Source organism: Phallusia mammillata, chromosome 1 (assembly GCF_965637545.1).
Source record: "Phallusia mammillata chromosome 1, kaPhaMamm4.hap1.1, whole genome shotgun sequence".
NCBI classification, from domain to species: Eukaryota; Metazoa; Chordata; class Ascidiacea; order Phlebobranchia; family Ascidiidae; genus Phallusia; species Phallusia mammillata.
This window is the reverse complement of record NC_137252.1, coordinates 31,433,149-31,719,695: the sequence shown is the minus strand read 5'-3', so window position 1 is coordinate 31,719,695 and position 286,547 is coordinate 31,433,149. Positions and strand designations below refer to the sequence as shown.

Sequence of the window (286,547 nt, the reverse complement as noted above, 5' to 3'; positions counted from 1 at the left end):
ACAATTTGAAAACAAAGCTATTGACAAAAAGTTCAACATAACTTGCCAACATCACACACAAGGAAAGCTAAAAAATACAGATCTAACTTACACATAACTTACATATGTCACCATGCTTTTGTCCAACTTAAACTCCAAAACCTATACATTTTCTCCCAAAGAGCAGCTTTTGCGCAAAAAGGCGGATATTAGATTACTGACTGATGTAAACACAGAAACGCTGATTTAATTATGCCACCAGCCTCAATTGCGCGCCAAAAACAATGGTAACCGGTCAGCAATAACATAGAAATATAATATACATGTAATCTGGGGTTTGCTACAGCGAAGATGATGTGTAAACTTCTCAGTTAACGTTGAATTTAATTTATTTATTCTTTCTCAGTCTACAAGTCGGGGTTAGACAATATTGCGACAAAGCCGAAACATGCATGACATAAAGGACAACAATATCGATTCCTTTGTGACATTTTCAACATCATGGGGCAAATATACAATTTGGTGTTTACGTAGGCACAGGCTTTGCAGTTACATTTAACACTTCGATAAACACTAATTTCCTTAGCACCGTATTGAAACAATCTCACCAAAAACTGCATTAACGTATTTTTTGTTTAATTCACACCTTGGTCCACGTTTACATAGGGGTGGTGGATTTTGGGGTTTCTTCTGACCCAGGGACCCCATGTGCTTCATTTTTGTCAGAAGTCGGGGCCTGGGATTCACTCGACTGAGGGAGTTCTCCTGTAGGTGGACTCTTGCTTCGGCTGCACTTGTAGAAAATTGACCACCATAGCTTGCGTACAGCCAGTTCGAATTTCTTGTCACGCTTCCAATACACCAACACGTGCCATAGGTTACCGCTCACAAGAACAAAGATTGCCACGAATTCAAGAGACGTCGACACCTTCTGTCTTTGCTGGTCAATTCTGCCGGGATTTTCCGTTTGTTCGTTCACAAGGCCGACAACAGCTGATACACAACCGATAATTATAAGAGCTGAAAAAACGCCGACTGTGATGTTTAATGACCGTGATCTGTAGTTTTCAACGTACAGCGTATGTTGCAAATCGTTGCTCACTCCATCCAATGAGCGCTTCCACTTTTTCAGACGCTGTGCGCTGATGATTAAAGCCACAAGCGACATGATCCACATAGCGACTATAGGTAGAACGTAAGCTATAATGTAGAGATAAATTGCGGTTTCTCCAGACGAAAGGACCATAATGGATGCTATCAAACTGTAACGGTTAACGAAAAAAGACGGGATCGCAACAACTAGAGAAGCAAACCAGCATCCAATCACTGCCTTGACGGCGAACTTCTTTGCACTGCCCTTCGAGAACTGTAAGTAGTTGGCGAAAAACTTGATACGCTCAACACTTGCTAGGGTTAGTGTGTAGATTGTGGCTGTCAGATAGATACTTGTTACAAAACCTGTAAAATCGAGGTAAGGACTCTCGAAGTGACTCCACGCGTCACCCCCTGGCTGCCGTGGAATAGAGTCAAACCGCCCACCAGGGGGCACCACATCACCCCTATTTACTGGTGGACCCATAAGCTCACGGCTTGAAGCCACTTTGAGTATGCTGTGAGCAAAAGTGGGGTATATCACTGCAGCGCTGAGAAGGTCAGCTGCCGTTAAGGAGATCCTGAAAATGCCTTGGCTGTGACGTAGCTCCTTGGTTGTGTAGAAAACCACAAGGGCTGTTGTGTTGATGAGAATCCCGAGAGCTGAGACGAGTGCACAGACCACGACTACTATGTAGATGTTAACGCGACATCTGCAAATAAATGAAACAAATTTGGTTATATGCAAACTTGCACGTTGTGAACTAATTTTTCACACCGATAATTGGATTTGGCACCAGTACGATCCGATGAAAACGAAAAACCACATGCAAATAAATGCATTGAAAATTTATACAAAGTTAAATGCTTCAATTGACGTCTACACTAAAACAAGTGAAATCATGAACATTTATTCATTATTCCATTAATAAGTTCTACATCTAACACTATTTTGAAGGTGCAAAGCGGGATTTTAAAGCGTAAACACGAAGCTGCGGAGTTGAGAATCCCGTTTGTATCAAAATCAAACGCCATCGCACACTTGCCACACACAGTTGCTTTATATGCATTAAGATCGTCTTAGGTTAACATGTTTTAAATGTGTACGGGGCTGTTGTTGTTTAATGCAAAAATTTGAGGTGGTGGAACTAGGCTCAAGCATTTGGGCTTTAACCGACTTTTGGTTTTGGCCTAATCGGAAAGGTTAGAAACGAATAAAAGCATAGGTTGGAAAAGGAATTTGTCTCTTAACTAGCTGCAAACTTACGTATGCTGCATACATAGAAACGCGTTGACGTTGTGGTCGTTCAAATTCTGAGAGTCCACTCCGAACCAGGTAAAGTCACAGAATGGAATAAAATCACGTTTTACTTCATGATAAAAGCCGTATTTTCCCCGAACCATCGACGCTTCATGATAAAGTACAACCTGGAAGTCATGATAAATGAATAGTTAAAAAATTAAAAGTAAAGATACATGCAGCAAAAATGGCTCATTTAGATCATAAACAGGACAAAAGAAAAGTAAGTGTTTTGAATATAAATGACTCTTATGCAATGAATAAAATATTTTAACACTGAAATTTATTCGTTGCATGTCTCTCTCAAATTTAATGAGAAAAAGTATATGTCTGGTATGTTTTTACATTAAATGTGTTAATGGTCAAACGTAATCAAGTTTTAGCAATTCTATAAAAGACAGAAAACGGTGGAAATTGACAATGTATTAAATGGTGTAGATGTAACAGAAACTGAAACTGGTTCTCACAAATTTACAAGTGACCCATAAACTAAGATAATTATCTTGATTATAATCAAGAAATCAACATTGTCCTACCCATTTTGCGTATCAAAAGTCAACTGTAATAAATAACAATGCAAAAACTGAGATATGTGATGCAGGCTGCTGCAACTTGCAGCTTCCATGTCGACAAACAATAAGAGCTCTATTACACATAATTTGTATCCTGGCCAAGAAACGCGGGTTCGAATCCCGCTACAGGCTTTAAACACCAAAATGCCCCGTAGTCGTACCCTGCATTAAATCTGTTCTGCGCCTTTTTGAGACCCAGTATGACGTAACAGCTGAGACATATTGAAATAACTGAATGATAACAGTGTTAAAGGCACCAACCTGAACACAAGGGTCGCATAGTTCATCTGCACTCAATTTCACATCTCGAAGTGCACCTCTCTTCAATGCATCCGTACAGCTAAGATTAAATGCTGTTCTATCGCAATGGACCTCATACACCAGCTCCGTAAATCGAGTGGACAAATAATTTCGGTCTGAACATTCCTTCTCGAATTGGGGGCATCCCCAATCGAAGAGCGCCGACAAGTATTCGGTTAGGTAGTTCCCCTCGCGTGACCAGTTTTGTCGAAAATGATCGACTGTGACGTTGCAACAAGCGTCTTGATCGCCGAATTGGGTACCTCGTCGTTCGTAGCAGTATTCAAAAGTGGGTTTTGTTGTGCTTTCTGCGAGATCACAAAAAACACATTTTACTCCTAGGACTTGTTGTCCTTAAAATGTAACAAATTATTAAACAGCACGTGATATATGCTGTGATGCTAGGAAATAGGATGCTCACTCCTAAAAAGTTTTTTGTTTTGTTTAAAATTCATAAATTTCACATTAATAGACAAAAATGCCTTGCGAGGAATTATATTTTCAAAACAAAATTAAAATGTTAATATCTTGATTGTTGCAACCATTCAGTTTTTAGTTAAAATTTTTGTTTTTCTGTGGAAATTGACTGATGCTTAAAAGGCCAACATAAGGAAATGCATAACGTCATATGGAAGTAAAGGCAACTTTAAACATAGTTGCTCAGTTTTGAAAGCAACGCACAGAAATCAATAATTTAGGGTGAAACAAGCAAAATATAAATATGACAAGTAACAGCTAATGTGACTGTATGTAAAGCAGTAACATGCCTTGGTTGTGATTGTAAGTTGGTTTGGTGCATCACGTTTTAGAACCGATAATTAGTTTCGCCCTACTGTTAGTAAGTGGTTGCATGGGCGTCCGCAGGAAAAAATACAGGGGAGGGCAAAACTATCTTCACATCGCCGTTCGATAAACGGTATTTCAGAACAAAAATCATCTGACTGTGCTACTCATTCTTGCCAATCCCAAAGTAGCAAAATAATACAACAAACACAATATTAAATATCACTGAAGTATGTGGTAGGTTGGCAAATACTTTTTAATGGAAGTAGGATTTACATTGACCAACCTTATCAGATATGACAACAAATACAGTGAAGATATCACATAATGCCTGTTTGACACATCCATCAATGACGTAATAATATGCTTGTTATCGAACTATTGTTAAGTAATAATGTTCGATTCATTTAATTTGTTGTAAAACCTTATTCTGTTCTGTTACAGTTACACTTGTAATAAAGAGGTGGAGACCCACGACGTCTTCCATTTACGTTCCAGGAATAGTTTTTGTATCACACTGTGTGAATGTTTATTGTGTTTTGTTTTAAGTTGCGGATTCTCCGACCGTTTGCGTTTTTCTTTTTTCCAGGGGGGGCACGTGCCCCCTCTTGCCCCCCGCTGCGGACGCCCATGAGTGGTTGTGAACCAATACGGTGCAATAATACAACAAATGAAAAGCAAACAAACAAACAAACAAATAATCAACTAGTAGTAACTTTATAGTTTACCTGCTATCACTGTTGAACAGTAAAGAAAGGCCGTCAGAAAATGCAACACTAATCCACATCGAAAGACAGACATTACATTTGTACCCCTGGTGTAGCCTACATATAGATATCAAATCTTCCTTAGAGAGAACAAAAATGAACTAATTGTTAAATCCTATGTGACCCTGAAAATACACCATCTGCTAAACCTAAATGTCTTGCAGCGAATGCATTCGTCTTTTAGTGTAAATTTATACATACAAACCAGGCTTTAATTTTTAGTTTAAAACCATAGACCCAAACCAGCTAAACAACCAGAACTCCAGAAAAGTGATGCCACCATGCTTTCAGTGTTGCCTAATTTCCTTTATTGCACGAACATCCATTGTGCTCAGAAATCCAGCAGCACGATTATCTCAGATTTCACATGCATTGCCCGAAGCTTATCTTTTTCACCGTATTACAGCACACTGACGGAAAAGCCAACTGCCTTTTACGAAACTTGCTCAAAATCCAGTTCCAAATTGCACTTTTTCTGCTGACTTGAGGGTTTTGGGTTCGTTTATGGTCCACTTGTAAAACACAGACACCGCAGTCGTAGGTTAAGGTTGCAAAAAGCACTTGAAGCTGCCTCAGACGGCCGGTTTACACCTATCGAGCATCAGTTTATGCCGGCGGCTACGGAATGTCCAAGTCGTGAATACAATTTCATGTAATTGTCAAGTGGAATGGATCCAATTGTCCGAAAAGCTAAAATCCCACTGTACATTAAAATTATCGTCTTTGTTTCATTAACGTGTTTTTTGTGTCTTAATTAAAATATTCTTTTATGTTTACAATGCAGTTGTTCATTTACAGTCCTTTTGTTCGAAAAACACACACACCCCGTATGTAAACGCAATAAACAGTCATTGTGACTAAGCACGACGTCATAGTGAATTTAAGTCTGCACCAGCAGTGACTGTATGGAACTTCAGAGGTATGCAACTACATTACATAATGCGACTGTATATTAGTTGAAACAAACATTTACTGCTTATGTAACTTTTACGGACGAACATACAGTTTATTTCTGATAATGATTGCACAATAGACCCATGCAGTCATAAACTTATGTCCCTATATTTGCAACTTTGCTATGCACTTCTACAATGTGACGTCAACAACTGTGACGTAATTGGTACAATGATGTGGCACGCAAATCCACATTATGAAGTCATCGGCAAATTGTAACTGATAACTTTTTATATTTTCATAGGTTTGATGGTACTGTTATCTGCTAAACAAAGCCACAACAAAGGGACAGTTGTTGATTTTAATTGGTGTTGCGTAATTGCAAGAAAAATACGGTAAACGATAAACAACCGAAGCATACAGGCCGTGAAAAAAAGCGGCAATGAACATGAAGGTCGCAAAATTTCATGTTCCAAGGTGAAAACTTGCGACAGAAGAAAAAAAAACTGCGATAGAGTGAAGATACGACGGAATGGTCAAAGTTTCGCGTTCGCTTTTATTATGGTTTGCACAAGGTGTCTTCTAATTTCTTTAAAGTACTGATTACCACAAAAGTGTTCCAGAATCAACTGCAAAAACAAACTATAGGCCTATAATTAATATACGAACTCTTTAACACACTGCCTGAATCCAAATTTACCATGAGCCAATGTTTTTTGGAAACACTGTTATGAAATTCGTACTCAATGGCACTTTAACGAAGTGGAAAACACGATAAAGTTTATGGCAACTGATCAATAATTATAATACAATTTTATCATTTTTGACACGGCGTAAAATACAAAAAATCAACATTCTGCTCTCTAGCGCACTTTGGCGGTTAGAATCTTAGTCCATTTAGCTTTCGACCTATAATTTACCATGACAGAAGTCGTAAAAATTTCAATCAAAAAATACTCAAGCGAACAGAAAAAACGTGATGGATTTTTTTAGGATGTAATATCAGTTTTTGTTTTACAAAGGCATAATGCAGTACAAAGCGCTAATCGACATAGCTAGAAAAAGACAACGCAAAAGTACACACGTACTAATACTACTTGCTAGGATGTCACTCAACCAAGGACGGAATTTGTTACTTGCAAAAAAAATTAGGTCTAAATGACCGTTAAAGGTAGCACCAAGGGATTGCAACATTTCACAACGCGGCAAATGCTATTCTTAATGAACACACTTTTGATGGGTCACATTTATAAAGACTACATCTTTGAAAAAGGTCAATAAAGGTTCTATCATTTGCGTTTAAAGTATATGCCCTAAGCGGTTTTCAACTGAAAAAAATCTACAGAAAAATCTCTTTAATGAGGTCAGTCCGAAGTGTTCATGCGTTTCCTATGTTGTTACAGTTAATTTAAAGTTTGTCGCCGAATTTTTTGTGCTGCATGCCAAAAAGCGCTGCAGGGCGCTGATTTTAACAGCTGTGCTCAAAAAAGTTTTGTTTTGGATTATTTATGGGACCCAAAACAGTTTTGATTCGTTCCGTCCGGTTCTGATTGTGAAGATGCAAAATCTACGAAAAATTGCAAGGAGATCTTCTTAAAAATGACAAAAAGGATTATATAGTGCTTATAGCTATGGCACTTGATTCTGGGATATAGTAAGCAAAGAGTTGGTGTACTACAATCAGCAGAAATTTAAAGCTTATGACAAAAATGTGGAACATTTAATGTCGAAAGGTTCTTTTATGTTTTTGACTTGTTGTTAGAAACGAACGTATGTTTTTTAGAGCAAACAATTATGTCTAAAATACCAAGTTTAGTGCGCTGTCATACTCGAAAAAGTGAAAAGCGTGAAAACGGGTTCTAAAAATACAAAAAAACGCGAAAAAATCAAAAGCTGAAAATTATCAAGGAAAAAAACCGGAAACTTTTCGGTTTGGCAAGTCGAACCGGGGGAAGTCCCTTTTAATTCCAGATTAAAGGGAAAACGCCCGAATCGGTGGTAAAAAATATTTACAAGCTCGCAAAAACGCGAAAATCGAAGGCACTTTAAAAAGAACGAAAGCGGAAAAAAGTGGTTTCAACCTAAAAACAAAAAACTTGCCAAAAGAGAAAGAAAAAAAAAACTCATTGGCAATTCGGTGTCCGCGTATAAAGACTTGCGCGTGATGATAATAATACAGCAATTGTGACGTAACAGATGACGTCACGTGTATAGAGCGATGACGTATGTGGCGTGGATTTCATGGCGTTGATTCAGATTTCTCTTTTGATATTAAATGACAAATTAGGATTACTGACAAAATCAAAATCGAGTCGCTGACAATTTGAGAAGGCCTTTGGATCGGCTGCAACAGCGCGGATAGGTTTCACTTTGTACGAAAGATGAAAAACGGACAAATCTACTAACAACGGTTCGAAAAAAAGTGAATGCAACCGCTGAAACCAAAATCCCCGGTCTACCCAGAACCCAGTAAACGAGACAAAAAGGCGTTATAATAGTTCAAGCAATCTCAGACTTTGGCTGAATTCCAATAATCGACCCATCAACGTCCATTCCAATTGGGACATCTCTCAAGAGCATGGCTGATTGGGGCAATGTGGGTGAACCTCCGGGGCTCACCAGGCACGGTTTGATGTCCTGGTGTTGCGCCCCTAGACCCATGACCCCACTTTGGCTCATTCCGGGGCCGTTGGGGCAACTTACATGCAAATGAGCGGGGCTGGTAGGCATAGCTGGGCTCGATATAGGGAGTGTTGTAGGAACCATGTTGGTTTGGTTGTCGCCTGTTAAAAATGAGTAAGGTGTAAGTGAAATGAAAGGTAGGTTGGCATGCTTTATAACATATACATTGACTGGTATTAGGCGGCCTTTTTGAGTAAAGAAAGCCTAGCCTGCGTTGGGATTCGAACCCACGACTGGAATCTAACCGGGGCTAGCATATTGCAACTGAGCTACACAGGTTTGCCAACAGTTCACTAACACCACTGACTGCTGCAGATGCCAGCTTACGGTAGAACGGGGGTCGCCAACCCACGGCTCTGAAGCCGCATGTGGCTCTTTGACCCTACTGATGTGGCTCAGTTTCAATAATTACAAAATCTTTACAAATTGAATTGCGAATTACATGACGATTATGCCAATCATTACTGTAGAAAACGAAAATTGTAGACCAAGAAACGTGAAAAAAGGCAACCTGGCGGCGTTTTAAACAAAGAAAAAAAATCAGCACCACAAAAAATGTGGCAGTACATTTCAAAAGGGCTTTGTGACTCCCAGTGTTTTTTTAACCATGTGAAATTAGTCCGAATGGCTCTTTGAGAGGTAAAGGTTGGCGACCCCTGCAGTAGAAGTATAGACCGTTCGACTTTATTGTTTAGCTGTTGTATTCACTACTGGGATCTGCCCGTATAAGCGATCTTGTTGATCCGCGAAGCACCAGAAGATCTTACAAAAAACTGCCATTACAACGATAGTAAAGTGTTGCACAGAGTTGTAAGGGATCAAAATTTGAGGCCAAAACTCAAAAGTGCAAGCCCGAATCCGAATTCGGCCTGGAAGTTAAGTTTTCTAACATAAACTTAATGTACGTTTGCAACAAATCAATACACACCTTGTGCAAAGCAAAACTGCGAAACAAATATGGCTGAGTTGAAGCTTAGGCGCATATCTAGTTCGTTTTTATAGGCCTAGGCTTAAGTGACAACTTTGGTTGTGATTTATCACTGCAAAATGTGGACTTACTTCCAAGCAACATTTCCTGCAGCAGATTATCAACATGGGCGACTCCAAACAAACGTACGAACTGAATTTGTTCAATCATCTGCCACGTGATGCTTTGAAGAGTCGGAAGCAGAAGAAGAATTTCACCAAACCTGACGAATATAGAAAAACAATAAAGGGTTGCATTGACCATATATAATCTTTTTGTGGTTGTCTGAGAATTTTATCTTAACAAGGTACTATTGCAAAATAAAAAATCCTGACAATTTGTGGACGTAACCAGTAATTTTCCGTTTTGTGTTAAAAGTTGAAAAAAAAACACAGCTACTGATAGACATGGACAATAATAATTTTAGCGCGTAAACTTATAATTATTTCCCACTGTAACGTAAAATGTATAGCTCAGTTAGCTGTTTTAATTTTATGCCTTAAATTGAATCTGTGGCACAGTATATTATCCAGTACAAATCTTTTATACACTGCGAGCATAATACGTGTAAGTGCCTTTTTTCCTTTTAAAGTAAATCTTTACAGTAGGATATTAAAATGGTAAACCGTAGGTGAAAAAAAACGAAATAATCAGGACTTTACCTTCCCCTTGAGTCGTATTGTCTGTCGTTGATGTAATCTTCCAAATTGCACATCACTTGTGAACGCATAGTTTTAATCTTCACTGAATTGCTGAGACCTCTTGCATCTGAAATTCAAAATTATCAAAAAATCGAATGTTCCAAAATATAAATCATAGTACACCAGGCCTATTAAAGGCGTTGTACCGAATCAGTGGGTCATGAAGCATTCCCATATGGCAAGGCGCAGGTAATTCTAGTCTGCGGTGGAGTTCGAACCCACGACATAGGCCTTACCAACTGAGCTACACAGGCTCAGCGGTGAACCCGCCGAATGTCGAATCACACGCACCGTCATATGCTGCACATGTCAGCTCTGAAGTAGGGGATATCGCCAGTTCGACCAGTTTTCGGTTAAAATGCACATTAATTCAATACTGGGATCAGCCATAAAGCCTCAGATGTTTTTGTACAATTCCTAGGTTGCAAAGTTGTTTCAGTGGGACTAGGTAGCAAAAACCCCACAAAATCATTTAGACGTTTTAAAAAAGTCCTCTTTATCATGACAATAAATAAAAGTTAAATCGCACAAAAAATATTCAAAATCATACTTTCAAATTCAATCTATTCGTGCAGGGTAGTGTTATGAGATAATTTCTTATGTTGGGGTTTGTACACAACTGCCAGAATGGTACAAAAAACAACTCAAGTAACCCCTAGAAAGCAAACTGCTCATGGATGGGAAACCTGGTATTTGTTTATCGTCAGGACAAAGGTTGTCAGCTGGAAGACACCCTTTGTACCCTTCCAGTTCATTTGCTTACGCACATAAACCATCCAACGTTTTGCTACATGATTTTTCTCCTTAACAAGTACAGAGTTCAAGTTAAGACAAAACGATTAAGGCACAAATTTCTCAAAAAAAAATTTCCGAAAAAAATTTCACAAAAAAAGTTTGGACACAAAAATTTTGGTTTTGACGTCAGAAATGTATGTTCGTGACGTGAAAATAGCATGACGTCATATACTTACCGAATAAGGCAGTATTAAAGCGTTACACAAAACAGAGGTTCTTTGTTACAAAAAACTTTTTCATTACGTCACAATGTAATGACGTCATTCAATATGGTTTAGGGCAGTGGTTCTCAACCAGAGCACATGCCCCCCTCAGGGGGGCAGGTGTAGGGGCTCATTATAAACATCCACCAAAACTCAGTGAAACATTTTTTTATAACGCTCAGAATTAAGTGCGTGTTGCAAATGATTTAAATTTCCTAATTTAATCGATTTCCCACACTATTTGTCTATATTGAGGCTTTTTAGCCAAAAAATGTCCAGATAGATCATGGACTTTACAGTTTAGTTGCGTTTGCTACATATATATTTTAGAAGGGGGCAAAGGTCTTCCGGGATTACTTATAGGGGGCCACAAGGCTCGAAAGTTACCTTTAGGGGGCCACGGCGCATGAAAGGTTGAGAACCACCGATTTACGGTGACGAGATTTTTTTCAAACTTACCCGGATGAAAGAAGACAATTGCTTTGAGACAGGCGAACTCTGTGTCGTCAAGTGCGAGTTCATTAAGAGGTCGAACGAGTTCGTCGAGTACTCGGACAGCTACACGATTTATTTCAACTTCGGGACAGTGTCTGAGAGAGGAAAAAAGGAAGTTAGCCGATATTAACCATTCGGTGATTTTAAGCAAATCATTATTTTGCGTTCTCTACTTAACCCACCTTGGAATTATAAAGTCGTTCCCCAACAACAGTATGTCCTGGTAAGGTAGTGACCTTTTGGCGACCCCCATGAGAAGGTTTTCTCCCGCGTGTGCACGCAACAGCGCCACCTGTCGAAAACAATAAGAATCGATGCATTACAATTCACCATAACAACCGTTTTAGCACTTATTTTCTAACATTTAAAGTTAAACACCTTATACCCAAGTATATAAGAATCTTCACTTATTAGCAAACCTCTTAAATTGTGTGTCGAAAAATATTATCAGAATTGATTAAAAACAAATTTTAGACATAAGTTTAAAAACAACATTTCTTTGTTATTTGCTACAAACCTGATCATCAAGAGGCAACTCGGAAAATGCAGGGATATATTTTGCCCACTCAACCAGAACAAGCAGTTGCTGACGCATCGAATCGCATACGTCATTGACCGATGCAATTTTCTTGTTGTCGATTGTGATGTCAACGGGTTCTGCCCCCACACCTGCCGATGTCTGCGTCACAATTACGTCATTAGTGGTGACGTAACAACTAGAGAACAAATACTACAAATGGGCCTAAAAAACGAAACAATAACAATTTTGGAATTGGGTACGTGGTGTATGCTTAACACAGAGGAAAAGTTCGTTAATGATATAAAAAATAACATAACAACCAACTATTCAAGCAATGAAAGAAGTTTGCACAACTACTTACACATAAGTAGACTGAAATTTCAAATCACGCGAGCAAACAAAGCCGGTATTAGGACATAAAGCAAACAACTGTTACGAAACAATCGCTCATTATTAGCCTGGCAAGAGCTGGTGATTAAATGTTTGCATGGACATAAATGCTGCTGGTTGTTTTTCTCGCATACTGCAGATAAGTCGGCCTTGATAAACTGAAGGGCTTGGGTAAACGTGATACCCCGGTGTGGTTAAGGCGCTACTTCAAAAAAATCATGAGAGCCAGGCCAAGGCCTTCTTAAACTGGGTGTTGTGGTTTAAATATGTGGTACCATTTAGTCTTACAATACATTATATTACGTTTATGGGTGACTGTTTTGCAATTTCAAACATAATTTAAAGGTGGCCAAAAATTTAAAAAAGTCCTGACTAGCTATTGGATATCAGCTTAAGACATAAGAAAGAACGCAGTTACAGCTTAGCATAACTTGAAAAATATTGCTACTAATGTCGCATATAACTACTTTTTGTTTTGGTCGAATTTTTCGCAAACATGAAATTCTGTTACTTCAATTAACATTTAGTACACAATACCAGTCATTGTTTCGTAAGGGCAAATAATAATGCATTTTGGAAGAGTTTATTTCTTATCTAAAACTCTATTTCCCCAGAAGGAAATAATGTGCTGTTTTTCTCAACTAGTCCTATACCAAAATGGATTCCAAATTCTGGCTAATATATGTCACTACATTTTCAATAAAAGAGGTAAGAGTGGCATAATTTAACTTTGTGCAATGTTTACAACCTTATCAAAATTATTTGCCCAAAGCATGACTAACGCACATATAAGCTAAGTACTGCATGTGACATGATACAGTGGATTGAGGTAGTCGTTACGAGCACGATACATGTGTCATATATGGCCGGTGCTTAAACAATAGCTTAATACGACCATGTTAGCTTTACACAGTCAACAAAACAAGCTATAGGGTTCGCACGCAACAACGCGAAAGGTAAACTAGACCAGGAATTTTCGGATCTCACAAACATCGAATCCACTGACTGGATGAGTTGTTCGTTACAATAATGAGATTTTGATGTAAGAAAAAAGCAAATGCTTTGGGAATTTGAGAGTATTTTTAACCAATCATCAAAAAACCAATGTACAAAACCCTTTTTGTATGCACAAACCAAATCGATTTTTTGGCATCATATCTTTTTTGGTACCTTATTCAAATAGAATTGGCCATAAACCTTGGGAGAAACATTCTGTGACAGACTGAAAATCCGTTTGGCTCAGTGATTTGTACAATGGACTTTAGGATTATTTTAAGTGTAAAAACAGTGATCTTTGAATATCCTGATGTAACTATACATTATTTGCCTAAAACGGTGAATAATTTATCTTAAATTTGTGACTTAAGCAACGTCATGCAATTGTTATACGATGTTTCGTAAAGAAAATTTGCGAAATATATTATCTTACATTTTAAACAATAGTAACTTTATAGTATCAACAATAGGACCATTAAAAAAACACGATTAACCAAACTACCGTACATATGTTGAATACATCTACATATCAACAGGTAGGGGCATTGATTTATATACTGACCTGCTTAGACATGTTGTCTGCATTTAACAAAGTAGTGACAGAAAGTGAAGTGGAATCATCGATGGGAGATTTCTTTGTACTGATTCGATCCCGCTCGTTCTGCACGGCTGCACATAAACATAAAAATCAGTGACAGAAAATAGAAATCGTAAAATAATCGATTTTCATCCTGTTTTGCATTTAACAGCAGAGTTGCGAAGACGGACTTAGTAGAGTTTTTTGTCGGAGTTTGAGTCGTTTTTAAACAATGTGGTGTCGGAGTCGGTAGAGTTGCACTTTTTAGGTGGAGTAGGAGTTGGTTTTTAAATACTGTAGAGTCTAATATTTTTTGGCGACTCTGATTTTCGGCCAAATAAAGACTTTGGTAGGAGTAGGACTCGAAAATTTTTTAAAGAGTGGTTTTCGAGTCGAAAAAAAGAGTAAAAAGTTGGACACGGTAAATCATTCAAACAAAAAAAGGTAGAGTTAGATTCGAAAAAATGTAAAGATTGGAGTCAGAGTCACAATATTTTTAAATAAACGAGTCGAGGTCGAAAATTTTTAAACCGATTTTACAACTCTGCTCAACAGTAAAAATCAGTTATTTTGTGTTTTAGGTTCACAGCTAGTTAGTAATCGATAGGATAATCCTACACCCCTACTTTGAATTTAGATGTAGTTTCCGTGTATATCTTAAGCATACGATGAAAAACAAAGGCGACACGAAGGTATTGTGTGCTTAAAGATAACTCAGACATGCCTTATGTCAATGTCAAGCGTTTCCAATAGCTATGTGAAGCGACGAACGGTGTTTAACCATTAACCCTTATACCATAGCTTCATGGCGAGGGTCACGTAAATCGTATGACGTCATATAACCGTTACGATTAATAAATTACGTCATTACTGCCACGAAACCCTTCAAGTAAAAATTGAAACCCGTAACATTGAGATCTTTTGCTTTTCTTAAGGGGAATTCCAAGGGGTGTAGGAAGGGCGTGGTAAAGATTTTGACTGCACAATGCTATTTATAGAAACGTGATATGTTTTAGCTATAAAAATAACTCCGAAAATCTTTCGGCAACGCAAAGTTACAGCTTCATGCAAGCTTTATTTAAAGCAGGGATGTGCAACCTTTGACACTGATGGGCAAAACAGATGCAATTAGCACAATTTGGCCGCCTGTCGAAACGAAACCATTTATAACACAATAAATAGTGTCGAAACTATTTGACTTTACGTTTTTGGGCCTTGAGTAAAACCCATAAGTGATTCTAGCAGGGTTTTTGGGCCCGATGAAATACTGGATTGGGAATCGTTAATTGTATTGAAATAGATAAGTGGGCCAAACCTAATTATATTTAAAATCTGAACGTCTCGGCAGGCCGCACAACCTTTATACAATATACATAAGCTGCACACTCCTAGTTTAAAGGGTTGTTTTTCGAAGCTAACCACAAAGGTCACTAGCTTTACGCAAGAAGTTGTGACGTTTGTGAGAACTTTTTATCAAAGATCTCTTTATGCGAGTCCAGGACAAATTTTAGGACACACACGATTTGTGTATGGGTTGTAACGTTTATCCAACTACAAATTTCGTAGTGTGCATGTTTAAAACTTGCGGTATGCGAAGTCTCCGATACGCCAGAAATTGTGGTGGAATAACTTTTCAGTGTGCAGCACTTGAAAACCCCAAAGCAGAGCCTTACCTTCTTTTTTCATTCCCGCCCGAAAGCATTTTCGCAGACGACAGTAGCGACATTGATTCCGTTTATCTTTGTCTACTGTACAATTGCGATTGAATCTGTTACAAAACAAAACAAAAAATGAATACAACGGCGATGTACAATATCCACTAGAACGAAAAATAGATCCGTATTTGAGAATTGCTTTGCAACAAAACACGGTGAAGTTAATACCCAATCGACATCGCAGTGGCATGTTCTAAGTTGTCCAATTTTTTTACGGTTCCAACGTAGAATGAAAAATGACAAACAGTAAACCTCGGTAATTGACCCGTTTGGACCTAAAAATTGTCCGGATTGGGTAAAGATCCGGATGAACCGATGTCGATTAGTTAAAGTTTTACCACATTAAAAATTATTTGTAGCTCAAGTTTTGTCCCAATTAGGCGAAGACACCGGTTAACCGAGGTTTACCGTATTTAACTGGTGGAAAATAGCTAATCAAGTCAAAAACCCAAGCACAGATTGCGAATGAATTATATGTGGCAGCACCGTTTAAGAATTTGACCACACAAGACATTTAAAGTAGTAGCCAACAAAACTTGAAGGGGGAAAGAGAAAGAAACAAAAAAATATGAGTGAAATTCGATGGCGTGTTTTTTAGGCAAGTAGACCCATGACAAGCTACCTGCATTGGTATTGATGATTTTTACGGACGCTTCTCCTGAAGAATCCTTTGCAACCATCACAGCTGTTTGCGCCGTAGTGTTTTCCTGTAGCCCTGTCTCCACAAATCGCACAAACTGCAGTACAAAAATATCGGTTTCACAATCAATGACCTATTTTTTATCGGACAGTATTGTCCCACGTTTAAATGTGACAAAATTCGTAACTCCATGTCAACGATTTAAAGTTTGTAATGACGTCATCACCAGTGACGTAGTGAGTTAAGACTTGAAACAATATACTGTTCGGTCACTTTCTGTTAATTTATTACATTTAAAACTTAACAACAGTAACTGTTAAAACGATTTCAATAAACTTTAGTTTTATAATTGATTTTATATTTTTTTACATTTTTGATTTTCGGCAGTGTTTTGAAACATTTTACATGACACTTTGACAACTCACATGCACGAACGCCGTCATTTTCGTGAATCGACTGGTTGGAATCGTGATCGCTTCCGTGACCGTTGATCATATGAGCCGGGATACCGTTGGGGTCAGGTGAGATGGGTATCATGGGGGCGTCCCCTTGCATGCTGTTGGTGGGGCTGATCGGGTTGGAGTGCCCAAAGGCGAAGTTTGAAACTGTTGTAGGGCCGCCAGATAAAGATGGAGGCGAGTCTATCAAAATATTTCAAAATATATTTTTTGAAACATGAAATTTAAACCTAAACTATTTGCTGCTTGTTTAAAGGAAGTACAGATGTGCTTAAATCCATAAACTAATGAAAATTTTTAACCAATCTATGCGGAAAATAAAAAAAACGTACCAAAATGTACTGATTGGTGTATTATGGCCTAGGGGCCTGTGGTAGCATCATTGCCCAAATGGTAGATGGTTTGCTACCATAAAATATACCAATGTATTTCTGTCAAATAATCTTATTGTTTCGCCATACAAATCGATACAGGTATTTTGATGCTCAAAATGCAGTTTGTATGAAGTGAGGCAAACATTTTGGAAATGCACATCTGCATCAGTGATAAAAAAAGCAGCCAAGTAGTTGTCTGAAAGCAATGCGTTTTGAAGATAATTTGTTAAAATGTTTCTAATCTAGTAGGGACCACCTTTGGAAGCTGTAAGTTAACTGAGAATCAGAGTTCAAAACATTATACGCAAGAATCGTGTTACCATAAAAACGTAAAAAAACAGAGATAAAGATATGGCTCAACACGCACAGACAAAATGCATCAAACCGTGCAGAAATGCATCACAACAAGTTATTTCGTTGTGTTAGCGTGGCGACTGTGATCAACATGCAATACCTTATCTTACACGTTTCGGCGACCGCCTGTTAAACTACGTTCATTATTTGGCAAATATACGTGCGGACTTCGCGCTTTTTGACCACGCAGAAAGCCTGGGGCTGAACCACAAGACTTCAAAATGTTATGGGTTCGGGTTTTAGAGCTTGTTATCACAGAGTTCATGGCTGGATTTTATGCGTACGTGCAGTGGTGATATTTTCAGTTGGCTATAATGATAAGATGCTCGTTGGCTGTTATGTAATGCGATACTTACAGATCGTGTGTACTGAAAATAAAAACGGTTTTGGTTTCAAACAAAGTTAAACTTTGGGCTTTTTGGCTCACGTTTAAAATACCCAATTTACTTTCGAAAACATTTCTGTCGCAAATTAACTTTATGTCCACACCGTTCTACGCGCAAATTTTTAATATGTAATGAGAACATGCTACAACTGCATGCAAATATGAAATCGTAAAGGAAAATTCATAATTTAAGTCTGATTAAATAAAATTTCCGTCTTTAACATAAAAGCTCTGTAAAACGCTTGTCTTGAAACTTATTAACTAATTTAACATAAATAGTGGCTATGATTTTTATCTAAAAACGCGTTTTAAAAATACATGAAGGGTCGCAACCTTACCATGAGGATCAGGCCAATAACCAAACTGAACATGTCGATAATACTGTGGGTGATATCTGTAGTTCATCATTCTTCAAGCAGGTTAAAGGAGGCAAAAAAGCCAAATAGTTTGTCCACAATTAAACAATAACACGCACATAAAGTTCTATTTTCTATATTGCCCAGTAACCTTCTAACAACACACATAAATTACGAAAAAGGCTAAAGGATGAATAAATTTTCCATTCTCTTAAATCTTTTTCATAGCTTCATAAGAGATAAACTAGTGTTTTTTTTCGCTTTACTTGCAGCAAGCGACCAACCAATCTTGGTAAATTGAAATGCGGCCTGCACACAACAGCTGCGCATACCAAACGTAAAATAGATATATTTGGCGTCGGTTAATACACATATCAGGTGTGATATTAGAATGGGTTTTCCGATTTCTTGGTTGTCCTACTGTATAAATTTTTAAACCTGAAATTAGGCATACCTTTTCTGAAACATATAGACAACGTGCCTATACAGCTATTACAGTAACTATATTGATAATGTTTTAATTTATATCTAACCACGGGTTATTAATTATCAATGGATGCAAATGTCTAAAATTTGGTCGGTATCGAAGGTCAGCCCATTTATGCAAATCTATTTGATTTTCATTTCCGTAGAGATATCCTGCAGTACAAAAGGTGTCGGGTGAATTGCCGACAAAACGAACTACTTTGCAACAAAGCAGAATCAAAGTCTGAAATTAACTCCATCGTTTTACAGTTGCTCCATTGCTACTGGGTCTGCCAACTCAATAGGGCCGATATTAAAACAATAAAAATCCAGCCGCCATTTTTGGATATTTTTTCTGCATTATTTTAAAAATGACACCTATAGACTGGTAGCCTATGTTATACATGCTGTAGCGTTTTTTTTTTCTAGACTTTTATGAGAATCTTCTTGACAGAAATATTACAAAGTTTATTACTGTCTTGACCTTTTTGCACATGAAGCTGAAAATAAACAATTTCTGGAGTATTTTTTTCTCAAATCTAAGTCAACTTTTCGCTAACCATAATCTACTAATGTACGCTACTAATTGACTACTATACACTACACCATGTATAGTTTTATTGAAATCGTGTAATGTCTAAAGTTGATTGATTCTTCTTTTGCTGTTCAGTCTTACAATCGATAAAGCTTCAGTCTGTGTTGTGACGATTTGCTGTTTCTGATGAGATATTTACAGGGATTTTTTTCAAATGTCAACCGAGTTTAAGTCTGACAGACAATCCCTTTGCGGTATCTTCTGCAGTCATTACACAATCGTGAAGTTATATAATAAATCCTGAGGTACGTGGCAAATTATGTAAGTTTTTGCAGCCACGGTAAAGTTACAAAGCCTCAAGCTAATAAAAAGAAGTTTTTCCTAAAAATCGGAAATACCATCTTTGTACCGTCCTAATGTCAGTGACTTTGAAATAATTTCGGTCCTTTAAAAGCTTCATGTGTTTTGTTTGTTTGTGCAACGCAATTTAATGCAGTCGTCGTAAGTAATATTCCAGTTTCCAGATCACAAAATTAAAAAGCTATTTCATATTTCGTTGGGTATTTTGTGCTGTAACACTTTCACAAAAAGGGATCAGAAATCTATTTGAGCACATACAAAATTACACAAGAAAACTGCATTTAACATTAATGGTTTGTAACCTACTCTACGGATTGGGTTTGGAAGCATACATATTTGGCCCTAGCAAATGAGAAGTGCGTTGGTGTAATAACTCTTTCAGATGGGGACCTCGAGAGGAAAAATGTTTGTTACACATGACAGAAAGATGAAATACCGATATTTTGAGCTGCAACCGGTGCACAACAGTCTAAGAGGCCATAAATATTAAAACCAAAATCTGCAACTAGAATGGTGGCTTTCTGATATACTTCCATTTTATATATTTTATACGATATTTACCAATTTACTATACACATCATTTGATCTACACATATGATTGTTTTTGTAAACAAAAACTAATGGGTCCCCACACGCGTGTTTGTGCGGATTTACGGTAAACAAATGTTGCGGTGATTTTTAAATTCTTAAGAACAAATTTTTAGAAAGCGTTAACACAACAATGAAAAATTTTGTTGTATTTTTTGGCACTATTATTGTCGTATAATTACAAAAACATTAAAAAAGAACGAAACAAATACTTTCAATTTAATCTCTTGCTTTGACCCAGATATTGTCGTCCAAGGTCGGGTTTTAAACACAATTTTTTCTAGAAAGCTGTAACAGTTGTGTTACAGACAATTAAAAAGCGATTTGCCGCAAGTGTATACATCATTTAACTTTGTTTCGCAAAACGAGTTTTTCATTTAACTTTGTTTCGCAAAATGAGTACCACTGACCTGTAGGAACCTTTAGGGTGCACACACCAAACGACTGTTTGACCTTTTGACACCGTTTACAATAGCACGCCGTCCTTGGTGTTCAACAACACCGTTTGACCTAATTTATACATGCCTTGAGTATTTGATTAAAAAAAAACAAAAAAAAAACGCTACGTTATGGCGAAAGAAAGTTCTGAACTGTGTTAGTAATACCTACTAATTGACCTTAAGTAACCCGCGGCCAACCTGACAACGAGCATTTAAAAAACTTTTATCTTGCAAAAAAGTCAAGTTTATTTTTTCATATTTAGTTTGTTTAACAAAGTTTTGCTTGACATTATACGAAACCGAAGCACGCTTATTAGGTTTAAATCGCGTCATATGTGTGAAACCTTTGCCAAAACTGAAAATGTGAGTGATAACTTAATAAAACGACATAGCATTGCTGTGCAAAACAGCTGATTTCTAATCACCGAAACGACGTCTCGTAAAACGTCTGTCCGACGTCAAGCTGAGCCCTCCCGCTCTGCCCTATTATTCGTAAACGTACTCTCTTGGGACTTCTGCCTACAGTGTCTTTCTTGACCAAACGAGCGTTAGACACATTTACGTTTCGGGGGCCTGTGGGTGTGTCGCTGGGTCATTCGGGGTCAAACTTCAGGTGGACCAAGTTCAGATTAATATGTAACATATGTCCAAATTTCAATAAATTTGAAGCACTCTTTCTTTACTAAACAAGCGTTACAAACCAGCGTTAAAAATTTTACGTCTCGGGGGCCTGTGGGTGAACCGCTGGGTAATTTGGGGTCAAACTTCTGGTGGACCAAGTTTGAATTAATATCTAACATATGTCCAAATTTCAATAAATTTAAAGCACGCTTTCTTCACTAAACGAGCGTTACAGACCAGCGTTAAAAATTTTACGTTTCGGGGGCCTGTGGGTGAACCGCTGGGTAATTTGGGGTCAAACTTCAGGTGGACCAAGTTTGGATTAATATCTAACATATGTCCAAATTTGAATAAATTTGAAGCACTCTTTCTTGACCAAACGAGCGTTACAAACCAGCGTTAGACAGAAAAAAGAAAAAAGAAAAAAGAAAAAAGAAAAAAAGAAAAAAAAAATACGGACAAAAACAATATGTGTCCCCTTCAGGGAAGGGGACCCATAATTATGTATGATTTTTGCGATTTTCTTTCAAATTCTATCTATTGGCAAATGCGGCACTTTGGTATTTCTCATGTAGCTAAGGGTTGTATTATACATGTACAGTGTTTGCACATATTTTTTTTCTCTACAGGCCTTACGCGTGAATACTTACTGCACCAAGTTACGTCTACTCTAAAGGATAGAATAATAACACGCAAAAGCATAAGTGAAATCCTGTAAACCTTATCTAATCAACATCAACTTTCAAGCCACAAAGAGCTGCAATTCCGGTAACTGTAATTGAAATTTAGCTCTTCCGGTTTTTTAAAAGTACCTGGGGTTCGCAAGATTGCACGCTAAAGTAACATTAGTAAAACCTTGCAACCTTATCTGTATACTGGGTTTGCAGATAAACTAAATTCGAAATTGCATTCAGTCTGCGGCAAGCGACCAATCAATCAAGGCATCTGAGCAGCATTTTGCAATCAAAGGAAGGAGCATGCCGACTTTTTAGCCACTGAGTCAGCCAGCAAAATGATCAAACTATTCCGTCAATTGTTTTGAACGCGCATCTGCGAATTTCAGTTGGAAATTGGACTTCGGCATATGGTGCAGTATGTATTTCGGACGCTACTTTGTACTTCGCCTGTTACTAGTGGAATAAATGCAAATGAGCAGAAATGTAACTAATGGTGACCTAAAAATACATCTACATTCCTGCAATTTGACCAAATTCTAAAGCTAATTTATGGTTTTGAATGGTCTTAATGGATTAACACAGGCCAAAATTGTTTGCAAAACATATTCTAGGTTTAGCAATTCGTGACTATCGTCCAAAAACATTTATCTATGACTAAATGTAACTACTTAGCTAAATCAAATACTTCTAGAGTCTAGACTCTTGCATGAAGGCTTAACTTCAGTGAATCCGTTTCCCTGCTTTTTTGATACACAGCAACTAAGCTAATGCGGTAAAGTCAAGCTTATAAAGAAACGTTCCCCGGGCGTTCCACGACCGACATCTTAAATCTGTGCACGTGTCAGTCACACGGACAAGTTTGCTGCTAAATATTACGATATCTCGTCGCAGCGGTCACGTTAAGCATGGCAGCGTGGGGCTTCAGTAATTCGTTCGACCTTTAACTGGCGCTGAGATCGTCTGGATGCGTTGCATGATTGTGTGGTCGGATAAACAGCGATTTGAAAGTGCCAAGCACGCTTTTTGCCGCTAAGCAAGTAAACAGCGAAACAAATACGAATGGAAAACCACACACACTGACGAATAGGAAACCATTCATTACAGATGACAATATGGTGCACTTGAAGCATATGCTAAAACCTTAAACGCCACCAAATCTGAAAATTCAAGTCTTTCCTATGCACGATCAAAGTAGCATCCGTCTACGATAAATATTTAACACCAGTAAAGTAAAGAAATATTTTCTTGTTTGAATGAAAGTCATTCACTAAAACGGACTTCAACGCAATTTTCCTAATTTATGATCAAAACTATATTCCTTAATAGTAAAGCTTAGCATTGGCATGCGCAAAAATTAGTTCCTTGTTTGAACTAAAATCGTCCACCAAACTTTTCTAGACAAAAAACGCAAAGCTACATCTGAATATTGAACACAAAAACAGGGAGTAAAGAGATTAATTAACTATCAATCCGAGACCAAAACGTTGAAAATATGGAGATAAAGATTTAAATATGTGACTGGGTGAAATATTCTAGAGAAAGTGAGCGTTTATATCGTGCTGACATATTGTTTCAAAACCGCATGTCAGTGTCGTTGTTCAGATACAATTGGAAGCAATGTGAAACTGATGAAATCGTGAAAGAGTGATTCGTAAAGGAGGAGGAATTCTACTCAATGTTTGTTGCATATCAAGAAAAAAGGCACGCCAGATAAAATTAATGCGTAAACAGAACAACTTGCTGCGGTTGGATTCATCAAGAGAGCTGCTTATAAGATTAATGGTTTGCTGCTCAAACATTGGAGTTTTAAAATGCAATTACGTATTACCCTACTAAAGTCGGTGCCACAAAAAAAGATGTCTAGCCATGCCACAGAAGAGTTTTTCATGTAAAACTGTTTTAAAACAAAATTGACAGAAATGTGTATGAACAGAATACGTGTTTTAGCCAGTATTTCAAACGCTTGATTGTTAACAGCAGTGATCGTTACAACTTGAAAAACACTAATTTGTTAGTGGCAGTATATTTTTGATCTCGCTAATTGTCAAGTCCGTGTCTCTTACTCCTAAAGTCCATTCGAATTTACAAATTGCCTTTTTTGACTTTGTTCCGCGCGAATTGCATATTTAGCGTAACGGTCGCCAAAAAATTTTAAGGCTTAAACGTAATTATGTAGGTTATTATATAATCTTTAAGCTAAGGTATTTCATGACCTTAAACAGAAAGAGGTCGGTGGGTTAATAGGAAGAGGAAACTCAAAACATTTCGTCGTAACTTCGCTAAAACACCAAACACCATCACACACTTGTCAGACACCGCCCTGCAATAAATGCACTTAGAGACAGAAATAGCACAACGTTTTGCCCGTTTTTGTTTCGCGAAAAAGTGCTGTTTTTGCCAATTTATGCCTGTGTGCATTGTTTCCAAAATCAACTTCATAGGTGTCCAAAACGCCCATACAAATACAGTTTTTGGAAAAATTACATTCAAACCATGTTAATTTTGATTGGCAAAAACACCACAGAGCAGAGATTTGCAACCCTTTCGTTTGCAGGTTTTGATGATAAATTTTATCCCGAAACTTATTCAACACAATAATCCCACAAAGGCTGCTAAAAATATTTCCCTATATATACTTTTAAAATATGTCAAGCTTACCCCTTGGTGGTGGATTTACCTTTACGTGAATACCACAGACTCTACAATGCTTCTAAAGTTACGATTAAAGTTTGTTTGCTTGCCACAAAAACGCACAGAAAACTACAAAGACCACAAAACCCATACCAATCTTGACAAGTACATACAAACAAGACTGGGATATGCAGATGGCCGGAACGAGTTTGGATTATAATGTGACACAATCTGCTGATTATCTGTTCGCGTTTGGGGGTTTAAAGGTCACCCAAGAGGTCAACTGAGGGCACTACACTGCACAACTTTGTATCTTTCCTTAAATTTTATGCAGATTAAAGCAAGACTATAATCTAGAAATAGGACACAAGATACATTAAACAGTATGATCAACAAAAAATGGGAAAATTATACGCAGTAAGAAAAGGACAGTAAGAAACATAACTTTGACACCAGCCGTTTAATTTCGGTTACATTACCCCATACATATGCCACCATTTAACCACTACCTGCGTAATAGCACCGACCTACACCAAACAAATGAGGTCATACAAGGTTATAAATTTTCCAACAGACGCAAAACGGTTTTGAAAGCACACGTACAAGTATTTCGCAAGACTATTGCAAACACGATTGGCGGTGTCACTATAACAATACCGTGATTGCTTGCCGTTAAAACCAATACAGCTGTACTGACTTTCAAATCTTTACAAGTTAACTCTTTTTGTTTGGTTTTACATTTATTGTGTGATATAGTGTTATATTTTGGTTCCCTATAATGCAAGCAATTACAAAGGTTTAGTATATATACGCTTGTTGTATGGTAACATTCTTTCGAAAGAAATTCATGGTTAAAGAAGAACGTATAAATTGAAAACGGGCCTCTAGGCTAGTTTTTCAGAACTGTGACGACTCTTTTTGCCTCAGCAGCCTAAAACTTAAAATGAGTGGAACAATTAATGTGTGGACTGAAAAATTACCTGATCGTAAAAGTTATTACATTTTAACATATGAAATAAACAGTTTAAGACAATACTTTGCCGTTAACGCCCTTTCGACACGACATCAAACGAGAAACTTAGTCATACGTACCCATCTTAATTTTGTTACCCCCTGACCCAATGTTTTGTTACAGTGACCCTGCAAAACACCGATTCCCAACATTTTTGTATCAACAGACCTATTTGATAAATTTATCACATAGGTGGACCACATTTAGAAGTTTGAAATTTTTAACATTCACGGACCCCTTGACAATCCACAAAGCCCAGGTTGGTAGCGGTGCTCTAAAAATACTTGCATAATTCGTTTGGAGGCAATTTGTTTTTGAGGGGTAAAGATTCAGGCCCACGTGTTTTGTTAAGCATCTCACGCATCAAGCTCCACACGATCTGTTTGGGATGGCAAGCAAAATCGTGACTGCGGTTATCGGCATCAACATTTTCCCTTCAAATTTAATCCCTTACGAGGGCTGCGTCGTGCCTATTATGCAAGACCATGACACTCCTAGAGGGTTGTTGGTTAATGCTAAAAGCCGCAAAATCGAAAAAAAAACGTTTTTCACATGAATTCTCAAAACACATTTTTTCTTGCAGACGTTGGCCTTAATATCCAAGCTGTGTTTATAATCGGTTCATTATTCTGTTTATACGTGAAAGCCATGATAAATTAAAAACCACTTTTTTGAGCACGTATTCTCCTTATCTGTGTCGCCATTAATACATATTATACACAAAAACACTGTTTAACATATTTTTAACATTTGTCAAGTAATTTCGACAAACAAAAACTGGTAACAGTTTGAAAAACACAATACCAAAGTATACTTAAAATGGATATTATTTAGCAAGAAACAAAAGGGATATTCAACCAACCAAAGCAAAAATACACAACGTGAAACCTAGCAACAGGTACTGCGTCACCGCGAGTGACGTCAAACGCGAAAAAGGTGGGCGTATGGGTCGATATCTCGGGTGGAGGTCTAACAGTGGTGAAGGGGTTATAGAAATGTCAACACAAGTCAATCATTAACAATTGCGAGAGCTGAGTTGTCGAGGAAAAACAAGCGTCGCATATTGATAGTATGACGAGGCACCAACCAGCACCGTGTGTTTTGCGGATATCGTGCGATTGGAAGCAAATCTGTTTGGCATAAGCGATGCAGTTAACTGGAAATAGCTTGTTGTTTTGTCTAAGTATCACGGTGCACAAATCTACAAATGTCACCTGGAATTTCTGAACTTTTACATTACGTTGATCATCTTTCTGCAATGATTTTTTTACAATCAACAAAACTAACATCTTTGGGCGACAAATTCCTAAAGTATGGTCCCGACATGCACATCACTGGTCCAGTTTACGCAGCACAAACGGAAATATCGTCAATCAAGATTGTGTAGTAAGCATTTGAGTGTGTAGCTGCCAGAATTCAACTTGGTGTCACACAGTTTTAAATGAGTTTAGGATCTCTACACCTCCAACTAACTTAAACTCCATCACATAGAAAATTGATGTAAGTTTAGTTTTATAAGAACACTTGTGGGGAAGAGCAGGGTGAAATTGACCCCGATTCCCACTTACACCATAACCCTGCACGACAAAAGGGGCATCGAACAGGTGTTAATCGCTTTATGTCAGCTAAGGGTTATTGGACAATGAAACGCATTGTGCTGTTAATCCACAACTGCCTTAAAGTTTACTCTATTAGCGAAAGATGCAATTTGTTAAATACTGCTACATCCATCGAAGATTTAGATAGCGTAGGAATGGGTCCAACCAAACAGACCCCCATGCGACAGAACACGAAAAATGCATTCCAAAGAAAGAATAATGAAAAAATATACGCTTTAGTGAACGTCGCATAGAAAACCTTCAATAGAAGGTGCGATTTCTGGAGTCAACAACGGGTGTGTGGCCCGAAAACCAATGAACGTTTAGTTGACATTCAACAATCCTTGCTTGTTTGAAGAAAACATTGAAAAGCGTAATACCCGAGTGTGTTTTAAAAACAGGTCGATAAGAACCAAAAAAATATCTTTTCAGATACAGAACAAGTTCATGTTGTTAACACATTCTTATAGGAGAAGTGACACAATAGGTCAAAAACGTAGCTTTATTAACTATCATACCTGCTATACCGTTCAGCATCTCCCTGTACGGGGTATCAGGGGCATAGGCGGCCATCTCGAAACAATACACAGAGCTTCTGTCTGCTTCCATCATTTTGATGACGTCACTTGCTGATGACGTGCGCTCCTTGGCTGCTTCAGTTTATTTTTTTCAAGAAGGCAGTCTGTGCTCAGCGGGCTACAAACACTAGAGGCCTACAGCTGTAATCGACAAGTTGGAATAGGTGTAAATGCGTTTCCGGACTTACGGACTTTCCCGTATGTATTTATGCGGACTCTGGACTTACTACGACACGTCCAGTGCCAAAATCGCAAGCACAAGCGACTTGTAGTACGGGAAATACGTCATAGCGGAAAAAACAATGATTTTTCTACTTCGAATGTGTAGTGTTCCGTGCACCTTAAGGCTATAACAACCTATAAGGATTGCAGACCACAGTTTTCACTACCGCTTTATCATATAACGATCTGCCTGAAGATTTGCCTAAAACATGTTTAGATTCGTGCATGCTTTTAGCCTACGTATTTGAGTGTAGCGTTATCTTGTAGCAACGACTATATCTATGTTGTTCTGTTCTCATAGCAACGCCTTTACGCACCTAGAGGCCAAGTTTAAGTCGTTTCACCTAACTGAACGAAACCTGCAACTGATGCAAAATCCAACCTAATGCAACGCCTGCAATCGAGAAGAGAGCAAAAACACCTTCACAAAGTGTGCAGTGTCTTATCGTTCTGTACAACACCGTGTCCTTTTGTCCAAATTGACTCAAGCTAAAGATTAATCATCCACTTGACACACTGGGTCTGTTTGTTTCAGGTCCGTGCCGTGTTTGGCGAGCGACGCAAGCGGCATTACGGTAATATCGAAAGCAAATATTGGGACCCAAGTTATATGACAAAACGTAAGACAGTAGTCGATACAGGACTCGAAAATTGGAAGCCCTCACAACCAATTACTAATTCCTAAGCCAAACACAAAGCTGTATAAACAGGTTGTGTCCTCACAACAACTTGGCCGGAGTATTGCTTTCGTATTTTACAATAGTTTTGACAAACCTTATGATTCTGTTGTATATTTGAAAAAAACGTTTTGCGAATGGAGAGAAAAAAGACTAAAAAACATACTTTAGCTATGCCCAAGTTACCCACGGAATCTTAGATAACACCAAATATTTCAAAACACAAAGTTACTTAAAGCGAAAACGCTACGTTTGTTCTTTGCAAAACGGACCTTTCAAGTGAACACTTTATTTTAGATGTGGATAACACGTATATTTCAATTTGGGCTTTAATTTCTTTTGACTTAATGTTATATTGGTGGTTTATCCACTGGTTTTACATGAACTGGAGATGATAGTTTAAGCGAAATATATACATATATATATGTTAATTCATTCACTCACTCATTCCGTTATTTGGAAACTATTTATCATTTTCTAATAATATTTTCTCAGGTGTACAATTTTACCCAAAACACAAAACAATAGAACTAAAAATAAACTTTGTACGAAAACAAGAATCCCAAAATTGATTTCTACAGAACCTAGCGATAAGTCCATGAAACACACGGTCAGGTGATATATCAAGCGTTTTCGTGTGGGATCATAAACGACATAACAGACAGGTATTAAAAGCTGGTCGGTTGCACTGGATCGTTAAAATTTACGAGGTTTACTTTAGACTATTCGCCAAACATCTGGGCAGTAGGCGTGGTGGTTTAAACTATAGACATCATATGGAGAAATTATGAAGATTAAGTGCCCAGCTGATTCTACGGAAGCCCGTGATGACCAAGTTAATTTTGCAACATAGATTCATTGCCCTTTACACCGGTTGTATGAGTTTGGAAAAATTGTTTGTTGTTTCTGTGATAGTACGTAAAAATGAACGGTTACTAAAAATCGCTTTAGCATGGAACGTATGGGTTGACTTTATAACATGGATTTATTGCTCTCTACTACGGTTGCATGAAATAATTTTTGTGAGAATTAACAAAATGTGATTTCCTTAATCTGTATTCAAGATTTTACCGGCCAAAATCGCTGTAACTCTGGAAAACAGATTGAAAACGAAACATTTTTTTCGTTAAGTAATAAATCAGCGTTTAAATCTATTTGAAGACTTTTATAGGCCCACATGGTTTGAAATGGAATTGTTTCTCCTTAATATACAAACAAGCAAGAAGTCGAAGGCTAACTCAGCTTGCGCAACCTGGTGTGGTGAGACGATGGCGCGACGTACCGAGACGTGAAGTCGCGATAAACAACATTAAATTTTGTTCCACGATTGCACAACATTACGAGCGAATTCAAGTTGTTTGCATACGGAGCTGGGCATTCAAAAAACAATTCACCAACATTGTGCAATAAAAAGGACCTAATATTTATACTTGTTAAAGTATAGAACTGTTAGTGGTATATTTTGCTCTAAAACAAACTCTTGGTCGTACTAAAGTAAAAATTGAGTTTGATTTTTAACTTTTTAAAACATTATGATTTGTAGAATTGGTAACGATTATTTTTGAAAAAGTAAATCTTGATCAAAATTGAGTGACAAATATAAAGTTTTACACTTGCAAATACTTTTATTCTTATACTTTTAAACCTTTGCGGTGCTCGGAAAAAAATCCCTTTTTCATCGAAGAAAAAAGCATCGGCGAAACCCAAAACAAAAAAGCGCAGTCAAAGTACATCTGAACTATAGCAAGTTTAGTCTTTCGTGATAAAGTACAACCAACTGCTTTCTTTCAATCTGGCTGGTTCATAGCCGAACAAGCACTTACTAGAAGAGTTCGTGGGCCAGGAAAAGGCCCTTACGCGTATTTGCACTATCACAATGCACGAAGGACGTAAAAAAACTACAAACAAATGTTTCAGTTTCCTTTGACAGCGAAAGAATGACCTTTACAGTGAACTTTCAACGCTTGACGTAGACTAGGCCGTATGGAAGGGCCACGATAAGGAAGTCTCATTATTTCGGAAGCAATTCAACACTTGATTGCTTTCATATTTTTCTGCTGTGGGCGGGACAATGAATTGTAACAATGATTGGTGGATGTGGATACAGCTTTTGTACTTGTATAAGCGTTTACAAGAAATGCAAAACAAAACATAGTATCTTCATGTTTAAGTCAGCGTTTTAGTTGATTGCGTCAATAAACTCACATATTTCAAAAACATAATTCCTTAAAAACCATACAACATTTTTTTACTTTTTTTGAACTGAATATTATTTTTTTAAATGCAAAAACAACACATTATCAGTATAATACTAGTCTAAGAATTAACTATTTTGATTTAGAACATTGGTCTACTGATGAAATTTAACAAATACAATATGTCTTTATTGTGTTAAAACATGCGAACTAGGATTTGTCAAAAAGACAAGCGCAGTTATTAAAAGAGCTACATCTGGTCCGGGAGGCATGGATTCTCGACCCCTGGCTTGAGTGGTAATATAAATATACAAAACAACAACAATCTTTTAAGTACTTATTTACAAGTTGACATAAAATCTGATATAGCGGGACGCATTTGGAAGGTTACATCTTTATCGATAATATCTAAGACACTGTAGCACCATCTCGTGGATATAGTACACCGTCTACAATCTAAAAACGGAACATGATATTGATTTGCGAGAGCGCCTCAGGTGTTACGGGAAAATTATTCCAATAGGCATAGACCACATCAATTTCAACACTACAAAAATTAAAAGCAAGGATTTTGCACCATGGAAAAGCATAACGGTCCATATCACGCAATTTGGGCTTTTAAAAGGGTGTTATTTAACCATTTCTGAATGCATAACTTTTAAACGTTTTCCTTTGATACTATGATAAATGTTTCGTTTCCTTTTCATTTACATTTGATGGGAAAAGTAATGTACGATAACGTTTAATAAAAACGATCATAAGTTTGTTAATGCCAGACTAGCTACAATACCTGAAATTACGCTTAAAAAAACTAACCTTATAAACAAACAAATCTTCAAATAAGCGTAGACAAAGAAAAACTTCGGCGCCTCCGGCTGTTAAACCTAACAGTTTGCAATGACCGAAAAGCAAACACCCAAGCGACAATTCCACGAAACCTGTTCAAAACAACAAACAATTGCACCGACCTCGCAAAGCTGAAGTGCAAACAGCGACTCAACGACAAGACAGTGGTCGCCACATTTCTGTCAGACAACAACCAAAGCTGCTGACATCGCCAACGCTCAGCAGGCTTTCCGTGAGGTCAGCTTTAACACGCTAGCAGAAACAATAGCCAGTGGCTAAATTAGCAACCGTATAACTCGTGACTGTGACGTAACAATGTCGTGAAGAGTTGCGAAATGATGCTATCACTTCCTCATTGAGGGTGAAAGAAATTACTGCATTTTGGCAGTAGCGCACCCCCCTTTTTCCGGCGGTTGCATATGATTTTGTTGTGCGCCTCTATGGCGACGAGGCCTAATATTGGAAACCGCGGAACACATACCGCTGATAAGGTTTGGCCAAATATTCCCACATGAAGAGTTCGATGGAAAATAAAATACAACAAACAGTCTAAGCTTCCGACGTTAAGTAGTTCCAACCAAGAATGTAGAATTTTGAAATTTAAAGACAACAAATTCTGCCACAGAATATAATTCACTAGAGCATCAAACGTTTATAAACGAGCTTAGTGTATTCAACCATGGCGGCTTAAAACGTTTGGCTTATGTAGGACTTGCCACGAAAACAATGTCTTTGAAAACCAAAACCCAAGGAAAAAATATCTGTCTTGACCGTAAAGAATTACTAGTACCATCTAATTCTAAACAAAAAATTCAAAAAAGTTGTGCTAGCCTGATCTTAAACTACTAGCCTAACTGAGGGTTAAAGCTTATTTAAAGTAGTCAAAGTCATGTTCAGTGCCAAAGCTGCGCTAAAAGTGCAAAGGCACCCACCAACATCAATCACAAATGCGCTGAGCGTTACTTCTACAGCTGACTTGCAGGGGACAAAGAACCAATATTGCCTAGCGGGTGCAGTCGACCATGTCGTGACACTAGCAAAAACAAGTTAAGGCCAGCCAGAGCTTGTCAGGTTAACGTTTCTCTTTTCTTGGAATTCAGTTTTTGCTTGCTCGGCCAATTTTTCGGCCAATTACTGCCTTCGTCAAGTAGAACAAGACTAATTAGGTTCATTAGACCTAAAGGAGTGACTGAACCTCAATAAAAATCTAATTCTTGGCTTTAAAAGAGAGAGTGATGAAACACATGACAACAAACTAATTTACTTTTATTGGCCGTAAAATGCTCAAACCAACTGAAGAAATAGTGGTTAACCCAGAGTAATACACTGCCAACACTGAAAAAAAGTTCTCCAAATAGAATACATAGTCACACAAAACAGTTTGGAACTAAACGTCACTACGACAGGCCTCAAAGCTGGATAGACTTTGGCTGCAAAACATATCAATTTTCTGCATTTTCCAATGTACGAACGTACATTTAATTCCACCAACAAAGCAAGGTTGCCCACCTGACAATGTCTTGAAATGTCAAGCTATATTTAAAACCTCACGCCAAACCTTGTCTGTAGGTGTGGGAAATCATCACCTATTAAAAGGCGTTGAAAGATTGTATGCTGTACGTGTTCACAGTTCGTATGTGCGTAGATATTCAAAAGTATAAAAAAGAGTAAGAAAAACCGCAGCTACTACAAATTTTTACCCAACACACAAACTGTTTTAAAATTAGGCGGTGGCCGGTGGGTTTTTCTCGAAAAGGACGTTTTATATTTGGGTGTGGACTTATAGTTGTATGATTTCGCTGACAAATGTAGTGGTTCAAATATGGGGTTTTACACATCGCACGTTCGTTGATGTAATAAGATTTTTTTTCTGTGGGGTACGTTTGTTTGTGTCACTTACAAATGTCACACGTCCGTATGTGTTACGTGTGTACGCCCAGACGTGGTGTCATGCCAAGTGTGTAAAGCAGCAATTAATTTGAAAGGAAATAATTTTACAGTGGTTGTGGGTAAGAAGTGCTTGCCAAGCTTTATCACGCGCCTTCCCTATTGTCTGATTAAAAGTTCTAAGTTTATAACCTCAAGAATTGGCTTCTAAAGTAGTTTTCCAATCATGCACAAGGAAATTTGTATGCAAATATTCCAATATACAGTGAAGAAGTCCTGATATTACTAATACCGAGGCGAAACCACAGTTTCTCTTGAGACAGCACAGCAGTTTAGGCGTCCATTCAAATTCGATGCTCTGTTGAAGATTTAATACCTCCAAGCAACTTAACGAGTAACACAGTAAATCTCAATCAACTAGGTCGTGTCAGAATATAAACGTTACGAGTTACCGAAACGATACGACGTAAAAGGAACATATATCTATGTAGATGCATCAGCCAACTAAAGGTTTTCTAATCCTAAAGAATGGATTAGGGTTAGGAAAGGCAAAATATTTGCATCTTTGGTCAAAGTCGTGTCTTAAACCGGGAAAAGTCGTGATTTTGTGAAAAAGCATTCTTCTTTTAGAGGGCAAAAAATGTAACGTTACAAGCTTACGTAATTGCAGGCAAATCGATGAAATTAAAAAATGACGACTTCGGCTAACAAAGCTCAGTCTCAGTAACACTTGAACTATTTTATTCCCAAAAATTGCGCCCGAAAATTCGGGTTGTATTTCGTGTTCCTCTACATCTTATCAAAGAGACTGCACACAAGATGACATCACAGTCGTTAATGTGTCACCATTGGTTATGTTAGCATTGCATCAAGTTGCTTGCGCCCACGCCGTAAGGAAGAAGCCAAAAGCGAAATGGCTGACACAGCAGACCGTTCACGTGTTTGAGTAATATCATGGTAAACAGGCTGTCCTGTGCTGCTGCAAATACATTTTTTTGCGCCACCATGCCAGAGATTTCCCAACAACTGCCTTGCATGTGTTGAGAACGACTAAAGCCGCAAACATGAAACAAGATACTCCTTCATGGGGACTTTACAATTTACAAGTGCTATACATGTGTAAACAACTGTCATGCTCTTTTGTAGGCTGTTTATAAGGATTACATGAAAATATCATTATTTACCTAATCAATTTTTGTTGTAATCAGATTTACATTAAAGTGTCAAAAAATAGTTAATTTTATTATTTCTCCCTCTATTCAATTGCACATGTTTTAATTTAATAGGTTTTGAAGAAAGTTAGAAAATAAGTTTTGTAAGCTGATAAATAACAGCTTAAGGAAAAAACAATGATAAGTGAAAATGTAAAAGTGTGTATTAGTCATCTTTTGTGACTAAAACAGTAAACATATCCATCCAAATAAAGTTGACAGAAGCAGTAAAATACAATTTGTCATTTTAGTTAGGTTGCAAAAAGTATTAGTATGTAATGCCTTTTTTGGCCTAATAATGTGGTAATTAATGATTAACAAAGAGAGTAAACGATTTCTTACCATCAGTTTGTATAATTATGACTCCATCTGATGTCAGCTTCATGGAGTTGTTTTCCATGTTTGACTCTTGAAAAGGCTAACACCTGCTCTGTGGCTCCCTCATGGGTACAAAATCACACCACAAAAAGTTTCTATTACTTACAAGGAAAAACTACTGCAATTTTATACATATCCTATATACACAAAAAGTGTTTTATGCTGTTTCATGGTTATAACACAGCTTTGACAGTTATATAACCTAAAAGTACATTCACTGGAATTTTACGGTTTTTCGACTGTGATATGTAAAGATTTGATAAAAGTCTTCCACAACTTGAAAAACAGTATTGGATCAGTATGGTATATGTTACACTCAAGGTTGTTTTGTAAACATCGTGTAAAAAGGATGATACAAATAATCTAGTTAACATGTAGCTGTCCGTGTTATTTTGCTAGGGCAATACAATATAAAAACAAGGGTCTCAATACAACATTTCTACCATCTAATAATGGCTTTTTACCAAAATACCTTTCATAAAATGAAAATTTGGAAGTTTTGTTACATGACTCCAATTTAAGTTACTGCTTATCGGAAATCATAATTTTTTGTAATAAACCCAACCAAAGAGTTAAACAACAAGCTCCTAACAACTTTATTCATTTTGAACAAACAGACTTTGAACAAACTAACATTTTTTGTTTTAGATCCATTAATTTAAAAAATGACTAACACTGTAAAAGTACATGTTTTTAAAACAAATATATATAAGTAACAGGTAAAGAACAAACATTTGTTAATGATGAAATATGATAGTTTATTTTGAATCTAGTGTGAAACTACAAGAACAAGACCACATGAACAACTATAATTGTTAAACAGTACACCAACAAAAAGTTTGTTTTAGATAATTAAGCAGGCCCATATTGTCCATGAAAAAAATGTGAAAAATATATGTACCAAAATGTTATTTTTTTATTGACAGTTCTACCATGTGAACATTAGGTCATGAATCTATACCTCCACAAATTTTAAGGTCCGGGCACAGAACAAAAAAGATGATTGCCTAAATTAGGCTTGGTAATGTATGTACAAACAGCGATATAGTGATAAACATCAATCTATTTTAAAACTTTTCCATCTAGACCAGGGGTTCTTAAACTGGGGGGCGCGCCCCCCTAGGGGGGCGTGAAGGGTTCGCAAGGGGGGCGCAGCACAATCTGGCAGCAAAGTTTTCACTTGCAAACAATTGTAAATTAATGCATTGGAATTATGTCGGCGCTGATTTCGAACTTATTGTTTAAAGTATAAACGCTTCAATACTCTGAAATGGATGTCCAGTTGTACTAACCAAACTTTTCCCACTGCGGGCCGCCGCATAGTTTACATGCCCTAGTGCCGTCTTCTCAAACTTAGCCCATGAGGCGATTTTTATATGGGCGCCAAGATATGGTCTTTTTAAAACCCCATTTAAAATCTCTTAAATTGTATAGTTAGTCTCATCTTACAAGGAATGCTCGTATATTATGTCATAAGTGACACAATAAGGCAATTGTTTGCGCACAACTAACACTTTTTGTTTTGTCTGTGACATAATAAACTGGGTTTGGATCAATCCTGGGCGTTGCAATCCTTTGAGAGTCGGTAATATTAATTTTACATGTCGTAACAGTAAACTTTCGTAAGTAGTAGATTAAGTTTTGACAGTAACAAAGCTATCAATACGATTTGGCAAACCAAAAATTGGGTCGCGAGCCGGATGAAATGACCTTGCGGGCCGTAGTTTGGTGACCCCGTACTATATAGTCGGCTGTACATTCTTTATTTGTGCGCAATTTCGCATTAGAGATTGCCCTGACTTTGAGTGAATCAACGATTTCTGGGCAACATATGCGTAGTTTAAAAGAATACTGGCAACGTGTCTCTGTGTTCGCAAAAGCCTACTTTTTCGCAACTTATCAGTGTTGAAGTGACTTTTTCCAACGTTCGGAACTAACTTGACAGTAGCTTAAAGGGGACCTACCATGTATGTTGTTTCCGAAAAACAAGACAAGCATCATTAGTGCTATTTTTTTAGGGGGGGCGTGAGAATAAATAATTAGTGTAAAGTGGGGCGCGACCGAAAAAGTTTAAGAACTCCTGATCTAGACCTAATAAATACATGTATTAAATTGGTTTTATGGGGAAGTTTGCAGGTATTTTGTTTAGCATGTGTGCACATTGATTTGAATTTTAAAGAACAAAATTGTCTTCACAACTATTTAAAATAAATAATATCATAACAGACAGACACAGACTGGCAATTTTTTTAAAAGTAAGTTTATTTTCTGCAAATTCAGTTTGGTCCAAAAAATGATAACATAACTATGTAATGACGCCTTAGCGGCCTTACCTTTGTACTTTTAGTAGTAAATTCTCTTTACTATTCTTTCTATGCATCATATTTACATCAACTAAAATGTTTTACCATAAATATTAAACTTTAGTGCGAGAGTAGTGCGACCATTACGAACTTTTTATAGCTTATATGTGCAGAAGTAATAATTTCAAACCATACTTGGGTTAGGTCTGCCAATTAAACATTTATTCGAGGCAAAAACGTGAAAAGTGAAACCAACGACAGACTGTATTTAACCTTTCCGAAACATTTAACTTTGCATCGCGTTTGCGTAGTTAGTTCTTGTTCTCTTTCTGTGTTGTTGTTTTGCACGTTACTTACTTTGACCTGACATTTAAACGTCCACCTCTTTAGAAACAGTTTTAGGAATTGGTATATTTTTGACTAAATAAAGCTATTTTTGGCAAATATGACCGCCTAATTTTGATTTATTATATTTTTTGTCAATACAATGCATACGTTTGTCTTATAGCGGCGTAATTACATAAACTTTGCCTGATTTTTTTGCATTGGGGTCTGTACTCTGTGGCTACTACAAAATTAAAATAATCACTACACTTGATTAATTGAAGAATATTTTTGTAAATAATACCAAACAGATTGCTTCATAAGATTGGATTTTTCAGTTCTTTGTTTCACCTTTAACCAAGTTAGGGAAAATAAATAAATAACACTTAATTACCACTAATCCTAATGTAAAGGTAGTGGACTTTTCTTCGGGTCTTATTATATTAGGGCTAGGCATTTCGCTTTAAGTTTCTTGCTTATATGAAGTCGAAACCGGATTACTACACAAACTTGCAATTGCAATCAATCGGACATGCTGGCGTTCGAATTGGATGTTTATTTGTTACATTTAATATAAACCTTAAAACAAGCACATATTCCGATTACCAAGCAACAGTTTATTATGCTGCTCTTGTGCTATCGCAACCCTATTAAGACCAAACTGCTGGATAAATAACAAAATGGGTTGCGAGAAGTCAACCGCTTGTGTTTTTTCTTTTGTTTTATTACACAATGTATTATTTAATTTAGTGTGATGTAAAGTGCTGACGATATATGCTTTTTTCCAACCTGAACAGTATGATTTGCTGAACTTTCACATGGAATTAAAAAATAACAAATCGTTTTACAATTTGCATGACAGTAGGTAAGGTTGTCCCATAACCAGTTCACAAAGCTACAGTAATACACAGCCTATACAAAGATACAGTCAAATTAGGCTGAATATACAAAAGAGCAGACAATTTTTTCACATGTACTCAGAAAATAGTATGTACAAACAGTCGTCGGTTTAGTATGATACTACTGCAGTAGGAGCAGCATTGGTTGTGTATGGTGGTGGATTTGCTTGGACGTTGGTGTTTGGAGGGGCCACTTGGATTGGATTCTGGAACTGATTGTACGGGACCGTAGCATGGGCTAAAAAATCAAAAAACAAGAAAAATAAATCAGAATATAAATGTATAATATCGGCATTGTGCAGGGTAGAAATTACGACTTGACAAAACTTGTTGCTAGAAAACTTATTATTTGTGTTACATGCTTGTGGTGCATATAACCGATACAAATAGGAATATAGAGGACTTTTTTTCTGGAAATTAATTTCAAACAAAAACACAGTTTGACACTCCCAACAAATCTGTTTTTGAATGCCAAGAGGTCAAGAAAAGGAAGAATTTATAGCACTTTTAGGAAACTATGATCTCCGAAACAAATTTTGATAAGTAACTAGTTGTATGTTCCTGTCAAACCAGACCATAGTAAACCAAGCTTCAATGTTTTAATTGTAATCAATCAATCGTTTGGTAGGCTACGTCGGCACGACTTTTGTATGCTGATTAGTTTCACATTGTTACGAATAGCGACAGGGTATTTCCGATTTAAACGTTACGCAAGAGGCACGTGACGTTCGTTCCGGATTAATATTGGATCGTGGCGTTGAAGTTGAAGCTATTTTTTTGGATCCTACTCAACTTATTTCTAAAAATGGAATTATCCAGCACTTAAAAATTTGTACTTTGAACTAAAAAAATAGAATCACCTATCTCGTTGATTTCAGCATCATTCAAATAACAGGAAACTTGACTAATGTTAAACGATAACCAATGTTTTTTTCGGTGTCCTTGCAATTTCACAAAACCGTTTAACAATGACAATAGAATAAAGTACATGACAAGGCAAATAAATTTGACTTGACTTGCTTATGATACTGACGATGCTGTTAAGGCGATATACATAAACATGTAGTTCAAAATATTGAGGATCAATGTCTTAATGTGTTTAATGAGCGCAATTCAACAAATTTGAGCTCGAAAATGTTTTGTATCAAGCTATCGAGTTGCATTAAAGTGAAACTATAGCAATGGAAATTTATCACAAATATTGGGATTTATATTAAATACTTATCTTTAAGTTGTCAACTTTTTTTTGGTATGTCCTTCGAAATGTTTCAAAAATAAATTAACCTATCTCGAACATTCTAACACACTAATCGCACAGCCAAAGCGAAATTTTGGGAATGTTTTTGTCACAAAAAAATATTGCTTAGATAAATTTAACCCCAAAACAAGTCAACATTCTTGGGTGGTAATTTAAATCCCGGTGAATAAACTATTGACTTACATTGTATCACAGTCGTTCCAGTCATTGGTGCAGTGTTAACAACTCTTCCAGCAAATCTACGTTTCCGTTTCAAGCACACACATACCGCGATCAAGAATGCAACGAACGCGGTTAGACCCAATGAGATACCAATCACCCCGCCAAGTCTGTACAAAATTTTTAAAGTGTGTTCACAAAAGGTAATATTTTGTGACGAAAAGACCTATTTTAGGGCATCTTCAAGTCTAATGCAGATCATCAAAAACATGTTAAATACGTTGTCGACTGTTTCACATGATAAAGAAACTGACAGAGTAAAAACCGAACATCCAAACGTTTTCACAACCTTTAAGGCTTATATTATTAATCAAAAATCAAATTCAAATGTTGACAGACCAATTACTTATTACTTGTTATTAATCAAAATCATTTGCGACCTTAAACCGACAAAAATAGATTCTATGGATATTTCGCACTTTGAGTTGGTCAAACTAACTGGTCTGTGAACATTTTAACTTACCCCAAATTGTTTGAATAGGAATCGCAGCAGTAGGAATAGCCATAGCTGTCAGTGCAGCAATAGGATGAACAGTACTCGTCAGTACAATCACCTACAACATAAGGTTTATGTCTAAATAGAACGATTGAAATACTTACTACGTCTTACTACAGTACTGGTCAAGATGTTGGCACAATCCTATTATTCAAGGGTTAAGATATAGCATTGCGCAAAAATGAAAGAATTCTTATAAAAGCACATTACTTTTTTAAATTTTCATATGCAAGAAAAGATGAAAAATAGTTATCATACTGTAACAGTAACTTACCTTTTACAAGTGCGATAACGGCGCAGGCCAATGCAATACATAGAAAGTTCTTCATAGTTCACAGACTTTCCAAAATCTCCAGAAACAATACAATGACTGTCCTAAACTCAAAATCACTGCGCCAAGTAATTCTGTGACGTAGCGGAAATAGAAACCACGTGACGTGTGAAAATGCTGTCAGCAGAAACGTGATGTTTGAGTCAAATTACTGAGAACATAAAGAACTCAACAGCCGTTTACGTCATTGCGAAAAACAAATAATACTAAATAATACCCAACTTTAAATAGACCAATAATGTGTGGGTCAACGATCCAGAATAACACTGCATTTGTTTTGACGTTTTTTTCAAAATTCGATACAATTCTTACTAAGATTTCTTAGTTTATCAACACAACACTGAATTTCACCATAAATTTCAGTTGTTATAGCATACACTGTCGTTAAGAAAGTTAAGTCAGCCAAAAAAGAATACTAGACCCGGAAAGAGTCAACAAAACGTTCCATGACTGCATAAACTTGCGATCATTTTTTCCAAGCTTAACAAAGTTTAACCAGGAACCAATCTTAAAGACTGAAGGCTAAACGCGCTTCTGCGGTCAAAAGAGACAAATATAGCGTTGGAAACAACCGCAGGGCAACACTAAGACTAAGTGACGTTGGAAAGTTCCGTTTTTATCAATGCGTTTGTATTCAATGTCTTTGTGAATAAGATATCACACCTTTAACTGTTCAAATTGTAGCCCTGGTATTTTTTGCATTAGTAACGACCTTTTTGAATGCATAACAACTGAGCCACCAGATAAAAGATTTTGTTTTTGAAATAGTTGAACAATATATCCTAGGTTAGGGTTGCCATTCGTCAGGATTTTCCCTGACATGTCAGGGAATTTAGTGTTTAAATCTGCGTCAGGGAGAAATGTTAAAATGTACTTAAAAGTCAGGAATTTAAGAAAAAATACATATACATACTATGAAATTAATGTACCAACAGAGAAAGTTTCTAGTAGTTAGCTACAACCGCGTCTATACCATGAAACGTAAAGAGGTAAACTGGCGGCGCGCAGGTTAACGTACATGTTACTGATTGGTGTGTGTGGGCGCGTAACAATACCTGTTTGTTACTAGATGTTTAACAATATGCGTTAAATACACAAATAAAAATCCGCTTCTCAAGAAAACACAGCATTCGATGCTTCATGAGAACGTGGGAAGTTTCATTTCCTTAACTGTGTACCTAATATGCAGGGAACTAACTAACAACTAAAAGTTGAATGCGTGAGACGTAAAAACATTTTTAAAGTGGCATTTTTCTTCAAATTTAAAACGGTCCTTGTGACTCCCATTTACTGAACAGAAGCCTACGCAGAAAGTAATTGACAAGGATCAGAGTATCGTATGTAACGTTTTCTCGTGTCGCCGTCCGTGTGATTTCCGAATATTCTAATTTATTCCGGAATAGAAGCGTTTGGATCGCAAAAATGGTTAACGCAGCGGTTCTCAAACTGGGGTCTGCGGTCCTTTGCGGGGATCTCGAAAAGGTGGAAGTAATTCTATATTCTTATTTGGCGTCAGTTTGTGCAACTGGATAAGTTGTAATCAAAGTGAAAGTGAGAATCAACCGTCTCCATTGTTAAACAAAAGGCTTTATTGCATGACAACTAACAAAAATGCAATTGCTCGCGCACAATTGTAATATTTTTGTCTTGTCTGTGATGTCAGATTTGGATCATTGTTATGCGCAATTTACCAGCTAAATCCTACAATCAACTTTCGTTTTTCTGAAATACACATTCAGACTTACGTTAACACATTTAGACTTAAAGTTTGAGAAAAACTGGGTTCACGCAACCGAGATAAATTTTGTCAGGGATTGTGTTTCATAAAATATGGCAACCCTATCCTAGGTACACATTTTTTGTAACTCTGACTTGATTCTATCAGTCATATTGAACAATATCCCAGTGAAAACCAAAGGTAAGGCTTACAACAAAGTCTAAAAAGTACCAATCGCCAATACAACTAAATTACAATGACACATTAAATCATAATTCAGTGTAGTAGGCTATTACTCACAAATTAGAGCAAGAGTTTAAATCACGCCGAAACAAATTGATTAACTGTGACGTAGTGAAGGATCATTATGACGTAATAGGGTTTTCAGAAGGTTAAGCTAGTCTGAAAATTTTGTTTGCAGCAAACATTGGCAAGGTATCATTGAAAACAGTTACTTGTAAAAATGTACAAAAATTTTGTACACAACTTTACTGTAGCAGGGAACTTAATCCATTCCTCCTTGTTTGTTTCTTTTATTATCTCGAGTATCTCCAGTTGTGGCACGTTTATTTTAATTTGTCCCAGCAAAAATTGCTTGCTGTTTTGCGAATAACTACGGTTTACACAAACTGACTTGCATTAAAAGTTACATTGTCTGCTATGTTATACTGTGTACAGTCAATCAACGTTAAGCATTTTAAAACTGGACTTTTACTTCAAGTAGCTAGTTTTACAAGGCAAGCAGTTAAAAGGTTTTTGTCTGTGATAAATGGTTTGCTAAAGCGAAGGTTCAGTGCAACTGCTTCCTTGGAAAAAAACAACGTGCAAGTTGTTTCAGCTATTGGATTTGCTAGGTCGCCAAATTTCTGTTTGATTTAATTTTAATACATCACAAACATAACAGCAATTCCCCAAAACTACATTACTACGTCTGATTTGAAACACGATTCGCCAATACAGTTTAAAGTAAACCTGGTTCTTGCGGCAATCTGTTAAAACCTGATTTGAAGTTAAACGAAAATTTGCTACCCAAACAAAACTTCAATGCAAAATAACAAAACACAGGCAAAAATGTCCATCAAAGTTTGAAGACAAAGTATTCCGCAACAAAGCTATCAGCTGGCCTAAAGTGCATAAAGTTTTGACAAAAATTTCGTAAAACTGCCTTGGGCATAAACCTGATGTAACGTGAAGTAGGTTTAGGAATATCTAAAACCGCAAATGATGAAACTTGCCGAGATCTGTTTATTGACTGTTCATTTTTTTAAAACGGCCTAGATACTTGTAAAAAAGAATACTTATTTAACAGATGTAAAAATGTTTCTGTGTTTCCACAAGAGTTGTGGTTATTGTTAGGATTAGGAATATTTTGGAAACGCTGTCTTAAAGAATAAATTTTTTAAACCTTCACTGGTATTGCAAAAACGACATTTGATACGTAATAACCAGGGGCGGCTCGTGCGAGGGGGCTGCGGAGCTGCAGCACCCCCAGTATTTTTACTTGACATTCCTATTCCAAGTTGTTATACAAAACAATCTTTACATATAGTTTTTATGTTTGATCAGTGTATACTAAGAATAAGACAATTTAAAGTGTGGCTTTCTTAACACACCATGTTGACAGTATTTGCAACCAATTGCAGTCATGTGTATTGATATAATGGACATGTACTGTTTGTCTGAACAGTAGCTGCTAAATTGCTTCACAGGAAGTGTTTCTTAAGAATGAACATTCTACAGACAAGATAGTAGTGACACCAAGCACATCCTATTGTTGACAAAGAAAAGCTAGTTACTCAAATGAAAATGTTTCTGTAGATCTGATGTTCATGATTACTTTGAAAATAATTAATCTAGAGATGATGTTTTGACAAGTTAAATTACTAGGATGAAAAATCCTTTTTGCTGTTTCCATGATTCTTTCAAAGGCAAAACAGTTCTTTTTAACACTGAAAAAGATGCCAATTTTTCTGAGGAACACCAATATTTCCAAAAGACTTGCACTTGCAGTGCTAGTACTAAATAGAAAAACAGTTTCTTAGTTATCATTTGGGATTAAGGAAGAAGCTATCAATTATCATGCCCAAACTATAACTTCATGATTCATTTTGGTTGGAAAAAGAAACCACAAGATTTAATAATATGGTTTAAATTTACGTGAGAGTGTTGTAAATTTTAAAGCTTGAAGGCGTTTTGCACTTAAAAAAGGAATGTTAAGCTATTTGCCAGCAAGCAGCAATTATAGCAGCTAAGAAACTAAAATACAATCAATAGTCTGCACACAAAAATTCAACAAAGATGTTTAAATGAACAAGTTCTGAAACCAATGTAATGTGGTTGTTAAATTTGTTAGTTATGATACCAATAAAATGCTGTATGGCTAGTTTTTTTGTGTGACAATAATCTGTGAAGTGTCATAGAATATGTTGAAAACGCTGACTGTGACTAAATTTACTTAAATGAAACATGACAATTTTTGTTGTCGAACTGAAATACTTCGACCTTTTTCGACTCATTTATATCTATTTTTTTTCTATATTTCTGTTGTGTTTTACCGTATTTACAACCGCTTCGTTTCGAAGCTGTGCCACGTGTGTTTTTGTTTTTCACATTATTACTGAACGTTATTGTGTTTGGCCCGTCGCTGTGCAAGTAAACAAAATACACAAATGATGCCGTCTGCTGTTTACACTCGTGTACATTATTGCGTAACAAAAATTACGTCACAATGGAGTTGCTAATTAAGATTTGTATTACTTGCACAAAACAAGTGGCTAGAAAACTAGAAATGTAGCTTTTCAATATATTGCCAACTTATATATGTTCAGTAGAGGCTAAAATGTGTGGGGGCAGCACCCCCATAAATTTTAGGCACGAGCCGCCACTGGTAATAACATACGCCAAAATGGAAATTCCCATACTTAAAGTCAACATTGCACATAAAACAAACATACGCGTATGTTGACTTGAATTCTAATAGCACTCTATACACCGTCTCAAAGTCTTTGGCTATGGCTTATTATATCAGATTTTTTAACCTTTGGTGATGTGGTACCAAATGTTGGGACCTTCAATCACCAAAGCAGAGGGTGTGAAAGACGGGATCAAAAGGGTAAACCCATTTGGTAAAAAATAAACTGTTTCTCGAACACGATTTTTACAACTATGCCTACTGAATTTTGAAAAGGATATGAATTTTACGATTACAACAATATTTGTTTATTTCCGTCTGTCATTTTAGACGAGAGGTACTGGAAAACAATTTAAGTTCAAAGGTACCGACGCAAAAATGGTCAAGAACCATTAGGTTCCGAATGTAATTAATCAAAGATGCTACACAAGAACTTTACAGAAAAATTTACTAACACAAGAACTTACACCAGACAAGTTTGCCAAACCGGTAGGTAGCGCATAGAGTACTTGCGAATATTATACAGACATAAAAAACCCTGATCGGGATTCATCCCCGGGAGAGTCCTGGGTTCGAACCCCGTGAAAAAAAAATCGTGTAAAAATGCTGGCGGTTCACGGTTAAAGTGAGGTTTCAAAATAATATTAACATTAAACTTAGTTCCTATGCCTAATCCAGTCTTAATGTTATTTTAAATAACTGCGCTCTTTACACTATCTATCGACATTACAAGCGTAATATTTTAGCCAAAAACGGCAAAAATGGTTTTCTTTCAGTTAAGGTTTTTTGCACAAAGGCCAAATAAAGGGTACTGTAAGTGTAACTGCTTTGCCTTTTTTAAATAAAGCATAAAACTAAGCAAGCAAGTGTTTCATGTGCCTAGTTTGAACGTAATTAAATAATCGAATCGCAAGACCCCTATTTCATGCTACTAACACAGGAACTCACATCACAGGCTTGCTAATTTCCGGTAGGTGACGCAAAAGATATATTTCAGATTTGTACACAAAAGTGCTGACGGTTAGGGCTATTGGAGTTGGTCTGAGGTTTTATAAAAAAATAAAAATAACAACAATAAAATCAACCTAAAAACTCAATTCTTTATGTTAAATTTAGTCCCGAACTACCCCTGTCTCACTGTTAATTATAACTGCGCTCTTTACGGCATGTATCGGTATTTAACGAACCTCATGTAGAGTAAGCAGTGATGGGGAGACTCGAATCGGACTCGTTATGTCACCAACAAAACGGAAATTTCTTAATAACCTGTTCAGTTGGCTTCAACCCAACAACAGCAAAAATTCTGTGCGATGCGAAGTTAGTTTTACTTAATTTTAACGTAACGAAGTCGCTGCTACATGCACAAACTTTCTTACGCTGGCGTTAAGCGTTGTACTTATTGCTTGGTTTATTGTAATCGAATGCAGTACACGTCAAGACCTCGTTTTTAAGCGCTAATGATACTGAACAAACGTATGCAGTAAAATATGAATTTTTTGTTTTGAAAAGCTCCTTTGAACAGCGTTCCTTTCCACGCTGTTTTATGAGTGTCAATTACCGTGTTTCATTAAAGTTGACCCTACTCTAAGAAAGGGACGATGATGGGATATGTTCACTGTAATGAAGCGGTGTCCGTTTTTAAGGTAAAGAGTCGCGATGAACCATTCAAATAGATTAACTATCTAAACCTTCAACCTTTACTTGCAAAACCTTTTTGGGACTTGCCTTGACTCGAACCGCTAATGACTTGACTCGACTTGAGACTCGAACCTCATTTGACTTGACTCGACTTGAGACTCGAACTCCTTGTGATTTGACTTGACTTGGGACTAGAACCCCTACTAACTTGACTTGAGACTCGACTGATAGGACTCGTTACCCAACCCTGAGTGTAAGTTCCTGTGTTAGTAGCTCTACCCTATTTCATACGTAATTGTGACGTAATGCGCAAAGAAGATGTTTAAACCAGAGAGTCGAACCGCTTGCCATATGGGTTCAGGTTCGGTTCGGGTTCACTTGGTTTTGTTTTTAGGGGTTCGGGTTCGGTTCGGGTTTTTAAAAAAAGTATATTTTCGGGTTCGGGTTTTGTTCCGGTTCGGGCAAATTATCCGGTCCGAAACGGTTTGCGGTTTTTAAACCGGTTTATATTTTTGTTAATTTTTATTTAATTCCACCCATTGTCTACCTGGCTTTAACTAACTCCGGATTTTACTGGAACACTGTTATTTTTGACACGCCCTGTTTATAAGTGTTATATCTCGCATATTCTTCAGTGCGCTGTTTTGGACAAAATCACAAAAGAAAAACAAACTGCACTTTTACTGGTTCAGTTCCGGTTCGGTTCCAACGCCAAACAAAATATGGGGTTCAACTCCGGTTCGGGTTTTTAGAAAATCGTAATTAGCGGTTCGGGTTCGGTTCGGGTTTAATGAAATTAACCGCTCAAACCGGTTCGCGGGTTCGGGTTCAGTTCCGGTTCGACTCCCTGGTTTAAACAAGGTCGACCAGGTCTACTTCGATGTTGCAATGGTTATGTAAGAGTTACTTTTATCAACGGTCAAAGTAGCCTGGTTAGATAAACACCAAGGGTCCAACGAACAACATCTGTTTCTTGTTTAAGCAACGAACTAGGCAAGCGGCATTCCGTGACTGGCAAACCAACTACGACAATATGCTCGTGAAGAAGTAAAGTGGTAATAGATTATTTAGTTTGCTTAGCAACGGAAGTCATAGCTACATTATGTTAGTAAATATCTTAAAACAAAATTGAGAAGAGGATTGCAGAAAAAGTCAATACGTGCGATTGGTGGCTGAAGGTAAAATGTACTGTAGCTGGCAGGTTTTTTTTAAGGTTTGGTTTGGGTGACCGCTAAGTAGTTTTAAAAGACCGCAAGTGTTTCATTTAAATACCAAAAAATAGCCATATTTGCTTAAACGAATTATTTATTAGGCTACTGGCAAATTTTGGGAAACCGCTGGAGAAATTTGGGGGACCGTTTCGGCCCAAAACACCTTAAAAAAACATTGTAGCTGTGTCGAACAGAGTTGTAAGTCGGACCTGACCTAATGTCAAACAACCCTCTAAGCCAGGGGTTCTTAACCTGGGGTGCACGCACCCCCAAGGGGTGCGAGAACTGTTCCTAGGGGGTGCGGGGATGCTGAATCATTAAGGTTGGTTAGGTCTATTCTATTTAAGCAATTACAGAAGGGGGAGCGAAAATTGGTCAGTGATTTGCAAGGGGGTGCGAAAATTGGTTGGTGATTTGAAAGGGGTGCAGCAAGGAAAAAAGGTTAAGAACCACTGCTCTAAGCTAAGGCCTTGTCCAAGATCATTATCTATGGGTGTTTGTTGCCTTGGTCTTTTCTGAAGCTTTAATGTACAGACATGTTAATCAAACTTTCGAGCCTAAACAGGCTTCTCAAAAACGATTCGGGTTTTGGGCTCGTACTTTTCGGTTCGGGCAGGGTTCGGGCTCCAATTTCAGGCCCGTTTACAATTCTTGACGTTGTAAGCATTATAGTGGCACCATAACTTAATTAGGGCCACTCAGCTATATGGGATGCTGGGAAACTGAAAATAACCCTACGTTTAGTATGAGAGAAATGATTGTACGAAAAGTGAAAGCAACGACCTTACGGTAGTTAACTGCAAAAAATGTTCACTGGCTTACAATTGTGTAATTTAATGCATGGCAGGAGGTCCACTAATTTAAGCATAACCAGACCATGGGCGTCCGCAGGAAAAAATACAAGGGAGGGCAAACTATCGTCACATCGCCGTTCGATAAACGGTATTTCAGAAAAAAAAATCATCTGACAGTGATACTCATTCTTGCCAATCCCAATGTAGCAAAGTAGTGCAATAAACACAATATCAACTATTACTGTAACATGTGGAAGGTAGGCAAACGATTTTTAACGGAAGTAGGATTTACATAGGCCTACACGAACCTTATCAGATGTAACAATAGACACAATGAAGGTATCACATAATGGCTTTTTGACACATCCATCAATAACGTAATAATATGCTTGTTACCGAGCTATTGTTAAGTCATAATGTTCGATTCATTTAATCTGTTGTAAAACCTCATCCTGTTCTGTTACAGTTACAGCATGTATTGGGTGCGTTTAACGGGGTGGAGACGCGCCCCCTCTTGCAAACCATAGTTAGAAATACAAATCGAATAAGTTTCCAAATCCTTTAACCCTTCGCCCGGCTCTGAATGAAAGAATATATATCACCGGAAAAGCTCAGAACACATTCATATGTTGTAATCGGGTTAGCGTAAGTAATCTAACAGTCTCGTGGCAGATAGAGATATCTTAACAGCTTAGTTAGTTCTATTTGGATTATAAGCTAACTTTGAGAATAAAATTAAAGTTGCTAAAATGTGTAAAAAGAATGCAAACGTATTTTCTATAGTTTGAGATTAAATAAATTGCGAAAAAATATTAGTATAGTAAGTTATAATACTTGAGTCAAATGAAAAATTGAATGCATTTGTATGGTGCATATACCGTGGTTGATAGTTTCTCAAGCGATGATGGTACGTAAACGAGCAGTTTACGTTGTTTAATACAGGGTTTCCCAAAGTGGGGTCCGCAAAGACTGCACAGGGGGTCCCTGACGATATGACAAAATGGCGAAAACAGGCTTGACATTGTATGGTACCGTACTTCCATTGTCGCAGATGAATGTTTCCGTGATTCGTAACTAAAATGAATTATTTAATGAATGTTAGGCCGTGTCAATCTTAAATATTTGAAATGAATTAGTACGTCTTGGTAGTTGCTCTACCTAAAAATTGCATTCGGCGTCTATGATGCAACAATTAAAAGTACGGTGTATAGCAGTCGGGAAGGTTTGCCATATAGCTACAAGGCTAAACTGTTTTTCGGTTATCTACCTGTAGGTCTATGTAGTCCGAGCATTAAAATAGATAACCCCATAGGTGGTAAGGTTATGAAGTTCTGAAGTTTCAATTTTTGTTCGAATTGGCCTTAGGCCTAGCTTAATAATTCAAAATAATACATAAAAACATAGAAATAACTCAATGCGAAGGGACGATGTTTAGGTCAAAGTCTATATAAAACACAAGTTGTCCAACCTATTGTTACGCAATAGAACCTTGGAGCCAGATTGTGTCCAAAATGATACTGTGGGTGGAGAAAAATAACACATAAATTGTCTGATTTTTACAAACTGGAGAGCATAGACGCGAATTTGATTCGCCATCGCTGGTTAGGCGGAAAATTGATGCGACATAAGATTGGGGTCCGCGAAAAAACATTTTGACATATAGGGGTCCATTGTCCAAAAAGTTTGGAAACCCCTGGTTTAATAGACTATATTCAAGCACCAGGCTTGGAAATAAATGGCTATTGGCTTTTAAGAATGCACGGATATTGGCTCGTGTAGCAGTCAACAAAATATGTATGTTTGCATAATAGCGCTAACGTTTTGTGCGCGAAACATTTCATAGCCCAGGAGTGTCAAATTCTAACAACTTTAAGGGCCAAAAACAAACTTTTAAGTAAGACGAGTGCCACACTATCCAAACACTTGTTACTGTGTAACATGGTAACAAAATTATATGAATAAAAAATAAAAATATTCATAAATGTCATTAACTACATTAAAAAGCAATATTGTAATAAGTAGCAAACGGATCTACAGTGTAGCAGAGTAAATCAACCAACTGTGCTTTATTGGTTTGTGTGAAAACAATGCCATACAATGACGCAACAATCGCAATTGCGGGTTTCTAAAGATGGGTTATTTCGATTATCCTATTAAAACGTTGCATATACCACTAAAAGGGAATGATTGTATCATGTGAACACACTGGTCTGACAATATTCCGCCTGAGTAAAACACATATATAACTTCTAAAAGTAACTTCGCGGGCCGCTCAAAAACTCTTAAATGGCCGCATGTTTAACACCCATGTCAGAGACAGCAAGCCTATTGGCAAAAACATAGCAATAGTCACTGAAAGAAAACCCGTTTCCTGGTTACCTTGCGCATGGGCAATTTCTCGAAAATGCTTGGCCATCTTACTGTTTTAAAGCCTTTTTTTCAAACCGTTAAAATTTGTTACCAACGCAAGGTTTCCGCCGTTAAAAGCTGTTGTTTCCTCAGTAGAGGTCGAAATGGGACGCAGTGCGGTTCTTATCAGAAAAATCATGTTTTACGCTCAGCTAGACCAGTGGTTCCCAAACTTTTTTCTTTTAAGGCGCATTTCAGAAAAAACAAAAATTATTTGGCGCACTTCGAACATTTGAATAAATAATATATTTGAATTTTTTTATTTCAGTTTAAAATGGCACAGCAAATTAGCTGACAAAGGCACTAACTATGAGGTCATAAAGCCGCTATACAGATCACTCTCATAGTTAAATAGCCTAGTTAAACATCTCAGAGACGTGGAGCATGTTGGCCGAGTGGTCTAAGCACTTGGTACTACTACTCTACTTGATTGATTTTAATTTCAATATTTTTTGCGGCACACCTAATGACATCTCGCGGCACACCAGTGTGCCGCGGCGCATAGTTTGTGAACCACTGAGCTAGACCCACCAGCACATTTTTTTGTTACCTTGGTTATGCTTAATTTGTTACCGTGGTTATGCGTTATCATTTTCTGTTTTAGATTTGAAATTTGATTAACTGAATTTTGTACTGTTATTTCGGTTATTTAAATAGAGTCCACACATACTGCCCCTTGTTTCCGTGAAATTTATGAGGAAGGAAAGTATATAGTTTCATCAATGTAGACGATACATTAATTGCCTAATTGTTACCTCTCAGTCAGTGTTGTTGTGTTTCAGTCTTTGTTTTAGCAAAAGAAACGTTGTAAGTACATTTATGCCCTGAATGAGTGTTAAAAATAACTTTGGATGTTAAGAAAAGGGATTATGTTCAAAGGTGGTTACAATGAAGCTGTGCGGTTGTAACAGCATATACTCTTAGTGTCAGGTTGAACAAAAAGGCAATCTGGTATATATCTCCTTGTATGAATTAGTTTTGGTTGAACAGTCAAAACATTAGGTTTCAAAGGTTACAACTAGAGATGTACCGAATCGGCTAAAATTGGGTTTGGCCGAAACCGGTTATTCGGCAGTTTTACCTTTGGCGTTAAAAAACGTTTTTTATCGCGCGAACAGTTGTGACTTTAGTTTCATGTCGTGTACATGGTTGCCAGCCTGCCAATGAGTTATTGACTTTCAATTTTGTAGTGGGAGAAACAATAACGTATTTTAAAAAATGACCTATTATTAGTTATGGCGCGGTTTAAAAGATTGCGTGGTATCTTGTTGAGCACAGAAGACACGTTTTACGGTTGAAATTTGTGTTCGTAAAAGATTCGGTTTTGGCCAAATCGCAACAAATTATCCGGATGAAACCAAATTCTTGTAAAAATGGCCGATTCGGCCGAATAAATTCGGCGAACCGAATATTCGGTACACCTCTAGTTGCAACCAGTTAGAAATACAAACCGATTAAGTTTCCAAATCCTTTAATCCCTTCGCCCGGCTCTGAATGAAAGTATATATATATCACCGGAAAAGCTCAGAACACATTCATGTGTTGTAATCGGGTTAGCGTAAGTAATCTAACAGTCTCGTGGCCGATCGAGATATCTTAACAGCTTAGTTAGTTCTATTTGGGTTATAAGCTAACTTTGAGAATAAAACTAAAGTTGCCAAAATGTGTAAAAAGAACGCAAACGTATTTTCTATAGTTTGAGATTAAATAAATTGCGAAAAAATATTAGTATAGTATAATACTTGAGTCAAATGAAAAGTGGAATGCATTTGTATGGTGCATGTACCGTGGTTGATAGTTTCTCAAGCGATGATGGTACGTAAACGAGCAGTTTACGTTGTTTAATAGACTATATTCAAGCACCAGGCTTGGAAATAAAAGGTGATTGGCTTATACACAGATATTGACTGGTGTAGCAGTCAACAAAATATATATCGCACAATGTTTGTATTATAGCGCCAAGCTTCTGTTCGCGAAACATTTCATGGACAGCAGTCCTACTGGCAAAAACGTAACAACAGTAACTGAAAGAAAACTTGTTTCCTGATATACTGCGCTTGGTCGATTTCTCAAAAATGCTTGGGCACCTTACTGTTTTAAAGCCTTTCTTTTAAATTGTTAATATTTGTTTCCAACGCTAGGGTTTCCGCCGTAAAAGCTGTTGTTTCCTCAGTATAGGTCGAAATTGAACGCAGTGCGGTCCGTATAAGAAAAGATGTTTTACGCTCAGCTAGACGCACCAGCACTTGATGTCAGAATAATATTGTTAACAAATAAACTCCATGAATATAAAAGCTTTAAGGCAACAGATGACAAGTAAGCTGTTTGAAACACTTTAACATTGGGAGAAAAAGTTTTTTGCCGTGAAGACAAATAATTTGTTTCGCTGAGTTACCGTGGTTATGCTTTATCGTTTATTCCATAGGGTACGTAGGGTACGTAGGATTGAATGTTCTGTTTACTACACAGATGCTGATGTTTATTACTTTGTTTCACGTGTATTATGACAGCACTATTAACCATAGGATATTATAGGATATGATGTATATAGGATTTTAATTGTTGCGTGCGCGCACACACTGCAAACCGAAACAATAACCTCAAATTGTGTATTAACCTGCGCGTCGCCAGTTTGCTTCTTTCAGATGTTTCATGGTACAGACGTGGGTAATTGTAGCTCTAGAAGTGGGTTCGCTCATGTTCTTGCAATGCAATGTTTCATTTTCGACTTTGTGTTCGGCATGATCATCACAGAATGTGTATTTAGAACATTTGGTAATTTCAAAAACTGAGCCTCATCAGAGAATTCTAAGGGCCCCATGTGTCTTCAGAGCCGCGGGTTGGCGACCCTTGGTATAAGGTATAAGGTTACCACTGCTCTAAGCCAAAAGGAATCGTAATAAATCCAATAGATAGGGCTAAAACAAGTTGGTTTTCCTGATATAAAATAGCATAGTTATTATCACTGCCAATCATTGTTGAACAAAAAGTAGTCGAAATTTCGGGTTTTCAAACAGTAAGCCCCCTCGAAATGAAGCTAAATGGCATGGAGTGTTCACTTAAGTTGTCCCGGTAGTACTTATGAACTGAACTGGCCCAATATTTGTCTGGCCAGTTTCGAAAAAAGAAATTTTAGTTGTGTAGGTGTAGATGTGCTGAATAGAGGGCAGTTTGTGCGTTTGGACTTCGTAAGTTTTTGGAGATGTCTGCAAATAGAGAAAATGTTTAGACTGGCAAACAAACAGATAACACTATAACAGACCCAAAGCAGAAGGTTTGTGTTGTTGCGTTTAGCGACTTAAATCTTGGTGTTCTTCAATACCAGTTAATTAATCACTGAAGGAATATTGGTATCGATGACACATCCTCCAAAATAAAGCTATTTTGTGCTGTTTGCTTTATGAGATAATGATGTGGTATTTAAAAAGTGTTGCCAGCTTATGTTATCTTTAAAGTGAGATGATTATTGTGAGATATTATACTTACTTTTGATTCTTAAAATGTATTTGTTTTGCTTTTTACGTTACAAACAAAACGTCGAGGTATGCAATCCAATGTGTTCGAAACATTTTGAATGTCAGTTTGAGTCATTATATAAACTGTTATTGGTTGTTATTGGTTTAATTTAATCGATACATATTTTCGAAATCGATATAACAAACAGAACAAATGTGTTTTATTGTGTGGTTTTTACTCTATTGCTTAAAACAAAATAACGTCTTATCTCACATTTAAGGAAATTATTGCGGAATTTGTTTTAAGGCATAAGGGCCGGATGTCAAATCTCGTCTAATCAATTTTTCATTCCAATTAGCTCAGCGCTGTTTCAAACTGGACCTTACATGAATCATTTACGACGAACCACAAACAAAGCACGTGGCGACCCATCGAGGCCAATCGGTCGTTCAAACATTTTTTTTTCGGCCAGTGTCAGAGAAATGAAACAGACAGTTTGGTGACAGATAAGTCGATGTTTTTCAAGCTGCTATGAAACTTCCACGTTTCGTTAGAACAGATAAGGTACAACTTTATGCTATGTGGTTAGTCATGACAATTAATGACAGTTCCGTTCTAGGGTGTTAACGACTCTGGAAAAGTGGTAGATTTTCTTCAAGCTGTATAGTTTAAAATTATTTTTGCCGTTGTGTTTGGAGAGCAAATACCATGAGCTAGTGGACGTCACAGTTGTAGAGAGTTTTCTCTATTTTACATGGGTTTAAATATCGTGGTTATTAATATACCTGTATTAGCGAAGCACAATGGTTCCCCACAGCAAACAACGCGGTGTTGGTAAAAGGTGTTAACCAAACTGATTCGCAGAGATTAAATAGTTTCTTTTCAATGTACAACTATTAGGTAACAATAGAGTTAGCCGCAAATACTTAGTATTCCAGTGAAGTACTTATAGCATAAGTACAGTACGAAAAACAACATTAGTGTACATATAAAGATTTGCTTGTAAACAAATAAATGCAGCTTTTGGTCAAAGTATTTAATGGTTTCAAAGACAAAGCCACAGTTAAAAAGTTCTAAACGCCGATTATTATCACTAGTAGGATTGAAAAGCCTATAGGATTCAGCAAAGTGTGTTAATTAGCTGGTTTTACAAATAGTTATTTGTTAATTACCCCCTTACTCTTAAGTGGTCTTGGTAGATTGGGTATCAACGTTGTTATTGTTTAATTGCGTTACTGTGTAAATTGGTCTTTAGTATTCTAGAAAGTGGTGATCGCAGCTACAATAACACAACCCTATCGAGTGGTTTAAGTGTTTCTTGTGGACTTTTTATTTTGTGGCATAAACGTTAAAATCGTTTTGTAGCTCATACATTAGTTTGAAAATATGTACAATTCAGTGGCGGCTCGTGCCTAAAATTTGTGGGGGTGCTGCTCAAAATTTTAGCCTTTATTGAACATATATAAGTTGGCAATATATAGAAAACCTACATTTATAGTTTTCTAGCCATTGTTTTGTGCAGAAAAACAAGTAATACAAATCTTAATTAGAAACTCCATTGTGACGTAATTTTTGTTACGCAATAATGTACACGAGTGTAAACAGCAGACGATATCATTTGTGTATTTTGTTTACTTGCACAGCGACGGCTAAACACCATAACATGCAGTAATAATGTGGAACAAAAACACACGTGACACAGACTCGAAACTAAGCGGTTGTAAATACGGTAAAACACAACAAGAATATAGAAAAAAAAGTAATGGGTCGAAAAAGGTCGAAGTATTTCAGTTCGACAACATTTAAAAAAATGGTCATGTATCATTTAAGTAACCTTATGGTCACAGTCAGCGTTTTCAACATATTATATGACACTTCACAGATTATAATTGTCACACAAAAAACTAGCCATACAGCTGTTTATTGGTATCATAACTGACAAATTTAACAACCACTTTACATTTGTGTCAGAACTTGTTTATTTTAACATCTTTTTTGAATTTTTGTGTACAGACTATTACTTGTCTTTCAGATTTTTAACTGCTATAATTGCTGCTTTATTTGCTGGCAAATAGCATATAATTGCTTTTTTTAAGTGCAAAACTCCTTCAAGCTTTAAAATTTACAACACTCTCACTTAAATTTAAATATTATTAAACCTTGTGCTTCCTTTTTACAACCAAAATGAATCATAAAGTTATAGTTTGGGCATGATAATTGATAGCTTCTTCCTTGATTCCAAATGACAACTGAGAAACTGTTTTTCTATTTAGTAGTACTAGCACTGCAAGTGCAAGTCTTTTGGAAATAATGGTGTTCCTAACAAAGGTTTGCATCCAAACTGCTTTGCCTTTGAAGGACTCATGGAAACAGCAAAAAGGATTTTTCATCCTAGTAATTTCACTTGTCAAAACATCATCTAGATTATTTTCAAAGTAATCATGAACATCAGATCTACAGAAACATTTTCATTTCAGTAACTAGTATTTCTTTGTCAACAATAGGATGTGCTTGGTGGTCACTACTATCTTGTCTGTAGAATGTTCATTCTTAAGAAACACTTCCTGTGAAGCAATTTAGCAGCTACTGTTTAGACAAACAGTACATGTCCGTTATATCAATACTCATCTTTTTCATCATGTCCACGTAAGGGAGTTTCAAAGTTTCCACAGAACAAAATGCAGTCTATTATTTTGCACAAAATTTCACGTTTTTTTTTTCCACTTTTTTGTTGTGTTCAATAATTGAAAGTCTGTATACGCCTCACTAAGTTTTTCCTTAATATTTACAGTTCCCAAAAGTGAAAGTGAAACATCATTGTCCACATGCTTCTTTGACTTCTCATGTTTTTCTGCTTTCTCACCTATTTTGGCTACATTTGTAAAACCATCTTTTGTCCAGCATTTTTCATCACCTCCAAACAGCAAACATGGAAAACAGAACAGTGCATTTTTAACTTCACAACCACAAAGCCATTTTTTCTTTTGATACCATTCAGAATTAAAACTGCGTATATATTTCTTGTTGTGGCTCATTCCTGGCTGACAAAGTTGAATATCAGGCGTTGGACGCCCTTTTTTCTTTATACTTACCTTTTCAGCACTTGATAACTGCGAAATCTTAAGTTGCTGAAGCTCCCTTACAGTCACCGAATTAGAATCTTGAAAAGCCATGATTAACCTTTCAATCAAAAACTGTAAAAATTAATTAAAAAAAGAATAACTGTCGTACTGTACTCATTGTCGAACCTGGTGGTACACGTGATTTGCTTTGGCACACAATAAACGCGGAACAGACAACTACTTCCGGGTGCCCAGGTCACACGCTACGTGATTGGTGGAGCTGCGCGAGCCGCAGCACCCTGGCTCCTATTTCGCCCAGCATGTAGCTTTTCAAAGTGCGCATGCGCAGAACCGCAAAACGTCATGAAACGTCACGAAACGTCAGAAAACTGGAGCTGCAGTTCCAGCATAGATATACATTAGTGTTTCCAAAAAAAAATTTTTCAATGAAAAAAAAGGTGATTAGGGCGGAAATTATGCTTATTATATATTGCTAAGGAATAAAAAAATACAAATAATGAAAGTTATTTGTAATATTATGGTAGGTGTATTAAGTAAAAATATCTAGGGGGTGCTGCAGCTCCGCAGCACCCTAGCACGAGCCGCCCCTGGTACAATTGTACTATCACAAACGATCAAGATGTACGAATGTACCACTGAAAATGTTTTTATGGCTCACAGTCTGAGAACCACTGACCTAAACTCATAACCACATAAACTTTGTGTAACAAATATTTAAGGGTTACTTTTGCACTACAAGACAGCATGTTAAATCGCGTATGAACATGTCGTATCAAACCGGCTAGTCGCGGTCTTCTGGCAGATCGCTCATTAAATCAATCGAAAATATTTGTTTAGTGTAGTGTCGTTGAGTGTGTGTGTCAATATTAAAATCCAGACGAAGGTTATCGTAGAGTTGTAAACGGATTGAAATTGGAGCCCAAACCCGGCAGTACAAGCTTGAAATCCAACCCGAACCTGGATAGTTTTTTAGAAGCCCGTTTAGGCCCGAATGTTTGATTGATAGGTCTATAAATTGAAGTCTCAGGATAGACCAAGACAACAAACACAATAGACAATTGGCCTTGAACAAAGCGTTTTGGGGGTGTTTGACATTACGTTACGTCCAACAATTGGCTATAATAAGGTAATTAAATTTTTTTTTGAAATACGTTAAGTCAGGCACGAATCAGGCCCGTTTTTGGTCGAAACCTAAGCCCGAACCCGGCCCGACTTATAACTCTGGGTTATCGTATGACGTTCACTTAACAGCACTACTTATGTTTGTTTGCCGTCGTACGCTGGAGCGGTAGTTATCGGGAGATGTAATTCAATAAAAACGAGCGTCCATGTCCCTGGGCAACATAATATTTACCACCACAAAAAGGGCATTGCATCATAAAACTTTGTAAATACAACGCCTTAAAAGGCGCAATCTATAACAGTTTCTTTTTAAGAAAGGCACCAAGGCTCATTTCTTGCATTGGGTTGTATAGGCGAAAACAGTAAGCGGGGGCTATTATACAGCTGTATGTTTGCCAGCGACAACCAAAAAATTATTTTAAGCCTTGTGTCCTCCTTTACTTTTTACAATCTATTACAGTCTTTTTACAATAGATTTTGTTTATCAGCTATTAACTGAATCACGCGAGATAATGTTTGAGTAACTTCATTTTTATCAAAGCTGAGTTTCGCAAAAGTGGGGGCGTTTGTGACACAAGTCCTAGAATCTACCACCCGTGTTAGAAACGTGGGTGGGATCAACAACAAAAAAAAACACCGAAAGAAACCCCGCTAGATAATGCCAAGCCGTGAAGAAAGAAAACGCCAAAAATAATTCTACAATCTCACTTTGAATAACAAGCCTAAAATTGGATCTCTTTTTTACAATCAGGGCTGTAGAAAGATGAACATTTTTAGGTTGAGACTAAAGCGGTTTTTCGTTTTCCTGTGTCTAATCGGTTACGGGGTTGTATATATCACTGTCAAAAGGATACACTGGAAAAAATCACAAGAAACAACTAACATTGAGCGAGCTGCAAAAGACGTTCATATGATGGACAACACAATTCTGCTAAATCCGCCAATTCCAACCCAAAAGATAATACAAACTACAGTGCTGACAAGGTATAACTAGGTTTGTTGTTTAGGTGAGGGATTATACCCGTTGTAAGTTATTAAACTTTATCGTAGGTTTATAAAGTCAGCAGCAAAATCCAATATTTCAAGATAATCAAGTAAAAACAAACTTTAAGCTCAATAGAAAATAAAATATATAAAAAAACGTTAATCATGTTGTTTTGACGAAAGATTAAAACCGATTTGCATTAAACAGTTGCACAGAGGCAAATTTTACAGTTAGGCATTTCAACATAGGAAGAACAATCTACCCTGGAATGTTAAGTAGAATTAAACGCTGTGGTACGCACTTCACAAAAACAATACACCAGACTAAGTTATCTTTCATTTTTTAAATATAAGTATTGTAATAATGGGTGATAAAGCAAAAAGTTATGAGCATCGCTTAAATATGATTATCAACTGTTTGATCTTTTCAGTTTCACCACCAGCAAACAGTTCAGCACTGCCGCGGAAATAATTGAACCCGAAATCAAAGGAACATTTTGCGAATGTAAGTTCTTTGTTTTTTGAAATTTTTTCGACGCCAACGGTAATAGTGATTCGTTTCCGCGTTTGTGGTTTAATTTCATTCTCCGTTAAGATCGAGTTTCACGCAAAATATGCATTTTCCCTTTGACAGTCGTCGATTTGGGATGTTTTCATCCATCGAGATACAATAGCAGAACGGGAATTGGAATCCATGTTAACAATATGACACAGAATAAATGCGCCCTACACTGCCACAATACGTAAGTATATGACATGTTGGTTAGTAAGTTTACTTTATAAATAGAGCATCATTTTGTTTATTGCATGTTTTGTGGGCTGGGCAAAATGTTTAGTTTCCTGAGCCAGATTATAAATCACACTTTTATTGGGTCACAAAGAAGGCATAAAAACTCTTTTAGGGTAAAAAATTTGGCAAAAATTGCTCTTTAATTTCGTTCACACTGTCTAAGTACGCATTAAATGTATGAGCTCATTAATATTCCGACATTTTAAACACAAATGTTTAAAACTTGTAAATAAAAGTATTGATTTTCCTCATTACGTTTCGGCGTACGGACTCCTTTAGCCAAATCATGTACCATTGGGTTTCATTAAGCCCAGCAGGTTGAGAAACCGTGGGTTACATTTTGTTACTCAGTATCACTGAATTCTGAGGTCTGATTGTATGTTACAGAAAACAGTCATATGCTGGTATAAGTCAGGGTGGAATGTGCGTTTGCAACAGAGATGTAGGAGGCTTCGCAAATATACGTTTCGCGTCGGATGAGTGCAATCTAACGTGTCCGGGTAAATCGGATGAGAACTGCGGCGGAGCGAAACACATTCGCGCGTTGAGGATAAAATCGGGATGTTTTGAAGGTAAAATATGTAAAGTTATTAAATCTCTGAATCATCTAGTTTGTTTTGCAACTCAACACCTAGTTTTAGACTTTAATCGTAAAGTTTCAGCGTTGTTTATCTGGATTCTTCATCAAATTTATGTAACATTCCTAAATTGTCATTTAAACGGCTGCAATTAAACCAAAGCGTTTCGAAGACCAGGCAATTTTAAAACCAAACTTACATTTTCTTTCAGCACCATTTAAAGATTCCTTTGTGGACTCACGATCCATCGGCTGTTTTTCGACGCCCTCTAGTGACAGTGGTTTTAACAAGCACAGAGTCAACACAGCCACACGTTGCATGGAACGGTGTGAGTTTATGCGTCATCCTGTGGCGGCGTTTAAATCACCAGGGACATGTTTCTGTGGAAAGATGACGGACAGGTAAAAACGGCGAATGTTAATTGTGTTGTATCATTTATTTATTTTTGTTAATTGTCAGCGTTACATTTTTAGACTACAATTGCACTCTTATAAGAATATACTACAAAGACAAAGAATCGCATTTATTTCGATTGTGCCTAAATATTGGGTTGACAGCGAAACATGTTGCAATATTATAATATGCAGTTTTTGTCAGCTGAAAAACTTTTGTCACCTAAGGAATCTCCCGCAGACAATAGAATGAAATCTCCCGCAGGCAGAGATGATATTCTATTGTCTGCGGGAGATTCCTTAGGTGACAAAAGTTTTTCAGCTACTTGATACGTCAAAGCGAATCCCCGTCTCTTTTTGGCAGTATTATGTGTTCTCTTACGATCAAAGAGGTTTGCCAGGAGGCTAAATTTGCTTTCCTTCGCAAATGTATTAAGCAGCATGTGCTGTTGCCATCAAAGTCCACCACGTGTCTGCTTTTTTACAGAAACTGATGATGCCTGTGTATTCAAGGCGAAATATATATTTCTGTTTTTAAAGAAATGATTTATGCTTTGTACCTGTTCTTCATGAAACAGTCTAAATATACAGTTTTTGTCAGTGTTAATTTTTTTGGTCTGTAAGTTACACATTCAGCTGATTTGAAGTAAGAAATTTCCACATTTTAACACAAGCAAATGTTGCAAGTAAAAAATGTAATCTGTGCTGTGAGTAGTTTAATCTATCCTTGGCCTCTGTGTTGTTGTTGCTAACATTGATTCTTAGTGTACTCCAGAAAACCGAAACATTACTGCTGAATTCAGACAAATTTTAAACAATTGACATGAACACTGTTTATAACATGTCATTTATTTCAGATTCAACTTGACCCACAAACTTTCAAACTGTGAAATAGTTGATGCGGTACAGGCATATCGGACGTTGGTGGAAGATAAAAGATGTGGAAATATTAAGATCCTTCCTCGTGGAAATTATGTCAGGACATGGTTGGGGTCTTGCCCTGGCTCAGGCAATACTTGGACGAGATATTTGCTGGAAAAAGCCACAGGGTATTATGGTGGGAGCGCGTATGGTGAACGTATCATGCATTTGTCAGGTCTGTATATGTTGTAAACTGTATTGGTGTTTTAATCATTTTTTGCATTCTACCAGATTTTATAAGTAATATAAGAATGCCATATAAATCGTCAGGTTTAAACAGAATTCAGCATTTAATAAGAGCAACAACCACATATAGCCCCTTTCTGTAACACAAAAAATATTGTGTCGCAATCTTATGCCTTTGACGAAGTTTAACAAAACGTTTTGGCAATTATTGGTTTAGTTAATGGAACTGATGTTAATGAGAGTAAACATGACTTAATGCTATATCCGACCATAAGAGTATAGAATATAGAATAAAAAAATCACTTATTTTGATTGTTGTGTGTGCGAAAATGAAAACAAAAAATTGTGCAACAGCAAATACTAACAATTGACAGTATACGCACAATGCTACTGCTGATGTTATTAATAAGCGTGCTAATAAAGCAGATAATACATAATGCAGATTTTTCTACTATCCTTTAAAGGTTTTTTCAACAAATGACATCAATTTGTACAGTTTAAGTGGTATTCAGTATGCAACAATGCGAGATTTACTATTAACCGGATTGCGATCAACTTTTAGTGTATGTTATTTTTTAGGATTCCTCGGTGAGATGTTTCCGATAGGCGAAGGTCGAACTGACTTCGTAAAAAATCATTTGATGGATCCGAAAAGACCTGACCTCCAGCAGGTTGTGTTGGTTATACGGAATCCTTACAACGCTTTCATTTCCGATTTTCATCGAGTTTCAACCAAAGGAAATCACACAGGAAGAGCCGATCGCAAAACGTTTGACTCAAGTCAGTAAAGTGCAATATGCACGCCCAAATAATTTATCTTACTCAAAATTTTCGCCTAAAAACGCCAGTGTTCGTTTCCTATTTATAAAGAAAGAGAAGATATTGTTTTGTAAAGTGAAAGTCACACACACAAAATGTCACATCAAAATTTAAAAATATTGATTTTCTTGGCATGAAAACTTGCTGTGTTTAGTATTTTTATTCAACAAATCATCACCTAAAAATTTTTTTTTCAAAACATTCAAGTTTAGATTGTGGCACCCATTGTATCTTGCAGCCTATATTTGCAGTAAAGGAATACTTATCAGGCAATTTAGGGTCATAAACTTTCCACATTTTCCATCCTTTATCTGTAGTTTCATCACTTGAAGATGACAAATCATCACTATCATCGATTTCAAATTCGCTTAAATCAACATCACTGTCAAAAAAGTCACTTTGTTCGCTTTCATAGCTGCTGTCTGAATTTATGTCAAGCCCATGGACGGCATTGGTTTAGTCATTTTGCTTTTTTCAAATACCAGGAAAATAATGCTTATACTGCCACTGTTTTGCTATATATATATATACCGTGACGCGTCAAGCCCACACTTCTCCACAAAAAAGCAAGATTATAGTCAACGATTAGGGCTAAGCAAGTTTGCCAAAACAAAACATTTTTCTACATAAAGCATGTGTCAAGTGTTGCTCAGAAGGCGCTTATATCGACAGAGATTTAAATCACACCTAATATAATTCGTTTTTTAACAGACTTTCTGAAGTACGTACAATCAACCATTGACTACTGGATGAGAATGCCAGAAAAGTTACTTGAAAGCAAAAAACCCTTTCTAATCATCTTTTACGAGCACTTAGTGGAAGACCCGATCACAAATGTACGGAAGATGGTGGAATTCTTCCCAAACAAACTCTTACACCCAGCGGATTTAGAAAGCCGACTCGCCTGTCTAAGTCAGGAACTCAAAGGCAGCTACAAAAGAAAATCGGCAAAGTTAACTTTCAACCCTTACACGTCAGAGATGACGAAAGAAATGAATGACGCAATTGCTTACGCGCGAAGGACGTTGGTTGAAGCTGGGGTGACACCTGTAATGCCGGATTACGAAACGGCAGGTCCAGATGTTGACGTCACAGTTACGTGATCGTGACGTACGATATTCGTATGTATTCAGCACAATAATAAATGCTGTAGTAAGAAATAAGTGGAAAGATACAGGAGCACAAGATTGAAGAAGACGGTGGGATCAAAATGTTTTTAAGGTTTTAATACAATGTTTTTGTGGTTTCGTTTTACAAAATTAAGAAAAGTGTTTACTTCGCTATTTGCGAGTAGGATGTCTACATTTCTCTTTGCACCATTCTTGCTTTGTCATGTCGTGTTTAAAAAGCTCAAAAAGATAGACAAGTTTTATACATGGCAACTGTAGTGCACTTTACTTTCATCAAATAACATAAATTATGGGTGTTTTCCGATAGTAAATAGGTATTAAATTCACTCTTACATGACCGTGTGCCTCAATTGTATACTAAAATGCACATAAATGGCTGTCATGCGTTATGCAAGTATAAAGCACTTCAAGATTTTGGTAAACCTCCCACAAGTGAGAATTTATGTGCCATTTTATAAATAGTATTTATTTATTTATTTTGTATTAAATAAAGCGTACATCATATGTGAAACAGAGTTCCAGCAGTTTTATTAAACTAGATCTGCTTTAGCGTTGAGGGTCAGTTTTAATTTGACACTCAGTATGGACAATTTTAGAATCATATTCACTATTCTCAAGGTTCTAGGGATTCGTGTTATAGCACATCCAATGTGTTCCATTGAGCTAAAAAGTGTAAATCAAAAATGCACTTTGGCTTTTCACAAGACGCTTTAATTTTGATCAAGTTACTTCAAAGTGTATTTTGTATTTGTGTAAAAATTATTAAAAAATGTCAGAAAAAAAATTAACTCCTTCATGCAGACTATTTGAAGGCCCGGAACTTGACTAAAAATCATCGTACATACGAGACAAAAAATCGTATTACAAACCAGAGTTGTCAAGCGGATGCGAAGCCCGGCCCGAATCCAAATCGTTTTTGAGAAGCCCGTTTTCCAAAGTTTGATGGAAAGGCCTATAATAAAGAAAACATACACTAGTGATGGGACGAGTACGGTACTCGATATCGATGGTATCGAACGATTTCAGTGGTATCGTCGGTATCGATACTCGGTATCGAAATATTTTGCCTCAGTTTTCGATACCAACGTGCGAGTACCGAAGGCCGATGTACGCCATAAGAATACGGGCAACTTTATGCCAATGTTTGCTTCGGACAGAACAAAATCAGGAAAAAGTTCCGCCAGGTTACGTATATTTTTTTCGCTATCGTGTGGAGATTACATTTTTTGCATGTGTGCGTACCCTGGCCATGGAAGAACAATTAGCTGGTGATATACAACTAAGAACAACGCTGTATTTAAGTATTCGGTACTCGGTATCGAAGGTATATACACATGGTACTCGTATTCGGTACTCGCTTCAAAACCTGGTATCGTCCCATCACTAACATACACACTGGACAGTGATAGGCAATGGATTAAACAAGACGTTTTAAGGCTGTTGGACTTCATGTGTAGTCCAGAAACTAGCTAATTAGCTAGGTTATTTTATTTTTAATTGCGGACACAGGATGAAATTCAGGCCCAAAAAAGCCCGTTAGGGAAAAAAATCCAACGCCTAAACCCGGCCCAACTTACAACTCTGTTACGAACTTTGCAGACTTGTCAGGTGACAAGTGATGCGCGTTATGTCCAATTAACCAACCAGGCAACCAGGCAACAGCATTACAGCCTGAGGGGATAGCAACAAGAAAATATTTTTTTTAACAGACAGTCAGTTTACAGAACATGGCGTGTTGAGAGCAAAATGGAGACCGACAGTTGGTGTTCAGCATTAGTTTGATAAAACGGTTTTCTATGCAGTTAAGTTGTGTTATAAACAGCCAAGGTTACTTAAACAACACTAGAGCCTTTGTAATTAGCACAGACGTTGCGTACAAACACGTCGATTGCGGTTGACCGGCAGATCACTTAACTAGTCCTCAATGTATGTCGATATGTGTTTCATAATTAAACGTTAGCAACCATTTTAACTTGGGTGTGTCAAATCAATGTTACCCTGATCGTACAAAGTAAACTTAGCTACATGGAAGTTCAGTTTCCAAGACGGTTTTGGAGATGGCCTGATTAAATCGTAAGTCAGAAAGTTTCCTCATAAGACTGACGACTACTATGTAGCATACCAGCAGCAAAATAAGAAGTTGAAACAGTAGTGGCAAATACAACGCTCTGATCTAAATTTAGTTGGTTTGATATATAGTTGAATTGGCTACCTAATGTGGGAATAATCATAACCTTTTTAACAGTCGTTTTCTCACGACCTTTTTTCCTCACATGAATTTCAGTGTGTTTGTAGTTTGTGTTAACCGTACGAGATACTGAACAGGCACCTGCCTATAGATTAGAGGCCCAATCATTTATTATCGCGCGGTGTTTTCGTTGCGTTGCAACGTGCTTGCGTTTCATTCTTTTTTTCCTTTGTTTATCGTGCACTGTACTAGTCGCATTCAGTGTTATTTACCCTGATGAAGATGACCTTTATAGGACGTCGAAACGTCGGAATAAAATTACATTTGCCAGAAGAGCTCTACAAACTTGAGAGATGTTTTAAAAAACAACCATTTTACAACCAGGGCTGTAGAAAAATGAACGTTTTTCGGTTGAGACAAACACGGTTTTTATTTCTTCTGTGTCTTCTCGGTTATGGGGTTGTATATGCCACTGTCAAAAACATACACTGGAAAAAATCACATGAACTAACTAACGTTGGACGAGCTGCAAAAGGCGTTGTTATGATGGACGAAGTGATTTTGCAAAATCCAACAATTCCAAGCCAAAAGATTTTACAAACTCCGGTGGAAACAAGGTAAAGGGCATTCGTGTTTCAATTGACATATTATGGCAATTTTGTGCAAAGAATACAGCTCAGCACCGAACCTAAGAAAATCATCGTACACTAGAAGGGTGGCTTAGCACATATTGCCATTCCACATAGACTATAACCTATTTTTAAACTAATATATATATATTCATATTGGGTCCCATAGTGGCCCATATTTTTCTAACCTTAGTTTGTTTCTGCAAGCACAAACTCATGGAACCCCACACATGCAAAGTTGTAAATAGTGCAAATTCTGAGGTAACCATCATATTGTTTGGATCTATAAGTTAAAACAGGTGTGGGTAACCGTTGTTACTGGGGGGCCAAATACAATAGCCAAAATTAGATCGCGGGCCGCACTTGTGTATAATTACTTCGTTGCTTTCCAAATATGCTCAACTACAAGTAAAATTTGCATTTGATGCTAGCCACATATTGCCTGGTCGCAGAAAAATAGCACCCGGCACATTAATCTGCTCAAAAATACATAATAGTTGGACTCGTTTGTCTGTGCATTTCAATATCAAGCGTCTCTGCGGGCCGCACAACCTTATCAAGGACTTTATAGGGACCGCGGGTCGCACCCTTGAGTTAAAACATAAAACATACTCTGCTAAAATGATAATGCTATATGAGGTACATAATTAAGAGAGTCATCGTAAATTAAAAACGGGATTTACACATAATTATGATGGTTTATATAACAAGGCTTCTTAATCTTGGTAACGCCTGCCTTTGGCGTTCTTAATCACTTAGATAGCAGTACGCACTTTCCATTTTAGCCGATTATATTTGTGCGCAGGAGAAAAACTGAAAAATATGTAATAGAGTAAAAAGTTTAAAACGCCTTCTATACGATATTAGTTAGTTAGGAGATGCTTAACTTATCTTATTTTTGTTCATTTCAGTTTCACAACCAGCAAACAATCCAGCACTTCCGTCGAAGCAGTTGAACCGGAAAATAAAGGAACATTTTGCGAATGTAAGTTCTGTATCGCTATTAAACGTTCATGTTTATAAAACGGCCTACAATCAAAGTAAATTATTGGAAACGCTTTATCACATCTACAACTATTAAAACCACGTTTGATCGAAAAGCAATTTTGTTTTGCTAGAAAAGTTTTGCTGGGTCTTTGTTTTGCTAGAAAAGCAGTAGTTTATTTAAAGCTTGTAGAAAGTAGTGGTTCGTTTTATCGCATGTGGTTTGGGACAGTTAAAGTCGAGTTTGGCGCCAAATTCGTTTTTTTTTCTGTTGACAGTCATAGATCTTGGATGTTTTCAACCATTAATGTTCAGTAGCAAAAGTGGAATTGGACTCATTATTACCAATATGACACAGAATAAATGCGCCATGCACTGCCACAATACGTAAGTATGCTTGTTACTCAGTTTACTGAGACTGTATAATGGAAACGCACCTCTTTTTCCATCGCATATTCTGTAGGGGTTGACAAAATTATTAGTTTAACAGCTATTTTTAAACTTCATAATCGCATTGGCTTGCATGGTGTATTTAACAAACTAAACAAAATGTAACAAAATGTATTAAAGCAAAAAAAATACTTATTTCTAATAGATACTTCACAGAGCTTAATTGCGTTTATTTTCATTTAATATTTAGGTTTGTGACTTACGCTTGATTTGGCCAAACATTAACAATAAAATAGGTTAGTGTAACATTTTCTAACTGGGCTCATTGTGTGTTTTAGGAAAAACTCATATGCCGGTCTAACCAAGGGTGACACGTGCTTTTGCCACTTTGATGTAGGAGGTTTGGTAAATATACGCCTCGCGTCGGACGAGTGCAAGGTACCGTGTCAGGGCAAATCGGATGAGAACTGCGGCGGAGCGAAACACATTCGCGCGTTGAGGATAAAATCGGGATGTATTCCAGGTACCACATACAAAGTAATCCACTAATTCATTTCTGGAGTAATAAACATCGAATATATTGTTTGTTGATATTTAGACAGGTCGATATTTTTACTAAAATGATATGCATTTCGCTCATCTTTGCCATGTTGTAATCTATCACCAATGTACAAAGATAAATAAGGCTGAAATTTTGTTTTTGCGCATACGTACAATGTTTTGTTTTGTTTATAATATATATAGTCCATTAAACTAGCTAAAACGTTTGTTTTTTCACCACTGACGTTCAAACTGTTACAATGAAGAAGACTAGGCATTTGTGGGATAAATAACACCATTCCTGTGACTGCATTTGTTTTTTGCAGCGCCTAAACAACTTAATTTTTATGTGACGCTGCGTGACTTAAATTGAAAAATTAAATAAGCACGTAATCCAAGTACACTTAATGAGATAAAATATTGTATGTTTTAGTCATACAATAATGTGTTGACCAATTTTAGGACCAAACTTACGTTTTATGCAGCACCATTTAAAGATTCCCTTGTGGACTCCCGATCAATCGGCTGTTTTTCGACGCCCTCTAGTGACAGTGGATTCAGCAAGCACAGAGCCATGACAGCCACACGTTGCATGGAACAGTGTGAGTTTATGCGCCTTCCAGTGGCGGCGTTTAAGTCACCAGACCAATGTTTCTGTGGAAAGATGACAGACAGGTAAGAAAAATGGTGCACTTTAGTAGCAAAGCTGCTTTAAAGTACATATTTTTAACGTTTTCACAAAAACAAATGTATGTTGCGTGAAAACGTATTACCTATGAGTAGTTTAATCTATCCTAGATCACGATGTGCCATTAGAATTGTGTTTGTTGGGAAGGGTGTGTGTAATCAGACACAATTTAATTTGGTAAACCATTACTGTTGACATGCAAAACTGTGTATGACTTATCATGTATTTCAGATTCAACTTGACCCACAAACTTTCAAACTGTGAAATAGTTGATGCAGTACAGGCATATCGGACGTTAGTAGAAGATAAAAGATGTGGAAACATTAAAATTATGCCCCGTGGAAGTTATGTCAGGACATGGTTGGGGTCATGCCCTGGCTCGGGCAACACATGGACAAGATATTTGCTGGAAAAAGCCACGGGGTATTATGGAGGGAGCGCGTATGGTGAACGTATCATGCACTTATCAGGTGAGGTTTCGTTCACAACCATCATCTCATTTATAAGTTTCGCATCGTTTTGACCATTTTTGTGACGTGGAAGACTCAAAAAAACACAAAGACGGTAGAATGCCGCAAAATGTATATACTGCGGCAATAGATTATATCTTTAAACAAGCTTGCCAAATGTCGTCTTTTTTTCAATTAACCGCTATTCTGATCAGGATTTCTTGGTGAGATGCTTGCGATAAGCGAAGGTCGAACTGACTTCGTAAAAAATCATTTGATGGATCCGAAAAGACCTGACCTCCAGCAGGTTGTGTTGGTTATACGGAATCCCTTCAACGCTTTCATTTCCGATTTTCATCGAGTATCAACCAAAGGAAATCACACAGGAAGAGCCAATCGCAAAACGTTTGACTTAAGTGAGCAATTATTTCCCAAATTTTCAAGAATTAGTACTTGTGTTGTACAGTAAGCGCTTATATCTAGGTATAGAAACCACACGCACAATACTTATTTCAACAGATTTCCTGAAGTACGTGCAATCAACTATCAACTACTGGATGAGAATGCCAGAAAATTTACTTGAAAGCAAGAAACCCTTTCTAATCATCTTTTACGAGCATTTAGTCGAAGACCCGATCACAAATGTACGAAAGATGGTGGAATTCTTCCCAAACAAACTCTTACATCCAGCTGACCTAGAAAGTCGACTCGCCTGTCTAAGTCAGGAACTTAAAGGCAGCTACAAAAGAAAATCGGCGAAGTTAACTTTTAACCCGTACACTTCAGAGATGACGAAAGCAATGAATGAAGCAATTGCTTACGCCCGAAGGACGTTAATTGAAGCCGGGGTAAAACCTGTAATGCCGGATTACGAAACGGCAGGTCCAGATGTTGACGTCACAAACTCGTGACGTAGAAAATGAGTGGAAAGTAAACATGATCACGTGACTGACAGTTACGTGGGATTGTGATGACGTCATCGCTCGTGGCAACGTAACTTCAAATATTTGTCCTTTTGTTTAATAAAAATGAGAAAATTTCACCTTTAGCTGTGTAGGATGGCAATACCTGGATTAGCATATTGGTGACCAGCCTTTTATTGACAATTTGAATTTAAACATCTAACATGGGAGATAAGTTGTATACGTGGAAACTGTCACACACTTGACTTTAAAGATAAGCACCAGTTTTGCTTGCTCAAAGGTAATGGATTCCTGTTAGGTTGTAACAAAGTTAACTAAGGTACTTTGGCTGAGCATTTTAGGGCTATAAATCAAACTTCAAGGCTTGACAATTTGCCTCAATGCTATACCATTTGCCCATGAATGAATGTCAGGCACTATGCAAGTCTTATGCAACTCAATACTTTGGAAAAGATCTTGTTAGTGGTATCACACTATTTTATAAAAAATATTTAGTTATTTTTGTTTTTGTATTAGTTATTTTTGTATTATTTGTCTGTTACTACATATTCATTTGTGTGTATATTTATAATAGGGTTGTGGTGTGTATAATCAATTAAAACTGCCTTGGTTTGCAAAAAAATTAAAATCAGACACTAATGTTTGGGTCGGTCAAAATAAACTAAACAATTTTAGGCTCATAACAATTATTCATAACATAGTGCTAGCCTTGTAATTTTACAACATGTTAAATGTGTTAGTATACCATTTTGCAGCATTACTGTTAAGCATTGCAAAAGAAATTAAACCAAAACAACAATTAGGCTTTTCATGGGTTTTTTGTTTGACCTTGATTTTTATGAGTTACTTAGTTCATTTTTTGTTTTCCTGTATTTGTGTGATTGTAAGAAAAGAATATAACAATTGCTGATAACACTACTCCAGTGACACACCAGTGTTTGTTTGTTTCATTTTGCAATCAAGTACAGTACCCTAGTTGGTAAAACCGTGGGCTGAATTTTATTTGCAACTTTTTTATTGGACATATTTGTAAAGCTGCTTAATTGTTTGTGGAAAAAGACAGGTGAAAATAATACATAGTTTATTTACTAGAGTTTATTTACTCTTTTGAAAGGAGAAACACATGTATAAGCTAAATTTATGTGACAAACTACAGACAATCTAGTTATTTACATAACCAAAGATTTTTGTAAAGTTTTGGATACTTTGGATTAGGCAGATATTTTTTAACAAGTGACAGGCCGCAAGTTTGAGTTGATTCTCTTAATTTTTTTATACATGACATATACTTGCTGTATCGATGTTTATACTGCCTTCTTAAGTTCTTAGTACTTGGTTAACAAACAATCATATGCAAGAGTATTGTGTATAATGGTGTTACTGTACCACCAACAAAAGAGTGAATATATATTACCTAAACCAGGGGTGGGGAACCTGCGGCCTGCAGGCCGCATGTGGCCCGCTTGCCTTTTTAATGTGGCCCCCGTCACAATTTTAGTATGCAACATAATTTTAGTATACAACATATTTTAGTATAGGTACAGTATACAACATAGTATAAAAAAACAATAAAATTTTTATGTACAAATATGTCCTTGAAATGACTTCGACACTTCTGGTAATCTCCCCATCCACATTATGACACCAAACTTCTAAAAATTGCTACACATTCAACCACTTGCTTTATTTGTGACGTAACAGTCACTCGATTGCCTCTCCTTGCAGTAACAAATCATTTGTCATGTGGTGTATTTTTTGAATTGCGTTTAGAGCTGTTAGCGTGGATCCTTATATTGGTATTTTAAATATGTTCTTGGAAAAAAAGACAGATCGATATAATGGAGCTAGGGTATTCCAGAAAGAATGGACAAACTCTTATTTTTAGAAATAATAAGTGATAAACCTGTATTATAATATTATAACACGGAATTTAACAAATTGTTTGGCCCGCCCGAAAATATTGTGCAATTCATGCGGCCCGTAGTGCTAAGTAGGTTCCCCACCCCTGACCTAAACATTTAATAATTTCAATAATACTTCTACCAAAAATTACTGCCTCTGAAGCAAACACTTTGTGTAACTTAAATGTAATAAAGTATATAACTAGGACCTTTCTGTTTTAAAATAAAACCTACCAGTAACCCAGTAAGATTTAACAAGTGAAATAAGCTCAATTTACCTGTTTTATTTCTTCGTCAAACCCAAACAAATTCCAACTTTTTTCTTTTTAGAGACAACAGAGTTATTTAAAAATTGCTGGAAAATGAAGAAATCAAAATAGGCCTGTTGCAACATAGATAGAATATTTTTTAGCAGATATATATTTTAACTTGACAAGATAAAACCAAAACAGACCGAAACACAGTAATCATCATGCTGCAAAGGCTTAAGTTTGAGTCTGTCCTTTGTCTATCTTACCGATGAACCTCAAATTGAACTATTTGGAGACTGATGCGTTAACTTGGATGCATTCAACCAATTTCTTATTTCAATTTGACAACTTATTGATCTTACAGCCTTTAATTTTAAAATTTGAAAGCATACAAATTTCCCGCACTAAAATTACTTGCTGTTTTATTCTCGAATGAAAACAAAAGTTTGCTTGAAACATAGAAATCTTTAAAAATACGACAAAAGTCGTAGGAGTGAGTTTGTTGTCGTTGTTTGCTGAAGGTTACAGTTATTATACGCTTATAACGTAAAAAAGTTTTAAATTGCTTACATAAAACGCTTTTGGTGTGTCCAAATATTAAGATATTTGGTACTTTGACGTATAATTAGGTAATTTAACATCGATGGAATCGACATATTTTTGTAACTTTTTAATTCGGGTATAAAGCAACTTTGTTTCTTTGGCGGTGTATGGGTCGAAGTCCAGCACTCGTTTTTCACGTTTTTGAAATCCAGTTGTTTCTTGACTTAGACAGGCAAGTCGGTCCTGCAAATCATTAGGCTTCAAATCTTTACTAGCCAGAAATTCCAGCATTTTCTTGACTTCTCTTATTGGGTCTTCAACCACGTCTTCAAAGAAAATAACCAGCAAAGGTAGTTTTGTCTCTATGGCATCAATCATAATTGTAATCCATTTGTTCGCACGAAATTCGATAAACTTGGAAAAGTCTGCAACAAAAAGAGTCGCGCCATGAGCTGGTAATATTGAAGGTTTTAAGTTCGATCGGTACAAAGTTATATTGATGGTACAAAGTTCAAATACCTTTTTTCACACTTACATTTTTTATACACCTCTTTTGTAACGCTGCCCGTGTGACTTTTGTTGGACGACCGGTAACGGTTAAAATCAGCTACTGTTGCATCAAATGGATTCCTTATGAGCAAAATAAGTCTGCTGTTTTCATCAAACCCTCTGGATGGAAGAGCTTTGTGGCATTTTATAATACCGATGCGTAGAAAGTTGGGAAGCAGTTCACCTAAAAATCCTGTAAGAAAAAAATATAAATCATAGCACGCCAAGCCCGTTGAAAGCGTTATACCAAATCAGCTGATCACCAAGCATTCCAAAATGGCAAGGCGTACGCTAGAAAAAACTAGCCTGCGTTCGAAGTCGAACCCACAACATTAATCTTTTCTGGACTCGCGCTCTTCCAACTAAGATACACAGGCTCAGTCGTAAGCCTGCTGACATCGGAATCACAAACTCCGTTGCCTGCCTTCTATATATGCTGCACACGTCAGCTTCGTAGTAGGGGATCGCCAGATTGACAAGTGGTCAGTTAAAAACATAAATTCATAACTGGGATCAGCCCTAAAGCGGGCATGCCGATATAGACTGGGCGGACAGGCGGACAGGCGGACAGGCGGACAGGCGGACAGGCGGACAGGCGGACAGGCGGACAGGCGGACAGGCGGACAGGCGGACAGGCGGACAGGCGGACAGGCGGACAGGCGGACAGGCGGACAGGCGGACAGGCGGACAGGCGGACAGGCGGACAGGCGGACAGGCGGACAGGCGGACAGGCGGACAGGCGGACAGGCGGACAGGCGGCAATTTTTTTTAACAAGTGTTAGGCCAAAGTGACACAATCCCTGTGCAATTAAACAGAATATTTGATTACCGTTATGCAATTAACCGAAATTGAGTGTGTGTGCTTATATTAGCTGTATCTATTACCTGTCTTAAACAGAGCTTCGTCGCGGTATTTTGATCCGGTGTAAACTCCAGTAGCTTTTTCCAGAAGATAGCGAACCCATGTGTTTCCTGATCCAGGAAAGGAGAGAAGCACCGTTTGTTTTCGCGTGCGCGGAGGAAGAAATTTGATGTTGCCGCATCTTTTGTCTTCAACAAGTGTCCTATAAACTTGCACATACCTTTTCGCCTGACACGCACACCGGTGAGTCAAATTAAACCTGTAACAAAATGCACGTGCTTTTATACTTTGAATAATTTAGGCAAAAAGACACGAACTTGAAGAGCAGATTTACTAAAAAATAACTACCAGCGATACTGATTGAAAAAATTTATTGATCACTCGTCTGGATAAAGGCAATTGTCATCATCTAGGAAAAAATGCACAGTGCACAATGGAAAACAAGCGCAAAAACTTTAAATAATGATTATGAAGAGGATTTTTTTACTTGTCACAAAATTACGTTTTATTTTAGTATTTCTCAATGCCGAGTCAACACCGTCCCAACTTTATTTATCTTTTTTATCATTAATGTCATTTCATTAATAAATGTTCAATAGTGGATTGTTATTCATTCATGTAGCAATCCTATTTTTGCTCAAGAAATTATTCAAATCTCGATTTGCTGCTAGATGTTAAAATTAAACAACCTGCTTGACATTTTTCCGCATGAACATCCAAAACTCTCCCCAAATGCAGCCACGGGGTGGCGTAAGCGTTCACATTCGCCAAAGCAATCGACAAGAGAGGTGGCAGAAATTATTTTGAAGTCAGAATCAGGTGAAGGTGCCTCGAAGCAGCCGATCAAACGCGTTTTGACGTATTCCGAAGTAAATTCACCTAAAAAGCAATAGTTGTTGAAATCATGGACCAAAACAGCAAATAAGTCTTACTAAGTTATTTTTCTTACAAATATTTTGTTGTTGTTACATGAACAATAGCCAAAACATCTGATAATAGCATTGCTTATGCCGGGCGGAAAAAGAGCCCCTCTCCTCGTCCTAACAAAATTAAACTTAGACATTTTTGGTCACGAAACTCGAGGTTTTAAACCAACTTGTGTATAGCCACATAAATTTTGCACCCCCAAATTTTTTGTTAAGTATTGCTCTACCTACGCCATTGTAATACAGCATGTCTCTTTTTGTACCATATATCGGTCATTATCTTGAAAAATATTTGAAACGAAAAACAAATTGGTAAACTTTTCAAATAGATTTGTGCATGTTCACACCTTGTTAAGTAAGGAGTCTCCCGCACAATAAAATGTAAAAAAATGATATTTGCCTACAATCAGTTGAACATTTAGACAGTTTTTTTCAAAAAAAACTATGCATTGTATGGCTGTTTTTTTATGAAACTGTCTAAATAATCTATTTATGGTGTTGCTAAATTGTAAATAACTACTCTAAATTGTAAATAACTTCACTAAAATGTACGTAAAACTAACAAACCAGTAACACAGCGTGATAACACTCTGTTGACTCGGAAATTTCTCTGGCCTTCGCAGTTGGTAACGTTGTCTTTACACTTGATGTCGCACTTTCTAGATAAGCTGGTAAAACTCACGAAATGTCTCACGTCGTTCGCGCATGCGCACAATTGACCCTGGCTCATCCCAGCGTACGTCATATTGCTAAAAATCAACAGATAAAAGCCTTTTGGTAAAAGGTTAATTTAAAAAAAATATATTATGGCAGGGACAAGGCAAAATATACGCTGTATGTTCAAATATTCAAGCAAAAGTTACATCATATTTTTCAAGTCAGAAACCTGGGGTAAAGTATAGACAAAGATTCATGATTTTGGTATAGTGCTAAAACATAATAAATAGTCCATGTGTAAGATTTCTTGCCTCTAGTGGCGCCAAGCTGTTATGTACGGGTACCGGGAATATCGTCCTGGCATCGCTATTGACGCAACAATGACGTTGTGACGTCAAATCCATTGTGGTGCAATTACCTTGTGCGAGACCGCATAGTTTGTTAGTAGTTTATTAGTTTCTGCTTTATGTGCTGACCGCATGAAAGTGATTATGTAATAGGTAACTAACTGGTATGTGTTTCTTTCTATGTAAATAAGGAAGTTTACTGATAATATGCCAACTGTCGACGGATATATTTGAGCTGTGTAAAGACTTGAGTTACTGGTGAGCATTCTATGTTATTACGATTTGCCTGTTCAGTACCAGTTATTGACAACACGTTGTCTTATATTGTAGCGAACCCAAGTTGGACCTGCATACATTGTGTTGTGCATTATACTGTTGCAACCCGGTTTATTTACCGGTAAGTTGGTGTGCCTAATAGCGTCGTTATTTATGCTTTACTTGAATGCATAATTATACCGCAACCATTACAGTGGGCAAGATTCAATTGGTCATTATCCTGTGTATCTGTGCGACGAAGTGGCTCGGCTGCATTGAACGCCGTGCTTATAGTCAACCTGTGATCGTATACGTAATCGAAAAGCTTGGACAGATCAAAGTTTGGTATGTTGCTTCTTACTGTGCATATGTTTGTCACACGTATGGTGTCGCTATTGCTCGTTCTGATTTTCACTTGTGGCGTTTCTTTGCAGAAAACCGCGTTTACTGCGCGCGTCATTCAAACTTGATCCAATAAAATTCTGTTGCTCGCACTGGCAGTTTATCCAGGTTCTGCACTAAAGGTGCGACGCTACACCATGAGTGAAGGTTTGCAAGCTTGCAGACAAATTTAATACAAGAATTTTAAACAAGACACGTGAAACGGTATGGAATTACCAAAAGGTGACATAAACACAACCAACTTGCAATGGTAATGTATAAGTGAATATACAGTAAACCTAGGTTAAACCGGATTTGATTAATCCGGATCTTTGCGTGATTCGTGCAAAACTTGACGTACAAATGATTTGTAATGTGGTAAGGCTTTAACTAATCGACAACAGTTTATACGGATCTTCGCCTGATCCGGACAATTTTTTTGGTCCAAACGGGTTCAGATTACTGTTTAAATGGTAAATGGAATTACTTTGAATCACAGTAGCTGAAGCAATGATGTGATGACAGCGGGTTCATCTTCTTCATGATAACTTCTTCATGTAGAACATCTGAAGCCTCGAAACATCCTAGATCTTGAACTTAAATACAAACAACAAGTATTTCAAAACACGAACGAATAGGTGAGGATTTCAAAAATTTTGTTTATCAGCTAACCTATATTCAAACATTAGGGCGGTGGTTCTGGCGGTGGGCTGTGGATCTATATTCGTACATTGGTACTAGTTTTCGTGGACCACGCTACGTTTCAGTGAGGATAAAGTAAGCAAGAATTTTCGCTTGATCTTTATTTGTTCAAAGCAGATTTTCGGAACTGATATTTTAACAATTAACAACTAATATTTTGATTTAGAAATGTTTCTTTTAAACCTAATTTTCCTAAGTTGTGCAAATGCTTCAATGCCCGTCCAATTTTGCCAAATATAGTGGACATCCTTTGGACCACCCGAAAAGACATCTTAGGCCACTAGTTTAAAACCACCGTTTTGTAGGGCTTGATGACAAAATGCAGGTGTATATGATAACACTTGAACATTCTGAAATTATTTGCTGCCCAAAAAATATTCTGTCCCAGCACAATAAACTTGCAAAATATTGTTTCTACTAAAAGAATGAAACTCATTTGCTTACCAGCACAACGTGAGTCAAAACGCTGCCTTTTCTTTGTTAGGTTTACTTTGTCCAGAGATCTCAAACTTTGTCTAAAATCAACAATTGGTGTAAACTTCTATTACAAGGTAAAACACATTTTAAACTTACTTGTGATCTGCATAGCCCACTATGTGATAAGGCGGGCGGGAGGCCACGAAAAAAACAATAGTTGCAAAGTAAGCGGCAAAAGTGAATGTGGTAAAACAAAAAAACAGAAACCGTATATTTGAAACCGTAACGGGACTGTTTTGTATTTGGTTCCTCATTCCGGCAAGCACTTTCGAAATACAATTCACCATAGCCTACACAAAAAGTAGTAACATGACGTAACGCTGTTGCTACTAAATACAGGTTGTTTATATTTGAACCACTCATTGACAAAAATATAGCCTAATTACAAAGGTCACATAACCCGTAATAGCAACTCTACTACTGAAGTTGAAAAAATCTTCTGTCAGTCTCGTTTATTCTCAAAACACAGAGAAACCAGTTTTAACATCTACTGACCAACTATTCAGATACCAGTGGTAAAACATTGTAAGCTAAACGAACCATTTCTGATAGCATTAAAATTCGGCCATTTCCGAGCTGCAAAACACCTGTTTCAGTGGTGGGAAATCCGGATATACGATAAAAAGAGCTTAACCAGACCACTGTTTGAAAAATACAGATACTCTACGAGTTGTACTACATAACCAAGATATAAAATGGGTTGGTACTCATAGATATCATTGCTGAAGTTGAAGCCTTTAAACATAAAGCGCTTTTTGCAGTGCCGGATTAAGGGTCTGCTGGCCTGTAGGCACATTTTATAAGTGGCCCGAAAATCAGGGTAGCCAACTAAAAAATTAGAATTATCAGTGTTGCCAAATCATTGTCACAAAGATCGTTGTTGCAACTATAACACAGAGTACCGTGCAAAACTTGGTCATATGCTTAACTAAATAACAACTTTGCGCGTTTTTGCGATTGAAAACGCGGTAACTAGTTTTTGGACGTCAATCTGGCCTGGATTTTTGACTGGCCTGTAGGCACGTGCCTACTTTGCCTAATTGTTAATCCGGCACTGGCTTTTTGCGTTTAATTGGGTCGCAATATTCCTCATAAGACCATTATCAATTCGGCATATTTAATAATACGTTACTAAGATTTCCCTACAACATTTTACGTACCCGTACCACACATTCTAAAATAACATCATCCAAGGTTCTAATAACTGGAGAAACTTAAGCTTAAGATCTAGACCAGGGGTGGCCAACCGCTCAAAGCCTAAGAGCCACATTTGTTACTGTGTTACCACAAAGAGCCGCATTACACATGGGCACATATGTTCATTGCTTCGTCCCTTCCTCATACACAGAGACCTGTGCTCAGCCAGATTTATTCTAAATGTCACACACAAACATAATAATGACACGGTTTGACTTGTACAGTTGTACATACCACGGGCCAGTCATTTTCAATAATGAATTGTTTTCACTGTCTAACACAGGGGTCGGAAACCTTTTTTGTACTGTGGACCATTTTTGAAACAAATTTTTTTATCGCGGAATCATCTTTTATCATCCCGGGCAAAATGTTTTAAAAAGTATATGGCCCGCTAACAAACTCGTCGCGCACCGGCGGTTGCTGACCACTGGTCTAACACACAAACTCTCATTTTAACGCATCCCACAAACAAAAAACATATAAATTAAAATATCCATTTTTTCTCTTTTCATCAGTAACGTGCGGTGAGATTTATGTCTGGTGAGGTACTGAAATCTTTTTTTCTCTGACAGTTTGAAGGCTAACTTGACAAAAATTCTTTACTTTAAAGATCTTCCCTGCTGAGAAACTTTGCGGTATTTTTATCTAACGCGCTTGCGCCTTTCTGAAAGCACCAAGCCAGTAAATGATAAGCTGCAGACAGTGCACACTGTTTCAACCTGCATCTGGTGACGAGAGATAGGCCGTGTTGGCAAGTGTAGCCATCCAATGGCAGTTTCTTGGAGTTACGAGCTAAAAAACCTCACCTACACTGTAAAATCGAACAACTGCACCAATGAGAAACTATAGGTCAGGGGTGGCCAACCCGTGGCTCTCGAGCCGCATGCGGCTCTTTGCCTGGTTTCATGCGGCTCTTTGCCTGGTTTCATGCGGCTCTTAGGTTGTTGTCGAAGTTTGGGGCCACTGTGGATATCTTGGTTAGTTTGAGGCGATCTGGTACGGAAATCGTTAAATTTGAAGTAAAGCTGTGACAATTGTGCTTGCCTTGAAACTGCAACCCTTATGTGGCAAATGGCTTGATTATGATGACAAATATTCAATTATTGAACAATGAATGATTGCTCATTGTTGCGTACAATGCGAATGAGACACAAAGCAACAGCAATATTGCAACATGTTCCAAAATAAATAACAATCCATTGTTTTTCGGGTTATGATGAACTTACAAGTCACTATTATGTTGGTGTGCGTTTTAGAATAAATCTAGCTAAGCACAGGTCTCTGTGTGTAAGGAAATGAACATGTGTGCCCATGTGTATAATGCGGCTCTTTGTGGTAACACAGTAAAAAATTTGGCTCTTAGGCTTTGACCGGTTGGCCACCCCTGCTATAGGTCGAAGCAGTGTGCACTATCTGCAGCTTCGCCAAAAATACTAATTAACAACAAATAACTTTACCCATTGTCAATTAATCGAATAATCTCAGTTAGGTTTGATGTAGACAGAAAGTTACAGCAATTGCACACGTAAGGATTGTCAAGTAACCGAATAAACTTTGAAAAATGTGATGTTGATATTTTTATCTCATTAACATGACTTAACGCATAATTTAACTATTGCACAATGGTTACCTGAAATCCATTTGACGACAAAAAAGTAGATGATGATTTTTTATGAAGCTGTAGGTATCCTTCCCATTAACTAGTAATCACAGTACGCCAAGTTTTGCCCACTGACCCCTTGACTTCTTTTATGCACACAACAAAACTAAAATTGGTATTCCAAACTTTTGTATTTAATTTTTGTGTAAATAGTGATACACACACCACTGCCGTACACCATAATACAAAAAAAGCAACAACGTTGTTATCTATAAATGCATAATAATTATACCTCTGAATATTTTTGTGTTTTACAAAACTTGCTGCAAAGCTATTTAGCTAGAAATACTGCATAAATGAATTTTAGACGCAATTGTACAGTATGGTGGCGATTCAACTTTGCCAATAGCAGTTAAATTTAACGACTGAATTTCGTGCTTACAAACTACTGTTCAGGTTTTCATTAGTACCTGAGGAATAGTTTGGCTTAGCTTGTGTAAACGTAAACGTGGCAACTCAACGTGCATTTGTGCTAATGAGTGAGTGACGGGTACAAATTTACTTCATAACACCACTACAAACGGTGAAGTTGAAAAACAAACACAACATTTTTAATAGTGATTTCTAAATAAGGTGCATGGTTTTAAATCTAAGAGTCATAAGCAAATTTGCGAACTCTTACCAAATTGGAAGAACCTAATGTCAAAGGTTATGTACCAATACATTAATGACTATTTGGTGACATTAATAAAACTTGTTTTCACTATTACAATTTTATATGCAGCAAAACGAAAACTAACATGATACTGCATTAAAAAAAAAGAAAAAATCTATTTGGGGTCTTTTAATGACACATATCTTGCCAAATTATTTTAAACAAAGTGTCCATAAAGAAATAGTGCATCACAAAAGGCAGACTCTTCTTAACTGCTTAACATTGATTCCACACAGTACATGTATTTGGACGCCCTCATATGCTTAGGCGGGACGTTGTCCCAGTTGTCGCTCTCTGACGACCCATAGCGGAGAAATTCGGGCTTGATCCTGTGACAGTTGATGCGTGACAGGGTTTTTCCGCGAGTAAAACATCCAGGACTCTCAATGTCAAAGGTCACGAAGTAATCGTTGCCTGGGCCCGTTTTTACGCTGCCAAAAACAAGAAAATTTGAAAGGTTGGGAAACGTGAGCCAAGACATCCATAGTGCTATGCTAATGTTTTCAATTGAGTTGAGTTTATTTTCCTTGGTAGAAGAAAACATAGGGACACAATTGCATTAAAATAATCACTAAATACGGAAATAGCTGCGCAAAAAGTGAAGGGCACAATTGGTTGATGAGCTAAATGGGCTGCATCTACACCGCCTCTAAATCTTCTCAAAAATAAAGTTTTGCTACATTTAACATGGCGTTCAAAAGTGGACCATAACTCTCTAAATGCAAAAACAAGACAGAACATGTTGCAGAAAGCAGTAACAAAAATTCCGGACAAACTTGAGCACATGCTTTACAACTTACCCCAATACAATTTCATCACTCGTTGCTCCTTCTTCAGTTACTTCAACTGTGTTTAGATTGTTGAAGGTCACTGCAACATTTACTCGACTGTCGATGTTCATGGTGTTGCCCTTCCGTAACTGAACCTTAACATTCTTCATGGAGTAGCTGCCCTTGCCCTCGCCTCGACCGTGAAAACGCAGCTTCACTCTTTCTAGTCCCATCTTGCGGAAATCTTCGTCGTCCAAAAGCACCCGGTAGCGCCCAGTAAGTCTACTTGTACTGTTACGAAAATTAAGGAAAATTCAATGCTTTTCTTGTTTACTACGGACTACGCCATATGCGTACTTGCACACCTAATTTCAAAACAGGAAGACAAACCAAACACACGGATTTCACGCATAACTTTCTGGATAAGACACAGACAAATTAAAATAGTAAAACCAATTTGGATTTTTTTAAATGTTGTTTGGGGTTTTGTTTTAAATTTATTCACACACCAATATCCACTACCAGCTTAAAACATACTTCAACATTGACTATAAAGTCTAAAACAAACGAATAATACCCTTGACCCAATTTCATTGAATCAAACCGTTTTAAGCAGCCAACAAAAGAAAAAAGAAAAGTACAAAACTGGAAAATAGCGAGAATATAACGTCTAACATGCATCTCAAGTTCATAGAACTCTTCTGCCAAATGTAATTTTATTCCGACGTTTCGACGTCCTATACAGGTCGTCTTCATCAGGGCCTTTTACCCTTTTAAATTTACAAAAGATACTATGCCTGGCAGCAATAGCTTATATATATATGCATAGAATGTAATCAATGTAACCAGGTCTTTGCTGGCCCTACATTTTTCTTACCTATAATCTCCTTTTCCAGTTTTGCCGACCAGTGAAAATGGAGCCCATGCGATAGGTGAGGGTGGCAATGGAGGTTGGGGCAACTCAAAATCGTTGACAATTTTGAAGGGTGTTAAGCAGAAGTTGTCAAGCTTTAGTGCCGCTTCTTCAATGGTCACCTATTACCCAACACATAAAAATTAAGCAACAACTAACTTGGGTGAAATTTTTGTGCCACACAAACAAGGCAAATTGTTCTATTGTGCGTGTGGAATAATTGTTGTTTCACATGCTAAAAATAAGCCCAGAAGAAGTTTTTGAAAAATGGATAATCCCTTCTCTACGCATGACATAAAGCCTCAATTACTAAAACACTATTATGCATAAAGAATCTATAAAAAAATCATTTTCAAAGTTACAAAAGATTTACTACAAAGATTACAAAGTTTTTGGCAATACACTGGACTACCAAGGTCTTAATTTTGAACTGTTTGAGATTGTTAATGCAAAATCCTGATAATTTTACATCAAACTACTTCTAGTAATTTTAACCACAAAAACACATTCAAGTCCGTACTCGGTTATAATTGGCATAGCAAGAGTGTCCGAGTGGTCTTCCTAAAATTTTAAAAATACAGCCTTTTTGGTGAAAATAACGACCCAAATAGACGTAAAAAGCGACATGTCCTTTTTCACTGATATCACTGATGATGGCATGAGCATTTGCCGAAACGTTTAAAATATAAAGCATTTCGCCTTTTACGTCTATTTGGGCCATTAGTTTCACGATTAAACTTATAAACAGATCCGTATATAGTGTTTCAAAATACCTTTTTTGTTCCCAAACTCGGTTTAAATCAACTTGTATAAAGTCACAAAGTTTGTTTTTGATAAGTAAATAATAATTTTCACATGAAGTAAATAACCTACACCAAATAAACCTATATAATCTTGATTACAATCGCATGTGAAAACCTGTCACAATTTTACCTCTGTCTCTTTAATAGTAATCGGGGTCGAAAACGGAAAACCCATGGTTCTACTGTCAGGATAGGTTGTGTAGGCCGTTCCACAGTAACTCATACTGCCACATGCTGATGCAACGTTGATCTGATCCACAACGTTATTGCTGACGAACACGCCAAGCATCCAATCCTCTCCATTCTAACAAATTTGTAACATTCTTAAGTTTGTGGTAAAACATCCAAGCTAAATCACTGGTTAAAACTAACTCGGTCAAAGTTAGATTCTTAGGAATGAACATTCACCTTATTCAAATAGAATTAGGTTTTGCGTTTAGCTTTATGTGACATGATCAGTTGCAAGATCAGTTACTGTTAATTTTTTTCTGATTGTGTTAAATTATGATTTAAATCTGCATATGTTGTGTTTAGCAAACCGCCGAAGACTTAAAATCCACAATATGACGTCACCAATATATGTGACGTAACAAAAATGGCTCCACCACCAATGTTTTAAAAAGCACTATACTTTGTTTAAATTAGCGAAAGCAATCTTCTGAAACATTTGCTAGATATTCAATTTTAAAGTTAGATATTCAATTTTAAAACCTAACACATAAAAAATCATTGGAAAACCCAACCAGAATAAACAACAAAACCTTCGTGTCAATGAAATTTCAATGGTGTTTTTTCGAGGCCAAACATTTCGGAAAATCAGCATAAAAATCATATTACTTTGGTTTGACCTTCTACTGACCTTCAGTCCACGTGGTAGCAACATACTGTACGGCCAACCACAGTCACAATTTCCTGGTGTTGGTTCAACATAGTTCATCTCCTTCACATCGCTCCAATTTTCATGCAGACGTTTGATCACTGATGAGTGAATATCAAATCTTTTCAAGACTATGTGATCCTCATTTGCCTCCATTCTATAATAAAATGGTTGCCCTGGTAATTAAAAGCATAAGTGTCGAGATTTTGTGCAGCAAAAAAGATGTTTAACAACCTTTGCCGGGTATTTGACTTCGGAAACTGGTTTCAAAAGATAGTTTTATGTCGAAAAGAAACAAAAATTAAATTTACAAACTCATCTTGATACGTAGTTTTGCACGAAATTGGTCTGAAGACTTTTTTCCAGAAGAGAAAAAGAATTTCATATTTAGGAATTTTCGATAGATATTTTGGCTCGAAACTGGTCTAAAAAACGTTTTTGCTATCTGGAAAAATAGTGCTACACGCCAAGTGACCGTACACACGCAACTGCTAATCTAAGTATTTGGGTCAATCATGTGGCCCTGATAAAAAAAGGTTGTGCGCCACTGATCTATGACCATTAGGAATATACATAACAACCCAGGTTTCCTATACATACTTACTGATGAACAAATTTGTCCATTTCAATCCAACGCTTACGGTCGTTCATATGTCGTTTCTGGCACATAAATACCCTCAGTGTCAGTTTGAGTTGACCTGAAATTGGTACAGCAAAAATTTAAACCGTTATATACAGTAAACTTTGCTGCAATGCGTTTGTTACGTTATCGAAATAGATTAAGTTTCCCATAGAAAGGTTTACTATGAAACTAATCTGAGAAAAATGCAAATTCTAACGATTGTTTATGTCAAAAAAAATCTACACAACACAACGAAAAAAACAGAAACATACAAATTATGGTTTAAAAGCAATACAATACGTCGAGACTACAAGAATGAAATTTAACAAAATGCATTAAACTGTTTTTACTACTTTTTTAGAAACACCTATAAAACCAAAAACAAGTAAAATTTAGGATAAAATAACATTCAGTTTCTGACTTTGCCAACTAATTACCTGTAGATGCTCTATTTCTTCGCAGTCGAACATGAAAGGTGAAAGGTTCATGGTCGAGTTTATTGTCCCACTCATAAGCAAGAATAGGCTCCTTGAGAAATGTATTGATGCTTGCAGATGTAAAGTCTTCTCTCGCCCAAGATCGACCGTTCCATCTGCAATTTTAAAGCAAAACCACTATATAGGACAGATTCATCCTGTAGTTGATACTAAATTGAGCATATTATCACAGGCAAAGTAAGGTTTCAACCATAAAAGATTTCCATTATTATTTTTTAACCATGTAGTAAATCTATATTTGAGATCCGACATCCTTTTTCTCATGGTTTAGGCAATTTTAAACAGACCTATTCGGGTAATTGCATGAGCAATTTATCTATTATATGTGTACATTTGAAAAAGTTTGAATCATTCTTTCTTGACCAAAACGTGGGAACAAATCCGCGTTAGACGGAAAAAAAGAAAAAAAAATATAGACAAATACAATATGTACCCCCTTCAGGGAAAAGTGTTGAACCAATTTGTAAATAATACAACGCTCTTTTTTCGGTTTAAGGAAAAAATTTAAAAACACTTTGTATATAGTTATATAACTGTTTTTATATATTTTTTTGTTTAACACAAAACATAGAAATAGAAACATAAATAAAGCCTTCTTACTGATCAAACCCAGCTGGTGCTTCTCGGCCAGGTAGAATCAAGACATCGCAAGGGGCAAGTACTACACCAGGGTTCTCGTCACCCAGTTCAGTGGACTGCAGCTCGTAGTACTTCTGTAGAATGTTGTCAACCCTTTTGTGCCAGCGGAAAAAAATCGGATCCCTTACTGCGGTTTGAGCAGAACCCATGTAAGTACTTTTCTGCACATGAAAAAATAAATTTGTCGGAATTGTTTAAAACATACATTTTGGGGTAAATTATAATTTTTGGCAAATTGTAAGTTTTTATTTTTTTACTTTTGCACTTTGTTTTTAGTTTAACATGTTTTTTACTTCTACACGTTTTCGTCTTATGTCCATATCATAGCAGGTTTTTACTAATCTTGTTAGTGCTTTACAGTTTAACTTGTGTATGATTCTCTAGCGCTTATTGTTGTTGTTTAGATACAGGTATTGCCTATAAATAAAAGGACCCACTCACAAATCATGACCAAATAAATTTTGGTTTCTGATTTTTAGTGACAAAATGTTTTTTAAGGGGAATATAGAAAGGTAAAATGTCCAAATTATATAGTGACATCATCACTATGTCGAAGCATAATTGGTGACGTTGTGTTGTACGTTAGTTTTGAATTTTTGCATGCACTAGGGCAGTGGTTCCCAACCAGGGCCCGTGGCCCCCCAGGGAAGCCACGAGCGGTATTCCGGGGGGGGGGGGGGGGGGGGCACGGGCGTGGATTCACAAGAAACATCCACTAAAAGTCATTTTGACTATAACTTTATTCCGCAATTTAATCGACTATCTCACATACTATTGGTTTATAGTGAGGTTTATCACGATCATTTCTCTATTACACCTGTTTAAGGCCAAAATTAATACCGTATTCCAACGCGAGATTGTTATCTACATTTTAAGGGGGGCCACAGGACCTACATGGTAACTTGAAGGGGGCCACAAGGCCAAAAAGTTACTTTAAGGGGGCCATGGTCCACGAAAGGTTGGGAACCACTGCACTAGGGCTTACCCTCGGGGGAAATCCCCCTGCGAACGCCATGTGACCAGTGTTGTGAATGCCGCCGAAATCTTGAGCGTAATCGTAAGTGGTTGGCTCTATCAGATGTCCCGCAAAATTTGGTGAAAATCCTTCACTGTTCGTTAAAGGAATTAACGATTAGGGATAGCGTTAGCAGAAAACCAATGTTATTTTGTAATAGTATCGATTACCAGAAAAGTGTTTCAAAAATATTTTTTTGTAAAATAGCATCTATGGTGTAATAATCTCCACAAAAATAATGAAAGATTTTTTTGAAAAGTATGGTTACAATTATTTTTGTTTCATACAGATTTTGCACTTTATTTTTCTGATTTACCATAAACGTATTTCACAAAACAAACTAAACCCAGAGGCTTAGCAATCCTATTTCCAATCACCTCATAAACATTTCAACAACAAAAAAAAAACACTAAAAAGACTTACGCCTCAAAGCCACGGGGTCGAAGAGTGCCAGCTTCGTAGGCCTTAATAAGAGCTTCCTCAAATCGTTTCGTTTCAGTTTGCAAACCCACGGGCCAAGATCGTTTTTTTGGTCGAGGAACCATCCAACCAAACTCCCCACTATTGTGAAATTCATATCCAGCATCAAATCCGTAAGGTTCAACTTCATCGTACTCGTAAGCCTACATAATAAGACGTTATCTGTAAACTTATTCGAATAGAATCAACGATAGAGATTTTATTGTATAACATGAAAGTAACCATCGACTAATGGCAATGTGATAAGGGTAAAAAAATAGTATAAAACATTGCTTATGGCAGTGGTTCTCAAACTTTTTTTTGTTGCGACGCCCCTGGAAAAGTTTTCTGGACTTGTGACGCACCAGCAAATAAAAGGTAATGAGGAAACTTATCAATAAACAGTTAATTTAAATCTATTAAACAGCACTTAGAGAACAATTTTAGCCTAACTGTTTTTCGACAAAGTTATAAAACTGCTTCAATTATCGCGCACAATTGCATTGTCTTGTCTGCTGCAAGGTCTCAACAGCATCAATAACGAATTACAATGAAAGTAATGTTTCAACTTACGAACAATATAAACTGATGCACAAAAATTTACTCCTGCAACTCATGCACAATAATCACCTAAAACTTTAGCTAACAATTATACGTTATACGGTTATAACTACCTCAAGCCTTTGCTAGAAAAGTCGCCTTTGTTACATTGTTATGAAGACTCCGTTCACATAGTCAAGTTTAATGCCCGCCAAGCGTCGCCCCAGACACGCGCCTATCACGCACTTGCTGCTTGTACTGTTTGGTCTCGACGTACATTAACGGACAGCCGCGTTTTTTATCAAAAACTTTTGAGGTAAATTTACGTCAATCCGCACTCTACGCAAAAAGTATTTGGACGTAGATACGTTAACCGCACTGAAACCTCATTTTTATGAGATAAACTGAGTTCAGTCACGAAACGGAAATATTCTGCGACGCCCTTGGAAAATTGAAACGACGCACCAGGGCGTCGCGACGCACACTTTGAGAACCACTGGCTTATGGTATTTGAGATATCCTGACTGTAAACTTATTAAAATAGATTCTGAAAACTAAAATGCACAAGATGGAAAATAGCCAATAGTAACCGATTAGACTAAGTGACTGTGAAATGATTGTCATTGAAACTAAACCCTTGTTTATTTCGTGAATTAGTTACAACTTGTGGTTTAATAAACATTATCCGTTTTAAAATTTTTATTGATTGCAACCATTTTAAAACTCACAATAGTTGTAATCAAAACATAATTGTGTTTTTTGGTGTAAATGGTCATTCGGGATAAAAAATATAATTTTTTGATAAATCAAACAAAACTAATTCAGAGCAAAACAAATATAAAGGCATAAGCTGTTACAGGTTGGCCCGAATAAAACTGGGTCGTTTGATATAACATATAGTTATTGGATTTTTTACCCTGACAGGGTCCAGTCCCCACGATTCTCTATCAGCGTCGTATCTTGCCAACATCTGGGAATGCATGTACCCAAACAATTCTCCCTGTCTTTTCTTATAGCCTTGATCGAAGCTTCCCGCACGATAAACAGAATGCCAATGTCTGTAAGATAGACAACGTTAAGTCTTCTAAAACAATTTACCGGGACTGTAAACTCTATTCTTGCCAAAATCTTATTGTGCCATATCAGCCATTTTTAGTTTTTGGAAAACGATCGTTTCACTAATATGACTTAAGTACTTGACAAATATTTTGTTCAATGTTTTTAAAAATATAAAACCCATTTAAAAATACTTCGTAATGGGGCCAACAAAGCGATTATCGTAACTCAAAGTGGTAAGAAGTCCCGATTTTGGGGCCCAAACTCAGCCGAGTAACATAGTACAACCTTAAACCCGAATCGAAACAAAAATTGTGTTTGAACACAGTCCAATGAAGAATATAACTGTCCAAATAGACGTAAAGTGCGGGCCATGCTTATTGTTCGAACGTTTCGGCAAATTCCCATGCCATCATACTGATATGAGGCTAGATAGGTCAGATTCGTTTATAAACACTTGATACACGTAAATAACTTTTTATCAGTCTTTTAAAGTGTCATAATACGCCAGGCACATCGAAGACGTTGTACCGAATCAAGCCGATTTCCCAAGCATTACCACATGACAGGGCACAGACCAGAAAATCTAGCCTGTGGTGGAATTCGAACCCACAAAAGGCTACCTGGGACTCGCCGCATCCGTGTATAGTGATTCAAAGCCAAACTTACCTAGTGAAATCACAACAGAAATGAGGCCAAGAGTGAATCAGGCCTCAATCAAACCTGTTTTATTATCCTACGAAAGGACAAACCGATCCGACTTACAACTCTGCCGTAACCAACCTGTGATGAAAGTTGAAGTCTCCGTCGCATCTCCAGTAATTCATCCAACTTTCTTCTGGTTTTCCTTTTCTCACGGTTTTAATCATAGCAGCCATGGATGTGAAGGTGCTGTCCATTTTCGGTGGATCTGGGTATCTGCCCAAAAATATTTGTGTTTTTTAGTCCTTTTTTTAATCATTTCGTATCTTGATTTGTTTTTTTGTTCAGGATTGATAATCCTGGCCATGTTGTTTATGGCGAAATCGATGTTAACAAAAATACTATTAAAGATATACATAGGCTGATTTAAGTGTGCTGTGAGTGTCACGTTTTCATTTTTGGCACCGTCTGACGTCATAAAAGCAATTCTATGTTGCTTCGCTGTAGCGAATTGTCGAAAAACACGTGGCCTCACGAGACTTAGCAGCAGACAGTTCGAGTTGGTGTTGAGCTGAGGTTGTCGCAACTGTTGTATCTGTCTTTTATCGTTTTATCACGTTGAATTGGGTACTGACAGCCCGTTATTGCTAAGGAAAGGCGTACCATAAGTTTCAGCTGTGATACGAAGATGTCTACGATTGTCAAAGCACAGAAAAAGCTTTTGGCATGTTTTGTACGACTTTGCACTTAAGGAAAAGTACTGTAACAAACTTGCATTGCCCTGGTAAGAATTCACAAGTCCACACTTGTGTAAGTCCCATGCAACAGAATATGAACAAATTCAACGTTTAAGGGTTAAATACGAAAATATATACACTACATACATATAGTGGTGGGATTCAAATTTTTGTCAGCAGGTTCTATCACAAAAGTTATATTTTTCAGCCGGTTCCGTTACAAACAGTCCATTGACAGTAAACAGTAATGCTAACCGGTTCGCTGATCGCATAAAACTTCGTATGACGATTCCCGGCTGAATAACACTACTGCATACATACGCCCAACATACAGATCTTGACGTTTAAATTTCAGTCAAAAAACGTAACAGATCATGTTTGCTTAACTAAATTTAAAATCAAGCTTTCCAGGAGAAAAACCTTACCTGACGTGATTCTTCTTTGCCAGTTTACTGTGTACAATGTAACACTCGATCGCCCACTTGTACAACTCAGGGTTTACTTCAAAGCTTTTCTGCATTGCCTCCGCATAATCCAATACAGCATCAAGATCGTCAGTGTTCTCTTCAATCCTCTCAAGTTCCTTGATAAACTTCGCGGCTTTTGCCTTGTGACTTCCGTCAAAGTTGTTGAAAGGACTGTGAAGGCAATGTTAAAGTAAGGAATTGTTTATGTTAAGTGGTAGAGTTACTAACATCATAATTCAGACAAGATTAAACAACAAAACTGTTAAATGAGTAGTTAAAGAGGGACAGGACTGGAAACTAAGTTGTAAGGTTAGGATCTAAGTTTTGACTTAAGTTTTATTGTTATTTTATTAAAAACAGAGAATGCCATAAACATTTGGTATTCTGTGAAAATACTGTGTACAACGGTTGATTCTGTTTGGCCTAGACCAGTGGTTCTCAAACTTTTTTATTGTCGGGGCCAAATGGTATTTTTTAAGTGTGTAGGGAGCCGCAAAAAACGAAACCTTGAGAAAATCACTAAAGAATATGACTTTGAAAGCTAAAATAGCAATGTTTGGTGGTTTTCTGAGGTCTGGTGCGAGCCGCAAAATAAGCAATTGGGAGTCGCATACGGCCCCGAAAACCGAGTTTGAGTACCACTGGCCTAGACCCTAGAGTTTTATACACTGGGTTTTGGAATATATTGATGTACAGAACAGTAATCACCGGAAAACTGCTACTGCAGGTGGATTTCAGTTCAAACTAAACTTTATTTTTGTTAAAAATCTCATACTTAACCAAAAAACTGTAACATATTCACAACCATTTTCTTTTTAATTTTGCAGTACTCTTTGTGCAACCTATCGGTATTTGCCAAACTGTCTAATGTGAGTTATGGTGTAAGTTTGTTTTTCTCATAACTTAGAGTTTTGTTAAAATAAAACTTTCTTTACGAAATTAAACTACAAGTGATAGTTTGGCAAAAATCAGAAATTTATTTTTCTTTAACTGAGATTGGCCAACGAGTCGCACTTTTTAAGACAAAGTCGGAGTCAAAAATTTTTTATCGATTTTTTTATCGATTTTTTCGGCTAATTTTGTAAAAATAACTATAAATTGCGACCCAACATAGAGGCTTGATTTTTGGTTGGAGTCAGAGTCGAAAATTTTTAACAGACTTCACAATTCCTGTGACATGAGACTGTCGCTGTTTTTTTCTCGGTTTAATGAAGCATCAACTTACGCAGCCAATCCAAGCCCTGAAGCGTCTTGTTCATCGTCAACCTCTCCGGACGGTTGCCATCTAAAAAGTTGTTCGAATCTCATTTGCAACATTTCGCCTTTTGACTGTTTCGCTGCCTCGTCTGGAAAGTGACAGTAAATATTTGTAAGTTTTGTCACAGCAAACTTTTCTGTTTGAATAAGATGATAATGCATGTAATATGGATACACACACATTACTCCTAAGCAAAACAGTGATAAATAATTTAACCTAGAGATGTACCGAATATTCGGTTTGCCGAATTTATTCGGCAGAAACGGCAATTTTTGCAAAGATTTGTTTTCGGCCGAATAATAGTTTGCTGCGAATCGGTCGAAACCGATTATTTTACGAACACAAATTTAAAGCGTTAAAAGTGTCTTTTCTGCGTAGTAATGTACCACACAATCTTTCAAACTACACCATAACGAAAATCGCGTCAATTTTTACATTTTTTAGAAAGTCAAATGAGGAACTAATTGCCTGGTAGATATGTTTTTATGTGCCTGCCGAGTATTCGGTTTCGGCCGCACCGAAATTTAGCTGATTCGGTACATCACTACTTTATTGAAGGTAAACTCAATATGTTATATGCAACTAATACTCTACGTAACCATTATACAGATGAATCCGGTTAATCGCATATTAACCGAACAATTTTGTTGTCAAACGGTCATGGTTAGACTTTGCGATCACTATGCAATAAATGGGTTTTGAGATTAACCGAATTCTTCTGTACAACATAATAAACCATATTCGCAGATACTACAGTACCTTGCTTGAGTAGTTTCTTCCACTGCTTAGCTGCCCTCTTTACCAAATCAAAATCTGCATCTGCCCTGACCAGGTCGGCCACAAGTTGTGCAAATTCGCCGTCAGCTTTTTGCGCCTTGTTGTCCTTGGACAGGATTTCACTACGGGCTTGTACGAGTTTAACGTAGTTCATTAAGTCCGAGTTGGGCTGGAAACAAAATATTGATCGTTTTAAAGCTATGCTACGCTTTTGTTTTTACTTTTGTGAAGTGTTTTGTTTTGTGTGTGCAGAACTGAGCACGTTTTTAAAGCAAGTAGACCAGTGGTTTTTGGCCTGTGTTCGATCGAACCCCAGAGGTTTGGCAACGATGAATCAGGGGTTCGACGAAGGCTTTTTTGAAGTACAAATACACGGCAAACCTTTTAATGGAAATTTTTATTTGCTATGTGGCAAAACATTGGAAGGTTGTAACTAGGTTTTTGACGTAACAAAGAACACTGTGCGCATTGTTCGTAGGCAGCAAAACGACGAATCTTTTTTGGCGGCAAAAACGTATAGTCAAAATCACAAAATGAGTTAGAGACCTAGGATGTACTTTGTTGGGGTTCGCCCAGAGGCTGAAAAATATCAAAAGTATTCGGCCGTGATAAAAGGGTTAAGAACCACTGAAGTAGACAAATTTAGTAAAACCGGAATATACGATTAAACAAAGTACATTTAACAAGATTCGTTTTTTGGTTCCTACAGTAAGACTTCGGGCCCTGAAATCACGTATTCAGAGATTTATTTTTCTACAGAACCAAATACTTTCCAAATATAAGTCCCTAATGACAAGAGGTATTGTAGCAGGAGTAGGAGATTTTGTTAGCCAGTACATAACAGGATGTCTAAAGCAATTCGTTTAGGAACTAAAAAAAAAAACCTAGACGAAATCGTCATGATCCACATGTACTTTAACACCTGTAATTTTATACGAGATGCAGTATTTCAAACCCAATAGTCTCACAGATAAATATTTCTATGTATTTGTACTACGACTTACTGTACACGCTAGGTTATCTCCCAAAAAACCTGGCCTACAGATCTTCAAAGGTTAGGCAAAGCGGCCTTGCGTTAAAAAAACTAACCAAAGGGATTTAATTATGCCCACAATGCTTTAAATTTACACAGAAAAAACACCATACATAGAACTTTCCTGAACAATCCCCTTCATTTATCTATTTGTTACTCACGTTGCTATGGTAATAATCCAAGAGGTCCTGCGAGTCTGAAATCAGCTTCTGGAGGGAGATCGCAGATTTTGCCCGTTCGGCTTTTCTCTTACGCCCTCTGGTGGATCTTCCTGCCCGGCTGATCTTAATCGAGTCGTTGGCGAATCCCTTCATGAGAAGGAGAAGCATCTGAATTCGATCCTTCTTCTCCCCTGTGACCTTGGATGCCAACTTCTTCCAGTACTTCACTGCCGGACTCTGGGGTCCGTAGGAAGAGCCGGTGGATAGGGATGCCACTCTGGCCACCTGAAAGGCATCTTTAGTTTGAATTGTACTGAAAAGAGCAGGAGGAATAATAAACGCGAAAAAGAATGAAACCGCATTTGGCTGCCTAAAGCTAATTTTTTTTATTGTATCATGACTGGATATAATATTCAAACATTTCGGCAATAACCGGTAAACTTCCAGTGTAATGCATTGATTACTGAACGAAAAAAGAGAAAAAACAGGGAGGTACTTAACAACTAAAAAAGTAAAAAAAAAACATTAGTAAAGAAGTCAGAAAACTGTAAATAAAAGACAATATTTTTCCTACCTCCGATTTAGTGGCGTCATCATCATCATTATCAGTCTCGATTATGACGTTTTCGCTGGCTGAAAAAATGTAACAAAATTCTGTCAAACACTACATATACAACCTAAAGTAATGAAGAGGGGAGTTTTTATTTTGTCTGCTATGTGATATGTGATAACTAGGGCGTTAGCTACAGCAACATACATGTAGAAAAGGCGCAATATAGAGTAAGAGGTTAGACGTTGGACGTACTGAAGGCACTAGTTCCGCGCTAAGTGTCTCATCGGTGCAGCTCGTGACAAGACATTGACCGTATGCGGTATAGCCACATTACGGCACTCCAGTTCGTTGGGAGAAACATGCTAAAAGCCATGCCTCACTAAACCACGTCGATACCACACCTGGACATTAATCACACAGGAATGTATTTACTGGCTACAGTTTGGCGATGGTCAATAATGTAGTTTTATTCTGTCAAGTTGTTTACCTAGGGCCAGGGTGCAATTTTTTAACATTTTTTTACTGTCATAACATTACCTGAAGTGAGTTTAAATCCAGTGGTTTCGTACACAGCTTTCACAACATAAGTTCCAATCTTATTGAACAGAGGTCCCTTGGAGGACTGTAAAAGGGGAACCACCTCGCAGTACGTGTCAGAGTTTTCTCGACTTCCGGGTTTCCCCAAAATAACAAAGCGACGAGTTGGCGGGTCGATAGTGCGAACAAGCGGATTGGCTATCTGTGAAAATGTTCAAACACGTTTAGCCCAGTAACAATATTTTGTTTACCACACATTCCTTTTTCTAGTGGCGAAAAGCTGCCCAAAATTTAAACTTAATTTTTTTTTTATTGTTGGAATACGCGCTAAATCGTTTATGCAAACCAATGATCACGATACAAAATATAAATCATAGTTTGTCAGGTGATGCCGAATCAAGCCGAACTTCCAAGCACTCCTAAAGGCACAATAAATATTGCCAGTTTGGAGAATTAACTATTTGTTTGCTGAACTATTGAGCAAGGTTACGACCAATTACAAAATGAAGAGATTGCATTTTGTGGACAGCGTAAAGTGACAATAAAGACATGAAACAATACTCTTACGACGTTGAACTTACTATATCATGCACAAAACCTAAGGTCGAAGATGACAACAGACAATAAAGATATGAAACAGCATATTTAAGACGTTGAAGCTTACCTTGACCACACCTTCTGGATTAGTGACGTACACAGTTAGATTTCCAGTTCCGGGTTCGAATCCCGGCTCAATTTTGCACGGTAACCGGCCAACATTCTTCATGGTCGCTTCAAACTCAACGATATCACCCTAAAATGATAATAAACCAATAGTTTCATGGATGTTTGAGCTTTCGTTTTGCGCCACAAGCTTGTGACGTCATACACGTGAACAGTGATATTATGACGTTACAACGTGTTTTGTTTACAAAGATGAAAAATATTTTAGCTGTTGTCATCATTACAAGTTGAGTTTTTGTTTCAGCTACATTTAAAGCAGTTTCTATTATTAATTAAAATTACCTTCTGATAAGGCTTAGGTCTGAACTTGATGCTGAATTTCACTTTTCTTCTTGCTCCATCCATCTTAGCTCTCTTGTTCGGACTCTGATCCCCGTATTCTCCATCTTCATCATTCTCATCATCTGAATCCGCATCAGGAGCGCTGGACTTTGTTCCAGGAGCAAATTCGAATTCTTCACCACAGGTTTGCTCGTAAGCGTCTTTGAAAGGCTGCAGACAAAAAAATGCACAACGTTTTTTGGGGCATACGTGATGCTTTAGAACCAGGTTTTCAAACGCATTTTCTTAAGTTTTTCTTTTGGCATAATAGAAGCGTTTTCGTACCACTAGTTTTGCATATTTCGCATAAATATTTCCATACGTAAATATGCCACCAAATTATGTAAAATATACCTCATGGGCCCCCGATTGAGAACCCCTTTAAAGTTTATAACACACTTGTTTGTAAAAATAAATATTTAATTTTTTTTTTTTTTTTAGCACTTCAGTTGTAAATTAGACCTAAACTGGTTTTGTTGACAAGTATACTAAACATGTTGTTGTTTTAGTATATTTTTAACAAAACGACCAGTTGATACTGATTTCAATATAAAATGTAGTTGGAAAGCGGATAATAAAATCAATTTCGCATTAAAAAAAACTGGTAGAATATGCAACTTACCTTGTCAGGTTGGTGGCGTAAAATCACCAATTCATTATCAGAGAATTGATATTTAAAGAAATCGTAGAAAGACCCAGCTCCGTACAAACTGTCGTACTTCCATGCATAGTTCATCCACGACAAGGCATCAGATTTACCTAAACAGACACAAGCAAATGTTAATTTGTTTATTTGTTGTATTCTTATTCTCGGCGCCGGACAGTGTTGTGTTTAGAATACGATCGTCGTAGTGTTGGGTGTTTATTATAAGTCCGTTAAATCAATATTTATTTAGTTTTGTTTTTTACTGTGGGTTTTCAGCATTTCGTTTAACTTTTTTGTCCAGTGAAACACAAGTGGCTGAAGCGGGATTAGAACCCACAAGCTTTTGACACTAGCAAGATTACAAGAGAATAATACGTTACTATACTTTATGATTAGGGTTAGCGCTGCAAGGTAGACTGGAATTGATTCTAGAACCCCCCAGAAAACCTGAAAATCGAAAAAAGGTCCAGAAAATTGTGCTCTGCGAAATATTCTATATTTTAAAGTGAAAATATTTCCTGGTGTTTAGGACTTTGTGACGAAATACTGGTGTGCATGACAATGTTTCTAAGCTAGTATTCTTGTTACTGGAAATGACAAACATCCTTACCCATCACAATAAAGTTGAAAATGAATATTATTTGAACAGCTTTTTTATGTTTACCTGCGAAGTGTGCCGCGGAAGGAAATTTTAGTTTTTTAATGCAAAGTATAAGAATCACTGTTCTATAGTGATGACTCTTGACTATACAGTGAATGGGAAAACAGACACAAAAGCTAAATTTATGGATCTTTTGTTGCAAGTATATATTGCCTATATTAAACGAACAGATCTTTCAATACAGGACAAGTCATTCAAGACAGACAAAGGAAATGGAGTTGTCAAATTGGCGTTCATGATTGCATTCGGTTTTGTAGCCAATAAACATTACTTGAGAAGTTTAAATATTTGTTCGGTGAAACGTTGTTAAAATCACCTTCTTCAAACGGATGGGAAAGACCAAGGCAGTGACCGCACTCGTGCGCCAGGTAGTGGAGAAAACGACGCGTAGCATTCACCTTCACCTTTTTTTCGTCGCTTTCCATTCCGTTAAAGGAAGTGTGGCTAAACACAAAAAAATCTATCAGTTTAAAGTATGGTACGATTTATAAGTTGTTTGATACATTGCTTCGAATTAAAATGCATTTAACACATATTTAGATGCGTAAAAACAGTATTGCAATTGGAAGAATATGTTTTACAATTCAAATAATCTTAACGTATAGTTTAGGGAACAATTTGGCATTCCCTAATTTGATTAAAAGACAAAAACAGTTTTTACTTTCAAAAAACCCACGACAAGGCTCAATGTATATATTAACTGGACTAGAAATCAATTCCTTACATGTTATTATTGAGGCATTCGTACTGACTGATATAGGATGTAGGAATACAACTTATCCTAATTTTAATCCTTACCCAAGAAACAGACCGAAGCCCTTCTTTTTGTTATTGTCAAATGAAAAGCCCATGTATCTTGAATCTGGTGGATTAGTTGCCATCAAACACCAAATGTGCTGATCAGTCAGTCCTCCTTCATCAAAGAAGTCATCCATTACAGCTGACATGTCTGCCATGCTCCACGCTGTCCCTGGTGTCGGGTCTGCAACCTGTGACGTTAATATTAGGATTTTTTTATTTCTGGGGAGCAAAAAATTGTCAGAAATTTTGAGAAATGAAAAAACATCGAATATTGTTTGAAAACAATTATTGAACAAATAAAGCAGGATTTTGTGATATCTTTTTTTGTCAAGTAGATTTGTAGAAAAAAACGGTTTTACAAAAAAAATGTAAATATATTTTTTACACATTCTATGAAAATTTAATAAAAACAACCTAAACAGTTCACCTTATCTGAATTAGCGTCATCATATCGAAGTTTCAAACCAGCATCCTCAAAAACTGAAAACAAATCAATCTTTCTGTTGGCCATCGGACCAGTGGTGAAATCCTTGAGCTCTATGATTGGCCAAACCTTCTTGTCGACGTAATCAATATCCAATGTGACGTCACGGAAGTGCTGTAAAGTAGCAGGGGTTTAAACTAGTGAAATTTCGGTTCAATATGCAGTTGTGCGGATGTTTTAGTTTTGGCCGGAACTTTTTACGTGCATAAACCTAATGCCTAAACTTTCAATATCATCGATTTAATTTTTGAAAGATCGCAGATTCACCAATCAGAGGTGTAATCGGGCCGGGTATTTCGGGCTTGGGTTTCTTAAAAAAATGGCTTGATTCGGGCCTGACTTTACACTCTGTGTCAGTATTTTTATGAATAATTTTAGCCAGCTAAGTAGCCAGTTGCTGGTTCTGACCTAATGTCAAATAGTCCTAAAACGCCTTGTTTAAGACCAATTGTCTATTGTGTTTGTCTTGCTTTTTTCTTAGGCTTCTAGGCCTGTCAACTAAACTTTCGGGCCCAAAGGGTCTTCGCAAAGACGATTCGGGTTCGGGCTCCAGTTTCAGGCCCGTTTACAACTCTGTCAACAATTGTTTTGTTTTGAAAACACGAGCAAATTTGTCTGCAAAATTTCAGGTCGTTGGTTGGCTCACGTATTGTAAAAGGTGTTTTGGAGAATCGTAAATAAGTTCAACAACACAAGGGTCAGTTAAAAATATCTGTCAGTTTAAAAAACCAATAATGCAACGATTCGTCAAAATTAGGTTCGTACCGAAACCGAATATTCGGCAGTTTTTCTAAATCAATCGAACGGTTCTTATAGTAACATCATACAAAGTCTTACGCTACGCTTTTCACCTAGTGTCCTAAATTTTGATGCCAGGTAAATGTTGGTGTTACTGCAACATCAGGAAGTTTGATCTCGTGGAAATTATGCTTTTTAAGCAATGTTAGCTTTTGCAATGTGTTTCCATTTTCTGTGGTACGTTTAAACTTTTAACGAATGGTAATAAAGTGTTTCCTTAGCCACCAAAACAATTTATAACATAATAAGTTTGTTAAGTTTTGTTTAGTTTATAGTTGATGTTATCAAACATTTACGCCTTATCGAGTGAAGTGCGTTTGTAGCGATTGCGACATAATTTGTGCAAACTTTGCAATAATTGTTTACCAAAATAGCTCGTTTTTGACTCGTTAGCTCAAAGCCTGCGAGGAAGTTCAAATGTGTAGTAACTTAATTCAACTGTAATGACAAATCATGTTCGAACTTGTAATATTTCCTGTTGCAGTTAATAAGGATGTAGATGCGACTTCGTGATCTGGTGTTTACGTGCTTTAACCGTATGTTTTGTGCTGTGCCGTGATTAGACGTTGCTTTATGTGGGAATTGTGCAAGAGCCAAACGCAATAGTACATGTGTACGATTTAACGCCTTTATCTCGGGTATATATAAAAGCGCACTGGTTCATTTCGATTATTTTCTTTCCCTTTCTTGTGCCTTTCAGAAGCAATAAAGAAACGAACCGAAGTGCAATACACTTGTGTGGAGTTTGCAGGACTCGGTCCTGACAAGCTCGGGAGGTTTAGGACGGTATACCTCTTTAATTTGTAGTGACGCGGCTATAGCCTTGAGACTCATCAGCGAACATTACCGTTAAACCCATCACTACACGTTCCTACACATGGGTAAAGACTTTGTGAGACACCATAATAATTTTAAGGGAGCATACCTATACGTTAGATCTTATGATTATTTTGTACATTAATCAGTAAAAAGCAGTGGCAAGGTCGGCACTAACAAACAAACCAATATGTTGCCATCCTTCGCTGGTGATTACATACAAAAACAAGCCAGAATTTGACTGATTAAAAATACCTGACTCTGCCGGGAAACACCGTGGAATTGGAAAAGCGCGTTTTCGATTTTGATTGTCATGTCGAGCTTTAGTCTCCCTGCAGTCTTCGCGACGGCAGTAATGGTTCCCTCCCTTTTGCCGCCGTCACTCAAGGTCACGTTCACGTCAGCGGTCACGTGGGTGCCATCTGTCTGTGACGTCACAGTCACTCCGTCCGCATAAGAACGAAAAAATGCAGCAGTCGATTTTCCAGTCCTTTGAATATTCAAAGTTAAGAGTTGTGTCGATGGAATATGCTTAGAATGGGTTATGGTCAAATTGTGTCTGTTATTGTGATTTAGTTAATTTATTTAGCAAAAAAAGTCCGACTTGTTTTATGATTTGCATCGACTTTAGTTAATAAGTTTATTGGTGAAAATAACGGCCCATATAGATGTAAAAAGCTGATGATGGCATGATCATTTACCGAAACGTTTGAAAAATAAAGCATGTCGCTTTTTACGTCTATATATGGGCCGTTATTTTTACCATTAAACTTTAGTTAAGTTGGGGCAGTTTCATCCAATAATTAAATCGGCATTAGATTTTTTATGAAAGTATCAAAAACAATATTAGTTGTTTTTTAATGTTTCATATACTAGTTTTAAAACAACCAGTTTACTAGATTAGTGTAAAATTCGCATTGGGGCCGACGTTGTTATTATTGCAACGTGATTTTATGTGTTCTCAAAGTAAATGTTAAGGCGGTCTATTTTAAGAACAAAATCGGCATTGTAAGACAATTAGTACGCCAGGCCCATTGAAGGCACCATACCGAATCACTCGTTAATCAAGCATTCACCACCATATGGCAAGGCGTAGGCGAAAAAATATAGTCTGCGGTGGGATTTGAACCCACGACAACAGTTCTTCCGGGACTCGCGCTCTACCAACTGAGCTACGCAGGTTCAGTGGAGGTATCCATTAGATCACAAATTAAATGTAAAACACCCAATAACTAAATGAGCCTAATATTTCCCTGTTAATATATTGATTTGTAAACGCACAAAAACGTAGGTTAGTTCATAACAGAACGTTTCGCACTTGTTTGCTAAACACAAACAAAATCATCGACCTATAAAACACAAACATACCACCAAAAAAGAAAAAAAATCAATAAGTAAACAAAACGCATAACGCTAAAAATCTACCAACGTCTAAACATCAAATACAGGGTTGCAAAACGTTGATTTTACGTTAAAACCAAGTCGTGTATATTCCTTACCATTTTTGTCCACCAGTAACGACCAGAGTACCACTTATCATGTTTAGAGCTGTTTGGTATGGGCCTGGTTGGTCCACGTCGACTTTTACCTCCACCTTCTGGTCTCTGTTCGAAGTCGCATACAGGCCGCTGATAGATTTGGCATAGTCAACTGAAATAATTGTATGTTTATAGTTAGTAGGTGATTTAGGCCGCTTATGTAAATATTTTTCGTTAAGACAGTAAGTACGATGCCTGTAAATCTTGCGTAAGTTTCAAATGAATACAGTTGCCTAGATTTTTTTCAATTTATTTTTACTAACACTTACCTCTAGGTTTGCGGCCACCAGGACGAAATCCAGCATACAACGAAGTCATCCTTACAATTTCAAGTTGAGACTAAGACTTATTAAAAACAAGTCTGCGACAAAATAGTTGTATTTAAATGCAGATCTATAATGCGTAAGAAAGTACATTAAAGCTTAATGAAGTCCAATGTCAAAATTCAAAAGTAAATTTCCAATATTTAACGCTGAATCCCCTATACTTTTCGCCTAACATACGCACAAAAAAGGAATTTCATTTGATTTTGGAATAGATTGCCACAGTTGGCATACATTCAAACAAAAACTGCAAGTCTGTCCAGTAAGGCATCATAAATATTTTAAACCAAACTAGTTTAACTTTTTTGCTGGCGGAAACGTACCACAACAAAAATACCCTAGGGAAAAAAACTGGTTTGCTTTGCCAAAATGGGCACAACGCATATGCTCGACTGTTTTATGAAAAACAGGGGAAGAATTGTAGTAATAGCAGGTTTCGACGATAGAAGGGACCTCTACAAACAATATAACTCAAGCGATACAATGGCGACGCAACCATGCACTAAAGCGTGGGCAAATAGTAAAGCCATAAAAGAGTAGCCTTTCAGTTTGTTGGCGGTTTTGGGCCATGTAACAAGCAAAACGACTCACAAAGACACAAAGATTAAGGCGATTAAGGTTTTGTAGGTGCCTTTTGGACATGCCAGCAATTTTGGCAGTGCAACTTAATTGAACCAAATCAAGCCTATGTGTCCTGTGTCCCCTTTACGGTCCAATGACTGTCTTAACGCACGAAAAACTTTGCGGTATTGCTTGATTTAGCATAGACTAAATACTTAAAGTGGACCTAAATGTCTTGGTAAAAGTCTTCTACAAAAAACATTGCTTTAGCATGAAATTATATTTGTTAAGTCCAACATCAACTACACTCACTATTATACTTTGAAACTTACAACGACCTTCAAATTCAATGTGGTTAGTTTTGACTTTCAAGCTAAACAAGTTTTTACTTGCAGATTTTATCACCAAGAGCACCAAATACAATTAAAGTGTGGCATAATTGTTTCATCACATAATACTATCTGGTAATAACAGCCAAGCAGGCAACCTACCAACTTCGGTATGCGTATGAGCTCCCAAGGGCTCAACGCCCACCACTTGGCCTGACTTTAAAATAATTGGCCCTGCGGCTGTGCCGGTAAGAGTGGTTTGCCAACTACTGACAGCAATGTCATAATTGCTACTGTTTCAATGCTGCATACATTTTATGCCTTATTTGGCGCTGTATAAAACTGTGCGGTACTCTATTTTGCAAAATAATGTTTGAACAATAGTTTAGGCTGCACCTTTCTTGGTTAGCTTTTAAGTCCTTACTTGACTGGTTCCACCAACGTAGCCCACCAGTTTCGATGTCCTACTGTCTCAACCTAATCATACAGTGTTAGTCCCTGACATACAACACTATGTAGTAACTGCAGCGCGTTTACCACCCATTTGCCTCAACGTTTCGAAGCTGTTTTCGGCTTGGTAAATATTTTAGCGCAATTGTGCTGTTACGATTTGTTTCACCCGGCGAAATAAACTCAACTCAACTCATGCTTAACCAACAACATTGTATCAATTCAATCTACGAAAGTCAAAAATCACCATAACTATAGTCACTATTGACACAAATAAGTTTTAGTACAGCCAAAATTTGACAACGCCCAAAACACACATCGAAAAGCTGACTACTACTAAATTCTTTTAAGCATCACGCAAAAACTTCTGCGCCAAGTTGCTAGCTAACACAACACTACGCCAACACAAATGATATTGCGCCGTGTCAATATAATACCGACCAACAAGGACTATTCATTGTTGCGTTAAAATTGTTGTTACAGTCGCACCCTAAGCCTTTAATAAGTCTGTAATCCTCCTACCAGAAAATTGGGCAAGCATTTCACAAATGACCGCGGGCAAAACTAAGCTCTTTGCTATGACAACAATTTGGAAGAAAATTGACTTGAAACTTTTATAACCTGTTTACTGTTTAACCAAGTACGAAACTACACTTATAAACTTTTTACTACTTCCTTTGACCTATAATGATAAAATGTACATTGTTAAAACGGTTACATCCTAAACCAAATCGTTTTAGCTTAGTTGTGTACAGTAACAAAAGCTTTTCGGACAGTTTTGCATTCAGTGATGTTACTATACCAGAAAACAAGGTTTTAACAAGAAATACAAAACTGACCTAGTTATTATACTAGTTTTTAAATATAACGCAAGCAACCTTCCTTACTTTTAAGCCTTAGTTCATGGAAAACACACGCATCCTGCCACACAAGCGACATCTGGCTGCATGCATTGCAACAGCGAAACCGATCACTTAAAACACCAAGACATGATGCAGGCCTGCGCATTTCCTAATCGGCGGTTCTTTGCCATTTAGTAGCGCGCGGGAAAAGGAAATTCGGTGAATGCCGGTTGAACGCTTAGGTCGCAAAAATAAAATGTAAGGAGAAAGGTGCCCTCCTAGACCGCGGGCGATTGTTTGGGAAGGAGAATTCGGTATCACAAACACCGCGCGGTTTGTATTTATTTTACGAAACGAACCACACAATAGGCCACATTTTACAGTGATTTGCATTTTTGCACACAGAATATAGGCTATATACATAAATGAACCGAAACATGACATTTGGCCCACTAGTATGCACTAATACAGTTTTAAAATGTATAGAAAATTTGATTTAGGTCAATGTAGTCGTTTACGTTTTAAGACTATGCACAAACGTCCGAACCTGGAATACAAAGTGTTTAAAACTTACAAAGAACTTTTATATGACAAAAGATCCACTTACATCTTAAATATAGGACTACAGTCTCACAAAAGCAGCACAAGACCCACAAGTTATCCAGTTGCGCCGATATTTGAAAAACAAGTGTTTTAATGTCAAAAACACGCTGCTTAAGAAACACTTACATAAGTTACGAGTATGTGCAAACCTGTATTCGACAAGTGCATTTGGGAGAAAAACAATACGTGACGTTCGTTAAGCAAATACTACATACAAACTCGCGTACTTTTACCATACATGAGCAACACCAAAATTATGCAAATCATCACAGTTAAATTGTGTTAGCTTAAAACAGTTAGCTCTGCCTATCAGAATGTATCTAGAGCAAGTTAAATCAGAAACTTAGGAACACTATACACTGACTTGAAAACTTATTAAATGAAACACTTAACGGCCGTTTTTATAGCTCGATTGGACGACCTGCACTGATGACAACAGTGATTGCTGAAACGCCTGCATGATTTGTTTCTTAATCAAATAAATCAGAAACGTATGTCAACCTCCTTAAGACAGCAGCAGGGACATCAGAAACAAACATGTTGAAACTCTGCACAGCTTCCAATAATCGTTGCACACACAGTAGCATCCTGTTTCACACGACACAATCTCGTCTTGCAAAATAAGAAAAAAGCGTCACCCATGACTGACCGCAAACCAAAATTGCCGGCTTGTCGTGCCGGGCCTGAGGGAAAATTTCGAATTGCTTAAAGCGTTTCTTTAGGTTAAAAGCGTCTGTTGTGCCACAATTGTACGCCCAAAGATTTTTTGCACCTTGAAATTCACCAATGTACGTTTTGAGCAAATTACAGTTAAAATCTCAGTCACTTTTGGGTTAATTTTAGGAGATTGACCTTCCCAAACTTATACACACCAATCACGACATGTACGTTTAAGTATGGAATGTCATGCCACAAATGTATAAGACAAAAACAAATAGTTCGTATTAATGGGTACAAAACAAATATCTGTACTTGAACTTTGAACCAAATGTCCTTATCGAAACGAAATCACTTGTTGAAATCTCGCAACGAAAACACATCTTGAAGTCGGTTGGACAAAATGCAGCCTAATAGCAACAGTTTATAGAATGCGTTGCTTGGATGGTATTAAGCTTTCCTACCAACGGTTGTACAAAGGTAGGCTTCATTGAAACATATTCTTGATTTTTTTTATTCCTTGCTGCAATGATAAACTAAAGCAAATTTACAAGTAATAGCAGCTTCCGAAACCGTTAATTGCTATAGGTTTTCATAAGTACATCTTTCATAAGCTTGGTGACATGATAACTACACCAATTTCAAAAGTGTGTACATTTAATTATAATCCCGGAACTGAACGTCCGTATCATAAAGCAAAACCAGCAATTTTGTCAAACAATACTCGCTTAGTTGCTGTGACACACAGTACTAGATGCAAGTCACAGCCTTCTCCAAAACTGCAAGCTAAACATTAGGTCAAATTGACCAAGCAGGTACCTGCCACTACCTTTTACCTGATTCTTCCCCTTAAACCACAGGCGTTTTTCATTGACAAGGTAAACAGCAAGGCGTCTGGTGTTTAGGCGTTCGTTGTTTGTTTGTGACTTAACAATGGCATTTAATTGACCCTGCCGCGACCTACCAAAAGTGGCGTTTCTCTTGAGTTCACTTAATTGGTTGAATTGTATTGAAGTAATGCAATTCGCTGTTACTTCAGTTGCGCGAATTGCTCTTTATAAATTAAGTGAATTAAGTTTCTTTTTACCTTTTTAAACTTACAAATCGACAGTTTGGGAAAAACACTTCGTGGTATTTTCAGTGAGGAAAAATGTTTTTTTGTGGTTTCTGGGGGAATTTGAAATTTCGCAAAAAAAATTGTGCTGGTAAGCTTATTGGTTTGAGAGAACTGCAAATGGACCGTGTGCAAATTAGGCGTTTTTCGCTTCCGTTTAACGCAACTTTGTTAAAAGCCTGTATTCCACACGAATATGACGTATAGAATAACAGAAAAATTGTTGTTTGTTGTGGAACGCTTTTGATGCAATGTTGCATGTAGGCTAAAAAAATGCACTACTAGTAAGCATTCCTTTTGAAAAAAATCCAAAACATTATGTACTTTTTGGTGTTAAAAAACAAAACTATTTTAGGAACAAAAGCAGTTTTATTTCTGAAAACAGAACAATACATTAATGCTGCTGCAAAAAAACAGGGCGTAAAAAACGTTCCATGCCTTGTATTTATCGCACCGTTGCTGCACGATATTACAAAACAAATCCTAAAACGTGATGTCATCGGTTAATGACGTCACGACTAGCTTGCGAAGTCGTCCTGAGGTCCATGGATGGTTGCTATGCGACGGACGGCCTGTTGAGCGTGCGGAAAGTCCTGACTGATTCGATCCAAGATATTGATCATGTGATGCATGCGATCCTCCTGTCGCTGCAGCTGTTGTCATGGTTACACAATATAAGGCGTTAGAGTGGGATTTGACAATAAAATTTAAATAAAAATGGTAGTTTCAAATGTTTTCATTTTTGGCATTTTTAACTATTTTGGGACTGCTATTGTCTGTCGCTCTATATATTGATCCATGGTTTGGTGCTCTTTCTATGAAGTTAGTCAACAAGTAGCCGTACTTAACCATATTAATGTCACTTTTCATCCATGATGTGCCCTTATACGTTCGATTGATAACCGGTTTAGGAGAAACATGGCCAAAGAACCACGGCATTTCGCTGCTGCTGTTGCCATGGTTACAAACAACGCATTACAAAATGTAAACAAATGTTGTGAGTTTAAAAGTTTTTATTTTGGTATCGTATTGTAAGACTGGTATATACTGTGGCTCCATTCATTGATCTACATTCAGTGTTTTGGTTGGGTTTCTGTTTGTGTGTACCTCACATATTTAAAAGCTTTTAACTTACCTCTGTGTTGAGAGCATCCTCAGTCTGACATATTGGTGTGTATTTTGCCGTCTTGAGCGACTGCAGATGTTTCACCTTAGTCTGCTTTGAGACTAGCTCGTTCAAGTTCTATAAAAACAATGGCTAACGGAATAAATCAAAAGATACACCAACTTATGGCATTTATATTGTTTCGATACAACATCCTAACAATCTTTGGCGAATAAATACAAAAGTTTACAAGCACATAAATTGTGTATGTTGGCCTTCAAGCAATACTACAAAGCTTTTAACATCAGCAAACAGAAAGAACTGGGAAGTTAAAATGATCAACCGCTTACGTTTAGGACATTTTATCAAAGCGTTTCTGTCATCACGCAAAATAAAATGTAGGTGAACAAGATAACCTAACAAGCCATCCGCAGCATAGGGACGATTTACAATGTAATTCATAGCACCGGGGCTTACCCTCATTTTGACTTCTTCCCAGCGCTCACAGTCGCCATCTAGTGTATCGACCGTTCCCTGTAGTTGCTGCACAGTGATTTGTTTCTCTTCCAAGTTTCTATTGATCTCCGACTGGTTCTCACGCAGTTGTCTTATGTCGTCATCACACGATGACGCATCCTAAATGTGACGTCATAATTGGGTAATTCAACTTGACGATCATATATTGCACAACATAAACGTAAGCTGGAATAAAAAAATTAAAAAATTCAACTTCGGGGTTGGGATTTGAACCACGAACCTTTTGAGTTTGCTTGATCTTTTTGTCAAGGTTGATAAGTGTCTTTTGGAAAGCTCCTTTAGTTGGAGTTTTTCTGTCCAGTTTCGATTGAGCCTCTCCTCTGGTTACTATGGTTTCACGCCTGGAAACCACTTGCTCCATCTCTCGCATCATGATGTCTTGCTGCTTCATCAGTTGTGTGTATCGCACCTGTAACGTAAGCAGTGATCTAAGCAACGCGTTCGATTACGTAGTTGATACAAGTGGTGACGTAAACAATTCATAAACTACACACGAACTAAAAACAACCTAAAAACTACAAACGAATTCCAGAGGTTATTTTGTGGAAAATACGTTAGTAGTGTCTGCTAGTTAATTATGACGTCACAAGTAATGTTACCTGCATTCTATGAATCTCGGCTTTCATTGCTCTCATCTCTCCCTGACCGACCTCAGAATCAACGGCGGCCCGAGTTTCTTTGGCGAGTTGCGTTTTCTTTTCCCACAACATGATTTGTCTCCTGCGGAAAAAACATAAACTGGTCAGAAAATGCCACACAAAACAAATTCTGAAATGGTTCGCTTGGGCATTACAGGGTAAAAAGAGAAACAAATATTTTAAAAACCCTCTGCTTGGGTGGTTTATTAAATTAGAAATATTTTTACGTTACAAGGCCTATTTATGTATCCACCGTTTCTGATTTCAAATAGGTTTCAAAAGCTTATTAGGCAAATTTGCTGTCATATTTTAGCGAGGAACGACATCAAATACAGCCAATGTTTTTAACACAAGTCGCAAGAAGTAGAATGTTTGACGGACAGATTAATTATTGACATAAGGAACTTTAACTAGTATTTATGTTGGAAGTCAAGTTTCAAGGGGAAGACCCACAACTGCAACTTACTCTGCTTCGATGAGATTATTGAGTAACTTTTCTTTCTCGTCTTTCAGGTTGTCGAGTTTATGTTGCATTTGAATCGATTCCAACTCGGCCTCCTAAACCAAAACAAAAGTTGTCAATAGAAATTTTTCGCAAACCAAACGGCATAAAACTTTCCAATAACATACACAAAAAATGTATACCAAAAAAATCACACAATCTCAAAGTCAAAATGCATGCAAAGGCTCTTGTTGAAAAATATGGCAAGATAAGTAATAAACAGTTTACCTTCAATTCTTGCATAAACTCGTTCTCAGTAAGACTGTTGCCTTGTTCCAAAGTCTCCTGCAAGCCTTTCTCCTTGGTGAGCAATGTATTAAGTTTGATCATGGCGTTCTGCATATTTCGCACAGATCTGTTAATGTCATTTTGCTCCTGAACTTGCTGAGCGATCTCGCCTGAAAAATAGCATTTGTTTATATTGGGCCTGAATATTAAACCTACAGAAGCAGGGTAGTATATGAATTCCTATGTATATCGAAACATAATAAAAATGGTAAGTGCCAGACCTTGCATAAAACGTTCTTTAGTTTGAACAGGTTAATACATCAACATGGATTGTTTTTATATTCGTAACAAGTGTTTTCGCTATAGGTAAGTTTTTCAGTCATTACCAACGTAGAAATATACTTTTTATTTAAGCGTGGTACGTCATGCATAAAAAACTATGTTTTTCAAAGTGTACATTTTTAGGGAAATTATAACCAAAGTTTGCTATTACAGTAATGTGAGTTACATAGAACGGAGTAGGGTTTTTGCTTTATTATTATAGAGTGCTTAACATCTTAAATGAATACAATGATAGGTTTTTAAAATCAAACAACAATGGATTCAAAATAAACGAAAACGTAACTGCGATGTAAAAATTGATAAAAGCAGGCTTTCAGCTACCGATGTGTGTGTATCTTTGGTCTAAGGTTTAACTTCAGAATTTACCACTGTTATTTTAAAAAGTTGACCCTGGCATATAATATCAAGATTTACTTAAATCCCCGTTTAAAAATAAAGGATTCTTTACAGCGTTTTTTTAAAGATTTTAGTAAATGAATTTTAGAAGTTTCCATCAAATGTACAATATGCTGCACGTAAATGAATTAGACATAATATACGTATGAATAGCTGTTGCTGCCAGGCACACTGTATCAACAATTATTGCACTTCCAGCAGACTATTACATTGTGTTTTATGATGTGTCATTATACTGATGAAGGCGTCTCTTACGTCAAACCGTCGTTTTTTCTCAAATAAAAATCTGCTGAATCAGCAAAAAATTTCTACATAATATACGCATGTACTTAAACTTACCTTCAATTCTCAACTTCTTCTGAGTGAGAATAGTTCTTTGTTTTTTCAGATTCTCAACGTCAGAATTTTGTTGGTCTCTGTCCTTGCTAAGTCGAACTAGCTCGTGTTGTTGTCGCAGCCAGAACTGCTGGAGATCAGTGATTCCCTGAGAAGCTCCCTCGATCTGCTTGTTTAGCGAATTCACTTGGATCTCAAGTGGTCCAATCTCTTCACCCTGGGAAGTAAATGAAATTATATTTAATCCTAAGCAAGATCATATTTAAATATTTGAACTATATTATGGACAAAGATTTTAATGTGGATGGTTATAAATACACTGTAACTAAAAATAGGGCAGGTGAACAAAAGTGTTTTTTTTACTAACATTGAAGGCATTGCCAGTACCTTATTCAAATAGAATTTAAAAAAGATTTACTCAGTGTCAAATATAAAAGCTCATTTACATTGACAAGCAGTTTAGGATTTTATACCACACCAATTATCTTATTTTCGTGATCTTTCATATCAAAAAATTGATAAATTATAAATTTATTGTTGTTTTTGTTTTTCGGTTTACAATTTATTAAGAAACCATTTAGTTATTTTCTAAAACACTTCAGAAACTAGAAGAGTGGCTTTCTGATATACCTCCATTTTACATATTCTATACGATATTTACCAATTAACTATACACATCATTTGATCTACACATATGATTGTTTTTGTAAACAAAAACTGATGGGTCCCCACACGCGCGTTTGTGCGGATTTACAGTAAACAAATGTTGCGGTGATTTTTACATTCTTAAGGACAAATTTTTAGAAAGCATTAACCCAACAATAAAAAAAAATTGTTCGTATTCTTTTTGCACTATTATTGTCATGTAATTACAAAATTAAAAAAACGTAACAAAGACTTAAATCTAATCTCTTGCTTTGACCCAGATATAGTCCTCCACGGTCGGGTTTTGAACACAATTTTTTTAGAAAGCTGTAACAGTTGTGTTACAGACACTTTAAATTAAAAAGCAATTTGCTACAAGTGTATACATAACAAATTGTTTTTCATTTAACTTTGTTTCGCAAAACGAGTACCATTGACCAGTAGTAACCTCTCAGGGTGCACACGCCAAACGACTGTTTGACCTTTTGACACCGTTTTCAATAGCACGCCGTCATTCGTGTTCAACAATACTGTTAAGCCTAATTTATACATGCCTTGAGTATTGACTCCTTAATTGATTGTCAAAAAAACGCTACGTTATGAAGAAAGTTCTGAGCTGTGTTTGTAATACCGACTAGTTGACCTTAAGTAACCCGTGATCATGCGGCAGCCAACCTGACAACGAGCATTTAAAAAAACATTTATTTGGCAAAACTCAAGTTAATTTTTTCATCTTAACTTTTATTAACAAAGTTTTTCTTGACATATACAAAACCGAAGCACGGTTATTAGGTTTAAATCACGTCATAGGTGTAAAACCTTCGCCAAAACTGAAAATGTGAGTGACCACTTAATAAAACGACATAGCATTGCTGTGCAAAACAGCTGATTTCTAATCACTGAAACGACGTCTCGTAAAACGTCTGTCCGACGTCAAGCTGAGCCCTCCCACTATCGTAAACCAGTGAGTTACTCTCTTGGTACTTCTGCCTACAGTGTCTTTCTTGACCAAACGGGCGTTAGACACATTTATGTTTCGGGGGCCTATGGCTGAACCTCTGGGTCATACGGGGTCAAAATTCACATGGACCATCTTTAGACCAATATCTGCAATGTGTGTAAATTTGAAAAAGTTTGAACCATTCTTTCTTGACCAAAACGTGGGAACAATAGCCGCGCTAAAAATTTCACGTTTTGGGGGGCTGTGGGTGAACCGGGGGATCAAACGGGGTCAAAATTTACATGGACCATCTTTAGACCAATATCTTTAATGTGTGTAAATTTGAAAAAGTTTGAACCACTCTTTCTTGACCAAAACGTGGGAACAAATCTGCGTTAGAAAGAAAAAAAGAAAAAAGAAAAAAGAAAAAAGAAAAAAAGAAAAAAAGAAAAAAAGAAAAAAAAAATATAGACAAAAACAATATGTGTCCCCTTCAGGGAAGGGGACCCATAATAATTATACGAAGGACCTATAAAAACATAAAATCGCAAGTATCAGTCCAAAAAGTCGCAACAACTAACGTCAATGACGTCACATAACGTACCCCGCTTGAGGACACGAGTTGGTCAAGTCGTTTGTTGTACTGGTCAATTGTCGTCTGTTTGCGTTCGATGACGGCGTTACGCTTTGATGCCTCATGTTCCGCTCGACTGATCAGCTCATTCTTGGATCTGATGTCATGTTCCAGTTCATCGCGTTCGTGGTTGAGATGACGTATGCGTGACGTACACTCTGAGTATTGGAGCGAGCAACGAGCCATCTCGTTTTCCACCATTGCGTAATCCGCTTCCTGTGTGACGCCAGAAAGTGGTAATTGTTACGCAACAGTTTACCAAATAAGTTTACCAAATACCTATTCCTGAAAATTTTAGTTGTACTTGAATTTTACGGAAAATTCAGGTTTTAATAATAATTTAATGGCGTTAAAAATGATCAATGTAAAACACAAAAAAACACTTTACGTTAGGTCTATAAGAGAGGCGTTAATCAAAATTAGACAGTCGTTTAGGTATTCAAGCAACAAGACACAGGTCATAAAATCTAGATAAAATCTGTGGTGGGATTCGAACTCTCGACATAAGCCAATTTGAAAAAAAGTACCATAATTATAACTACAATAATACTTGGTTAAACTGGATCTTCGCCTGATTCGGAAAAAACTCGAGGTACAAATGATTTGTAATTTGTTAAGTCTTTACCTGACCGACATCGGTTAATCCGGATCTTTGCATAATGTGGACAATTGTTTTGGTCCAAACGGGTCCCAGAATAACCGAGGTTTACTGTATTTCGAACATTCCATGATGGAATAAAACTTACCAGTTTCTTTTTGGTCTCTCTCATCTTTTCAGTCATTTTGATGGTATAGGTTTGTGCCTTGTCAGCAGTCAGTTGTTGTTGAAGGTCTTTGAGGATTGCATCTTCAAGTGCCACCTTCTCTGTGTATTCACGTTCAATCTGCTTTCTCAGTGCGTTGATTTCATTCAGCTTCATTGATCGCTCCTACAAACATAAAACGTTTGAAGTTAACCGAAAGATCGCATGTAACTGTGATCCAGTGTATCTACACAAAAAGTGCTTTGTTTTTAAGAAATTTGTTCAAAAATATATGAGACTTTAGGGGTGAATTTCACGTAATTTACTAAAAAACAAATTTTTGAATCAATTTTAAACCATTAAAAACAATTTTTTTGGAGCATATAATTTTGGCTTTCACGCCTAACCAAGTAAAAGTTTAGAAAAAGGTAAAAAATCTAATGTAAGTAACACTTTATTACTTTTTATCAATTACTGCTATTGTCTTTAAAAGTAATTACCCATTGTTTACATTTTCTTCGCCAACATAAAATAATGTCACAATTAAGAACTTATTCCACCTCTTAACATTGACGAAATGACAGTTATAGAGCATACAAAATCCCTTTACCAAATTACACAGATTTTTACCACTTTATCTTACCGTGGTGCTCTTGTTCAAGGCTTGCTCAGTTTCATGCAGCGTTCTACTGTAGGTGCCGTATTGCTGTTTCAAGGCATCTTGTTTCAGCAGATTCTGTTTGATCTGTTTCTTGGTCATTCCTATGTCCATATCGGTTTTGTTAAGAACCATCGTAAGAGTTTCGTTCCGCTCCTCCTCTTTCTGGATTGACCTCTTGTAACCCCCGATCTCGGTTTCGAGGGATTTAACTTGCTGGCTGGCCAAGCTGTGTTAAAAAAAACTTTACATTTAATCATAACTTTCAATAAATTCGTATAGTATTCGTTTACACTGGGCCAAGTTATTAAGTCATAAAATGTGATTATAGAACTGATTTTGGAGGTTCGCTAATTCAAAGTCCTTCAGTGGGGCAACAAATATTTTTAATTTAAAAGGGTTTCTTAGGAAAATGCAAAAGAGTGAAACACCCATAAAAACAAATGCTTAATTTTCAGATTTTTCTAACCAATATCTTATCATATGTGGGAATGCTTGGGAGACAAGCTAGATTCGACACAATCCTGGTGTGCAATATGTTTCCTATATGAATACACCGTGATTGCTGGTCTGTATGAACGCGTTAGGATTGGTATCACTATTGTATTTACACTTTCCTTAGATTACTAAAGTTGGTTTGGGGACAGCATATAGCGTATTTAGGAATCCCAGGTATCTGCTTCAAATACATAAGTTTTACCTCAAAGCTTCCTGCATAGCGGCATGGGCTTCGTCTCTACGCTTCATACCAATCAAACTTGAATTCCATTGCTGGTAAAGTTGTTTCTTTTCCAATTCGATTGCCTGATACAAAAAATACGTGTTGCCTGTCATTAAAAACTACAATTTAGATATGTTTTAAAGTGTAGAACGCCGTTCATAAAATCCTTTTATTATCTTTAAATTGTAGCATTTCGAAAACGTATTGTTCATTTGAGCGTAATCTTATTTTCAAACAGTACATTTTAGAGTTGTAAGTGAGGCCGAAATTATCAGGTCAAGTTCGGGCGGATATTTGAATCAAACAGGCTTGATTAACGCCTGACTTCACAGACGGCATTATTTGTTCCACAATTTTACCAAATTTCGGGCTTCCAATATTAGTGTTTTAAATATTCAGGTGTTGTTAGATTTAGGTTTGAACTTTCGGATTCGGACAGTTTATAACTCCTGTACATTTAAACAATATTTTTGACACAATTCTCGCTTTGCTGAAACTAACATAACCGAAAAAAATGATAGCGAAACATTAACACAACATCTGTCACTTGTTCGTCTTCAAAAGATGGACTTACCTCGATCTCTTCCTTGGCCTCGCTTAGAGCTTGTTTTGCTGCGATGGTCTCTTCAGACTGAGCAGATTGCTGGGCTTCGTACATCGCAATGTTTTCACGCAACTGGTCCACTCGCTCGGTGAGCATAGCAACATGGAGATCCTGTAAATGTAAGTAAACCATTAGTAAGTTACAAACAACTTTTTCAAGATTTAAACAAAACTGAACCATGTTTTGTGGTGTTAAATTTTTTCAACCCAGTGGTTCCAAACATTTTGAAAATGAAAACCTTTTGTATGTAAAACCATTTGTATGTCGATTTATTAAGTTTGCCTGCCCCCCAATACAGCTATGTCCATTTTTTTAAACTAAAAATTTAAATATGTTTTTTTTGCATTTGCAGACCCTATGGAACCATTCAGCCGGCAGATAGGGGGGTCAACGAACCCCAGGTCGGGAAGCACAGACATATGTTTTCATGTTAATTTCTGTTTAGCCATCACAACACAGTTTTAAACTTAAAATCAGGCAAAGAAAGAGTTTCTAAAATAACACAGGCATTTCATAATTGTGGGTATTGTCATTTTTCTATTAAAATAGAATCAATACCTTCATAGATTATAAAATTGATGTAAAACTAACAGAATAGAAAAATATTTTAGTTGAAGCTGTTAAGGGCACTTGATTTTGAATAATAATTCGGATTTAAATCGCCCAGTTGTAATTATAAAGCGTTATGTGTCATGGAAAATGCGGTTCAATTGTCAACAAAATAGTCAACTGTTTAATTATCTCAAAAAATACATCATACAATTTTCATACCTGCCGCTTTTTGTCCTGTTCTGCTTGACTAACTTCAACCTCAGCCTTCTCTGCAGCTCTTTTCATCACAGCAATATCAGAGCGAATGTCTTCCTTGGCATTTTGCATGTAATAAAGCCGTGTTGCTAAATTCTCCACTTCTGTTTGCAACTCAGCATCTGAACAAATCATAGAGTTCTGTTGTTTACCAAAAAAACTAAATAACAATGAGACATAAATTGATTTTTTATCATTTAAGTTTGGAAAAAATATTTCTATAAGCAGTTTAAATTTACAACTTTAAGCTATATTACCATCAAAATGTTGAACCATTTAATCTCTAAATGTAAGTAATTTTTTCCTTCTGAAATATGGTAAAAATGAAATTGAATAGCAAATTTACTAGAAGGTATATGTGCTCCAATAGTAAGTGATACGCTAAACAAAAGAATTTTTAAAGAGAGTGGGTATTCTGCATGTTGTACTAGATCAGGGGTGTGCAACCTTTGTGAGTGTGGGGCCAAATACATAATCATGATTAGATTGCGAGACACACCTTTATATAAAGGGGTGATGTTATCCAATATGCCTATGTTAACAATTAAAAATCGCATTTGATTCTAGTCGCATTATTGTGAGGTTGCAGGAAAATAGCACTGTGTGCATTGATCTTGTCAACAATATGTAATAATTCAATTCGTTTTCCAGTACAGTTGAAATCCTAGCGTCTCTGCGGGCCGCACAACCTTCACTCAATGGGCCGCAGGTTGCACCCTCCTGTACTAGATAATGCATATATAATAGTCTTACTCTTTTTTCGCTCTTTTGTAGCAAGGGTCTGCACTTTCTTGTAATTGTCTCTCAACTTGTTTAAAACATCTTCATGATTTCGTCGATTTTCTGCTGAGTCAGCATGTTTGTCATGGAGTTGTTCCAGATTGGCTTGTTGTCGTGCCAACTCTTGTTGAACTCCGTACAGAGTAACACCAACCTCCTCTCGTGTGGTTTTCTTCCGTTTCAAATCATCAATCTAGAAAAGGCAGATTTTCGATTTTCGGTTTAATTTCAGTTTTAAGGTAAAATAGACAACAACTACAAAATAGTTTAAGATACACATGGACCAAAGAAGCTTAAATTTACTAATAACTATCCATAAGGCACTTCATTGATAACATTAGTTTATTAAGTATGTATAAGATATGATTTGGTTCATTGTCAAGAAGTATGAGATGCTACAAATTAATGATTTTGTCTTTTATAAGATAAACACAAATACAGTCTTCAAAGGCATAAGTTACAATGAAATTGATAGGTACGAAAACAACTAAAAGCTTATTGCAAAACCTATAACAAAAGGCTGGTATTTGAGGTGATAAAAGTTTAAGAGGTTATTACAAATTTGCTGGAAACAATGGAAATATAAAGTGTTGCTGTCAGGCATTATATATAAACTTTAGAAAAATATCAATTAATCTGGCTTACCAGCTCCTTGTGTTCCAATCTGGCTTTCTCCAGCTGTTTAGTAAGTTGATTTTTCAAAGCAGATTGGAATCTTTTCATCAAAGGATGGTCGGGATCAAGAACAACGAGATCAGATTGAACTTCCTCCTCAGGTTCTGAATCTGAATCCTAAAATCATCAAGTGAAAGAATGTTAATGTAAGATCATTTGTAATGAGTGTTATATGAACATTAATTTTTCTTGCACTTTTCTGTTGAATACTGCATATTTTTCTATTTGCACTTACATTTTTCTGTTGAAAAAAGCAAATTTTTCTACTTGCACAGTCATAAATATGAAACAGTGATAAATATGGAACACTAAATACAGCAGGTGAGACTTTGGTAAAACATAAAAATTATACAAACACCATTTAAAACAGGTATTGGGCCCCCAAAGGTCATTTGATCCATGTAATAAGCCCCTATATACTTATTAAACCAGCCTATTCTAGATTCAACTTTACCCTTTCCATGTCTTCTTCTTCTTCAGTCTCTGTGTCAATGTGTCCAAGTCCTTCTCCAAGATTTCTTAGCAATGTGCTTGCATCCCCTAGAAAAAACACATGCTTATAAACAACTGGTATGAAAGAGTAAAATAAGAAAGGATTTAATACCTACAACCAGGTGTTACATTCACTGACAAGCAGTAAAACAAGACAAACTTTGGAATCAGGAATATTTATGGAATCATGAAATCAGACCAGACGACACACTCATATGGAAAACCATAATTATACATTATACGAAAACGATTGTGAATAATCATTGTTAGGCCTGTAACTTTTCCAATTTCAGTCCAATTGTTTTATTATACATTAATATGTATAGATTTTGTTACACTTTTTGGTTGCTCTTGTTGAGAACAAGTTTGTTTATAACACAATATGCCAGGATTAAGTTTGGACTGCCAACAAACAAGGTATGAGTTGCACAATACATTTACCCTGAGTAGCACTGCTTGGTCTACTGTGTCTACCATCATCTTCATCATCACCACTTTCTGTGGGTGGAGGGCCGACGTTCATTTCATTTGCATCCACGGATTGCATATCATCTAAACTTAACTGAAAACACAGCAACGTTATAATGTGCACTATTTTATTACAATTTGCACTATTGTAAATTATAAATGTTTTTGCAATAAATGTTAAAGATTTGTGCTTGAAACGTTGGTCAATTTAACTATAACTGTAGGCAATTTGTATAAAGTGCAACTGTGTAATTGGAAATGATTTATTGACATTGTTGCAAAATAATAATAGTGATGGCTTAATTCTAGGAAATTTGATGTAAAAAGGCAGCTTAATTTAAAGGTATTCGACAAATAATGATAAGTTAAAGCCCCTTGTAAGCCTAAATTGTAATGTACTTTTTAGGGACCAAAAAACAGACCTAATGAGAAACAAGATTTCTTCTTTCTTAAACAAAAGTTTGCTAACTTTGTAAAACTAGCGGTACCTCCTGTAACGCTTTCACTGTTACCCTTGAGACAGCTTTTGCAAATGTGGGTTGATCTTCATCTTCCCTAAGAAAATAAAACAACCATGGCACATTAAAATCACACTAATGCTATGATGTAAATATTATAATAAATTATCTCATATTTTTTAGTTTTGGAGTTATTGCGATTGTTGGCTGGTTTTGCCCTGGCAACAAACAGTTTTGATTTCTCATTATTAATACTTTATCCACTTTTTTTAATCAGACAATAGTTGTTGGTACTTGTCCTAGTTTATTTTAGTCCCAATTCAAAACTCGTTCATTTTTCTTAAATTGCAGGTTAAAAAAATGATTAGAATGACAAACTTTAATAGCGGTTAACAAAAAATAACAATGTAGCCATCTCACACAAGTTGTGTTTTCCTATGCGGTTTAATTACTGAACAAAAAAGTTTGAAAACGAATAATGTCAATCATTATGGAAGTTCAGTTAATTTACAAATTAACAGTAAATCAAAGCTAACCTCGGATTTTCCGCCATGACGACTTATCAATGTGTACTCCGTTTTCCTGAACAAATTTTGATTGTCACTTGTTTCTAATATCTGCAGCTCTTTTCAAAATTCGCTTTCTCTGTTTGCTCGATGCTCGGTGGTTCCACTGTTGCTAAGCAACACACTGGCCACTTGTAGCGGTGCGGAGTTGATATTTTACTTTCGAAGAGGTTTTTAAATTCTCCGTTAGTCACTAGTTGTTATTTTCTTTCGCGTTAAATAATATCCGTTTAGTTGTTTTGGCGACTGTTAACCAAACTACGACTAAACAAGTAATCTGGCAATCAAGATGTCTTGCATTATACCTTTACTTAGGATCGCTTTCAAAAAAGTTCTTCCCATACAAACAAAATTGGTTTGTACATTTATTAAACGATTACAGTATAATGCTTGGACCAAACACCATGTGCATATTGATGTTGATATAGGTTATATTGTTAAAAGAAATTTGATCAATTACAATTGTAATTCGCCAACGATTATAGAAAAGATTGAATGTAAGTGAACAGTTCTTTATCAAAAGGTACAAAAAATAATGTTAATAATCTCTTTTTTGTTATTTACACTATACACAAACAAAACTAAAATGGCGCATTGATAACCTAGCAAACACATGCAAGTTTGTGATGTATTGTGATGCAACAAACAAATTGATCTAATAACCTCGAAATTACAGGCTTTGGTCTCTCGATAGGACACAGAAAATAGAAAAATAGATGTGCTCCTTTACAACATTGGCACTCAAATTAAAACAGTAACAAAAGGAAAAACAAACAATCAGTGTCAAAAATTTTTGTTTAAAACATGGAACTTCCCGAACGTCAGCGAAACGACATCTAAAGCAATATTCAATTTTCGTGTTTAGAATGAATACACAGAATGTTTACAGGGAGCGTCCATGGACTTGAAGCAATCAGTCGTATGCGGTACTAATATATACTTAAAGCACAAATCAACGTATAAAGCCATGTTTTATTGTTCAGCCGTTACAGCAAAAGCTCTTGCCATGGTAAATCATATAAATGTAATATTTAAACTGGTATATATCTGCTGCATTCTAAACTACACCCTAGAACACCAACAATACTACAAACAGTAATGCAATAATTAAAATACATTAAGAACACCAAAATATTACAAAGATCTAAACAAAACATAGAAATATTTGAATTTTTTAAAGTAAAAAAAACAATAACCGCAATTAAGTACACCATTACGAACACATTCGTAAACAAAGAACACACCAAATAAAAGCTACAACTTGAAACATATGGCTTAAAGAATTCCTGTATGCATATAAAGGTCAACAAAGTGCTGTTGTGCATAATTACTGAAATAATTTAAAAGTGGACGAAATTAAAAATGTTCAAATCAGTTTTTACAGTATTTTACATAGTTGTGAAAGTATAGCTATTTTTGTAGTGAACTTTACAATGGGAAATAGAATATATAAGTAATAAGTTCCTAGAATAAGACACGACCCACTTACATCGGGTTTGTACCAACCATAATAGTGTAAGCAATACTAAATTTGGAAAGGCTAAAATGTATGGTACATTCAATGCACTGTCATGACAATGCAAAAAACTGTAAGTACGTTCTCGCTTTTAAAAAACTTAGTATGATGTAAAAGGATGTAGTTATTTTGTGTTACACTTTAAACATCTTGTAAAATTTAAACATCTAAAAATATGTGAAAGATAAATGTAGTTATTTTTTGTAAATGTTTTCATGTTAAACCAGGGACTCGCGCAAATAAAAAAAAACTGGTTGACAAGAACCCCTGTGTATATAAGTAACAGCTACGAGGCCATCTGAATTTAATAGCTTGTGGAGGAAAACCGAATAATCCGTTCAAGGAGTCCATGTCAAGGCGCTTGCAGGTAATGATTGAGCAATTGATGACAGGTTTTCGCTGTAGCGAGGAGCGCCGGCACGTGGGAGAGAAGTCCTCCGTATTCCTCCAGCTCCTGCTGCGAAAGAATTCTTCTTAAATGCTCCTCTTCATTTGATTCCAGCTCACTGAAGTCATATTTGGGATCCAACATCTTCTGCCAGATTTCTATGGATTGCGTCACTTGGTTCCTCAATGGCGACCTCCGGTGGCTACCAGTGGAATCACGTGATCGCGCTGACGCCGACGAATTTTCTGCGACACGGAGCCAAATCTTGGAAGTTACGTCACGGTGGATACGGTCCAGTGATTCGGTGACGTTGACAAATTCTTCGACCAGCTTCGCGGTGTCCGCTGCGTCATTCTGACGTAATATAGTGGCGTACTTACGTAGGTCGCTGACGTGGTGGATTTTTTCGATGCCGAGTTGGGATGAACCCTTTAGCGCGTCCACCAGACGTCGCAAGAGAGTTTCATCAAATTGTCTGCAATTTTCAAAACAATCGAATAACAAATCAGCCTGAATAGTCAAAAGATCCTTAAAAATACCAACCTTGTTCAGAGACAGTTAAGGAATTGTTTATTATGCAATAGTAAAAACCTATTAGAACGTAATGTCTTGCAAATTTTCTGCGCTACTCTTGTGTTTGTATCTTGCCGGATTTGTCTGTACCCCACACATGTCATACTGTACTTCCCTGCAATGTTAGAGACACCCTGTGTAGGCGTTGCAGGCGTATAAAACGTGATTAAACCCATATATAATGACAAAATACGTTTACTTTTCTTCTACCTGTAAGCTGTTTCCGCTTCCTGGGTTCTCTTCTCCAAATCTTCCATTGCAACTTTAATTCCAAGATCATCGTTCTTTTCTTGTTTATCCAACTTTCCACCCGAGGGATCTAAAAGGTACTTGCATTTAGACCACAAAGAAATCTCTAAGTGAAAAGGAAATGGTTTAAAGACAATTTTCAAATAAACCTAATCGCTAAGTGGTTTTATACAATAATTTGGGTCTAATGCAAACCATGGCTCACAATTTTTGCAGGTTTTCATTTGCACTCTGGTTTACATTATTGATTGACTATGCGTGCTTCTGAGCAAGCTTAGATTTAAAAGCTACAATTGTCTTGAAAGAATTTTGTGTTTTTGTCCCTAAATTGGATTTTTGCATTCGCGATTTGAAATAACAAGTATGTTGTCATTTACACAGAGCAAAGACATGTTTAATTTCATTTTTCCAATTGCAAATTATTTATGAAAACTTGATATTTCACCTTCGGGGAACTCCGGAGTTGGGGGCGGCGCTGATTGGCTCTCGGGGTCACGTGCCTCTAGTTCTTTTTCCGCCAATCGGTCGTCTGCATCATCGGGTAGGTCGTTGGACTCATCGTAAATGACACCGTGGACGCTGTCAGACTTGCCGGGGATTCGAGGCTTCTCTCCCCGCCCAATTGACCCGCGTGGCTCTGGTCGCACAGTACGAACGCTGGGTGCTAGTTCAACAGTGACAGATCGACTGGCAGGTACAGATGATACTCTGTCACAAAACAACGAAATGTTCTTTGGTTGGCTAAATACTTTAGTTTAGAGCAGGGGTGTCAAACTCGTGAGGTTCGAGGGCCACATTGCAGTTTGAAAATTATGCCGAGAAGTTTTATACACTTGAACAACCTTTTCGCTACGCCGGCCGCATTGCAGATCCTTATTTCACCAACAGCGCCAATTACCTGCTGGTTTTTGTTTCAAAATTACAGATGTAAAGAAATGGGTTTATATCATATATATATACGAACTATTGACGTCCCCAAAGCCCAGATTAATTTCCAACTTCATGCAGAGATTGAGCTGCACAGTATGAGGATCAGTTTTAACTGTTTATTACGTCATAATCTATATTGTGACGCTTTTGGTACCTGTTTTTCGCATTGTTTGCACACAATAGGCCTACAAAAAAGTCTGACGCATATGGCTGCTAGGCTAGTAATACTCTTTTCAGTAACACAAAATCTGTTTAGAGCAGTTTGAAGATCAATATTTTTGCCAATGGTATTTTACATCACGGTCGCCAGTACATTATTTAAATGAACATGTTTACGGCCGCACCAATATCTGACAAAATAATACAATTGTTGTTGAGTGTTCGTGGGCCGCGAGTTTGACACCCCTGGTTTAGAGGACCTAAAACTAGCCAGTTGCTAAAAAATTTTAGAAGCATAAACCAATTGCTAACGGACAGATGCTAAGTTTTTACTTTGGTTTAGAATCACAATATGTTTTGCATTTTTGACTTGCTTGATTACAAGAATTGCTCAGTAACATGCTAAAATTCGGTCTTTAACATACCACGATTGCAACACCGTAAAAGATGAAAAAATACTTATGTATTGCCTTTCGTTTTAATTAGTTCAAATTAAGTCGTTTATATTACCGAAACTGTGGGTTAGATTGCATTCCAGTGAGAGGAAATCTTGGCGTCTGTTTGTATGGTGCCTTCAAGCGGATAGGCGATGGTGCCCAAGTGTTGACCCCCGGCTGCCGTCTAGCGACAGAATGAGCCAAACCTTTTCCACCGCTTGGAGCGCCCTGTTTAAAGCACAACAAATATTTATATTCGAGACGGTCCTAGATTAAAAACCCGTTAAAAAACTAAGTTTATAAAAACAAGGACTTAAGGACTCAGAAGCTTAGTCTATATGCTCAGACTTATTAGTATTAGGATTATTTCTTAAAACCGTCCTGTAGGTATAAATACCGTGAATAAGTAACAATATGGACTTATGTGTAGTTAAGTGCATTGTTTAGTAACGATATTAGACTGATTGCCTTCCTTCATTACAGACTTTATTTCAGCAAGCGCAACAGGGTAGTGGTTATAACCATAAAAAAACTTTTTTTCTACATTCTACGGCAAAAAAAGCTATAAACGTCAATCAAATGCTTTTTGTTTTTCCCACCTGAAGTTGCTGTAACCCGGATTCAAGTTCATTTCTGTCAATGCTTGTCTCAAGTGAAATTGCAAAAGCGCCAGACATCTTCAGTGCGTTGTCGGAAATCAACTGATCTTGAAAGATCTCATTCAAATGACCTACGTTGAAAATATACAGTAAGGATCAATATAAAAGAATCGAGCCAACATGGTAAGGGGCTACATTAGCTCATACGACAAATCTCTCGTCACCAGCTGCACTGATCTTATAGAAGTTACAGTGTGAAATAGTGTGCGCTGTTGGTAACTTAACAGTTAGAACCATTATGTTAAAATCTTGTAAAACATAGCCTACACTTCCTTGTGAAAAGACAAGAATTTTAGTTAAGATTTTAATTTGCCAACATTATCACAATTCAAGACGCGTGGCTTCATTTATGGCGCAACGAAATGACATCATATTAAAAACTTAAATTACATATAGCAAGCAAAAACAACAAGTTTAATTGCTAACTTACTTAGGACTTTACACTAATTTTAAAATTTGTATGAGTTCACATAAAAAAAACTTTGAAAACGGACCATTGTCTCACCTGATTCAAAATGACCCCAAAGAGCTTTAAGAGCCGATGCTTTATGGAGGTTTGTCTCAATTTTGATCGAACCTCTTCTCAACTTTTTCACTACCAGTCCCTCAATTGATTCGAGAGTTGAAACAACTGACAGAACTTCTCTTGAACCGTTTCCGCTAAACCAAACAAACAAAATTTACATAACAACAACTTTTCCAAATGTACAAAAACTCATATATTCTGCAAAAAAATAACTTAACATCTACAATTTGTTGAGCTTTTTTATGCAAACAACCAGAATATATGATTATGAAGAGTTTTTTTTTCCGTAACACGATGGAATTTGATATTCTGATGCTAATAACCAAAATATGTGAGTACCCAATATACAACAACCAGCTAGATTCGTTTATACATACATATATATGTATATATATTTCACTCTTACCACATATTTTTAAAGTAATGTGCATTTTAATATCTTATCCACACTCCTTTAGTAGGTATACTCTCATAACCAGTTGTTTTTTGATTCAGGTAAACTGTTTTAAAAGCTACGTAGTAATGGTGACTTGTTACTTGAGTAAATAGTCGAAGAGTTTGTTGGCAATCTTGTCTTGTATTTCCTCTGGATGACAATCCCTGTAAATGTTGTTGGTGAGCGGAACAGCGGTCTTAATCGTGGTGCTGATGTCAACTTGACCTGAGATGCAACAAAGCAAAAATGAAACATAACGTATACACAAGACATTAAAACATTATCAGTTTGTAGCCAAACAATAGTGCTATAGCTGCGTTTGTTACTTTATAAATGCTTTGTGTGTTATTTTATATCTGTTGGAAACGCAATTTATTATTCTAGTAAGCCTGGCAGCAACAACTAATATGGTGCTAATGTAGATGAGTTAGTTTTTACTAAATTTGTCGAAATCAAAGCATGCTGATCAGTTAACTAAAACGGTTCGCTCAATTTTAGCATAAGCTTGTTGTATATGAAAACACAGGGAACCAAATTAGCTATAAAGACCAACAATGAAAGTTTAAACTTCTACTTGAGATAAACATTTTTTTGAATTGAAGACGTTTTGCTCCGACATTTTTGAAAATTGTTTAACAGACAATGCCAAATAGTTGGTATGCTTGGTTCTACAAAACGCCTTCGATTTTACAGACTCATTGCAAACCATTTCAGGCATCTGAAAGGCGCAGGTACGTTAACGAAGCCAAAATGGTATATCTAATCAGAATTCCTAACGTGAAGAGACAAAACTATGTGTGTTGTTTAAAACTTTTTATTCACTTATAGTTTGCAATATTTACTTGATCGCTTGTGGGCTCCCAGGGATCGTTTCTTCTTCTGCTGCTGGGTTTTTCCAGAGATTGTAGACGGTCTTGCTGCTGAAAATAAATTGATAGGGAGGTCACAAAGGACAACCAAAGTCAAGTAAGTCAAACAGTTTAACTGTTAGTTGACAAGTTAATGGTTTTGGAAATGTCTGAATATATGAAATTACCCTATTCTGTCTAGCCAGGTATTGTGTAACATATCATAGCCTACATATCTATTTTGGGCAGTTTATTTAAGGTGTAGCAGCCAAGAGTATGACTTACATAGCGTAACGTGACAAAACATGCAACAAATAACCGGAAAACAATCACTATGTACCAGCAAAAACTTAACAACACACCCGATGAAAATCCAAAAGCGACGAACATACAGCGAAGGACAAAGGACCAATATTGAAGTTAATTCAATTAGGCCAAACCAAGCACAATAGGTCAAAACGCTGCACTGGTTTACACCGGGCCTAGCGAATACGCTAAGATAGGACCTGTGTTTTGCCTTGTAACATGATACCCAAATCAAAGCATTGGTTTGAATGGAATGGGTCACACACACAGATAAACGCTGGGCTGGCAAAGATGCTCGAGGTATCGACTTTCATACGCTTTTTGCTCGGATCAAAGAAGAAAAGAGTTTTTTAGTTGCGTTTGCGAATTGGTCTCGCTCGATCACGTGATTGGATATTGCGCAATATTTCGGCAAACGCTATGGTGAGAGCGAACCACACATATGTTTAGGGCAACAGAACAAGAAAGGCTACAACTACAGATTTGTAACCTGCAGACAGTGTACCATGTTTCAAACTTTTTTAGGACCACCTCAAACGGTTCCATCAAGCGCTTTACAACACGGTGTAGCTTGCAGCGCGTTTTGACATTATCCACCAATTTCCATTCTCTTTTTCGCACCCAATTACATTTTTACAGTGCGCAGCTATTTCCAGCTTGGTGTTGTTTTAGTGCAATTGCGTTGCTATGTTTACTTCACCCGAAATACACCCAACTCTGTAAAGTCTCGTCAGTGCAGCTAGTGACAAGACATTTGCGGTACAGGCCTATACATAAGGCTAACTTAGCCACAAAACTACAGATTTGGTGTTGAAAAAGTGAATCAAACGTTTAAAAACAGGGGTTTGCCGTCAAGACAAAAATCCCTTAGCAAAACGCAAAACATTTATCTGCATGTGTACAATGTATCAAACCAGTGAACTGTCCTCCAAATTACGTTATAGCATGACATGTCTTTAAACTTTGGCACTTTTAAATCATTTGCCAGGAGAGTCACTATACTATAAACTATAAAGCAAAGTTGTAAGTCGGGCTGGGCTTTTCGAGTCAGGTTCGGGCTTGATGCAGGCCTGACTTCACCAACGGTATCATTCGTATTTTTTCAATCAGGTGCGCCCAGTTTCGGGCTTGTACCTTTGGTCCCCAAATTTAGCGCTTACAACTCTGCTATAGTTACCTCAGTAAACTTTACACTAACCTTTCTTGGTAACTCTCACAGCCCACGGTTCCCGATGAACCAAGTTCAACTTTGACCCTTGAATGGACACCGAAGATGTGAGATCAAATGAAGCGTTGGATGGTACTGAACGAGATGGGTAAAACGCCACTGTGGGTGAACCATAAAGGAATTGGGGTAGAGGCATGTCCGCAAGCTTCCACTGGCCCTGGGAGAGAGCGGTTTTGGGTAGCTGTGGATATCGAGATTGGGGACCGAGTTGCATGGAGTAGTATTGAGTTTGCAGTGACAAGTGTTTGCGGGTGTGGCTCGTTCTTCGCATGGTAAGTATCCGACAAAAAGTCTTTACATCACCTGCAAAGGCAAAAACGAGGTTCAAAAGATTTATATACCGAGTATCTCCGAGCTAGCAACTTTGGATGATCAATAGACCAAACTGGTAAAATCACAACGCTCGTAAGTGTGGAATATAAACAATAAGTTTATGTAACAGCAATATTATATGCAGCTTGACGCCTCACTTTGTCTGTGCTTTTGTTAAAAATCATGAGACAAAGAAACAGTTTCTTTACTTTAGAATAGAACAAAAGTGCATTGTCCAAATACCGACTCTATTAAAATGTCATTGTTATGACCAATCTGACGTACGTTCACGTCACAATACAGTTGTAAAACCAGTAATATGACTTTAGGCACATGGCGCATCATAAAAACAACTATTTTACCATTCAGACTATGGTCGCTACAGTATTACAACCTTACAGACGAATTTCTGCTGCACATTGAAACTTTACCTGCCAACGACGAAGCTTGAACTTGCAGTAATGCTGCCACCAAGCGGTCAAACGTTGCCGTTCTTGGTTCATCCTCAATCCAGCATAGCAAACCGAGAGTTTTCTGCCGCTGGAGGTCGCACCCACTTGCAGTGGACACCAGGTGGAGTTTATCTGGGTCGATACGAAGCCAACTTGCAATACCCATCCATTGGACCTGGATAAGTAAGAAAAAGTACTAAATCTTGCGAAACCGATTTTTAACTGGTTTCTCATTGATGTTTCTAGACCACGCCTTGCCATATGTGGAAATGCTTGGCGACCGGCTGATTCTGTATCAGGCCTTCAATTTAGACCTGGTGTACTATGATTTATATATAGGCTAAGTGTGCCGTGATCGCTGGTCTGCGTAAACGCTTCAGAGCTGATCCCAGTATTGAATTTGTGTTCATCCTAACCGATTAATAGTCGAACTGGCGATCCCCTACTATGATGCTGACATGTGCAGCACACGAGTTTGTTTTACAGTGTCATATTTGGTAAAATTAATAATTTCTGTTTTGTTCAACAAGGATTGTCTTTCAAATGGATAAACGTTTCCTGTTAAGCTTTTTTTAAAAAAACAACAACAACCTTTCTTAGGTAAATTTTTACCAGCACTTGAAATGTACAGTGTAGTAAAACCCAGAAGAGTGATAAAAGATCTTTTATATGCAGTAAAAATATGCGTCCACATGTTTTTCTTTGGTTTTGGATGGGTAACGCTTTGAACCAATAAAAATGCTGTGTTACCTGTGTTAATTCTCCAGTGATTTCACTTAAAACTTCTTCCAGGTTTTCACACTGATTCAGGGGCGTATCTTTGGCCGACGAATCTGTAAAAATATGGCAGTGAATGTTTTGCAAACAATAAAGCCAAATTTTGTAAAGGTTTAGCAAAAGCAGCTTATGATTGAAATTCTAAATGTCACTAAATCATCAAAGTATGACTGAAACTTTAAAACAAGTCACAAATCAAGTCAAAATGACATTTGATCACGTTCCAGTTTGTTAGCAGTTTAAGGCAATAAATGCGTTTAAGTTTATGTAATTTAATATCAAGCGTATTTTTGTAAACAACAAGTCGGTATAATTAACACACCTTTGTAGGTTTGAAGTGGTGAAAGTAAAGTCATGTTGACTGTTATTCCAAGTTGTGTTTGATGGGTAAAAATCAGCAGTGGTCCCGAAAAACTTCGATCCTGATGATTTCTTGTTTTTCGTTATTTCCACATTGTATGTTTTATTTTATTCTAACACAGACACTGCGGTACTATCAAATGAACCTGATTCGCCCCTAAAATAGAATGAAAAAAACTTGAACATTAATAAATACAACTGTAAAAAGGTTTTATTGCGTCTTCTATGTGGTAAATGGCGTTGTAGCAGAATAGCGTTTATCAGTAAACATATATTGTAGGCAGTGGTGCGATTCCATTTTTTTGTCAGCCGGTTCTATCCTAAAAGTCATGTTTTTTAGCCGGTTCTGCTACAAAAAGTCCATTGACAGTAACCAGTAATGGTAACCGGTTCCCTGATCTCATAAAATTTCGTAAGACGGTTCTATAGAATCGGTGCGAACCGGCTGAATCCCACCACTGATTGTAGGGCTTTCGAAGTAATACACTTTAAAACACTTTTGATTTTATTGGCTCTCACGAGTGAAAGGTTTCCAAGCCCTGTCTTAAACTTACAAAAATAGGTGCTTTATTGCCAATTTTCCGCTACTTGTAATCAAATCCAACTATACTCAATCTTGTTTTGCGGAGTATTGTAGCCTGGACTTGCGCAGCTAAAAACTGGCTACGTTTGCTGAGTGGATAATAAATCTCCCAATGAAACTCTTTGCTTACACTACTTTACAACCGGACCCATTCAGTGTTTAACTATCTTAAAACCCCATTGCAGTGTTGACAGAAATAAAACACCGACCTACTGGGGATAACTGACAAACATGTAAACTCAACACTCTAAAGCGTTCAAAGCTGTATTGAGTAAATAGGTGCAAAAAGAGAACCATGATACCGTTTAAAATAAGAAAATGTTAAACACTGTACGCACTTACACCACATAAAAACTGCAATAAAAGTTTTGTGCTGTGGTTCTTTTCGGTTTTATTTGTCTAAACTCTTTTCCTGACACGGGTGCTTCGATTTTAGCCTCGGCTGATGTCTGCAACGTTACCTATTCCTGTTTACCCACAAACAACCTTACCCAATTCACTTTGAGCCACGTATCGCTTCATAATGACTTTTTAGCTACATCAGGTTTACCCTTGTTTAATCAATTGTGCCCTCCACTTTTTGAGTTCTATAACTTTCTGACATTGCGTAGCTATTTCTGGCTTGATGTTTTTTTGACATGATCGTGTCGCAAAAAACTGGTCAAATTTGCTAAAAACACATTACATACTGCAGCTCAATACGTTAGGAATTAAAGCAATCATCAGCGGTACCATATAAACAAGCATACACATATTTTGTTTCGTATAAGCAAACCAACTTCGAGCTTCCACTCTGTTTTTTGTTATCGCTGAAGTTTATCCGAACTTTTACGACTTCACCAAACGCAAATGCTCCATAAAATTTCAGCTATTCTCTCTTCCAGTCGTACAAAGTACATTGTCCCTGAGTTATTGTTTGCATAGATACCTCTAACCGCAGAACAGTGACGATGTATAACTGGGCGCGTCGTTTAAATTTCTACCTCTCGATCAATTGCATGTCATTATACAATGCAAGACACTTGTGACATCACAGCTGTGAAGAACGCATTCTGGTACACAATTATGATGTTTGTTTTGACACAAAAGAAATCACCAAACATGGCACAATTATACATGTCTGTTGCAGCTACTGGTTTTGATGCTGGTTGTGACTAGCAGTTCCATTCTTAAACAAGTTTATGATAAGAAACTGATTTTGTGTGTGCTGTTGTCACTAAAACTGTTTAATTTGTAGTTTTGGACTGGCTCTACTTCAGACTAACTTTGCGCTTCATGAAAATAGGGAAATCAGTAAGGAATTGAAACACATGTTTGTATGTCATGGACTGATCGAAGAATCACGAAAACCTTGTCATGTAGTGACCGCAGACTCACGAAAACTTTTCACGGTCTTAAACATAAGCACTTCTCATAATCCATGGATTCTTAACTGCAAAATTCGTTGGACAGTTCAGATAGGACTTCCTTTAACATGCCGGTAAGTTATGTCTGTCTGAAAAGTTGTTTCACTTCTTAGTGCTTAAGTTGCAAAAGATTAGAAGTCTTGCAGTTTCACAGTAGCTAACACCCTTACGTGCATGATTTTTAATAACCATGTGTCAAAACAGTAGGGAATACTTCACATTAACCAAGACGGCTTACAAATTCTTATATTTAGGTCACAGGCCCTTGCCCAACTGTCTCAAAAACTAGCACAGCTTTGACAAATTACAGAAACAGGCCAACAACTATACAAAAGCTCCTCAAAACCGCTGCTTGGTACGGATTTAGCTGCGCTTCGACCCCCTGGCGAGCAAAAGTGTTGTAAGATGCAACTAATTGAAGGCTCGAAGGAGGGTTAGTTGGAATTCCACCAGCCCTGAGGAACAATTGAGTCCACGACGAAACGATGTACCTTGGTGTCCGATTGCTGCTCGAACAAGCGAACCGATGTGGTTGACACAATAGATATGGCTGCTGTGACGAGAAACAAGCCGCACACACAAATAGCACATTTTGCTTGTCGTGGTGTGAGCTAGTTTTGGATTGTCAAACTTTAAAGGTAAATGAGGTATTGTTTTAAATGCGCAAAATACCGATTAAAACTCGAAAAACAAACACAAAATCAAACAGACAAATAGACTGACTTGAAAATAAAGTTCAACAGAATTCGCTTTTTTTACTTTTACGTTCGTTGCTAGCGATTACTTATAAAAAAACTCAATCATAAACCATAAATTTGGTCAGTATCACTAGCTATTTTTTTGGCAACTAACTAGTTTATGTTTGGTTAGCTCTTAAACTGAAGTGACCGTATCAAATTTAATTCGTTCCGGTTTACCTTTAACTGAGGACACAAACGGCAACGTGAGTCTTTCACAATAAATCTGTCAGGCAACACTCTTCAGAAATATGTCATATAACACCTTGCTTCCAAAATAAACTACAAAATTGTAGGTTGTCTTAAGCCGTAGCCAACAGATACCGGCAACTTTCCTATGTGAACAGGAACATATGATATCATATGTGTATGAAATTGTTCTGTTCGACCATGCGTTCTGCTTTTCAAATCTTTTGTTGATTGTGTGAAAATCATAGCTAAATTGTAAACTTCTGATTGTAGGTCATTTCTCAATACTAAGTTTACATTTGTTTATAGTTGGGTAAGTAACATAGTTGCAAATATATAAACTCTTGCTGTTAGGCATATTTCAGTACAGCATAGCTCTTCTGACATTCATACTTCGCGCTTCAATATTTCGACGCCAATCAGGGTAACGGAGTTGTAAAATGATCGCTTAAAAGTCTGTTGTTTTAAGTTTTAACCGGTTCAATGTATATTGCTAGATTGATATGAAAAAGTATCGGATCACAAAACGTCGTAGCAATATACGTCATCACGGTATTGAATACAAAAATTCGATTCTTTTTCAAATCTACCCTTTCACAATTTACCAGACTTGATTCATTTAAATCGATTCTAAAGATACCGACAGTTTAAACCAATCCACACTTGATTTAGTTGCTGTCTTATGCAACAAAAACATGTGCTGCTTAAACGCAATTAAAGAAACAAATCTGCTTAGCGCATGAAATATTATTGCAAAAACAAAACTTTATGTGAGTTTTTATCAGTACAATTGTGCTAAATAACTTCAAAATTTCTTATACTTGATTACTCGCAAGATTCATATCCACTCACTACCCCTAACAAACACGAAGTTCGCACCATCACTCGCGTCTGTTGCGTCACAAAGCAATCACCTCACACCTGTGTGACGTCAGAATGCACACTTGCCATGTTGATAGACCGACAATGCGAAGAGCAGAACAAACATGGCCACAGACAGCACACAAGCAAGTTAGCCTATTCCAGCTCTAACTCAATTCAATGCCGAGCGATAATTGAGAAGTGAATTGAGTTTGTTCGCTGGGTGGTTGAAATTGGTGTGTTGCCATGGGTAACGGTAAAGGTGTTGACAGGACTGTTAAGTTGAGCCGAAACGGTCCCCCAAATTTCTCCAGCAGTTTCCCAAAATTTGGACTTGCAACTACAACTACAGTTTTTGGTATTTAGATGAAACACTTGCGGTCTCTTAAAACTACTTAGCGGTCACCCAAACCAAACCTTAAAAAAACCTGTGCATAAGTACAGGATGGGTATTAGAATGTTGTCATACTTAAACATCAACACTTTATATTTTTTAACAACTGCTTTTGTGGATATTTACTGTTAAAACGTCGAAAATATTATTGTCGTAAGTTTTGTCTTGTGTTTTCATCTAAAACATTTCTAGAGCATTTTTATATGCATCCAAATGACTTCAATGTACAAAAAAACTATTTGATTTTTTTCACTTTTTTGACAGACCACCCAAAAGTAATACAAGCTATACACGCCACATGATATAATATACATTTAACTGCACCATCTGACAACTTCTTACAAATTATTCACTTAAACTAATTTACTTCACATCTACATTATAAATCTAAAAATTGAACGTTTTGCCACGAATTTTAAAGCCATTTACATCGACCTAATGACCTCAGGGAAGTCGAGAATTCGAGTTTGCAAGGTGTTGGGTGAATAGCCTAGCAACGCAAAAGATAAAGGAAAGTTAAACCACGTTGCAGTTTGACGCAATTTATTGAGTTTCAGCCAGATATTTCGGGTTTCACCTAGGACGGTCCGAAACATGTTTTTCAGTCAGTTGAGTCGAACACCGCTAACCGTAGGCTTCAGTTTGATGTCGATTTTAGGGCTATCTCTAAAAGTCCCACCAACTTAGTCACACAACGCTTTATAATACATATTTTTCAAGCTTGGTGATTGATTTTGGGCACCCTCCTTGTTCCAAGCGAAATAAACACACCCTTTCAAAATTAGCCTGTAAGGAAGCATTTCGACTGCCCAAGTGCGACAGCGTGTGGCAGGTGCATGATGTCCAACCTATCCACTAGACTGCGTAACGAAGTTGATTTGATACAAGGGTTCGTTCACAAACACAATTTGTTGTTTGTGTGTAGGTCAGTCGTTTTAGATTACAATTCGTTAACGCATGCTGAGAGTGTTGATGATTTGTAACTGCTATGTTAACATAACATACGTCGTATTAGCGAGATATTGATATGAGCGGATTTTTGTATTAGGCTTAAACTGTTTGCAACAAGTAAGTATCTGATAAGTATTCATTTTGATGAATAAATACCCGAAAAACTATTAATGTGCGTTCTACCGTTGTTAAGTTTGTACCCGTCATAGTAAAGACGTTAATACGAAAAACTTGTTAAATTGTTTAAAGGGCTACTGCCTACGCTTCTGACGTCAAAGAGCACACCAACTTGTTACAAAGGCTGCCGGTCGGTTTTGCGGGGGCTATAATGTGGAACAAAACTTCTCCAAATGCCACGGTTAACAATTGCAATTAAACTTTGTTGACAAATGAATAAAATGTTAGCTTGTATAAGTAGACATAAAGGTTTTGGCCAAGCAGTGTCAAAAATTTAACCATCATTGAATTATTCGAGCTACCGATTTTGTAACGACTGGGACATCACATTAAACACTTGTCTATACGCCTAATATGTGACGACAGCTTGGCATTATACTTAAATGGAGTTCTACATGTGTCCAATCTTGCATTTTACTAGTAATTTAAAAAAAGAGCGCAGAAATAACACGAACTCTTTGCCAATAGTGCCTGCTTAATTCAGACAAATTTGGCAATAATTTTATTTCAGAAACTGATAAACCAACAAGGAAAAAATTCTTTACATAAACGGACAAGAAAATGGAGAAAACATAACGGCACAATAGCGGTTATTTATGTTGTCTTATAATTCGTTGTTTTCAGTGTGTTGTAGTTTGTGGTTCGGTGATGTATGTCACGTGAATGCCATGAAGCAGCAAATCAAACAAAACAATGGTTAACTCAAGTTTCTACCTAGGGGATTTCCAGATATCAAAATTCTGCATTCGGCGCCGAGACAGAACTTTTGTGAAAGCTAATCCTCTGAGAAAAAGGCGATTCAGAAGGCTAAAGGAGACAAAACAAATAAGTGCAATGTTTAAAAGCTTTAAATGCCACAATGTATTTTGTAGTGTAAGCTGGCTGTTTCTTATCATATTGTTTAACTTTCAGGTAAGTAAATTTTGCGTGTTGCACAAAAAATAGACATAAAGATTTTGGATTTGCAGTTTGCACTCAGCCAATGGCTTATTTTATAGTTACACAGAAAAAGCTATAAGCCATCAGAGGTATAATTAAATTGTCATCAGTAGTTACCATATGTAATTAGTTGCGCAATAAATTATGTCAATAAAATTTAACCTGTTTGTTGTTTCTTTTCTCCTTAGTCTACGACAACAAAGTTCAAGACTTGGGGCTTTGCCCAACCGTTTGTCCATTTTCTGCAAATGTTTGGACCAGTAAACACATTTAAGTGTCAGACCAATGGTTTTCTTTAGGTGAAGTAGAGATTACAATTGTGTTGATTGTAGTTGCCTTTGCTGTAGGTGTGATACCTGCTGTTTCACCAAATGCTTTTAATTGTATTGTGTGGGTATTGAAATTTGCAACACTGTTTGTTATCATAAGTTGACATACTAATTTATCATACATATGTAGTTGTTTTAAGTGTTACAGCACCTTCAGTAGCCATAGCTAATAGAACTTAATATCAGTTTTACAACTGTTTTAAGGATCACTATGCATGGATCTGTTCATAAGTGCAATGAGGAAAATATAGGCCCAAATAGACTAAAAAAGTGAAATTGTAGTATTCAAATGTTGTTTTAAGGTGGTTTTAACATAGAAAAAAGGTTTTTCGGCCATGGTAGATAAGTGAATGGTTTAAAATATGGCCATAGTAAAAATTTTCATTCAACCTTTGAAACTTGGCAACACAAACAGTAACAATGCAATCCAGTGGCCATCGGTGCAGGAACATAGCCAGTTTTTTACAGACTGCCAAGATGCATATAATTCCCGGACAAACCCCTCAATCCTACTAAGGTTTTCTCGAAAACATCTACGGCCTGCAATTGTATTATGCTATGCCTTGTACCGTATGAAGTTGTATCCACTGGAAGCTTTAAGCAATGAAATTTCACTTGAAACGATTATCACTTGTCGCCACAATCACCCCACTGCTTTGAATGGAACTGCTGATGCACTTAAAATAGAGATCAAAAACCTGATCGCAAATCTGGGTTTTGATTATGCATTCATGCAAGATTTAATCATACAAATGTAAGTCTTTGCAAGATAACAAAATCTGTACTAAAAACAGAAAAATCTTGTAAATTGCATATATACCCGGTAATCTTATCACAATAAATAATCCCTGTTTAAAAGGTTTTCTGGTTAATTGCATAAAACAGTAGGCAAATTGGTTATGCAATTAACTGGATTTATCTGTATTTGTATAATTGACCAAATATTGCATGTGTACCAACATTGTGTGATTATACTGTAGTGCAATAGCATTAAGTTTGTGTGTTAGTTAGTAGTTTTAAACACATCACAGTTGCAAGTATTTTTTTTGGTTGATTTTTGTGTGACTGAAATATGTATAAAAAGTGGACTAACTTTGCGTTAGACACTTACTAACAAATGTGGTTAAACAATTATTCATTTTTTTTATATAGCAAAGAGTGCACAGCGGAATCATCATTGGGGGATGATACAGGTACTAAAACTTTACCCAGTGTGACAGATTAAGTTTTATTAAATGCAAGGTGATATCAAGTTACATTAGTGCGTTTACATGTTTTCTGTTTCTAAAATGTTTGTGTCAGTGATTCTCAAACTGTGTGCCATGAGAGATTTCCAAGTGTGTCGCGAAATATTCTTTATTTTAAAGTGCAAACATTCCCTGGTATTTTAGGACTTGTGTGCATGACAATGTTTCAAAGTTCATATTTTTGTTATTGGCAATGAAAATTATCCTTACCCACCAGAATGCAGTTGAAAATTATCATTCTTTATACAACGTTTGTTATGTTTACCTGCAAAGTGTGCCGCATGAGAAAATTTTAGTGCTTTGTGCCACATGCTTAAAAAGTTCGAGAACCACTGGTTTGTGTAATAAAAGGCTAAGTTTTTTATGTTCTTTTTGAAGTTTTGATAATTCGGTAGACAGTTTTTATATATTTTTTATTTTAGATGGTTTATCAAGTTCATCTGGCATTTCTTCTGAACATATAGAAACTATGCCTCAAATTGCTGTCACATTGGAATTAAGTGACAACAATCGATTTTTTCCGGCATGCAAAAAGTGCTACAATCTTAAACCACCAATTATTATCCAACAAAGTAAGACAGTTTTGTGTTTATGAAATACACATGTTCGTGTATGGAAACAGGCTTGTGAAGAAGTTGTATTAAACTTTTTATAGTTTTAAGTAGTTTTAATTTGGTTCATAGCAATTGCAATTTTCTAAACTCTTTTCTTATGATTAACTAAAATGTTTTGTTTAAGTTGTGATAGGGTTCAGCCAGAATTGAACACAACATGCAATTGTGAAGCAGATTATCATTACCTAAAATTGTTGATTCATTTGATAAACCCTTCACCCAGAATTTTTTTAACAGGTGGTAATGAATGTAGTTGGTGCAAATCAGATGAAACTATATTGCTGCATGAGATGAAAAATGTGGTGGATGATATTTTGTTTGTTGAATATTCGATAATTCGCAAGTTCTGCGAAGACAGCATCCTTGATATATGCCAGTAAGAAAATAACAATTCTAAAACATTGCAGTTCATTGTGGACCCTTTTTAAATTGGCTGGTAATTAAAATATTGCCTGTAATAGTAAAGCAGCATTCCACCAACTTCTGTGCTTTTTCTGTAATAACACTAATAGTATTCTTCATGCTTAACAATATGGTTTCGTTCCTTACATTAACTAAAAAGGAGCTCAAACCATAGCATAACTTAAATATAGTATTGTTGCAAGATAAATATGCCAGAAGTGTAAGAGATTGTTTATATGACACAATACGAACCTAAAATGGTGACTGAAACATGTAAATCTACAGCTTAAAATAAAACTCACATAAGAATTGTCTTGGGTTTGCACAGTAAGGAATGGTCTGTAGGACAGGATTGGTTAACTTGCATCAGTCCTATTGGGGCTAAAATTGCTCATAGAATATACATAGGAGTGAAAGGCTACAAACCCTAATCTTAATGATGTTTCTTGATATTTTGATGTGATGAAACTTTTTGTTTAACTTACACCAGACTATTTTAATCTGTAGAAACAACTTGAGTGGCCAAGGCACATGTTCTGATGGCAATGATTGTACATATGCTCACAGTCCAGATGAAAAAAGATTATGGCAGTACATGACTGACAATGGTTTCGGATGGAAACAGTTTGGTGTGGAACTGTCAAAAGACTTTTTACAAGGTTTGCATTTTTATATTTTTTCGCATAAATCGGAGTCCCATAGTTTGCCATATTTCTATAAATCACCTATATAACTACCCATATAACACCTATACATTATATAACTACCTATATAACTACCAGACCTTAATCAACTACTTATTTGCATTTTACAAACAAATAATTGTAAGGCGTAGAACAAGATTACTGATGTGGTTGATTTATCACCTGTTGACAATTTAACCCATCTTAAAAACAATTAATCATGCAAGAATTCCTTCACAACAGGAAATCTTGACTTGGTAATGTCACATTGAATCACCCTACAATTTGTTTATCAAGTCTGCTTACCAGTTTAATAACCTAATTTCAACAAGTACTTAACCACCTTAGGCTTAACTGCCCTAAAAGCACGTTTTTTTATTGTCCTAATATCATCAAATGTCCCTAACTAAAACATAGCTTTGCTTTTTTTGTTGCCATATTAGTTAATAAATTTTCCATTTACAAATTACCCAAAATGTTTTAACATCAATTCTTCTCTGTAACATTCACAGCATAAACTTAGTGCAGTGCTGTAGAATGATTTAGTAACAACAGGAAATAGTTGAGGTTCCGGTAACAAGCGTTTTGACCGTGTTTTCTTACTATTTTCTTGGTAATAAATTTTGCATTAAATGTAAAGTTTAACTTACACCCATGTACTTAACATATATATCATTTTTTATCTGTGCTTTTATACTAAAAAAAATCCAAAATCGTATTAGTGTAAATCACAATATGTCTGTACTAATAATAAGTTTTAAAACATATAAATGTGAAAAACTTTAAGCATCTATAATTGTAAACTTGTGGTAAGTAAACTGTAGACAGTTTATGCTCAGTTGTGGGTAAAACGAATTTAGTTAAACATAGCTTTTAAGCCAGTCACTCCCAACAAACTGGTGTGCTGTAATGTGGCTAGACCAGTGTCTTGTCACCAGCTGCTGTAATGAGACATTGTAGCTACTGTTTGCAGCTAACACCAACCATCATTTTTGATTTATAAATTTTACATATCTAATGGTCATATTTATCAACAAATGCATCATGTGTTTCCAACTCGTCACATTTTAAAGCATAAATTGCAGATGATACTATGGCTGGATGCTTCCACTGTCCAATCTGTAGTGAGAACTTTTCCTCTGGAAGCACATTTTCCGCTCATTGTGACAGTCCACAGCATAGACAACTATCACGCTGCCTGGATGTTAATCGGCAGAAGTGGAAATACAGACAACCACCAAACCTGAAAGGAAATTTTCGTATCTGTGTCCAGTAAGAGTCAGCTGAATTTGTGTGGATACTGTATTGTTGCAAAAAAACATTTTACACATATTTAGTAGACTTAACCTATTATTTTGTTTTCTACTATACCATAGCATTTTGTTTGTTCTTAAATTCTTTAAGTTTTTATTGAATCATCCTTTTTTATAAATGTACAAGAACTTTGTTGCTTATTTCGGAAGTATTGTTTTAGCTGTTGGTACAAAGAAACGTTTCCTGAATGCCTTTATTTCTGAATAGAACCCATTTTTTAAAAGTTTTAACTTTTATAAATTTATTTTGTAGACCACGGTTACTCAAAAAGTGTTAACAACTACTGCCATAGACTATTGAAAAAATACTCTTTGCTTATATCCATGGTAAGTTTTTTTTTAAAATAGATCAATTGTTTGTACTTCAGCATTGAGAAAGGGAGAGAATGTAACCATGGTGATGCTTGTGACAATGCCCATTCTGCAGAGGAACTTAGTGAATGGAACAAACGCTTCTCGGTCATTAAGGAGAAACTCAAGTAGGTTACTTGTGTTTTTACAGTCAGTGAACATGTTTTGCATAAAATGTTGATACACCAGCTTGTAATCTAAGCTTTTTACTATGGCAGTGGTCGGCAACCGCCGGAGTTCGTTACAGGGCCGTATATATTTTTAGGTTACATGCTTTAAAACATTTTGGCCCATGTACCCAGTGGATGATAAACTAATTTAAGCGTTTTTATTGCTAAATATTTGTAGTTTTTTAAAGAACAGTCCGCGATAAAATTTTACTTTCAAAAACAGTCCGTAGTGCAAAAAAGGTTGCTGACTCCTGTACCATGGTATAGTTGCAGTGCATTCAGCCAAGATCAACCAATTCTGCCATTGACTGTTTTGCATTTAATAATGTTTCAAAGTTGCCCAGCTATTTTCGGCTTCGTGATTGTTTAGTGCTATTGTGTCCTTTACCAACCAAAATACATGTGACTCAATTCAGCAGGGTCAAATCTGACATTTTGTTTTTCAGCTTTGCTAAAGAAAATCAACTGCTGTCATTTGCTGAACAGATTTCTCAAGAATTTGAAGAAAACAGGAACAGTGCATCTGTGGTAGGTTTACATTCATTGTTTAGGGTTTTCATGTACAATAGATAATTGAGTTAAACTTGTATTTGACAGTTAACAGAGAGTATAGAAGAAGTGTCATGTAAAGTTCGTCCTTGTTTCTTTCGGCGATGTCCAACAGACCAATCAGTTGAATGGATGGTCAGGCTTAACTGCCAGGATACACATGTATGTGCAGTTAGTTGTCGACGCATTTAACATGAGTGTTTTGTGATTTGGGATTGTGTTTTACATGAATATGTGTTATGTATTACAATAAAAGCACTTTTTGTGTTGTTGCAATAACAGTTTTTTTTTTAAATTGTTGCACTCTGGAAACCTATTTTCCTCAAAGCACATGTTGTTTTCAAAAACTTCAAGAAACAAACAGACAGATAAGCAGTAAACATGCACTTGTTTTCACTTTTATGCAGCAAAAACTGAGTCATGTGGCTCTGCTACAAAGAGATGGAAATGATTACTTCAAAGTATGCAAAGTTCGTGGAAAGAGACAAGGACAATTCACTTCTCACATCAACTACACTGCATCGGCTGATGATGTGAACAGCATGATGCACGGCATTGCGAAATTCAAAGTAAATGGGATTTTTTAGGTTTCTAACATTAATAGACCTGTTAAATAATCGCTTTCTATTTTAAACCAAAAAAATTTTTTTTTTCTTCACACACAACATTTTTCACTGTCATTAGTACCACTTATTGATAAATTTTAATATCCTGTTTGTCCATTCATTTTTATCATTCCTTGCTTAAATCTTCTATGTGTTCACTGTTCAAGTACATTACTTACATTGATTTCATTTTTTTTGTTTTCAACCTTTTGATTGGTGTCTTTGACTGTTTTTAGGTGAAGTTTCAAAGTCCAAAACCAGGAAAATTTGCAGAAGTATTGGTCTTTGAGTTTTTGAAAAACCCAAGGCCTGCTTTGATGGTGAAGTTTCATGTTTCTGTTGGGGACAAAATCAGTATTTCCCAAGAACGGCCGAAAATGCCTGACTCGAATAGCTGGGAAAAAAGGTATAATATCTAGGATTTTAAAAAATGGTTCAAATGTATTTGTAATGATGTACGTACATTTTATAAAAATCGTTTCTACAACAGACATATCTTTTCAAGCAGAAGAAACTTTTAAATTGTAGTGAAATGGCAAAATCATACTTGTGAACTTATATGTTTGTTTCTACAATAGACAAATAGTGCCTTTTGCCGTTGAGATTCACAATGAGTTTGAGAAAACTATGCAACAGTTGATCAACAAGTACAAGCCTCGTGAGGTGGCACTTGAATATGTGAGTGATGACTCTGATGCAGATTTGGACTCAAAAAGTCTTACCAAGGAAAACTATGTGTCAGAAATGCACAGATTTCTGTACAGAGAGGAAGCAGCTAGAAAACAAGCAATTTCAAAGTAATGCTGCTGTTATAAAATTTTAAGGTTTTTGCAAATAAACTTTTTATTATTTATTTTTAGAGAAAGTAGATTTAAGAGAAAGTAGATTTTGAATTCATATTTCATAGAATTACACATCGGAAAGGCTTGGAAATGTTGCCTTAAAAATGAAATAAATCTCCTCATAAAAACTTTTTGTGAAAGTTTACATGAAAAAAAAATATTCACTTGTAGAAAAAATAACATATGTTTGCAAATGTGTTATCCTTTTCTGTTCTAACTGAAAATTTTGTTAGGTTTTAGTGTCAAAATAATAACTTTTTTACTACAGAGTGTATTGCTCCTGCAAGATAGGATTGTCAGACAATTACTTCTCAACGTCTGGAGGCTTATGTTTTGTTGATGGTAAAGGTGGATTGTTTGGAATCTTCCAACTACCTGGTTACCTTAATCGAGACACTGATGAGGGATTACTGGTGTTAGAAAACTGCCAAATGGTAAGGGTAAAGCATAGTACATTACTTTTCAATATTATTAGCACTATACTGAAAATTATTGGTCTAGAACAGTGGTTCTCAATTGGTGGTCCATGATGACTTTTTGAGTGGTCCACAGGACGTCCACTAAATTTGGTGATAAACTAGAGATGATGCATATTATATATTGAAAGAGTATCAAAACGTTGCCTGTTAATAATTGTATGTCACGTCTTGAAAATCGGTTTTAAAGAACTTTGTTTCGAGCCCAAATGGTTGTTTCTTATGCGTACCTCAATCTTGCTCCAAAATGAAATGGTCCATGATATTATTTTTACTGGACCAGTGGTCCATGGCCCAAAACGAGTTGAGAATCACTGATCTAGAAAACCTGTTTATGCCTCTAAATATACAAGTTTTTTGGAAATATTTGTTTTGTAATTTTAGGTGCTTCTTTCAAGAAAGAACAGTGACCAGAGTTCTACAGTTTACGAAGCAAGATTGGAGAGCAAAGCAGCTGATCATGCAGTGCTTTCAATTTCCAAAAGGTATAAGTAACACACAAATGTATTATACAGCGCTAAACGAAAATGTTCTGACAGCTGTGTTGTGCATGTAGTTTTCAACAGTTTACCCAAATGTATGTACCATAGTCTTTTGTATGCCGAGAAACATCGTTTTGTAGCTGCAGCGCTTTTACTTCACGGCTTTGCTATCGAACCTTACCCTCTTTCCCTAACACGGGTGGTTAGTTTTAGGACCCCCTCTACTTGTTCCAACAACGCCAGTAGTCGTGTTTACCGCCACTGCACCAACCTCACTTTCTTGTCCATTCATATTACGCTTTATAATACACTATAGCTGCAGCGCGTTCAGCCATTATCCGCCAATTGTGCTTTTCATTGTTTTGCGCTCCATTTCATTGTTTTGCGCTCCAAGTCTTAACGTTGCGCAGCCATTCCCGGCTTGGTGATCATTTTAGTTCGATAGTGTCGCTTCGTTTTCTTTTACCAAGCCAAATAAACTCAACTCAAGCAAGAACATAAACCTATTTGAACTCAACATAGATGTGTGGAAGACTGGAAGCTTCGATCTGGTCTGCTTATCGAGTGTGATCTTCAGTTTCAACTTGACCGCCGTTTGTTCTGCATGAGCCATTGTGCGTTGGACCAACTTCCAGAACTTGACAGACTTTCTATTGTGTGTCCAGACCCTCCGTCGTCTGACCTCACGCACCCAGCGAACTCCAACGCAAATTGCCGTGAACTTGACCCCCAACAGGTAGTAGTCTGTAAAAGTATTTGCTTTCCCAGCAAGGGCCAGTAACCTTTGCCAAACCGCAGACCAAAGCCGAGATCTCCAAGGTTTAAACGGGTCGTACTATTTTTTAAATCACAATTTTATTATTGCTTTGTCTGAATTTTTGATGTTGTCCAAGCAGGAAATTTAGGGTAATTTTAACAGGTGAAAACCCAACGAAAATTGTGACACAAAACTTTCTCACTAGTAGGTAACTTACAAAGGGGATACTACTACTAGCCGGATATTTCAGCTAACCAACCTTTGTTTTAGAGTAAGCCAAGCTCTCGAAAGCGTAATTATCTTTTTGTGAATGTGTGGTAGCCGGTTTACAACAGTTGTTTGTTGGTTTCAGTTTACAATGGGTAGGGCGTCTCTGTACGCTTTGGCAATAACGGTGGGTTTAATCCTTTTGTTGAAAATGACCTTAAGCGTCATGTGTGCTACCAAAATATACTTACTTCCCATACAGTTTAGAACGACTTTTCTGGCCATCTACAAACTCAGCGTTTTTTTAGTGGAAATATATATGTTGTTGTGTATTGTACAAGCTTGGATGCGTCTGTTGGCTAAAACATGTGCTGTGTACTTGGTAATTGCCACACTTTACATGTGGTTAAGCATGTGTGTTTACTTTCACTTTCTTCTCGTTCAAAAACAAACAAGGACTACTCAATCGTTTACGGCCAGCTGTTGCTATATTTGATACCAGTGACAATATAAGTTGCCGCATGGAAAAGCAAATCACAAAGGTTTCTTGTTAACAGACCAGCGACTGACCCCCAAAACGCTTTTAACAACCCCAAAAAAATTCGGTTGCCAGAAAATTACTTTGTTTTTTCAGATACGTGTTCTTCAGCATTTGATCAAAGACCGTGTTACGTACCCACTTTTCGCTGTGGTTGGACCTTTCGGCACAGGCAAAACCTACACCATCAGTCAATGTGTGCTGTTTCTACTGAGACACTACACCCAAGCAAAGATTCTCGTCTGTACACATTCAAACAGGTATAAAATCCATTACTGAGTCCACGAGAATGCCCGACAGGTTTCGCGAATAATATTTAACAACAAAACTTGCTTTTACTCTTAGGTGTTAAACCGCACTTGTTGCAATTTAAAAGATAAACCAGAAAGAGGTATATACAACCTGCAACTGTGTACCGTCATATCGTTGCGGTCACAACTTCATAAGGCTGCGCACACTTAAATTAAATAACTTACTGGCGGTCGTGCGTTGATGAAAGTCATTTTTTAGATATTTGAGTTCTAATTAACTGGTTGAAAAGGTCCTGTTTGGGGCCGGGGGACAAAGAAGCATTATTTTAATATTCCTTGTCAAGTAGAAGTACGGATCCAGCGGCTAGACTAGATTTAAGGCCAAATAGACACACTGACGGTCGTTATTGAAATCCTGTAATGTGGCTAGCGACAGATACAAAATGCGTCTTTGAAGTACAATCGAAATTTAGATTATTCCCACTTTGTCATATGTTGCATACCCTTTCAATGTTTGCCAAACATAAAGTCGATCACAGTGCAATAGTGTACAAATATTACATTACGTATTTGCCGAGTTGAAATAGCTGTGGGAATATCGTATTGTAAACACAGAAAGCATTTTTCCGTGGGCGTTTAAAGTTTAAACCCAGTGTAGCCAAGGCAAGCGAAACTAGATTCTCGCCTTGTCTTTGTTTCGGGTTACAAAAGCTTAACACACAGCGGTGTGTATTATGACGTAATTACCACAAAGGTCGTATCGAGTATCACATGATTGCCAAAGCAAACATAACGCAACCGGTTTGTTCGAAGGAGTTCGGCCGTATATTAAACAAAGCATGGGTAGGATAGGGTTATGGTATGTACCATTTGGTATTGGCACTGATTTGTTTACTTGTTTGCCTAACAAACGAATTGGTCAACTCATTTGCTATTCAAGATGTTTGGATTTTTTGTGCAATTAGTGTCAACTTGTGTGAATTTAGCTAAATGTTTTCCTTTTAGCACTATTTACCGTTGAATTAGCGGAATTTTTGTGAATCGTAATTCTAATGTAACCATTACAAGCTTTTACCGATGTGCTGTTGAAGTTTTAGGTGCAAATTTAAACGCGCATACGAAATCAATTCAAACACTCTAGGGAAATATTTAATTTGTCACATCTGCTAATTCATGGTATTGATCGTGTTTTAGTGCTGCCGACTTGTACATACAAAACAACTTTCGTGGTGATGAGTGGGATGGAAAAATCATCCGAGTTTACTACCATGACCGAATCATCAAGTCAGTCCCACCGGTATGTATGAATGATAGACCTATGTGTTGATGTTTTTAAGCTACGTTTTGTACAGAATACAGCTAATGCACCATTTCATTTAAGATGAACATAAATTCATAACTGGGATCAGCCCTAAAGCGTCTATGCAAACCAGCGATCACAGTACACTCATATATAAATCACAGTGAGCCTGCGTAGCTCAGTTGGTAGAGTGCGAGTCCCGGAAAGACTGCTGTCGTGGGTTCGAATCCCACCGCAGGCTAGATTTTTCTAGCCTACGCCTTGCCATATGGTGGTGAATGCTTGGTGACCGGCTGATTCGGTATGGCACCTTCACTGGGCCTGGCGTACTGTGATTTACTCCATTTCAGTTTTTAAGTTGTAAAAAAGCAGTTTCGTATGTATAAGGTACAAATATGACCAATATTGCAAATCATCTTATTTTAAATTCAACTAAGTTATATATATATATCAAAATAGGACGAATGACCAAATGTTTTTCATGAACTTAAATCAAAAAAAATTATGTTGAATTTAAACTGCAGTTGCATCTGTGTTTGTTTTGACTATTCCATTACGAAATAAAGCACATTTGATCTCACATCTTTATCATTACAGGAGGTGCGCCGATTTTGTGTTATGGACGAGCATCACACGACTTTTCGCTATCCCACTACCAAGGAAATTCTTTCAGATAAAGTGCGCGTGGTTATTACCACATTTGCTACTGCTCTGGTGTTGGGACTTAAAGCTACTGGTCTACACGGTGTTTTTACACACATCTTTCTGGACGAAGCGGCTCAGGTATAAGCTACATGGGTTAAACTTCGTTTCGGCTTTGTGAAGTTTTATGAGGTCTCAGTTGTAGGCCACAACTTGTGGAACGGAAATATAATGGTTATATTTGTGCATTTCATTTACAGGTACTTGTAAAACACCTAATTAAAGGGTTCTCACTGAAGGCAGAAAAACATTTATACTACTGTTAAAACAGACTTTGCATCAAAACGTAAACTTTTATAACAGCCGTTGCGGTGAAGCGTGTATATGCCCATTCATCCGTAAAGTAATAAAAAAACGACCTAGCTGTGCAAAATTGTTTCAATAAGGTGTTTTCGCCACGGTGTACGCTATTGTAATTCTTTGTGTCGCCACTGGTTTAAGTGTTTTCGCATGGTTTTTAAGGCAATGGAATGTGAAGCGATAATTCCACTGACCCTTGCATCAACCGACCGTACCAAGGTTATCGTAGCTGGGGACCACATGCAGATTTCACAGAAGGTAAATCCGTTTTGCATTACTACAAACACATCCATACAAACAAGAATCTAATGCTGAAAGATAAAAGATTCAACGTTATTTTCACGTTTATTTTTTATACGCGCACGATTTCTTTGACAGCAAGCCAAGTTTCGTATGTTTCGATTTTTTGTGCTTTTTAGGTTTACAGCAAAAAGTTCGGGTCAGAAGCCGACTATACCTTGGTGGAACGGATGTACAAAAGATACAAAACTTTCAACAATTCAGCACACGACCAACTGTTCGTCTTTCTCACGCGAAACTACAGGTAGGCATTTTTTCACACATACAGAAGCTGACAAAGTGCATTATTGTGTTATGTACCTGGGCCTAAACTGTTATTGAACAGATTTAGGTAATGTATGTGTTCAAATTTAGGAATTTCCCTCAACAAAACGGCGGTTTTGCACAGAATTTAACACACCTAAACCAAATATATTGTGAACATACGAAACAAATTTGCATTGAGCAAAACTGACAAATTGATACGTGGTGTTTTTACTGGTACTGTAATATTTCTAAAACCGTTTACATTAAAGTTGGTGATTGATTTTCAGATGCGTGGAACCGATACTGAATCTAATTCAAGAAGTTTTCTATAAGAGAGGAATCCTGAAAGCATGTACAAAGGAAAAACCTGTAGCTGGACTTCTACCTGTACAGTTTTACCACATACAAGGTAGGGAGGCTTCATAACCAAGGACGATTTTTTGCGTCTTTGGGTACCAGAATTTAAAGAGTTGGTAGGTAAAAAACACATGATAAACTCACCCGTACGAATTTTGGGGCGTTATTTTAACGTTAGTTGGTGTATGAAATAACAAATTTCTGACAAGTTCAATATTATCGTCAAGGGAACTGTCAAAAAGATTTTTCGAGTGGTGGCTTTTTTAACCTTGATGAAGCAGAGTTGGCCGTATATGTCGTCAAAGATTTACTGCAACAATATTTCATACAAGAAACCGACATCGTTGTTGTATCCTCCTATTCTGTACAGGTAATTTGTGAAAACAATTCCATTCTCAAATAAAACTAAATCGAAAACATATTTACTATTAGCGTAAATGTAATTTGCCAACTATTCCACATAAATGCTTACAAGTATAAAGTGCCATAGACAAATGATAATATTACTTAATAAAACAAGAATTTTAACCCTTTTTAACAACCATTTTAAACTTACAAGTCTTTTTCGCCTACAAACGTAACCTGATGTCTAATTAAGGTGGTTCAAGTCGTACCACACAGATTTAATAAGCCCTACAATAGTCCGAACCGTTTCTCTAAATTTGAAACTTTTTTAGGTGAAACATATGAGAAGCCTCTTCCGGAAAGAAGGATACAGATCTGTGAATGTAAACAGAGTAAGAGATATTCAGGGTAAGTTTATCTAATACTCCATTTTCACACTTCAGTTGAGTAAAGTTTCGCTTGGTGAAGGAAAACGTAGGAACACAATTACACTTGACAACCGAGTCGAAACAAGCCGTGCAAAGTTAGAACCTTTCAGATAACAGTCTATCTAACCCCTTGGCACCTTATTACTGATGGGCCAAATACAATTAACATAATAAGCATAAAATCATAAACGTTGATGTATTGCAAGTTGTCTTTACTTTGTTGCATATAAAACACGCAAGTGTTTCTGTCCACTTTGCCAGGTCGCTGAAAAATGATACCGGACTCATTGATATGCACAAAACCAAAAAAGAAGTGTACTCGCTATAGCACTGCAATGAAATAGTTTTTAGGGGGGCACACTTTAAATCTAACTTCTCAGCGGGCCGCACGAGCGTTACTTAACGGACCGCAGGTTGCACAACCCCGAGACATTTGTTTAAGTATTTTATCTTTTTTAGGTCAAGAGTATAAAGTAGTGATTATGTGTGGGGTGCATTGTCGCAAATCAGCCACAGATGAGAACGGTTCCAAGACTGGACTTCTTGCCGATGTAGGACTACTCAATACCGCCATCACGCGGTCAAAAGTTGCTGTGATTGCCATCGGTGATGCAGTAACTCTGTGTTCTCTTGGTTTGTGCCATCTTCGTTGGCACAAGTTTGTTGAGGTAGGCTTTTTGACGAACATACGTTCTATGAGAAATATGTTTTCAGACCGGGAATCAGAAACGCTTGACACGTGTGCTAAGGTTGCGCGATGGGTTATTTTCCATGGGATGCAAAACGAATCGCGATTTCATATTTGATTTCTTTTTGGCATAGTTAAATATTAGTTTGTTTTTCTTAGTTAGTTGTGGTGCACAGTAAACCTCGGTCAAAACGAATTCGGTTAATCCGAACAAAACTTAACGTACAAATGAATTGTAATCCCTATCTTCGCATAAATCTGCTCTTCTAATTACTTTTCAAATCAGCTGGTACAAACCTTCACCGCCATTTGTTCATTTGCCTTAAAACAAATTGGCATGTGCCATGAAAAAGGTTACGGAGCCCTGTTTTATACTATTAATTTGTGTGGCATATTTTAAACACAAACTGTAAGTTACTTTCTTATTTGTAGACCTGTGCACTATGGGGTTCTCTACTCCCTCGCTACGAAACATTCAATAACATTCTCTTCCAAGTGAATCGCTTGTCGAAACTTAACCCAGAAGCACAAGGGTTTGTGCCAAGAAAGAAAAAGATTTCACAAAAATCAAATTCACTTCGAAACTCCGATTCTCCATCTTCGAATCGTTCGAGTCCGAACTCAAACCAACCTTCTGAAGAGGTCAGTTATCTCAATCAGAAAATATTTTCCGTATTCTCAAATCAGAAACCTTTGGTTCCCAACCTTCTTGACAGATTCCTCTTTTATAAATTTAAAGTGATAATAAAACAACAAATGTTTCTGACACAAAATCACTTAACGAGAAGCTGTAAAAATTCGAGATATATATTTCGCCTATACAGGTATGGTCAATCTCTAAAATCTGTCAACAATGAAGGTTAAACAAACCGTGTTGAACTAAGCCTATCATCAGTATTTGTGTTTTAGGATCCTGGACAAGAAGAAGACGGTTTTTCTGAATCTGATGAGGACGAAACTTCAGAAGATGTAAGTTTGTTTTTGTTACAGCACACAATTAAAATATTGTAGATTTACAATAAAGTGCTGCAGTGGAGAATATGTAATGTTAATTCATTCGATAAGGATTTTATCATCAAAATATAATAGCCAATGTAAGTGTAAGAAAAGGCATTCTAAAGTTCATTAAAACATGTTTAAGCAACCATCAATCGTTGTTTTTTCACGTTCTAGTATTGAAACAACATGTTTTTGCAGGATCCGCTAGCACTTGTGGATGACAAAATTTTGGACGACATCCTTGAAAGACAGCTTGGCTATCGACCTGACAAAGCAGTTGTCAAAGTAGACCAGTATGGATTGGAATATCTCGATGCACTGGAAACTGATCCAAATGAACCCGGCCCAAACCTTAGGTATTCCAAATTGGAAGTTAAATTAGTTAGATTTAAAGTGAATGTCGCGTGTGTTCTTGTCTCAGACTAAAACGTGATTATTAAGCGCAAATTTCGTTTAAAACATAATGCATTTCAAAATGAAGCCTTTCGTTAGTTGCTAAAACATTCTTTCGACTATGTCGTTCCGGTTAAAGTGATGTAAATTAGGGTTGCTTTCATAACGATTGCATTTTAATTAAACGGTGGCCCGCTAAACTAGTGCTTGTTGCTGAGCGGATAAAACGTTCGGTGCTACTTTTGCGACCTAACAGTGCGACTAGAACCGCTTGCAGATGTTAAAATATGAGCGTGTTCAGTACGTAGCAAAGTAAAGGTGCGGCCCACGCGCTTGGGATTGTTAGTAAACGTAATCGTGAAACATACATTCAATAGATGTCATAGAAACACATTCAGGATAAACAGTAATTCAACTTTAACTGTACATCAAACTGCAACTGAACAGACTGATCGCAAAGTCATGTAAATTGCCAGTTGCCATGTAGGCATAATCAGTCATACATGAAAATTTAATTTGGTTGGGTACAAATGTAATGCTAACGCTGTAAGGTCCATCAGTAATTAAGGTTGCACACCCGTGGGTTACAGTTTAGGATTCAGTATGCAATTACCCAGATTTTGTTCCGTATTAATACAGACACCACGGAGAACGACGGACAGTCATCCACGAGAAGTTCACTGTCGGTCAACTTTTGAGGTTACTAAGGGACAATCCCGAGGAGTATAAGCACTGCTTCCTTTCCATGATGTCGTGGCACTCAGCTGAGGCGATACTCAAGGAGCCTGAGGGTGATTTAATCAAAATCTCACTCGACACAAGAAGAAGCATCGGTCGAGCGTTCAACAAAGACGAAGTTGTCGTTCGTGTTTCGAAGGTTGGAATTCATGTTGAGTAAAAAACAAGATAGACAATAGGCTAAAAACTGCTTGTCGAAAACAGTTTGTTTTACAATTTGTATCAGGTGAAAAAAAGGCCAACTTTAGTTTTAAAAATCACATTTAACTTAAACTTCAAGACAAAATTAGTCTATTTTTCTAAGAGTTTCTAAGATCGTTGTATCTACCAAATGTCACAAAACGATCATAAGTCTATAACTTCACTTCAAGGATAGCCGAAACTAAATGTTTTCTTCTAGTTTCAACCCTCCAAGATCGAACAGTAAAATCAAAAATATTTAATCTGTAAAAAAACACGTCATTATATCTTGTGTTCGGCCAAGTAACAAATGCAAGTGTGTTCGTAATTCTTTGCCAATAAATTTTTGTTGTTTGCTTCACCAGAATAGAGGAAAGGTCGTCACAGGAAGAGTGATTGGAATTCTCCAAAGGTAAAGTGTTAAAAAAAATTAAGATCACAGTTGTTGTGTTTTGATACAACCTGTTTTATACCAAATTGTCTGTTTGTGGTTTTGAATATATGACCACTTCTGTGCTTAAGATTACAGCGTTTAGACATACATTTTCATTCTTTATCCACAACTTTTCATGATGATAATACGTTGCAATGTATTTAAGCTATACCCTGTTTGCTTATACGTTATTTTTGTAGAATCATTACGCATGCATTTTTTATATGCTTAAACAGGTATAAGGAACCACGTCTCAGGGAATTTGTGTGTATTCCTGACGAACACAACCCTGCATTTCTGTGCCCCGTTGACTACAAGGTCACCAAGTTTGCCTTTATACGAAGAAGGGGAACACCTGATTACCGAATTCCAATATACAAGCCAGTTGAAGGTACAATTACCCTCTATATTACTTCAATTAATATCAATACCGTTTTTGAAGCTTAATCTAGTTTCAGTATAAATGTAATTATCTCGTGCTTGACATTTACTAGCTTAGAACAGACCTTGTCTTAGCCCACTGAGATACTTGTGTTACCACTACGAAGATCATAGACCAGATGTCAAAACAAAATGCCACAATTAACTGATAAGTGACAAAATGTCCAATTGCTCTTGATGGATAGGACCTGTAATATGTTGCAGATGATCTGAAATTTCTTCGTTATGAGAACATAGACCGTTATGCGTACAACCGAGGTGGTGGAAAACTCTTCATTGTCCGCTATCTTCGCTGGAGCGAATACAGCCCCTATCCCCTTGGATATGTGTCAAAGGTCATTGCAGCCAGTGATGCGGAAAGCTACATCGCAATCACTTACGACAGACCAGCAGAACACAAGTAATTGACTTTTTCTTCAATTTTGTAGCAAAACGTGCAGATATTTTGCTTTGAATGTCCGCAAACCATTTGGGATCAAATGCTTAAAAACAGTGGAACAAGTACAGCATCTTAATGAATGCTCACAAAACCGCTGCAGCAGTGTGTTACTTTCGAGTATAAATTCCTAAAAAAAATTTTTCATTCGTTCTTTGTCTGGTTTTAAGATAAAAGCCTACCTCGGAGTTTCCTTACCACACCAATTGCGCAAAGCCTACAAAATGCGCCAACTTACCCGTTACCCCCGTCCTTGAATGCCATTTCTCGGTTAACCTCAATGCAATTTCGCTGTAGCCCAGCAAATTTATATCGTTAACCCAAACACCCAAGCAACATGTTTTCCGTTGCACACAGGCAGGACATGGAAAAACAATGTCAAAGCCTTGAAGACCAGAACAAGGACTTGCGAAAAGATTGTACAGGTCTCTACACATTTACTATCGACCCCCCGGGTTCCAAGGACCTAGATGACGCGTTAAGTATTGAGAAGTGCACAGCTCACAGCAATTGCTATCAGGTTAGATGCTGTTTAAGTTCATTAAATTTGTACTTTGTCGAATCACTGACAGTAAACGTGTGCGCTTTGTGCAAAAACAAATATATAATTGATATGCCATGTACAGCAGTTCTTTTTTTGAAAACGCGCGGAATGACTGCATTTTATACACAAAGTAACTGTTAATTGTTGCATAGAGTAAGAGCACTTGAATATTTCAGTGATTTTGAGATTTGCATTAATTTTGACAGATTGGAATTCACATTGCCGACGTAGCATCAGTGGTTCCAGCTCAATCTAAAGTCGACAAAGAAGCAAGAAGCCGAGCAACCACTTTCTACGATCCAGGTATACAGTAGTTATACATTATACGCGTTTTGGTGATTAAAAGTACACAGATTATTACGAATCAACAATCTAATCTGAACCTAAAACACAAATCCGAAACATCAAAACAGTGCAGCTGCAACGCATTTACCATCTATCCACTAATTGTGCTCTTTACTTTGTTATGCTTTGTATTGTATATAACGTCCCAACGTTGCGCAGCTATTTCCAGCTTGGTGAATATTTTAACGCAATTTTGCTACTACTTTCCAGCTTGATTTTTTAGGAACAGTATATAGGTTTCCGGAGGAATTTGCTTCATTCAATTTTTACTAACTTCACATTAAGGTTCAAATGAATACAAAATTTTAAAATAACTTTCAGACGTGATGAAGGATCGAAGAAAAAACTCGCCTATGCTGCCCCGACATCTCAGTTCAGACAAATGCAGCTTGCTAGCGGATGGAAAAGCAAAACCGGCAATTTCTACATTTTTCCATACTTCACAACCTCTAGACATTTTGGACCCAGGTCGGTCAATTATGTCGTTGATTTCTGTCTCAAAGTTGTTTATTTTTTGTTCCCTTGTGCATTTGGGCATTTTTTAGTGATTTAAAAATGTGTTTGTTTGAGCAAAAGTCATATCCTTTGCCTAGTCTACTATTATAGGGGCAAAAAAAAGTTTTGATTTTTTACGTTGCTTTGTCCATTTAAAAACTTTTCGATGTCCATTCAGGAAAATGCACATATAAATTATTAAGGCAAAAATTAACAAAAAAATTGTGGTTTTATTATTTGTTTCACGTGTGACTGTCATAAAAAGGGTTTGTGAGAAGGATTGTAACTGCTTTTCAGATTTCAAGGTTCCAGCACCGAAATTAACCACCATCAAATCCAGTAAACAAATGACATACAGGGAGGCAGAGAATTTGTTGCGACGAGCGAGAAGAGACCCCGAAGATGCAAATCTACTTGAAATCAACGAAAACACCCTGGGCCAGCAACTATGTGAGTCAAACTGTTGTAGACTTAACCATGTTAAAATTGTGCTCTAAAATTACTGCGGAACACTTTCATAGACCAGGAGTGTTTCTATATCACTAATGGGCCAAACGCCATTAGCATGATTAGACCACAGGTGGGACTTTTTTGGCAGCAAATGTGTTTTAGTTAGGTTAACAACTTTATGGAAAAATTTGCTAGTGATGCTATTCGCAAAGTTGGGACCGTAAAAAAAAAAATCGACACATTGATCTGTTCAGAAACAAAAAATAATAAGAAACAATAACTTTGTTCGCTTGCGCTGCATTGAAATAGTTTAGCGGGCCATACTTCATTTCAAATCCAAACGTTTCGCGGGCAGCACAACCTTAATTCAATGATCCGCATTTGGCCCACGGCACACACTACTGCCAAGGTCAAATGAGATGTCATTCATACACGGAGTTAATAAAAAAACGTACCACACAAGTGACATGGAAAATTCTATATTAAAATGACAAGTAATCACATTGCACGCTTTAGTCATACAAACTACTTCGCAATTGTATTGTTTAGATCAAATCTGGCAATACGTGATGGGTTTACGAGTTTCGCGACTGGGCACGGCGGTTTACCATCACGAAATCAACTCGAACAAACTCCAGGAGTTTTTCGATGAAGGTCCAGCTCATATGCTCATTGAAGAAGCAATGATCACTCTCAACGCATGCACGGCGATCTTTCTCAAGAAAAGGGTATTACTTTTTCTCGTTCTTTTTTGTTTGAAAAACGACAATTTTTTTAAGTTACATTTTTGCGTATACAAAGCACGTTAAATAAGTTTTGTAGCTTGTATTGTTGCTTTTGTTGTTTGTTTGACAAAGTTTGTCGCTCAACTGGTGTGATTCTAAACAGAATAAAGTTGTTTTTTTAAGAACATTAAATTGCTGACGTTTCGCCCACCAAAACAGAAGGGCTTCTTCAGAGCAATGAAAGCTCTTGTAGTTTGTGTTGTGAATCGGAATCCTAAATATAGACAACCTTTTTTGTGGGATTAACCTAATATTTTCAAACCAATATTCTACAAGTGGTTTACAGAATTTTGCCGAAATTTTCAAGGGGTCCCCGTGACGGAAGAGGTTGAAAACACTGCTGTACAGAACGTATATGATTTAGTATGCAATAAAACGGAGTGTGTTGATATAAACCGGTATGCGATTAACTCAAGCTGTCAGCATTTGAAACATGGCACATCGAAACGTCGGTCACGAAGTGCATTCAAATTGTTGATATGTATCGTTCCTTACGATTTCTCTTTACACAGAGGTGCAATTTCCTCCTACGGTGCCAGGATCCACCCTTAGAGGAGGAATGGAGAGACTGGATGTTCCGCTACGACTCGCAAATCCAACTATCGCTCTCACTCAAGTCAAGGGTCAATTATCTCAACCAACAACTTCCAGAGGACTTGCCAACACCGAGACACGTACGTCCATTGCTTTTTGATTACAGAAAAGCACGATTTTGGGTATTTTTGTCCGTGGCCATGTTAAATTAGCTAAGTGGTTATCAAACTTTGATGGGACGCATCTATTAATTGAAACGACGAAAGAGCCATAACACATAAAACTAAGCATTTGATGGTTGTAAGACTGTTTTTACGAAATACTATTTTCTATTTGATTTTTTTACACTTACTCGAATATCAAGACTGAGTGTCTGTTCGGCTCAGTGCTGACTGAAACCGGTAAGCACCCTCATTATGTGTGGAATATCACAATACTTTTATCCGCACAGGACTTGCACGTTTTACCCGAACTATTAGTTTGCATCAAAGAAGCTTTGCAAGAAGGAGATCTTGATCTAGCTCTGATGCTTTTCTCGTGTGATGGACTACAACCTTCTATTTGCCCCGCCAATGACGGGTAAGCTCAAGAAACTAAAGTTCAGAAAAACATGTCCAGTTATGCAATGTTTTTTTAAAATTAATGTTAATAAGTGTGCAAAAATCTGTATATGAACATAAAAAAGTAAACTTTGATAAGTCTAAACTAAAGTCATGCACCCTTTACTAAGGATGTTACATAAATCAATTTACATACATATGTTTTTCAACTAAGTGATAGGCCTAGTATCTTTTTCAAAGTCAATTAAAAGACTAAAACTTTCAACCTAACATTGACCAGGTTAATCGGGATACAAAAGCGAGCAACACTTAAAGAAGCCTCCCGTGTTGATGAAAACCTCCCCTCCTCTCACTCCCACTTCTCACTCCGCCTCCCGTTTTACTCCTGGTGCTCCTCTCCAATTCGGCGTTACACAGACATCATAGCACAACGCCAGATCATCAAAATCTGTAAGAAATCCAATCAGCCCGCCAGACGGGATGATGTTATTGTACTGGAAGAAATGTCTCAAGAAAAAGGCTTAAACGAGTAGGTCGAATTAAATTGTACTGTTTTAAAGAAATGAAGGCACATAACGTTTCATCATGCTATTATATCTCAGATGATATGAGCAAGCCATGTTTACATTTTTGGCTGTATAGAATACGAACATAGGTTCTCCAAAACCAGGCCTAAAGCGGCTGCTTTAAAGTTAACATATTCGGCAAAGTTAGAACGCTCGAACCTATGTAATGAAAAATATTTAATGCTTAGTGCTTATAATCTCTGGCAATTTCAATCTGTTTGAACGTAAATATTTCAAAGGGATAATCACCTTTTTTCTTGCCTGGGCTTTGCTTCAAAAAGATTTTAGGAAGGCTGCGAAAGCATTTTTAATGAATTCGTTTTAGAACATGCAAGCAACTGTCTCTGCGTCAAAACGACGCTAAAGATTACGAGAGGGAACTAATGCAGTTTACACTGGCCAAGCTATTTCAGGATCAACAAGAGAGAAGTTACCAGCAGGCTGTTGTGACAGAGGTGGGTGAGACAATCAATATTTGTGTAAATTCGTATTCTTCCTATGTTACTTGTTTACTATGGATTCAAATTTAGCTAAGCCCTTTTTTGCTACGAAAAATACCGGTATAACTTAGAATATAAACTGAATGGTACCAGAACGTTTATTGGTGGATCCTCGAACTAAGTAAAGAACAAGAACAAAATATTAAAAACTTGTTTTTTTCTTGAAGATCACAAACAAGGAGATTAAATTCAGTTTGGTCAGTTATTCGAATCTGCGCAGGATATCAATTCTTCCCTACACCCACCTCTTTGCCAGGAAAGCAATTTGGGGAGAACAAGTGAACACCAAGTTTTGCCGCCCTGGTGAAAAAATTCTGAAGAGTAACCACCTGTTCTGGTATATCAGGTGCATGACCGCAATTACAATTATTTGGTAAATGAACGTTGATCAATAACAACGAAGTGTCATTATCCCTCACAAACATATATGGAAGAGCATCATTATAACTGGGATAACGGAACACTGATATATAAATCACAATAGGGCTGGCCTACTAGAAGCAGTATACTGAATTGATTGGGTCTTCCGGGCACTTTCAAAAGACAAGGTGTCGGCTAAAAACTGATCTATATTAAGCATCGATTCGACCCCATAACACGAGGCTATTTGCGGCTTGCAATGTTGTAGCCTAAAAAACGTTCTTAGACTGTAAAACCACGCACCTCAACAGTCAATTGTTGAATACGGTCGTTTAAATAAGGAATTTAAAACCAACACGTCAGTAACTTCAGCAGACTTAAAAATTAACTTTCACACGTCGACAGATATTACGACCTACGAGATAAGAGCGAAGGAAAAGGGTTCAAGCACAGTCATTTCCAACACTCAACGGTTCCCGCGCAAAGGGTGAAGGATTTTGTAGGATATTTGTCCACTGTAATCACATCCGGGACTGTTATGGGCGAAACAACATCAAATGAGATCAAGGCACATTTAAAGAGGTGACCAAATGTAACACTTGCATGAAACTTGTGTTTGAAACGTTTGAAACTTCCGTAGAGTTCCGTTTATAACGCCGTTATAGTGGTGTAATGTAGTATTTTTTTCAATCTTTTGATTTGAGAACTTGACCACGTCTAAGGTCCTGTCAACATTATTTATCATCTTTTATGTATTTTAGTATGATGACGTAGCGTGATGACGTTTTATAATCATTTATTAGCTTTCATGATGTCGCTTAAAACGTTCTTACCGAATATGACAATCTCCCCCAAAAGATGAAGTATCCATTTTTCGTAAGTGTAAAACAATGTTTTAAATCGACAGAATCGTTGCAAAGCAAAAACCAACTCAACGGTGTCCAGCAAAAGCATCTAACCAGCTGGGTCCGTGTGATGGGCGAAAATGTGATCACAAGGACAGCAAATGCGATGACCACATGTCTTATAGGACCAAGAATGATATACGCCACGTGCGCGTGATTTCCACGTTTGTAGAGTCTGGTTTGCCGATTTTAGTTCAATTGAATCCCAGAATTAGGAGAGGAATGTTAGAACCCACAGTACAGCTTCTGTGTTTGGCTGATGACTTCGATTTGTGTCTGAGCCATCAAACTGATGCAGTTGAAACCTTTGCATCCGACGTTCGGCCAACACGCGGTAAGTCGGTAGGCTCCTTACCACTCAATAGTATGTTATTATTTCTTTGAAATTAGGTATCCAATGTATATCCGTCGCAAGTTTGGCAAACGGTGTTATATGGTTAATCATTACATAGGACGCATGTTTTTTAATAACAGCGTGTTGGAGAGCCAGCTTTATAGTTTTAGCCCAGTGGATTGATCAAAAACATCAGCCGCTTTAACATAAAAAAGCATGTTATGCCACATGTTACAGCAATTGTTGCTATAAAGTTACTTTAGAAGTCCATGTTAAGTTTAAAAAATTAGACTTTCAGAACTAAATCCAAATTTACATGTTTTTTTTACAATTTGCTACATTAAATGATACAAAATGTTGTGGTGTAATTCAGCTGTTTGTTTCCAAATTGTCTACTTTTCTTAGTTCAGTAATGATGATAATACTAGAAATATTAGTACAGTACATAGAATAAAACAGTGGCCAGTTTTAACAAAAATATTTGCGTCTGACAATAGATTTGTCCCAATATTTATCAAAAACTTATAGACGATTTTGCGAGGTAAAGTGATACTGATTGGTTGTTCTAATTTTACTTTTATACGATGACCTGGTTGTGTTTAGTCCAGGGAAAAAACGAGACAATGACAATGAAGCAATATGCCAACGTATGGCTACCTGTTCTGCGACTGGATGGAGTTTATTGCGCTGTGGTTGACGGCTTTTCGATCACGTTCAATGGAGTTAACATACATTGGACCAGGCCTGGAGGTCAGTGTAATTAATCTATAATAAATATGAGGTTTTGTTATTGTCAGTAACGTGACCAATCACCACTGTGTATGAAACAGTTGGATTTTGGACGGGTTTCAAAACCTTCTATACGTATCAGTTGGATATTTTACTTTCAACTTGTTACAAAAACAACTTGCACTGTGCACACGAGGAAGTCATTTTTGAACTTCAAATGCAATTGGAAATGTTGCTTTGATGGATTAATAATTGTTATTCTTAAGGCCATTTAAGAGCACTTTTGATTTGTATACCAAGTCCAAGGTATGACCTCAAAAAAATTATGTTTTATCTTTACAGAAGCTGGATACTTCACCCTGAAAACTATGTATTGCAAGGAAAGGATGATTCACATGCACAGAGATGGCTTTTTGTGCATTCGTGTCAAAAATGTTCTATCAAATGACAACGGTAAAGTTTCTTTTTTGTAAAGTTTTAATGACCATTTTGCCATGTAAATTGAAATTTTCGGTTGTTTAAAATGTGTTTCTGACACGTATTAAAATTAGCACAGAGGCCATTAATGTGTTTCATGAAATATTACCCATATTATTTCACAATAGTTTGTTGGACCATGACAGTTTAATATAGGTTGTCGGTCCAAAATATATTCAAACAGTATATTTTGCAACTTGCCCTCCTTTTCACATCTTATTAAACTTGTGTTGCAGAATCACGGTACACTTGGGTGGCACATGCTCTAATTGTTGCGGTGGAAGAAGATAGGGAAAATGTTACCAACTTGACCACAGTCAGTTTCATACTGTGCAGGTCGATTCTGTCCAAAGTGGAGAGCACTGACCCCATCTACAAAAGTGAAACACTGGCTACTGTGGAATACATACCCCTGCATGTGCCACACAGGTAAATATGTTAAGTAAATAAATAAATAAATAAAACGGAAAATACATCAGCGCAAAGTGATTTCCTGTAGTTCATTCCGTGCCAATTGTACGTTTATTTACTTGGGGAATCCTAAGTTATCGTTTTTTTTTCAATCTAGCTAAGTGTGTAAAATATGTGAATGACCGCAATGGCATTCTCTGTGTGTGAATGACCACAATGGAGTATTGAAAATTGATAAGTTGTGGATACTTATGAAATGAAACTTTTTCCAATATAATGATTTAGTAAACTTTGCTTGTTGCTAAACCGGCAAATATACACAAATCATTTGAAGTTTCGGCGTCTCATTTGGGGGCGTCTCTCATCAGGGCAAGGGTCGCCCACCTTTTGTACAAAATAAATTTGGTCTTTTACTGTAGGCGAATGGCCAAGTCGCTACAAAGCATTAGAAAAGGATCGAGTCCAAAAGAAAACACTGAAATTGCCGAAATGCTGTGTACTGGAGATATAGCACGAATCAATGAGCTCAAATACAACCCTGATGTTGAACGTATTATACAATCTGTTGGCAGCGAAGAGGTCAGGGGGTTCAAATTTCCGTTAAACAACGAACAAAAAGGACAGGTTCAACGAGCCATGGGAAATAAACTGACACTCGTACAAGGGCCACCGGGTAAGTGAAATCATTTAACCCCAAAACATTCCTAACTCTGGTCCCAGTTTTTCTTTGCAGGACGTAACACAGTTGGTCATGATAAACGTCGTGAACACACACCTTTCAAGTCACAAAAAGGGACATTAAATAAATAGTCGAATTAGCAATCACCTACTACTAAACGAACGGACGTGTTGGACAGGCAACGGTGCTTGTGATTCGACTTTAGACGGTTTAACCACTGAGCATGTGTAGCTCAATTGGCAGAGCGAGGTCCCGAATAGGCTCGTGTCGTTTATTCGAATCACACCAACAGCTAAATCTTTCTAACCTGTGCTTGTCATATGTTGAAACAAACGGTGACCGGATAATTTGGTATAGAACCTTCAAAAGCCTGACGTACTATGGTTAAACAAACACATTTGTCACAACTGTTGCTAATGTGTTTAAAAGAGTCCGCTGTGTTTTATCGATTTAACTTTATTATTCATTCCAGCCGTTATTTATGTTTCACAGGCACAGGGAAATCGTTTATGGGTGCTTACATGGTTCATTACTTCCGTCAGATGAACATCGCAACCGGCAATGAGGGATTTATTCTCTATTGTGGACCTTCTAATAAATCGGTGGATGTTGTTGCAGGTACAATAAGTTGTAAATGACATCTGTTATTGGTAAGTTTCACTTTTTCCTAAAAACTCCACTTTTTGATAAATCCCGACTCCAAAAAAACAATCCTTTATGTTGCCGTTTGCACAATTAATAAATGTCTTTTAACAAAACTGGCTAAGAGTGAGAGTCGCCAAAAATACTCCGGCCTCGTTTTTTTTTAAAAAAAAACGTCCTCGATTCCATATCCTGGGGCAAAAGAGAGAACTCGGTGATAATTGTGTTGTAGGCTGCTGTGTTGTGCCTTATGTGATAAAACGAGACATAGAATTTAGACACCCTTGTTGCTGTTGGGGATTTTTTGTTGGCATAGTTTGTTTGCTTTTTTCAAGTCCTTGTGAAATACCTTTGGGCATTCGAACCTTTGAGAACATTAATCTGCTGGCAACAATATGATATTACTTAAAACCCAACCCATCATTACAAATATTCCTGCGTAATACAAAAAAAAAACATTTGCGTCATTTTACGTTTAGAATATTTGATGAAAACTGGAATGAAAATACTAAGAGTTTACGGAAAGTTGATGGAAGAACAGGATTATCCCAATCCACTCAATCCTTCAATTAAAAAAGAAAACGAACCGAACCCATCAGGAAAACTTGAATCGATAACTCTTCATAAGATTATCAGAAATGAGACAAACAGCAAGCATAGGAAACTCAGGGACTACGACAAAAAGTACGTTGTGTTTTGTAACTATGGCCGAAAACAAAGTTGGTTTTCAAGGCCCTTACCACACATTAAATTCAAGGACGTCTGAATTTACACAGACAATAGGAAGATTCAAAGTTAATAGAAACATTCACACAGTTAATAAGAATCGTGGAAAAATTACAACTATAGCCGACAACAAAAATGGTTTTCAAGGCGCTTACCACACACTAAACACAAGAACGTCTGAATTCGTATGAGACTTGCAATGCAATATACAACACAACAATTTTGCTTGGAAACGCATTACATGAGGCAGTATTTCAATAACCGATGTACGCCTTGTTTATTTGATTTGGAAAATTAAAGCATGAGCTACATAAGTTTAAGCTTAAAATTTCCGATATCGTCTGTTCAGGTTTAAGGACAAAACACCACCAGTAACTCTCCGCGAGTACCTTGAATACAAAGCTACGGTACAAGCAGCAAAAGAGGAGGAACTATCTCGACATGACGTCATTATTTGTACCTGCACAGGCTCCGCAAGTATGCTTGCTTCATTAAAATCCAGCCATTCTATAAAAACAATTGCTCCGATCCAATTTTATATTTAAAGCTATAATGTAGGAAATTGGTTTTTGCAGCAAAAATACTAGCCCACGTCGTCGTCAAAGCTGATTGAATTACTTAAACTTAAAATGCTCTGTAAGTCGGTTTAAGAATGTTCAAAAGAATAACGTACTAATTTGCCACTATGATTGTAATAGTTGGTTGATTTCACGCCGTAAAACATAACTTGAATAATAGAAATAATATGTATGTATTTATGTGGATCTAAAGCGGATTAGGCTAAATTTCCAATGCTGAATCTTAATCCCCACTGTAATTTACACACGAATATAACATATACACCCGCACTTACTCTACATGCACAGATAATTCATACATAATATACAAAATTGAAAAGATTGCTACGAATCAAGGGGTTTAAAAAAACATTAGTAATCCAGTCAACAGAAGAGTAAGGCTTTTTGTTTGATTCAAGTTTTTTTGTTTGCAGTGAAGATCTTTAAACGAAAACTCAAGTCAAAATATCCCAAACTGAAGCGAATGCTATTCTCGCATTGTATCATTGACGAGGCGGGGATGTGCAGTGAACCGGAAACACTTGTTCCGGTTGTGACGTCATTAGCTGACCAGGTAAAGGCTTAAGAGTTTGTTTGCTCGTTTTAAAATTGATGGTGTTAAAACGTTTATTAACGTGCAATACTATTCAAACTACGTCTAATTATCTTAAAGAACTGCAGATTTAAAGATTTATAGCAGTAATTATATTGATTTTACTCAAATTGTTTTTGTTTTTTTGTTTTTTTTCTTTTCCCCAAAGTTTGTCCGACTCGTTTTTCCATCAAATGTTTGATGGATTTGGCTGAAATTTACACAGATGGTAGATATAGTTATGTAGATGTGCATCCCACTTTGTTTTTGTTGATAACCCCAGTATTTACCCCGCTAGCCCCCTAAAATTGGTTATTTTCGTCCCAAAGTTTGTCCGACTCGTTTTTCCATCAAATGTTTGATGGATTTGGGTGAAATTTACACAGATGGTAGATATAGTTATGTAGATGTGCATCCCACTTTGTTTTTGTTGATAACCCCAGTATTTACCCCGCTAGCCCCTTAAAATGAGTATTTTTTCCCCAAAGTTTGTCCGACTCGTTTTGCCATCAAATGTTTGATGGATGTGGCTGAAATTTACACAGATGGTAGATATATTCATGTAGATGTGCATCCCACTTTGTTTTTGTTGATAACCCCAGTATTTACCCCGCTAGCCCCCTAAAATGGGTGAGGTTTTTAAACAGTGTCAGAATTGGCTGAAATTTGGATAGCTTGTAGAGTATGCCATTTATAGGTGTCAATTGTTGTGTTTAACCCTGTATCCCTAACATTTACCCCACAGAGCCCCCAAAGTGTAAAACGTATTTGTATGTTACTGGGCACCACAAATTAAAGATTTCTGTGGCGTAATAGTATTACAAGGGCAACCAGCTGTATGTTACTCATTGGGGCATTGTGGGTCGCTTGGTGGTCGTTTTTGCGCCATGGCAGCTAGGGGCTTGTTAACAGCCCTATGACGTCAGAAACATTAACAGCTGTTGCTCAAAACACCTCTAGGGGTCGAAATTTTAAACATTAGCGGATTGGGCTGAAATTTTGCAGTACTATTGATTTGAGTCATTGAGGTTTCATATTTTTTTAGTTTGTGTGTCGGACCACATTAGTTACCCCACTAGCCCCCTAAAATGGGTGAGTTTATTAAACAGTGTCTGGATTGGCTAAAATTTAGGTAGCATGTGGACTATGCTATTTGTAGGTTTCGATTGATGTGTTTTACCTTGTAGCCCCAACATTTACTCAACTAGTCCCCTAAAATAAATGAACTTTTTAAAAACGTCCTAATTATATAAAATTTGCAAAGTTTCTTGAACATACTAAGTCCTCAAATGTTATGTTTTGCCTTGTAGCACCACAACTTAACCAACTAATCCCTAAAATGGGTGACCCTTTTAACAATGTTCGAATTGAATGAAAATTGAAAAATTGAGTCCCACCACTGGCTACAGGTTACCTGCGCGAAACTTGGTACAAAACCAAAGCGATTATAGTTCAGTGTATATTTCTATTTTTTTACGCCCAAGGATATGAACTATTTGTTTTGTTTAACGATGATTACTGTCAAACATCGTTAATCCTGCCTGTATTTTGTGCCAGGTTGTTCTGATTGGGGACCAAAAGCAGTTGCAACCCGTGATACAATGCGATAGAGCGCGAGATTTCGGTATGGGAGTTTCAATGTTTGAGAGATTGGAAGAACACACAGAAATGTTGACTCTTCAGTACAGAATGGTAAGTTTGACAAATTATGACCGCAAAGTATTTATTTAAGGGAGTAGCGAGTCAAATTTGTTATATGTTTTGTTAAAAACTGGATTTAATTTTATTGAAGACCGTAACATTTGAGATATAGTCACGTATGTGAAAAAAGACGTCGTCTATTAAATTGCATAACCATTGGTCGTATTATTTTATGGAAAAACTTACGCCTGCTAAGCTCAACAACTAATCATAGCACTTTTTAACGCCGGCTTGAGTTTAACGCTGTTTGGACATGGCAAGTAATTGATCAAAAACGAACCTGTCAAAGAACTGGTAATCAAACAATGTTTCAAGTCAGTGTCAATTTTAAATCCCTTTTCAGAATGAATCCATCTGCGACTTTCCGTCTTCACATTTCTACAACAGCGCGTTAAAAACAGATGATTCAGTTCATGATAGAGATCACCGAAAGCCGGGCGTTTTGTTTCACCCGTCGCCAGGCAACACTGCAGTTTTCGCGCACGTGGAGTCAGAGGAAGACAACAGTTTCAACAAACTGGAACACGGTGGTGTCAACTCCAAGTACAACAAAGGACAGGCGCGGGCAGTGGTAAGTTTCATTCAAAGTTAATTAGTGTGAATGATGCTCCGAGCGTTATTTCATCATTTTAGCAAAGTTACATATGTTGGGTTTCCAAAGGCCGATTTGGAAACTGTTTTATACATACACCACTGTATTAGATTTCCCTATGAATACGCTTTATACCACTGGCCAGTTGGCGAGCAAAATACAACAAAAACGTGTGCGCAGCTATCCAAATGTTTGGGCACGTTTTGCCCATTACATGTGTTGACAACAAAACAATCAAAACAACTATTTGCCCAAGGACAAGGTGATATTGTCCATGGACGTGTTAAACTTGTTCAGAACGATAAGGTTAAAGCGACAAGCTTTAACGTTCACAACAATTGATGGGGGATTGTATGGATCACGTTAAGATCGAGGTAAAATTTCTAAAGCTGGTTGCATAAATGACTTTAGATTAAGATTCTGGTTTGGCTGCATCTGACCAAACGAGTGCCACTGGAAGACATTATGGTTCTGTCGCCGTATAAAGCTCAGTGCTCGGAAATCTCCAGTATGATTCGTGCCGAAAGAGCAGGCTTATCCGGAGTCCATATTGGAACGGTCGTCACCAGTCAGGGTAAGTAATAAAAATGTTTTATTCTTTTGTGAGTGGCATTGTTTTGCTGAAAATACGCCAGTTACGAAAGTAAAGCTACTGTTTGAGTTTTGAGCTGAACTGAAAAATGCCATCTTCCAAAAAAGGTTAAAGAAAAAGTTGCATTTGTTTTGATTTTTTTGTTGTGTTGTGTTAAATAAAGAGCTTTCGTGTTTAGGAAGTGAACGAGATTATGTTATTCTCTCGACTGTTCGTTCTCAACCACAAGAGCTGATGGACGAAAGTGCTACCCTGCACTGGCGACGTAAATATCTTGGCTTCGTTACGGACCCTCACCAAATTAACGTAGCCATCACGAGGTCAAGGCGTGGACTATGCATTATTGGTAAGAGGCAGAGATAAGTGTGTAGTTCTTAATATGCCCCAATACTGTAACACGTACAATACTTGCAATTAGTACAGTAGCTCGTCTTTTTCTTTTTGGTTTCATGAAGGAACATATATTATTGTCCTCCGTTTGGTTATCTAACCTAGGTTTGTTCGACTTTTGGCTAAGGTAGAGTGTCTAAACTTTTCCAAATTTACACACACAATCACTGAAGTTGTGGAACGTTACTTTTGACCCTGGTACGCCCACAAATTTTTTAAAAATGAGTTAATTTTCTCACTGAAAGACCACTTTGAAACAGAAATACTATTCTATTCGAAACACATTCTATTTCGAAACTTATTAATTTTAAAAACGTTGGCGTTACTGGTGTTAAACAGACTGAGCGTTTTTACCACAATCGGTTTTTAGGTAACAGCCATACACTGGACAAAGACACAGAGACATGGCACGAACTGTTGCAGAATTACTACCAAAAAGGCAGTGTGGTGGACTTCTATTCGCACAACGCACCTTGGAACAGTCTTTAACTGGTCCCTACAGTCGGTTACGTTTTGGTTTGTCTGATAACTTTTTCCCATAACTTGAACATACCAAACGTAGATGAACAGAACAGAATATTAGTTTTTAAACTCGCGAATGGCTGTTGCTGGGATTCAAATCTCGTAACATAGCTACATGTAGGTCTTGCAAGTCAAGATGAACTGCATGTTTTTACATTTTGAATATTTCTATTTTGTTCATCAACCTGTACAGAACGTGTATTAATATTGTCATCTCAGTAGTTTTAAATTACTTGTTGGTACTTTTATTATTTTTTGGTACGTTTTCTGTTAATTCCGTTTAATTTGGGGATTGTAAATCCTAACAGTCATTGAAAATTTTGGTTAATTGCAAAAAAAGGTGGTAAATTGAATATGCGATTAACTGGCTTTAGTGTTTTGCTTCTGTTGTTAATTTGTCAATCGATGCCTTTAACTGTATATAATTCTTTTATAAAAGCTCAGCACTTAAGTTCGACAGAACTATCCCGTTTTGTAGTTTTATGTTGCGTGATTATTCGTACTCGAAATGTCTGTATGCGTACGTTCCTCAAAAATGCTTGCAGTAAGCATAGACAAATAGTTGACCATATGTATGGAACCGTTGGTATAACCGTCTAATTATGACCTATGGCTGATTTCTTCATTTTTACTGTCATTCCTATTAAAAACTGAACATTCCATACAATGTTGTATGCAAACTTTTTACCGTTTTTTAGTACATGTAATATGTTGTTTGTCGATGCATTGTGTCCATTTGAACGCTAAAAATAACTGATTTTACCAAAACCCAATTCATAACATTTACCGTGCATAAGTCAAATGCGGTTAATTGCTTAAATGTGTTTTGAATTGTAAATATATTTTTAGAGTAGCCTATATTGGAGAAAAAAATGCATTTTTTAAAGATAGCTAAAAGCACTATATTTTTTGTCTTTTAACTGATTGCGGATTAGCTTTACATTTGGTTGCTGAAACCGCCGGTCTCAAACATGGTCGTGTGTGTTTAGAAAAAATACAATAGCGCAGTGTGTGATGACAAAATTTTATTTTTAAATTATTTTTGTAAAGTTACGTGTTCTGTTTTGGAGGTTTAGCACTTAGTTTGCAGCGAAATGTTTCTGTTTTTTAATATAAGGTTGGAAATACAGTACACGTTAAGATACGTAGTTTAATTTCATTACCTCTTAGTTTCCACTTTGTCAGTATGATATAACTGTAATCGACTGAATTTTTGTAACATCGCCACTTCAATCAAAGCCATCAATGGCTGTGGCTTTAACAAAAACACGACTTTACAAAGAAAAAAATATCTTTTAAGAGCGGTGTCAACCGAGATTTATCAAAATATGTCCTGACCAGCGAAGTGCAAAGTTGAAAAGTCAAAAAAATTTTAGGGCATCACTTCAAGTTTGCCATATCAGTGTGAAAAACCTAGGTCGATTCTATTTTACAATTAACGGCCCAAACTGTGCAAACAAAAAACAAACACTTAAAACTACCTTTATAAAATTACATTATGTGTGCATTTACACCTCCAACGTATCTCGACTTTTCCTCTCAGCAGAAAAATGCCTCAACATTTACCCCAACTCAATTATATTTTTCACTCCTACTGACTTAGAATATGATCACCAATACAGTCACAGACAGACGTATGACCTCTCTAAAGTGGTCAACACACAACATGCAGTAACTTGACTTACCGGTCCAGATAAAATCCACAATACAGTTTGAGAAATGATGGCTTGAAGTTAATCCATATCCAAAGACTGGTAAGACTGAAAAATCTACTTCGGAATTTCCGAATCGGAAAAGCTGTAAACAAATAATCTTAATGAAAAGTTATGGCAGGAATACTCAAAACGGTATCATAACTTGAATGTAAAATACGCTTTAAATGGTGGCTCGCCGCTTTTGCCGTGTGTTTGTTTGTCTCTTGGGAATACAAAAAGGTGATTTAGGACAAATTAGCAACTTCCGACTAATATTGCATTTGTGCTTGGTTCGTGGTGGGAGTGAGAGGCTCCGTTCAATACAGATGTAAACCATGCAATTGCAACACTTATTTTAGCGCAATTCTTCGCAACAGTAGCCTACATACAGTATGATATCAATTCACAAAGAATATGCTGGGCACAATGACTACATTGAAACTAAAAACTCCGCTTTTGATTTCTTTAATTGTTTGCAACATTACAACCGCCAACATAATTCCTGGATTCTATTTTATCAAATCACAGAAACACACTGTTTTAGTTACAATTGGTTGTTAAGTTCTTACCTGTTTTCCAAATGAGCTTTCTGCAACTAACAAGCGAATTGCAATTAGTTCCTTTATTAAAATTTGGTGTTTTGCTTCTTGCGTTTTTTTAAGCAGTAGTACAGCTTTCACACAACTAAACATTTATCCCAACACCTGAAACAGGAATTAAGCAGGTAACTTACAATAAGCACCTAAAATAACAAGAAATAGCAGAATTCAATTTTTGCTGCAATAACTTTACATTTATAACGTTTCCAATTAGATTACACACCACACAGGTAACAAAACTAGCAACTTATGACAACTCCAAAGCTATGTAGGTTAAAGTAGAAAATAGAACAATCACTGCGTTCCTCCATCCACGCCGTTGGCAAAAAGCGCTCTAATTTTAATTCAACGAAAAGTGCTGCCAGTTCCACCGAGTCTTTACAAAAATGGCTGTTTCTAACCATATTTTGGCCTAATAATGACATGCAGTTGCTTAGTAGCATTTAAATGCATTTGTTAAACCAGTTTTTAACATTTGCCTGACTCCAAAATACATTAAATTAAACCTGATGTAACTTAAGCAGAACAAAAAACATGGCCACCAAGTTTTTGCTGATTCGCGGAGGAATATGAAATTTACTGTTTCGTCACAAGACACCGAGAACACTAATGTACTACGACTACGTCAATCATTTGTGAAAATTCTGACCATTCAAGGATTCATTATTGCACCCGTATTTAACTGAAGTATTTTTTGTTATTGCAGCTGCTGTAATGATAATGCACTTTTTACAAGCCAACTTGTTTATGCAAGTCAGAAATACATAAGTTGGTGGGTAGCCTACAGACAACAACGTGGATGTGGAACAGGATGGATCAATTTGAAATCCTGATCACAAAAAAAACTTAAATACGTAAAACAGCAATTAAAGCCCAGCTGATCTAAATTTAAGTATTATTTGTTATGAAATAAAATCATTACTAGGATCAGCCCTGAAGCATACATGCAGACCAAAGAACACAGCACATTCATATAGAAGCTATGGTAAGCCAGGCCGAAAAGCGTGATACCTCATCCACCCAATGCTTTGTCATTTAAAAAAGGTCTTGAAGACCAAATTGATTCGTTCTTACTCATTTAATAGATCTGACGTACTATGAATATTGGCTTTCTGTTTTTTATTTTTAAGGTTCTTACCAAAATTTGTTGCTTGATAATAAGCTACAGTACACTAAAATAGTTCTTTCTGAACAATCGATCAATCACACATGTATTGTTACCGTTGTTTTGAGTTTACAATACTCAGATACAGTGATTTATCTAGCTCTTTATCAGAAAAAGTCATGTGACACAGGGAAATACCCTAATCAGGTTTATTGTCGTTTATCGAAAGAAAAAGCGAAGTAAAATTGGCGACAGAGAAGTAACTGCGAAAATTGGGTTAAAACGGCAGCGATAGGCGAAAACAAACGGAGCGAAGTGCCTTAATTGTTAATAAGTATTGGAACTAGTCACAACAGCTATGCAGAAAGATAGGAATAAACTAAACGACGCATGTACAATAAATACTAAAAGCAGTGAATAATAACAAAGTGGAATCCTAATAAGGCAGCTGAAGAAATCAAAACAGAAACAAAATTAATGGATGAAAAAAGTAACTTAAAAAATAATGGATTAATGTTATGGAACATGTGTAACATATATTTTCAGATGCTGGTGATAATAATGTGCTGTTTTCCATTGATTTGGGGACATAAAAAGCTATAAAAGGCCTAAGCGTTTTTGTTGGACTCGCATGCCAATTATGCAAGCTTCTAAAATGACTTACGCTTCGTGCAATAAACCTGGTATACGGTGCATAGTCAATAACCTACGACAGTTTTTCTATTATTCGATTAAATGGAAGCGTTTCGAGGCTTAGGCAAGTGCTCAGTCGTAAAAAAAGAGCCAAACGAAAAAATTACAATAATTTGCTGCATAATACAAATTGTGTAATGGAATGGATTCGATTTTCGGAAACTATACACGGATTTTGAGTTTGATTTCAAATAATTCTTTAATAAACAGTAAAAACGAAGTTTCTCTAAACTTTTAGGTCTGGTACTTGAGAACGAAATCATGCGATGAAAGACAATTCTATGACGTCAAAATGCCGTAGCGCGCGGCATGACGTCATCTTCTTCTTCGAAAAACGTCACACAAGCGTTCATTTGGCGAATATAACATCTTTGGTCAAAAGTTAACTGTGTCAATGTTTTCGTCGATACAATGCATTGACATAGGCGCGCATGAGTTTCACAATTTCGTTGACTTGCTCGGCTGTGAAAGAGATGTCTCCACGAGATTCGGTTTGTAGGCGGAAAACGTTGGCAGTGCTCGCACCGAAAGATTGAATTCTGAAATAAAGATAGAAAACTTAGGATTGTTTTTCAGTTTGCGACATTGGAAATTAAAAACTGCTGTATTTGTTTTTTTTCCTCTTTCCTGTGTCTATTTTAGTGCTTCTTAAACTTTTTTCTGTCTGGCTGTTGCAACAGCTTGCTGATGTAAAAACGCCTTCCGTCATATCAAAATACGATAATGTGTGAGGTTGATGCACGCCAGCGGTGTAAAAACTTCGGATTACATGTTAAAAGTAGTCAATAGTACTAAAACATTTCACCAAATATGAACTATGTGTATTATCTAATCACAAGTCACCAGAGACACAGTATAAGGTTGGAGAGAACAGTCGCATATACTAGCGGACGTCATCCACCGTTTTATACACATATTTCACCTATAGGCATCTTCAGTATCTTACCAAAAAAAATCTAAATACTTTTTTCAAATTGCTTATATTAGACAAAAAAGACATATATGACCAAATTTCATTTATCGTTGTACTCCGGTTTATCTTATGAATGACTGTCGAGATTTATTACCCATTTTTCGCCTCTGTTCATTGGATATTGCAAACGCCCCCAGGGGAGAGCCGGGGCCCACTTCATGTGTCACTGTTATATTTTAATAGTACTTGGTAAAAACATTAACAGAAAAAATAACTCATTATAATTAGGAGCATTACTTTTCGTAGGAGAAATGATCCAACGACTGTGGATGACCTCGTTTAAACACAGTAGCTCCTTGTGCGGAAACGGCCAGAGATAGGAGGGTTTGGCCGAACTGTGCGTCATGGTTTTCAACTTTGAAAAGGTAAGATCCGTATCCGGGCCAACGCCGGGCTAAGTTGACGTATTCCACCTAAAACAAGTTTATTAAGTAAATCAACGAAAGGGATAAAATAAAGTATGTGTGGAACACTATATAGAGATCTGTTTATAAGTTTAATGACGAAAATAACGGCCCAAATAGACGTAAAAAGCGACATGCTTTATTGTCCAACCGTTTCGGCAAATGCTCAAGTCATCAGCGATATAAAGGGCCACATTAGTTACACCCGTTTAAGCATGTCTCTTTTACGTCTATTTGGGCCGTTATTGTTTAAAAACTCAGTTTAAACCGACAAGTTGTAAGTTTTTAACGGTATTTATATATGGTCTAAAACAGTGGTTCTCAAACTTGTTTATTGTCGGGGCCAAATGGTATTTTTTTAGTGTGTTGGGAGCGGCCAAAAAAACGAACACTGGAGAAAATCACTACAGATTATTACTTTAAAACTAAAATAGCAATGTTTGGTGGTTTTCTGAGGTCTGGTGCGATCCGCAAAATAAGTGGTTGGGAGCCGCATGCGGCCCCGAAAACCGAGTTTGAGAACCACTGGTCTAAAATCTACATGTTACAACTTTAAACTCCGCTGTGGTTAAAGCTCAGTTGTGGCACCCACGAAATTTGGCTAAGCATGGATTTTAAGCCTGTTACTCCCAACAAACTGAAGGGCTGCAAAGCTATACTAGCTTATAGGGCCAATGTCTTGTCACCAACTGCACTAATGAGGTCTTATAGATAAAACAATTCACAACAGCATTGTAAGGAAGCTACACAAAATTTGCAGCTGAAGACTGATTCAAAATTGTAAAGAAAAGTTTTCAAAGTAGTTAAGTGTTTTATACACTTTTTAGGACAAGGTTATGTATTTAACTTCTGAAAAAATGCTTTTGTGTGACACCATACTTTCTATCAAAAATTGAAAATTTCCTCGTTTTTACAACCCACAACCGAAAGTTTAGTATGCTATGTTTAGTCCAAATTTCAGCAAGTCTTACCACTGCTTCTTCAGCATGCATCCCTTTTAATCTTCTCCAGCGATCCAGGACATTGGATTTTACATCTTGCAACTCCTCCAGAAAGAGAGTCCTCTTCATGTCGTCGCTTTCTGCTTCTTCTTTAACTTTCTTCATTCCTCTCTTACGGAATGTGTTGAAGAGACTCGAACCCTGGGAAAAAAATAATCATGAATTATCACATGACAAGTAGCAAATAAAAATGCAAATAGGAGGAAAATGAAACATAGACCCTACAACAAAACAAGGTATGTATAAGTTTATGGACAACGAATGAGAGATTGTAAAATATGTTTAAGTTATGCAACATGGTAGGAAATGTATGCTGGATAATAATAATAGATAGATAGTGTATATTTTTTAGAGAAATGGGTTTTTAGATCTAAGGGGGTCATCACTTCCTGGTCTGATCAAATTTTATATTTATACGTACTCATAACGTTTACAAACTTTGTGACCTGTTTGTTCTGTACAATATTTTATTAGTTGTAGGGAATAGCTTATAGGTGGACCTTTAAATCTGCTGAAACCTTACATGAGACTTGTAGGAAAAATGGAAAATTGCATAAAACGTATGAAAGATTGTAGATAATGTACAGAGAAGATTGTAGGAATAACTGTTCGATTTAGTTGCATAATCTGTCAAAGTAGACATTTCTATAAATCTCAGTGAAATATTAAATGAATACACCAAACAGGATACACACTAGATTAGAAATTAGAATAGAAAAAAATTTCGGGCGTATGCGATCTGTTCTACTTACTGAACGCTTTTTGGATGGTGTTGCATTTGCATTTGCATCTCCAAATGAGTCGGTCCTCTTGAAGTAGAAATCCTCATTCTCGTGTGTTATATCGTAAGCCGAAAGAAGCTTGTTAAGCGGATAATACTTGCCAATCTCAGTGCTACAACGTAAAAACACAAAATATTGTTAAAACCAAAAATTTTTTACTATGTTTTCATGTCTGTCAGTGACGTTAGTGTTTAAGGGTTAAGGCAGTAGTTCTCAAACTGTGCGTCGAGACGGCCTGGTGCGTCGTTTCAATTTTCCAAGGGCGTCGCAGAATAGTTCCGTTTCGTGGCTTTTTGTTGTTGTATCAATAAACACAACTTTAATAACAAGTTTTGTCATTAATTAAATTTGCTGGTGCGTCGCAAGTCCATAAAACTTTTCCACAGGCGTCGCAACAAAAAAGTTTGGGAACCACTGGGTTTAGGTTACGCAATTTACGTAGCATTTATTGCACTATTAATTTATTACAATACTGCAGCCCGGCAGGCACAAATATTCAGGATTTGGGATTCTTAATAGTAGCACCCAAATCTGACAAGTCATAAACGCAAGAAAAGTTTGCATATTTCATGTAAAGACGATTTATTTTGTAAATCTAAAACTATTTACCTTGCAAAGTTACATTTTTGATTTTGATTTGGTGTTTATTAACAACTATAAAACTTACTCGATATTAATTTGGTGATAATTTCCTTCGGCAAACTGTAATCTGAGTGCAGCAAAATCCCGCAATACGTCATCAGAAGCAGGGTAAAGTCCCTGAATAACTTGCTCATGGACCTAAAATGTTAAAAAAATCGATTTCAAAAACTAAAAATCCATCAGTGTTATCTGCATTTTCTTAATAGCAATCTATTTTCACACCTACTTAATAACTACCTATTTTCACAAGCCTAATATAATACCAATGCAAAAAAAAACTTAATTTGCACCCCAATAGAGTTTTCTGGCAAAACTGATGTGACTACACTTTTAAACGGTTACAGGTTCATTGTGAAATTTTAGAAAATTAGAAAACTTACATCTTCATACACAAAGTGATATTCGATGGAGTCTTCCTGTGAGTCGATCGGATCAAACACACAGTAGAGTTTGAAGTAGAAAACCCATTCCGACTCTTTTCCTCCGTTATCTGGACTCGCTTGAAGCTCCAAGTTCATTCTGTTCACCAATAAGCATGTTTGTTTATTGTTGTTTTTAATGAAATTTAATATAGTGGTGACAAAAGTATGGGATTCTATACATAATTTAGTGGTGTGTAGCCTAAAGATCAATTTTTAAAAGTATTTGAACAAAATTTGAATCCCGTCCTCTTTTTAACAATAAAATTTGCAACGTGTATTTAAAAGTGTCATAATTCGCACAATTAAGACTTTGTCATTTTTTTTCGTTTATCGATGACCAATTTGCCAATCTTATTTTGCCATTAAACAGAGTTCGCGATTGAGCAGATGATTTTTCTAGCAGTTTTAGCATCCCTATACAATTAAACAAATTATGCGATAGACTGGTATGTCATTATCAGGATTGGTCTGTAATAGGCAATACAAATTTCATTTTCGACCACTGCATTTCATGCAAACGATCCATTTAATTCCCACATGTCTTAGCTACAAAATTTGACTGGTTGAATCCAAGCTACAAAGCTGTAGAAATGAAACGAAACTTACTGTTCAAACTTGGCCACAACATCAGCGAGGTAAGTGCTTGGTTCTATCGCTCTGTCGACTTGTCCTCTGTGTTCGAACAAAGCGAAAGTATTTCTGTTTCCTTCAACATGCATTCCATGCCGCAATTTCTGGACAACCTGAATCAAAATGCGTGACATATTTAAAACATCATAATTTTGGACGGAAATGTGGTAATTCTGTTAAATTTTAACATGCATTTAAAACTGTTAAAATATTCAACGCGCTTTGCAAATCGTTTATTTCGCAGATTGCAACTCTCATGTGATGTTTAAGAGTTTTAAAGTTTAAAATTTAGAACTTGTTGACAAAATACAGATGTACAAGGCAAAGCTAACACTTAATTTTAAGTTTGTTACTAAAACCAGTCCTCATCGCCGCGTAAAACATTTTTTTATGATTTATAAACATATCCATTCAGGTATTCTTTTTTCAACGTTTAAAAAAATGCAAGTAATTTTTAAATCCACGATGTGTTTTTTAATTCAATTGTTAAAAAAATCAGTATTGGCCTGCGCGCTACGTAAGATATTTGCAAATTCTCAATACATTTCAGCCATGTTTTCGTACCTTGCCGGCTGTGGTAAAAGAATTAATGTAAATATCGCAGGTCGCTCCACCGTAGCAGTTTATCACAGTGACCAGGTCCCTCATTTCGAGCACTGCGCAAATCTCGGCAATCGATGGAACCATTTCACGCCGTCGTGACGTCTGCTGACTCAGCGCGTTTTCGCCAAACTCAGCATAAGCGGCACCGAGAGTTTCTGGAAAACGTTCTTGGACCCTGAAAAAAAATAAAGGTTTCATAAATTTGCAAAAGCCGAACTTGCATTAACCTAATGTACAACCAAAAAGACGTTTTCCTATCATATATATCAGTGGTTCCCAACCTTTTTTGTTACATTCCTCCCTTCGCCCATTTTCGAACTATTCATTCCTCCCCATACGACGAAAATCAAATATAACATAAAAAATTAAAGCAATTTGAAATAGACCTTATAATTAGGGATGTCCATTCAGAATCCTTTACCAAATGTGAACCGGGTCCAAATTATAATGGACATAATAATGTATACACAAAAATATTCTGTAACATATCCAATGTATTTTTTTGCAGTTTTTATGAAATTCCTCCCCTGAACTCATAAAATTCCTCCCCGGTTGGGAACCACTGATATATATCATATATCACACGCTGTATAACGAATAACCACATATACTAACCATATAACGGACATGTATTTGCAACTTTTTTATTTTTATTGGGTCCCGTTTTTTTGTAAGGCATTTAAGAACATGATTTTTAGGCAAGAAGAAACGAATGGGTCCTTTCAGCGAAGAGGACCCATAATAAATGTAGTGTTTGCAATGTATCCTACAAATAGTGGTGGTTTTCATAGGGCCTTTTATTCTAATAGAATATATTCATGCCAATATGAGCTTATGGTAGCATATTGTTTGTTGACATTTGCAGAGTTAACTAGAATTTTTCTGTTGGCAATTGCTTTCCTTATTTCTGGAACAAACGCGCTCCATGTGGCTTTGGTAGTACAGAACAAAATATTTAAAATTGAATCGGATTCTTTGCAGTACGGATTTTTTTTTGTTAAGGTATCATTTTATAGTTAATATACCCAAAACCAAAAATAGTAACAAAACCCCTAACCTAAAAATGATCACCACATTAACTATAAGATTTGTACTAACTGCGGAAAATCAATATTCGTAACAACACACTCACCTGGCAAGATGTGTTTTCAAATAAGCCATAACAGGCCTAGATGGATGATATGCGCAACACATACAAGCTATCAGATGCCAATAATGTGGACATGAAGTAACATGTAGCTGATCGCCCATCTGTTCCTCTGTGGTTAGTTGTAGAGTGTAAACTGCTGTCTGCTTTATCAGCTGCAGATATAGCTCGTCCTGGAACAGCTTGGAACCATGACATGCCCTTAGAATTGCCTGCAACCGAATGGTACATATTATATGAATACAAAGAATGCAAAGATGTACAGAAATTATTGTTTCTATTTTTTACATAAAACAGTGAACTTATCTTACTTTAAATCTTGATAAACACTGACATGCAGCTTTTGTGGGTGGTTAGCAGAATATTTTGAATATTTTATATATTTTTTTTTAAATCTACAAACACCATACCACACATAAGCCACGCATTTAGCTAAATTTCGATATCTTCAAAAATGCTGACAGTTAGGGCTATTTGGGTTAGGTAGGGTATTATAATTAAAATTCAATAAAACCAACTTTAAAACTTAGTTCCTAATGCAAAATTTTTAAAAACTTGTTTCCCCTAACACCTCTCTAGCTGTCACATTACGCCACCTATCGCGATATTTAAGTAAATGTTGGGCTCAAGTGAGTTGTGGTGTTAGTAGATCTACCTTTTACATTCGTTTTTTGTCCTTGCACTATAAGTAATAAGGCTGATTTTAAAAAAAAAGCTGACCAATGTAAGTCACACCGCTTCTGTTTCACCCAAGAAAGGCCATAGGAATCGTTAAAACATTTACTCCTTTCACCGTGGTGAGATAATATCATCGGCAAAACACGGGCAAACTTATGCAAAAATATCAAGCGTTTACCTGCAGCGCCTGAGCCTCCTCTCGCATGTTACCGAAGGTCTGTTCTTCCATCTGCAGCAAAACGTTGAAGATTCGAACCGCCTCATCACGTAACGTGTAATGGTCGTCACGCGAGGGCACCTGCGAGTAGACCAATTAAAAAATTGGGGAGCAAAATCTACAGCCTAAAATTTTGAAAAGAATAATTTTTAAATTTTGACATATGAGCCACAACTGCAAAAGTTTTCAACAAATAGATTATGAATCTATGTTCAAAACTGGGATCAGCCCTAAATCGCCAATGCTAACTAGCTATAACGACACACCAGGATTTAAAACACAGTCTCTAGGTCTATTAGAGGCTTTATACCGAATCCGGCCTCTTAAGCATCCCTACATATGGCAAGACATGGGTAGAAAATTCTGGCAAGCGGCGAGATTCGAATCCATGACAGCTTCACTGGGGCTGGCGCTCTAGCAATGGGCATCAATAAATACATAAATAGGGTATAAATGATTACCTGTTCATATGGCAGTGATAACAACGGAGATCTTAAAGGTTGATTGGTTTGACGGAAAATTGGATTCCTCTTGTAAATCAGGTCAATCTCCTTTTCACTGTCGTGGGCATTCTGCAAAAAGAGAATTTGCAAACCAGGTTTAATTTCTACTCTATATTCTTGCTTGAAAGTAATTTTTGAAATATTAAAATTTATATAATTTTCAACGTGCTCTTTTTATGCTTAGCAGTACACAATAGCGAGTAGTAAATGTGGTTCATATTCGTTTTCCAGCCTAATATGTTTTTTTATTTGAATCTTCTTAACGGAAGTGTAACGGATATTTGCATTTTTAAACTTATGGCTGTCATTCGTCGACGAAAAAACACGGAGGTCCTGGCAAATTTTTAAATCTTTTAACCAGATATGAAATTGTTTTGTATTAGAAACAAAGTCTTTTCAACTTACCTTAACTTTGTCCATGAGCACTTTGGTCTTGGTGACAATTTGTGGTTGTCCATCTATCATGGCTTGTATCTCACTACTCCATATATTCGCATCTTCCTCCACTTCTGTACTGAGACGAAGAGCGTGTTTGCGTCCGTAAACCACAATCTCCCATAAACCGGTCTGTTTCTGTTGATAAACATCGTATATGTGACATTTTGTTTAAAAAGCTTTATGGCAGTGTACTTTAGCTGGGGCGAGATTTGAACACAAGAATATATACTTTTGAGACTGGTTAACTGTATTTTTCCTTGAACTCTCTGCATGAATTGTCATTTAGTCATTTTAGTTACTACAAGGCTTAAACCGTCTTGAATGACTTATTTTATTTACACATGTATTTTAAGAAGCATAAGATGCATATTTATCAAATTTATTTATTTATTTATTTATTTATTTATTTATTTATTTATTTATTTATTTATTTATATCTATATGTATGTATATGTAATAGTGCACGGTGCGCAACATATCTATGTTTAATTTGATGGAATAGTATGAGTTTCAGCCAAAAAGAATATTCATAACTGGGATTGGCCCTAAAGCGTTAATGCAGACCAGCAATCACGAAACACTTTTTCAATCATAGTATGCCAGGTGTAGTAAAGGCTTGATATCAAACTGGATTTATAAAAAGTTCGTTGTATCACGTGAGGTGATTGTGAATTCACGAAAACCTTTCACAAACTTTCTTCAGTTCACGAATTTGAAAAAATTTGGACAATGAGTCCAGTAAGTACAAAAAACTTTTTTAGTACCTCGCCTCAAACTTAAAAACTAATTACATTGTTTCATTTGTACTGACTTACTGTTCAGCACATCACAAAAGTAATACACTTACGAAAACTGCTTCATCAGGCAAGGTAACAACACAAAGACTATTGAGGCCCATGGATCCAATTTTCGGCGCTCCTCTATTGCTTGTCTTGTAATATTCGATTGCACTTGGCTTCAAAACGAACCACCTTCGTTGGTGACTGACTCTCTGTTTCTCGTACGAGGTTTTCAGCATCCAGCCTTGTTGGATAAACGAGTCTTGCCCAACCTTGCAATAAAACAACGTGTGTTAAAAAGTTAGAAGTTTAATTAAATTAATTTTACTTTACTTTGCAACAGAAAAAGATATTTGAAAACTCAAACAGAGGTCATGTGCAAAATGAATTAGGTCGTGAGCTTTATCACTTACCGAATCTCCAGAGATAGCCGTGTTCTTGCTTTCATTCAATAGCGTTATCCAATGATGCATCTCTTCCACTGAGTCACTTGCGAAAGTGTAAACTCGTTGCGAGGTTGTTACGGTGAACGTATTTGACTTTCCTGTGGACAACAAAACATTCGGATGCGTTCACAAGAGTCTGCTATGGTAAAGTTTATTTAAACAACAGTGACCCCATTCAGAAATAGATAAACGACAGTTCAACTTTTGCAATAATTGTATGCTCAGATTTGTTGCGAAACCCGAAAAAGCCGTTAGGAACCTAATTGAGTAGCAGAACTCAGCTTCAATAACCTGCCAAACGGCAGTATGTTATTTGATGTCTATTTTAAACTCAGTTTTTTTTATCAATACTACGTAGCCAAACTCCTAACCCGGATGAATATGTTAGCACAAGTCAAATGTTTGCATGTGTTGGTACCTGATACTGATGTGGCAGTAACTTGGGTGATAGTTTGTCCATCAACCGTCATCAGTGCGTTCTTGGGATTGGCAAATTCGCTCTCCATGTTGGCAATCTCCTTCTCCGAACTCGACATCATTTTCATCAAAATACTAAAAATCAATTTTTGAAGTCAATTTCAGCACCAAATTGTACAACACAAACAGGGGTAAATAGCGTTCAGTTTGACGCAAACGGACAAACTTAAAAATTGGTAACACAACAAAAACCCAAACACACACACACGCACAAGCAGAAAAATAAACAATCAAACAATACAGATAAACAAACACACAAAAATACCAACAGCCACACACACACACACACACACACACACCTGACAACAACAACCACAGCAGTTGAATACAAATGCAAATGCAAAATTACATAAAAGTCTCAATTAAATGGAAACAAACGTTTAAAATCACAAAGAAAAACATAGATACAGACAAAAAACGTCTATAAACACACACAACAACATAAAACAAATACACAAAAATACATAAAAACAGACACACACACACACACACCCACACAAAGACAAACGACCACAACACAGACAAACACAAACAAACACTAATGAGTATAGACACACACAAACAACCGACCTGTACCACTCTCCGGCTTCTTCGCTTGATTCAGCGGACAAATGATGAATTTTCGAATTCGACATTATGACGTCAATGCCGTTCTCCTTCTCTGTGACGTCAGTGACATCAGAAATTTGTCCAAGGTCGATTGTTCCTCGACATTTCGCGTTCTCTTCGTCGTTGTCGTAATATTTAATCTCCTTATTGCGTAAAGTGAACCATCTACAAGCAATTCAATTCAATAACTGAGTAAGGCTGATTCGGTATAGCGCCTTCAATGGGCCTGGCGTACTGTGATCAATAACTGAGTATTGTTTTAATTGGCGATCCCCTATTACGAAGCTGACACATGCAGCATACGAGGCAGGCAACAGTGCTTGCGATTCGACGCTTGTCGGAGTCACCACTGCGCCTATGTAGCTTAGTTGATAGAGTGTGAGCCCAGGAAGGCTCTAGTCGTGGGTCGAATCCCACCACATGTAGCCTGTACCTTGCCATATGAGAATGCTTGGTGACCGGCTAATTTGGTATGACGTACAAGCAAGAGATTGTTTGTGTTATGTTGGCTTTATGACCGCCGGTTGTAGTGTACAAGTGTACAGGTACCTAGATCTACCGCCGTAAGGTCACATGCCACAGCGGATATAAATTTATGCGGCTGCCCACCTGTATATTAAGGTTTGTGTAATGGCGGCCCTGTATTGAAAACCCGACTTTTGTACTAATGGCCAATTAGACTTATTATTCACGCTCGGTGGACCCTGGCGGCCGGAACTCTAGAAATAAGAACCTGTGATGAGACCGGCAATAGCAAAAAGGTCGTGAACCCCTACCTTGCTGCAATGCAAATAATTTACATCACGATGAAAAAGTTAATCTGTAAACTGCTTGTGCTATTTTTTGCAGCATGGTAATGTATTTTATAAATGACTGTTACGTAATAACAGAAACCTACGGAAAGGTAAAATCGAATTGTACAGTGATGACCCAATTATCGCAAACTGATGTATGCGTCATTTTGGTGATTAAACACGTTAATTGGCACAGAATTGAGTGATACAATTAAAAGGCAGTAATAGAAGGACCTAATTACCGCGACTGACTTTTCTACGTCATAATTTTTTTGTGAAAATAAAAATCTGAAAAAAGTTTTATGAGCTTTACGGCAAAGAGATATCCTAAACTCCTAAGATATACTTTTTTGAGCACGTTTATTCAGACGGAAAAATCTGTTTCGTTTAAAATCAACTTTCTATCCTAAATTCATATCCTTTGCTGTTGAATTGGTTTAAAAATACTATTTTATTCGAAACCATAATTTTAATTAACAAACGAACTTTTTTTGCCAGTTCTTCCGGGGCAGAGTTCCACGCAAAGTCCCCTTTCCGCCATCAGCTTTCTTAAACAACCAGCCGCATTTCAAACTGTCTTGTTTGCTTCGGAAAAACATAAAAGTGCTGTTGCTTAAAACACACCAACGCCGTTTCCACTGTCCCATAAGACCACCCTGTTGAAAACACGAAATGTTGATTTATTTTTAATTTGTATTCTTTTTTGAAAAATGTTTGTCACAGGATCATAGAAACGCAAGGCCCTTTAAAGGCGCTTTACTGAGTCCAGCCGGTCTCTTATGCGTTTTTCCATATGGAAGACACATGCTGAAAAATCTAGCCTGCGGTGGGATTCGAACCCACGACAGAAACATTGAACAAGTTATTCTGTCTTTGTTGAAAGTATTTTTTAAATTTATTTTGTCTAAAATGGTGCACATGTTTTGAATTTACAACCATAAAGTATCTTATACTAATATAATTTGATTAAAAACACAATTTTAGGTTTGTATTCATATAGTCGACGTACTTTAATATCAAGGTAGGAATGGAAATAAACATTAGGATTCCATTTATCAGATACTTCCATTCCACCACTGTTTGAAGTTCCATCGTCACTGATGTCGTCATCATCATCGAATGACGAGTCGGTGTAATAAGATTCTACGAAGAAAAGAAGAGATTAGTATAGTTTGTTTTCTGTTTTTTTTGTTGTGCCGGGTATATATGATCATCGTACGCCAAAAGTACTAAGGCCTTACACCGAGTCAAGTCGGTCTCAAATATATTCCAGAGCAAGAAATTTCATCCGAGGTTGAGTTCGAACCAGGGTCCGTCTATCCGGGGCTGTCGTTCTACCAACTCAGCGAAATAGACCGCTAAGATTTATATGCATGAGGAAGCACAAACGCTTAGGTCTGGTCCCAATAATTAATACACGGTCATCTTATGATATAGATCAGGGGTCACAAAACTATTTTTTGGTTTGCTGAACCGTATTGATAACATTGTAACATTCAAAAATTAATCTGGTCTATACAAAAGTTCACCTGTCGCGATTTGGAAAATTGATTTAAACCAGTTCCATAGTATAACAAAGCCCAGGATTAATCCAAAGCCAGTATGTTACGTCGACTACAAGTGTCAATTGTGCGCAAACAATTGCCTTATTTTGTTGGTTGTGACGTAATATAGAAGCATTGCTCTTAAGATGAGACGAGCTATACAATTTAACAGTCGCATCACCAGTTTTTAAATGGGATTATAGAAAGACCATATCTTGGCGCCCTTATAAAAATCGCCCCGCGGGCTAAGTTTGGAAGGACGGCGCTAAGACATGTAAACTATGCGGCCCGCGCGAATCATTTTTAAACTTATCCGGCCCGCAGTGAAAAAAGTTTGGTGACCCAGGGTGATTTTCTAAGCAAAAACGACGATACAATTAAACATACCAACTTCATAATAAGTCCAGCGCAAATTAAGTCCAACAGAGAAAAAATAAATAAACAGTAAACACTTCAATTCTTTCATGGAAACATCTAGTCGAACATCCCTTACATTCTTCCAACCCGGATAAAGTTTGCCAAAGATTCGACAACAGTAAGTGATCAATCAATCTATTACTTACCATCATCCATATCAGAAGTGCTTCCGCCAGTTTCGGCAACCTCATCAACTTTTTTCGTTACATCAGGTTGAACGATATCTTTTGACTCCTATTTAGGCAAAGTCATATTAGAACTGTGAAAATGCCTGGCACTTTAGTAGTTGGGCAAAATTAGTAAATGATTAAGCTAAAAGTAAACGAACTGAAATTGTATTTATAGCAACGTATTGTCGGTTAGTACTTCTTCAATCAATTTTGTAGGTTATTTAAATAGTTAGAAGTCTTTATTTGTTAGAAATAAAACGCAATACTAAAATAAACCAAATCATACAAATTGTGGCTTTTGATGAAAACATTTTTACTATAATCTTGTAATAACTTTCCAGCATAATTCACTACCTAAACATTACAAATAAACCAATATGTACCTGATACTGTACAAAATACTACAAAGTTAGTTGTTAATTTAACAGAAAACAAAATAATAAAACCAAAAAATAATCATACATCCATTTGATCAACACCGCTGACGTCATACGCAGTGTCATGCATCATTGCATCGACTTGACTCTCAAAATCTTCGAAGCCTAAATCCTGGAGCAAAAAAACAGTCAACACCAAAATCCAGCTGTGCCCCCCTAACTGCGCACCCCCTACTAAAGTGACCGGCTCAAGCCACTGATGAATATTTATACCGTCTCGTTGTCAATGATTTACGTAAAAAGGAAACGGCAATAAAAATAAAGTCACCAGTACTAATCATTTAAAACCGATTGACTTAGGTTAGTGTTGATTACAGGGGTTAGTAAGGTAGGTTAAGTAAAAATCTATTAATTGTGACGTAATTATCTGTTTTGTGCGTCATAGCTTACGTCACGACGCAAGCGAACGAGAGGTGATTCAATTAGGTATCACTTCTGCACGTGTTGCATATTAATAATAAACCGGCATATTATGATGCTGAAATAGTTCAACAGTTCAAAAGGACATTTAAAGTCATTAACAATATTCGTTTTAAGATAATAGAACAAATGTAACTTAACTAAAAAAGGCTGTTAAAACCACCACACTCCAAAATAATAGGTTCATTAAAAAATGTTGTTTACAGTTTTGCTACATATACGTCCGTTAGTATTAACATTTATGTTCAATTTTGGGAACGGTGTAGGCTAATAAGTTTTTTTTTTCTTTAAAAACACACCACTATATCATCTTATCTATTTTCTTAATTCAAAACTTGGAACCCGGTTTTGGGCGATAGTTTTACCTTAATTTCGAGAAAATGGCATTTTTATCACAGTAATAAGCGTACAAAGTCTCTTGCTCAGTAACCAATAACATCGAGAACATGTGAACTGCGAAAATACCGCATGGGACAACTTTAAAATCGAAACCCCTCTTACTTGCAAAATATCCATAGCCCGATGTTCATCCGCTTTTTCGTCTGCATAATAATCTCCAGTTTGGTTGGTCACGTATTCCTCCATCGGTTCAGGTTCCTAACAAACATGAAACTCGAAAGGCTTTGGTAGAAGGTAATCAACAAAAACTGTTTGTCCATTTTTTATGACAATAAACATATTTTGCTTTTTGGTTTGAATAAAACTCTACAATGTAATTAGCAGTCAAGTTGGCCTCTTGTTCCGACTTAGATTATGCAGCACCATTTAATTCAGTGGTTCTTAAACTTTTTTGACTGCGACCCAAATCGGAGTTTTATGAACATCTCACGACCCAAGCCTCAAACATAAAAAATGTATTAACGAGACGCAATTTCGAGGCCACGTCGTCGCCGCATAGGAGTCTGCCCATGTCAAAATGGCTGCAGGCTTAACGAGGTCGATTCGTTCGCCAACACTGCATAACACAACACACATTGTGGCTTTGCAGCACCATGATCATTGATAGAAGTGAATCCCAAATCTAAATATGTTTCCTTGTATGAATATTACTCATGCTTAAACGCTTACTGTTATATCTCCAAGTTCAGTTTCGCATGATTAACTTTTCCTATTATTTCCGGTGCTATGACGTTACAATCGCCTTGTGCGAAACAGTAAAGTTGGAAGGCTATATTGTCCTATGTGGTGTGTATGTGTTAATGGTTGGTTCATTTTACTGTACAACGTGGTCGAGTGTGGTGACTTTACTACTACATTAAGTTAATTCGTTTGTGTTTACTTAATGCAGTAATAGTTCGTTTGGGCATAATTGAATCACCATAGCGCGACCCATTTTTTGACCCTGCGCGACCCATGTTTGGGTCGCGACCCATACTTTGAGAACCACTGATTTAATTTGAGCAAAAACCTTTTTTAACAACGTAAACTGTCAGAGGTTTAAGCTTTTTAAGGAAGGGCAGAGTGCAGTAAACCTCGGTTAACCCGAACCCTATTGGACCAAAAAAATTGTGCGGATTTATCGACATCCACAGGTTCAAGCCGTATCACATTTTAAATCATTTGTACCTCAAGTTTTGTGCTAATTATACGAAGATCCGTATTAGCCGAATCTGGTTTACTGCATATTCGATTGGTTATTTAAAGAAAAATAGGTCCACTTAGCAATGCACAAACACAAGTATCTGACGTCAGGTTATAAGACTAGTACACCACAGAAACCTTCGTTTGTAGTGCCCAGCAACATACAAAAACGTTTGAAACTTTGGGGGCTGGTGGGGTAAATACTGGGGTTAGAAAGACAAACTTCAGGGAAAACTTTAATAAGAAAATCAACAAAAACCAACCACTTCGAGAGCCAGACTCGATCGAGCTTCACTCTGTCTATGCATTTGAGCAATTTCAAGTTCAAGCTGAAAGATACGCTCCATTTCCTCCTGTTCCGCTTCATTGAGTTCCATCTCGACCTCTTCTTCTTCCTCTCCTGTGTTCGAGAATGTTCTCTTGTTCACGGTTGAGTAAGCACTGTCGATGTCAGCCGAGTCGATCACAGCATCGAGGGAGGCTAAGGCCGAAGCCTAAAAGTATGGTTTAAAATTTAATTGTAGTGCAACAGTTTTATTGATATATAAGCTAGATCAAAATCCCTATTAAAAGCAGCATATTTACTGGCTAAATTTATGTGTTGACATTATTAACGGTTTCAAAATCTAAATTGATATACAAAACAACTTGACAACAAAAACAGAGAAATTTTTGTCCAACATTTTTCTTGCTTATTAACCGTAAACCATTTGGTAAAACCGCCTTTCAAAATTTTATGTGTGAAGGGCTTTTAATTTTCCTAAAGGCCCTGTTGACAAACTTGCTGAACATTTTTGGGATTTATAGACCCGCTGAATTAACCTAATGGGCCACAAGAGGACCTGCCAACCACAAGTTGAGTACCTCTGCCCCAATCCTAATAAGTCATGATACTTGCATCCCTTAGTAACAGTTCTTACTCCCCTTAGGAACGCGTTTAACCCTATAGGTGATACCCCTAGTTTTGGGGATTGCTTCCAACATACCAACCTACCTTATTCCAGGCATAAATAAATACATATTTAATGTTACTTTCGTTCGAAAAAGCAAAAGTTACTGCACTGGATACAAACTTACATGTTCTCCATCAATTGATTTACGTTGTGTCGCAAATTCCTCCGCAGGAGGAGAAAGTGGGGGAGGTGGGGGAGGAGAGGGAAGAGCATTATTTTGCTCCTGATCGACCGCAGCAGCTTCCTTTGCCAACTCCGCTTCACGGGCCATCTTGAATAAGTAAGGGATATAAGATGTCAGTAATAAAACATTAAAGCGCCGACATATTTGTAAAAAAATAGCTTAGGGTTCCTACGGTACTGACAAAGATTTAAACATACAATAACGTGTATAAAATGTACACGTAACGTTTAAGGATAAAAAATGCAATGATTTAAAAACGGTTGTTATTACACCTAAAAGCAACTGTTTAAAAAAATTAAATGAACAACATTTGATGCAAATGTGGAGGTAAATGTAAGAAAGTAAAAAACGTATAATTTATTTGCAAACCACGGGACGATTTCCGTAAATTTAAGGCTCACTCACCCGCTCTCGTTCTTCCTGTTCTTTACGTTTTCTCTCCTCAGCTTCACGAGCAAGTCTTTCTCGTTCTAATCGGGCCTTTAACGAAACAAAATATTAGACGTTTAATGTGACTTTGTGAAAAAGGTAATTGCACTGTTTTGAAACAAAAGAGAAAGAGAAAAAAGGCAAACCTGTTCTTCTCTCTGCTTTCTCTCCCTTTCCATCTGTTCCTTGAGTGCTTTAAGTTGTCTGTGTTTTTCCAACAAAACCTAAAATTGTAAAAAAGTGTCAAATAAGCAATAACCACTAACATAAAACTTCGTATGGCTTAATATTCTTCAAATCAGGAACAGTACTAAATTGATAAAATTATATTTGTAAAACCTCCCATATGCGTTGAAAACTTTAAAACTAATTTACTCAAGAACAGTTAATAGAGCGAAAGTGGTTTAAAGCGCCATTGTTTGAAACGCTGAGTTCAAATAAAAAGACTTCCAAAATTAAACAATGAGTAATTTATTCGGAAACATTGGGATGAAAACAAGAAAGGTTTTGAAAAAACAATGAATATTTTTTAGGAGAAGGTTTTAAAACACTGACAAAAAATCGATTTTGTGCGCTGAAATACTGGATTTTGAACAAAAACGGTTTTGGAAACACTGAAAAGCAATTTTATTCAAGCGTGAACTTACCTTGAACATTTTTCTAGCAGCTCGACCTCTCGTATATTTCTGCAGCACAATGGTTGCTTCGACCCGTTTTCTTTCTCGTTCTCGCTTTTCGGCCAGCAGAACTTGAAAAAGTTTTCTCGCTTTTCGACCCCTTTCAAATTTCTGCATGGTCAGGATTGCCTTGTAAGCTCGTTTAAATTTTCTTCTTGCTACAAATCCCTGTAAAAAAGGTAAAAAAGTAAGTTTTTTTTTTCGAGTAAGTATTTTAAATTTTTTTCTATTTTGTAAACGTTTGATAAAACTAATTCACTACATTTTGCTAAACTTTTATATTTTGTTAAAGTTACATTAAGATAATGCGTTCCAGTTTAAACGTGTAACTTGACAGGACATTTCGGGTCCTCAACACATTTTTCTGATTTAACTATCGGTTAAAATTTAAACTCCTAACTTTATTTACTTTTTTGTTAAGTTCAATTTTAATCCTACATTTTATTACTTTTTGCACATAAAGAATAATAAATGCTTTTTATTAGTGATGCACCGAGTTTTGGTTGGCCGAAACATTTCGGCCGAATGCGCTGTTTTTCGATGTTTCGGTTTCGGCCAGAACTTTTTTGAAAATTCGGCCGAAACCGAACTTTTTTATTGCATGGAATTAATGCCCAAACTATCATTTTCACCAATACGAAACGTCATAAATCAACTAATTGTTGATTCTAAATCTATAAAATACGAGCCACGTTGTCTGCAATATATTGCAAGTTTAGTAAAGCTTCCGCATTGTGGAAGTGATTTTGATTTGTCATATTTCACTTCACTTGCATCAACGACACAGTTCAGTTGAAAACAGCCGCGTAGTTGGCTTTGGTCAACCCTTTAAATCTAAGCCAGCCCAACTTTAAATCTAAGTTCACTCCGAGCCGAGTTTTAAAAAGAAAGTCCAATGGTAAAACAACACCCACCCGGACGAATCGTTGTGCATGTACGCAGCTCGATTTCAAACGGAGAAAATATTTTCGCGCCGCAACAGCTCTCATCACTGATTGGATGATAATAACGGCACCTGACACTTTCTCAAAGCGCGCCTTTTCCAGCTTCTGCTCAAGAATCTCTTTCACAAATGCCTGAAAAACGTCAATAAGGTGCATTTTATTGTAAACATTGTGATACAGGTTTGGTATGCTGTTATGCTATGTTACGCAACAGCAGATGCCAGGGGAAAAAGATAGAAGTGTTGTAATTGTTGATAATAAGACAAAATAAAGACTCTAGTCACTGGTGAGATTCAATTTTTTTGTTAGCCGGTTCTATCACAAAAGTCACATTTTTCAACCGGTTCTGTTACAAAAAGTCCATTGACAGTAACCGGCGTAATATACTAACCGGTTCGCTGATCTCAATAAATGTCGTAAGACGGTTCTATAGAACCGGAGCGAACCGGCTGAATCCCACCACTGACTCTAGTCAAAAATCAGGACATTTCTCAGAAATATGGACAATATTTTTTCATTTTTTAAGATATTGCTTTTTAAAGTAAGGAAAAGCCTTAGAAATAAGAAAGGTATGGCCATTAGGGGACTCCATTTTTTTTCAAAACTGGCACAGATTGAAGAGAGTTTTTGCAAACAAAAACCACGACGTACCTTAGTGTGCCCAAGTCGCCAGTTGGTGCCTTCAGGGTCAACTTGATTTAAAACTTCCTTGCTGTGATCACGTGGTTCTTTGTCGGATGCGAGCGCGCAAATCATTCCGTACCTAAAATCAGCGATAAAGTTTTTCTTAAAGTATAACATTGTAATCGGCAAAGCTCATTTTCTCGACTGTACTTGTGTTAGTTGTAAAACATCATGTTTAAAATCGTGAATGTTTGTTAAATATTGCTTGTTCAAGAAAAATCTCAAACCAAATCCTGCTAGTGGATTTTGGTAAAGACGTATTTTATCATACCAACGGTCACAAAAGGTATTTGGTAACATTTTGACGGGCCGTATATCGCTTTTAATCAACCGGAATCAGACAACGCTTTTATTGAACCGTAAAATAGGTGAATTCTTGTCATTTAGTTTTGTTACTTCGTCACTTTGGAACCAAGCACTAGCAACCCATAATACACAAAAATGTGTCTTTAGAAATATTACCAAAGCTATTACAGAACAAAACTTAGACAAGAGCCATTACGAATAAAAAAGCTGCAGACAGTGCACATTTTTTTACATCTCAGACATTTAAGGTCTTATCCATTGAGCTGGTGACAAGACATATCCAGAAATATTACACAGTATATCAAATAAATATTACACAAGTGTCAGTCATTTTTGCGTTCAAGTATGCAACGGCTTGCAAAGTCAAAAACAATGCAGCAAAGGACCTGTCCAGGAAGTCTTTGTACGGTCTCCTTACAGGAAATCCTGCTTTTCGAACCCGCACGGTCTCAAGCATACCCGAGTAGCGGAGTTGGTTAAGAACAATGCCTGGATTGAAGTTTTCTGGAACCTACAGGAAGAAGCAAGAATTAGCGGGGAATTTCTACTGAGCGCTGCTTTGAATCCTCAAATGTTATTGTCTCGTTCAAAGCTTCTATAGGGCAAAGGTTCTTAATTTTTTTATTATAGATATTCTTAAGATAAAACAGATGAATTTTAAATACCCAGTTTTTCAAAAACTAAAATTACCAACTATGACGTCACAAAAGCATGACACCACGCAACTGATTATTTGGATGAGTAAAACCTAAATTAGGCCTGAAATATAGAGTTACCAAGGTTAAAATACGCTACAAATGTTGCGTGACGTCATGCTTTTGTGACGTCATAGTTGATAATTTTAGTTTTTGAAGTGCAAGCCAGGCCCGAATCAAGCCAGTTTTATTTTATTCCCAAACCTGACCCAAATAGCCCGGCCTGATCTACATTCAGAGTACAACAAAATTTTTGTCGTTACCTTTTCCAAATTCGGTTTTACGCATCGCACAAAGAACGGACTTGCTGACGACAATCGTTCCATCAGAGCATGTAGCGATTTCTGCAAAGGAAAAGTGGTTGGGTTAGGATTCAAACTTTGTTCTGTATGCTTGTTAACTATCGACAAAAAGTTGTGTAAAAATGCTTACTTTGAAATGTCCACTTGCGGTCACGGCAGACTGCTTTTTCCGAGCCTTTCCGGAGTCTTCCGAATTTCCCCGAACTTTCTCGAACATGTCGTATATGAGGTCACAGCTAAAAAAATGAACACGTGTTTTTGGCGGTATTCAAGCTGTAGTTTAACCTTTTGTGCAAAGGGTAAGAAAGCTTGTATGTATTGAATGATGTATCCTGTTGTAGACCTTTTACCGGGCACTATTGTACTTATCAGTACAGAGTGTCGAATAATTTGAAACCGTATTGTCACAGCCATTGTTGAAACGTCCGCAATATAATGTACAACCTATACAAGGTCTTTGGCAGTTTTTTTTTATGAAGTTACTTTTCAAGTCAGTGTCGTGTGTTGCTAAAAACTCAGTAGATAATGTTACCTTGAGTCTTTTAACAACCCGAGAAGATCATCTCTAAATGTATCTCTGTTTTTCTCCAAAAAACCGTCGATGTCGTAAAGAACCTTTAAAAAAAAGAAGTTTTACGCCCTGAACTTAGCTATAGACTTAAATACATGCTATTCAAACGTCTAATTATGCAAATAGCCAACATTTTACAACAAATGAGCACGATATGCAACTTCAATGGCAATTTTATTCTCACTTAATCTTTTTTTTAATCCTTGTCTTATGTACCAAAGCCAAGAAACATGCATTAAGGTTTTGTTTAAAAAATATAAACTTTTCATTGGAAAAAAAGAAATTTCCGTTTGAAAAGTTGTAAACAGTGCCACTTGCATTAAGACAAAAAGTACATGATGCCTTATATTAGTAGCAGTAAGTTATTGGATGTAGTGCTTTGTATATATCGACCAGTGTGTACACAAATACGAACATTTGTGTTGACAAAACAAGTCTTACCTCTCCCGCGTAATGTTTGATGCCGAATTTGTTTCCTGTGACACGCGGTTTCACGTAAAACGCGTTTTTCTGCGGAAAATAAACAAGGGCATTGAGTAGTGGAAGATAACAATCTAACATACTGTTTTTTGAAGACGAAAAACCACCATACTAAAGGGTCAAGGGTTATAGGTTGTTTTGGAGTTTTTACCACATAATCAGTGGTGGAATTCAATTTTTTTTGTCAGCCGGTTCTATCACAAAAGTCATAGTTTTCAGCCAATTCTGTTACAAAAAGTCCATTGAAAGTAATGCTCACCGGTTCGCTGATATCATAAAATTTCGTGAGACGGTTTTATAGAACCGGTGCGAACCGGCTGAATCCCACCACTGCGCATAACGCAAACTAATGATCGCAAAATTTAACCAAGGAAAAAATACTTTTTTTCACACAGTTTTAAATATCAGGTTCTGACAAATTACGTTTTTTAATCTAATGTAGATATTTGGTAGCAAGTAAAAAAATAACACAAGGTTTTGAGGCAAATATACGTTTGAAAAGATGTGAATTTCACACACAACAAAACAACACACGGAAGCAGACCACTCAGCATATTTGGTATATCAGTCAGCAAGTTTCGTTGTATCTTGGAAAAGTTTAGAACGTCACACAAACTGCAGATTGCCAGTTCATTTTTTGGCAAGAAGTTACCACTAAAACGAAACTGATTTCCTGGTAAACTTCTTTGGCTTAAATGTTGCCCCAATGACCCGATTGTGAGTCATGGTTTACTTTGCAGATAAAAAGTGGTGACCATTTAAAACCAAAAACTATTTGACAATAAAAAATTCTTGGTAAGGCAGTATATTAGTGTAATTTATAGCCAGTATTTCAGTGCTGCACCTATATACATTTTTTTTTTTCAGGGCCAAAAAGGCCAATTACCCATAAAAGCTTACAAAATCCAGCAGAAGCAATTTTGGTTTTAACTTTTCAATGTTTCTATCATTAACATTAAACGAAACATTAGAAGTGGTATACTAAATAAGATAAGATTGCTTATTTATTAATTGAAATTTAACAACCATAAATTGTATGCCAAAAATATGGCATTTACGGCATTTTTTTGCAGTTTGGTGTTTGTCAAGTCTAGTATACACAAGATGACAACAAATTTACATTTTTTTATCCTAAGGCTATAATTATTTGTCGGGCGGACTTAACAAATACCAAGGTTAACCAACATCCAGGCGCAGACGTTTAATCATTCGCTCTAACCATCATCAGTGCAGATCACCAACTCTGGCAGTTGATTTGTTAATTAAACTACTTATCGAGTCTGTGTATATTGTACCCAAGCTTATACCAAACTGTAGTTCAGCAGTTTTCAACTCTACTTACTGCATGTTGGCTGTGGAGTTTCTGCAGCAGGGATTTATCCGTTCCTTTGGGAAATCTGCTCTCTTCGTTGATGAGTGAAATTAATCCTAAGTTCTTCTCAACTAGATCCAGACATTCACTATTATCTGACCACTGTACGTCGCACCAGTCTATGCCCTCCCTGTGAAATTAAGTTCATTAAAATCTTTGCTTAATCATCTTGGAATTTTTATTGTACATGTCACATCTTAGGGTTTTACTGTACTAATATTTATGACAGTAGAACGATGTGTCTAAACTTAAAAATGTATTGATCTATTGGTCAAAAACAAAATAGCAAAAGATCAATTTTCGGTTGTTTATGTCAGTCTGATTCTAGTGCCATTCGGCCATTTAAAATAACAAAATCGACGTTGAAAACGGTTGTATTACAGTTTTGTTGGATTTTTTAACAAAAACAATCTGGTTTTACACCATAATTTTAACTGTAATTGGCGTTCAAATAAAAAATAATTTAGATGTTGGATTTTTGTTCCATATGATGCAGAATACACTTTTTAGTGCCCCTCAGTGTAACTCTAAATTCTAATATATTGTAGCAACTGACTTGTTATATTCAATTTGTTCCAAACTGAAAATGTGACGGTTGAAAAACTCCTGAAGCTTCTCGTTGGCAAAGTTAATGCAGAACTGTTCAAATCGGTTCACCTAAAAAAAATGGTAACTTTAAAGTTGTTAGTCTTGCACCTAAAACACAGCAACCATTTTTGGTAAGGCTGAAATATAGTTCAAAACAGTGTGCACTGTCTGCATCAAATAATTTATTGGCTTAAAGTTTTTACATTAATGTTGAAATGTTTTAAAGCACACGACATTTATACACGCAATCTACATCCAGTCGGAACATTATTTAACAGGCACAGTTGTTATAAAGTGCATATACTTACGGCAAAGTTTTCGAAACCGAAGATATCCAAGATGCCGATAAAATGAAAATCATCCGGCCCCTTGATTCTGTGGTTTACTCTGGAGATAATCCAACGAAACAATTGAGAGTATAGCGCCATGGAAAGGGAGTCACGTGAGTCGCAAGCCTGCCAATCACAGAGCAGTAAAGTTTAAACGCGCCAATGTGTGACTTTTAAATTAGGCAAGGTTCATTTAAACACAGAAAAAAGCTGTTGGGTTTTTTTCGCTGCAAAAATATGAACCGTATATGGTATACGCAATAAAACATACAATGAGTATAAACTGCCGTAAGTCGTAAATTTAAGCAGTTCCTAACCTCGTTTGGGGTAATTCCACCAAAACATTACGAAGAAAATCAAAATACTTATATATTTACCCCCTGTACCTTCTAGAAGCACGAAGCACCAAAGGGGTATGATATATGGTGTTAAAATAATTGGTTGTTTGGGTTTAATTGTAAACGTTTATCAAAGTCACACTTTATCGACAGCGCAACAAAGTATCTTAGCTCATTTTACGGTTTTAATTACAAGACTGTTTTCTTTTTTCAATTTTGTTTTTTTAGGTTCCATGGTTTACTGTGCGTGAGAACTATTCAACAATTGGCGAGTCACGGTGACGCAATTCCGTAATTTGCTGAGTCATTAAGTCAGCAGCGTTCAAACTAATTTGCGTTCGCTCAATGACGTCCAGGGTTTACTTTTATGTGAAGTCATACTCATTGTTCTTTTATGAAAAGTTAAAAATGTTGATTGGGGTTCTAAAGAGCAATCTCTGCAAATAGTTTGTTAACTTCGCAAATGTGAAAGTTTAGGGTGCTCCAATAACAAAAAACATTTTTTTTCAATTTTAAGTTTTGCTCAAAGCCACCTAAAAAAATAAAAAGTAGAGCAAATCATCTTTAATTTATCATACTGTTTTCATTATAAGCTCTTTAAAAAATATCTATTTTACTTAAACAGCAAATATTGCGTTAGTATTCAGCAAATTACAATGCAACCAGTTATAACCTGCTTTACTTAAAATTAATGTGAAATATTCCATTAAAATACAGTGCAAAAACATTTTCCGTAAGTCGTTGCACCCCTAACCTGATCAACACTCTGTGGCGATGTGATATTTTCTCCCCGCAACTTCATCGTTTTCTCCTTCATCACAGCTTCAAGTCTTTCACTGTCAATTCCGAGAAGCTGAGATGTTTGGTCCACCACTGTAAATTGCAAAGTCAATTTATGTCAACATCATTTCAAGCTTACCATTAATATTTTTGATCATAGTACGCCAGGCTAATCAAACGCGTTGCACTGAATCAAGTTTTTGGGGGACTGTGTATGCCGTGATCGCTGGTCTGTATGAACGCTGCAGGGCTGACCCAGTAGCCTAATGAATTTATGTTCAAGTAACAAACGCTGTTTTATTATTTGCACTTCGTAGTGAGTGTTTGGTTGGATGTGCTAACAGTAAAAGACATTAACTATATTTTGTTACAAATATAACCATTGTAGCCTCTCATATTACTAATGATGGCATGAGCATTTGCCGAAACGTTTGCATAATAAGGCATGACGCTTTTTACGTCTATTTGAATCGTTATATTCGTCAATAAATAAGAAGAAACTATAGAAACATGAATCAAGTTTATGTCACTATGTGCTGTCAAAAAAGCTACGTTCTTAAGCTTCGTGCAGTCAGACACAACGAATTTCACGATTTTGTTAACAAAGTGATTTACCATGTAGGTTTGTTACAGTTTACCGCATCAAGCGTGCCCGGAACCCGCTCAGAAAACGCAAGTGACATATTGGCATATTTTGAACAAAACACCAACTGCATTGTGATACACCACACAGCAGAAACCACACAGGAAAAAGTACTTCCACATCACATGCTACAACGTGGCAGGTGGCCAAGTCGAATTGAACAGTGCGGAAATTAATCACACAAATATATACACAACACAATAATAGCATGCACTAATAGAGCAATAGCTTGGTATCTGATGTAAATGCCAGTGTTAGTGAAATCACTACAAATCAATTCATGTAGTTTGGCAGCCAATTAGGCACAAATTAATTTGGATAAATGATGGTCTTGAATGGTAGTTTAATTGGAATTTAATTGCCAGGGAATTTGCATAAAGCAAATGTTGTTTTCAATTTACGACATTGTGGAGAATTTACATTTGTAATTTGCTCATGGGCTGCATGTTTTGTTTACAATTTACTGCAACGTTTGGAATTTGTTTTTCAAATCTAGAAGTTGTTCAACGTAAACCAATGCTTTGGTAAATGCCAAAACGTAACAATAAAGTAAATATATTGACTTGCATATCTCTTATATCTTTTTTAAAACAAATGAAAAGGTAATCGCTGACTACAATGATAAAATCTATCTAATTTTTCCATCTTAAAAACACATGAAAAAACACTACCTACAAATTATTTTTATGTCTAACTGATCATAATTTAATCACCATAAACAAGAATTACGCTTATGGTGTACTACTGTAGTCAAGATTTTAAACAAAATCTCGTAACTATTGGCACACAAAATGATTAAATTTCCGTGGATATTAATTGCGGTGATGGGACTTAGTGCAAACGCCACTCTACGGCCAGTGCGGCAAAAATATTAGTCGCAAATCTTCAGAAATTATGCGGTGGAGTTAATTCCATGCATGCAATGACGTCACTACGAGTGCTACGGCAACGGTATCACTACTACAGGGAAAGTACCTGGTAAACTGCGTGGAGGCAAAATCGCTTTTCCTATACCGGAGGCGAAAACAAGGTTTTCAGTTGATAAATGAAAATAAAAGTGAAAAAAAAAAGAAATAGGAAGAAAAATAAATTTGTTATGTTTGAAAGTTGAAAAATATTCCCAATTGCACAATAAAGTAGACGGTATTGTTAAAAATTTGAAAATAACGTTCAGAAAACTAAAGAATAGTTTAAGGAGAGCATAAAAAGTAAATTCCTAAAGACAGTCTATAACTAAATATTGTGAAGTTAATCTTAGCAACAGTGTTAAAAGATTGCAGTAACTTTATATCTTCGCACAACATGAAAAGAATAGAGATGTAACATTGTTGTAATTTTAGGTCAAATCTTCAAAAAAATATTAAGTTGAGGTTTTTCACATCCTTTTAAGTGAACTTTGTTTAGGTTTTTGATGATAACCATATAGGTCAAGCATTAAGATAGGAAACTTACCGTCCATTTCGACCACTTGGGCACCACCAGCATTTGCAAAAGCCACATTTCCTAGTTGCAATATTCCAGCCAACACGCTCTTCATATCCTCACGTTGGCCATCTTTAAAGCCAATAGTCACAAGGGATTGCTGCAAAAACAATATTACACAGTTTCAGAAATACACAATGACACACTTCTATTCACTAGTTGCAGAGTGTGAGTCCCGAAAAGACTCCTGTCGTAGGTTCGAATCCCACCACAGGCTAGATTTTTTTTTCTAGCCTAGGCCTTGCCATGTGGGAATGCTTTGGTACCGACTGATTCGGTATGAAGCCTTCGATGGGCCTGGCATACCACGATGATCAGTTCCATTCATAGTTCAGTAAGGACGGCATAGTTTTATTTCCCTGTTGGTGCTAGTTTATAGACGCACAAGTGTGTTTATGTGTCACCGATTTTTTCGCTTTATAAGAATAATTGTGTTTCAAGATATGCCATTATCCTGATGAATGCGTCCCGTATGGGACATCAAAACGTCGGTTGTTTATAATAGTACTGCTGGAAGAGCCAATACTCATCTAGTCATTATGCCTGGCAGCAACAACTCATAAGAAGTTTGAATGATAAACCATTAGTACTGTGTGAGTGTTTGAACTGAACAGAATCTATTTAAATAAAAACTGAAGATGCTAGTCAGGCGAAATGTTTATTTTCCATGTAAATTCATTGACTAATTCTGTTTCCCAGAAAAAAGTTTGCGTTCTTGGTAAAATGTCGGGTAACTGTTATGGATTAGCAACCGTGTTTTTTTACCATTACGGAACTGCATGAAACAAAAGTTTCACATTACCCTACTTGGAAGTGTTGTACGAACACTTGGCTAGTAGTTTTGCATACAAGCAGTTGGCAAACGACCGTGGTTAAGTTTTTAGCCAGAAATGAACCTGACGTCATTCCGTTAAATTTGTAATTGTTGGCAAATTGGCTGCTTCTTAACGTTATGTGCGATTTTTGGACATTTTTCTTGGGTATCGGTTTACTACGTCACCTTTTTCTTGTGATTTGTTCGCAAACACAATATATTCAATGCAGTCTTGTTTCAGAACAGTATACAGTAAATCTCGATTAATCCGGATCTTCGCCCATTTCGGACAAAACTTGAGGTACAAATGATTCGTAACGTGGTAAGGCTTAAACTATTTGACATCGGTTAACCAGGATTTTCGCCTAATCCGGACAAATTTTTGGTCCAAATGGGTCCGGATTAACCGAAGTTTACTAGTATAGTTCTTTATTTTCAAGCAAATTTTAGGCGCACAGTTAGGCCAGCCAATGTATGTTATTGAAAAAAGTCGTTCCCTGGTCCAAAAATGTCAAACCAACGCAATTAAAAAAATTCATCAATCGTCCCACCCCAGCGAGGGTTATCAATCATTGTGACGTCACAAAGTGGCATCTCGAACATTTACGACCTGTGGAGTTGGCACAGTAACGCCGACGTCATTATTTCCGAACACGAATTCGAAATGGCATCGTTCAAATAAGGTCACTACGCAACCAAACTTTCGAAGAAGTTTTACCCAGTAATGGCAAATTTCTAAACGATGCTCTTCTGTTTTCGGGCAACCAGTTATTTTATTTTAAAGGATTTGCTCATTTCTGAGTATTTGTTAGGTTAATGTTGATTAATTGTTGGAATAAAAGCACGTTCTAGTTTAAATAATGGTTTATAAGGACACAATTTCTTTAAAAAATGTTCAGAAGATAGTTATGCCATTATCATCAATGAATTAAAGCTTTAACATTAAACTACAGGTAAACATACATTATTACGCACGAGACGTAAAAATTAGAGACAAATTCTCAAAAATATAAAATAGACTTGAACATTGTACAATTGAAAGTCAAATTTATATATTTTCCAATCTATTTTTCACTTTCTTGCTACACATCTGCACATGTTTATAAATTAAAAAAATCAACAACAATATTCCTATAGCCTATAACCCTTATGACTGGCAAACTTTTGCCTATCATGGTCGCTTTATAAAATTGTAGCTCACATACCTCAAACTGTTCCCAGTCTTTGACGTCATCAAGTGTTGGATCAGAGTCGCATCCTGATTGGTTGAGATAATGATATTCGGAAGGTTCACGCAGATGGAGCTTTTCTGTAAACAAAGTTTGTAGACAACTAATTCTTGCATTAATTTTGTGTAAAAAAAAAACAATAATTGATTATGGTATGGCTGTCTGCCTCGCAAGTCTGATTATAATTCTAATACATCAGTTTTTTTAAGTTTTGGTCTGAGGGGATGCAGTCCAATTATTATTAATCAAACAAATTTATTGGTTAGTTAGTTTACAGACACTGACTATGCTTTTATAGCGAAATACATTTCTCTAATATAAAAAAGCTAACAGATTTTAACATGGAGATACACGTTTCCAAACTGGTGGTATAATTTATTGGTTATTCAGCAATTGTAAATGGTATTATTTCTGAAAAAAACTCTTGCAACGTTTATCTGGATTGGTAAGCTTGTGTCGTTTTGGACACTGAACAAGGCAAATACGTTACACCAAAATACAGTATAAAGACTTGGTTGTTTATTAACTGAAAGAAAAGGTCCAACACAGTGAATAAACATAAAATGTCAGTCCGTTAGTGGTTTGTATGTTAAAAAACTTGTGTCGATGGGATTCGAACCCGCGAACTTTCGGGTGTCAACTTTTCTTACCTCTTTCGTCTTGAGATAATCCACGAACGAGCTGGTAGAAAATATGGTAGTTTCTTTCACCGGGATTCTGACGAACAACTCTGTGCTGTAAAACAATTTCCATGGTTAGCCTCGGTGCAGTTGAAAATTTATTCGCATACGCTATTCAAGCTTTAGACAAGAATGAACATATTTGAATTTAAGTCCATTTAAATGGTCAATAAAAACGCTCTTTGCTATACAGTTTAAAGCTATAGAAACTATTGAAGCTCCAGAACAGAATGCAATAATTTGAATTCAAGCGCATTTAAAAGTTCAATAAAAACTGAATTTCACGTATTTAACGTAAATGAATAAGAAATAAATTGAAAAGCAAAACTAACCTTTTCTAGTAGATCTGATTTGTGGATGAAAGTAAAAGCCTTCGAGTAAAGGAAAACGAAATAAACAGTGGTGCTTTTAGTATAAAACGTCAAATGCTATAGTAATTTCTCGTCAGTTTAGCAAATCGAATAAATCAATCCATTTTTAGGATTTTAAAAAGAAATCCTATTTATCTTTATGTTGTTGAGTCTAAAATTTCAACAAATTATGGTAATGTTTAGCAAAGGCACTCAAAATGGAAACAAGTCAAAAAGAAAATTCCCTCTGTACATTATACATTAAAATATATCAATAACAATTAGAAGGATACAGTCTGTAATCCGAGCTCCTTTGATCTGACCAGCCTCGCTAAACAGAAGTTGGATAAATTTGCCAAATCGACTGGAATTATTGTTGTACACTGTCTTTGCGTTCCCAAGGGCTTCCAGTAATGGACTGCTCTCCAAAATCGACTGCTCAATCGAACGACCATTTTCCTTTGATGGTCTGGGAAAGATATAAGGTTTACATTGATGATACACTAAATAGAATTATCTTGGTAAAACCAGTGCATCAATTTATAACACGACTTAAGGAAGCTTAAAGGACATTTAAACACTAAAACTAATGCATTAATTAATAACACAACTTAAGGAAGCCTAAAGGACATTTCAACACTTAAATGTTCAAAAAACGTTGAAAAAAAAGCTACACAGTAAGCACACTGCTATCATTTTCATTCCTAAAAACTAATTCACACATAGCCTAATTACGTCACGCCGGTTATAATTACGTCACAGACGAGTGGCAGACGGCACTTACTCGGTTTTACCCGAAGCTTTGCTGACGTGAGACAGGTAACTGAGCATGAATTTGGTCGTCTCCGTTTTTCCGGCTCCACTCTCCCCACTGAACAGATGGAAAAGGTTAAGAAGGTTAATGCAGGATTTTTGTATGCACAGCAGTTCTGTATATGGAATGGGTAAATGGGTTTAACTGTAGGCCGTTGGGGTTTGCCGATCAGGTTAAGTGTTGGTTCTATTGAGTGACACTTTGACCTAATTAGGCGTACTTATATGTGGATTTATGAATGTAAAAAAAATTGAAAACGTGAATTTAGATTTTTAGGTAATTTTAAAATATTTGAAGAGTGGCAAACTACAAAAACGTTTTTTTCTGTTTCCTTTTAAAATCTTTGCCATTTATTACATAATTTATGTATATTTGAATTAGAAATTTTGTGTAACGAACCAACATGCATTAAAATTGCTTGTTTTTTTAACAAATTCTCAATCTGGTTCAGACGTTAATTCTTAGAGCTGAAAATTTGTTTTAATTTCTTATTTTAAACTATTTGCAAGTTTTGAACAATTTAGGATTGATAACACAGCTTGAAAATAAAGGTTGGACGCATATCCTAATGATGTCCTTCATACAGATTAACCTTTCCGTCAATTAAAATCCTTATAGCAGGTCCAACAAATGCTAATTCAACGACCAATTACCTAAGGTCATAATAAGGTCACGATAGCCCAGAATGCCGTGATTTCCAGAGAAGACCTGCTTTCGCGTTGGCACATATGCAAAAAAGGATAGCCATGCCGGGAAAGTCCCTGTATTGACGCAGTTTCTGACACGAGTCAAAGAAAAACGAAATTTCACCGAAATGTTTCTTCTGCTGGCAGATGGTTAGGGTTGGGAAGCCAAGAATCGCCTTACTACGTGCACGTTTAATTGTAAAGGTAGAAGAAAATCAATTCTGATTTACCCAGTAATCGACTTCGTATGGCGTACTTTATCTCGTCTAGAACCTGCTGGTTCAAGCACAATATGCAACCGGCTGTACCCTGTTAGGTTGTGCGTTCGGTTGCGATCCTACGGCAGAATATACCCAGAACACTCCAAGCATCATTTAAACAACAAGACACTTGAATTGATAACCCATATTTTTTGGTGTCTTGGTTGTTTTACGAAACCGTTCAACAATAATAATTTGATGAAGAAAAATTGCAAACAAAATTTGGCTTGATGTTTGTTTCGCGTTGCCTGGACAAAGTTACAAAACTTTTATTAATTCCATTAATTTATTCCAAGGAAAATAACGGCCTAAATAGATTTAAAATGCGACATGCTTTATTAATCAAACGTTTCGGCAAATGGTAATGCCATCAGAAGTGATATGAGGTGCCACATCAGTTTCTATTTGGGCCGTTTTTCCTCATTAGACTCACGAGCAGGTCCGTGTAGTGACCCAAAACTTTCATTGTTACGAATTGATCAACCTACATGCCCGAGAATACTATCAACATACGCAGCAACGTAACATAAACATTCCGAGGGCTTGACGGGTAACTAATTGACGTAAGGAATCACGTCACGCCTTAAGTACGGTATTGTTTCCTGATGTGACATCACGGAACGTTCGATAAAACAAAACATGAGGTTGCTCAAAAAGGTTGAAGAAAAAAATGTTTATTTTCATTACTCCAATAGCGTGGCTGTTTTTTCGTTTAGGTTTTTTGAGTTGTGCAATCTATTTATGAACACAGATGACTTGATGACCTCCTTGGTAGCTTCACTATGCGCAAAAGTGTTTGCAAAATTAGTTACATTTGCATGACTTGTAAATATATGAGCAACTGCAAATAAACATATGGTATAATATATATGATAAGCAACATTTAAGGGGTCAAGTGTAGTTAGGTGGTGAAGTTTTTTTTTTATCAGCAAAATTTTTCCCGGACGTTTTTTCGTTGAAGTAAAATTCTGCTGCGCCAGCAAAAATTACCTCACAGTCAAACATAATCCGTTCTAGAGAAAAAGACAACTTTTTTAAAAGTTGAGGATTTGCGATTGCTAACAAGACAGAGAGTGACAGTAATCGTTAAAATACACTGCTAATCGGTTCTCTACGCATGTTTTTGGTATCCAATAGCCCGAGAGTGTGGTCTTAACAAACATGAGTCAACATGTTACAATTTTGAATGAAATTAGTCAAACAAATTAATTGTAACTTGACAACTTAATCTTTTAAACTGCCAACGAACGCCATTTAGCTTGGTTTTGGGGCGCTAAAACATTTCTCTACGGTGTACAAAATAACATTGCGGTTCATGTGTTAAACCAATTAACAGGTTTAGAACAAATAACGTTTCCAAACCTGATCCCATAATTTGAAATACCTACAAATAGCCAATACAGTCTTGGCATACCCAAGGTGGTTTAAAATTTCAAAACGTGTAAACATTTTGTTAATTTTGACAACCTCAATTATTATACCTGAGCAAGGGTTAATTCGTTCAGAAACGTTAAGACGTTTTGACGCACGAAAATGACACTTTTGAAAACACGAGTTGATTGGGCTATGTGTTGGAAAAATAGAGAATTTTAGGGTTCACAAGTTTTCATTTTACCAGTTTTGAACCCTAATTTTCTTATTATCATCAACTTTTTAAGCCAGTATTTTGACATTATAAACTTATTTTGAAGAATTAGCGAAGTCAATGTCATTTAAAGCAATAAAATAATTTCCATATCGTATGTAAAGTTAGGTAAATGTGACGGTAATTTTCAATCAATCATCGCAAAGCGCCAAAGTGTTCAATCTTTTTAAACCATAACAACTTAATCTTGTTAGGTGAACCAACAAAACAGGGGAAATTGTTAAACGTCCAGCTGCGGTATAACATTTCACTTAACGAGCTGAGCAAAAACCACAAACTTACTCAAAGTTGACATATACACACACATTATAAAGTTGCATTTTTAGTTAATCTTGGAAACGCATTTGAAAATACGTTCTTTCATTACCACGTTTTTTTCGAGAATTTTGCTGAACGATATTCGAAAGAAGTAAAATTAACGAAAACAACAATTCACTCAGAATTGACACAAACAAACGCATTATAAAAGTTGTATTTTTAGTTGGCTTTCAATCTTGGAACGACAAGTTAAAATTAACACGATTTTTTGAGAATTTTGCCGAATGATGTTCCAAAGTAATAAAATTAGCAAAACCGGGCAAGGATCGTGTTTTAATAACGCGCAACGTCACGTAAATAACCAGAACGTGGCCTGTCGTCATGACAACCAATAAAGAACGTTACCCGGCACGTTACAACGTCCCTATTAATTACAGCAAAAAGAAAACCAAAGAGAGAAAACTTCTTAATAAGGTATTTGCAAACTGACAAATTTTGAGACCCAAAGTGCATGGCACTAATGGCTTTTAGCCCATGTATTGCATATTTGGATTTTCGTCAGGTCAGTGGTTCTCAACTCGTTTTAGGCCATAGACCATCACTAATATTAACATAATATCGAGGACCAGTCCATTGTAAAGTAACGATAAAGACAGCAACCTCAACAAGCATATTGGCTTAAAATATATTCCTTCAATACAGAATTTCGAGGAGTGATATCAAATAACTGAAAACTAACAATATATGGTCAACAAATTGGATAAGTTTTTTTAGCATTAAGTATTCAATAAACTATTTTTAATTATATTTCCAGTTTATCGCCAAATATAGTTAACGTCCTGCGGAATATAGGTCACCAGTTGAGAACCATTGCGTTCGATCATTCATTATATTGCTTTATTCAAACGAGTGTGTATTCGAATCCAAACAATGACTGTTCAAACAATGCGTTATTTACATCAACGCCGTTATAATAGCACACGCCATCCGGCATCTAGTATTTCAGTAAGCGCGACCTTTACTTGACACTTTCCCATGACTGAATATACGACCTTACTACAACAATAATACCACTCTATCAGGCCTTAATATATATAACCCTGCATACAACCCAGAGATATGTTAATAAACAGGCAGCCTGGCATTTAAGGTAATTAGGAATAGAATGCAAATTTGGAAACACCGCACATTTAAACCTTCAACTTTCGCTGTAATGCAATTCTGTAAAAAAAGCTATTTGCCTTCATAAAGCAAGCAAACTTAATAGTTAATTTAATACAGGCTAAAAACTTTGAAGTCATCCACAGCTTTTTTAAAGATTTTCAGTTCTATTTGAATAAGACACTGATGATCCTATCAGTTAGGTGAAATAAGTTAAAAAATAGTGAAACCTTATTCGAATAGAAAAATAAGGAGGTCCCTTACCTGATCAGAACGCATTGATTCTCTTCGCGTTTCCACATACACGTGTAGCACTCATTGGATATAGCGTACACGTGCGGAGGTTCATCTCCGAGATCTTTGTTCTTGTATTTCGTGAGGACTTGATCAGAGTAAAGGTCGTGCAGGCGCTTATATGGGTTCACAGATATCAGAATGGAACCAATGTAAGTCTGAAAGTTAAAAAATTAAACCGATTACCTTTCAAAATCTTGCGTGCAACGTAATATAGCAACAGTATACGTATTTTATGTCTTTCGAGCAGTTTACTTCGTTGAAGATAGCGCATGAAAGCCCATTTTGATTTAAACTGAAATTAATAAACTACAGTCATGGGCCGTTGGTTCTGTTACGAACCTCACAAAGTTGTAAGCGGGTCCGAAATTCGAGCCCGAAACCGGCCCGAACCCGAAAGTTTAATTGACAGGTCTATAATAATGAAGACATACACAATGGACAGTAATAAGCAATGGCCTGAACAAGACCTTTTAGGGCTGTTTCGCACTAGGTAATATCCAGCAACTAGCTACTTAGCTAAGTAATATACATTTGAAAAAAAATGGGCAAAGAGTGTAAAGTCAGACCCGAATCAAGCCCCTTTGTTAAAAAAAAACAAAGCCCGAACCCGCTCTAAACTCTTGAACCACATACCAACTACAAAACATGCCAAAAACAGATTTAATAGCTTTCGAATTTCAGGGAATTACAACAAATCGAATAACACCCGATCTCGTCAAATACTTGCATATTTGGCTTTCGAATCAGTTCCTAAACTTTGTTTGTTTTTGAAAAACATTCATGTTTCTTTTCTTGTGATTCTCCTTTACGCTGTGCCAGAAATCCCAAACCAATTAGGCAACATCGTTTAGGAATGGACTTGAATTACAGACAGGGTCATAAACAAAGTTAACGGTTAAATCTGCAATCCCAATTTGCGATGTTATCGATAAGGAAGTACAAGCTTTCCGTGGCACCGTAAAACTACTTGGCAGCCCGCGAAACCGCAAAATAGTGCTTGAGAACCGCTTGGTTACCCTGCGTATCTTGGCAAATTTTCCCAGTTGTATGACAAATTACTTGCGATTAATCGATACCGCATTTCATTCTAGCGTAAACAACCAAGATGATTGATCACTAGCAGATGGTGAAAACAAGCGTTCGATTTTACCGATTAATTAACTTGCCTAATAAGCCTAATTCCGAGGGAAGCAGCATCTTTTACGTGTAGTATAATAGATCTATTGTTTATTTTCGAAATATGATACTTCAAATAACGTAACAGTTAATTACTTTTGATTTGCGAGGTCAATATATCACAATTGAGTGAATTGACTAAGAAAACCAAAATATCATAGCATTCGCATAATCTCCATGATGTAAAATAGGTTGCGGTGAATATAAGAAATACTGGGTTGAAGTTTGTATGCTCCAAAGGCATTTACTTTTCGCATATGCCTCAGTTAATGTTTCAACTTTCAAGCAAGTTTAAACTCGGCTTTATTCGAATCCTACTAACATGTCTGATAGGTATCGAAAGCAATAACAAAGTCAAGTAACCTAATCAACCCAAAATATACAACTTCTAAGATTAGACCGTTACCAAAGTAGACAACGATAACGGTACTTGGATAAATCGTATTTATCGATAGATAAACCTAAAGGCGCTTGGAAAAGTCATCAATTTCAAACCCACAATGGTACATGAAAGTCCGTTAAACTACACAAACCGATTAGCTGCGGTTATAACATGAAAAAACGTGTTAGGCTTTTAGGTAATTTTTAGTTGGTGTAACATGGGGTTGGAGGTTATATTTCTATGTTTGACGCTGTAGCGATTGCGCAATGAGGTCAAAAAGTCGATAAAAATTGGATAAAACTGGATGTGGTTGTGATTTTTTTAATCATTCAATTTTCTTTTAATTTAAGAATACCAGACAGTTATCAAAGCAACATTAAGGTAAAAACAATAACACTCCCAAACACACGTTATCTTTGAGCATGAAACAGATAAATTTGACGCATATAGGAAATAAACTTAAAATGCTTTCTCTTTTTTACCTAATTCCAAAAAATATCTTGCTTGGGGATAAATAACGCTATGCACTAACTTGCAACAAAACAATGAAAACGGGTGTTACTATTATCAAATGCACAACTGTGTAAACTGTCACGCTTAAACACTAGACAGGTCAGAAATAGTTTTGTTTAAAACAAATTTCGCCATACTTAAACTCTGTTGGGTTTACTTTAATTTTTTTAGGGTAAAAAAACTTACATAGATGTCATTGTTTTGGTATCGTGTGTTCAGGTTGCAGAGAATTGAAGCCTGATTCAGTTCGGTCATTTTGGCCATATCCGGCACACCCTCCAATAATAAGCCGTTCATGGGTTTGACCTCTGCACTGGTGACCTCTGACACCCATTTCCGATGTTCCTAGATAAACATAGAAACGTTAAGCATTTAAATGAATATAAATCTTGAAAAGCGTGAACAAAGTTATTTTTCTCTTTCACAAACTTTGTGCTAAGGTATAAATTATGTTTGAAATAAACAAAAATAGGCAGTTGACCTAAAAAGTGACAAAATGACTGTTTAAGGTAGATGGTTCTTAACCAATCCCCAGGGGTTCGGTAAGGCTGAATCAGGGTTTCGACGAAGGTCTTTTGAAGTAAAAATAGTCGGCAAACGTTTTAATCAAACTATTGCTAAAAAAGCAATTTTTATTTGCTAGACGGCAAAACATAGGAAGGTGGTTATATTTGAAGTAACCAAGATCACTGTGCGCATTGTTCGTAAGCAGCAAAACAACGAATCTTTGTTGGCAGCAAAAACGTATGGTCAAAAGCACAAAATGAGTATGAAACCTAGGATGTAACTTTTTGGGGTTCGACCAAAGGCTGAAAAATATTAAAGTATTCGGCCGTGATAAAAAGGTTAAGAAACACTGGTTTAAGGTTATTGTGTTTAAAACTGTTTGAAAACTAGCGAAATAATTACATGGAAACTCCAACGGCATTTTAACCCTTTTCCCAGTCTACTTTCCAGGGAAAGGGCAATTATTCGATCAGGTCTTCTTGAAAAGTTAGAAGGCAGCAAACACAGGAAGTAGCTAAACCCGGCCTTTGGCATTTTTCGCACCGATTGTTTTAATTTAACAAAGAAAAGTTCACAAATGACTCGACCATAAATCACTGACCAATTCAACAATAAGGTTATTATTTACTTTTGTTTTAAAGTTATTATTTAAGGTTAATTCGGATCTTTTATAACAACAGTTTTACTGATAAATGAAAACACTTTAGTAGATACCCACAATAGACGTGAAACTCGTTTGTTGAAGAAAACCAGTGCTAAAAATATATATTGTGGCTATTCTCCATTTTCCGTTCCTTATTCAAATAGAATCAAGTAGAAGGGTTTCATATGAATAAAAAAATGATGAGGGTAGTCGAAATGTATATTCAGTTGACATAAGTGACTGATTTTATTTTAACCAGGAATATTAACATCCATTGGTTTCACATATTTTAAAGGCAATAATTTTAAAACCAAACGACTGGCAGTCATTTCATTTAACATTTAAATTCGAAGTTAAGTCAAAATCCCGTGACAATGTACCGTTACCCAAAAGGTGGTCAATAGCTCAAAACATTGCATTGCTGCAAAAGAGACTTGTTTCCAAGAAACTGGCGCAGAAGCAAATTTTTTGACACCCCCCCGCCCGTTTCAAATGTTAAACTTAATGCCTTCCAGTTAGTTCGACAATGGTGAGCGTTCTAAGTATTTGCCTGGGTAGAGCTACTTACACCATACGTTATTCCTGATCCAAAAGTGCTTAATTTTCGATAGGTGGCGTAAAGAGCTGAATTATTTATTTAGCGGCTATAAATGGGTTGGGTTGGGAAATATTTACATAAAACTTTTACATTAGTAACTAATTTTTTGGGGGTTAGTTTTATTGAATTTTAAGTTCTAATACCTTACCCCAACCCTAACAGCCCTAACCGTTAGCATTTTTTGAGATATACCGTTTTGAAAATTAAGCACTTTTGGATCAGGAATAACGTATGGTGTCAGTAGCTCTACCATTTGCCTGCAGTGGCCTTTGGCACAAAGACTCAAAAATGTTCGGGCTGTCATGTCACCTGATTTTAACCTTCACTGCCAAAATAGATAATATGATTATAAAAAGAGATAGGTCAAGGTAAGCTATTTGCCATAAAGCAAGCCTATTTTAAAACAAAAGGGCTTTAAGCTTGTTAAACATGGTTTGAATGGGGTAATGAATTTGATGTTGCAATGCCAACTATGTATATGTATAGTAGCCATTAACCCTATACGATGGTGACAATAAAGACAAAAACCATGTTTCTTAACCGGATTGCTTGGCAAAAAAATAAACGGTTCCATTGTCGCTATGACGTCATAAACATCGATTAAATTTTCGTGTGAAAGAGTGACAGAAACTTCCGCGCTCAATCGTGAGACTTTGCCAATTTTCGGTGTGACATTTCAGTAACAGTACAAACGAATGCTTGGCCCTCTACAGCCGAGGTTTTGACAAAATAGCAATTGTGAAAGATTTTGCACAACAGTTTGGTCTTTATTCACGCACACCAATGCAAGCTATTCTATTAGCAAAGTTTTCATAACAAATGTGTTTAAGTGAAGTTAATTTGTGTTTATTTCGTTTAGTTAAAAAGAAATCGTAGCAGCACAAGTGCGCTAAAATATCCAAAAAGTCTAAAATAGCTGCGCAATCTGTTTAAAATGTTTGACATAAACAGGTTATATAATCTACTGGTTTTGTTTGCATTTAGTTTTTGATTGTGTCTAGCTGTACGAACAACCTAAACATACACAATAACTGTTTTTTGAGACTACAATCTTACAAGTTGGAGACAAAACACACTACAACCTTAAAAATCAACAATTATGTTTGCGTGTACAAATCAAACTTAGTGTTATTTATCTGTGCCCCGCAGTAAACAATAAAAAGCAAAAAAGGCAACTGAATTACATGTGTAGCCGGTTTACACCGCCTGCGCACCCGACAAAAAAGTAAAACCTTGGAGGAAGCAATCACTACACAGTGTAAACAAATAGGCTGACCCAGGTAGTTGCTTTACAGCAGTGCTGGTAGGAAGTCGCGTGAGTCACAGACCGGACAAACATCATGGACAACTTACTTCGCCATAGTCGCTCTTGTAAACTACTTCGACACCGTCGCACTGTTCCACAACGGCCGGCGTCCATTCGTCAGCATTCGAACCGTTGACCAGCCATACTCGTCCACCCTAGATAAAAAAGCACAGTTTGTGATGTAAAGGCAAACTTTGATGACTAACCCTGTTGTTTACAGCCTGTTAACACCCAATGTAGGATATGGCAAAGTTATCGATTGATGTGCCGCTTAGATGGGATTTCAAAAGCTTTTGGCTATTGTTAGTGTCTTGTGCCATAGTGCCTATAATCACAAACATTTCATCGACATATTTTCACTATTGGTAAAGCTTAATGCAGTTGTTAAGATGTTTTTGGTGGTGTACTTTACTTTACAACTCAATCATATTACAGGAAATTTGCAATGAAAGCCTATAAGTCAAAACCCATTTTAAGGGCTTACGTAACCACCGGTACATACAACACGTTTTTCAGACGGCCAAGTGCTTGAAAGCGGCTCCAGTAAGGAGAAACAAACATGAAGCGCAGACACTTCGAGCAATGGTGCGTTGCGTTTGGTCATCACAATCCCACGTGTATGACGACATAAATATAAGAGTTCCTCAATTTATTGTTAAACAAACCATAGTTTTTATGTTCCCTTTACGTGTCTGTGCTGTTAACTTATGCTGAACAACGGCCGAATGCTTAAATGTAACATAATGAAAAAATGCTACTTGCGTAACAAAGGGATAGTTTATTCCCGAAAAATCGATTATTTTAGCACACTTACCACGGTGGTGACGTCAGATTCCGCCATTCCTAGCAGTTTTGTTTTGATGTTTCTTAGGCAGTCTTGTTAGGTGAAAATATATCCAAAGTACTTACGAACTTATTCAAACACACATTTCCTAAATTTGTGTCATAGATTGGCTACAGATAAAATGTTTGGCCTGCAATAACAATATTTAGTCAACTGGTACCTAATTAACAGTACTACCGCTTTAAAACAGCCTTCTTGAATTGGACTAGCATTTTGGTTTAGGCTTCAATTCAATTTCTAGTCAGCTGTTTCCTGCCTCGTGTAATGCGATCAAATTTAATCCCCGTACTGTACAAAGGCAGCGTAGCTCTGTGACAATTTACGCAAATGCGCTTGGTGCCTTTGGGACACCCACTAGTTTTCCACACACTGGTTTCTCTACGGCAGCACGCGTTTTTAGAATGTACCACTTGCTAACACAACCCTCCTACAAACTGAATCTAACGCTGGTAATTGGTCGCTAGCAGTGATACCCACTTACATGAATTTAAAAGTAAAAGATACTCTGACGTAATACTTCTGATATACACAGTATCATATGACCACTTTCTTCAGCAATAACGCTGCCAGCTAAGTCTTCTACCTCTGTAAAATCTGGCAAAACGTCCAAACTTTCATAGAGGGAAGAAAAAAAGGCCAAGCATTTAAAGCAATTACGAGAGAGATGGCCCCAAAAGCGATTAATCACTTAGATCTGATAAAACGACTCTTGTCAAAGCAATTTAAATAATAGGTCTTATCAGGTCTCGAAGGAGCGCCAGATTTTACTCAAAATTTAAGACCGAGCTGCACCCTCACAACCTTCGGAAACCGTGTAACGCAACTTTGTCAAGCTTTCCTGGAGATCCAGACGTTTTCCGACCCCCCCTGTGACGTCAGAGATGTAGATATAAGTGCCCGGCGACGTTAATCTGAAGGAGGCCGGTTCTGTTAGCTACTAAAGTGAGTCACTTGATAGTATTTCGTCGCCAAAAGTCGAAATTCACTAAAACAGCGCTTATCTGTGCGTCATAACACAAACGCGACTGCCCCAAACAATACCAGCTCGCAATTTGTCGGTTTACTGTGAGTCTGTGACCTGCTGGATATTATTGCACGGATAGCATAACCCGGCAGTGACTCTGGCTTCCCCTTCATTTGTTTAAGCGTCAGTATCGTATTACCCACTTGTCAGCATTAACTACAGCCAATCTTGATAGTGTGCTTAAACCACAATGGCTTGCCAACGTTTTTATTTGTGTAGCAATTGATACGTTTGTTATGATGATTACTCCACGAGATATATCAAAGCAAGATGCCAAGGCCATCACATCATACACTGTTATGTTCCATATTTGGCTACACTAACTTGGCAATGCATGTATTTTATCCAAATAATCTGTAATTTAAATATATATCACAAAGAACTGTGTTTGTTTGTTTGCAATACTCCTGATAATATGGCTACCTACAGCTTTAAAATAAAGACCAACCATCAACACAAAAAAGGGAATTAAACAAAACGTCATCATCAAAATTCTGTCATAACTGCACCTAACAACTAACTGCAACATACACTACAATGTCTCTGTGTTTCTGCTTCTGTGTTTGTAACAGAAAACGACGAATGGCCAAGTTCTAATCCAGGAACCAGTTGGTGGTAAAAGCGAAAAAGGAAGTCTCCCTTCGGCTAAACAGGAAAGTTTGCCGGACTATCACTAGGCTAAACTAAGTGACAACACAAGAACAACGAAAACAAAACGCTGCACTGGCATAGGTCTAGGCAGGAAATTAGATCATCTTGCTGCAGCCAACATCACAGCACCTACTGAGCACCAATGATGTTTTCTGCCTGGTACATATTTTTAACCTAAACAGCAAAAGTAGTTTTTGTGTTAAAAACTACAGTGGTAAAAACTAATGCAGCAGAACTGTTATCAAAGCTTGCCTTGTAACAATCTCGAATCACTGGATTCAACAGCCTTTGTGATGCAACAATCGCAAGTTTTTGAATTGAAACAAACTTGCTGACACAGTTTATAATGACAATGTTTAGGCTTTAAAACACGCTATCCAATTTTTCGGTTTTCCTTGGCGATCAAAGCCAGAAATTAGTTAAAGATGTAGCAATTATTTAACCAAGTCTCTACATTTTCCCCAAAACATGAAAAGTTTTTTTTTCAGATCGAGCAGTGACGTCAAATTTTGTGTACGGTGTGGGGGCTACATTTCCCCGTTAGTCGCGCAATCCAGGAAAAGTAAACTACGTAGGCCTACATTGGAAACGCAACACTGATTCAATCCAAGGAAAGGGCTTCTTATATCTAGCAAATATTTAATGAAATTTGTACCTGTATTTTACCAACTGTACATCAAGCGTAGGCTACATACACAAAAGCGTTTTTATTGTCACAGCTGAATTATAAATGTCAATAAATATAAATGACACGGGTTAATACTTCACGACGTGCGGTCTTACGTGAAGTGCACAAACGGTTTCGTTTTACGTTTCCCTGGTCTAAACTAGAGCTAAGCCATCTTTCTAATTGTTATCCAAGCTGTATAAGACTTTTAACAGTCAAGCGGACCGGCACAACACCCCCAACACGACTGCTTCTGGTGTGCTACACGTGCCGTAACTCATTCAAGTAATGAGTCCGCTTCAATCGATGGCACGAAGCAGGCAATTCAGGAAACTGACCGTTCGAATACAGAACACTGCTAGGTCTGACACCAGGGCCAACAACGGTTAATAACGCAACTGAAATTTAAGCGAAACCGGCAAGTTATTACAATTTTAGCACAAAAAACTTGACATTTTTACATGAAAGCTGGGAGCTGATAAACTGACATCACAGTTTTTACTGTTAAAAGCAGTAGCACAGTATAAACTTTTCACATACTTTTGTCAGAAACGACACGCTGGTTGAACTATGCTTTACATGTAATGTTTTCTAGAACAAATTTACATAATTTTAGCGTCACAATTGTTGGCATTGGTAGTATTTCGAAGGATATTTCGCAATGAAAATCCCGGGCAAACTTCCGATGACGGCACTAAAATGTCCTAAATATCCGATTAAGCGTTTTCATTTCCTGGTGATTGCTGTAACTTGATTCCGGCTTCTAGGCTGATTTTCCTAAACTTTTGGCCACAAAAGCTACATTGAGTCAAAACTTGTTACATTTGAGTCAAAAAAGTAAGTGTAAGGCTACAAAATAAGCATCACCAAACACCACAATATATAAGTAGCCTACACAGAGAGATAACAATGGTTCAATTATAAAATATATTAGAAAATACTGTGTAAAGTAAGTATCTTTTGTTGACATTTTAACTACTCGTGTTATTGATTTTAACTACATTTTCACATTATCACAAACTTTTGACTGTATATTAATTTTTGCCCCTGTGGGGTTGATCCTATACGCTGGCTTTTTCAACTACTTATTACATATAATATCTATGTTCTAAACTTAAGTTTATGTCTTTGCGCACCCCTTTCGACATGACCAAACTAATGTTTTTTAGAAGGATTTTAAGCCAGAGCACAGTAGCCTACACATATACCAACCATGTTCGGTGTTGAAATCTTTTGGTTTGTCGCCTATCAAGAAAGTATTAAGGCATGTTTTTTTGTCTTTTGTAAAACGCGAATTTGACCCCTGGCTGAGAACTACTTGGTCACTTTACGCGTCTTTGGTAAAAACTCAATCTACCCGGTTTAGCGCTTTAGCTCCTCTAGTGACAAGATTATGTTAATTTTTTTATCCACAAAAAATACGAGTGGTGTTTGAACGAGGGAAGAAACTTGGTCTCGTGCAGGGCGCCTAATGCATACACATACATAAAAAACTAATTTTGATTCGTGTTTGGGAGCGTTCTGGGTTCAAATCCCTTGAAGAAAAATGAAAAACGTTGGGCGATTTTTTTTTAAATGCGTTTATGCAAAGAAACATGAACGTGTTTAATAAGTTGCATACTTTTATAAAAATGCCAGTTGGGTTGCCAAATTGCTTTGCAGTCCAGGGTTTAGACGTCTAAATAATCCTCGTTAGCTTTCTTGAAATTTCACAACTGTACGGTAAATGTGGTTTGCATATAGGTTTATATTTAGTCCAGCGTATAGTAACTGCATAAAATTCCTTCAGTCTTTGTATAATACGCGCGTTTATTATTTATCCAGTACAAGATTGGCCAAATTTCCCTCAAAAACATCAGTAAACTTAACAGCGCCACATAGAGACTCGCTTTCAGTTTGAGGCCCATAATTCCTGTTAAAAATGGTTTGGATTAAACTCTGGCACGCTTACAACTTTACAACGGTTTGTGGTAAATAACATTGAAAGAACGAATCCAATTAAAGAAGTTATACCGAATCGGCAGATAAAACGTTCTTTGAAACTTTAACATGCAAGAATGGTTTTACAAATAGCCAAACGTCGACTTGCTTTTCCACAATCAAATTAAGCGGCACGTTAGCAGTCAAACCGTCCAAGCAAATGTTTTGTACGTTTCGATTCGGGTGACTTCATACAGTTTCCACACGACGTGCTAAGAACACCCACACACCGATTCAATTATTAGTTTACGTGACTGCGTCCGTGCGTCAAAACTGCGTAACATTCCAATGCTTGAAGTGCGACAGGTGGTGAAAGGAATCGTTTTTCACGTTCCGTTGCGCAATAAGAGTCTGTGCGGTAACGTAACCTTTAGCGTGAATGCTTTCAAAATACCAAGAAAAATCATACATCTAGTATATGGGAAACTGTGTTCTCCTGAATGAAATGACTGACAAAGGCAAACTGTCGATAGCTGTAGGTGTTGATGGTTTCCAAACGTGTTGACGTTTATAAACAACCTTGTCTTTCATCGTGCAATCATCACGTTGATGATCTGACAAGAAAAGATTTGTTACGTTCTGCATTGTATTCCGGACCAGTATGTTAAACCATCAAATACACCACAGAAAAATTGCACATACAGGTTGATATTGCCCAGTTAAGGATTCGAAAAGGTTTGGTAAGGCATGGTTTTTAAGCCTGTTACCCCTAAGCATATCAAACTGGAGTGCCGTAGGGTGGCTACATTAGCCAATACGGCCAATGTCTTGTCACCAGAACCAGAAGGACTAATGAGACTATATGGGTCAAAACAGTGTGCACTGTCTGCAGCAGATTGATTATTGTTGATATAATATGCCTGGTAACAGCAGTTTATCTGTACAGTCACACGAAGAACAATCGTTCTGCAAGACTTCAAAGTCCAGAGATAAGTCACTGATACGCATGGCTGATCACGCGCAATGTACACAAGTTATAGGATTTCCTTTTCATTTGGTTAAGTGGGTGGTGGGTGGCAAGATCAAATGAGGTTTCTACTTTCTTGATTTTTTAGTCTGCTGTTGAAAGAATTTTAGGACATAAAATTTCTGATAACCCTAAGAAGTTTCAACTTTTGTCAAAAACTTAACCTGGGTATAATGTCAGTTTATTTATCATTATAATTATGAACAACTGTGTCTAGTGTGTTGAAAACGGATTGTTTTGTGAAAAAACGTTGCAATCACATTATTTGATTTAAAATTAAAGTATATTTAAAATCCCTGTATAGTGAAAAACACAAACATAGGTTTACATGTCTGTGTGTGCACGCTGAAAAAGGTTAGTTTACTACAGCCAACGGGTAAACCTACCTGGTTGAAGACCTCAGTAAAACCACAGCTGTGGTACTTTCTAAAAAAATACCTATTCTCCCTAGAAAAAAACACAACATACCCATAGGGGTTGCCATTATTTCCAACATCTGTATTATGTGACAATCAACGCCAGCTTAGAAAGCATTAATCACATGCAAAACATTAAATGGTGTGATATCACACAACGGCTCATTGCATATTGCTTTATACCTTGTAGTCGCAACAATCACTTTTGTAAATGGCAGTGACTGCCTTTGATGTGAAACTTTGGGATCTTAAAGCCAGAATTTTGAAGTGAACATTGAGCATCCAGCACGAACTGCATTTTCCAGGCAAGTCTTTGTCAATACATCAAGGAACATGAAAACAGATGAGTAGGGGATACACTAACACACACATATTACAAGTACTGTATTTGGTTTAATCACTAACAAACAAAATGTACACAGAACATCCCGAAATTCGCACTGGAATTGTTATGTAAAGAAACATTTTGTAATGATTTTCGTACAGAAATTTGCTGATTTTATCCAAATGTACAACATTTTCCACAAGATTTAACTTACTGTACATAAAAAATGAGAGTTACCTAAAATCCATCAAACAGCGTGTTTCCCGTATATCTCTGTTTATGGACATGTGTGAAAACATTGTAAAAATACATGTCACCTATTGTGAGCAGCAAAGTATTCAGAAAGAACTATTGGTTTGACGAAACAAAACAAAGATACCTACACCACACATAAAACAGCGAAAATTCCAAAACCTCTAATATATATATTTACCAAAAAACTTATGGCCAGTCGCATTCAGGTGCAATCAAGATAAAAAATTGAACCCAATATATTTATGTCTACAGATTTAGATACTTGGCTCACAATAGAGTCATCTGTGCGGTCAGTCAAAAGCATCTGATTTGCTTGCGAAGGTCTTTAGAGCAGGATATACCCGAGTAGCACTCCCATCACAAAGGCAATGATAATGAAGAGAGTAAACTGACGCTTTTGTTGTGCCAGGGTCTCCGAGTTTCCAGATCTGTCAGGTGCCAGTTTGCTCTGCAATTTATCAAAATTTTGTCAAATACTTCTGGCAAACAATACACGGCTACTAACTCTCTATGACACAGTGGCTCTTAACCTTCATGAAATGGATATAAGAGGTTTAAAGTAAAGTTGTAAGTTATTTACAATGTTTCTCATAGTTTAAAAATGTCTGCTGGACTATATAGCTTCTGCAACTGCGTAAATAACAATATGACCAAGATTAAACCGTTTAGAATGAAACTTAACACAACAATGATTGCAGCTAAGGTGTTAAACCATCACTTACCAACTAGCAGGCAATTTACACTTTTTTTTTTTAAAAAAAAGACACTTTTATCAAACAACATTGCTTTCTGTTTGACAATACAAACATACACGCTCCAGTTGTAACACCAAACCAAACCATGAAACGTATATAGCACTTAGCTTGCAGCTGAAACTAAAATACTCAGATTTAAAATACTGTTGCTATATCTACCACAAAACGGTACTGTCGACATTGTTTTGTAGTAAATAGGAACAATCACCCACTGTTTCAAAACACGGCAATTAGATTAACCACATAAGTGGTTGTCAAGGTCTGGAAAACCTGTTTTCAAACATGCGAACCTGCACTCTTGCGGTAAACATTGTTTACTAAACGCCATTGTTAAACTTGGCATGGGCTGCTACACCAGCGATTCTTAAATTGTGTGTTATGGTCCCTTAGTGTGAGAGATACTCAAGTGTGTCATTACGCATTTGATGTTTCGAGGTCCAAACATATGTGGTGTTTTAGGACTTACTGATGAAATGTGGAGATGCATGACAATGTTTAAAATCTCATTTTTTCTTTTGACAACTTTATGTGTTATTAGACTTTTAATTATTCAGCGCAATAAATTCTGTTTGTTAATACATTGCCTGCCTAAAAAGTTTGAGAACCACAGTGCTACACATTAACATGCATTTTCACACATTATTGACATAAAATTAACTTACTGAAAACCGGTAATGGTATTCGGAAAACAAATTTATTGAATCCATTATCTAGTAATTATTAAAATAGATAACAGCAATTACCAACAAAAAAAACGAATATAAAAACGGCTGTATTTCCTTCTTAAAATAGATTTAGAATAGTTTTTTATTTAAACAATTGTATAAACAGTTGTTTAAATTGACAATTTTTGCTGTCATTCGAAATTTGTGTCATATGTTTAAGGTTCTGTATTGTTAATACCACAATGCCAAGCAGTGTGCATACTGATACAGTCAGAAATCAATTTTTCATTTTCTGACGCTGTAATATTTCTAGCTAACTTTTATAGACTGTACGCAACAGACATTCTACAAAAGATACAAAAACTTGCCCTTAACTGTACCAAGTAAATAATTCTCAGTTTGGAACCTTAAAATTGCTTTACTACCAATATTAAAACCTTACTAAAGGTGATAGCTAGTATACCTGTGAACCTAGCTTTACACCTGGTTTTTGTAATTCAGTGCTTTAAGCCATTAAATCATTGATGATCTAAACATCCTATCTAAAACTATACAAAGATGTAAAAACTTTTCTATGCATTATTTGGAATTTCTCAACAGTATTTATGTGTGTACTGTCTCCTAGCAAGCTTGGAGTTAAGTCAACAATTAAATGCATTCCTGAGACGTTAGTAAGCACAGGCAAATACTGTTCTAATCACTCAAACTTAATATTTTAAACAATTTGTCACCCTATTGGTGCAAAAACATGTTGCTTAATATGTTTTGCTTTTTGCTACCGCTGTTTTTGGGTTATATTACCATAGCTAAAAAACTATTTTTAAATGAAATGAAGTCTTAATATAAAATTGTATTTTAATGGTTTAATATACTCAAGTCATACTGCTGAAGGCCAATTACCTTTATATAAAGTTGTTTTAATCAACATAGTTTACAATAAGATAGCTGCCATTAGGGTTGCTGCAATAATTTGGTCATTTTAGATGCAACACAGCAAAATTTAGGCAATTAATTAAGGACAAAACTGGGTCTATGCCAGAGATTGGTAAGGTTCAGTGAATATCTGAGTATTCGGCACCATAAATGATTTTTTAGGCTTGGTGCTTTGTTAACATTTAAAACTGTTACGCTTTAAACGAACTGTTTCACTTGTAAAATAGTAGGGTTGTATCAATAAAGTTACATATAGTTCCATGATATAAATGTATCTCAGAATCTTACATATTATATTCGTACCAGAAAACAATTAATTATGTGGCATCAAATCTATTGTCATATCATACACATGCGATGTCATAATAGCTTAAGCACACTAAGCAAAAATCACACCATTTGAAGTTTAGGCCCATCAGATATGCTGAATCACACAAAACATTAAATCAAATTTAAGTAAATAATCACCCATGTACAACGAAAACATCACTGAAGCTAGTATTAAGAATGTTGAATTTTACCTTGTATTCTTCATTAATCTGTTTAAGTTTTGCGTTGGCCGATTGCAATCGTTTGCATTCTTCCATAATTGATTGTAGTTCTGCTTGGTTACTGGACGAATCAGCTGGCCCTTCGAATCCTTGTTTTACTTCTGATTTCACCTCTGGTGCCTCCTCTCTGACAATAGCAGCCTACAAACATTTCTGGGCTTTAGAAACTTGCACCAATCATAGAAAGTATTGCAATATTAGGCATAGATGGTAGTAATATTTGACATATTGTCAGCAAATCAAAATTTCTGATTGATGCTTCTTGGTTGTATAGCATTTGATTCTGTGCCACTATTTTTCAATATTTTTAGATGCAACTTGAATCGTGTGTAATAAATTGACTATTAGTCTGAGCTAAGAGCAAGTTTTATTTTTTTTCTTGTATACATTTCACACTTTTGATGTGAATGGAGAATAAAATATACAAACTTGGGCTTTTTTACTACATGTAGACTTTAACAGTACAAACATATCCTAATACTGCTGTACAGTTAAAAATATGTTGAACTAGCAACTGGGTTTTTTTTGGTCTGGAACACAAAAGCAGAAATCAGCAACAGTCAGAGGTTGATTTTTGGTGAAGTTAGTGCGTTTTGTTTATTTGCTTTGTGGTTGGAAACACTGCTAATGCTTGTAAATGCTGGTGGAATAAAATGACTTCTTTTCAGAGGGAATTCAAACTGTTCAGACCAAAACGAACAAATTAAAAACAAAAAAACACAGGACACATGGATAAATGTTTAGGACAATTAAACAGGCTTCATGAAACCGTTAAAGATCTTTTTACAGCCATTAAAAAATGATACAGACAATTAAAGCTGTTCAAAACATGCAAGAGAATACTGCTTTCAAAGACCTTATAATTATGCTAATGTTTTGCCCTTCAGAAAACTGGCCTTCTTGAGAGACAAGCAAAAACATTAAATTTGTGCCCCTAATATTACTACTGTATGTGGCTTATAGGTCAACAGAAGTTGTGCATTGATTTTTCTGGACAATTGATTTTTGTCCTAAGTAAAGCGCATGTGTAGAAAAGTTCTAAGACCAGTAATAGTGGTTTGTTGTGGTGTGTGCTTTAAAATTAAGAAATCCCAAGTCACAGAATGGATTTAAACACAAGCTATTTCTACATGGCCACATTTAATCATCAATCACAGATAGTTTTCACAAAATTAAAAATTCATAGAGTTTGTTGTCAATGGCCATAAATTAATAATCCAGTAATAATTTTTTTGTAAAAATCAACCTGTTTTACTACAAACCTTAAGGAGCTTATGCAACCTTTAACAAACATACAAACAAGGGTTAACCTACTTCTGAATCAGGATCTTCAAAAACACAACGCAACTTGGAATCCATCAGATCTCCAGGTGAGGCTTCTGCCCACTGAAAAATAAACACGATTTAACGATTTTTTTCATGTATAATTTAGTTGTGGTTTGATACCATGGTTGGTGATTAATAGATAGAATTTCTAGTGTAAAAAACATATCTATAAAAATGTGATGACTGTTACTCTCGTGACAACAACAAATAAATGACTAATTCTAATAATAGGCAAGATAAAGCATGTTATGTTGAAAAAATTAAGCCCAAATTTGTGCAAAGTACATTATTATAAATGCATTAGCCAAAAATTTTTATTGAAAACAAAAAGCTTACAAGTTCATGTTTGAACAGTGAAATAAACAAGCCAAGTTCAAATTTTTCAGTTGGGCTGATTTACAATGGGTTAACCACAAAAGAACCACAACAAATTACAGCAAAAATGGTAGGACTGTCACAAGCACAATTTGTAGAACTTAAAGTTATGTGTAAACTGCTAAGATAAATGTATTTCTTGTAAAAAGTTGTTAGGAACTAACCAGTTTTTCCACATCATCACCAACTTTTATTGCAAACATGGATTGGACCATAAACTTGTGTTTTCCTTTATCGGCGGCATCAGCGTCCATTGGCTGAAGCATAACTGGAAAGAAATTACACAAAATCAGTTAACAATTTGAAAGCTTTATGAAACCACTTCAAGAAAGGTTATAATGGATTACATTACATTTCCAAAACACTTACAACAATATTTAAATGAATCAGATACTTTTGCAGAGTTTAGTTGAGTTTGTAAAGGAAATATGGACTGAAACTATCTATGACCAAGCCATAGCTGGTACAACATCATGAAAAGTATATCTGTTTCGTTTAAGTGTTTGAACAAGGTTTAAAATGTGAAATTACTGCAAAGTGTTACGTAACAGAGGCCTACAAACAACCTTTGCGCATTAGGTAAAAAAGGCATGAAATTTTAATGTAAAAATGGGCAAATAAGTACAACAAAAATATGTGCACAAATGGAGTGATATTAGTCAGATACTTTATAGCAAGTCAATTTTATTTTATTGAGCTTAAAATTTCATAAGACTAACCAGAAACGCTAACAGTTGCACCAGGGTCTACAAATCCACTGTTGGGTCGAACACAGTAACGCTTTGGTGCAGTTGTCTTCACTTTAAAGCAGACTCTTTGGTGTGAAGGATTTTTCAACTTCAATTGTGAGGTTACCACGTCAGTAAATGGTCCTAAAAAAACCTTATTGATAATTAAACGGTGGGGAAAATTTTGCACGATACAACAATTGTAATGGACAGAATAGCTTTTTTAAACAAAAACAGCTTATTTGTAAGAAAGACTTTGTTTTAATCAGCATGAGGTTATGAGTTGGAAATGTGTAATAATTATGGGCATTATACAGTGTAAATTCAATTTCAAACTCATAAAACAAAAATATGATTGCAAGCAAACTAGGCCATTTTAGTTTAGAAAGCTTGCATAAACTATATTTAAATTCAATGCAGTGTTAAAACAATTAAATGCTTTGAACATTTCAAATTGGATGACCCATGCGTTTAGTTTACAAAAAGGCAAAACTCCAGATTTTTTTACCTTTGAACCTAAGCTCAGTCATAGGATCAATGTCCAACACTTGGGACTGTTTGCGAGACATTTTTCTTCTGTCTTGATATCACAAAACCACAAGCACCACCGAAACTATTTAGATGATTTGCAAAAACCTTGACATAAATATAAACAAATAAATTACAGGTTTAAATTAAGAAAATCGGGTCAACGCATTCGCCTGCATTTCCTGTTTTTGAAATGTATCTTAGCACTAGAAGCCGTCTAACGTAAACAACTTTGCTGCGTTCTTCCTATGTGACATGAAACAACTGCGCAGACATGAGACAGAGGCAACAGTCAGCAAATCTAACGTAATCCCGAAAAGTCATCGTAAAACTCCACTAACCTCCTTTTACATCACCAAATCAATTGAAAACTTTAACGGTACCCAAACAATATTTATGTCGACAAACGTTTAAAATAATTTTTGCTCACTTTGAATTATTAAAAATATTGTTACAAATGAAATTAAAAACTCATTATTTTAATTTAGAGATTTTGTGTCAAAAGTTATTTTTGACAAAAAACTGCAAGAAATACGGCATACTTATCCTTTGCTGTTGATGTAAACGTAAAGTTATAGTTGTTTTGAAACACAGCAGAATTTTTAGTAATTTATGCGAATCCACAAAAAATAAAATAATGTTAAATAAATACCATACATGTTTTGCTGTAATTAATACCATCATCACAAATAAAACTCACAAGATTTATGCACGATTAGCTACGTTTAAAAGCGCAACTTAACGAACAGTCGAACAACGAACACTCACAAATGAGAAACATATCAAAAAATCTGGTAACTAATCTAATTTTGTTTTACCGCAAGACGTCGGCAAAGCGCATACGGCAAAATGTTATTAATTTCACAACAAAGTTCAATGTCATTCAGGTAAAATTTTTGCAGCAATTTGTAATTTTTTGTTGCTTGCAAAATGGTATATGTGTGTGTTTCTGTTGTTTAATTTTTTGCAAAGGTAATCCATCTTAAATTTGGCATTGTTTTTTAAGTTTAAATTTAGACAAAAATATACAGCTATCATATTAAATTGCAATTGCATGTTGTGCTGAACAGTGTACAAATAAATATTGTTGTAATATCCGTTTGCAGACAAATCTATTATAGTGGCAATAGTTGCTGCAAAACATATTGAAATGTAAAGTGGAAATATGACACATCCCTTACCTGGTGTTGGGGTATTTGGAACAGGTTTCACAGCAAAAGCATTCATTCATCTTCTTAAATTAGCCGGGTTTCGTATTGAAGCCCTGTGGGGCAGGACAACTGATGATGCAGAAAAACTTGCCTCCGAAATGGACATTCCATTCTTCACATCCAACATAGACGATGTTCTTCTTAACCAACATGTTGATTTAGTGTGCATTCATAGTCCACCATTTTTGCATTCCCAAATAGCAGTAAAAACTTTGGGGATTGGCAAAAATGTTGTATGTGAAAGACCAGGGGGACTGGGGTTCGAAGACACCCTCCGAATGCTTAATGCTGCCAAATATTACCCTTCATTGATGTCCCTTATGACTTACAACCTCCGATTTCTTCCTACATTCCAAAAAATGAGGCAGCAAATCCTTGAAGGATACATAGGTGACATTCTTATCATTGAAGTACGTGTTCACAGTGGTGTAATGCTAGATCAACATTACAACTGGTTGCATGATGGCCGAATGGGAGGTGGAATGCTAGCACAATTTGGGGGCCACTTCATTGATGTCATCAATTTTATATCAGGGCAAAAAGCGAAACAGGTCCATGGATTTCTAACAACCTTCCAAAAGCATACTGCCAAAGTGAATGGCTTTCGAGAGATTACTAGCGACGATTTCTGCACTTTTCAGATGAAACTTGACAAAGGTGCTTGCTGCACATGCATCCTCAACAACAATGTCCCAGGAAAGTTCTCATATGAAGTACTTGTCATAGGCACAAAGGCATGTCTAATTGCCAAAGATGGGATTCTACATGGACAGAGCAAGTCTGAGGGGAGGGGCTTTGGTAAACAAGAGGTTTTTGAAAGCGATGACCAAAAATTACCAAGTGGACTTGATACCATATTTCCAATTGAAATTTCGGAGCAAATTCCTGTAGCTCTATGTCAAGGCATGATGAAGTTCATTGAGTCCCTAAAGGAGTCATTTATGCAACAAGATGATAAAAGAACTTGGGATAGCGCCTCGTTGCAATCGGCTGCTACATTTGAAGATGCTTTGTATGTTCAATCGGTGCTAGAATCTGTTAGACAGTCAAGTGAAACAAGCGACTGGGTGCAGGTACTAAATTTGTACTTTTTGTTTTGTGCAAGGGCGGACAATGTTTTCGGCTTATAACAATTTTTTTTAAATTGACCAACAGAAATTATGCATGGTGCTCATAACCAGTGGTGGGATTCAATTTTTTTGTCAGCCGGTTCTGTCACAAAAGTCATATTTTCAGCTGTTTCTGTTATAAAAAGTGCATTGACAGTAACCAGTAATGCTAACCGGTTCGCTGATCTCATAAAATTTCGTGAGGCGGTTCTACGGAACCGGTGCGAACCGGCTGAATCCAACCACTGCTTATAACTCATAACTCAATTTTTGTCAAATTGATGCATCTTTATTCCATATCTTATATATATTTACATATAACAGCAGTAAACAATATTTGTTTTATAGGTTCATCCGACTGGAGTTAATATCAACACATCAATCAATCAAACCAACACTTGATGCACCATAACCATCTGCAAGTCCTTTTAGCCATGGCAAAGATTATTTACATGAAGCAAAAATAAGTGTTTTATTTCAGGGATCTGATATGTTAACCGTTGCAACCAAAAAAGAGCTTTACAAGATACTGCTGTAGTAGCATTTGCATTTGTGTTCTGGTGATAATCAGGGTTGCAGATAAGATATAACACCTGATTTGAACTCCTAAGATTTCAACTCTGATTCGTATTATTCCTGCTATCTTTTTGAAGATAAACAAATGATTTTTCAACAAATTATTACTGGAAATATAGCCTAAATGCTAACATGTGATTATTCTGCAATCCTGGTGTTAATATCATTAAACTGCATTTTAAGCTATGGTTTATCAAGCAATCACAACGCTCTCTGGATAAAAGTAGTATAAGAAAAGCGTAGAATCTAAGTTGCATACGCAAAGCAATGTAGCTGATAAAGTGGAAGTTAAATTAATCTTGCCAAACACCTTTAATCGACCTCAGTTAGAAGTTTCTATAGTTTTTAAGTAGAGATGTCACTAGAAGCAAAAATTCAGTTTCTTGGTAAATGTGTCAGTCACTTTATACTTCTGTGTTGGTTCAAAATTTCAATAATTGTTAAGTTTATATTTCCATTAAAGCTCCTTTAAAACTGTCACATTTACCATCCTCTTTAAGGTGATTTGATGCACTTTAATCAAATGTGTGTGTATTTTCATGTGTTTACATCCTTATGCAGTGTGCTGCCTTGATTCGCATCTATATATATATATATATATATATATATTGATCTTTTTTGATTGTCTTGCTTTTTAACCACGCAGAAATTGTACCCTTTAAAACTGATTGCTTTTTTCCATGTTCCATGCATATAAGATGAGCATTGCACATTTTAACATAGCTAAGTTTGTTAAAATGTATGAGTTTCAATTTTTTGTGTAATGACCAGTAAAACTTGTTGCTCTGCACTTAAAGTAGAATTTATTGCATCCAAATTGCTTTTTTATAGGACTATAAAAGCCAATATTATATCATAAAAAATGGTGTTAGAACATGTATAGTTTCTATGTATTTCACAAACTAATAGCATAATTAGAAAAACTTGGCTACTTTCAAATTTAAAATATTTTGTGGCAAAACAAATGTCTGAGATGCCGGAGTTCAATATTCTGGATGCAAAACAATTATTCTAGAGTATCGAGCTATTCTAAATTGAAACATCCTGAATATATATATATGTGTTGGTGGGATTTTAATTGCTAAGCTAGTTGCAATGTTTTTGTTTTTTATTGCCCATTAAATAACTACATTACAATACTTTTTCTGATTGTTTGGTTAAGAAGTATTTAAGTCGTTGAAGATTGTTTTGCATCTTTTTCAATATTATCCTCAAAAATATTTCAACTTTGGTTCTACAGTACTGTTGCAAAGATTTGTAAAACATTAAAATTGTGCACAAACTTTAGATGATAAATTGAGTATACAGGTGTAAACATTATTATATTAACCAGTGTTTTTCAACCCTTGCCAGTCTCTGAGTATTTTTTGCATAACCATAGACCGGAGGCATGCAACCTTTTCAATGCCCCATGCCAACATTTTTGTGTGTAATTGTGGTTTCTATCAGTTGATTAAGCAGACATGTTCATGTGTATAAGTTGGATTTTTCAGACCATTTTTACATGACAAGTTAATAACAAGCAACAAACATGCAAATTATTTAGCATGCCATGAAAAATCACCTTGTCCGGTGCTGAAATAAGAAGCAATATTGGAAATATTTTTTAATGCCATGAAAAGGTAATAGACTTACAAAAACCTTTCACAGACTCAGGGTTGACAAATGCTGACTAAAGACTGAAATAAAACAAAATTAATGTTTTGTTCTTTGGAAATTAATGGTTTATCATGATTTTATGTAGTATGGTCATTGTGCTCAAAAAACGATGAACTATTTTTTTTTGTCAGCAATAAAGTTTGTTTTGATTGTTCTGTGCAGGTGTTGCAGAAATAGTCTTTGCAGCAACAAAAGGTAATGTTCACTTAGAACACTAATGGAATCTGGTTACTTGCATACCAACTAATCTTATGTGTTTGGAAAGACTAAGGCCAAAGAGCTAGAGATCAGTGGGGATCATTAAAAACCAAAGCATTATACCAGTTCATGAGAAGATAATGTCTTTATCTGGGTTCAAACTGTGGATTAGGGAGTCTCACACCAAAACTCTAGTAGTCAGCTGTGCAACAACTTGGCAAACTGGACATGAGATTATCTTTGTCTGTACTTGTATTATGTCCAAGAAAAATTGATGTTTAGTCCCAAATTGCCTGGTCATTTGTATGTGTAAGCTTTTAGTTCTAACCTGCTTAACACACATAACTTAAACATTCTGGGAAATGAGTTTTTAATGCAAATATTTCAAAACACAATTGTGCATTAAGGTAACCCTATTGGCAGTTTAGACAAAAAATCACAAATTGCAGCTTCATTCCTCTTTCACCTTGTTGGTCCATCTTTTAGTTCTGTAATAGTCAAACTATAAGCTTCACGGATCTTTTTAAACGCTGCAAGATCATAGTAAGGAATTTTAGTCAGTGGGTCTATGAATCTGGCTGGTTTGTTTGTCACGACGCAGAACGGTTTTGGTCTCGGCCTGCTTCTTTTCCATTTGAAGGTGTCATGAAATATGGCATCGTGTGAAAAAACTACGAAGTTCTGTGACGTCTTGTTCTTGGCATCTGGATTTGTTAAAGGAGAGTCCACCCTAAACGAAAAAGATTGAGAAATATAAGAAAAATATTTGGCAACTAAAACAGCGGCAGATTTAATAGTTTTCATGCTGAAATTTCTTGATTTGATTTAATGACCCTGAATCGTTGCAGTCCTTCACTTGCCTTTAGAAAAAAAATAAAAGTTGGGTTTTCTGTGTATTTCTATTTTACATACTATGTACCCTATTAATCAATTTACTATACACATCATTTGATGTACACATATGATTGTTTTTGCAAAGAAAAACGAGTGGGTACCTACACCTGTATTTGTGCGGTAAAAATCATTAACCCAACTTTAAAAAAGTTTTGTCCATATTCTTTTTGCATCAGTATTGTCATGAACGGAAAAAATACTTTCAATTCAATCTCTTGCTTTGACCTTGTTATTGTGGTCCAAGGTCAGTTATTAAACACAAATTTTCCTAGAAAGCTTTGCCAGTTGTATGAAAGACACTATAAACTAGAAGGGTGGCTTAGCACATTTTACTATAGCATATACACTACAACCTATTCTGCAAACTGTAATATATTCTCTATATTTATTTATATTGGGTCCCATATTAGCCAACATTTTTATAATCTTGATTTGTTTCTGCAGGCAGAAACTCATGGGTCCCCAAAACCGCAAAGTTGTAAACAGACAACCATAAGAAACGTTGCTATAAAGTCAAACACAGTGATTGGTAGTCTTACTTAAAAAAAGAGGTTGTAAAGTACAAACTGTCCAAATCTCATGCAATTGAGACATTGTTATAAGTTTGTGTGCCTAAATAGCATAAAACACTGACATCTCAAAATGGCATATTATACAAACTGTCAAAATGTATTGTTGATTAATTCACCCATTTTGGGGGGTTGGTAGGGTAAATATTAGGGCTGCAGGGTGAAACAAAAAACTCAAAAAACTATCAAAAATTCATCCAAATCGGACGTTTTATAAACAATAGGTGGCTTAAGCACTAAATATTGGGCTACATGGTGAAACACAATAATCGACGCCCTAATATGGAACAATGAACAAACAGTCCAAATTTCATCCAAATCAGACATTGTTTAAAAAATCACCCATTTTAGGGGGTTAGTGGGGTAAATATTGGGGCTACAGGGTAAAACACAACAAACGATGGCCTAAAATGGCACAATGAACAAACTGTCCAAATTTCATCCAATTCGGACATTGTTTAAAAAATCACCCATTTTAGGGGGCTAGTGGGGTAAATATTGGGGCTACAGGGTAAAACACAACAAACGATGCCCTAAAATGGCACAATAAACAAACTGTCCAAATTTCATCCAATTCGGACATTGTTCAAAATTTACCCATTTTAGGGGGCTAGTGGGGTAAACACTGGGGCTATCGAGTCAAACAAAACAAATGACACATCTACATAACCATATCTACCATCTGTGAAAATTTCATCCAAATCCATCAATTATTTCTTGGCAAAGTGGGGTGGACAAACTTGAGGGAAGAAAAAAAAAAAAAGAAAAAAAATCGAGTAAAATCAAAATGTGTCCCCTTCAGGGAAGGGGACCCATAATTAAAAGCTACTTGCTACAAAGGTATACATAACAAATTGCTTTTCACTTAACTTTGTTTCGCAAACGAGTACCATTGACCTGTAGTAACCTCTCATAGTGCAGACGCCGAAAGACCGTTTGACACCGTTTTTAATAGCACGCATTCCTTAGTGTTCAACAATACCGTTTTGCCTAATTTATACATGACTTAAGTATTGATTCTTGAATTGGTTTGTCAAAAATAAAGAAGCTACGTTATGACGAAAAATCGTTATAACTGTGTTTGTAATACCTACAAGTTGACCTTTAGTGACCGGTGGTCATGCCACACCCAAGCTGACAACGAGAATTTAAAGACCATTTATCGCGGCTTTCGAAAAAGACAGGTTTATTTTTTTCATCTTTATGTTGATCAAGAACGTTTTGCTTGGCATATACGAAACCGAAGCACGTTGATCGAGTTTAAACCACGTCTTAGGTGTGAAACCTTCGCCAAAACTAAAAATACGCGTGATAACTTAACAAAACGACATGGCTTTGCAGCGCATCAATTTTTTAATCACCGAGACTGACTCCTAAAACGTCTGTCCGACGTCAAGCTGAGCCCAAGACTGCCTCGTAAAAATGCGTCAAGCAGCGATCTCCCGCTAAGCATTAAATCGCCACAATTGTAAACGAGTGAATTACTCCCTCGGGCTTTCCAGTAGACACAAGACACATGCTGTAGGGATAACCATTAGGCCCATTGAGCCAAAATTTTAAATAATCAACGAGTAACCCACTACAAACAATTGTTAAAATTTTCTGCCTCAAATTTTGTGAGTACATGTATTGGATATCATGAGATCCAACATAAATATAATCTTACTTTTCCACATCAACATTGTTGGTGTTGGGAGCTACAGTCATTGTGGTGGATATGTATTTCACAGTCGGGCCGTCGAACGTCCGTTTCTTTGCCATTGTTTTTTTCCTGTTCGCTTCCAGCCTTTGATAGTTTTCTGTGTAGGCGAGGCAGGAGATAAAAAAACGTCCACTAGCTACAGAGAAATATTCAGGAAACATGTCAACCTACCAAGGGATTTCAAGTTCTTTTTTTCTGTCTTTTCTGCTTCGGCTAAAAGTTCCTCTTGCGTCAATCTTCTTATCTGAGGACATATAGCATGAATGCACTAAAGGTTTTAATTCTTTGTTTGTTGGTACAGTAAACCGGTTAAAACAGATTCGGTTAATCCGGATCTTTGCCCAATTCAGACGAAACTCGAGGTACAAATGATTCGTAATGTGCTTGAACTAATCGACATCGGACAATTTTTTTGGCCCAATTGGGTCCAGGTTAACTGAGGTTTATTGAACGTATTCACTTTATCTTTTAACCTGTTAACTTCACTAAAATCTAATTTTATTAAAAGTCTGCTCCAAACTATTCCATAGACTTTAACGTTTCTGTTACTCTTTACTATTAGTATGCACAGTGATACAAAGGATAGCAATTTTGTACATGTGTATTAGTAAAATACTCTACATCCGCAGGCTTTTTTAAGGTTTGGTTTTGGTGACCGCTAAGTAGTTATAAGAGACCGTAAGTGTTTCATTTAAATACCAAAAAATAGCCATATTTGCTTGCAAGTCCAAATTTTGGGAAACCGCTGGAGAAAACCAAAACACCTTAAAAAGCACTGTACATCCGTACTAATTTTTTACCCCAACAGGTGGTTTTCTTCCAGACTCTCTCTTCTTTTTGTGTTTTTCTTCCTGTTCTTTGCGTCGTATACTTGTAAGAAGTGAATTGGTGGCAGTAGATCGACGAGAAGATTTTCGCACTACGATAAAAAACTCTCATAACACAAAAACACCTTGTTTTTCAAATCCGTTAGGGTCCTGTATTGCCTTAGCACACTTAATCCGTTGAGGTTCTGTATGTTACACTTACACCAGCGCACTTAAAACATAGTAAGATATCTATATCCTTCCATAACATTCATTAAATGCAAGAAGATGTTTGCATTACAAAAAAACAAATATTTGTATTACAAAACAGTTCCAACTGGTTATTTGCATAAATGCATATAGATAGTGAAACCATAGTTTATCACTAGTTAAGATAATTCGCTGACCTAATCGCATAATTACATAAACATGCAAGGCAAATTGTTTGTCTGATTAGCTGGATTCAATATCAAATCTACATCAATCACTGACCCTATACAAATGCATTCATCTTAGCAAATCTGCATCAGTAATTTGTTTAAAAATGATTTATTACAAATACTAACTTGGCCCATCCTGGTCATCAATTTTCCTATTTTTTTCTGGACTTTTGGCTTGGTCCTCTGTTTCAGGCTTCGAATGTTTCGGAACACTTTGTTCACTTTTTTTAACAGGTTTCTTTACAACAGTAGAGGGTTCTTTGTAAGCTTTTGTTACAACTCCCTTTTTCCTCCTCTTTGGTTTGTCCCCATTTTCCTCATCACTAATTGGCTCGTCTTCTACCTCGGATCGATCAAAATCTGAATCCACCTCATCTGCTGAGTCTTCTTGGCCAGAATCAAAATCATTGTCTTCCTCTTCCTTAAAAAATGAGCAAAGATGCAAGTCAAAAATTTTTTGATGATACATGTAACTTAAGGCAGGGGTTGGCAATCCCTGAGGCATTGGAAGATTTTTTGTGGTGCACCAAGTTTGCGATGTGTAATAGTTTTGAAAAACAAGTCTACATGTATGATTTTGTCTTCCTTTACAAATCAGATGGCACAAGCCAATATTGTACACAAAAATGCTTTCAAAGTCATTACCTATCTGATTAAACAAATAAATTGGCAAAGGATACTAAAATGTTTGCCGACCCCTGGCTCAACATTTACCATAATTGATCACAATGTAATAACACATATCACACACTTTTACAGCACTAATGATAAATTGCAATATAACGCAACCCTTAATCCATGGCTACATTTTTGTTATTTAGAAATACTTGTAATTACATGCATTATCGCAAGAAAATGGTGGATACTATACCCCACAAGGGACTGTATTTATAAATTAATTATCTTAATTTACTAAAAAAACATATATTTTTAAAATTAAGCTTGAAATGATCTGTTAATAGCATCAAATTTTAAGATAAACTCAAACAGAGAATTTGCTTTCACTTATTATAATAACTTAATTTCGAAAATACAAGTACAAGGAAGTTACAAAAGCTTCCCTAACATTTAACTAATTTTACCTCCATAAATCCTCCGTATGTGGTTTTGTAGAAATCATCTTCATCAGCCTCACCTTCCATCACCTTGTTCATCCTGTTACCAGCATTATGTCGAGGTTCACGTTGCGACGCCATGTTTGTGTTCAAATGTATTTATACTACCACCAAAATTCAACTTCAGTATTTAACTGTAACAGACAAAAATCAAAAATAATAGTAGGCAGTGACATGAAATCTAATGCAAAAAATAAAACATGGGTTTGAATGAAATTGTGCGCATGAAAATGGTATTGTATTCACATGCTTGTTTATGTTAAGCTTTGAAGCATTTTTTGAAGCAGTTGTACAGGCATAAATAAAACATGGTTTTAACTGATACTGTGCACATCAAAAAGGTAAGGTATTCATATGGTTGTTTAATTAACTTTAAGTTTTTGAAGCAAATATACAGGCATGTTCAGTGTTGCAAAATTGTGTTGGTAAATGTTGGGAAAACAACAAAACAATAGTTACCAGTCAAACATTTTCGTCTTACAACACTTTAAACATAATTCAAAACACACAATTTTGACATACAGATATTATTTAAACACAAAAAAAGAAAAAACATAATTGTTCATTAAAGAAAAAAAATTGACCAAGTAGCTTTTTCATGCAGTTAATAGCATAATTCACAGGCAATAAAAAACAAAACAGTAAATCAGGCAACAACACATTAAGTCCTTTATTTGAATTGAGAGCCCAGGTTTATGGCATGTTGGTGAACAATTGTGCTCTTTTCCACATCTTTTGCCCACAAATGATAATTCTCATAGATGGCAATCTCATGACCTTTTGCTGACGCCTGTCTAAGTCGCTCCTGCACTTCTTTGCGCTTGTTCACAAAATATTCTCGAATCGCACTTTTTGTCATTCCGGTTGCTATTTTAAGTCGCTGCATTTCTGCATCAATAGGATGAGGCCTTATGCAAAAGCTCTCATAAAGCACATCTAGACCATCTTGAATTGGAGAAACGACTGTAGGATTTGTGACATTTTCCGGAGGGCTTTGAAAAGGAATGGTGGCAGTGTTATTAGTCGGTTTGCGTGACTTCCGTTTTGTGTTTTTCGGGACACTCTTTGGTGCTTGTTTGTTGTTTATTTCACATTTACCTTGAAAAAAAGACTGCACAGCACATAGAGGCAAACCAGTGGCACGCTTTGCGTTTTGTAGCACCTGATTATTGGGCATCTCATTAATGCTCTCACCCATACTGTTTAACATTCCGATCTGTGAAGTATTGAGTTCATGCTCTAACCCACAGTTACATGTCATCCATACTGTTGGGCCTGGATTAATAGGAAAAGGTGCAGCAGGTGGTTCATTCATCATTGCTTGAACTGGTTTCGGCATTGGGGTGTGCACATTCGGAGCTGGCACATTTACAGCAACAGGACTGGTCATCTGTTGTGGAGGGGCAACTTGCTGACCACCGACAAACGACCATGCCTCCATCACTTCGTCTGGGCTCCAGCTGATCCCAAACTTTGTTCGGGCACCAACAAACCAGTTTTTAATCTGTGGCACTGATAGTTTTGTAGCACTCGCTAGGTAGAAAATTTCTTCTACTGGAGGATAAGGAAATTTGGAGAAGCTATGAAGAAGCACTGACCGAATGTTAGGATTCGAGTCGATGTACGATATAATCCGCATGTTTGGAAAACTAACAATGCCTCGCTCAGCACAAGTGGCAAAAAGCTCTCTAGGATTCTGTATTGTATGGTAGTTTAAAACATTAGAACAACCTGGTTCAGGTTGTGGAGCAGGATTTGATGCTTGTGGCAAGGGATCAAGTGGAACAGGCAGAGCTGCATATGGTACCACCTCGTTTTCTATCATTGGTTGATCATCATTTGAAGTGTGATTCATTTGTGTGGTAGTAGACAAAGAAGTAGAAACTGGAACCAAAGCAGATCCTAAGGGTTTATCCAGAATCTGTAACAAAACACTTGAAGTTGAAGTCTTGGGGCTTCTTTCTTTTGTTTCATTTATCGGTGATAAACTTGTATTCGAGCGATCACTGTTGCTTGTCGATAGCGAAGATAAATTTCCTTTTAGGCTATGTACAATGTTTTCTAGCTTTGAGCAAGACTTGCTTTTTGGAGGTGACACTTTGTCTTTTGAAAACTGTAGTCTCTGAGAACTGCTTTGTTTCTGGATCGGTGTTGGAGTGATGTCTTTATTTGCCCCTCCAATGGCGTCAGTTTGTTCATCTGTATTGGTTTCAACCAGCTCATTGCCTTTATCAGACTGGTTACTACCAAGAGAATTGCTGTCTGCAACATCTTTTGATACATTACACTCATCCTTATTCATAGCTTCTGTGTCGATTTGAATTTCCTCAACAGGTTTATCATTTTCAGCAGCTTCTTGTAAGGGTTTGTTTTCTTCACTATCCAAAAGACCTCTGATTATCACATATTTCTTGGAATCATCATTTTTTGGTTTTTCGGTTTCTGCATCATTGACACATGTTTCTGGAATATCAACGGCATCACAAGATACTTCACTTTTAGTGCTTTCAACAATCACGTCTGCACTTTCTTGTATTGTGCTTGGTCTATCCACATGTTCTTCAATACTTTTCGATTGCTCAGTACGCAAATCTGCATCATCAGATACTGAGGATAGTTTATCTTTGGTTTCATGTTCACCACTATCATTAAGCGTAGTTGTATTTTCGATCGCACTAACTGGTTTTTCACAGACTTCACTTTTAATCACATTATTGTTTGTCTCTTCAGTTGTTGGTTGGTTATTTTCCGTTTCTTTGCCTGGTTCTTCCTCATCCTGATTCAGTGTGGTTGGCAAAACAAAATGGTTGTCCTTGACATGTAGGAGGTACTTTCTAATGCTGAAAGATGAAAAACTGCAGAGATTGCAGCCAAAAGGTACCTTGTTGACATGAGGTGTCGAGCTGTTAGGGTGATTTCTTGGACGATGTTTAATGTAGTCCCGCTTCGAGCGATACTTCTTAATCATTTTGCTTAATTACATTAAAGGAAAATTATGACAATATTTTAATGCAAAGCTGTTCTCAACACATAAATAAGACAACCTTATTGATAGGATTTAGTGATGAAACAAGAACACCTTTCTTATAGTTTTTTAAAAGTGGTTTGCTTACTACTACTCCTGTGTTATGTGTTTTTAAAGGCAAATGCAATTAATAAAAAATATGCAATGTTCGATATTTGTGCAATTATCACCCACTAAGAGTACAGTGTTCAATCGTTGTTACATGAGTTAATTACGTCACAACATAGTTGGGCTCATAGCCTAATTTTTTATGTCCACGGGGTTCAATTCTATGAGACTAAAAATAGAGGTTGAAAGCCCTTTTTGTGTGCTGCAACATTTAAATCCAATTACAAAATCGGCGACAAAACACCAATAAAAACGTGTTTCTGTACATATGGTCATTTTTTGTCAATCTGATTCTGAGTTCTGAACCAAAAAGCGCTTCACGCGACATTACACACGGGAAACTCCCTTTTCACTTTATAATTGACGTCATGTTCCGAACGTATTTAGACGAAAATAAATAATAAACACAGCTTATCGCGTTGAACTTACAAATCAGACCGCACCTTTACTAATGCCGAGAGAAACCATTTTTTAAACAAATGCACTTTTAGTAGCGCAGGTCACCAAAGCCAAAGGTTATTGTTTCTCAGAAAACAGCTGTACGATTGAAAAATAACTTGTCTGTTTCGTAGGAAATGTTTTTATTGACGCAAGCAAGGCGATAATATTACCTCTTCAAATTCATGTTTGCTTTCTTGGGAGTGTTTTGATGACGCAAGTGTAGATGCACGAGGCCACAATTATTGAATTAACTGCCAAGGTCGTCGAAAAGAACATAGCCTTCAAAGGTCAGACGAAAATATTACCGTATTTGCTTGATGGTAAGCCGCATGTTGAGGTGTTACAAAAATAATGTTAGCCGCCCTCGATTGTAAGCCGCACGCTGGATTTTTAGATATTATTGTTTCGTAATACATCTTTCTGTTGTTACATAGTGTAACTATTTGTCCATATCTGTTAGTTACGTTTTGCCCATGTCTGTTAATTATACCCAGCAGGACGTATATCAACGTATAATCTGTACATGCATACAAGTTTGGAACCCGAATAAATTAAAAAGTTGGAGTGTAGAAATAAGATTGGTATAAAATTAAAATGTAAGCCGCCCTCGATTATAAGCCGCATAAACGGCAGGTAAAAAACAATATCGGCCCAAGTCGCGGCTTACAATCGAGTAAATACGGTAATCCAAAACAAAACGTAAAGCGGTAGCAAGACATTGGAATTAGCTTGTTTGTCTCCGATATAAAGTACATGCGCATAAAATCAGAAAAAAATTCAGAGGCCTTCACTTTATATATGCCAGGTAGCCTATATCTACAGTCAAAAGTTTTCCAGAATATGAATTTTGGCGCTAAATTTATTACTTTAGTGTTATAATTTACAACTCACTGCAATGCTTTTGTAAATGACACTATTTTCATCATTCCTTCCGGCTATAAAATTTGACAATCAACACAAAAATTCAACAAATCTAGCTATTACAAACCAAAAACCGCATAAAAGTGTCAGATAAAGTAACCACATGTCGTGCTATCGTTAAAACGAATGCGACCAGATCAGTTTCTGGACGAAAATTTTGGTCAATTTCAAACCATTGATCTGTGTTAATCTGTTGCGGAAAAAACCTGCTTTGTGTAAAAGCCGACTTAAATAGTAGAGTGTGGTCGCCCAATTACCAATCATTAAATCTCGCGTATGCGTTTATTTCAGTGCAGAAATTTGTTGCAAACAACATGGTATAGTTAATTCGCAAGAATACGCGAAATTAGCCTAAACGTTGCAATGCTGTTGTTAATATTAATATATATTCACAGTTTTGTTACACCTAAATTTTAAAGCGTTAAAATTTTGAACCAAACCAACTCAAATAATAACCCATTTTTGACATAAATGGACGTTTCATAGTATAAAAACACAAATGACTGTTTTTTTCTTCTTGTTTTCGAAATGAATATGCATGATTCATAAAAACAACCTACCAAAAAAGATCACAATTTATGTCAAACGGTCACGTTCCGCCTTCTACACCTGTTTATCAGGCCTATACTTTCGAACTGTTACGTCACAATAGAATGTTGTAATCACTTTTGGAATCTGTGCGGTGACGCAAATGCCAAGTAACCATGGAGACGAGTGCTTATAAATAACTCCGGCGGCGAGTAAGACTGTTATTTGGATTAATTCGCAACAAGTGAACAATCATGTTTGCTACACTTGTAATTATTACTGCTTTGTTGCAGCTTTCAGCAGGTAAAACTGAACATATATAGTTAGTTTGAACGCCTTGTTATTGATGGACGTTTGTGTTAGAATTTTTGTATTTTCTTAATTTTTTTTATCTATTTAAGTGACTTGGAAATAGTTGCAAACTTTAGTGTCTTTTAGTTTTTATCCTAAAATTTGCTAAAAGTACTTTTTCTTGTTGTTTTATATATTTGAATCTCGCTTTTTAACAATGTGTTTGTATAAACAACTAAAATATAGTCTGCATTGACCATGGTTCTGAACGATTTTTAACATTTTTGTTTTCCTAAACTGTTTGAGTTTGGGTTGAAAAAAGTTGCAAACTTTGCTGTAAAGTTCCTGAGAGTTAGAAAAAATTATTATTTTTGCATTTTTTTGGTTTCAGGTTTACGATGTTGGACTTGCGAAAACGCGAAAAGCGAATTGGAATGTCAACGTGAAGGCCATCTTCAAACTTGTAAAGAGAATGAGGTTAGTGGATATTATATTTGTTTATTGCGGGTTTTCGGCCTGGTATTTGAGTCAAAAGCTTATGAGCTATTTAAAGTTACCATAACATGATGAACCATAAATATCACAGCTCTTTGTCAAAACGTTTTCTTTCAAAATTATGAGGGATTGCGCAACAAAACGAGGTGACCAAAAGCTGTAGCCATTTATCCAAGGTGCAAAAAATAACAATGTTATGTTTTTAACATTATATCGTGATTATATTATTTTGCAAGCATGTTTTGTGCAAATGTGTTTTGCATTATTATTTTGCAGAGACAATGTCAGAACGAAATAAGAAGAGGCGGCCATGGTTTGCTGATTTCAAAACGTTGCAAGCAACTGGCTGCGTGTTCCAATAACTTTGTACAGGTAAAGACTATACGTAAAATTATAGAACGAAAAAAAATATCACGTAAAATTGTGTTTTACCAAAATCAAATAATTTAATCAAAGCACCGATGTTTCTGTAGATTTAAAAAAAATGTATTGAACACATTTCTGCCTGGTTTGAAAACAACAGTGTAACATGTAATCTATACACTGTAACATGTAAGTACAGTAAAGCTTAACTGACAGCGATCAAGGTGGGATTTAAACCCACAGCTTGTGGGTTTTCCGATCTTGCAAATCCAGACAAAAGCACAAAATTGTACAAATAAAGTTGGTTAGCATGAAAATAAATCCCGTGACAAACAATCTTATTACATTCCTCAGTGTTTTTTCAACCTTTTTTTACTCTGCGACCCCCTATAGAGGTTTTCTCGCACAACGCGACCCCCACCAGAATGTGTTCTTAATTTACTAACAAACGTCGCATAGAAAAACCCTTACAGTTGAGTTTTCATGCTTTATATGTCAAAAAGCCAAAAACCGCAATCACCCAGAAGTATATAATCGTTAATACTGTTGTGACAGTTCTCAATCAAAGTCTTCGCGACCCATTCAAAAGTGCTTGACGATTCCATTTGGGGTCGCGACCCTCAGGTTGAGAAACACTGCTAGACTCCAGTCTTAGTTTTGATTTAGTTCGTCAACTAAACCTGAACCTACATCCTTACGACAACTTTTGTTTTTTGTTCTTGAAAATTAGAACTCGAAATTCCAGTGCGAATACCATCAATGGTCTTCGGTGTGTAGATGCTGTTGTTCATCATATCACTGCAACTCACCGGGGCTTGCCTGTCGAAAAAGTAAGCAATCAACACCTAACACTAACCTTACAAAAAGTTGCAAAACCCAAGTATATCGATTTACAAAGTCGCGAGAAACAAAATAAATTTGACGTCTTTTCTTGTCTTACTTTTCTTTTGTCCTACAATTTGTAATGCACACTTTAATGCAACTTTAATGCAACTTTAATGCATTTGTCCAATTTACAGCCCCAAGATGTGAGAGTCAAATCGGCAAGTTAAGAAACGGCGAAGTCACGTGCGAGAAGGGGAGTACCCACAGATCGAGATGTTTCTTCAAATGCAAGGCAGGTTATTACGTGGACGGCGAAATAGCCACGGAGGGCAATCAATGCATGTGGGATGGAGAGTGGGACAAACCGACACCATGCTGCTCAAGTAAGTTCTGATTGGCTGAGATACATGAGTTACGTAATCAGTCTATGTAACGCACAAGGACAACAATATAGGGACGCAAAGGTGTTTGGTGTATGCAAAACCCTGCAAAGTCCAAGGTTGTCGGTACAAATCTCACCACAGAATATTTCTTTCTAGCCAATCATTGCTATCAAAAAATACTCCTGTCAAGGCTAGACCAGCGGATTTTATGCCATAAAGCTTGCCTATTTAGTTACCACGCCTTAATTAGAATAAAAATATTTCCAGAAAGTTCGAAGCATCTTTTGACTTACTAATTTACAACCGAATTGTTTGGAAATCAAGTCTTAAAAAATATGTTAAAATAATCAAATATGTTGAAATAATCACTTTTTATTTGTTTCTTTGATTATCAGGAAACTGCTCCTTATCTGCCCTCGACATAATCATCGCGCTTGATTCCTCCTCATCGATTGGTGCAGAAAACTGGGTTACCATGACGACAATGGTGAAAGATTTTGTCAAGTAAGTTTCCCTATACTACTATAATTATAACTGTGGCTGGACTAAAATGATTGAACTTTAAATACGGTATGAAAGAAGGCTGGATATGTGGTCCTTGATTTATCTGCTTAATTAATAAAAACAATATTTGCCCGAAAACGCCATATCAAGTGTTTTATTCAAATAGAACAACACTAAAAGGCCTTTCTTGGAATTTTTTATCATTTTCAAATCAAAATTCACTGCACAGGGATTTGGCATCAAACCCTGAGATCCATGTCGGAGTTTTTCGCTACAACGAAGAGGTAGACGTCGAAACTCATCTTCTTCTTAAAGATTACACAGCATCAGGAACAGACGCGTTTCTACAAGCCATTGACGCCATGAACTACACCGGGTTAGGTAAGGATTGACATTACTTGTAAATCGTGGCCTAATATAGAACTCCAACCTATAACCTTGGCTTTGACTGAATTGGACGCTCATAATTTGACTTTTTCAAAAGTTAAACTGGTTTAAGCCGGTTTATTTCGGTCAAAAATCGTGGTTCGTCTTTGCGATGTCTCTTTGTGCCGTGGATTATCGTAAATATTTAGGTTTCAGCTAGCGGTGTGGCTTTGTAATCTTTATTGTGCTAAAGGTGTATTACACAAATACACAAGCAAATCACGCTGGGTTTAACCACTGAGCGCATAACTGATAGTTATATTTTTGCCGCGGAATTCGGATTTTCCCTCGCAACTTTACATAACACAAATTGACTGTTTTCTTGCATACCAGCAAACATGCTTATTAAGCTAACTACCGGTTAAATTCACAAGAGATTCAAGCCGCACAGTTAAGTTGCAAAAATAGCTCTGGACGCATTGATTTGCTGCGAAACAGAATAGGAATTGAAATCACTGCACTAAACTAGTTTTGCGGGCCACATTTCACTTAAAAGCAATATACGTCTTCGCCAGCCGCACAAACTTTATTTTATTAGCCATAGGTTGCAGATGAGTCGTAAGTGACCCTAACATTTAGGCCCTAACCCGAATTCGAAAAAAGAAGCCTAAACTAGGCCCGAAATTTGAAGAAATTTGCAACAGAAATGATGCTAAGTGTAACTCCAGACGCGAAAATCAAGTCCGTTCTCTTGAAACTCAAGCCAGAACCCAGCCCGACTTACAACTCTGGGTGACACACCGTTGCTTTACAAGATGTCGATTCCCCAATTTAGTTCCTAACCCAGTCAGAAAAACTATCCTTTGCCGTGCGTGTTTTTACCCTGACATGAAAACGCGCAGAAAACGTTGGATGAAAAGTTGATACTAAGCCAAAGTTATGTCCAATCAACTTCCTCTATCTAGTCGCATCTTTTGAATTTCATTAATAAAGGTTAAGACCAGTGGTGGGATTCAAATTTTTTTGTCAGCGATTTCTATCACAAAAGTCATATTTTTCAGTCGATTCTGTTACAAAAAGTCCATTGACAGTAATTAGAAATGCTAGCTGGTTCGCTGATCTCATAAATTTCGTGAGACGGTTTTATACTGGTTAAAACCGAGGATGTAAAACATTTACAAAAACACATAGGCCTATCAACGGAACATTGACATTTATTACCATACTGCGCTGTGTTATCATGCAGGAACCAACACAGGTGCTGCCCTTCAACACGCTTTCAAGGTCATGCTGAGTGATGCCAACGGCCACCGATCAACAGCCGAAGACGTCATACTCGTCATCACCGACGGCAAATCGAGTGATGACGTCAAAAGCGTTGCCACGCAACTGCACGACCACGGGACCACGGTGGGTTCGGAAAAAGTTCATCTCAATTTGCTTTTTAAGGATTTTTAGAGATTCCACTGTATATAACCAAGTATTGCTCATCCAGCAGTTTTATTGTAAACAATCGACGTTTCGACGTCCTATACAAGACGCCTTCATCAGGATAATGACATAACTTGCAGGACAAAATTCTTATAAAGCGACAAAGTGCAAAACACACACACAAAAAACAGCGATAAGAAGATCGCGCGGCTGCAAACTCGCACCAACGCCATGATAACACAGCTCAGTGCTTTTTTTATCTAATTAAACAGAAAAATAAGTTAAACGCTTTAAAATTGTTTTCATAAAAGTCACGGTTTCGGCTAAATTGCAACAATTTATTCGGCCAAAACCGAACCTTTTTGGAATTGTCTGTTTGAGCCAAAAAAATCGGCACATCACTTCTTGAAACGCCTCTGATTTAAAAGCAAGTCGCCGTATTTGCAAGAACAAAGTTATATCAAAAAAAACCTAGACCTGTCACATGCGGAGTTTGACCAATAAAGAGTCATAAGCATTTTTCGCATCTTAATATATTACAAAACTTCCCAGGTTCTGGTGGTTGGTATAGTTTCTTCCAGTGGTTCCCTCGACTTTACACAGCTTCGTGACATGGCAAGCAACGAGAATCTGATCTTGGTAGCAAGGCGGGGCTTCAAGCAACTAGACTCGGCATTTCTCAGGCAAATACGGGACTCGATCTGCGGCACTTGTCAAAATTAGCCCAAAACCCACGCTATGACGGCACAAGCTACGCTATGACGTCACGAACTACGCGTATGATTTCATTTGCGCGTGATAATATTTTTGGAATCTAAGATGTGTGTTTCATTGCCGTGGTAATACTAGTCGGCGACGTCATGTTATGTAAAGTCTGTGTAAAAGGTTTGAGTGTTGGTGTTAGTTGTTCTGTATGTGATTTTTATGTTTGTTTTGGTAAGATGGTGTATGCGTGCAACTATTTCCAATACAAATTATGATACTACAATACGCTATGTCTTTGTTTTACACTAATAGCTAAGCTAAAGATTGCAAAACAAAATGTTTCGCAACAACAGACGACCCCTATTGCCGCAGATTCGAATCCGTACGCTTAAATCTGGCAAAAAAACGACACACCACAATTTGGCGACATATACTGATGATGCTATTTCGGGGCAATAATTTCCCAAAAAATTCATTGATTCTTAAACTCTAAGGTTTATGCTATTTTGCCAAAAACATAGTTTATTACACAAACTGGTGACCGAAGAAGGGCACTGTATAATTAGCATCATATGACAGAAACAGTAGCAGCAATAATTTGAAGGTTTATGAGTTTTCATTGACAAGCAAAAAAAAAAATTTGATTTGACGAGTGGTATTGGTACATACAATGTAATTTCAGGCAATTTTTATGTTTTTGGCAACTTTTTGCTTGCAGCAAGGCACGAATAAGAACAAGATTATTTACAAAAGTGAGAAAGGCTAGACTCAACCTAACAGCAAAACTAAACACACACAGTAAAAAAAAAGAAAAAGCAATGACTAACAAAAAAATATCTTAACAGTCATGTAAATTAAATGTGTATTTATGTTTTTAATTCGGTAATTTGCGTCATTTGGCAACTTCTAAACCTACATGGAACTGAATAGCTGCGGACGGGCTACATCCCAAATCACCTACTAACTAAGTACATGCAGCTAAATTAGTAACTCGTGGTAAAACTGGAACTCATAATTAGCTGTTGAATTTAGTAAAAAAGCTACCAAGATGTAAGACAGGCTGGAATGGGCTTTAGTTTCAAGAAGATTAGAGCCTGACTTTACATTTGTATCGTAATTTCACATTGGTTGGTCCAATTTTCGGGTCTAATTCAGGCTTCTTTTTTAAAAAAAGCAGTTTCGGGCGCGCTTACAACTCTAAAAAGCGGTGTGCGGTTATAATCCCACAATATCAAGCAGAGATGTACAATCTGCGGCCGCGGATACAAAAATTATGCGGTCAAGCACCATGTTCTGGTGGCCTCGCATGCCTTACCAGACTTTGTATTGAGGCTCAGTATGCAGCTGGTGATGCGTGTACCTCAAGATTGAACCCAGTAATGACAAAATGTCGTTTTTTAACAAGGCAGCAAAATCGACACAAATAGGTTTGGCGGAGGAGACATGTTTTTGTGAAAATGGTATATATTGTAATGCTTTTACCCAAGTCTTAGCTAAATAAGATAATAAACTTGTCTAGCGTGGGGAACTGTTAAAAATGAGACAGTTACTACTAATTACATTTACAACACACAAACAAGGTAACGTTGAGACAGTTAAATGACATAAGTTGCACAGAAATGGGAGAAAAAAATGTAACATCAAAGGCAAAAAGTTTTACTGAACCAGTAATAGGTGTAGTACAGAAGAAAAATTAAAGTCTTGAATAACATTTTAAATACATTGATTTTACTCCAAAAAAGTTTGGATTAAATACTACTGTTTTAAGTTTCGCACTGAGATAAAATAAAAGTGTTATGATTGTCACACTACTTACAAAATATGATTTGGCAGTGACCGTATTTAAAAGACAAAAAACAATACATGCAACAACCTAGGCAAAAATTCTAGTATTTTGTTTAATTCAATGCCAGCATTGGGCTTTTTTGTGTGTATTTTGGGAGTACAAACCACATGGTATACCTGCTTGGAAACGTTTCTTAAGAAATTGCAAACACACCAGAAATTTATGTTGTATTTGTTGGGAATGTTGTGTTCAACAAAGGAGTGTACATTGTGGTTGACATTGACATTGTAACTGGGTCTGATTCAGCAAAAAGAAGCCCTGCAAATATTGTATTGGTTAAATCGGATATAGGACATATTGTTTTGGTTTGTAAACTTTACCATCTGTATAAGAAAACAAATTCGTTCACAAATAGTTCAAAGGTTCACATATCAGCCAATGAATTTAGAAACAAACCGAGTCATTTTATCATTCAAACAATTTAATTAAACTATGTTTCTGATCAGAAATATGACAGCAGGTTTGGTAAGAAGTTTGAGTTACAAGATGACTACGTCAATGACATTATGGTTCTTGGTTACACCCAGAACTAATAAAATGATGAGTCAATAGAGAATTCAGCCACATATTCAAAATAATATCATTATAAACTTTAATCCTAAAATCAATCATCGCCTTTTTTGACAAATTTTTTTTGAGTCAACTAAATTCTTAGGCATCATCAGTATCTTACATAAATACGTTCTATAAGTTTAAAACCGTTGTAGTAAAAACTAAGTTTTTTAAGTACCTGCAATTGATGCTGTCATGCAACAAGTTAACATTCCACCAACTAATGCTCGCAAAGCAAGTTCCGCGAGTTCAGTCTTTCGAGTTGGCATCAGAACACCTATAAAGGTAAAAATATTTTTTGGTCAAACAATTTTTAACCAAACCATGCAAAGCTGCCCACAAAGAAATGACCCACGCGATACAGTCAAACTTTACCCAGCACATACACAAAACATTGCATATGTACCAAGTGGGACAAAACTGCACAAAAAAATTATGATAACAATAGATGCTTGTTGAAGCTCCACCTATAATAAGCCTGCTTTAACAGAGGTTTTCTTTTTCTTTTAAAACTAAGATAGGGATGTGAGCTTCCTAGAAAGGTAAAACTTACTTAATCCCCCGACGATAATCCCCAGTGAGCTGATGTTACAGAAACCACAAAGAGCATGAGTGGCAATGACCTCCGACCTTTCCTAAAAAAATGAATTGGATTAATTACTAAAACATGATAATGCAATACTTTGCAGTCTACACAAATGTGAACACAATTATGTACATTATTAGAAACTAATTTTGACAAAAACATTACACACAAACAAAGGATTAGATTAAAAATTCTTTTACCCGAGTTGAAATATTCATATTTTTAAGAGAAAGTTTTCAGTAACTTTTGCACAGAAATAAATTAAACAAAATATTCAGAAATAAAATTAATTTAAAGTACGCAGATCCGAAACTCAATTCTGTTAATTGCAACAAATTATAATTTATTTTAATATGTGAAACACTGTGGCTATTGGCAATGGAATTTAAAATAAAGAAAATAAAAGAAAACAATTTTTCGTACCGACATAAACTGCAAAGTTCCATTTGCATCAAACTTTGAGATGGTTCCATTGAGTCGGTTTGCGAAATAAGGTTTCATCGACTCAAATGCAATAAATTCGTTTAAGAAAGTTTTCATTCCGAAAAGTTGACCGACCAAAAAACAATCTTCCCAATCAGCTCCCATTAAAAATGCAACGGGCATGAAAATGTAACTGCAAATTACCTGAAAAAACACAAATACAAATAAAGTGAGGGTTAAAACCAAATTTGGTCACCAATAAAATTTAATACACGATTATTGTCACTGAACGCTTGCTTGTTGTATAGCAGGGGTCGGCAACCCCTGGCACGCATGCCAAGGTTGGCATGTGAGATGGTTTTTCATGGCACGCCAACCGGTTTGCATGTTTATATTGAAGTAACAATTTAACCTGTTACACTGCTTGTTTATAGTTCTTATCATGCCATTGTCTTAAAATTCAGCCTTACATGCACAAAACACTCTGCTTTCTTTTTATTATTGATATCTGCTGGCGCGAACCACCATTATTTAGAAACGTTGGCACGCGAGGTCATTAACACATGGAAATTGGCACGCGTCGCCTAAAAGGTTGCCAACCTCTGCTGTATAGGTTAATTTGTGCCAACTTTTTCACTAAAAAAATTTCTTTCAAGCATTTTAAATGCAGATCCAATAATAGTTACATAATAGCTTACAACTATTTTCCATATTTTATGATTATTAAACAAAAATGATTTTGATTAAATAAAGGCATTTTTTTTGTTAGATTATGTCAGAATATGGGACAAGTTTTTTAAAAACAATGCGGATTTGGATGCAAACAATTTTTATCCTGCTATAATTAATGTTAATTTGTCATTGCCAACAAAATGACTTCCACAGCCTAAAATATATTATTATTATTATAGTTTCTCGCGCCCTTGGGCAGCAAGATTGATCCACTTTTTCCTGCCTAAAATATATGCACATGTAAATTTGGTAAACCTGTGGCGTGTCTACAGAAAACAATACCTCACGAGTTTGGAAGAAACAGTTCTTACCTCAAATGACAATCCCTGGATGCCAACAAAGGCACCAAACCAAGACAGTGTTGCATTTATAAACGCAAGCAAGGCAAGGAATGCAATAAGGTTAGCCGCAATGTTTGCCACAAGTCCAATTGACATAGAGGCACCGGCTGCAGCTGCTTCTACAATGTTGTGGTCAGTACTGTGACAAGAATGTTTAAAGAGTTATAACCCGCTACATGACCTATTTCATGGTATGTCAATAAAACCGAACAGGCTGCAAAAATGTATGGATGTTTAATGAGGAAAATAACAGCCTAAATAGATGTAAAGTGACATGCTTTATTTTTTAAACGGTTTTGGCAACTGGGCAATGCTCATGCCATCATCAGTGATATGAGGGACCACATCATTTGGATGTGTGACTTACTAAACTTGTGATCAAATCGGTGTACTATTTTCTACACAAATGGTGTCTTATTAACTTATAAATTCCTAAAAATAATAGCAAAAGGCCTTGGATAAAAATGTTTTACCCTTTTCAAATAATTGCTCTATGATAAAAGCACATAAAATAGATACAACCTCTGAAATGCTAGTCAAAGTAATTACTTGCTTCAATCAGAAAGAAAATGAAAGATATACTACATAAGCTATTGCTGCCAGGCATAGTATCAAGTTTAAAGAGCTCTTCTGGCAAATGTGATTGGGCCTCTAATCCCAATCACTTTAGAGGCCCAATCATTTGTTATCGCACAGTTTTATCGTTGCATTGTGACGTGCTTGCATTCTATTCTTTTTTCCTTTGTTTATCGTGCACTGTACTAGACGCATTCAGTGTTATTTACCCTGATGAAGCCGACCTGTAAAGGATGTCAAAACGTCGGAATAAAATCACATTTGCCAGAAGAGCTCCACAAACTTGAAAGACACACTACTTTCACTACCCTCTCCACAAAGTTTTTTATATGCCAAGATTAAACATTTTATCTTTATTAAAATGAACACAAACAGAGGTTCCCCTCGCTTACCCAGATTGCAGTTTAAGGGAGTCAGTGTTGAGGAATTGAGATTTTTCTCTTTCAGGAAACAACATTCTTGAAACAACAAGTGAAGCTGGGGCCGACATCACACATGCAGTTAACAGATGAACACTATTGACCTGAAATAAAAAGGAGATATTAAAAAAATGGATAGTTTAATTGTACCTAACAATATTATTTTTTACAAATAAAAGTGCTATTTTGTATTTTATTTTAGTTCTGCGCATAACGTTAAAGATTTAAAAACTACACTTGCATTAACGACACAGAATCAGAAACAAAAAAGCTGCAAAAACCTCACAGTTGAAAACACACAAACATGGGGTAGAATAGTTAAAGAGCACAGAACTTGACAAGTGACATGTAACAGAGGATTTTGAATACTTTGGCCAAAATGAACACACTTACAAAAATCAGTGGTGAAATGTATTGAATGTACATGTTCAAACAGTACTAATTCTTTTGCTCACCAGGCACAAATACTCACCCCGAAGCCAACAAAGACTCCGAACACAGAGAAAGCAATAGAACCAAGCCCAGCAGTCAAAACTGAATGAATTTCTGCCTTCGTTAAGTCTGCGAGATATGGTCGAACCACTAGGGGTGCCTCAGTCTAAAACAGCAAACAAGTATATTTTTATGCAAACAAATCAAGATAAAAATTTTTTTATATATTTTTTAATTAAGGGTAGACTTTATGATTTTAGGATAAGAGTTATTTCCACAAGTAAAAAAACAAGTATGTTTGTGTTTTGATACAGTAATGGCCATGTATTTTAGTGCTTTTTCACTAAGAAAAATGAGGTACTGCTTTTGTTGTATAGTCACCCTTGAAAAATTACCAAGAATTACTCGTGCAGTTTATAATTTCCTAGCAAACATAGGCAACCCATATACTTCAAAGTTGACACAACAAACCGTATCAAATACAATTAGAAAGTTTACATTAACCCTTCACTTATAGTTTATTTCTCACTAGTTTTCAAAGCACTTACAATAAATACTAAAACAGCTCGAAGTGCTTGATTCAGGTAGTATAAAAGTCCAACATTAAATTAGGCACAGAAATACTAAAATCTATAAAAATCAAACAAAACTATGTAAAGGGTACAAAAGAAATGCATATAATTGATGAACTAAATACAAAAACATTACAGCATGAAAATTAAAATTTGCAGACACACTGAACCTACCATTCCAACAAATATGTTGGCGATGGCCACAGTGGATTCAATAGCCGAAGTACCCAGCGTGATTTGTGTCAAAAAGGCAAGTTTTCCAATAAACCACTGCATGATTCCAATGTAATACAACATGTTCATGACTGTACTGAAGAACACAATCATAGGCAAGACCTGAAATGAAACAAATAAACTATTATATCAATACACATGGATGCCATTATCTGGAAATTTGGTTATGTGCAAGCTTTTTTTTAGAATTCAACCGGAAATGACAATTGACTGTAATACTTTATGAACTAATTTTAGGCTATGTATTATGTTTAGTTTAAGATTCATTGTGCAATGAAACAGAATTTGTGATTTTCCACAATTGTTTGTGTGTGTGTGTATCGCATTAATTAGCAGTCTTTGTTGTTTCCCACATGTAGTTGCAATTGAATAGTAACACTTAAAACTGTTCATTTTAAACAAGTGTTTAACTTCAACCAACAAGCCCAAAACCCTCAAGCTTGTGATTACATTTTTTGGAGCTCTTTAGTAACTTCCCTTAAATGAATATTTAGGATTGCTTAATTAACAGAACTTCCATTGAATCTATCAATCAACCCATGGTTTAAAGCAGGGGTGTGCAACCTTTGTTACTGTGGGGCCAAATATAGTTGTCAAAATTAGATCGTATGCCGCACCTGTGTATAACATATAGTGATTTCCCTTTGTTGACTACCAAATATGCTTAACTACAAGTAAATTCGCATTTGATTCTAGTCACGTTTTGTCAGGTCACAAAAAATAGCACCGGGCACATTAATCTGCTCAAAAATATATAGTAGTTAAACTTGTTTGCCAGTGCATTTGAAATCCAAGCACAACCTTTAATCAAGGGCCACATTTGGCCCGCGGGTTGCACACCCCTGGTTTAAAGCAGTGGTCAGCAACCATCTGCGGCCCTGTACCGGTCCACGAGGAGTTCATTACCGGGCCGTATAATTTTTCAGGTTAAATGCTACAAAAACATTTTGCCATGTATTCCGGGAATGATAAATTAATTTAGGCATTTTCATTGCTTATTTTTTTGCAGTTTTTTTTAAAACCGGTCCGCGATAAAATTTTACTTTTCAAAATGGTCCGCAGTGCAAAAAAGGTTGCCGACGCCTGGTTTAAAGCATAAAAACAACAAAAGATTAAAAAATATAATGCAGCATGTAAGAAAATATGAATCACAGCTTAGCAACAGTACAGAAAAAAAACTAATAATAGTTAGGATTAATAATAACAACCCTGGTTAACTTTCCCTAAAACAATCAACCATGTCCTTTTCAGCAACTATTCAAAATGACAGGAAACAAATACAACAATGAACATTGCATTACAACTGATAAAGCTGACCAAAATGGTTTGCTTCGGCGATAAGGAACGGTTGTTATGAAAAATGTTATCAATGTTTAAACTGCAGCAGCAAAATAAGTCTAGCGACACTGATTATTTCAAACCACAAGCTTGGAAACAAGTGCTAAAGGAAAAAGAAACCTAATACTTTGAAATATATTTTTTTGATTAACAAACCCCGCTTGAGATTACACACACTGGCCCACCTACAATGTATGTTTGTTAATAATAAATATATGTGTTTGTTAATAATAAATATATATATATGTCATAACAGACTACAGGAATCAGTCTGTGTAACAGGGTGGTAACCAATGGATCTGTCTTTTAAACGTAAAGCAAGCGACAATGCCTCCGAAACAGGCGAAATTAATATTTCTGTGATGTAAACAAATGATTTTAATAACGTTGATCATTGCCTTCTTGAGCAATTTGTACAATAAATATATGTGTTTATTTTCCACACTATAGTGACAGATTATATATGAAGACAGATTTCTCAGGACCTAAGAACTTTTTAATAAACTTTCTCTTTCCCAGCAAGCAAACAGGTTAACTCCAATGTAGTTGAAAATTTCAGTTTAGGCCATATGTCTCGGAAATTGTCAGAATCTGACACTATATTTGTCCGGCAAATTTGACAAGCAATTTCCTGAAGGTTTTCACCCATTAAAGAGTTCAAATTCGGGACTTTATTACCCAAGTTAAGGTAAAGGGCAACTTACTTTGAATGCAAAGTAATGCATCTTAAAGTTATCGAAGACAAAAATAGATCCATACTCTGTGTACTGCATGAAGGTCTGCAAAAGAAAAAATAAAGTCAGTTAATAGTATTATAATTTAAAGATTAAAAAATGTAAGATCTTTAATTGAAACGTAAATTGCCTCATGCAAGTAAGCTTAGCAATTCTTCTAAAATCAAAACAAATTTTGGATTTAATTTTAATAGTGGTTGTAACAGACTGTTTAAAATTAGATTACAAATTGTTGGTTTGTTTAGAAAACTTACAGCAACTTGGTCTCCAACGAATTTAATTGTGGCATAGCCTGCAGCTGTTCGCAAAATCAACAGACCAAATATAAACTGCATTGCAATTCCCCAAATAACTGGTCGCCATGTGATCTGCAACAAGATCAAAAATCTGCTCAGTAAAATATTACAAGATAAAATCGACATTTAACATAGTGTTAACACTAAACTGCCCAATGTTTTCTGCAGTTGCCTAAGTTTGTTAATTTCATCTAGCAACAATCTCGCATTACAAAAGATTTAGATACATCCCAAATTTAGTCACTAAAATGTTCAACTTCAATTGGAAAATGTGATAACTTTGCAGTAAACAAAATGCTTTCAGAGTTAAATTTATGAAATATACTGTTCCTGATATCTCTCTAACACAATATATGTTTTTCTTATTCATGGCTTACATGTTTTGGGTATTTGGAACCCCAGAAGCAAACACAGAGAATGATCACAAATCCAAGAAGTGACACCAACTGGCTGGGATTTCTCATCAAAATGTCCACAAGAAGCCAAACAATAAATGCCAAACAGCCGAGCAAAATTACCCAGTTTAGCGCTCTGCAAATTTGTACAAAAAAACAATGATAGTTGAACTGATATGTCACTGTACAAACACCTAGAGCCAGTTTTTACAACATATATATTTGTTTGTTGTTACAAATATTTAAGGTACACAAATGTACGTAGTGAAATGACTGACAATAAGTGATCTGTAACAAAGAGTTTGTACCGGTTGTAAAGTGGCAAACATGGAACTATCCTAGTTTGAGTTTTGAAAACAAAAAAACCTAATGTTTTTATTACTACACTAAAATATATGATCGAATAGTTTTTGGCACATCATTGACCAAGCATTAAGTGATGCTGTTTTTTGGCACTATTATGAGTAAATTAAAAAAACACATACTTTTTGGATCGTTGTTTGGAAACAGAACTAACATTTCTGATACCAGCACCAATCAGTTTGTAGAATCGCTTCGAGAACAGTTCATAGAAGACAAGAGCAAGAACCACACAAGTGAGAATGATGAGAGGAATTGCCGCATGTGCATCATACACGATGGCCACAATAAGGTAGACAAAATATGCTGTTGCAAAAATTATAAACAACGTAAGTAATTTTATTGCATTAATTTGTTAAAAGTTAACGCAAACATCTTTTAACATTTGTGAATTATTATTCCACAATTTAGCTTAGTTGGGTTTATTTTCAAATTTCCCTTTTTTTTCGAAAATTCTGTCAACAAGGAAAAGCTAGAATAATGAAATTCATACAACAAATGTTGAAAATGTGTGGAGGTGTAAGTTAGAGTGTTTTATAAAAAATATACACCTTTTGTCCAATCTTTTGACCAAAAGGTTTCAATACAAATAAAGGTATTTTACCAGCTATTAGAAGTCCAAAGAACATGTACTTCAAAATTGTAAGATGTTGTTTCACCACTGGAGCAATCGTATTTACTGGCCACAGAAGAATTCTAAAAACAAAAATGTATGTGTTCAGTTCGGTAAGGCCATGTAGTTACAAATAAACTTAAAAAATGAGGTTGAAACAAGTTTAAAAACTGCAAACCAGTTCAAACAAGGTAATTTGGCTGAACTGAAACAAAAACCTAAAAAATGAAACCAAACAAAAAACTGGAACGCAGAAATCCACCCTCAGAAACAGTAAATATTTACTATGTAGACATTTCATATTCTGTCCTTTCAAATTATATACCACTGCCCTGCATAAACCACAATTAGGTGTTGGTTTGAATTGACAAAGTTGTACCTGTTAAAAAGACCATCGCCCTTTCCAAGTGAATTAGTAGATGAACTTTCTTCAGATCCTGGTGTAAATTTTTCCATTTCACCCTTTTCCACATCTTGGTTGCACATTTCCATTTCTACTCTGTGGCCATCACCCTGCAAAAAATAAATAAATTGTAAAATGTGATTCAATTTTTAACACATGGAAAATTAAATTATTTATATAGTACAGAAAAGAAGCTTGTTTTAGTTTGTAAAATAATATCTAACAATAAAACACATGAAACAAAAAGCGATGTTTATAAAACAGAAAAAGAATAATAAGCAAAACATATGTCAGTAAATAATTTGCAATACTAAACACTTTTAAAATAAAAATAAATACCATTTTATGTGAAATAGAAAAGAACCTTACTAATGAAAATAGTTTCTTAAAATAAGAGAATAAATAAAAAACTTAGTATCTCTTTTTTGTCCATGTCCAATGTTCTAACTTCTTACGTATAAATTCACTATACTAATAAAAACAACAAAACAATACAAACTTAGTCAAAAACTTACTTTTTCATCAGTCATTTTGCTTCAGTTACTGTCTGGGATGTGGAAATCAAAGTAGCACGCATTCGCAAGTATTTACCAAACGCAAACTGTTTAGCCTTCAAAACTGTGAATTATCTTCAAACCAGTCACAATTCTCAACTGTCTTGTGCCTTTTTTTCAAGTTACGCGGCAAAACAGTGAAAGAAAACTTTGGCGGCAAACACGTGTTTATCACGCGCAACACTTCTTTTTTTACGTCACGCCTACTTAATTTCGTCCAATCATAGGCCGTAGATGAAAGTCACTAAAGGTCGCAAAATATTTGATCGCGTAAACGCGGGAAGAACATAAACATGGAAAGCCCACGGTTTTTCTCTTTGTATTCCTCAATTTTAGGATTAAAATAATAGCGTGAACAAAAAGTTAAATTTCACAAGTTGCAACATGATATATTGATACAACTACAACATGTTTGGATAACGTTCACCACATTTTTCCCCTATTGCTTTGTCTGCTGGTCATTGTTGCGCAGATCAAGACTAGACATGTACTTGCAACATCTAAGTCCTAAGATCCTGACTATTTACTTATCATTTTTTGACATTGGCGTATTTTCAACCGCGAGGTTTTTGCGGCTGTTTCCCGATTCCGTGGCGCTAGTGTAGTGTTTTCGTATTCCTATGTGCCATTTTCATGCACGGTTTCAAAATTAATACAATACAATACAATACAATCATGATCAATAGTGACATTAACTAGAAAGTCAATAAAACTTAAATTGACACCTGGCCGGTAGGATTGGTTAACCAGAACTAAAAAAACGATTAAAGCAACCCTTACCAATTGCTACCATAGCTACTGTATATATTGTGTTTTCATTTGCAATCAAACAGATCTCAAAAATAAGTGTATGCCTGCAGTCCAGCACTTAAATACATACTTGAACTTGTTTTCACTTTTCATTTTTTTACTGTGTTGTAATTGCACTGCAATTTTAATGATTTATTGTATATTTATAACTGCTGTTATATGAAGTGTGTTTTAAGTGTGAATATGTAGCATGTACTTCTTTCTTATACTTATGATGTCATTGTACATTTAATACAAAATAAATACATGTCCATGTGAAACAACATTTTTAAAGTCTGCCAAACTGCAATTGTATTGGTACAAGTTTGTCTTTACCAAAAAAAGCATGTGGAAGTTGATTACCCAAACAATCAACTATGTGCTAAAATTTTTCTTTTGTGAGCAAAAAGATACATCCCTTCCGTATACTGGCTTGTATATTTTTTTAGATTGTTTAGAACCATGCATTGTGTACTTCAGTTTCTCTTTTGTGTTTACACAAACTGCGTCATTGTGGACAGAGGCTCATGTGGTGTGTGCGTTGTGCCATTGTTGCTAACTAAAAACACATGAATGCCCTTGAAGTGAAAGCACACTGATGCCAGGTTTTGGTGTGTGTACTAAGTGCCTTTATTTGCTATTAACAAGACAGATGTTGGATGACATTTTAACTTTTTAAAAGCCGATGGTTTAGTGTTGAGTGACCTACATTCATCACATTAATGGTGCTAATAGTATGACTGAAGAAGCAGTACAAAAAATTGCAAGATGTCAAACTGAAAGGTTGCTAAGACATCTAAAAGATGATATTCCCTTTTCTGATGCAAAAATTGATGAAAATATTTATCCTCAGTTGGTCAAGGTTTCCTTTTATTACACTGAATATTTTGAAGAAGTGAAAAAAATAGACCCAAACCAGGTGGTAAAATTCAAAGATCTAATTTCTGAAAATAAAGGTGATTATGTAGTGCTTACAGGCCCACCAGGTTCAGGAAAAACAACCATCGCAAAAAGATTATCTTGTCAAACCAGTGCAGCAGAATATTTCTTTTATGTAAGTCTTATGGAGGTGGTACCAAATGGTCCAATAACATACAAGCAACTTCTTCTTGACCATATTTTTCCTGACATCAGTGAAGAAATTAGGAAAGATGCATTTAGATGGATAAAAGAGAATCCAGACAGATGTGTTGTTATTCTGGATGGTTATGACCAAGCTATTTGGTCAATACAGGATCTAAAACCTCAATATGCAGATTATGAAACCCCCAAACCTGTGAACCAATTGGTTTCAAATATGTGCTGTAGAAATGTTTTTTCTGAAGCCACTCTAATGTTAACATCACGATCCCATGCCTTGTTGTCGATTCCTTCTTATTTTCGTGCTAAAAACACTCTTTTGGTTCATGACCTTGAAGAAAAAGATATGAAAAAATTTTTTTTTTTAATTGCTAGAGAAAATGCCACTGAAGCATGGCAACGCCTGCATGATAAAGCATCACATCTTCTCTATCTTTGTTACAATCCTCTTCTACTGCAGTTTGTGGTCAATCTATTATTAGATGACTCTATTCCCATTCAATCAATAACCATTTTGTTTCAAAAGGTGATAGAAAGTATTCATCGTCAAAACTCTTCACAGGCCGGTTCTAAAGATTTGATGAATCCAATGTCTTCGCTGGCATTTAAGGGAATGGAAAAGTCTGTCTTTTTGTTTGAGGTTGATGACCTACAAAAGGAAGGGCTTACTGAAGTAAAAGTTCAAGATTTTGTCATTAGCTTTGGCAAACTGCCCAAAAGTGGGGGGCAGAGGCTGTTTGATGGTGACAAACGCTTTTATTTCTGCCATCAAACCCTGCAAGAATATTTTGCTGCACATTACATTGCTAAGCTTATGCCCTACAACAAGTTTAGTAATTTAATCCCCCAGATTTTTCATGAAAGGCGTTGGTCCATGGTTAAAAGATTCCTTGTTGGTCTTTTGCTGGAAGGAGCTCCAGCCAGTACACACGATGGTGAGAAATCAATCAACCCGGCTTCACAGAACATGAAATACTATTTGCATGAATCTTACAGTGTAAATTTTTAAGAGATTTTTAAACTAGCCATTTTGTTTCATTTGGTGCTTGGGCTGAATATTACTAGTAGATTATTTTTTTCTTTATTGCAGATAAAGTTTTTGACTTGGAAGCACAACTTTTCCAACTTACTGCTTTTCAAAAAGATTGCAAGGAAATCAAGAAACATAACGCTTATGGTAAACTTTGTTCTTGTTTCTTCTAAAAACTATTTACAAACATGTTAATCTCAAGTAAAAATATCCTCTGTAGAATTAAATAATGGTCGAAGTAAGGCGTTTATTTGCCAGTAAACCAGTATTTTTTTAGCTGAGGTAACTGTATTTTCAAACTCTTTCAGCTTTGGGCAAACAGGGGGTACATTTATTCTTTTTGGTGTACAGTGTGTACTCATTCTTACATTTTTTAGATTTACTGGAAATTATGGTGGATTTGCAAGACTGTGAAAAAATGATACAACATTTAGCTGAACAACTTTGTCCTAATCTGCACTTTATGGGGTTTCCATTGTCACTTAATGCATGCTATGCTTTGGGACAATTTCTGCAGCACACACACAAAGATATTGTGCAGTTGTCATTTGTGCAGTGCAATCTCAAAGGATCAACACTTCAAGTCATCAGTAATGCAATTAAAGAGGGCGATTGCATGGTAATATGAAAAAATCCAATACATAACAAATGTATGTATGAAGGGACACCAAATATGTTCTTGCACCTGTTTGGAACTTTTTGAATAAAAATACTTGTGCCATTTATCATGTAAATGGAGGATATTTAATATTTGAACTAGCATAGTTTTTTTCAAAACAGCTTTTGTCTATTTTTTTTATTCAACTGTTATATTCAGGTTAAAAAGCTTGTGGTTTGTGATTGTACTTTGGTTGGCAACGATGGCCCAGAAATCATGTGTGACAGCATCATAAAGCTAGATGCATTAACTCTGGAAAATTGTGGAATTACCAAAATCAACAACCTTTGCAAGAAAATCAGGGTCAATGAAAAAAGGGTATGTTGGATTTTTATTTATTATGTAATCTTGTTAAAATGTGGGTTTGGTTGGATGCCAAATAATTATGGGTCCCCTTCCCTGAAGGGGACACATATTGATTTTACTCGATTTGTTTTTTTGTTTTTTCTTTTTTTTTCTTGTTTTTTTTCTGCCTAAAGTTTGTCCACCTCGTTTTGCCTTGAAATGTTTGATGGATTTGGATGAAATTTTCACAGATGGTAGATATAGTTATGTAGATGTGCCATTTGTTTAGTTTGACTCGATAGCCCCAGTGTTTACCCCACTAGCCCCCTAAAATGGGTAAATTTTGAACAATGTCCGAATTGGATGAAATTTGAAAAGTTTGTTCATTGTGCCATTTTAGGGCATCGTTTGTTGTGTTTTACCCTGTAGCCCCAATATTTACCCCACTAGACCCCTAAAATGGGTGATTTTTTAAACAATGTCCGATTTGGATGAAATTTGGACAGTTTGTTCATTGTGCTTTTTTAGGGCATCGTTTGTTGTGTTTTACACTGTAGCCCCAATATTAACCCCAGTAGACCCCTAAAATGGGTGATTTTTTAAACAATGGCCGATTCGGATAAAATTTGGACAGTTTCTTCATTATGCCATTTTAGGGCGTCGATTATTGTGTTTCACCATGTAGCCCAATATTTACTGCTTAAGCCACCTATTTTTTAAAAAACGGCCGATTTGGATGAATTTTTGATAGTTTTTTTGAATTTGGCATTTGTAGCTGTCGAATATTGTGTTTCACCCTGCAGCCCTATTATTTACCCTACCAACCCCCCAAAATGTGTGAATTAATCAACAATACATTTTGACAGTTTGTATAATATGCCATTTTGAGATGTCAGTGTTTTATGCTATTTAGGCACACAAACTTATAACAATGTCTCAATTGCATGAGATTTAGACAGTTTGTACTTTACATAACTTTTTTTTTAGGAACACTACCAATCACTGTGTTTGACTTTATAGCACCGTTTCTTATGGTTGTCTGTTTACAACTTTGCGGTTTTGGGGACCCATGAGTTTCTGCCTGCAGAAACAAATCAAGATTATAAAAAATGTTGGCTAATATAGGACCCAATATAAATAAATATAGAGAATATATTACAGTTTGCAGAATAGGTTGTAGTGTATATGCTATAGTAAAATGTGCTAAGCCACCCTTCTAGTTTTGGAACATTTCGCCTCTTGCTATATTTTTTGACCTTTAAACAAATATCTTCAGAAGCAGATAACACAGTTGTTTGTTTAGATTTGCCTTAACCTTTGGGCCAATCAAATTCAAAACGATGAACTTACCGCACTTGCAGAATGTGTTCCATTTCTTGATGCTTTGGAACTTGATCATAATCACATAACAGATGTGATTGATTTCGCTGAATGTTTCAAAGTGCCTTCAGTCAAGGTAGATATACAGCAAAATATTCCAAGAACAATAAAGAAGTCCTCTTGTATGTGTATTTTAGGGAGGGTTAAGTAAATTTGTAAAATTAAGCAAGACCAAGTCCTTTGATCTAGGTTTATAACAAAGAGTTTTTAGATGACTGTGCTAAGTTTGCGATACAACATGATTGGTGACCTTGGTGCCAGAGCAATGATGGGGTGCATTCACAATGTGGGAAAGATGGATCTTGCTGGCTGTAACATAAGTCAGGGGACAAAAAATGAAATGAGCAAAAAAATAGGAGATCAAGGTTTGCATGTGAGTATAATTTTCACACAGTTTAAAAATTTCCAAAATTTTGACAACATCAACATTTTTTGGTGATGGTTGTAAAAGAAATGGAAAAATAAAAACACAAATAAATTTTGCATGGGTAGCTTATTTTATTTGTATTACAGGAATCATCAGTTTTGTTTTGAAACTTCAAAATGAAGCTTATAAGTGCTGGATCCTCAATGCCCTCAGGAGGACATATTTGTAGTTAAGAATGTGTGTTTTGAACACATACTGATTGGTTTCCGATTTTTGCTTGTTTTATTTGTGTGAATGCACTTAGCCCCAATAGAAAACCTAGTTCCTGTATGTCTAGAATAATTTTAAAAATGGTTGCATTTTTCAAATGATCTGTATATTCTCAGCCTTACTTGTGTTACCTTTTTATCAGCTGTGTGCAATATACCCAAATATGTCTTTCATTTTGTTATGTGTTTTACCATTTCAAAGGTCTAATACTGTGTATTTAATATGTGTACTTTCTGTTTGGCTGTTTGCTTTGTGTTATTTTAAAAACACTGTGTTAAATTGGTATATGCCTTAATTAACTACTTTGGTGATCTGAAATGCCCCCACAATGGACAAAACTCACGGCAAGTTTATTTTATGGCTAGTCTATCGATATTGGTTGCTGAATCATAGTATGCCATGTCTATTGAGGGCGATATATCGAATCAGCCAGTCACCAAGCATTAGGGTTGCTCATGTTTTTTTTCGAAGAATATATGCCCCAATATATACGCATTGTCGCTACATTCTGTTTTAACTCTGCAAACTTTTTTTGACCTAAATGTTACCATTCTTGCCCCTTAATTAGTCATTGTCTAATAAACAAAAAGCTTTGGATTTAGGTTTAATTTTTGTATTGCAACCAACAGACACTGCCACTGAGAAAGAAATAGGTAAAAAGTTTGGATGGCAAAAAGTAGAGTTTACGGTTTCGGACACGATTGAATTCCAGAAGCAGAAATTATGAAATGTTGATGGCCACTGGAGGTAGTAGAGAGAGAATCCATCCTGCTAAGAATGTTTGTTTGTTTATTAGTTATTACTGTTTATTTGTCTGTGACTAGGTAGGAGTTAAATCAATGTTTGGGGACAATACAGCAATTTAATAACCTCTATGCCTTGTTTTTTTTCACAGTTGACATCATAAAACACTTACTAGACATAAAGAAAATGTGACGTGAAGTTGTGTTTTATGATGCAAATCTGATTACCTTTCATCAGTATTACCCTGAATTGTTTCACAGTGATCAGTCGGTAGTTGTGCTTTGCTCTTAACTTCTGTTTCATCTATAATACAAACCAGTTAGGTTTTAAGATGCTTACAAAACACCTTGTGTTAGAAACACATAAATACAGTCAAACTGTACAAAATTCATAGCAAAATAGCAATTGTTTTTTTTTCTATTTGACAAAGTATAAATGCTTAATAGAATAGATGATAATGATGTAGTAGACATTTTAAAATCATTTTAATTCTACTTACCTTCTGTAGCCAGTTCTGGTAGCCTTTCATTTCCAATGACAAGAGTTACAGGACTGTTACCATCACCCTGTAGCACAAAAACCAAATGGGCAAAAATAAAACAAATTGCACACAAAGAATGCTACAATTATATGCTTGATTCATTTTTTTATGAGCAAATGCTGCATGTAAACTTAAAAAAATTGCTTTCAGTACCACTTGAGGTAAGATGACTTTTTGGAGGTTTGGAATTTTGATTAAAGCACTAAGAAAGTCTGCATCGAGTCCGTTCATTTCCTCGTCACTGTCACACTGGCCTTTCACTTCACCATTTGATTGAAATATATCACTGTCAGTCATTAACATTTCTATGGTTTGGGGATCACTAAAGCGCAGACCTGTAAAAATGCGAAAAAATAGATTCAATTTACTCACCAGTAACTCATGTTGATTTGTGGTAACTGATCATCATCATATTTTTTGACATATACAGTTGAAGCTAAGTAATGGAGAGAAAAAAATGTCCAGTCCAGTTTACAGCTAATTACACAAAATGGTTGAAACTATCAAAAAATGTATTTGGCAATGCTGATGTATCATAAAGGCTTGGATCTGCAAGTTTCATAAGAAAAATACAAAACATAATGTCAGTGTCAGAAATAAAAAACATGCTTTTTTCACAACTCAAAATGGTATTACTTCTTAGCAAGTGCCCAGTTTGTATCCCATTTGTGTTAAACCCCTACCTTGTGTGTTAGGAGTTGGTGATTCTGCCCTCGGTAACATTTTATCTTTGGTGTTTGCCATTGATACCGGGAGATTATTTGTGGCACTATTGACCAACACAAATCGCTCATTCTGTCCATGGTTTGAAACTAAGATTCCAGCTAGTTTTGCTGGTGAATCTTCTTCCAAATATGGGTAGTGGTGCTGGAACAACATAGCATACAGTTAAACCAGCAACGATAAATGATAAAGATTCAAGGGCCAATATCTTTCATTTTCCGTGTATATTTTCCTTCTTTGTTTTACAACCAACTTGTATAATGTACATTGGTCTTTTTTGGGGGGTCATTTAAACCATAACTCCCTTTTCATGGTCAGAAACAGACTCTTTCACTTGAAACTAGAAAGGTGGCTTTCTGATATACTTCCATTTTATATATTCTATACGATATTTACCAATTTACTATACACATCATTTGATCTACACATATGATTGTTTTTGCAAGCAAAAACGAATGGGTCCCCACACGCGCATTTGTGCAGATTTACGGTAAACAAACATCCTGGTTATTTTAAGATTCTTAAGGAAAAACTTAACCAACTTTGGCAATAACCAAACTTTAAAATTTTTGTCCGTATTCTTTTTGCATCATTATTGTTATATAATTACAAAAAAAACAGTAAATAAGAATGGGAAAAAGACTTTTAATTTAATCTTTGTCCTTGATATTGTCATTCAAGGTTAGTTTTTAAACACAATTTTCCAAAACTGAAAATGTGCTTGATAACGTAATAAAACGACTTAGCATGCTGCGCAAAAACAGCTGATTTCTAATTACCGACACGACTGTGTCGTAAAACGTCCGTCCGGACGTCAAGCTGAGCACTCCCGCTGCATTCACCCGCCTTTATTGTAAACAAGCGAATTACTCCCTTGAGAGTTGAGACGTCTATCTGACTGACAGCGTACACATATTATGGGCTGTAAAAGTAACTATTTGGCCGATTAAGGCAAAATTTTAAATACTGAACGATAACCTACTGCAAATAATTGTTTAACATTTCAGCACATTAAGTCTTGTATTTTGGGCCTAAAACTTATTATTTTGGGGTTTAAAGGGTAAAATGGGTGAATCCAATAAAAAGTTACAAAATTCTTTAGAATAGCTTACATTGCACCAACCAACAAAGCATGAAACCCACAGATTATGTACTTGGGTCAGAACAGCCATTTTTAATTTTTTTCGTTTTGGGGGCCTGTGTGTGAACTGCTGGGTTGTTTGGGGTCAAACTTCAGGAGGATCAAATTTGGATTAATAACTAACATCTGTCCAAATTTGAATAAATTTAAAGCACTCTTTCTTGACCAAACGCATTTAACAAACCAGCGTTAGACAGAAATGAAAAATTAGGGGTTTAAGGGGTGAATCGAAAAAAAGATACAAAATTCTTTGAAATACCTTATATTACACCAAACAACAAAGCATATCACTCAGAGATGCTGTACTTCAGTAAGTATAGCCGTTTATAAAGAAATACGTTTTGGGGGCCTGTGGGTGAACCGTTGGGTTATTCGGGGTCAAACTTCAGGAGGATCAAATTTGGATTAATAACTAACATCTGTCCAAATTTGAATAAATTTGAAGCACTCGTTCTTGACCAAACACGTATAACAAACCAGCGTTAGACAGAAAAAGGAAAAAAAAATACGGACAAAAACAATATGTGTCCCCTTCTAGAAGGGGACCCATAATAAACCACACATTCTAGGTCTATTTGTATATGGGTCAAACTTATTCTAAGCCGCACTTTTAAATAACTGAAATACACCAAGATACTAAGTAGCAGGCGAAAAGTAATCAAGTTGTATAACAAAACCTTAAATAGAAAATTTGCTTTATTGCAGTTACAGTGGAATATTTCTTATTTGTGTTTTCATATTTGAGGTGACATATACAAGGAAAAGGTAGCACAATCAAGGGGACAACTATAGAGGTGGTATAAACAACACCTGTTTAACATGTTTAAGAAGGTCAGCGCCTTCATCTGAAGAGAACTGACACTGTGGACATGGGTAGATCTTTAGACCAACATGTTTTTTTGTCTTTTTTACATGTTTCCTGATGTTTTCAATGTTGGTGCACCTTTGCAAGAATAAAAAAAAACTTTTATACACTTCACAGATCTTAAGTTGTATTTATGAACAACAGCAGATGCATTTTGTACAGTAAAATGTTTGGCATAAAAATACATTGTACAGTAAAACTCAGCTAATCCAGACCTGCTTGGAGCAATTTTCCGGATTTGGTTTAACTGATGTCGATTAGTTTAAGCCCTACCACATTACAAATCATTTGTACCTCTAATTTTGTCCGAATTAAGCGAAGATTGAATTTGTGGCCAAGGCACAGTTTACAAACAGTTCAGTAACCATCAAGAAAATGTGCAGAATCATTGTTGTTTTAGTCTACAATTGTTTCAAACTTACCTATAATCACAGTAGGGACATTTGAAAGGTTTGAGTCCAGAATGTTGTAGCATGTGTCGCTTAAGCCCAGTTGGGTGGTTGGTCTTATACGAGCATACCCTACATTTATAAGTTTTCTCCCCAGTATGTTTTCGCTTGTGTTTGTCCAAAAGTGACTTCGTTGAAGTGATGAATGAACACTCATCACACTTATAAGGTTTCTCTCCTGAAAAAGGTAAACTTTATAGAAATACTGAAACAAACATGATTGTTTTAATAAGTGACATTGCCTTATTTGTTTTTAAGTTAAAAGGTGAATTACATTTATACTGTATTGCCAGTTTGTATGTTTTACATTTTCTTTAAACACGTACCACATACTCCATGTGCTATACTTACAGCTGATATACATTTATTATCTCATAAAAAAAAGAAAACAACTAAAATTAAGAACGAAAAATAGTAACCATCCAAGAAATACTTGTGTTAAGTTAATGTGAAGCCTGAGCTTGGTGATTTGATATGATGAGATCAAGTCGGGGTTTAACGGGAGACAAGCTCACACGCAACGCAGCATTTAGTGTGTCAGTGTTAAGACTGTTTCGTGTCTTCGATTTCGTAATAGCTACAGTCGAAAACCCTGACTCACAAAGATATGTGGTGGTGAATGGCAAAAGATATTTAATTGCACGCTCTGACAAGGAAGGGTATTCCTTGATAGTCATCATCCAAAAAGAAGGAAGATCTACTTGTTGATATTGAAACTTCAAAGCACTGTCTTCGGAAAGTTCAATAAGTTTATTTTCAAGTTCTATGGGCAGGGCAACATCCTCCAATGCAGAATTAACAGCAAATGGATTCAAAATCCATAGGTTTCCAGGACGTGGATCTTCTGGAAAGTAGTGGTCAAATTTTTTCGATAGTTGGGCCAAATGATGAATTATCATTTCCGAGATGTCCACGTGGGGGATAGTTTCGTGGTTTTCGCTAAGGAGTGGGAACATATTAAGCCGTTTATCTTCCACTCTTCTTTCCAGAGACTTATCTTTTTAACCCCCCCCCCCCTCTATTCTATCGGCAACTAAAAATATTGAGCTGTGTCTACCTTGCATTGACACGTTGAGCTGATTCAACTGGTCAAATATATCGGAAAGGTAGGCCAGTTTTGCACAAAAGTAATCGTTAATGTAATGATCAGCAAGAGGTGAATGCTGATCCTGGAGAAATATGTGCACTTCACTTTTTAGTTCAAAAAGACGATTAAGAATGCACCCCTTTGAAAGCCACCTAACCTTACTGTGGTACAGAAGCTGTAAGTGTTCTGAATCAAGTCTGTCGCACAAGGCAGCAAAACATCTCGAGTGCAGCGCATTCTTCTTAATGTAGTTCACAGTTTGTACAGCTACAGACATGACGTCATGTAGTTCGGGTGACATCTGCCTTGTAGCGAGGTTTTCTCTGTGTAAAAAGCAGTGAGTCCATTTTGCTTGTCCCGCTCCCTCTTGGATTTGTTTTACAACGCCATGATGTACCCCAGTCATTGATGCAGCGCCATCTGTGCACACACCTACACAGTTCTTCCAATCAATGGAATTGTTAGCAAAATGGGTGTCAAGGCAACTAATTACCTCGTCAGCAGTTGTTCGAGTAGGAAGTTCTTGGCAAAATAATAGATCGTCATGAATATTACCATCAGCACAGTACCGTACAAACACAAGTAACAAAGCTTTGTTGGAAATATCAGTGGATTCATCCAACTGTATGGCATAATAGTGACTAGACTTAATCCCTTCCAACAGCTGACATTCTATGTCAGCACTCATTTCAATAATTCGCCTCGTAATTGTGTTGTTGGACAGTGGAATTGACTCAAGTTTAGCTGCAGCAGATGTGCCAAGTACTTCCCGACACATATCAATAGCACAAGGAAGAATTAATTCCTCTGCAATGGTAAATGGCTTCTTGCAGCGAGCAACACAAGCAGCCACCATATAACTAGCCTTCAATGCGGACTTTGATTGCGTGCTAAATGAAGTCATGACTCGCTGCTGTGCCTGCAAACCATCTCTTTTTCTCTAAAAATATTTCTTGCACTTCGCTGCAGTATGTGGATGGTGTGTGTCCAAGTGTCTTTTGAGTTTTGATGGTTTCAGTGCCTCATTGGACAATATTTTTGCGCACTCAACACATTGTGCTTTTGCCTCAAATTCACTTCCTGCCTTTATGAAACCATACTTGATGTGTTCTGGGTCATATTTTCTAACTACAACTGTCCGGGATTTGTTTTGATTTTCTTCACTTTCCTTGCTTTTTCGTTTTAAAAAACTATCCATTTCGAAGTTATGCAAAGACCAAATAAAGCTAAGAATAAGAGTTCCAGCATCAAGATTTTACAACTAGCACAAGTACTGTTGTGACGTGACAATCGCAGTTTGTTTGTGAAATAAAGCTTTGTTTAACGTGAAATCTTATGCGCCTATGCGGCTATCATAGTAAGTCGTATCATATTTTTGAGAACTTGAAAGTACGTTCACACGAACTGTGTATCTTTTTGTAAATTCTGTATTGGTATGGTAATAGTTTAAAAAGCTTCGCGGCCCACCAGAAAGAACGTGGCGGCCCACCGGTTGGGAAGTGCTGGTGTAGGCTACACTGTTTTCCCAGTTAAATTGTATAGTAAATTCATACCTTTGTTATTTTATCTGAGATATCACATTTTAGGTGACTTAAACCTAATCAGAGTTTTACAAACCCATAAAGAATTGGTTGGCACATATGTAGTTGCCTGTTGTACCACCTTTGTTAAAAACCTGATCTTAATAATGTCTCCATGAATTTTTGCTTACCTGAGTGAACTCTTTGATGGTCAAGTAATGAAGAGGTATTACGGAAACCATGTCCACACACATGGCAAGTTACTCTGTTGTAACCAGTGTGTGTTTGTATATGTTTGTTCACTGATGTCTTTGTAAGAAAAGTTTCATTGCATTCCTGGTGCAAGAAAACAACACAAACTTAAAATTGTTGGATAACACTAGACCTAAGACCAAATACCCAAGGATCATAGTTACATTCGCAATTCATAACCTGATAATCGTAATTTGTCACAAACTTGATAGACTGCCTTTTGATAGTATCCAGCAGCATTTTGATTAGTGGTAACAGAAACAAAATTCTGAATAGGCGTTTTCGTCCACCAGGTTGCATATTTAACAAATATTTCGTTCAACTGGTGTAATGTTACACAAAACTAGAATGGTGGCTTTCTGATATACTTCCATTTTATATATTCTATACGATATTTACCAATTTACTATACACATCATTTGATCTACACATATGATTGTTTTTGTAAACAAAAACTAATGGGTCCCCACACGCGTGTTTGTGCGGATTTACGGTAAACAAATGTTGCGGTGATTTTTAAATTCTTAAGAACAAATTTTTAGAATGCATTAACCCAACAATGAAAAATTTTGTTGTATTTTTTGCACTATTATTGTCGTATAATTACAAAAACATTAAAAAAGAACGAAACAAATACTTTCAATTTAATCTCTTGCTTTGACCCAGATATTGTCGTCCAAGGTCGGGTTTTAAACACAATTTTTTCTAGAAAGCTGTAACAGTTGTGTTACAGACAATTAAAAAGCGATTTGCTGCAAGTGTATACATAACTTTTCATTTAACTTTGTTTCGCAAAACGAGTTTTTCATTTAACTTTGTTTCGCAAAACGAGTACCATTGACCTGTAGTAACCTTTAGGGTGCACACACCAAACGACTGTTTGACCTTTTGACACCGTTTTCAATAGCACGCCGTCCTTGGTGTTCAACAACACCGTTTGACCTAATTTATACATGCCTTGAGTATTTGATTCAAAAAACAAAAAAAAACGCTACGTTATGGCGAAAGAAAGTTCTGAACTGTGTTAGTAATACCTTCTAATTGACCTTAAGTAACCCGTGGTCATGCAACGGCCAACCTGACAACGAGCATTTAAAAAACTTTCATCTTGCAAAAAAGTCAAGTTTATTTTTTCATATTTAGTTTCTTTAACAAAGTTTTGCTTGACATTATACGAAACCGAAGCGCGCTTATTAGGTTTAAATCGCGTCATATGTGTGAAACCTTTGCCAAAACTGAAAATGTGAGTGATAACTTAATAAAACGACATAGCATTGCTGTGCAAAACAGCTGATTTCTAATCACCGAAACGACGTCTCGTAAAACGTCTGTCCGACGTCAAGCTGAGCCCTCCTGCTCTGCCCTATTATTCGTAAACGTACTCTCTGTGGACTTCTGCCTACAGTGTCTTTCTTGACCAAATGAGCGTTAGAAACATTTACGTTTCGGGGGCCTGTGGGTGTGTCGCTGGGTCATTCCGGGTCAAACTTCAGGTGGACCAAGTTCAGATTAATATATAACATATGTCCAAATCTGAATAAATTTGAAGCACTCTTTCTTTACTAAACAAGCGTTACAAACCAGTGTTAAACATTTTACGTTTCGGGGGCCTGTGGGTGAACCGCTGGGTAATTTGGGGTCAAACTTCTGGTGGACCAAGTTTGGATTAATATCTAACATATGTCCAAATTTCAATAAATTTGAAGCACACTTTCTTCACTAAACGAGTGTTACAAACCAGCGTTAAAAATTTTACGTTTCGGGGGCCTGTGGGTGAACCGCTGGGTAATTTGGGGTCAAACTTCAGGTGGTCCAAGTTTGGATTAATATCTAACATATGTCCAAATTTGAATAAATTTCAAGCACTCTTTCTTGACCAAACGATCGTTACAAACCAGCGTTAGACAGAAAAAAGAAAAAGGGAAGGGGACCCATAAATACTAGTTTTTTTTGTGTGTATTGTTTTTGTTTTTTTTGTTATGGACAAAAACAACTAGTATTTTTGTGTAACATTACACCAGTTGAACGAAATATTTGTTAAAAAAGAAACAAAATTGGTATAAAGCTTAAAAACAGTGCATTTTGGAACACTATATACGGATATGTTCATAAGTTTAATGGTGAAAATAACGGCCCAAATAGACGTAAAAAGCGACATGCTTTATTGTTCAAACGTTTCGGCAAATGCTCATGCCATCATCAGTGATATCGATATCATTTGGGCCGTTATTTTCAGTGCATTTTGTTTAAAGCAATCTTAGTTGTCATTATTATTGGAAACCATCATTCTTCAGCCACCGGTTTTAAATAAGCTTGTGCACATTTAGCCTTTAAAGGTATTTTCATACAACTAGTTGACTGACTGTGCACTTGTAGTTCCGTGGTCTTTCATCTTCCATGCCATGTTTTGATATAAGATGTGACATCAGTTTGTACTGTTGTCTAAATGTCATGGTACACTGTGGACATTTGAATGCATTTGCTCCTAAACAAAGAAAAAGATGCAAAACTCATTTTACACATTGCATTAAAGTTACAAAGACCTATCACATTTCGAGTTTTTAACAACAAATGTCAATCAAAAGTTTTGGGGTAATAGTGTGCCAGCATGAAGCCTCAATTTTAGGTATTTCCTGGCCTAAATAATCTTTTAGCTTAATTGTGCTGCTATGATTTCTTTAGAGTGAAATAAGCCTAAAAATGAGGAAAAAAATTGGAAAACAAATTTTTACCTAAATGTTGTCGCAGATGAATAAGAAGATCACAGTTGCGATAGAAAAGCATTGAGCATCGAACACATTTGTACGGTTTTAGTCCTGTATGTTTCTTTCTGTAGTGTGTAATCATGCTTCTTCGTACAGTGAAGTTCTCATTGCACTTGAGACATTTTCCTGGCAATTTGACTTCACGCAATTCCTTCTCTTCATCCTGTATTGCTGAGTGGTCTGTCCCTAGGTAACACTGTTAAACAAAATTGTCAGTTAGATCCAAAACTCCTATTCATGGCACAAAAATTGAAACACCAATCATTGTTTTGGGGGAAGGTGGGGGAGGAGGTTTATTGGTAGGCCACTACATTTTTATCTGTAACTTTCAATACATAACCATTAATATAACTTTTTAAACTTTTAATACATCACATGTGCAGTTTTTGTGTCACAATGTCTTTCCACAAGATTTCTGTGTTGTGATGTTTGTAATTATTAGACACGACAACAAGATATATGAGATGTTGGACACTTAACATCAATTTGATGACCTAAAGGAGCTTGAAGGAAAGCTTTCCATTAGCATTTTAATACATAACCAGTATTGACCATTTTAAGGGGCTAGTATGTCCGAACTTGGTAGGTACCATTAGAAGCTTCTTGGTTTTGAAACACAATTTATGCTATTAAAAAGTTTTGAGGTAACTTTGGTTTAAAAGCAAAACTTACATCCGCTTTAATAATATGATCCAGACTTTTGACATGTTTTTCCCGTTTTGCTTTTGAGGCATAAACAAAATTGCAAACTCTACATATTCCTCCCACTAAAAGAAAAGTAGTTTTGGTCAAATATATTTTTATGGGCCACATAAATCCAACAAATTTGTCAAGAAAAAACACAAGTACCGAACATGTTTTAAAGAAGTTTTATTATTTTCTTATTACTATTTTAAACACAATTTTCACACAAGTAAGTCCAAATTTAGGCGAACAGATTTAACTACTTGTCACTAAAGACAAAATTTAATAATTAGAGAAGCCGTTTTCCAATGTTTTAGTGTAACTTTAAAACCAGGGATATATACCTAAATGTACACTTACACATTTCTTTGTCTTCAGGTGTTTCTTGTGCAACTTTTTCGCTTCCACTTTGTGGTAAATTTGTGGACAATGGTTTTCTTAGTTTTACTCTGAAAAATATACAAGCAGCAATAAATAAACTTAAACCAAAAATACAAACACACTTTAAAACAACTAATCGTTTTGCAAATTTTGGCATATTGTACCTTGGCGGGGGCTTTAATGTTAGCTTTAAAGGTCTGGCAACTACCATGTCAATTTTTTTCAAATCTTCAATTTTCTTTTTCAGGGTGGTCTTTCTGATTTTAGGTGTTTCTGAAAACAAAATACAATAACACTCATTAGATTTCTTTTTTAATGTAACACCTACCAGCAATCACCTTTTCTCGGTAATTTGTTGTACATGTGCAATTATTTTTATTTGTAACAAAACTGTGACATTTCTTAATCTTTGGGCCCCAAACTGGAGACGGGCATGCGAGCGTTTTTTGCACAATGTGCTCGAAAATGTGCAGGTCGAAATGTGCGCACATTTTTCGAAAATGTGCAGGTGCCAAAATGTGCAGGTCAAAATGTGCGCACATTTTTTGAAAATGTGCAGGTGCCAAAATGTGCAGGTCAAAATGTGCGCACATTTTTTGAAAATGTGCAGGTGCCAAAATGTGCAGGTCAAAATGTGCAGGTGCCAAAATGTGCAGGTCAAAATGTGCAGGTGCCGAAATGTGCAAGTCATAATGTGCAGGTGCCAAAATGTGCAGTCGCTCAAATGAAGTATTGATATTTAACGTCAAACTATTGTTGTGGTCATAAATTGTGCCAAAAATATTAGTTATAAGTTATGACCTATAAATTAAAATCGGATTTAAGAGAAACTTGTAAAAATGCATGTTGTGTTTGTTAGATATGGCAAAGCGTGAAATTATCTAGCATTCAGGAAATAGGAAACACTGTTTTTCAGACTAGATATGTACACGATCGTCACCTCAATCGGTTTGACTTTATTGTTTTTAATTTAAGGCCTGTTAGCTTGTAGCCTGCCCAGCTTCTATAGATTTTACAATTAGACAATAGTATACTCATATGACAGTCCAGCTATTGTTTCCGTCACGCTTGATTAACACTACACGCTTGTCGGATGCTTGCATTGAGTTTGGTGCTTTAAGAGCAAGCAAATGACAAAGCTGGGCTTGTATGGTCAGATTTATGCATCTACCCTGTATAATGTTACTACGTGGTTGTGATTGTGCTGTTGGAGAGTATTTAATGTACGTTTTATCTTTTTAGTACTTAAACGCTTTGAAGTGATTTTACCTAACATATTAAAGGGTGCATAAAGTTTATTACTAATTGATTTAAAGTCTGGTAAAAATAGAACTTTCCTAACTGGCTGTATCTTTGAACTGATGTTCAACGACTTTGGCCTCGACCAGGAACTCTGGACAGACGAAAGGTCAAGCTTGAACAAAGATCATGTTTTTTTCCAAAGTTACTCATTTTAAACTGTCAACAAAGGGTAAATTTTGTGAATCAAAAATTAAGTTTATTTGAAGAAAAATTCAAGGCACCAAAACAATTGCTAGACATCATAACCACCAAGGAAACTGGTGCAGAAAACACAAGTCAAATTGCTATGATAAGTAACAAAGAGTTAGACACAACAGAGTATTTATGAGGATATGTTTTTTCAAGGCAAAAAACTAGTTTACGGAAGTTATCAAAATTGTCAGCATGTTGTCAACCATGCGACCACAGGGCCAGCTGATTTCTTTAGTGGAGCCAAAGTCTGGAGGTCTCGCTTATCCTTTTATGAGTTACTGCAACTTTTACAAAGTGCGTAAATGCCTGACAGGATGTTTACGGCCAGCCAACAAGCTAGATTTTTACTGCATTGCAAAAGTTACACTGATCCTCACAGAGTTTCCAAAAAAGACATATGTGAAATTCTAGAAGTTGCTGGACTACCATATGAGTATACTGTTATTAAACTCAAAACCAAGTCAAAGACCCAGCTGTCCAGTGATTTTTATTCAATGAAACAAATGAATTATTAGAAAGTTTTCCATCCTTTGGGTTATACTGCACAATTGACAAAAGGACTATATATGTGTCTTTGGAAGAAACTCAAATGACAACATTCAAAAAGAAAAGGACAACCACACAGTTGCCCAACTTAATGTTTGACATTTTTTATTTGTTTGAGGCTCATTTACATGACATAACTTGGTATATGGGTATTTAATTAGGTTAGTTTTGAAACCCACACAAATACTTGATGTGATGCCCTAATTTTAAGTTTGCTAAAACATTCATGTTATTGCTTCTGACTTGCTATTGTGTGGACCAGATGGCTAAAAAGACCTACTGTAGGAATATCATAATACACCAAAATATCATTAGATGCTTTTGCAAAATTTGTAATTGTTTCCTGACTAATATACAGAAACTAGATGATTGCCATTATGAACGAAAAAGGTGTATGTTTCATGTGGGATTGCAAATAAATAAACAAACTAAATCTGGCGTGAACAATTAGAGAGATAAAGAGACTGAAACAGCCAGAAAGAATATTAGGATAGGGAAAATATTTTTTTGAGACCGCTGTGGGCATTCTGTTGTATATTTTTGGTAAAAAATATGTACAATGGTAACAAAACGGGTTTAGAAAAGGATAATACTGAGATGTCATGAAAAAAATGATGGATGTGCAATGCAAAAGTATAAGTTCTCACCATTTATATAGGCATCAGTTATTTACCACTGCATTTGTTTGAAACCACATTGTATTTTCAGTTATTTTTGCCCTGAAGGGTCATATTCTGTTCAGTTAAAAAACTTAATCCACTGCATTTAACAAGAAAAATAACATACCTATATAAGTTAATTGATTTGCACAGAACACTATTTAAAATAAAAATGCAGGGAAAGATATATAATAATTATGTAATTGGGACAAAAAATTGTTTGTGTGAAAGGGACAGAAAGACTTTTTTAGTATGAAAGGGAGAAATTTTGGCACCTGCACATTTTGACCTGCACATTTTGACCTGCACATTTTGACCTGCACATTTTGACCTGCACATTTTAACCTACACATTTTGACCTGCACATTTTGGCACCTGCACATTTTGACCTGCACATTTTGACCTGCACATTTTGACCTGCACATTTTGGCACCTGCACATTTTGACCTGCACATTTTGGCACCTGCACATTTTGACCTGCACATTTTGACCTGCACATTTTGACCTGCACATTTTGGCACCTGCACATTTTGACCTGCACATTTTGGCACCTGCACATTTTGACCTGCACATTTTGGCACCTGCACATTTTCGAAAAATGTGCGCATATTTTAACCTGCACATTTTGGCACCTGCACATTTTGACCTGCACATTTTGGCACCTGCACATTTTCGAAAAATGTGCGCACATTTCGACCTGCACATTTTGGCGCACATTGTGCAAATTCTTGCCGTAAGCCCTGTTGCCAAACTGGGACACCATTAGTTGGGTCACCAATTACAATATTTGATAAAGCCTTTAAAATATATTGTACCATGTTTTATTGCATGGGTCACTACAACTTTGTTATTAATTTATGCTTAAAATTTGGCCGCAACGAAATAAGAAGCACTTTTGACAGAGTTGAAAAAATGGACAAAAAATGATTTTACACTCAATACTGAATACCTGATGATTTTTCACACTTGTGGTGCTTTGCAACTTTTAGTTTTGTGCTGCTTCTTGTCATCGGTTTTGGTTTAGTTTTGCTTTTCACAGTTGCTCCCCGATCACATTTCGACAAGTTAAACTGATAAAGAAATTCTTCTTCATCAATGGAGTCAGGCACTATAAAAAATCATCATTCAATTTTGTGAACCACGAAAAACAGTTTTTCATGTTGGATGAAAAAATGTTACATAAACTTGTTAACACTGGCTAACAATAAATGAAACCACAACAACAACTAGAAGGGTGGCTTAGCACATATTGCCCTTGCACATACACTATGATCTATTTTAAAACATAAATATATTTCCTATGCTTATTTTGTATTGGGTCCCATATTAGCCATCGTCTTTTATAACCTTGGTTGTTTCTGCAGGCAAAAACTCATGGGTCCCCACACATGCAAAGTTGAAAATAATGCAATTCAATAGATAACAATGAGTAAGTTTGGTATTGTGAAGACAAACACAGTGATTGGTACTGTGCATATCTAAATATGCTATATGGAGTAAAAACTATTTAAATTAAAAAACTCATTTTAGGGGGCTAGTAGGATAACTAATTGAGGTTCAACACACACAAACTTAAAAGTAGGAAACCACAATGACTCAATCAATAGTACTGCAAAATTTCAGTCCAATCTGCCAACGTTTAAAATTTCAACCACTAGAGGTGTTTTGAGCAACAACCGTTAATGTTTCTGACGTCAAAGGGCTGTTAACAACCCCCGAACTGCAATGGCGCAATAATGATAATTGGCATACTTTACAAGCTATCCAAATTTTAGCCAATTCTGACATTGTTTACAAACTCACCCCTTTTAGGGGGATAGCGGGGTAAATACTAGGGTTATCCGGACAAACAAAGTGGGATGCACATCTACATAACTATATCTACCATCTGTATAAGTTTCAGCCACATCCATCAAGCATTTGATAGAAAAACGAGTCGGACAAACTTCGGGGGAAAATACCCATTTTAGGGGGCTAGCGGGGTAAATACTGGGGTTATCAACAAAAACAAAGTGGAATGCACATATACATAACTACATCTACCATCTGTATAAGTTTCAGCCACATCCATCAAGCATTTGATGGCAAAACGAGTCAGACAAACTTCGGGGGAAAATACCCATTTTATGGGGCTAGCGGGGTAAATACTGGGTTATCAACAAAAACAAAGTGGGATGCACATCTACATAACTACATCTACCATCTGTGTAAATTTCAGCCGAATCCATCAAACATTTGATAGAAAAACGAGTCGGACAAACTTCGGGGGAAAATACCTATTTTAGGGGGCTAGCGACATAAATACTGGGGTTATCAACAAAAACAAAGTGGGATGCACATCTGCATAACTACATCTACCATCTGTGTAAATTTCAGCCAAATTCATCCAAGATTTGATGAAAAAACGAGTCGGACAAACTTCGGGGAAAAAATACCCATTTTAGGGGGCTAGCGGGGTAAATACTGGGGTTATCAACAAAAACAAAGTGGGATGCACATCTACATAACTACATCTACCATTTGTGTAAATTTCATCCAAATCCATCAAGGATTTGATGGAAAAACGAGTCGGACAAACTTTGGGTAGAAGAATAAAAAAAAAAGAAAAAAAAAGAAAAAAAAAAAAACATTTTGAGTAAAATCAATATGTGTCCCCTTCAGGGAAGGGGACCCATAATAAGTACAAAAAGTGGGCTTGTTTGTTACATTTTATCTTGGCAGGCAGGCAACGCCTGCATGCAATATGCTCACAATAAGTCTGCTGTCAAGCAATCTTTTGTTTAATTTTTTTTAGGCAGTTGGTGACTTCAGTTTAGTTTAACCTATCGGGAGCCAATGGGTTGGAGCAATGTTGTTTGAGTTTCTTGCTTAAGGAAACACAAGCTGCCAAGATAGGATTAGAACCTACAACCTTGTGATCACATAGCAGTCCAGCTAACCACTTGGCTATGTGATCATATTACATTAATAAAAACGAGCACTTTGCTTACCTGATGAAATGGTTGTTGTAGTGGCGATCCTTTCGGTATTTAAAGCCTGGCTTGAAAACAGAAAGTTATTGTCCAGAGACTGAAATTGATTGTTGGATTGCGGGGAACTCAAAAGTGCTGTATAGGGTTCAGAAACACAAGATCCAACAATTTGACAAACTGCTCCTTTGCTGCCAAATTCATTAAACGACGCATCTTTCTTGTTTATGTCATAGTTGCAGAATGTCTCATTTGACAAAAGAATGTCTGATAAATCGGGCAATGGGTTTGCCTCATCATAACGCATGTATGACGACATTGCAGCTTCATCCTCCATTTTATAAATGGGAGATAGCTTTTGCAATATTCTGAATTGGCAAAAAAACTATCAAACCCAAAAAACTGCATGTACCCTAGATGTAAAAAGTGGGTATATTCAGTGATGGGATTCAATTTTTTTGTCAGCCGGTTCTATCACAAAAGTTGTATTTTTCAGCTGGTTCTGTAACAAAAAGTTTATTGACAGTAACCAGTAATGCTAACCATTCGCTGATCTCATAAAATTTTGTGAGACAATTCTGTAGAACTGGTGCGAACCGGCTGAATCCCACCACTTGGTATATTGTGTTTGTGCGTAAACCATGAAGAGCATTGTCGTGATGGTGAAAATGTGTTTGGACTTTTAATTTAGAATTTAAATCGGTTTGAGTAATTAAGTTTGAAGAACAAACGAACATAAACAAAACTAATTTACTAAAAAAGGTCTGCGACTTGGCATAAAATTACAAATTGTTGAACTCAGTAGTAACTAGTAAATTCAAATTGGACGTAAACAATCCTGTGAGGCTGATTTACGACGAGAAGAAAACCTAACTTTCTACTAAAAGTGAGGAATTTATTTACCATTGAGAGTTGACACCAAATTTTAATGTAATTGTATTTTTTCAACAAAGTTTAGCTCAATCCTTATAATTAACAAGCTCTTAATAAGAAAGTGCCAATTACACAACGTTGTAAAATCAGTGGCGAAAACAGGAAATTCTAAAACAAACAAATACGGTACCGCACAAGAACAAACACCCAGCTAAAACCACTGATGCATAGCTGCAGGTGCACGACGCTTTTATGATGTCACAAGCAGTTTGTAACCCATCAAGACAAAATCAGTAAAAATACAACCTACTAACTTTAAGCTTATTTTTTCATTTTCTTATGTACTGAATTACTTGACTTGCATTAAAAATTGACATTGACTTGTCATATTTTTGGCATTGGCATTGATTCCGTGTAAAAAGTACAAAGTCATATTCACAAGTTATAATACCAACTAGAATAAGCTATGTGGACAAAAAAAACTAACTAAAACACTATTACAATTTACAATTAATCAAAAAATGTTTTTGA

At 36.5% G+C, this 286,547-nt stretch overlaps 20 protein-coding genes, 1 long non-coding RNA gene and 1 other non-coding gene across 33 annotated transcripts; 8 read left to right on the top strand and 14 right to left on the bottom strand.

Annotated features, from left to right (window-relative positions):
• Positions 1-108: 108 nt before the first annotated feature.
• On the bottom strand, positions 109-4,937 carry LOC145207908 (uncharacterized). Its single transcript, XM_080078832.1, has 4 exons — positions 4,755-4,937; positions 3,205-3,551; positions 2,339-2,499; positions 109-1,784 (listed from the first exon to the last, which is right to left on the bottom strand). The coding sequence occupies exons 1-4, from the start codon at positions 4,825-4,827 to the stop codon at positions 638-640; spliced, it is 1,728 nt and encodes a 575-aa protein (XP_079934958.1). The 5' UTR covers positions 4,828-4,937; the 3' UTR covers positions 109-637.
• Positions 4,938-6,034: 1,097 nt separating this feature from the next.
• LOC145219318 (hepatocyte nuclear factor 4-gamma-like) lies at positions 6,035-35,369 on the bottom strand. Of its 2 annotated transcripts, none has more exons than XM_080086705.1 (11): positions 35,181-35,369; positions 16,794-17,009; positions 16,351-16,465; positions 15,687-15,781; positions 13,999-14,105; positions 12,048-12,209; positions 11,713-11,822; positions 11,495-11,625; positions 9,999-10,104; positions 9,429-9,559; positions 6,035-8,470 (listed from the first exon to the last, which is right to left on the bottom strand). In XM_080086705.1, exons 1-11 carry the CDS (start codon positions 35,236-35,238, stop codon positions 8,187-8,189), a joined length of 1,515 nt encoding a protein of 504 aa, XP_079942831.1. In that variant the 5' UTR covers positions 35,239-35,369; the 3' UTR covers positions 6,035-8,186. The 2 variants fall into 2 exon arrangements, with proteins under 2 accessions (XP_079942831.1, XP_079942825.1); XM_080086699.1 differs by lacking the exon at positions 35,181-35,369 and adding an exon at positions 27,741-27,978.
• A 3,077-nt stretch (positions 35,370-38,446) lies between these two features.
• LOC145206993 (uncharacterized) lies at positions 38,447-41,079 on the bottom strand. Its single transcript, XM_080078559.1, has 4 exons — positions 40,990-41,079; positions 40,683-40,773; positions 40,184-40,329; positions 38,447-38,980 (listed from the first exon to the last, which is right to left on the bottom strand). Exons 1-4 carry the CDS (start codon positions 41,042-41,044, stop codon positions 38,853-38,855), a joined length of 420 nt encoding a protein of 139 aa, XP_079934685.1. The 5' UTR covers positions 41,045-41,079; the 3' UTR covers positions 38,447-38,852.
• Positions 41,080-59,968: 18,889 nt separating this feature from the next.
• Positions 59,969-65,702, top strand: LOC145205411 (sialate:O-sulfotransferase 1-like). Its single transcript, XM_080078137.1, has 8 exons — positions 59,969-60,371; positions 60,803-60,876; positions 61,006-61,114; positions 61,549-61,733; positions 61,951-62,140; positions 62,989-63,227; positions 63,818-64,018; positions 64,769-65,702. The coding sequence occupies exons 1-8, from the start codon at positions 60,151-60,153 to the stop codon at positions 65,158-65,160; spliced, it is 1,611 nt and encodes a 536-aa protein (XP_079934263.1). The 5' UTR covers positions 59,969-60,150; the 3' UTR covers positions 65,161-65,702.
• LOC145205432 (uncharacterized) lies at positions 65,192-70,449 on the bottom strand. Its single transcript, XR_013853652.1, has 2 exons — positions 70,393-70,449; positions 65,192-66,139 (listed from the first exon to the last, which is right to left on the bottom strand). It is a non-coding gene; the product is annotated as an uncharacterized LOC145205432 (long non-coding RNA).
• LOC145205397 (sialate:O-sulfotransferase 1-like) lies at positions 66,932-72,896 on the top strand. 2 transcript variants are annotated; one of them, XM_080078117.1, is made up of 8 exons: positions 66,932-67,992; positions 68,916-68,989; positions 69,267-69,375; positions 69,717-69,901; positions 70,404-70,593; positions 70,838-71,076; positions 71,271-71,471; positions 71,575-72,896. In XM_080078117.1, the coding sequence occupies exons 1-8, from the start codon at positions 67,652-67,654 to the stop codon at positions 71,964-71,966; spliced, it is 1,731 nt and encodes a 576-aa protein (XP_079934243.1). In that variant the 5' UTR covers positions 66,932-67,651; the 3' UTR covers positions 71,967-72,896. The 2 variants fall into 2 exon arrangements, with proteins under 2 accessions (XP_079934243.1, XP_079934252.1); XM_080078126.1 differs by lacking the exons at positions 69,267-69,375; positions 69,717-69,901 and having other exon boundaries at positions 66,934-67,992.
• A 1,639-nt stretch (positions 72,897-74,535) lies between these two features.
• Positions 74,536-81,471, bottom strand: LOC145205422 (sialate:O-sulfotransferase 2-like). Its single transcript, XM_080078147.1, has 9 exons — positions 80,370-81,471; positions 79,926-80,119; positions 79,797-79,867; positions 79,138-79,246; positions 77,578-77,759; positions 76,774-76,963; positions 76,108-76,343; positions 75,209-75,415; positions 74,536-75,098 (listed from the first exon to the last, which is right to left on the bottom strand). The coding sequence occupies exons 1-9, from the start codon at positions 80,382-80,384 to the stop codon at positions 74,728-74,730; spliced, it is 1,575 nt and encodes a 524-aa protein (XP_079934273.1). The 5' UTR covers positions 80,385-81,471; the 3' UTR covers positions 74,536-74,727.
• A 1,327-nt stretch (positions 81,472-82,798) lies between these two features.
• LOC145205386 (uncharacterized) lies at positions 82,799-104,876 on the bottom strand. Its single transcript, XM_080078107.1, has 27 exons — positions 104,755-104,876; positions 104,447-104,597; positions 103,203-103,437; positions 101,277-101,447; positions 100,847-101,037; positions 100,365-100,492; positions 99,364-99,500; positions 98,703-98,912; positions 98,362-98,490; positions 97,698-97,899; positions 97,182-97,240; positions 96,608-96,892; positions 95,396-95,582; positions 94,604-94,724; positions 93,337-93,549; positions 92,316-92,450; positions 91,393-91,534; positions 89,901-90,100; positions 89,448-89,571; positions 88,424-88,623; positions 87,764-87,918; positions 87,309-87,402; positions 86,687-86,861; positions 85,958-86,131; positions 84,989-85,146; positions 84,142-84,402; positions 82,799-83,772 (listed from the first exon to the last, which is right to left on the bottom strand). Exons 1-27 carry the CDS (start codon positions 104,801-104,803, stop codon positions 83,550-83,552), a joined length of 4,509 nt encoding a protein of 1,502 aa, XP_079934233.1. The 5' UTR covers positions 104,804-104,876; the 3' UTR covers positions 82,799-83,549.
• A 4,846-nt stretch (positions 104,877-109,722) lies between these two features.
• Positions 109,723-122,745, bottom strand: LOC145204843 (coiled-coil domain-containing protein 40-like). The gene is made up of 20 exons (XM_080077445.1): positions 122,610-122,745; positions 122,104-122,170; positions 121,589-121,709; positions 121,110-121,195; positions 120,626-120,772; positions 119,954-120,173; positions 119,165-119,322; positions 118,364-118,504; positions 117,769-117,872; positions 117,054-117,297; positions 116,414-116,596; positions 115,638-115,883; positions 113,452-113,665; positions 112,375-112,544; positions 112,111-112,202; positions 111,606-111,726; positions 111,227-111,415; positions 110,947-111,105; positions 110,500-110,607; positions 109,723-110,017 (listed from the first exon to the last, which is right to left on the bottom strand). Exons 1-20 carry the CDS (start codon positions 122,624-122,626, stop codon positions 109,883-109,885), a joined length of 2,922 nt encoding a protein of 973 aa, XP_079933571.1. The 5' UTR covers positions 122,627-122,745; the 3' UTR covers positions 109,723-109,882.
• A 241-nt stretch (positions 122,746-122,986) lies between these two features.
• Positions 122,987-174,513, bottom strand: LOC145220695 (uncharacterized). 2 transcript variants are annotated; one of them, XM_080087929.1, is made up of 14 exons: positions 174,386-174,513; positions 173,808-173,919; positions 132,758-132,952; positions 132,409-132,491; positions 131,638-131,833; positions 130,865-131,197; positions 129,355-129,432; positions 128,614-128,737; positions 128,056-128,210; positions 127,491-127,621; positions 126,965-127,119; positions 125,811-126,073; positions 125,327-125,435; positions 122,987-125,018 (listed from the first exon to the last, which is right to left on the bottom strand). In XM_080087929.1, the coding sequence occupies exons 3-14, from the start codon at positions 132,789-132,791 to the stop codon at positions 124,508-124,510; spliced, it is 2,172 nt and encodes a 723-aa protein (XP_079944055.1). In that variant the 5' UTR covers positions 132,792-132,952; positions 173,808-173,919; positions 174,386-174,513; the 3' UTR covers positions 122,987-124,507. The 2 variants fall into 2 exon arrangements, with proteins under 2 accessions (XP_079944055.1, XP_079944064.1); XM_080087938.1 differs by having other exon boundaries at positions 129,355-129,429.
• Positions 138,712-173,139, top strand: LOC145220673 (3'-5' exoribonuclease HELZ2-like). Of its 3 annotated transcripts, XM_080087910.1 has the most exons (57): positions 138,712-139,005; positions 139,221-139,331; positions 140,514-140,554; positions 141,031-141,180; positions 141,460-141,598; positions 142,132-142,283; positions 143,393-143,579; positions 143,989-144,099; positions 144,588-144,669; positions 144,739-144,852; positions 145,098-145,259; positions 145,532-145,701; positions 145,874-146,092; positions 146,406-146,571; positions 146,998-147,098; positions 147,618-147,831; positions 148,694-148,857; positions 150,043-150,145; positions 150,746-150,931; positions 151,313-151,408; positions 151,570-151,694; positions 151,984-152,105; positions 152,281-152,423; positions 152,731-152,806; positions 153,286-153,494; positions 153,947-154,156; positions 154,424-154,483; positions 154,712-154,869; positions 155,546-155,783; positions 156,190-156,236; positions 156,494-156,648; positions 156,903-157,098; positions 157,492-157,654; positions 157,885-157,981; positions 158,345-158,491; positions 158,816-158,968; positions 159,518-159,696; positions 160,266-160,427; positions 160,739-160,866; positions 161,128-161,376; positions 161,739-161,868; positions 162,081-162,259; positions 162,679-162,855; positions 163,181-163,512; positions 164,116-164,262; positions 164,584-164,694; positions 164,955-165,147; positions 165,549-165,802; positions 166,301-166,426; positions 166,930-167,134; positions 167,526-167,653; positions 168,168-168,307; positions 169,883-170,017; positions 170,370-170,597; positions 171,030-171,192; positions 171,389-171,556; positions 171,971-173,139. In XM_080087910.1, exons 2-57 carry the CDS (start codon positions 139,318-139,320, stop codon positions 172,087-172,089), a joined length of 8,523 nt encoding a protein of 2,840 aa, XP_079944036.1. In that variant the 5' UTR covers positions 138,712-139,005; positions 139,221-139,317; the 3' UTR covers positions 172,090-173,139. The 3 variants fall into 3 exon arrangements, with proteins under 3 accessions (XP_079944036.1, XP_079944045.1, XP_079944028.1); XM_080087919.1 differs by lacking the exon at positions 138,712-139,005 and having other exon boundaries at positions 139,191-139,331; XM_080087902.1 differs by lacking the exons at positions 138,712-139,005; positions 139,221-139,331 and adding an exon at positions 139,342-140,115.
• Trnas-gga (transfer RNA serine (anticodon GGA)) lies at positions 150,316-150,389 on the top strand. The gene has a single exon. It is a non-coding gene; the product is annotated as a tRNA-Ser (tRNA).
• A 1,202-nt stretch (positions 174,514-175,715) lies between the features above and the next one.
• On the bottom strand, positions 175,716-218,378 carry LOC145227972 (unconventional myosin-X-like). Of its 2 annotated transcripts, XM_080092942.1 has the most exons (48): positions 218,218-218,378; positions 217,451-217,558; positions 214,536-214,694; positions 212,246-212,433; positions 207,942-208,028; positions 207,451-207,626; positions 207,140-207,153; positions 206,778-206,862; positions 206,104-206,207; positions 204,055-204,184; positions 203,578-203,610; positions 201,934-202,052; positions 200,821-200,967; positions 200,481-200,581; positions 199,895-200,054; positions 198,514-198,582; positions 198,034-198,116; positions 197,632-197,737; positions 197,463-197,543; positions 196,891-197,015; positions 196,166-196,277; positions 195,485-195,646; positions 194,541-194,738; positions 194,040-194,117; positions 193,870-193,944; positions 193,405-193,551; positions 192,591-192,821; positions 191,248-191,343; positions 190,352-190,438; positions 189,866-189,953; positions 188,768-188,901; positions 188,245-188,414; positions 186,926-187,129; positions 186,297-186,430; positions 185,846-185,976; positions 185,501-185,704; positions 184,621-184,788; positions 184,174-184,284; positions 183,674-183,793; positions 182,803-183,029; positions 181,632-181,845; positions 181,044-181,180; positions 180,396-180,534; positions 180,041-180,153; positions 179,344-179,485; positions 178,562-178,732; positions 177,424-177,599; positions 175,716-176,752 (listed from the first exon to the last, which is right to left on the bottom strand). In XM_080092942.1, the coding sequence occupies exons 1-48, from the start codon at positions 218,242-218,244 to the stop codon at positions 176,605-176,607; spliced, it is 6,219 nt and encodes a 2,072-aa protein (XP_079949068.1). In that variant the 5' UTR covers positions 218,245-218,378; the 3' UTR covers positions 175,716-176,604. The 2 variants fall into 2 exon arrangements, with proteins under 2 accessions (XP_079949068.1, XP_079949075.1); XM_080092949.1 differs by lacking the exon at positions 203,578-203,610.
• Positions 218,379-224,019: 5,641 nt separating this feature from the next.
• LOC145237937 (vesicle-associated membrane protein-associated protein A-like) lies at positions 224,020-230,536 on the bottom strand. The gene is made up of 6 exons (XM_080100942.1): positions 230,374-230,536; positions 229,857-230,009; positions 229,302-229,405; positions 228,751-228,822; positions 227,407-227,577; positions 224,020-224,980 (listed from the first exon to the last, which is right to left on the bottom strand). Exons 1-6 carry the CDS (start codon positions 230,432-230,434, stop codon positions 224,858-224,860), a joined length of 684 nt encoding a protein of 227 aa, XP_079957068.1. The 5' UTR covers positions 230,435-230,536; the 3' UTR covers positions 224,020-224,857.
• A 933-nt stretch (positions 230,537-231,469) lies between these two features.
• Positions 231,470-235,103, top strand: LOC145226139 (glucose-fructose oxidoreductase domain-containing protein 1-like). Its single transcript, XM_080092266.1, has 2 exons — positions 231,470-232,677; positions 233,062-235,103. The coding sequence occupies exons 1-2, from the start codon at positions 231,559-231,561 to the stop codon at positions 233,113-233,115; spliced, it is 1,173 nt and encodes a 390-aa protein (XP_079948392.1). The 5' UTR covers positions 231,470-231,558; the 3' UTR covers positions 233,116-235,103.
• A 396-nt stretch (positions 235,104-235,499) lies between these two features.
• Positions 235,500-240,818, bottom strand: LOC145226155 (vacuolar protein sorting-associated protein 72 homolog). Its single transcript, XM_080092268.1, has 6 exons — positions 240,640-240,818; positions 239,684-239,978; positions 239,112-239,230; positions 238,483-238,555; positions 238,276-238,408; positions 235,500-235,876 (listed from the first exon to the last, which is right to left on the bottom strand). The coding sequence occupies exons 1-6, from the start codon at positions 240,751-240,753 to the stop codon at positions 235,609-235,611; spliced, it is 1,002 nt and encodes a 333-aa protein (XP_079948394.1). The 5' UTR covers positions 240,754-240,818; the 3' UTR covers positions 235,500-235,608.
• LOC145226123 (uncharacterized) lies at positions 240,808-243,715 on the bottom strand. The gene has a single exon (XM_080092265.1). It carries the CDS (start codon positions 243,638-243,640, stop codon positions 241,343-241,345), a length of 2,298 nt encoding a protein of 765 aa, XP_079948391.1. The 5' UTR covers positions 243,641-243,715; the 3' UTR covers positions 240,808-241,342.
• Positions 243,716-245,949: 2,234 nt separating this feature from the next.
• Positions 245,950-248,592, top strand: LOC145211234 (ly6/PLAUR domain-containing protein 6-like). The gene is made up of 6 exons (XM_080080029.1): positions 245,950-245,998; positions 246,378-246,463; positions 246,758-246,853; positions 247,575-247,674; positions 247,864-248,052; positions 248,448-248,592. The coding sequence occupies exons 1-6, from the start codon at positions 245,950-245,952 to the stop codon at positions 248,558-248,560; spliced, it is 633 nt and encodes a 210-aa protein (XP_079936155.1). The 3' UTR covers positions 248,561-248,592.
• An 81-nt stretch (positions 248,593-248,673) lies between these two features.
• On the top strand, positions 248,674-251,341 carry LOC145209291 (matrilin-1-like). The gene is made up of 3 exons (XM_080079558.1): positions 248,674-248,937; positions 250,169-250,332; positions 250,906-251,341. The coding sequence occupies exons 1-3, from the start codon at positions 248,919-248,921 to the stop codon at positions 251,074-251,076; spliced, it is 354 nt and encodes a 117-aa protein (XP_079935684.1). The 5' UTR covers positions 248,674-248,918; the 3' UTR covers positions 251,077-251,341.
• Positions 251,342-251,546: 205 nt separating this feature from the next.
• LOC145209290 (solute carrier family 28 member 3-like) lies at positions 251,547-262,672 on the bottom strand. Its single transcript, XM_080079557.1, has 15 exons — positions 262,426-262,672; positions 261,887-262,020; positions 261,499-261,590; positions 261,020-261,200; positions 260,517-260,670; positions 260,098-260,211; positions 259,814-259,888; positions 257,712-257,873; positions 257,006-257,131; positions 256,507-256,637; positions 255,509-255,677; positions 254,466-254,669; positions 254,010-254,091; positions 253,635-253,733; positions 251,547-253,162 (listed from the first exon to the last, which is right to left on the bottom strand). The coding sequence occupies exons 1-15, from the start codon at positions 262,438-262,440 to the stop codon at positions 253,065-253,067; spliced, it is 1,836 nt and encodes a 611-aa protein (XP_079935683.1). The 5' UTR covers positions 262,441-262,672; the 3' UTR covers positions 251,547-253,064.
• Positions 262,673-262,698: 26 nt separating this feature from the next.
• On the top strand, positions 262,699-268,920 carry LOC145209289 (NACHT, LRR and PYD domains-containing protein 9-like). The gene is made up of 7 exons (XM_080079556.1): positions 262,699-265,268; positions 265,424-265,510; positions 265,741-265,982; positions 266,181-266,339; positions 267,610-267,762; positions 267,898-268,059; positions 268,200-268,920. The coding sequence occupies exons 1-7, from the start codon at positions 263,990-263,992 to the stop codon at positions 268,218-268,220; spliced, it is 2,103 nt and encodes a 700-aa protein (XP_079935682.1). The 5' UTR covers positions 262,699-263,989; the 3' UTR covers positions 268,221-268,920.
• Positions 268,921-268,922: 2 nt separating this feature from the next.
• LOC145209288 (uncharacterized) lies at positions 268,923-285,871 on the bottom strand. 6 transcript variants are annotated; one of them, XM_080079553.1, is made up of 15 exons: positions 285,165-285,871; positions 283,124-283,282; positions 279,640-279,748; positions 279,455-279,543; positions 279,083-279,177; positions 278,378-278,606; positions 278,009-278,130; positions 275,585-275,729; positions 272,760-272,964; positions 272,283-272,415; positions 270,292-270,475; positions 269,762-269,943; positions 269,567-269,633; positions 269,295-269,370; positions 268,923-269,091 (listed from the first exon to the last, which is right to left on the bottom strand). In XM_080079553.1, exons 1-15 carry the CDS (start codon positions 285,478-285,480, stop codon positions 269,007-269,009), a joined length of 2,196 nt encoding a protein of 731 aa, XP_079935679.1. In that variant the 5' UTR covers positions 285,481-285,871; the 3' UTR covers positions 268,923-269,006. The 6 variants fall into 6 exon arrangements, 4 of the variants coding, with proteins under 4 accessions (XP_079935679.1, XP_079935680.1, XP_079935681.1 ...); XM_080079554.1 differs by having other exon boundaries at positions 268,923-269,094; positions 269,311-269,370; XM_080079555.1 differs by having other exon boundaries at positions 269,311-269,370.
• Positions 285,872-286,547: the final 676 nt, after the last annotated feature.

What these genes read in the sequence shown, in the direction of transcription:
- LOC145207908 (XM_080078832.1), bottom strand. Translation starts at nt 4,827, where the DNA reads ATGTCTGTCTTTCGATGTGGATTAGTGTTGCATTTTCTGACGGCCTTT. An exon ending in CTGTTCAACAGTGATAGCAG is followed by an intron (nt 3,552 to 4,754) that starts GTAAACTATAAA and finishes GTGATCTCGCAG; the next exon opens with AAAGCACAACAAAACCCACT. An exon ending in TTTCTATGTATGCAGCATAC is followed by an intron (nt 1,785 to 2,338) that starts GTAAGTTTGCAG and finishes ATTTATTTGCAG; the next exon opens with ATGTCGCGTTAACATCTACA.
- LOC145219318 (XM_080086699.1), bottom strand. Translation starts at nt 27,834, where the DNA reads ATGATGGAAGCAGACAGAAGCTCTGTGTATTGTTTCGAGATGGCCGCC. An exon ending in AAATGACGGCGTTCGTGCAT is followed by an intron (nt 16,466 to 16,793) that starts GTGAGTTGTCAA and finishes TTTGTACTGCAG; the next exon opens with TTTGTGCGATTTGTGGAGAC. An exon ending in CAGACAACATGTCTAAGCAG is followed by an intron (nt 12,210 to 13,998) that starts GTCAGTATATAA and finishes ATTGTGACGCAG; the next exon opens with ACATCGGCAGGTGTGGGGGC.
- LOC145206993 (XM_080078559.1), bottom strand. Translation starts at nt 41,044, where the DNA reads ATGAAGAACTTTCTATGTATTGCATTGGCCTGCGCCGTTATCGCACTT. An exon ending in CGTTATCGCACTTGTAAAAG is followed by an intron (nt 40,774 to 40,989) that starts GTAAGTTACTGT and finishes CTTATGTTGTAG; the next exon opens with GTGATTGTACTGACGAGTAC. An exon ending in TCCTATTCAAACAATTTGGG is followed by an intron (nt 40,330 to 40,682) that starts GTAAGTTAAAAT and finishes AATTTTGTACAG; the next exon opens with ACTTGGCGGGGTGATTGGTA.
- LOC145205411 (XM_080078137.1), top strand. Translation starts at nt 60,151, where the DNA reads ATGAACATTTTTAGGTTGAGACTAAAGCGGTTTTTCGTTTTCCTGTGT. An exon ending in AAAATCGGGATGTTTTGAAG is followed by an intron (nt 61,734 to 61,950) that starts GTAAAATATGTA and finishes ATTTTCTTTCAG; the next exon opens with CACCATTTAAAGATTCCTTT. An exon ending in TCGCAAAACGTTTGACTCAA is followed by an intron (nt 64,019 to 64,768) that starts GTCAGTAAAGTG and finishes GTTTTTTAACAG; the next exon opens with ACTTTCTGAAGTACGTACAA.
- LOC145205397 (XM_080078117.1), top strand. Translation starts at nt 67,652, where the DNA reads ATGAAGATGACCTTTATAGGACGTCGAAACGTCGGAATAAAATTACAT. An exon ending in CAAACTCCGGTGGAAACAAG is followed by an intron (nt 67,993 to 68,915) that starts GTAAAGGGCATT and finishes TGTTCATTTCAG; the next exon opens with TTTCACAACCAGCAAACAAT. An exon ending in GCCATGCACTGCCACAATAC is followed by an intron (nt 69,376 to 69,716) that starts GTAAGTATGCTT and finishes TGTGTGTTTTAG; the next exon opens with GAAAAACTCATATGCCGGTC.
- LOC145205422 (XM_080078147.1), bottom strand. An exon ending in TTTTGACTCACGTTGTGCTG is followed by an intron (nt 79,247 to 79,796) that starts GTAAGCAAATGA and finishes TTTGTATTTAAG; the next exon opens with TTCAAGATCTAGGATGTTTC. An exon ending in AAAAGAGGTGTATAAAAAAT is followed by an intron (nt 75,099 to 75,208) that starts GTAAGTGTGAAA and finishes TTTTTGTTGCAG; the next exon opens with ACTTTTCCAAGTTTATCGAA.
- LOC145205386 (XM_080078107.1), bottom strand. Translation starts at nt 104,803, where the DNA reads ATGACTTCGTTGTATGCTGGATTTCGTCCTGGTGGCCGCAAACCTAGA. An exon ending in ATGACGCTAATTCAGATAAG is followed by an intron (nt 101,038 to 101,276) that starts GTGAACTGTTTA and finishes TTAACGTCACAG; the next exon opens with GTTGCAGACCCGACACCAGG. An exon ending in ACTGGAAAAGGAGATTATAG is followed by an intron (nt 84,403 to 84,988) that starts GTAAGAAAAATG and finishes TTTTCGTAACAG; the next exon opens with TACAAGTAGACTTACTGGGC.
- LOC145204843 (XM_080077445.1), bottom strand. An exon ending in TACAAAAGAGCGAAAAAAGA is followed by an intron (nt 119,323 to 119,953) that starts GTAAGACTATTA and finishes TGATTTGTTCAG; the next exon opens with ATGCTGAGTTGCAAACAGAA. An exon ending in CCTTGAACAAGAGCACCACG is followed by an intron (nt 116,597 to 117,053) that starts GTAAGATAAAGT and finishes TTATGTTTGTAG; the next exon opens with GAGCGATCAATGAAGCTGAA.
- LOC145220695 (XM_080087929.1), bottom strand. Translation starts at nt 132,791, where the DNA reads ATGACTTTACTTTCACCACTTCAAACCTACAAAG. An exon ending in CTCTTCGACTATTTACTCAA is followed by an intron (nt 128,211 to 128,613) that starts GTAACAAGTCAC and finishes TGTTTGGTTTAG; the next exon opens with CGGAAACGGTTCAAGAGAAG. An exon ending in CCGGGTTACAGCAACTTCAG is followed by an intron (nt 127,120 to 127,490) that starts GTGGGAAAAACA and finishes TGCTTTAAACAG; the next exon opens with GGCGCTCCAAGCGGTGGAAA.
- LOC145220673 (XM_080087902.1), top strand. Translation starts at nt 139,724, where the DNA reads ATGGCCATAGTAAAAATTTTCATTCAACCTTTGAAACTTGGCAACACA. An exon ending in TTAACTGCCAGGATACACAT is followed by an intron (nt 144,853 to 145,097) that starts GTATGTGCAGTT and finishes ACTTTTATGCAG; the next exon opens with CAAAAACTGAGTCATGTGGC. An exon ending in ACATTGGACCAGGCCTGGAG is followed by an intron (nt 164,263 to 164,583) that starts GTCAGTGTAATT and finishes TTATCTTTACAG; the next exon opens with AAGCTGGATACTTCACCCTG.
- LOC145227972 (XM_080092942.1), bottom strand. Translation starts at nt 218,244, where the DNA reads ATGGCGGAATCTGACGTCACCACCGTG. An exon ending in ATGCACAACGATTCGTCCGG is followed by an intron (nt 194,739 to 195,484) that starts GTGGGTGTTGTT and finishes CCTTTTTTACAG; the next exon opens with GGATTTGTAGCAAGAAGAAA. An exon ending in TGCATGCTGAAGAAGCAGTG is followed by an intron (nt 177,600 to 178,561) that starts GTAAGACTTGCT and finishes AACTTGTTTTAG; the next exon opens with GTGGAATACGTCAACTTAGC.
- LOC145237937 (XM_080100942.1), bottom strand. Translation starts at nt 230,434, where the DNA reads ATGTCTCGCAAACAGTCCCAAGTGTTGGACATTGATCCTATGACTGAG. An exon ending in GACTGAGCTTAGGTTCAAAG is followed by an intron (nt 230,010 to 230,373) that starts GTAAAAAAATCT and finishes AGGTTTTTTTAG; the next exon opens with GACCATTTACTGACGTGGTA. An exon ending in AGATTAATGAAGAATACAAG is followed by an intron (nt 224,981 to 227,406) that starts GTAAAATTCAAC and finishes GATAAATTGCAG; the next exon opens with AGCAAACTGGCACCTGACAG.
- LOC145226139 (XM_080092266.1), top strand. Translation starts at nt 231,559, where the DNA reads ATGACACATCCCTTACCTGGTGTTGGGGTATTTGGAACAGGTTTCACA. An exon ending in AAACAAGCGACTGGGTGCAG is followed by an intron (nt 232,678 to 233,061) that starts GTACTAAATTTG and finishes TTTGTTTTATAG; the next exon opens with GTTCATCCGACTGGAGTTAA.
- LOC145226155 (XM_080092268.1), bottom strand. Translation starts at nt 240,753, where the DNA reads ATGGCGTCGCAACGTGAACCTCGACATAATGCTGGTAACAGGATGAAC. An exon ending in CATACGGAGGATTTATGGAG is followed by an intron (nt 239,979 to 240,639) that starts GTAAAATTAGTT and finishes TCATTTTTTAAG; the next exon opens with GAAGAGGAAGACAATGATTT. An exon ending in GAAGAAAACCACCTGTTGGG is followed by an intron (nt 238,556 to 239,111) that starts GTAAAAAATTAG and finishes ATATGTCCTCAG; the next exon opens with ATAAGAAGATTGACGCAAGA.
- LOC145226123 (XM_080092265.1), bottom strand. Translation starts at nt 243,640, where the DNA reads ATGATTAAGAAGTATCGCTCGAAGCGGGACTACATTAAACATCGTCCA.
- LOC145211234 (XM_080080029.1), top strand. Translation starts at nt 245,950, where the DNA reads ATGTTTGCTACACTTGTAATTATTACTGCTTTGTTGCAGCTTTCAGCA. An exon ending in AAACTTGTAAAGAGAATGAG is followed by an intron (nt 246,464 to 246,757) that starts GTTAGTGGATAT and finishes ATTATTTTGCAG; the next exon opens with AGACAATGTCAGAACGAAAT. An exon ending in GTTCCAATAACTTTGTACAG is followed by an intron (nt 246,854 to 247,574) that starts GTAAAGACTATA and finishes CTTGAAAATTAG; the next exon opens with AACTCGAAATTCCAGTGCGA.
- LOC145209291 (XM_080079558.1), top strand. An exon ending in TGCACGACCACGGGACCACG is followed by an intron (nt 250,333 to 250,905) that starts GTGGGTTCGGAA and finishes AAAACTTCCCAG; the next exon opens with GTTCTGGTGGTTGGTATAGT.
- LOC145209290 (XM_080079557.1), bottom strand. An exon ending in TCGTTGGAGACCAAGTTGCT is followed by an intron (nt 259,889 to 260,097) that starts GTAAGTTTTCTA and finishes TTTCTTTTGCAG; the next exon opens with ACCTTCATGCAGTACACAGA. An exon ending in GATTATCGTCGGGGGATTAA is followed by an intron (nt 253,734 to 254,009) that starts GTAAGTTTTACC and finishes TTACCTTTATAG; the next exon opens with GTGTTCTGATGCCAACTCGA.
- LOC145209289 (XM_080079556.1), top strand. Translation starts at nt 263,990, where the DNA reads ATGACTGAAGAAGCAGTACAAAAAATTGCAAGATGTCAAACTGAAAGG. An exon ending in TCCAGCCAGTACACACGATG is followed by an intron (nt 265,269 to 265,423) that starts GTGAGAAATCAA and finishes TCTTTATTGCAG; the next exon opens with ATAAAGTTTTTGACTTGGAA. An exon ending in TAGGAGATCAAGGTTTGCAT is followed by an intron (nt 268,060 to 268,199) that starts GTGAGTATAATT and finishes TTTGTATTACAG; the next exon opens with GAATCATCAGTTTTGTTTTG.
- LOC145209288 (XM_080079551.1), bottom strand. Translation starts at nt 285,480, where the DNA reads ATGGAGGATGAAGCTGCAATGTCGTCATACATGCGTTATGATGAGGCA. An exon ending in ACATTAAAGCCCCCGCCAAG is followed by an intron (nt 279,544 to 279,639) that starts GTACAATATGCC and finishes TATATTTTTCAG; the next exon opens with AGTAAAACTAAGAAAACCAT. An exon ending in ACCTGAAGACAAAGAAATGT is followed by an intron (nt 279,178 to 279,454) that starts GTAAGTGTACAT and finishes CTTTTCTTTTAG; the next exon opens with TGGGAGGAATATGTAGAGTT.